The 288,358-nt window shown below is 32.5% G+C and overlaps 3 protein-coding genes across 3 annotated transcripts; 1 reads left to right on the plus strand and 2 right to left on the minus strand.

Annotated features, from left to right (window-relative positions):
• The first annotated feature begins 56,447 nt into the window (after positions 1-56,447).
• On the plus strand, positions 56,448-201,697 carry LOC118196178 (serine/threonine-protein kinase 31-like). Its single transcript, XM_085820761.1, has 25 exons — positions 56,448-56,731; positions 57,442-57,524; positions 61,341-61,454; positions 64,628-64,731; positions 79,012-79,052; positions 90,425-90,595; positions 105,883-105,957; positions 112,945-113,100; positions 123,330-123,490; positions 126,287-126,725; positions 131,516-131,722; positions 140,318-140,437; positions 148,047-148,154; positions 148,232-148,321; positions 148,555-148,707; positions 156,775-157,002; positions 157,529-157,612; positions 175,362-175,442; positions 179,495-179,614; positions 182,091-182,201; positions 184,089-184,313; positions 192,809-192,919; positions 197,244-197,315; positions 197,415-197,592; positions 201,339-201,697. The coding sequence occupies exons 1-24, from the start codon at positions 56,663-56,665 to the stop codon at positions 197,583-197,585; spliced, it is 3,294 nt and encodes a 1,097-aa protein (XP_085676887.1). The 5' UTR covers positions 56,448-56,662; the 3' UTR covers positions 197,586-197,592; positions 201,339-201,697.
• Positions 201,698-227,262: 25,565 nt separating this feature from the next.
• LOC146996328 (52 kDa repressor of the inhibitor of the protein kinase-like) lies at positions 227,263-232,038 on the minus strand. The gene is made up of 3 exons (XM_085820762.1): positions 231,879-232,038; positions 231,143-231,238; positions 227,263-229,907 (listed from the first exon to the last, which is right to left on the minus strand). The coding sequence occupies exons 1-3, from the start codon at positions 232,031-232,033 to the stop codon at positions 229,679-229,681; spliced, it is 480 nt and encodes a 159-aa protein (XP_085676888.1). The 5' UTR covers positions 232,034-232,038; the 3' UTR covers positions 227,263-229,678.
• An 8,899-nt stretch (positions 232,039-240,937) lies between these two features.
• On the minus strand, positions 240,938-259,714 carry LOC118196176 (uncharacterized). The gene is made up of 8 exons (XM_035367591.2): positions 259,558-259,714; positions 250,310-250,541; positions 249,638-249,955; positions 248,371-248,507; positions 247,539-247,884; positions 245,478-245,843; positions 243,728-244,195; positions 240,938-242,790 (listed from the first exon to the last, which is right to left on the minus strand). The coding sequence occupies exons 1-8, from the start codon at positions 259,576-259,578 to the stop codon at positions 241,418-241,420; spliced, it is 3,261 nt and encodes a 1,086-aa protein (XP_035223482.1). The 5' UTR covers positions 259,579-259,714; the 3' UTR covers positions 240,938-241,417.
• Between the last annotated feature and the right edge of the window lie 28,644 nt (positions 259,715-288,358).

Here is a 288,358-nt window from a genome sequence, read left to right on the forward strand (position 1 = left end):
GGCAATTTACTACCACAAAATATCGAGTGATGAAAAGCCGATTCATGACGTTTGTCCTACAAATGAAACCACATGGTGCAAATACAATAAAGCTAAGCTAAATAAAGCTGATTATAAGCATATAAATTTTGAACCAGTCGCTGTAATGGAGGCAATAAAGCCAGTTTTTATAGATTTGTCACAACCTTCGTTATATAGACGTTGCCTTGGCGGCAAAACTCAAAATAATAATGAATCATTTGATTCGTTAATTTGGAAATTTTGTCCAAAGACATGTCGTGCTGGTAGTAGGATAGTTCAAATTGCTGGAAATGAAGCAGTAATTGCTTTTAACGAAAGGTCTGTTGGTAGACATTCTGTAAAAAATGAGCTACAGCTTTTTAGAAGTAAGTTTTCTATTGAAGGATTTTTACAAATTGATAACAAGAGAATAGATAACGCAGAAAAGAAAGGCTTGTCAGAAACAAAACAACAGCTAAGCCTGAAAGGCAGCAAAAAATGTCAGAAGTGCAGGCCTCCATAAAAATGATGGGTATGTTTATTGTGCTGGTGCGTTTTAATTTGTAAATAAAATTTTAGCAGTTTAGCATACAATTTGAAGTAAGTCGTAAAAGATTTTTTCACCCATGTTAAATAATATGTATATTATACAATATAATACATATCATATGCTTAAATGCTTGAGTTTATTTAACTAAAGTGGTTATGTAAAAATAAATTTTTGTGCAAATATGCCACATGTATTTTAATATACGGCTATCATTCTGCATGGTAATGTATATAGCAAAATAAATTTAACGTGTTTCATACTAGCAAAAGCTTCTGCAATTTATTAGGATTTATACTTTTTAAATATATTTTAAAAATAAATATACTATGCACTTTATTATTAGAAAGTTATATACTGAAGTATTGGCATTAAAACTCAAATTTCTTAAAATACGGTTTTTCGCAGTTGTATACATAGCATTTAAAGTATACATAGCATTTAAAGTTACATTGTGGAAGAACTATTAAATGTTTTATATGTTTGATATACAGTAATATATTACAGAGAACTTTAGCTAAGACATTTGGCTATAAGTAAACTCTTATTTGTAAGGAAGTTTTAGTTTTATCATTCTTAGTCGATATGTTATAGTTCGATGAATGTAGCAGTTTAGCATACAATTTCAAATAAGTCGTAAAGGTTTTTTTCCCACCTATGTTTAAATAATATTGCATAATATGATACATATCATATGCTTAAATGCTTGAGTTTATTTAACTAAAGTGGTTATGTAAAAATAAATTATTTGTTCAAATATGCTACACGTATTTTAATACACGGCTATCATTCTGTCATGGTATTTTATATAGTATGGTAATTTATATGTGTTTCATATTGACAAAAGCTTATGCAATTTATTAGGATTTATACTTTTAAATATATCATTTTGAAAATAAATATACTATGCACTTTATAATTAGAAAGTTGTATACTGAAATATTTCCATCAAAACTCGATTTTCTTAAAATGCATTTTTTCCCAGTTGTATACATAGCATTTAGAGTATGCTAAAGTTACCCTGTGGAAGAACTATTAAATGATTTATATGTTTGATATACAATAATACATTACAGAGAACTTTACCTGAAACATTTGCCTATAAGTAAGTTCCAATTTGTAAGAAAAATTTTAGTTGTATCATTGATAGCGTAGAAGTTTCAAATCATTTTTAGTTGATATGTTATACTTTGATGATGGCAGCTTATTTTACATTAATTATGCTTATACCAACTATTGGAAATTGTATAATATTACAATATCTCTCAGAAAATAAGCATTTTATATATTTTATGACAAGAAAAGTATTTAAAAAAAATATTTACATTAAAACTTGTTTATCTCAAAACATAAATTTTCACTGTTGCGCGCATGATATTTTAAAAACGGTTCTTGGTACACACTTTAAATTTAATGGACTTCTTTATATGAGTATTATCATCTAACTGAACCAAAAATATATTGAATATTTTAATAGTCAAAAATTTTACGCTTGGGAATATTAAAAATTTTTTATTAAAATGCATTGTATAAATTTAGTTCTAAATAAAATGAGAATTTAACATGAAATTCTTAAGATTTTTGGTTCACAGTAGTCTTTAGATGCTATACGAGCTGTATATTAACTATGAAGTTAAAATATATAACAGAATGTTTTAAATTGTGCACGCAAAGTGGGAGTATTACGTGAACATATAAAAAATTACCTCACAAAGAAGATTAAATTATAAAAACATTTGTGGCAACACAAACTATTTGCTTACTAATTCTGCTGTGCTATGTAGTGAGCTGTAAAGAACTGGAAGTAATAGCTTTAAAAATAAATTATGTTATCCCAATTCTTACAACAGGATCATATTCAGAGGTTTTGAGGGTTTTAAGGTGTACGAGACCTCTTAACGTAGTTCAATGGAGAACGTGATGCAACTTCGCATTCCCCAATGACTTTAGCTTTGGCACTTATGTTTCAACCGTCACCGGAATGACGGCCTTGATAATTCAACGAAAGAACATATTATTAGTACTCATTTCGTGCTCTTAACGTTCTTAGCACATTTCATAATGCCTTACCGGAAATTTCTGTTTTCAGCTATAATCCTGGAAGGAAACGTTCTGTTCATGCTGGTTCTATCATCTCGACTTGAGGTTTTGGATGATGGTAAATTACTCATGTATCGATTGTTATACTAAGGGAACTCTATTTGTATGCCTCATGATTGAAAAGTCCATTATTGCCACCAACCATAACCGAAATCTGAAAGGATTTTATGTGGGACTTCTCAATATCTGGCAATCTCTGGCAAATTCCGCTCAACATCCACGATTTGTTTTCGTGACTTCTTGCTGATTAGAAGCATTATCATCTGTGTACTAATGTGTTCTGCAGTTCTTTTGTAAGTGTTCATCACCACTGCAGTTCTAGCATACTAAGGTCGCTTTCGTCTGACGTCTGTTCCGTCTCAAGGCACTTACTTAAGTGGATAGACTGCCTGGACGAACTGTCACTTGTCCACTAGCTTCTGGGTTGGAGTAGTTCCGATTGCGCAATGGTGTGTGCAAGTTTCTGAAAGGACTGCCACGTTTTTCATGGCGTACACTCTAGGCATTTTTTAAATCCTTGAGATCCACTATTCGCAGTTGTTTCTATACCTCAGGTTCCCGTATGCCACCGAGGAAGTATTTCATGGATTGTACTTCACGTATTTCTGTTGAGCAGTCAAAAAAGGAGAGATGGGAGAGCATTTCGATATCAGTGGCGAGCTTCTGGATTATTTTGGTGAGCTTCTGCTATCGAGATATTAACTGCAGCCTTCTATAGCCTTTTAAACACTTCTTAGTAGAGCTTTCGCGTACCGGGTACAGCATCAAAATCTAGCCTCTGCTTTTCTAGAAGATTGGGACCGATATCGTCTTCTTCTATTCTCAGAGAAGCTGCGAAATTACAGGTTTGTCTTCGGAATCCTACCCATTTCCATTTGGAGCTATACAGCACTGAGCCTTGTACATATGCCAAATGTTTTTTCCATCACAGGTGGAAAGCATGAGAAATGGGTCGGAAAACATAGGTACCAATTTAAAGGTATCAGAATCGTCTCCAGTTGTCATTATGAATGTGTTCAAGCTGTCAGATTCTTTGGCGACAACAGCAGAAACTCTGTCATCGATTTGTTGTTCGACATCAGAAACTCTTCCTTTGATTTGTAGTTTGACAGCATTAACTCTTTCTTTGATTTGCTGTTTGACAACAGAAACACGTTCTCCAGTTTCTCTAACTCTCCTTTCGACCATGTTATTTCTGCTTTCAAAATCCTCGAAAATCTTCTACTGTTATCTTTTATTTCTTCTTGACAGGCTTAAGTATCAATTTTGGATAGATTCCATCTTTCCTTGAACTGGTATTATTTCCCCTTTCCCTCTTTGGTTGGACGCATTTATCTCTTCTGTAAAGGAATCAACCTCTCCTTTTATATCTTCCTGGAACGCAGCAAAGACTGTCACAAGCTGCCTCAGATGCTCCTCAATTGTTCTTGTCACTAGCATTCTGTCCTACTTCTAACACCCAAAATTGTTCCTGGCATAAAGGTTCGTAAAGCATGCGGAAGAGCTGGTAGCTTGTTAGAATTTATTTGTCCCGAAAAAACACTAAACAATTCTGGAGTTTTTCGAAATGTACGAGTAAAAAAATATAATTCCAAAAATATACGAAATATAAAGGAATACTGCTAGTAGTTATCACTTTAAAGTGCTGAGAATGATGAAGAAAATACGATGAAAAGCGCACGTAAGGAGCGAACATAAATCTGTCAATACTCCTTACTCTATGCTGAACTGCAAAGTTCAGAACTGAAGTTCATTCTGGTCTTATCTCATTTTCTCACTCTCCATACCAAAAGCCCGAAACTGACAAAACTGTTGGACGTTCGAAATTTTGGAAGAGAAAACAAATGAAGCCACAAGGAAAAATCAACATGCCTTATAATGATTGTCACATTAAAAAAACTATAAACTGTATTTACAGTGGTACCTCGATATACGAGTGTCCCAACATACGAGTGTTTTGAGACAGGAGCTACCGAGCGAGCGATGTTTTTGCTTTGAGACGAGAGCAAGATTTGAGATACGAGGAATCGCACACTACACCGCTGTACACGACTGCAACATGCGCGCGCATGTAGATGTCGTGTGCAGCGTCTAACAGTTTCTCCCACCTCAGACTAGTCCTCAGTCTGAGTCCTTGTTTCCCTCGTTTCGGAAGCATTTTTGATAAGTTGGGTTCGCGTTTTTTGCTTTTTGTACATTTAGAAAACATTATCATATTTATTTTTATAACCCTGGGTCCAAAGAAGATGATGATGTCTATTGAATTAAAGCGTTAAATAATAGAAAACCATGAGCAAGGTGTGCGAGTAATTGACTTGGGGAGGATGTACGCGCGTAACACATCAATGATATTTACTGTGCTTGAACAAAAGGAGTTGATAAAGTATAACGCCAACTAAGGGCGTTACAATAATTTTTAAGTTCCGACCTCTCTCCGTCAAGACATGGAGAAACTACTGATGGTGTGAGTGAGAGAGAAGCAGCTTCAAGGAGTAACCTTTACACAAAGCATCATATGTGAGAAGGCACTATTACGAGTTATTTACGAGCGATTTACGGTTATTTTCTAAAGAAGATCCCACACACTTCTACAAACGTGGAATCGGAAGACCCGTTTAAAGCCAGTCGGGGCTGGTTTGACAACTTTAGGGAAAGGACCGACCTTCACTCCGTCGTCAGGCATGGTGAGGCAGCAAATCCGGATGTAAAGGCAGCTGATGTTTACATCAAAATGTTTTCCGAACAGATAGTAGCCAAATGATACATCCCCCCCCAGCAAGACCTCAACTGTGACGAGACAGGGCTTTTCTCGAAAAGGATGCCGAATAGAACTTACATAACGGCAGAGGAGAAGATGCCAGGTCACAAACCCATTAAGGATAGATTAAATCTAGCAATTTGCGTCAATGCGAGTGGCGACTGTAAAATCAAGCCTCCGCTAGTATACCATTCGGAAAACCCCAGAGGCTTTAAGTCATATAATATTTTAAAAGAAAACCTGCCAGTTATAATTTTAAGAAGATATGTGGAGGGCAAATCCGAAGGCGTGGGACAGAATGAACTTCTTTGTGGAGTGGATAATTCTGGTGTTGGCCTCGACAATGCCCCTACTCACCCATCAAATCTCGAAGATGATTTACTCGAAGAGTTCAAGTATATAAAATTTCCCTACCTACCACCCAACACCACTCCTATCCTGCAACCCATGGATCAGCAGGAGATTTCTAATTTTAAGAATTTGTACACCAAGCACATTTTTCGCCGCTGCTTTGAGGTGACAGAGAACACAAAACTTACCATTCGAGAGTTCTGGAAAAACCACTTTAACATCGTGATGTGATTAAGAATTATTGTTCAGGCCTGGCTGGGTGCTACAACGTCTGCATGGAAGAAGCTGTGGCCTGAGGCTGTAGCTGAAAGAGAATTCGAAGGATTGGAACCCAAAGTGTCAGTGGTAGAGGAGCTTGTTTCTCTGGGAAAATCCATGAGTCTGGAGGTGGAGGAGAGAGATGTGAACGAACTCGTAGAGGAACAGTCTCAGGAGCTGACAACCGAGGAGTTACACGATCTGCATTTGCAGCAGCATACGGTGGTTCAACGAAAAATTAGTTTTGAAGAGGAGCCAGAGATGGAGGAGGTTATCCCTACAAGAGATATAAAACAGATCTTGAGAATGTGGGATAAAGTTGTAGAGTTCGTGGATAAAAATCACCGCGAAAAAGTTGCAACTAGTCCTAAATCGGAGTTGTTCAATGAAACTTGCCTAACTCGATTCCGCAATACCTTGACAGGTAGGAAGAAACAAACCTCCTTGGACATTTTTTTTAAACGATCTGCGGGTGAAAATGAGCAGATCATGACAAAAAGAGCGAAGACCAGTGACAAAAATTAAGCGCTTCCGTAGGCACTTTTTCTTTTAATTATGTTTTTATAGAATATGTATTTGTTATTTATAAATAAATGTTTCTTCTTCTTTTTGAATAAGAAACTACATTTTTCTTATTCAAAAACACTTAAAAAAACAGCTGAGGTCGTGTTTTGGGAGCTGGAACGGATTAATGGCATTTCGATTACTTTCAATGCGGAAAATTGCTTTGAGATACGAGCAAGGTTACGAAACATATTAAACTCGTATGTCGAGGTACCACTGTACTTAATTATATAATCGTTAGCAAGCAGATAGTAATAAATAATTTTAAAACTGTGCTGCTATCAATATACAAATTATGTTGACTAGTATAATTAATTTAGAATTATGCGAATACATATAATATAAGATGATGTATGTTACTACAGATACGTGTTAATATAATACATATATAAGTCTGTGCATATATATGAAATCATAATTCTTTTTATACCAGTTAACAGTTAGAATTACTGAACAACCATGAAAGGTTCCCCAAGAATGAAATATGGTGTAACAATGAACACTTAGTTTAGAAATTCGATTCTATTATATATTGTTGTAAAAGTCATTGTAAGAGTGAAAATTCTTCATTCTGCCTTAATGCGATTTTTTGCGTTTAATGCGTTGTTTGGTGATTTTATGATCCCGAATTATATTGATGTGATATATTAATACTGCATTTGTATATATACGTTTTTTGAGAAACGAGTCAAAGCGATTGATTTTTTGTAAAAATTTGGATTTATCCTTATTTTATTGACGTGCACCAGCACTAAATTGAGAATGGCTTGTGCTATGCTTCGATGGATGAAGAAGCGTTTGTAAGTAATGAATATTATGAACGTTTGAACATATTTAAATGAATAGTATTAAAAGTATATATTTACTTATATCATATACTAATAGTTTATGGTAAATTTTTCATTATAAATCTCATCACAGTTTCATTTCTCATTCTATTGCATTTCTATAGCGGTACATAAATTTTGTGGTTTAAAGATTGTAGATTGCATCAGTTTTGCAGCGCAATTTATTCCTCGGTATATTACTTCTAGTGTTATTAGAAATTCCATTATTTTTGTATTTTCTCTGCAATTGGTAGTATCTGTTTAGGAAATTTATGTTTTATTTCAAGATATATATGAAGTTGGTTATATCAAGTGTTAAATAAACTTTGTTATTCGGGCAATAGCGTTAGCTTTATCGAGATAGATAAATGCAATTCTTATTTCTTAAATACTCAAGATATAAAGACACACTCGAATAGTAGATTCACTCACTTTACATTTTTGAAGGGTTATATATATATATTAAGGGCGTGTTCAAAACAACCATTGACGAGTAGTCTTGGCTTAATTCGTATTCATACCAAGATTATCCATTTCTCAAGGCAATAATTTTTGTTATTTTTGCTAAACCGTTTATGAAAATGTAATTTTCCGAATCCTGAACTCTTATGCATGGAAAGGCAGATTTTAAGATATTTGTTTTGCAATTTGATGCGAAATTCGTATTTTTAAAACACTGATGTATATGTTCTTTTTTTAAAATTCTGCCAGTATATAACATTATATAACATTCTTGTGTTATCACCATTTATAGTTGTCGCTTGCTGTACAGCTTGCTGAATACATTTTACTTTCTAGGTATCTACAATTACATCGTGTTGTTTCGGTACGAACAGGAGCGAAGTATTCATCACTTAGATACATTTAAAGATAATTAATTATTTTTTTCTGATTTTGATATCTATAATATATAGACAGGATTACTGATAAGAAATTTAAGAAAATAGTAAATGAAGAAGTAAATAGAAAAATTTCTTTCAGGTATTGTGAGATGTCAATATAAACTTCATACATTTTACTAGGGGGCTGTTGACAAAGCAAAATCTTTACTATATATGTCTACGAGCTCTACGTATACAGTGTGTTGCTCAAAGTAAACTTCCTGCATTGTGAAGAGTACTACGTGTATGTCGTGATGCGTTCATGCGAAGCTTGTTTCCTCGTATGAGCTCTGCCTCTTTGAACCGAAATTGTCCGTAATCTGCAGCGTCTTGAGTTGTTTATGCAGTTTCTTGAGCTGTTCTGGTATTTCCTGTCGAATCTGACGATGACGCGGACAGTCTTGCATCCTTCGTTTACTTGCGACTTCTTCCCGTCATCGCGCATATTCTTTTGACGTTCCGCTTGCCTAATGGGCCTCCGTTTCGCTTCTGCTTACCTTTCCGGAGCACGCAGTGATTCTTGGTTTTCTGAATGTCTTTTGCTTCTGCTACTAGTTTCTGATACAGTTTGAGCAAGCGAAGTTTCTTGAGTTGTTGCTTGTCTGCTGGAACTCCTATTCGTTTGTTCTTCAGTTTCTTGAATGCGTAACCTTTCTTGTCACTATGCTTCCCTGCTGAGTTCCTAGTTGTATCTTCATTCATTTTTGAAGCATGCAAGTTTTCTTGTACTTGCCTGCTGAGTCTCCTAGTGCTTTTTACTTCATTTTTTCTGTAGCTCGCTGTAACATTTGTGCTGTCTTCTTGCGTTCAGACATTTTAGTAAATTGAAAAAAAAAATTATGTAACTGTAGTAAAATAACATTGCATCTAAAATATGTTAAATACCTACAGAAGTTTAAACTTCTACTCAGAAAGGATTTATACAATAAAAGAAATTAAATTTTTATAAATAAAATTAGAATGGCATAAAATGCATAGAAACATTTTATTATGAAGAAAATGTATTCATTCTTTCCAAGCAACCAGCTATTCGTAAATAAATTTTTCTTGCCAAGTCAGGAAACAAAGACCTTTGACACTTGGGGTAATACATTTGAAGTTATGATTTAAATTTATTTTAATATAACAAATTTGTAAAATCTTAATAAAAGAATTAACGTAGCGATAGGATATCGTGTCACGTATCTAAACGTGAAACATAAGAGTTGCCAAAAGCAGCTATTCATTTAAAATACTGAAATTAACGAAATATTTTTCGACATACAGTGACGTTATATGGAATCACGTGCTTTCTTCAACTCAGAATATAACCGTAAATAATAACAATAAGTTTCGAGTTTGGCAATACTATTTATTTCATATTTTTTTAACTTAAAAATGTCTCTTAAACAATACGGTTTGAGAGTGAGAAGAGCCATCATTTTTCTAAATAAAGCAATTTGATCTCCAGCGCTTTCCGAAATTTTATATAACATCTCGAGTGATAGTCGTAGGAAGATAACAATAGTCGGAAAGTTTTACCAAGAATTTTTGAAATCCGAGGGTACCTCCTTCTAAACTCAAATCTCCCACCCCCCGTTCCGGAGGATATGATGTTACGAAGGAAAAAAAAAACAAAGAGGCAAAATCCCACATATATTTAAACTGCTGATTCCTGTTTACAATATTCAATTTCCTTTAAAAACATTAAGCTTCATTTAAATAAAAGGAAAATAAATTCACACATTTTCCCTAGCTTTCAAGCTTTTATTGTATTTTTAAATATTCTTTTTGTCACTGTTGCGCAAGTTTTCCGCGGCGTCATTAGGAGCCGTAGGTCGAAAACATATAAGAATCATTGCTGTAAATAATGATCATATGATAAATTGCATACATATGCGATTCTTTTGATTAGAATTTGAGTACAATTCTTTATACATCAGCTACTATGCCCCTTCATGTAACGACAAGGATTATTTTCAATGATTATCCGATGAGAATGATTCGTTACAATGATTATTTGATGACAATGATCATTTGCAAAGAATATTAAAAGCCGATGACTACGATTACTTAAATAGAATATGCATGTCATACGATGACAACAATTATTTCCAAAGAATCTTCGATCACGTCACTATTGTATATCGCTATACTTCTGGGGTTGGGGGGGTTGTGTATTGTACTACGGCCCTGTAATTAAGCGTTTTATATGACATCAAAAACGTTAGTAAAACTTAGGATCCTTACATACTACCCGCCAGAGTTAATTAGTTTGAAACTGAGGTCTAAAACGACCTTGTTGAAAACTTTTAGCTCTAGAATCTAACGCGAGGCCAATCTTTTACAAACATTTCTCTCTAGAAACTAGATATTAAAAAGTCGTTTTTACATTATCATCTCTATGGACAAGTATTTTCATCTGTACTGCATCTATAAACAGGAGTTTCTTAGTTGAAATCTGGTTCCTTATGGAAGGAAAACTAGTTTAATGAAATGTTACACAATCAAATGGCAAGTAACATGAATATTTATATTTCTCCTTTAAAATTCTTATTCCATTCATGACGTTATTTAATTATCTCCCCGTGCTCTCTGACTTGTGTTGTAAAGAAAAACACCAAACACGAGCGTGTCTATGTACAAGTGTTCAACACTACCGCCTGCAATCAAAACACTAACGTGTTAAAATTCAACATAACAAGACCTCAGAACACACCTTATATTCATCTCTAAATCCTGAGGTACTATTCTGAAAAGTGGCTAACTCTGAAGTGTAGCGTCAGAGAGCCTAACTACATTCATTCAACCTTTATCACATATTCACAATAATTTGCTCTTTTTACAGTCACACGAATAAGTTAAAATTTTTGGCATTACTCTAATATTTTTACTTTTAACATATCACAATATTTCTTAACTTTTAAGATAACTGTTCACATTGTATATAAGGACATATTAACATGCCGTTAATTTTACGCATTTTAAACATACATTAGTAGTACATTGTTAACTTCTATTCTTTTCCAAGCAAGTGCCAATTCTTCTGCATTGAAATTCTTCAAAAGTCTTTCAGATTAAAACTTCTTTCTTGCCAGAATCATTTAAATAAAATTTTACACAATAATTTTTACAATTTTCTTAAGGTACCTTTCTCAAAGGTTATCAATGCTTTTTCAAAATTCAAGTATTTACACATTCCTATTATACATTAATTTTAGTTTTACTCGCGAGTAATTGAAAAACAATACCAAAATAGGTAACAACTCCTTTCTCGCCTTTTTGGCGATAAAGGTAGGCCTCACATGAGGTAAAAATTCTTGAATTCTGCCACTTGCAGTAAGATTGAAAAATTAACTTAAGGTTTCAAAGTAACATAAAGTTTTACTTATCTTTGTGATATTCAGACATCCTTTTTTCTGCCCAGTCTTGGAAGGTAGTGAAGACTACGGTCTGGTTGATCTTCCTTCTTGTGCGGGTTCGCCCTTCGGTTACTTCCTCCATGAGATTACATTTTCTTCCAGTTCGGTCACCCTTGAAGACCTTTTTTTTAGCATCTGCCTGTGGTCTCGGCCGTTTGATGGCAGCTGGTCTTGGCGGAACCGGGACAACTGTCTCTCGTTGTTGCCTGGATCTCGTTGCTGGCTGTTCAAATTTTTCTTGCGTCTTTGCATCTGCAGCTGGTCTTCCTTCATCAATTCGTCGACATTTGCTGCGTAGACTCCTATCCGATGGGTAGATCCTCTGTTTTGGAGCCGTGTTATAGTTGCTGTCATTTCTCCTGGCTTTCTTTGCATTAGTCGTACTTCTCCCTTCTTCATTCTCGTGGTGGTCGTGCCCTCTCTTTTCTGGTCGGTGGAACGATTTGGTTTTCTTGTTACCTTCAGTTTTCAAACGGGGGAACTTTCTTTTCAATTGCTTCTGTCTACTAATGGCTTGCCCTAGGGATTGTCGTTGTTCCACCTCTGGAGCTTGTGCCTGCCGTGCAGGATCCTGCAAAAGATCTTGAAATATTGGCATTTTATTACGATTATAAAATGGTTTTATCTGGTCTACGTTTGCGGTGCAGGTTTCACCATTCCTGGCTTATAACACCACTAAGCCTGAGTTACTTTTTCTATGACATATGGTCCTTCAAATCGTGGATAAAATTTGGCAGTTTCGTCTTCTGGTGCTGAAGAAAGTTAATGCTTAATTTTTAACACTTCATCTCCTACTTTATAAGTTACTCCCCGTCGTTTCATATCATAATAAAGCTTCTGTTTTCTCTGTGCTACTTCAGTGTTCTTTTTTGCTTCTTTAATTTATTTTTCTATATTGCCCATTTTAAATTCTGGGGCTCTTTGTTGAACACAAAATAATTTATCTAACGGCGTTATAATCTTTCTGCCTAAAAATAACTCAGCAGGAGTTTTGCCCGTCGTATCATGTTTTGCGGTCCTAAGGGCGAAAGCAAATTCATTGACATAGTTATCCCAGCTTTTATGAAAATTGTTAACATAACTACGGATAATTTTCACTATATTTCTATTCACCCGTTCCGCTATATTTGATTGCGGCCGATACGGGACCATTTTTAAATGACGTATGCCCAGTTTTTGGCACATGTCTTCAAATACATTACTTACAAATTGAGGACCATTATCCGATATAACTTTTAGGGGCGCTCCGTATTTTAAAATATATTTATTTAAAATAGAATCAGTAACTAATTTCGCGGAGGCTCGTTTTAAGGGAACAATTTCGGTCCACTTACTAAAATGATCAACCATAACAAGGTCCGCTGAAAGTCGATATTCTCCAATTTCGGTCACGGTAACATATGTTTATAAGATTATATATATATATATATATTGTTTATATATATATATATATATATAATCGTTTATTGCAATGCATTGTCGGAAACGCTTTCCTGGCCCATAGTGACGAGAGACAACACAAGAAAAATAGGGTACGAACATTGTAAAGATATTTGTTTATTTTCCTTAGCGCAGCGGAAACCAAGAAATAAGAAGAAAAGCAGGGGATCGCCATCAAAGAAAGTATTCGAAAGTTCCTTCGGAACGTATCCTAAACATGGGTTTGGTAGGGATAGTCCAGTGCATTGTTCAGCAAGATCACGAGACCTAACTTGCATTATCAGTTCGTCTCGGGGTACTTCAACACATAAGTGCACGAAACCCCAGTTAGAAGTCCAACAGGAACTTGTGGCACATATTGTGGCAGGTGCTGGGAAAGTCCTGGGGATGCGCGGTATTTTCCAGAACATCTCATGTTGGATGTGTGAGAGATGGGATACCTGTAACAGGGTGCAGGTCGTAATTTCGAATCCATAAGTGTCCACAAGTGTCTAATTTTGTTCCTACTTTTTAATTTCTCTTGTGCTAAGCATAACTGGTGTCCGATCTTTCTTGTGTTTTGTGTTGTTTGCACCGGCCAGGAAAGTGTTTTGGGCCATGTTTTGCCATTTAATTTTTCGTCATCGTAGTCTCTCTCATATATGTGTATAATTACTTATGACTCAAGTGTTGCTACTATATGATGACATTTACAATCACGGTGTTTAAAATGCTACATATTCCCATCCGAAAATATCTTTTTCTTTTCCTCTTGCCCTTCAAATAAGATATATGTGTCCTTCATTGCAAAATTTCCTGGAACTTTAATTTTTCTTTTTTCGAGGACAATGGAGAACATATTTCAGTATAGGCAGCTGTCAATATTCAAACATCAAATTGTAAAAGCCATTAAAGTGTGGCCGAAATGATCAGAAGGGCTAAATTCGCATAAGCATTTAGGAAATACATTTTGAAAGATTTTGTAAATTTTCCTTCAATAAATTTAATGGAACAGGCAAAAGAAATTACAGGCAACAATAAATATAGGAGAAAACAGGTATATATTTTCCTAATTTACTTTGATTTGATTGATTTCTTTCTTTCTTCCTGTATAAATAAATAAACTTTAAGAATGCAACTGAAGAATGAGAATAAAAGTTTCAATTGAAAACAAATGGTGGCAAAAATCCTAGTGCGGTTCTGCTGGACGACGAAAAAGACCAGCAATATGATCCGAATTTGGAATAACGAGAGAAAATTTGAAATCTGTGCAGCCAGCGATGCAAAGAGACTCGTTAAAATACAGGTCTTGCTGATTCAGAAAGAACGTTACGTGTATATCTTCTAAAATGCTTTTTCCATCCTTTGTTTGTAGTTGTTTCCCTTTTCATTTCAGTTTCCGTTTTTCCTCCTATTTTGCAATTTTCGTCATTGTTTCCCTCTGTTTTTAAGCCACCTGTTTATTATTTCTGTTATTATTATTGCAACTTATGTAAAAATTAAGTAAGGTAAAGTAAGGCACTGAAATTTTGCAAATTATTACGCTCTACGTGAGATTCATGGAGGCCGCTTATTGCATACAAATAACGCAAAGTACTTTAACTTATCTGCTTGGCTTTAGGTCAGAACAACGAAAACAACAAATTCACCCTTTGTAGAAAACAATTCTGCCAGGCAATAATCTACGGGGAGTTTTTTCCCTATGAAAGTGGGCCAAATGTTTTATATAGTATCTAAATATGGAAGTGGTGTACATGTTAAACGTGATCGTCATTGCATTCATTACCTTCACTATTTTACTACTGAAATAAAGATATACCGATTTTTTTGTAGATTGGAAAATCCTCCTTGTGATCATGAAAAGGAGCAAAAACTGGAAAACGAGAAAGAATTGGAAAACGAGAAGGAACTGGAAAAGAAGCGAGAACCGGAAAAGATGCAAAAACTGGAAAAGTATCAAAAGCTGAATAAAAAGGAAGAACAGGAAAAGAAGGAGAAACTGGAAAAGAAGCAAGAACTCAAAAACAAGAGAAAACTGGAATTGACACAAAAACTAGAAAAGAAGCAAGAACTGAAAAAGAAACAAAAGCTGGAAAAGATACAAAAACTAGAAAAGAAGCAAGAACAGGAAAAGATACAAGAATTAGAACAGAAGCAAGAACTGAAAAAGAAGCAAAAATTGGAAAAGAAGCAAGAACTGAAAATGAAACAAGAGCAGAAAAAGAAGCAAAAACTGGAAAAGAAGGAAGAACTGAAAAACAAACAAAAACTGGAAAAGCAACAGAAACTAGAAAAGAAGAAACAACTGAAAAGAAGCAATTACTGGAATGGATTCAAAAACTAGAAAAGAAAGAAGAACTGAAAAAGAAGAAAATACGGGAAGGAATACAAAAACGAGAAAAGAAAGAAGAACTGAAAATGGAGAAACATATTGAAGAGATGCTAAAACAAGCACACAAAAATGAACTGGAAAGGCAAAAGTTGAGGGAAAATTTGCAAAAACCAAAAAGGAGAGACCTGAAAATGAAGAAGGAACTGGAAAAAATGCAAAAACTGGAAAAGAAGCAAGAGCCGGAAAAGATGCCAGAAATGGAAAATATAGAGGAGTCTGAAAAGACGCAATACCTGGAAAAGAAGCAAAAAACGGAAAAGATTCCAAATCTGAAAGACAAGCTGGAACCGGAAAAGAACTGTCAAATCCGAAAAGGAAACCGGTTGAACTGCGAAAAGAGCTAGAACTGGATACCGACTGTAGAACGATTGATTTAATGACCAAACGAAGCAAGACCCGGAAAAGAAAAATAGAACAAATAAATCATATACCTGCTTCATTTTACCAAAATTTATTATCAACAACATTTTTATTATCAAGAACTTTATGGTATTCTTAGTATATGGACGGCATTTGATAATATTTTGCTCGGTAAGTGTAACTACTGATATATTATTAGCTAGTAATTAGTTATGCTAACTTAAAGATACCAGTATTATTTTAGCAGCAACTAAGTACACTCTTTCGTAGTTCAGATCTATGTTTTCAGTGCCTTTCATGGCTGCGAGGTCTTCCGGTTTTACCTGGAAAGTCACAGTTTATTGACTTTTTTAACACATAGCTTTACACATGACAATATTTTTCAACAATAAATTTATGTTGTGCTACTGGCTTTAAATTGTGCAAATAAATATTGCACGGCATATCTTTCATAATTGAACTCATGAAATTAATTTATACAAATTTCATTTTAAAATTTGTTTGACCCTGAGCTGTCTTATCCAACTGCAGATATTCATAGAACTTTATATCAAGGTTCAAAGAAACGTTCAAAAAGGAATGTTTATCCACTTTTAATTATGTGTTAATCAGCATGATTTGCATTACTAAGATTGTAATTCTAAACAAATTAAAAGCTATTGTAGTATGTACATTAGCTTTTCATTTGCTTTCACCTTGTTTAACTTCAGTTTGACATACCACAGTTTCCGTCTCTACTCAGGATTTTTTCAGTGTAAAAATTCAAGATTACAAATTGAAATGAGCGAAAGAAATAACTTTTAAAATGTGTGTATACATTACATCAGAATCATAATATAATTAGATAAATAAACTGAATAATATGTTATAAAGCGAATTTATATCAATTTCGATTTCTTTCAAAATAGAGATTCCTTCGCACCTCAGAAATCTCACAGAAACTCTCGGTTTGTGATTCGTGAGCTTTAGTTTTTTATATTTGGAATTTGGCAGCAATATGATTCACTGTTACGATGCAAATTCTTGCTCACAAATTGGTTATCTAACTAGAAAATGGTATAATTAAAATAAAATGAATATTATTAGATGGAAATGTTGGTTTCCTTTGCGTTTATCTGAATGGTATCGTATATATAAACCTGTTGGAGACGTTTTTTTCCCACACATCGAATAGAGACACATAGTCACATAATACAAATAATATGAATACAAGAATATAGTGTAAGATGAAGCTCTACCACATTTCTCTATTACTTAAGACTGCGAAAGATTTGTTAAAGCATTACAGGATCATACTCTCATGGATCTCGCCTTTCAGTTTCATTTTCTGCCCTCGAAAACACATTATCTTAGTACAATAGATTACTTTTGAAAGAAAGGATTATTTGAAAACATTGTAACTGTAAGAATTATTCTCTGACGTTATTACTGAAAAAGCGATTGAGAGCATAATCTTTGGCTATGCGCTTTAAGCTGTATTAAAACCATTTTGAAATGTAAGGCCTACAAACTGAAACTTAACTTTATCTTATTTCTCTACTATTCATTAGAGTTATATACATTCCCATCAATAGATACTGAATGGCTAAATATTCTGCTTACCCAAATCAGTTATTTTTTTCCTCTCTTCTTTTTCTTAATTTTAATTAGTCCGGAAAGTAAAGCTACAGAGAATTTCACTTCTTCATTAGAAATCTGATTTAGAATTTTGTTTTCGGAGATAAAAGTTTGAATTCTTTATCCCTTTTCTAAACACAAAGATTGAAAAACGTAACATCGAAATTTTGAAAACATTTATACACTAATAGAAGGGAAAAAAAAGAATATAATGCTTCAGCAAGCATGTAAATATCTCTATCACTTAAGTTTCAGCTATGTTTGTTATAGTATATTCAGGCGTATAAGGCGCACTTTTAAAAGAAAATGCAAGATGGAAATTTATGGGTACGCGCTGTACGCCAGCTATAAAAATGTTATGTTTAGAAATATGGAAAAAGTGAGCATACGAAAATTAGATTTCTGTGTGTAATTAAATGCTTTTTATTTAAGAGAAATAACATAGTTTATGTACTTAAAAATTTTCGTTATCGGATTCTGTTTCATTTTCACCTTTACCTCTGATCCTTACTTGCATAGATATACATCCTCATATACATCTCAAGCTATAACTTCAAGCACATCATCGAATTCTGTTTCAGTTTTGCCGTTACGTTTACTCTGATCCACACATAAATAATCATCTTTCGTTGCATCTAGACCGTCAGATATACCACATAAATTAAACGGGTTTAATTTTATTCCGTGATTTTATTATCTACTGACACACTATTTATGGACTGGCATGACGTATTTGGTCTCCATTTGTAATTGTTTTTTTCACCTTCACTTTTGTTTGAGTATTCCACTAACGTTTAAAATATTCTATCGATGATTTATTGACATATATGGCTAATATCTGAACTAATGGCAATAATACGCCTGGATAAACTGTCATATCTGTATAACACTCTTTTAACAACATATTTGTGTTATCCGTTAGATGGAGGCTGAACATGTCCCAAAGTATTAGACTTTCTTGATTATTTGAGGCAAAAGGAAGCTTTTGCCAAATATTTCTTATCCACAGTTTCACAACATTTTTCTCCGCCGATCATTTCTCGTGAATACGGATGAAAACACTTTCGGGAAACTGCACTTCAGCAAAGTCTTTCTTTTCAAGATATCGATGAGCTTTTAATTTCGTACGGTCGGCTAAGCAGGAGATCAGTACGGTGAGGTGAGATTTCTCGTTGGCCTATTTATTTTATGTTAACCGTTATTTTTCTTTCATATCATTGTTTCTTTATATCCTACTATATCAAAACTACAGGAATGACATCCATATTTGCAACACGTGATAGTAAATAAATTTTTACATATTTTTAAAAACTCATCAAAGTTTTATCTCTATATTTTCGAAGCTTTTGAAAACATTTTATCTCTTTTTCTCGGAGAACTAAATTATTCCGTGAAGTAAATCGAATACACAACCTCAGTTTGCTTTAGAGTTTTCACTTCCATTTGCACTCCATTTTTCTATTTTTAAGGCAAAGAAACGTACGCTGTTTCTTGTTACAATTAATCCATTCTAGTGATGATGGGGATTTTCTACGATGCAGTTTCCAACACTTTCGCCGACGGTAAGCTATTTCATTACTTCTTTATGCAATACACATTTATTCTTTGGCGCAATAATCATTGTAAAATTTCATGCCTCTTGCACTCGTGTACGAAGCATTCACGAAAACCAAACTGCATGATTTCCATTTTCTTTCGCAAACTGAATGACTTAAGATTTGAAACTTTCATTGTGTTTGTTTCGTTCGGCGAAAGCCATTACTACTGCTGAAGAAAGCACTGGATGAACTACACTTCACTAAAATCAAATGTGATATCGTTAAGTCTTTGATGTTGACATAAGAACCACGGCTTCAAATGACTACAGAAAGAAGAAACATGACTCCTAATTCCGCAAATTCACTTTGGTCGAAAGTGCACTCTTATCCAAATTATGTTCCTTATTTCTCGAAGTCCTAGAATAACATTCTCTTCCACATCCAGAATGAATACAAATCACCTCCTACCTTACAGAAATTTTTTCCCTGATAATCAATTCTCCTGCGCACCACCTTATCGCTTGCCAAACTGCAACGTTTCCGCAATTGACATATTTGCTCGTGTTTCCTAAGGTATGAAATAATCAAGAAGAGCTGTTGCGGGATATGATGTTTTTGGTATTGCCAAACCACCATGTGTATTTTATTGCTTTCTTTATTTACTAAAGATCTGATGCATTGTAATTAAGCGATATAAGAACTTGATTTATATGCGATTACGTTTTCTTATACAAAATGTTCCAACAATGTGCTTATGCGTTGTAATTTCATTTATTCAAAACTCAGTCTAGTTATATTTATAAAATTCTCAATAGCAAACGAATGTTTTAAGAAAACAGTTTAAACGTTTTGGGTCAAGATACTTTTCAAAAAAACTCTAATCCAAGAATTATTTATATGAGAAATTTTATGTAAAAACAAATGGCGCACATTTTTACGTTTGAAATTTACTGGCATATTCCATGACAAATTTAATAAGAGATTTCAGGTTTTTACCAGCTATAGAAAGTCAAGGATTTCTAGAATAATTTACAAAGTCAAGGACGAGTTCTGTCTATTGTTAATTTGTATTTTCATTTCCAAAATAGAACGTTGAAAATTAAATTTTGAGAGACGTCTTTTTAATTTTTTTGGCACGCTGTATAATGAGTTCATTTCAAAAAAGCTGAAAATAAAAGTATCAGTTTTCTACATTTTACTAATTAATCTTTCCTCCAATACCTAGACTTCATTTCGGAAACTTCCTTTTGGTTATAATAAATAAATCACAAAACAATTGACTGATGTCAATCGAAATCAGACGGAGATACTTATGTTCAAAATTATTTCATAACGAGTGCAAACTTTTTCCTCATAAAATTATGAGTGTCGGAGAAACATATGAAGAGCTAGGCTTCGTAATTTTTACAAAACAAATTATTTTAAATTTAAAAGTACCAAAGCGCAAACATTTACGTTTTTCAAAACACATTTGTACTTGCAAGTCAATGCCTACCACAAACGACCAAGATCCGGTCTGAACTTTTGCAGACAGTGCACAGACATGCGTTTCGAGTACCTTTCATTTTGGTTATTTGCGTATGCCATATAACCTTCTCAAATATTCTCATGCTTGTGACTCAGAATTGAATTATCATTTTAACTGATATTTTTATGTGATGTGTAACAATAATTTTGTTTATTTTTCAGGATGAAGATTCAGGCCCCCTTTGCGCATACCGACTGTAATTTGAATAGCCAGTTTACAATAACAAGCTTAATAGTAACAGACCGTCATAGGAAGACGCCCGAGGCTTAAAGGAACGCGAATCTCTATCAAAGTTGCAACTTGTGTAAATGCAATTTTGACTTTTAAATTCTTTTATTTTCCCTTTCTCGTGTCAAAAATGTTTTTCTCTTCAATATTTAGTTTAATAACGTGAAACTTTAATTTAAATTTTTCTTTTCGCTATTTTTACTTTAAAAAGATTTTAAGTTCTTTCATTTTACAAAAGTAATACTGATTTTAAAAACTATAAATATTTCCTTTTGGTTTTTTAGCTAAAAAAATTGCTTTTAAATGCTCACTTTATTTATTTTACAGAAATATTATATACTCTTATAAGCTAAACATATTTCTTTTTCGTATTTCCATAAATGCCATTTTTTAAAAATATTTTACTCCTTTTTATTAAGGGTTGTTGGAAACCCTATAGCAACAATGTTGAATTGGCCATTTTTGGATTACCTTTTCTGAAAATCTGCTGTTCTTACAGGTTTGAAGGTTTTTACATAATTAAAGTACATCTATCACCTCGCGCTCTTTCAACCACGAGGTAGGTTCGTCTATGCACTCGCCATAGTAGGAAAATAATCTCTATCTTTGAAATTTTATCCTCTAATTTATTACACATAACGGTACACAATATACAATAAAACAAATATCACTAGTATAGTATACATTTAATTATATACATAATATAAGGCGTGCAAAACATGTTTTAAGTAATCTCAACTATATACATAATATAAAGCGCGCAAAACATGTTTTAAGTAATCTCTTTCCACACGGCATGGCTGCCGGTCCAATCGCTAAAGTACAAAGTCTCGTATTCACGCCACCAGCCTGCCTCGATCGGTTTTTCCGAGGAATCTCGAATTCTTTTAATACGGTGTCTTTAATCATAATATTGTTATTTCAATCCATTTCATCGAGAGTCGCGATCAAACTTTTAACTTTTGTTTTTAAACTCTGCAAAATAATTTTCCCTTCTTCAGATATTTTATAGAGATTAAGAATCCCTTCAGCATGATGTAAAATGAACAGCCATTTCTCAGCTTTCGATGGTGGGTCAAACATAACTCCTTTCATTATTTTCAAATGTTTCAATAATCGTTTCCCTTGCTCTAAGAATCTCTAAGAATCTCCTATATCTTGATAAAAATAAGAACCTTAATTTCTCATTTCCATATAAAATATACTTTCTCGGTGTCTACTGGCTTTAACGCCTGACATTCGAATCATGTTATTAACAGACATAAAAACAATTATAATTTTCTAAGTTAATATGGTTAATATATAAATTAAGAAGGACTTACCTTTGATCCCGATAGTGAAAATATCGAACGAAGAGCACAACTTGACGCTGTTAACTTTAATCATGAGCACACTGCAGTGGAACGTAACTTGACATGATTACAACACGGTAATTCACATTACCCCTGATTTAACTTTTCACGATTTCACTAGGATGATGAACACTGATGATCCCATTTTACCACTCACTGGCTGTTAACGTTTTAGCACATCACCCTTTCACAAATCGGATGAATTTATTCGCACACATGGCCCTAAACGCGCCATTTTCTTTCGTCATAAAAGTCTTCTCTCATCGTAGATCCATTAGTGAACTATCACCAAATTTCATTTTATAACTTTCAGTAACTTTTTACAACCATATTTATTTATTATTTTCACTATTTAGTGATTTCCTTTTTCACAATCTTATCCTATCGACTGCTCCGATTTGCACCTCGCGCCGTTTCAACTCCGAGGCGGGTTCGGTCATTTCTCATGCACTCGCCATAATAGGGAAATAATCTTCATCAGCTTTGAAATTTTATCCACTAATTTATTAAACAATACGCAATAAAACAAATACCACTACTATACATTTAGCTTAAGTTATCCCTTTGCACACGGCATGACTTCCGGTCCAACCACAAAAGTCACAAGTCTTGTATTCTTCCCACCAGCTTGCCTCCACTCTGTTTTCCGGCGTAACTACGTCCCTTCCTTTAACCGTCTTTCGCCCCTCGCGGATAAAATGTTCTGGAAACGTCTTTCGCTAAGGGAAGGAACATCACAATACCTAGCTGAATATCCTGAAACAAGCTTTTTTATCATTTTAAATTTTAGAGTATTTTACAGTATATTTTGTTACGCATAGTAAAATTTAGCACTGATTATAATCAAAAGCTCATTTCGGCAAATATTTGGAAGCGTAGTAAATAAGGTATAAAAATTTCAGATACCTGTGAGCAGTAGTTCTTGAAAACAGGTACTACATCGAGTATAAAAAATCACGTTCGGGGGAAAAACGCGATTTTATGTAAAAATTCTCAATTATCAAAGTATTCAATGACAAATTAAAGCTAGATTTTGTACAGTCCTAATTTTCATAGCGATTAAAAAACGGTGTTTTAAGAAAGCTAAAATTGTAGAGAATTTGAAAATGCAAATATCAGAAATCCTCATTTTATGAAATGTTTTTACTTTGAACACCCCTTCAACTATTCTATTCTTTAAAGTACTTTCTCTTTTTTTCTATTCTGGTAAAACTTGATATATAAATTTAATTCTTTGTCTTTTAATTTTTAATTTTATATCTCTGGTCGCATTTCTCTTTAACGATTAACATTTTGCATTTGGCTTATTATTATTATATTAAAATTATGCGAAATGAACAAACAGTAAATAATGAGATGCTCAATTAAAAACAAATACAGATTTAATGATAAAAGGGAAATTTTTAATGTCATTACAAACAAGATTTCAAGGGGTTCAAGAGGCCGTTGCCTAAAAAAAAAAAGAAAACAATTCGTCGTTTCCGGAAGAAATGAAACTTTAAAAAATATTTTCGTTGTCACAAAAACCAAACTTTTTGAAACATTACGTTATTCAAACTCTTTACGTCACTTCCGAGTGTCACGTTATCTAAGATGGCATAGGTTTCGGCTACGTCCCTAAGCCTCTGGCATCTCCTGAGGGCGGTTGGTTACTACACCTGTACCAACGATAGTGAACTTCCGGTGATATCCTTCTCTCTGTACCTGAATGTAACTGGCTCTATTTGACGGCACACTAGCGAAACACTAAAAAGTCATGATTTAAACGACGATGATTTGAATAATTTAACTGGAATTTTGAGGACGACAATTTAGATTAACTGCTGATGATTTTTTATTTAGGTGATCGTGAGTATATGATTTAGTGATGAAGAGTATGAATAATTGAGTAGGATGATAATAAAACTTTAGGTGATCGGGCTTTGTATCTAGGTGAAGTTCTTTTATTCTGACGACGACTTCAATGATGATGATGAAGACGATACATAGGATGGTTTAGAATGACTGATGTGATTTGGGTGATGATGGTTTATCTTATTCTGACGATGATCATGGTGACGCGATATACACGATGGTTAAAATGACGATGTGTATTAAGTGATAATAAATATTTAGATGAATTTGATGGTGACATAGTTTTGACTGATGACGATTTTATACATGATGTGAGAGTGATTTATATAATAATTTAGAGGAGTTAGACAATGAAGACGATGATTATATGAGGATGAAGAAGATGATGATTTGGTTGATATTGCTTTCTATTTAGATGATCTGGAAGATTATGATTTATCTATCTCGACGATGATAATGGTGATGATGACATATACGACGGTTTAAACTGAAGGTATGATTTCGATTATGATGATTATTTAAATGATGGTTTTGAATTATCTGGTGGTAATTTTATAATTTCTTTCTTGGTTATTCAGATAACAATTTTGATGGTGAATTAGAAGGTTGAGGTGATGAAGACGATGATCAAATGAGAATCATATTGTTGATGGTGGTGATTTAGATGATACAGCTTTTTATTTAGTTGATTTGAGCTATGATGATTTATCTTAATTTGGCGATATTTTCAATGACGATGATGATGATAATATATATATGATGGTTTAACATGAAGATGTGTTTTGGGTAGTTATGCTTAGTTAGATGTCTTAGATTAGCAGATGAAGTTGATTGGATTTAGAGGGAAATTTATATAGATGATGATTTCAATGAGTTAGATATTGATTTAGATGAAGGTATATTCATTTGATAATGATTATTTAAACAATAAGAGGGTCGTCCGAAAAATTACTTTGCCGTAAACCATAAAAAACAAAGTCTTATTACCTGGAAAAACCTATTGCAAAAGATACAGCTATATTTCTGCTACTTCTCAGCATAAGAAACATCGGAACTATACCAATTGTCATAGCGTCGGTTGCCTATTTCCATTAGAGTGTCATAGAAGTCTGTCGCCTGGGAAGAAAGGCAGCCCGTCACATTTGCCTGCAACATTTCACCTGTAGGAAAGTATGCCCAGACAAGAACGTCTTCAGGTGCAATAACACGTGGAAGTACTTAACAGCAAGATCGGAGCCATAGAATGGATGGTCAGACATCTCCCAGCGAAACGTCTGCAACATATATTTTGTGGAATTCCCCGTATGCGTCCGATGTTGTCGTAGGACACCATAACACCAGCACTCAGCATCCCAAACCATTTGTTCTGAATGGCTCTTCAGATGTTCTCTAGTAAAGCGCAATAAATATCAGCTTTCACCGGAGCACCACTCGCCAATACGTCAATGAGCAGAATGCCTTTACTATCCCAGAATACCGTGGACTTCAATTTCCGTGCATAGACTGAGGATCGTCCGGCGCGTGGATCCCTGTGACGCCAATCAATCGTGAGTTGCTGTTTTCTGTGGTGAAGTGAGCTACCCACATCTCATCACCTGTAACGATTCTGTTAAATTGCGTTCAATAAACTGATTTATGTATCTGCTGCCTCTAGTTCTTTGTGTTTAAGTTTTGAGTATTCGAAATGGAACTCAAATACAATCAATCATATATATAGATTACATATCAATTCATATATTTGAATTAAATACATGTTTACTTACCGGCCCGAAACTTTCTTAACACGTTGAGCGCGGCGCCGGTCTCTGGGGACCGACAGTGAACTTTCCGTGTGGCCGGCGTCGGTCCCTGGGAACCGGCACTGGAATTTTCGTTTGCCTGGCGTCGTTCCACGGAACCGACAGTATAAGTTAAAAAATAAATATAGTCTCAATGAAATGTGATCAAATGTAGCATTAATGAAATGTATTGAAACATTCTAAACAAAAATACGGCTTAGCTTTAAGGCTTAGCTTTGGCTGAACGGAAAGGACAGCAAATTCGGCGCCGAACTCAGCGCGTTAATTAGAAAGCTACCGCTCGGCCTTAAAAACGCACAGCAGTTTGGTTTAAATAACCATTGATAACACTATTCTATAACGTTCTTTCTATAACGTTCTATAACGTATTATTCTATAACGTTCTTTGTACGTTAAAGTACATATAGCACAAGAGTGTGCAAGGAAACTGATATATAAAAAATTTATTTAATATTTTTCATATAATAAGGATAATTTCAAACTGTAAACATAATTCTAAAAATCCATGACATTATCGAATTGAGACCTGTTTCGATGTCAGATATATCTCGTAATGAAATCTGAAATTTTTTGAAATTTAACAACTAATTTTTCGAGGTACTTGACAGTCCAATCTGTATAAGTTACATTTATTTGTTTAAATGTTTGTAAAGTGTTATCACAGATTTTCATAAAAAAGGGTGTGAGAGATAAATGATAGATAGATAGAAATGGAGGGAATATTATGCATTTGTTCAGAAACATAAACGTAGTATTTGTGAGATTTCTCGCACAGCCAAGTTATAATTGTTTTCTTAAATTCTTTTTTTTTTTTTCATATTTAATTTTTTTAAATTAATTTCTCAAAGTTTGTCATAATTTATGTGACTCAACTAGGTACGAAAATTTGATTCGGAATGTAAAAGAAATATATGTATTCTGTAACATTATTTTTTGTAAAGTTTAATTTTTTTTAATTAACAAGGTCTGTAACCAATGTTTGCACTTATTTAATGCACGGAGTTCCAAGCAATTTCACTCATCATCCTACAAGCTGCAATAAACAAAAAAACACAACTCTGAAAATGAAATATTCTAATAAGGATTGTAAAGCCAAAGGCATATAATTAGTCTCCTCTGTATGCTCAGATCATTCAATATGATTTCTCTCACAGCTTATAGATTTTCAGATGAGTTACTCACGTTCGTTTTTAATGGTAATCAAAATATGTAAAACTGCAATTAAAAAGATTAAAATTTCGACAAATTGACTAAATGAAAAATATATTCGCTGGTCGCTTAAAATTGCTTCAACGGTACCTAGTTCCAAATTGCAAGACGGGTATTCCACACACGGATAATCGAGAATTAGTATAACATTCTATAGCAAAATAATGCAAATTCCATGCTTTTTTCATATAATGCATTCATGCTGTCAGATTTATTATGTCTAATCTTATAATATTATTGTAAAATTACTGCCGGTAGAAATCATTCCTTGAAAATGAATAAATAAAATATTGTTTATTTAAGCTATAATAAACATCCTACAGTAACATTTAGTTATTGTACATTGTTTTTTATCAGCACTTACGAGCTGAAGTTTCGTCTTATTAAACTATCCATATTGGTGTTTTTCATGCTCCTATATTGTTTTTGTATATAAATAATGGAAATTACAATTTTGATGATCAGTTCCATAAAACTCTCAGTATTCTGCAATCCTAACCACATGACCAATGGTGCCCCAAACATACAAGAAACAAACAGATATTTACTAGTAGGAATGATTTTCAAAACGTTTGCTTGAACAAAACTCAAAACAAAATAAAACAAAAGGGTCGAATCAAAATGTTAATGTTTCATAAAAATGTGCAGGATAATGTTAGATGTAAAGCCTGTTTTCGTTTCCCTGGCAGACGTACTAGGAAGTTTCATAAATGAAAGTTTTCTCTTTTGGTGGGATAGTGGCTGTGACCTATACATTGAGCATTCATTGCTGGACAGTACGTGTATAATTACAGATAGATAGAGATAAGTAATTAATAGAGTATTTGACATATATAAACTCATCATTCAGATCTTCGAAAGTGTTCAAATAGTAAAAACACGATACCGTATGCTTTCACCCCTTCACTTATGATGTATACTATGCCCATATGAGGTACTTCTCCCTGTTAGAGTTAACTAAATCTTAGCTATTGAAATATAGCATTTTCAAATTCCTTCCATTTGAATTTAACATGAATAATTTTACTCTGATCGCTCTCTTTCTTTTCTGTTTGTTTCTTACTTCTAGCCATCTATATCCAGTTCTATATCTTCTACTTGTGCCTCTGATATTTAATGTAACGGCATTTTGCTTTAGAGTAAATAGATTTAAAATAATTAAAAATTGCATTCCTATTTTCAAAATACTTTTATTAATATTTCAAGGTAAACATTTTGATATTCGTCAAATGGAACTCGAACCTAAAATTTAATTTTTATTAAATCTTTAATCTATTTCCAGCACTATGCATAAAAATACCCTTTCTTGTTAAAATAACGAAACTGATTTCAGATTTACTAGTAATGAATCAAATTGCAAATTGCTTAGATGACATTTTTCAGCTCTCAGAATACATTCCATTTAACTATGCAGTAAATCGAATGATTGTTTGCAGTTAACAATATGTAAAAAGCTGTTTGGGCCAGGTGGAGAAACAGGTGGTTTACATCTGGAGAAAACGAATGTTTCACAATGTCTATATACTATATATAAACTAATAATTAGAAACTTCCGCGTAATGCCCTTATGAAATAATTCACTGTATATTAGAAAAGTACGAGAAACAGACGCATATTTTTTCGAATGAAAAAAATCGAAAAATTATGTGCTTACTAAAATCAAAAATCTCAGGCGAACAACAAATAAGGCCTTGTAAAGCCTTATGTGTTGTTCCTTATAAGTTATGTGAATTTCCTTATAAGGCCTATTAAAATATACACACTTTTTGCTGCTGATCATTTAAATTTATTTCTTCGAATTGCTCTTTCAAACTTGAATACCCGATTCCTAAAAGAAAGTTGCTGATTTTGAAATTACGTATACTGCACAATTTTGGTCGTGCGTTTATGAATTTTTTCTAATTTTATTTCTTTATTAGCGGAAGTACCCGATGTCAATTAAGTTAGATTGAAAGCAATGTATCTAACAAGAGACAGAACGATACCGTTGTAATCCTTCTCTAACGATGTAAAAAATACGATTCATAGTTATACATTTTTCAGTCTGGTGCGATATGCAACCCCACATAAAAAATTTCGATAGAAAAATATAATTCTCTCTCATTGTATCAGAAGCAATGTCACTCAGCTTTTAGTGATTTTCGTCTTTCTAATCAAATGGCCATAACAGCTCAAGTTCCATCCAATATTTTACCTATATTCAACTTTAGTCGATTCAATGTCGCAAAATATTTATCATAATTGATCAGAAATCAATAACGCAAACAAACAAACAAACACACAAACAGACATTCTTTATTATATATATAGGTTATGTAAAATTTACAAATTTTTTTATTAACAAAATGTACGATTTGCAAGCGAGCAGTAGCAACACTTTTCGAAATAAAACAATTCTATCTCCAACGCCCGAGACTGTTACCACTATGAAAAATGAGTGCGAAATTTAGAACTTTCAGAATTTTTAATTAGTATTTTGGCTCATGAAAGTGGTTAAGATGAGAATAGTCGAAATGGCTTCCCTCGAATTTTCGGAATCGGGAATAACGTATTTAATGTTTGGGAAAGCTATTTTTATTTCATCTTTTATCTATTTTTGTATTTTAACAAACTCTAGGATTTGAAAGAGAGCAATGTAACAAATTTCGGAATAAAGCAGATTTTCGTCTCCAGCTTGCGAGACTGTTGCCACTCGGAAAATGAGAAAGAAAATTATCGTTTTTCCGAGTTTTTAATTTATAGCTCTGATTTTAGCTACTTTTTTTTTTTTTTTTTTTTTTTTTTGGAGAAAAGTGACGTCGACCTAATTGTAGAAAGTTTGGCGGTGATAGCTATAGTAGTGACCGAGTTATGAGAGGACAAACACACAAACTTTATTTTGAGATGGTGGAAAAACAGTGCTGATGTGTTATCAAGCTAAAAAAAAAAAAAAAAAAAAGGGAGGACTGTGCTATATCTCCCGTTCTACTGGGCCGATTGACAAAATTCAAACTGCGTTTTTCATGGCTCGAAAGCGGCACTTAGGAATATATTAGATTTATACATAGCACTATTCTAACATAGGCATCTAACATAGGCATGTGTTGAAATCTTACTCCAGCTTTGGATTAGTGTGAAACGTGATTGTTTACAAGCTCTTTTGCGATTTCTAAATTTCTTTTGACTTTTTTGAAGGTGTTTTTATTATAACTTTGCAGTTTTTCTTTAGTATTTTTATCACCTGATAATTATGGAAAATTGTGAGGAAGATGTAAAAAATAAAAGATCTTATGGTCATCGACCAAAGAAAAGAAAGTTCCAGGGAAATCAGCATAATGATACAATGAATAAGAAGTGTGGTGTCAGTTCTTCGTTTAAAAAATTAAATAGTGACACTGTTTTGCCACCAAGAGATAAAGATAACTTTAGAGCCTAATTTTAGTGGTTATAGACTATTTGATTTGGATATCCTATTTCAATTTATTGAAAATAATTTATGTTGAAAAATTTGTAATGTTCATTTAAGTGAACTATTTCATAATGGTTTAAGCTCAAAATTTGAGTTACTATGCTCAAAGTGTTCATGTAAAAGAACTTTCAGAAACTCTAATATGATGGGTGTCCGAAAAAATATATCAGAGCTAAACAGAAGATTTACGTATGCAATGCGTCCTCTTGGTCAAGGGAAAGCTGCTATGCAGAAATTCTGCTGCGTTATGGATCTCCCTCCTGTGATTGCACATCGTTCTTTCAAATTCGTCGTTATATGTGACTGTAAGTGGAGACGGTACGTGGAAGACTCGAGGACATACGTCTTTGGTTGGAGTCTGTTCCGTAATAGGGTCAGAAAGCAACACAGTAATCGATACAGAAATACTGTCTTTATATTGCAAAGGTTGCGAGTTATTTCTAGGAAATGGCGTAAGTGAACACAAGGCCTGTTTAGAGAATCATGCTGGTTCTTCAGGAAAAATGGAAATGAATGGAAAGATAAATAATTTTTCATGTTCCATGGAAAAAAGAGGTGTAAAATATACTTCTTATATTGGTGACTGTATCAGGTTCAATGTTCTGTCTTACTTTCTTCGGGAACATGCAAGGACCTGACTCGGAACAGAGAGCTTACTAAAGCTATGTTCAATAACTGTGCGAAGTAGACAGGATACACAAGAAGGGTATACAAAACCCTTTGTTTTTCTCTCTTTACAATAATTTCCGTACTTCGGAATACAAAGACCCACTACTTGTGGTCTAAACGTAAGAATATAAAAATATTTAACTAAACTCTAACTTAACTTTGGAATAATAAACGTGGAAGATTGGCCTTATATTAACAGGAAGCCGTATGTAGTACAGAGAACTGTTAACACTACAATACGTTTAAAAATTATCACGAGGATTAAACCTCTGGCCTGGAAGGCATCCAGCAACTGAGTAAAACTTCTAAGGTAAGCGGCCTGCTTCGACTAACTCCATCCTCTCTCTCGCTTGGCAAAAAGCCACAACTTAAGTACTTGGCGTTCGCCAGACAAATTTTGCATAAATAAGTTAACGCTTTTAATTCTGGCCGGAAGTAGAAAATAAGAAGTGATAGTAAAGATTTAAAATAAAATAAACGTTAGTAAAACTTAAGATCCTTACATACTTCCCGCCAGAGTTAATTAGTTTTAAACTGAGGTCTAAAACGACCTTGTTGAAAACTTTTAGCTCTAGAATCTAACGCGAGGCCAATCTTTTACAAACATTTCTCACTAGAAACTAGAAATTAAAAAAAAAAAAGAAATTTGTTTTTACAATAGCAGCTCCAAGGACACGCAATTTTTCATCTCTACTGCATCTAAACAGGAGCTTTTATTCAAATCTGGTTCCTTCCAGAGATCTGTAAGGAAAACTAGTTTAATGAAATGTTACACAATGAAATGGGAAGTAACATGCATATTTATATTTCTCTTAACATTCTTATTTCATTCATGACTATTTTAATTATCTCTCCCCGTGCTCTCTGACATGTGTTGTAAAAGAACACCAAAAACGAATGTGTTTATGTATACGGGTTCAACACTTCCTCCTACAATCAAAACACTAACGTGTTAAAAATTCAACATACCAAGACCTCGTAACACACCCTAACTTCAACTCTAAACCCTGAGGTACTATTCTGAAAGTGGCTAACTCTGAAGTGTAGCGTCAGAGAGCCTAACTACATTCATTCAACCTTTAACACATATTCACCATGATTTGGTCTTTTTACAATCACACGAATAAAAAAAATTTTTAACATTACTTTCACTTTTACCATATCACGGTATTTCTTAACATTTAAAATAACAGTTCACATTGTATATAAGAACATATTAACATGCCGTTAATTTTACGCATTTGAAAACATACATTAGTAGTACATTGTTAACTTCTATTCTTTTCAAATCAAGAGCCAATTCTTCTACATTGAAATACTACATTTCAAAAAGCCTTTCAGACTAAAACTTCTTTCTTGCCAGAATGTTTTAAATAAAATTTATACAATAACTTTTACAATATTTAAGTCTTTACATATTCCTATTATACATCAACTTTTACGCGCGAGTAATTGAAAATACCAAAATCGGTAACAACTCATTTCTCGCCTTTTTGGCGATAAAGGTAGACCTCGCATGACGTAAAACTTCTTGAAATCTGCCACTTGCAGTAAGAATGAAAGATTAACTTAAGTTTGCAAAGTAACATAAAATTTTATTTATCTTTGTTATATTCGGGCATTCTTTTCTGAGCCCAGTCCTGGAAGGTAGCGCAGATTCTTGTTCGATTTATCCTCCTTCTTCTGCTGGCTCGCCCTTCAGTGCCTTCCTCTAGAAGCTTTCTTTTTTCTCCAGTTCGGTCAACCTTGAATACCTTCTTCTTCGCCTCTGCCTGTGGTCTTGGCCGTTTGATGGCAGCTAGTCTTGGCGGAACCGGGAGACTTCTTTCGCGTTCCTGCTTGGACCTCGTTGCTGGCCGTTCAAATTTTCCTTGTAACTTTTCTTCCGCCGCTGGTGGCCCTTCCGCAGTTCGGCGACATTTGCTGCGGAGTCCTGTCGGATGAGTAGATCTTCCGTTTTAGAGCCGGATTATAGTTGCCGTCATTTCTCCTGGCTCTCTTTGCATACGTCGTCCTTCTCCCTTCTTCATTCTGGGGGTGTTCGTGAGCTCTCTTTTTTGGACGCTGGAACGGCTTCTTTTTCTTGTTATTTAATTTTCCCGCGGGGAAACTTTCTTTTCACTTACTCCTGCCTCTTAATGGCTTGCCCTTGAAATTGTCGTTGTTCCATCTCTGGAGCTTGTGCCCGCTGTGTCTGCCGTGCCGGATCCTGCAAAAGATCTGTAAATATTTGCATTTTATTACGATCATAGTAGGGTTTGATTTGATCAAGGTTTGCGGAGCAGCTTTCATCATTCCTGGCTTTTAACACTACTACAGCGTGAGTTATTTTTTCTATGACATATGGTCCTTCAAATCGTGGAAAAAATTTGGCAGTTTTATCTTCTGGTGCTGAAGAAAGTGAATGCTTAATTTTTAACACTTCATCCCCTACTTTATAAGTTACTCGTCGACGTTTCAAGTCATAATACAGGTTTTGTTTTCTCTGTGCTACTTCAGTATTCTTTTTTGCTTCTTTAATTAGTTTTTCTATATCACCCATTTTAAATTCTGGGGCTCTTTGTTGCACATAAAATAATTTATCTAACGGCGTTATAATCTTTCTGCCTAAAAATAACTCAGCAGGAGTTTTGCCCGTTGTATCATGTTTTGCGGTCTTAAGGGCGAAAGCAAATTCATTGACATAGTTATCCCAGCTTTTATGAAAATTGTTAACATAACTACGGATAATTTTCACTATATTTCTATTCACCCATTCCGCTATATTTGATTGCGGCCGATACGGGACCATTTTTAAATGACGTATGCCCAGTTTTTGGCACATGTCTTCAAATCCATTACTTACAAATTGAGGACCATTATACGATATAACTTTTAGGGGCGCCACGTATTTTAAAATATATTTATTTAAAATAGAATCAGTAACTAATTTCGCGGAGGCTCGTTTTAAGGTAACAATTTCGGTCCACTTACTAAAATGATCAACCATAACAAGGAGATAGCGACTTTTATTTCACTGACTTTTTGGGAAAGGGCCCAATAAATCGATGCTATTTATTTCATTTGGAAATTCCGATTTAATACTATTTAGAAACCCGGCCGGGCGGAAATTAATATAATTAACTGCTTGACATGTTGGGCAGGACTGGACATACGCCCTTGTTAACTTTTGCAGTTCAGGAAAATAGACTGCCTCGCGTACGCGTTGGATAGGTTTTCGAATACCAGCATGAGAAGCTAAAGGGCTGTCATGGAGCTCCTGTAGGATATTTAATCTAAGACTAGCTGGGATAACAGGTCGAAATTCGTTGTTGGAATTCGTAGTTTTTGTATAAAATAATAGACCATCTATTAGTTCGTAATGGGCCGCCCTATTTCTTATCGCCACAATATCTTGGTGGCTAAAATTTTCAGGATCCTTTAAATACTCATAAATGCTTCCAAACTCAGGATCCTTACCCAGTTCGGTTATTAAAGTTTCTCGGGAATTTATTGTACATGCTGTGAGCATTGTCACCTTTACAGTATTACCTTCTTCATCTATTTTAATTCTGGATATTTTCCTTTCCGGCGGTATGCTTGATTACCAGGTTATATTCTTGTAGCTTGAGTGCCCATCTTATTAACCTTGGGGATAAGTTTTTCCCTGAGAACAATCTAGTTACCGCCGCATGATCAGAGTACACTGTTATTGGCGCCTTTCCAAAATAGACTCGGAACGTTTGCACTACTAACAGAACTGCAAGTGCCTCTCTCTCGGTCGCGGAATAGTTTCTTTGTGTTTGATTTAAAGTTCGGCTAAAAGATGCCACGGGCTGCTGATTTTGCGAAAGTAGCGCTCCTACCGCATAATCCGAAGCATCCGCTGAAATTTCTAAATTCTCATCCTTTTCAGGAAATTTCTGCACAGGGGCTTGCGTTAATGCTTGTTTTTATTTTTCGAAAGCACTATTGGCTTCGGCCGTCCACTAGAATCTTGCCTTTTTCCTTTTTAATTTTAATAATGGTTCAGCAATAGTTGCAAAATCTTTTATAAAGGACCTATAATATGAACAAAGTCCTAGAAAAGAAGAGAGCTTCTTCGCCGTGTTTGGAGTCGGATACTTTTGTACAGCGATTATTTTTGATTCGTCTGTCTCTATTCCTTTCTGAGATATTTTGTACCCGAAATATTTTAATTCAGGGGCTGCAAATTTGCACTTTTCGACATTAACTTTTAGACCGGCCTCATTTAATAAAGGAAACACCTGTCTTAAATTTTGTACATGTTGGTCGAGATTGTCACTAGTAATAATGATATCCTCTAAATAGATAAATATGGACTTTCCATGAACAGGCCTTAACACAATGTCCATACATCGCTGAAATGTTGCCGGTGCCCCTGAAAGGCCAAACGGCATGCGCAGAAATGCATAAGTGCCATACTTGGTTATAAAAGCAGTCTTAGGCACGTCCTCAGGCCTAACCCCTATTTGAAAATAACCAGTCTTTAAGTCTAATGTCGTCATATATTTGGTGGATGTTATGTTCCTTAGAATTTCTTCAATAATAGATAACGGATATACCGGATATTTAGTTATGGAGTTTAATTTACGGTAGTCAATTGCGAATCTCCACCTTTTTGGATGTGTCAATGGATAGTCATTATTTTTCTTACATAAAACCACCGGGCTAGCATAACTACTTGAGATGGGCGTTATGATCTTTTTACGTAGCATATCGGTGATATGCTATTCTATAATTTTTTCCTTATTCATATCATACCGGTATGCTTTGTGGCGAACTGGCATTGAATCTCCGGTGTCAATACTATGGTTAGTAACCTGAGTAAATCCTGGAATATCACTAAATAACGAAGCAAATTCACTTACCACTTGTCGGATTCTTCGTTGCTCTTCATTAGGCAGGTGGTCAAGGTTTCACATCGGCGGTTCAGCCTTCTCTTCACGAACTGGTTTCATTGTCAGCTTAAGAGACGCTTCATTAAAATCTAGCGTTGCTTGTGCCTCTGAAAGAAAATCTATTCCTAAGATAATATGTGCTTGCAGATTCTTTACTATGAAAAACATAACCTTTACTTGTTCGTCCTTGATACGGACATACAGCGGTAATTTACCTATACACTTACATCTTTCTCCTTGCGCAGCTAACACTGTCGTATAATGTCGTATGTCGTATTATAATTATATATACGATATTTACGAAAATACTTCCTAAAAAAATCTTCTGCCACACAGGAATACTGCGCGCCTGTATCCAGGAGTGCGGTGGCTGGGATATTATTCACCAACACTTCAATCTTCGGAAGAGTCAAATTTTTCACCATTACTGTATTTAACTTGAAGGAAGAGGGGTTTTCGTGGCCTTCGGAATTCCGCACCCTCCCGTCAGCAGAAATCCGTTTTACTTTAACTTATTTTTCATTTCCGTGCTTTCCTTCTTTTTCCACTGGCCTTGAGACTTTTTTCCTGGATTGCTGTTGAACTGTCGCCGTTCCCCAGCTGTTTTTGAATGCTCGGGTTTCCTTGCCCACTGATTCGCTTTGCTTCCGTAGCCGTGTGCCTGAGTTTGCTGTAGACTTGGCGCACCAAATTGGTTTCGCAGTTGATATTGGCGTCTTCTTTCAATGTCGGCCGTTCTTCTACTTTCAAACTGGATTACTAGCTCAAATAACTTTTCCAGTGTAGTCGGATTTCTTAATTCAATAAAGTCTTGCACTTGGGGCAGTAATCTCGGCAAAATCACTTGAATTATCTCAGGATCCGGACGGTTTCCATACAAGATTTTGAAGACGTGAATTTTTCTTAAATTACAGCTTGAGAGATTTTCGATTCTTTGCTGATATATGCTGAAAAGTTCCGTTTCTAATTTCGCACGATCCCTTACGACAGGGAAGGCTTTTACTAGGGCAGTCTTGAAATTCTCGTAAGTATAGGTGGGACTTCCTGCTTGACCCAAGAGACTTCTGCCTATACATTTGAACCAATTAAGCGCTTGGCCCCTCAAAGCGCTGGTAGCTAAAGTAACTTTTTGAAATTCGTGCACGGGGTAGAGCATGAAGTGGTCATCCAATTTTTCCAAAAAACTGGTTACCGGTGAGTTTCCATTAAATGTTGCTTCTGGTTTCATCGAAGCGCGCATGGTCTGGACGATGTAACCAAATCTTTCCAGGGCGGCAGCTGGCATTTCTGGATTCTGAGCAGCTTCTGCAGGCAGCACAGGTTCTTCTTGAAACTCGGCCATGGTTATTCTTCTTCGTTGGGCGCCACTATCAGGTTCAATGTTCCGTCTTACTTTCTTCGGGAATATGCAAGGACCTGACTCGGAACAGAGAGCTTACTAAAGCTATGTTCAATAACTGTGGGAAGTAGACAGGATACACAAGAAAGGTATACAAAACCCTTTATTTTTCTCTCTTTACAATAAATTCCGTACTTTGGAATACAAAGACCCACTACTTGTGGTCTAAACCTAAGAATATAAAAATATTTAACTAATCTCTAACTTAACTTTGGAATAATAAACGCCAAACGGAAGATTGGCCTTATATTAACAGGAAGCCGTATGTAGTACAGAGAACTGTTAACACTACAATACGTTTAAAAATTATCACGAGGATTAAAACTCTGGCCTGGAAGGCAACCAGCAACTGAGTAAAACTTCTAAGGTAAGCGGCCTGCTTCGACTAACTCCTTCCTCTCTCTCGCTTGGCAAAAAGCCACATCTTAATTACTTGGCGTTCGCCACACAAATTTTGCATAAATAAGTTAACGCTTTAATTCTGGCCGGAAGTAGAAAATAAGAAGTGATAGTAAAGATTTAAAATAAAATAAACTTTAGTAAAACTTAAGATCCTTACATAGGTGATGCAAAACCATTTGCAGGTATAACTGACGCCAAACCATATGGTTCATTAAATATAGAAAAAATTGAGTGTGTTGGACATATTCAAAAACGAATGGGAATATGGCTACGCAAATTAAAACTTGAAAGAAAAAAAGTAAAATTAAATGACGGTAAAATCTGTCTGGGAAAGGGAGACTAACAGAAAAGTTAATAAATGAAATAACTTCGTATTATGGTAATGCGATTAGAGAATATAATGAGTCTGTTAGTGATATGAGAAAAGCCATTTGGGCAATTTACTGCCACAAAATATCGAGTGATGAAAAGCCGATTCATGACGTTTGTCCTACAAATGAAACCACATGGTGCAAATACAATAAAGCTAAGCTAAATAAAGCTGATTATAAGCATATAAATTCTGAACCAGTCGCTGTAATGGAGGCAATAAAGCCAGTTTTTATAGATTTGTCACAACCTTCGTTATTGAGATGTTGCCTTGGCGGCAAAACACAAAATAATAATGAATCATTTAATTCCTTAATTTGGAAATTTTGTCCAAAGACATGTCGTGCTGGCAGTAGGATAGTTCAAATTGCTGGAAATGAAGCAGTAATTGCTTTTAACGAAAGGTCTGTTGGTAGACATTCTGTAATGAATGAGCTACAGCTTTTTAGAAGTAAGTTTTCTATTGAAGGATTTTTACAAATTGATAACAAGAGAATAGATAACGCAGAAAAGAAAGGCTTGTCAGAAACAAAACAACAGCTAAGCTTGAAAGGCAGCAAAAAATGTCAGAAGTGCAGGCCTTCATAAAAATGATGGGGATGTTTATTGTGCTGGTGCGTTTTAATTTGTAAATAAAATTTTAGCAGTTTAGCATACAATTTGAAGTAAGTCGTAAAAGATGTCACCCATGTTAAATAATATGTATATTATACAATATAATACATATCATATGCTTTAATGCTTGAGTTTATTTAACTAAAGTGGTTATGTAAAAATAAAGTTTTGTGCAAATATACCACATGTATTTTAATATATGGCTATCATTCTGTCATGCTAATGTATATAGCAAGGTAAATTTAACGTGTTTCATACTAACAAAAGCTTCTGCAATTTATTAGGATTTATACTTTTTAAATATATTTTGAAAATAAATATGCTATGCACATTATTATTAGAAAGTTATATACTGAAGTATTGGCATTAAAACTCAAATTTCTTAAAATACGGTTTTTCGCAGTTGTATACATAGCATTTAAAGTATACATAGCATTTAAAGTTACATTGTGGAAGAACTATTAAATGTTTTATATGTTTGATATACAGTAATATATTACAGAGAACTTTAGCTAAGACATTTGGCTATAAGTAAATTCTTATTTGTAAGGAAGTTTTAGTTTTATCATTCTTAGTCGATATGTTATAGTTCGATGAATGTAGCAGTTTAGCATACAATTTCAAATAAGTCGTAAAGGTTTTTTTCCCACCTATGTTTAAATAATATTGCATAATATGATACATATCATATGCTTAAATGCTTGACAGTACTCAACTGATGTGGTTATGTAAAAATAAATTATTTGTTCAAATATGCTACACGTATTTTAATACACGGCTATCATTCTGTCATGGTATTTTATATAGTATGGTAATTTATATGTGTTTCATATTGACAAAAGCTTATGCAATTTATTAGGATTTATACTTTTAAATATATCATTTTGAAAATAAATATACTATGCACTTTATTATTAGAAAGTTGTATACTGAAATATTTGCATCAAAACTCGATTTTCTTAAAATGCATTTTTTCCCAGTTGTATACATAGCATTTAGAGTATGCTAAAGTTACCCTGTGGAAGAACTATTAAATGATTTATATGTTTGATATACAATAATACATTACAGAGAACTTTACCTGAAACATTTGCCTATAAGTAAGTTCCAATTTGTAAGAAAAATTTTAGTTGTATCATTGATAGCGTAGAAGTTTCAAATCATTTTTAGTTGATATGTTATACTTTGATGATGGCAGCTTATTTTACATTAATTATGCTTATACCAACTATTGTAAATTGTATAATATTACAATATCTCTCAGAAAATAAGCATTTTATATATTTTATGACAAGAGAAGTATTTAAAAAAATATTTACATTAAAACTTGATTATCTCAAAACATAAATTTTCACTGTTGCGCGCATGATATTTGAAAAACGGTTCTTGGTACACACTTTAAATTTAATGGACTTCTTTATATGAGAATTATCATCTAACTGAACCAAAAATATATTGAATATTTTAATAGTCAAAAATTTTATGCATGGAAGTGTTAAATTTTTTTTAATTAAAATGCATTGTATAAATTGAGTTCTAAATAAATTGAGAATTTAACATGAAATTCTTAAGATTTTTCGTTCGCAGTAGTCTTTAGATGCTGTACAAGCTATATATTAACTATGAAGTTAAAATATATAACAGAATGTTTTAAATTGTGTGCGCAAGGTGGGAGTATTACGTGAACATATAAAAAATTACCTCACAAAGAAGATTAAATTATAAAAACATTTGCGGCAACACAAACTATTTGCTTACTAATTCAGCTGTGCTATGTAGTGAGCTGTAAAAAACTGGAAGTAATAGCTTTAAAAATAAATAAGTTATCCCAATTATTACAACAGGATAATATTCAGAGGTTTTGAGGGTTTTAAGGTGTACGAGACCCTTTAACGTAGTTCAATGGAGAACATGATGCAACCACTTCGCATTCCCCGATGACTTTAGCTTTGGCACTTACTTTTCAACCGTCACCGGAATGACGGCCTTGATAATTCAACGAAAGAACATATTATTAGTACTCATTTCGTGCTCTTAACGTTCTTAGCACATTTCATAATGCCTTACCGGAAATTTCTGTTTTCAGCTATAATCCTGGAAGGAAAAGTTCTGTTCATGCTGGTTCTATCATCTCGACTTGAGGCTTTGGATGATGGTAAATTACTCATGTATCGATTGTTATACTAAGGGAACTCTATTTGTATGCCTCATGATTAAGACGTCCATTATTGCCACCAACCATAACCGAAATCTGAAAGGATTTTATGTGGGACTTCTCAATATCTGGCAAATTCCGCTCAACATCCACGATTTGTTTTCGTGACTTCTTGCTGATTAGCAGCATTATCTTCTGTGTCCTAATGTGTTCTGCAGTTCTTTTGTAAGTGTCCATCACCACTGCAGTTCTAGCATACTAAGGTCGCTTTCGTCTGACGTCTGTTCCGTCTCAAGGCACTTACTTAAGTGGATAGACTGCCTGGACGAACTGTCGCGTGTCCACTAGCTTCTGGATTGGAGTAGTTCCGATTGGGCAATGGTGTGTGCAAGTTTCTGAAAGGACTGCCACGTTTTTCATGGCGTACACTCTAGGCATTTTTTAAATCCTTGAGATCCACTATTCGCAGTTGTTTCTGTACCTTAGGTTCCCGTATGCCACCGAGGAAGTATTTCATGGATTGTACTTCACGTATTTCTGTTGAGCAGTCAAAAAAGGAGAGATGGGAGAGCATTTCGATATCAGTGGCGAGCTTCTGGATTATTTTGGTGTGCTTCTGCTATCGAGATATTAACTGCAGCCTTCTGTAGCCTTTTAAACACTTCTTAGTAGAGTTTTCGCGTACCGGGTACAGCATCAAAATCTAGCCTCTGATTTTCTAGAAGAGTGGGAAGAGTGGATATCGTCTTCTTCTATTCTCAGAGAAGCTGCGAAATTACAGGTTTGTCTTCGGAATCCTACCCATTTCCATTTGGAGCTATACAGAACTGAGCCTTGTACATATGCCAAATGTTTTTTCCATCACACGTGGAAAGCATGAGAAATGGGTCGGAAAACATAGGTACCAATTTAAAGGTATCAGAATCGTCTCCTGTTGTCATTATGAATGTGTTCAAGCTGTCAGATTCTTTGGCGACAACAGCAGAAACTCTGTCATCGATTTGTTGTTCGACATCAGAAACTCTTCCTTTGATTTGTAGTTTGACAGCATTAACTCTTTCTTTGATTTGCTGTTTGACAACAGAAACACGTTCTCCAGTTTCTCTAACTCTCCTTTCGACCATGTTATTTCTGCTTTCAAAATCCTCGAAAATCTTCTACTGTTGTCTTTTATTTCTTCTTGACAGGCTTAAGTATCAATTTTGGATAGATTCCATCTTTCCTTGAACTAATATTATTTCCCCTTTCCCTCTTTGGTAGGACGCATTTATCTCTTCTGTAAAGGAATCAACCTCTCCTTTTATATCTTCCTGGAACGCAGCAAAGACTGTCACAAGCTGCCTCAGATGCTCCTCAATTGTTCTTGTCACTAGCATTCTGTCCTACTTCTAACACCTAAAATTGTTCCTGGCATAAAGGTTCGTAAAGCATGCGGAAGAGCTGGTAGCTTGTTAGAATTTATTTGTCCCGAAAAAGCACTAAACAATTCTGGAGTTTTTCGAAAAGTACGAGTAAAAAATATAATTCCAAAAATATACGAAATATAAAGGAACACTGCTAGTAGGTATCACGTTAAAGTGCTAAGAATGATGAAGAAAATACGATGAAAAGCGCACGTAAAGAGCGAACATAAATCTGTCAATACTCCTTAATCTATGCTGAACTGCAAAGTTCAGAACTGAAGTTCATTCTGGTCTTATCTCATTTTCTCACTCTCCATACCAAAAGCCCGAAACTGACAAAACTGTTGGACGTTCGAAATTTTGGAAGAGAAAACAAATGAAACCACAAGGAAAAATCTGCATGGCTTATAATGATTGTCACATTAAAAAAACTATAAACTGTATTTACAGTGGTACCTCGATATACGAGTGCCCCAACATACGAGTGTTTTGAGACAGGAGCTACCGAGCGAGCGATGTTTTTGCTTTGAGACGAGAGCAAGATTTGAGATACGAGGAATCGCACACTACACCGCTGTACACGACCGCAACATGCGCGCGCATGTAGGTGTCGTGTGCAGCGTCTAACAGTTTCTCCCACCTCAGACTAGTCCTCAGTCCGAGTGCTTGTTTCCCTCGTTTTGGAAGCATTTTTGATAAGTTGGGTTCGCGTTTTTTGCTTTTTGTACATTTAGAAAACATTATCATATTTATTTTTATAACCCTGGGTCCAAAGAAGATGATGATGTCTATTGAATTAAAGAGTTAAATAATAGAAAACCATGAGCAAGGTGTGCGAGTAATTGACTTGGGGAGGATGTACGGGCGTAACACATCAATGATATTTACTGTGCTTGAACAAAAGGAGTTGATAAAGTATAACGCCAACTAAGGGCGTTACAATAATTTTTAAGCTCCGACCTCTCTCCGTCAAGACATGGAGAAACTACTGATGGTGTGAGTGAGAGAGAAGCAGCTTCAAGGAGTAACCTTAACACAAAGCATCATATGTGAGAAGGCACTATTACGAGTTATTTACGAGCGATTTTCGGTTATTTTCTAAAGAAGATCCCACACACTTCTACAAACGTGGAATCGGAAGACCCGTTTAAAGCCAGTCGGGGCTGGTTTGACAACTTTAGGGAAAGGACCGACCTTCACTCCGTCGTCAGGCATGGTGAGGCAGCAAATCCGGATGTAAAGGCAGCTGATGTTTACATCAAAATGTTTTCCGAACAGATAGTAGCCAAATGATACATCCCCCCCCAGCAAGACCTCAACTGTGACGAGACAGGGCTTTTCTCGAAAAGGATGCCGAATAGAACTTACATAACGGCAGAGGAGAAGATGCCAGGTCACAAACCCATTAAGGATAGATTAAATCTAGCAATTTGCGTCAATGCGAGTGGCGACTGTAAAATCAAGCCTCCGCTAGTATACCATTCGGAAAACCCCAGAGGCTTTAAGTCATATAATATTTTAAAAGAAAACCTGCCAGTTATAATTTTAAGAAGATATGTGGAGGGCAAATCCGAAGGCGTGGGACAGAATGAACTTCTTTGTGGAGTGGATAATTCTGGTGTTGGCCTCGACAATGCCCCTACTCACCCATCAAATCTCGAAGATGATTTACTCGAAGAGTTCAAGTATATAAAATTTCCCTACCTACCACCCAACACCACTCCTATCCTGCAACCCATGGATCAGCAGGAGATTTCTAATTTTAAGAATTTGTACACCAAGCACATTTTTCGCCGCTGCTTTGAGGTGACAGAGAACACAAAACTTACCATTCGAGAGTTCTGGAAAAACCACTTTAACATCGTGATGTGCCAAAGAATTATTGTTCAAGCCTGGCTGGGTGTTACAACGTCTGCATGGAAGAAGCTGTGGCCTGAGGCTGTAGCTGAAAGAGAATTCGAAGGATTGGAACCCAAAGTGTCAGTGGTAGAGGAGCTTGTTTCTCTGGGAAAATCCATGAGTCTGGAGGTGGAGGAGAGAGATGTGAACAAACTCGTAGAGGAACAGTCTCAGGAGCTGACAACCGAGGAGTTACACGATCTGCATTTGCAGCAGCATACGGTGGTTCAACGAAAAATTAGTTTTGAAGAGGAGCCAGAGATGGAGGAGGTTATCCCTACAAGAGATATAAAACAGATCTTGAGAATGTGGGATAAAGTTGTAGAGTTCGTGGATAAAAATCACCGCGAAAAAGTTGCAACTAGTCCTAAATCGGAGTTGTTCAACGAAACTTGCCTAACTCGATTCCGCAATACCTTGACAGGTAGGAAGAAACAAACCTCCTTGGGCAGTTTTTTTTAAACGATCTGCGGGTGAAAATGAGCAGATCATGACAAAAAGAGCGAAGACCAGTGACAAAAATTAAGCGCTTCCGTAGGAACTTTTTCTTTTAATTATGTTTTTATAGAATATGTATTTGTTATTTATAAATAAATGTTTCTTCTTCTTTTTGAATAAGAAACTACATTTTTCGTATTCAAAAACACTTAAAAAAACAGCTGAGGTCGTGTTTTGGGAGCTGGAACGGATTAATGGCATTTCGATTACTTTCAATGCGGAAAATTGCTTTGAGATACGAGCAAGGTTACGAAACATATTAAACTCGTATGTCGAGGTACCACTGTACTTAATTATATAATCGTTAGCAAGCAGATAGTAATAAATAATTTTAAAACTGTGCTGCTATCAATATACAAATTATGTTGACTAGTATAATTAATTTAGAATTATGCGAATACATATAAGATAAGATGATGTATTTTACTACAGATACGTGTTAATATAATACATATATAAGTCTGTGCATATATATGAAATCATAATTCTTTTTATACCAGTTAACAGTTAGAATTACTGAACAACCATGAAAGGTTCCCCAAGAATGAAATATGGTGTAACAATGAACACTTAGTTTAGAAATTCGATTCTATTATATATTGTTGTAAAAGTCATTGTAAGAGTGAAAATTCTTCATTCTGCCTTAATGCGATTTTTGCGTTTAATGCGTTGTTTGGTGATTTTATGATCCCGAATTATATTGATGTGATATATTAATACTGCATTTGTAGATATACGTTTTTTGAGAAACGAGTCAAAGCGATTGATTTTTTGTAAAAATTTGGATTTATCCTTATTTTATTGACGTGCACCAGCACTGAATTCAGAATGGCTTGTGCTATGCTTCGATGGATGAAGAAGCGTTTGTAAGTAATGAATATTATGAACTTTTGAACATATTTAAATGAATAGTATTAAAATTACATATTTACTTATATCATATACTTTTCATTATAAATCTCATCACAGTTTCATTTCTCATTCTATTGCATTTCTATAGCGGTACATAAATTTTGTGGTTTACATATTGTAGATTGCATCTGTTTTGTAGCGCAATTTATTCCTCGGTATGTTACTTGTAGTGTTATTAGAAATTCCATTATTTTTGTATTTTTTCTGCAATTGGTAGTATCTGATTAGGAAATTTATGTTTTATTTCAAGATATATATGAAGTTGGTTATATCAAGTGTTAACTAAACGTTGTTATTTGGGCAATAGCGTTAGCTTTATCGAGATAGATAAATGCAATTCTTATTTCTTAAATACTCAAGATATAAAGACACACTCGAATAGTAGATTCACTCACTTTACGTTTTTTAAGGGTTATATATATACATTAAGGGCGTGTTCAAAACAACCATTGACGAGTAGTCTTGGCGTAATTCGTATTCATACCAAGATTATCCATTTCTCAAGGCAATAATTTTTGTTATTTTTGCTAAACCGTTTACGAAAATATAATTTTCCGAATCCCGAACTCTTATGCATGGAAAGGCAGATTTTAAGATATTTGTTTTGCAATTTGATGCAAAATTCGTATTTTTAAAACACTGATGTATATGTTCTTTTTTTAAAATTCTGCCAGTATATAACATTATATAACATTCTTGTGTTATCACCATTTATAGTTGTCGCTTGCTGTACAGCCTGCTGAATACATTTTACTTTCTAGGTATCTACAATTACATCGTGTTGTTTCGGTACGAACAGGGGCGAAGTATTCATCACTTAGATACATTTAAAGATAATTAATTAATTTTTTCTGATTTTGATATCTATAATATATAGACAGGATTACTGATAAGAAATTTAAGAAAATAGTAAATGAAGAAGTAAATAGAAAAATTTCTTTCAGGTATTGTGAGATGTCAATATAAACTTCATACATTTTACTAGGGGGCTGTTGACAAAGCAACATCTTTACCATATATGTCTACGAGCTCTACGTATACAGTGCGTTGCTCAAAGTAAACTTCCTGCATTGTGAAGAGTACTACGTGTATGTCGTGATGCGTTCATGCGAAGCTTGTTTCCTCGTATGAGCTCTGCCTCTTCGAACCGAAATTGTCCGTAATCTGCAGCGTCTTGAGTTGTTTATGCAGCTTCTTGAGCTGTTCTGGCATTTCCTGTCGAATCTGACGATGACGCGGACAGTCTTGTATCCTTCGTTTACTTGCGAAAAGTTTCTTGTACTTGCCTGCTGAGTCTCCTAGTGCTTTTTACTTCATTTTTTCTGTAGCTCGCTGTAACGTTTGTGCTGTCTTCTTGCGTTCAGACATTTTAGTAAATTGAAAAAAAAAATTATGTAAATGTAGTAAAGTAACAATGCATCTAAAATATGTTAAATACCTACAGAAGTTTAAACTTCTACTAAGAAATTAACTATACAATAAAAGAAATTAAATTTTTATAAATAAAATTAGAATAGCATAAAATGCATAGAAACATTTCATTATGAAGAAAATGTATTCATTCTTTCCAAGCAACCAGCTATTGGTAAATAAATTTTTCTTGCCAAGTCAGGAAACAAAGACGTTTGACACTTGGGATAATACATTTGAAGTTATGATTTAAATTTATTTTAATATAACAAATTTGCAAAATCTCAATAAAAGAATTAACGTAGCGATAGCATATCGTGTCACGTATCTAAAGATGAAACATAAAAGTTGCCAAAAGCAGCTATTCATTTAAAATACTGAAATTAACGAAATATTTTTCGACATACAGTGACGTTATATGGAATCACGTGCTTTCTTCAACTCAGAATGTTACCGTAAATAATAACAATAAGTTTCGAGTTTGGCAATACTATTTATTTCATATTTTTTTAACTTAAAAATTTCTCTTAAACAATACGATTTGAGAGTGAGAAGAGCCATCATTTTTGTAAATAAAGCAATTTGATCTCCAGCGCTTTCCGAAATTTTATATATCTCGAATGATAGTCGTAGGAAGATAACAATAGTCGAAAAGTTTTACCAAGAATTTTTGAAATCCGAGGGTACCTCCTTTTAAACTCAAATCTCCCCTCCCCGTTCCGGAGGATATGATGTTACGAAGAAAAAAAAAAAAAACAAAGAGGCAAAATCCCACATATATTTAAACTGCTGATTCCTGTTTACAATATTCAAATTCCTTTAAAAACATTAAGCTTCATTTAAATAAAAGGAAAATAAATTCACACATTTTCCCTAGCATTCAAGCTTTTATTGTATTTTTAAATATTCTTTTTGTCACTGTTGCGCAAGTTTTCCGCGGCGTCATTAGGAGCCGTAGGTCGAAAACATATAAGAATCATTGCTGTAAATACTGACCATATGATAAATTGCATACATATGCGATTCTTTTGATTAGAATTTGAGTACAATTCTTTATACATCAGCTACTATGCCCCTTTATCTAACGACAATGATTATTTTCAATGATTATCCGATGAGAATGATTCTTTACAATGATTATTTGATGACAATGATCATTTGCAAAGAATATTAAAAGCCGATGACTACGATTACTTAAATGGAATATGCATGTCATTCGATGACAACGATTATTTCCAAAGAATCTTCGATCACGTCACTATTGTATATCGCTATACTTCTGGGGTTGGGGGGGTTGTGTATTGTACTACGGCCCTGTAATTAAGCCTTTTAAATGACATCAAAAACGTTAGTAAAACTTAGGATCCTTACATACTACCCGCCAGAGTTAATTAGTTTGAAACTGAGGTCTAAAACGACCTTGTTGAAAACTTTTAGCTCCAGAATCTAACGCGAGGCCAATCTTTTACAAACATTTCTCTCTAGAAACTAGATATTAAAAAGTTGTTTTTCATTATCATCTCTATGGACAAGTATTTTCATCTGTACTGCATCTATAAACAGGAGTTTCCTAGTTGAAATCTGGTTCCTTATGGAAGGAAAACTAGTTTAATGAAATGTTACACAATCAAATGGCAAGTACCATGAATATTTATATTTCTCCTTTAAAATTCTTATTTCATTCATGACGTTATTTAATTATCTCCCCGTGCTCTCTGACTTGTGTTGTAAAGAAAAACACCAAACACGAGCGTGTCTATGTACAAGTGTTCAACACAACCGCCTGCAATCAAAACCCTAACGTGTTAAAATTCAACATAACTAGACCTCAGAACACACCTTATATTCATCTCTAAACCCTGAGGTACTATTCTGAAAAGTGGCTAACTCTGAAGTGTAGCGTCAGAGAGCCTAACTACATTCATTCAACCTTTATCACATATTCACAATAATTTGCTCTTTTTACAGTCACACGAATAAGTTAAAATTTTTGGCATTACTCTAATATTTTTACTTTTAACATATCACAATATTTCTTAACTTTTAAGATAACAGTTCACATTGTATATAAGGACATATTAACATGCCGTTAATTTTACGCATTTTAAAACATACATTAGTAGTACATTGTTAACTTCTATTCTTTTCCAAGCAAGTGCCATTTCTTCTGCATTGAAATTCTACATTTCAAAAGTCTTTCAGATTAAAACTTCTTTCTTGCCAGAATCTTTTAAATAAAATTTTATACAATAATTTTTACAATTTTCTTAAGGTACCTTTCTCAAAGATTATCAATGTTTTTCAATATTCAAGTATTTACACATTCCTATTATACATTAATTTTAGTTTTACTCGCGAGTAATTGAAAAACAATACCAAAATAGGTAACAACTCCTTTCTCGCCTTTTTGGCGATAAAGGTAGGCCTCACATGAGGTAAAAATTCTTGAATTCTGCCACTTGCAGTAAGATTGAAAAATTAACTTATGGTTTCAAAGTAACGTAAAGTTTTACTTATCTTTGTGATATTCAGACATCCTTTTTTCTGCCCAGACCTGGAAGGTAGCGAAGACTACGGTCTGGTTGATCTTCCTTCTTGTGCGGGTTCGCCCTTCGGTACCTTCCTCCATGAGCTTTCTTTTTCTTCCAGTTCGGTCACCCTTGAAGACCTTTTTTTAGCATCTGCCTGTGGTCTCGGCCGTTTGATGGCAGCTGGTCTTGGCGGAACCGGGACAACTGTCTCTCGTTGTTGCCTGGATCTCGTTGCTGGCTGTTCAAATTTTTCTTGCGTCTTTGCATCTGCAGCTGGTCTTCCTTCATCAATTCGTCGACATTTGCTGCGTAGACTCCTATCCGATGGGTAGATCTTCTGTTTTGGAGCCGTGTTATAGTTGCTGTCATTTCTCCTGGCTTTCTTTGCATTAGTCGTACTTCTCCCTTCTTCATTCTGGGGGTGGTCGTGCCCTCTCTTTTCTGGTCGGTGGAACGACTTCTTTTTCTTGTTACCTTCAGTTTTCCAACGGGGGAACTTTCTTTTCAATTGCTCCTGTCTACTAATGGCTTGCCCTTGGGATTGTCGTTGTTCCACCTCTGGAGCTTGTGCCTGCCGTGCCGGATCCTGCAAAAGATCTTGAAATATTGGCATTTTATTACGATTATAAAATGGTTTTATCTGGTCTACGTTTGCGGTGCAGGTTTGACCATTCCTGGCTTTTAACACCACTAAGCCTGAGTTACTTTTTCTATGACATATGGTTCTTCAAATCGTGGATAAAATTTGGCAGTTTTATCTTCTAGTGCTGAAGAAAGTTAATGCTTAATTTTTAACACTTCATCTCCTACTTTATAAGTTACTCCCCGTCCTTTCATATCGTAATAAAGCTTCTGTTTTCTCTGTGCTAATTCAGTGTTCTTTTTTGCTTCTTTAATTTATTTTTCTATATTGCCCATTTTAAATTCTGGGGCTCTTTGTTGAACGTAAAATAATTTATCTAACGGCTTTATAATCTTTCTGCCTAAAAATAACTCAGCAGGAGTTTTTCCCGTCGTAACATGTTTTGCAGTCCTAAGGCGAAACCTAATTCATTGACATAGATAACCCAGCTTTTATGAAAATTTTTAACATAACTACGGACAATTTTCATTATATTTCTATTGACCGGTTCCGCTATATTTGATTGCGGCCGATACGGGACCATTTTTAAATGACGTATGCCCAGTTTTTGGCACATGTCTTCAAATATATTACTTACAAATTGAGGACCATTATCCGATATTACTTTTAGGGGCGCCCCGTATTTTAAAATATATTTATTTAAAATAGAATCAGTAACTAATTTCGCGGAGGCTCGTTTTAAGGGAACAATTTCGATCCACTTACTAAAATGATCAACCATAACAAGAAGATAGCGACTTTTATTTAACTGACTTTTTGGGAAAGGGCCCAATAAATCGATGCCAATTATTTCATTTGGAAATTCCGATTTAATACTATTTAGAAACCCGGCCGGGCGGAAATTAATATAATTAACTGCTTGACATGTTGGGCAGGACTGGACATACGCCCTTGTTAACTTTTGCAGCTCAGGAAAATAAACTGCTTCGCGTACGCGTTGGATGGTTTTTCGAATACCAGCATGAGAAGCTAAAGGGGAGTCGTGTAACTCCTGCAGTATATTTAATCTAAGAATAGCTGGGATAACAGGTCGAAATTCGTTATTGGAATTCGTAGTTTTTGTATAAAATAATAGACCATCTGTTAGTTCGTAATGGGCCGCCCTATTTCTTATCGCCACAATATCTTGGTGGCTAAAATTTTCAGGATCCTTTAAATAATCATAAATATTTTTAAATTCAGGATCCTTACCCAGTTCGGTTATCACAGTTTCTCGGGAATGTAAATTACATGCTGTGAGCATTGCCACCTTTACAGTATTACCTTCTTCATCTATTTTTATTCTGGATAGGGCATCTGCTACGATATTTTCCTTTCCGGGGCGTGTGCTTAATTACCAGATTATACTCTTGTAACTTTAGTGCCCATCTTATTAACCTTGGGGATAAGTTTTTCCCTGAGTACAATCTAGTTCCCGCCGCATGATCAGAATACACTGTTATTGGATCCTTTCCAAAATAGACTCGGAACTTTTGCACTGCTAACAGAACTGCAAGTGCCTCTCTCTCAGTCGCGGAATAATTTCTTTGTGTTTGATTTAAAGTTCTACTAAAAATGCCACGGGCTGCTGATTTTGCGAAAGTACCGCTCCTAGCGCATAATCCGAAGCATCCACTGAAATTTCTAAATTCTCATCGTTTTCAGGAAATTTCAAAACAGGGGCTTGCGTTAATGCTTGCTTTAATTTTTCGAAAGCACTATTGGCTTCGGCCGTCCACGAGAATCTTGCCTTTTTCCTTTTTAATTCTAACAATGGTTCAACAATAGCTGCAAAATCTTTTATAAAACTCTAACTTCAATCTTTGGAAGAGTCAAATTTTTCACAATAACTGTATTTAACTTGAAGAAAGAGGGCTTTTCTTTGCCTTCGGATTTCCGCACCCTCCCGTCAGCAGAAATCCGTTTTAGTTTAAATTTTCTTTCTTCCTTTCCATGCCTTCCTTGTTTTTCCGCTGGCCTTCAGACTTTTTTTCTGGCTTACTATTGAACTGTCGACGTTCGCCGGTTGTTTTTGGATACTCGGGTTTCCTTGCCCTCTGATTCGATTTGCTTCCGTAGCCGTGTTCTTGCCTTTGCTGTGGTCTTGCCGCACCAAATTGGCTTCGTTGCTCATACAGGCGTCTTCATTCGATGTCCGCCGTTCTTCTACTTTCAAACTGGATTGTTAGCTCAAATAACTTTTCCAGTGTAGTCGGATTCCTTAATTAAATAAAGTCTTGTACTTGGGGAACTAAACTCGGCAAAATCACTTGGATTATCTCAGGATCCGGACGGTTTCCATACAAGAGTTTAAAGACGTGAATTTTTCTTAAAATAAAAGTGGAAAGATTTTCGATTCGTTGCTGGTATATGCTGAAGAGTTCCGTTTCTAAACTTGCACGATATCTTACGACAGGGAAGGCTTTTACTAAGGCAGTCTTAAAATTTTCGTAAGTATAGGTGGGACTTCCCGCTTGACCCAAGAGGCTTCTGCCTATACATTTCAACCAATTAAGCGCTTGGCCCCTCAAAGCGCTGGTAGCTAAGGTGACTTTATGGAACTCATGGACTGGATACTGCATGACGTGGTCATCCAAATTTCCCAAAAAACTGGTTACCGGTGAGTTTCCATTAAATGTTGCTTCTTGTTTCATCGATGCGCGCATGGTCTGTACGATGTACCCAAATCCTTCCAGGCCGGCAGCTGGCATTTCTGGATTCTGAGCCGCTTCTGCAGGCACCACAGGTTCTTCTTGAAACTCGGCCATGGATATTCTTCTTCGTCGGGCGCCACTATCAGGACTTGTATTCCTCTTTACTTGCTTTGGAAACATGAACTATACTATCCTGACTCGGGACAGGGAGCTTACTCAAGCTATGTTTACTAAATTACGTGATTCAAATCGTATTTATTGCAACAACTTAAACTGTTATGACACTTTCAATTGCACAAGAGGCCCTTGCTTTTGCAACTGCATTTATTTGTGGAACACTTCCTTTTGCAATAACAGTGTGTACATATACTCCTCTCTTTTCAATCTACACCAGAGCATATCTGTGATAGTCGACATACACCGGTGAGGGTCCGAATGTAGAAGAATGTAATGCAATATTCGATCTTTCACCGACGTATTTGGTGAATGTTAACATTCTCCGGTGAAAGTCGACATTCTTTAATTTCGGTCTTTCAAGGTAACATATTTTTATACGATTATATACATATATATATATATATAACACTTTCAATTGCGCAAGAGGCCCTTGCATTTACAATTGCATTTATTTGTGGAACACTTCCTTTTGCAATAACAGTGTGTACATATACTCTTCTGTTTTCAATCTACCGAAAGTCGACATTCTCCAATTTCGGTCTTTCACAGTAACATATGTTTATACGATTATATATATATATATATGTATATAATATATAACACTTTCAATTGCACAAGAGGCCCTTGCTTTTACAACTGCATTTATTTGTGGAACACTTCCTTTTGCAATAACAGTGTGTACATATACTCCGCTCTTTCCAATCTACACCAGAGCATATCTGTGATTATCGACATACACCGGTGAGGGTCCGAATGTAGAAGAATGTAATGCAATATTTGATCTTTCACCGACGTATTTGGTGAATGTTGACATTCTCCGGTGAAAGTCGATATTCTCCAATTTCGGTCTTTCACGGTAACATATGTTTATAAGATTATATAAACATTAATAATTACATAACCAGGAAACATTAATATCCAGGGCTAAGCCTAAAGACTCTAGAGATCTGAGATGGGATTCGATTTTGTCAAACAGTGACACTAGCGGCAACCGATCTTTCCCTTGTGAGCGTACATTTTGGATAATTAATTTTAACAATTTCCTCACATATATCTCAGTTAAAATTTCCTTGTTTCCAAAACGCTCCTCAAACGCAGAAATGGTTTTCGGGTAATTTTCAGCCGTTAAAGGATAACTATTTATCATCTCACTAGCCCGAGTTCTGGGTAACATTGATTAAGCTAAATAATGGAATTTGTCAACGTCATTAAGCTCCTTATCCTCATGGATCTTTTTAAATTGACCCCAAAATGTAAGGTAACTTAATAATTTTCCATCGAATTTTTTAATTTGAATTTTCGGCAACTTGTACAGTTTTCCATTAGAAGCACTTATGCTACTATCCGTGTTAGAACTCGTATTGACACTACGGTCAACCGCATTATCTATATTCTCTTTCACCCGACGATTAAGTGTGATAAACTCATCTGAATATTCTTCGCAGCCTATGACCTCTGTTTCCAGATCATCTTCAGCGGCTTTTCCCTTAATCATTGAATCTAGTATTTCTGAATCGCAAGATCTCAACTCAGCAATTACCATCTGCAACTTCAAAATTTGGTCTTTCAATACATCTCTATCCGCTTGAACATCTTTACAAAGTTCGGTTTTTAGAATCTTAGCCGTCGTAGTAAAGGCATTGCGTGCCGTTGCACGCTTTTTCTTCAACATATCAACATCCATTTTATCTTTAAATGCAGACCCACTCAAAACCTGTAATGTTATTACCAATCCGACAAATTCTCAAAATTCGTCTTTACTCAGCAATTCGAAAAATATAACTCAATATAATAAAAATGAATAACAATATGTCATAACATTCATAATACAGCAAAACAAAATTATTTTTAATATCACATCAGAAGATTCCAGTTTCGAATCCTGGCTGGCTCGCCATTTTGTTATGTCTTGGAGCAAAAACAATTTTACTTTACACCTGACTGCCACTGGCTCCGACATAGCAATGTGAATACTCTACATCTAAAATTTTAAAACACCATTCCAGAATTTTAACTGTTAATTTAAGAGAATTCTATTCATATATTTGCAAGTTATACACTATAAACACAATAAACAAAATTTGAACTTATCTGCACCAGCGTGAATAAGCCTGGCATAATATTCTGAACTCAACGCAACTTTAGCAGGAAAAATACCGCAAATTCAAACACAAGGTTTCATCCCTTCCAACGCAGCTAATTTTCTAAATATATTTTACTAATATCTGCAGCGGGGCAGCGAATTCCATTTCATTCACTCAAAACTCAAATGTTTTAACGCAAATAGAATCGCAGAAGACGCAAAAAAACATCGACTCAAAATCAAAATATTAAATCTATAGAATATCATCCGCTGTTGCCATTCCAGCACTGCCAAGTTTTTCTTCCTGCAGCTGTTGCCAGACTTATCCTCGCTGTATGATGACAGGTACAACAATAGTTAATGTTACTTTAGTTAAAATATTATGTACATCTCTGTGATGATATATGTCTTTTCTAGTTAGATCTTAAGATAAGGGCATACACATTACCATGTAGGAATTCCTTTTTTTTTTTTAACTTAGCTAAAGTTTGCTTCTTAAAGACACTAATTTTTGCAAATGAACTCCTTTTAACTACACTCATGGACACAATTGTATTTTAGGTTATTTTCTACTTCTTTTCCTTTTCTTTCTATAGGCCCTCTTTTTTTGCTTTTTTTTCCTCTCTATTATTTTTTGGGCCATTTATTTTAAATTTTATTTTGTCCCATCTTTTCTTTCTGGCCTTTTGAACTCGTACAAAATGTACGAAGTTCCTTTTTACTCTCCTCAAATACGAAATTGCCCCCCTTTCTATATACCTTTCCTTCGCACCTATGCTTAATTTTTCGCCCATCGGTGCAGAAAGACTTAGCGGGTGCAAAACAAGACACCTGTCTAGTTTGTCTGTCTGTCGGCACGTACCCAACACATATCAAATACAACACACTACACACATAAGAATCACTACCTTAATTGACTCATTTACGCTAAACTGACTCTGCGGTTTACCACCCGCGACTTCATTATATAACGACACTGAACTTGCGGCACCCCCTTTTTTCGCCGCCGCTAGTGCGGACCTCACTCTCTTTTTTCGCCTCCCACACTCCTTTCACCCTACTCTTTCTCCCCACCCCACCCGATCGTTATCAGAAGTCGAGTAAAAAGATGTTTCTACATCTTTACACTCGAGAATAAAATACGATCTGTATGTGTGAAACTCAAATTCACTATATGTTCTTAGTAGTACAGTCTAAGGCTCCTCTAAAGACCTCTAAGACTGTACTAAGGCTATAAGGTATATAGGAGCCTTGTTGCCTTAGTACAGTCAGATTTACGAGAGTAATATACTTCCGCTCACGTGATATACGAACTTCCTCTATCACGGGTTTCCCACATGTTTAAAAAAAAAATTTGAATTGCGCGCAGCAGTTTAGGATCACGTGGGGATCTAAGCGCAAAAGCAAACCTTAAACTATTGATTTATTGTCTAGTCATATGTTTGTTGTTATTATTGTATACTTATGATAATAAGGACCATAGTAATTTTGCAACAGTTGTTTTCTTTTACCTCAATTATTCACTATTAAAAATGATTAGAAAAGAGCAGCAGTTTACGTTTGATGTATATATTGGAAATGTTCCGAATCATATACAGCAGGTATTATTCCACGTGGTTATTTATGCTTCGTTTGTACTTTTTTAGCATATTTGTAAAAATTTTTTAAGGAATTCATGATTATTATAGTGGTAATGGTTCTTTTGGAGTTACCAATTTTAATTAGAATAAAATTGTGATCATACCGTGCTATTTGGTTTGTTTATGTTTGGTAAATTTTCCTAATCTAGGCTGTGTACTTATCTATCACATTCAAGTCTATCATAAAAATGAAGTTTATTAATATTAGTGGTAATGGTTCATTTAGAGTTATCAATTTTAATTAGAATAACCTAAAATTTTTATCATACTGTGCTATTTGGCTTGTTTATCTTTGGTAAATTTTCCTAAACTGAGCAATATACTTATCTATTACATTCTAGTCTACCATGAGAATGCAGTTTATTAGGGTAGTCTATATCTTTGGGTTATCAGTTTAAATAAGAATAAAATTGTGATCATACGTTGATATTTGATTTGTTAATCTTTGGCAAATTAAGTAATGTATTTATCTATCACATTCTGGTATAGCATGAGAATGTAGTTTATTAATCAAGTTTATTAATGATACAACATAAACTAATATTGCCATACAAAATTATGATTTCAGCATATGCCTCTGCTAAAAATATAACAAATTGAATTGGAGTGAAAAAATGTTATGCTTAGTAATATTGTTATGATATGTAATTAAAGTACACATGTATTTTTAGGCGGATTTAAAGAATTTTTTCCAAAGGTATGGAGAAGTAAAGGCCGTGTTGTGTCGCTGGAAAAATGATGATATTGGATATGCGTATGTATTTTACCTTTAAAAGTCTTATTAAGTAAGCAACTAATAAGTTATCATTATATAGTCATTTTTTATACATAAATAATAGAAAATATCTGAAGACCATTCTGCTGCTAAGACATGAAGTGAGTGTTTGTAAGAAAGATATAATCAAATTAATAACAAATGTTGGATTATTCATATTTTAATAGTGTAATGTAAAAGCATAAGTACTGGACATTTTGTTGAGGGCTTGTTAAACGATTTTGATAGTAAAGTGATGTTTGGAAATTATCTTATAAATATTGCCAAATAGATATTGATAACCCCATTATTAAATGCATTCATTTAACATATTCAGATGTGATCATTTGCAGAATTCTGATTTTTTTTATGTTTACAAAACCAAAATTTTTAGGACAAATATATCATTCGGATATTACTTAAATTTCACACTTTTAGACTGTGATAAGTTTAGTAAGAGACATATTGTACAGAAAGCTTTTTGTTTTAGTGAAATGAATTTATTGTGAACTGATACTTTATTAAATAACTTAAGAGCTTTCCAAAATTTTTTGCATTCCTTGAACTGTTCTCTTCCTGCCAGTTCATCTCCAACACTTGCTAATATGCATATTTCTAGTTCTAATAGGATATTTAAGTTTAGTGAGAAGCTGTTTTCTCCATCAAAATGTCTTTCTGATCATACCATTCATTCATATGCTTGCAAGCCCTTCCTTCCTTCCAAAAAAGGCTGTTCTCCAATATTCTACTTCCAACCTCGTACCCCAAAAAGCAATCTAAACATAGAAATTATTTACATTATTTTTGATAAATTTTAGAAAGTATACTATTTGCATTGCTAATTAAATTGTTTGAAATATGGATATATACTTGCTTGTACATATGTGTTACATTAATATTTTGAATTGTTTGAAATTATGTAATATTTTTACTCCACGGTACTTTTCAAGATGTTTAAAATGGAATTGCAGCTATCACTGCACATAAATTGACATTGGATAAGTGAGTTTTTCTTAAGTTTAATAATGTATTTCATATAGCATTTTGTTATGTTTTTATTGTGCTTTATGTGATCATTTTATAATTTTATCCTAATTATAAAATGATCTTCATAATTTTATAATTAGGATAAAATTTTATTCAACCACTTTAAATATAAAAGAAATTTTCCCACATGGCGCATTGTTATGACAATACAATACGTAAAACGAACTGACATAGACAAAGTAGACATGAATGTAAACAAACCTGGTCTCTTTAATAGACACATGATTCTTTATAGCCAATGACAATGCTTATTATCAGTAACTCTGTATCGTGTCAGATTCCATCATTCACCAATTGAGAATACTGCATGTGCTAACCATTGCTTAGACAGTGACATGATTGCTTAGATCTTTTTTACATGGATTCCTTGATACATGAAGTAACCAGATGTTGAATATAGTGAATAGGCATAAGATCCATATATTTGACATGACATATGCTTTAGCCAAAGCTTTTGCAGTTACTTTTTTCTTAGGTCCTATTTTCTTCTTTTTTTTTTTTTTTTCTGTCATAGTCATTCTTGACCATATATTGTACAGAAGATTTAGATAAAGGTAGGTCATTTGCTATTTGTTTAGATATAAGTATTTGTAAAATACTGTAACTCTTTTAAGCAATAAAATTCTTTTAAGGTGCCTCATAGGTTTATTGTTGAAAAATTGACAAGTTAGAACATGAAGAAGAAAGTAGTATTGGTTTGCGTAATTGAAACAAATTTCTTATTGTTAGAAAAGATGCTTAAAGGGAAGCAAACTGATATGAATTAATAAAAAAAAAAAAAAAAAAAAAAAAAAAACTCATAAATATTTTGTAGTGTGCTGTGTCTACAAAATATGTTTTCTAACTTTTAATGTATAATTATGCTAATCTTGTTTAAGAATGTCATAAATTACATGTCATTAATGTCCTAAATTACATGTGTTTTAAAGTATGAAATGTGTGCTTGTAATTTTAATAGTGCTTTTTTAAAAAATATTTTTTTAAAATAGTAAATAAACTTAAATAGTTTAATAGTGATCATGTAAATCTATAATGACTGAGGGTATCTGACTACCTAATTTAATTATTTGTAGCTAATTGCTTACCCTTAAAAGTTACGCATTGCTTTTAAGTTATGCTTAAAAGTTATGCTTTGCATGCTAAATCAAGTTATTGCATTTCATTAATCCTTACTATGGTTACAAGATACAGTACAAAAATTTAAAACTTATTCCGTACAGCTAGTGAGACTTAAAATAATGAAAAACAACTTACCTCTGATGTTTTAGTGGCTTATTGCAACCTTAAAGTATATTAACTGGGTTATAACTGTAGGAACGCTATACAAAGCTTATGACACTAATTTTGTCAGACAGACAAAGCATAACTATCTTTCAAAACTTACTAACCATGCCAGCATTGAGCATTCAGGTCTGTTCTGATGAGCACATATCTCAGCATGCAGCAAGTCGTGGCTGCAGCCAGTCTTCTGTTACAGATCATGCTGAGTATGATTTTACTTCTCATTTTAACCTATGCTGTTTGACAAAATCTGCTTGCTATTTATTAAACCTCTAGACTGAATAAGTGCATAACAAAATGAAACATAACAGAAAAAATCAGCATAAAGCTAACGGTTTTTAAAATGTCACTAAGCTTCGCTTATTAAGTGTAAAGTATTTAATGTTATTTGATAAATTTTATAAAATTCATGTTATTCTTAAATTTTTAGTCCAAAGGGGTTTGTTCCTGAGGAACTATTGTTTTTATTTTGCATTGAATCACTCTGAATGTCCATTTCACTTTTTAAACTGTTGCCACCAAATGTTATTGCCCTATATTATATTTGAAGAAATTAAATAATGAAGAATCTGTATAAATGTATGTTTTTTCGCATTGTGATAAAACAATGGTACCTAGAGCCATCAAATTTTGAATAACATAATCCTCCTGCGAATATGGGCATGTGGAAGCCAAATTTGAAATTTGGATTTTGTTTTATTACCGATTTCATATTTTGTAAAACTTTAACGAATTTTTGATTAACAAACTCAAGGATTTCAAAACGAACAAGGTCAGTGTTGTATAGAAGAAACATTTTTATCTCTAGCGTAGCGCTCTGTATCGAAAATTCTAAAGATATGCTTATTTAAAAATTATTTTGCGATATTGCTCTTGAACTGAATTTTATGGTTTAAATGTGAAGAACATGATATTTAATAAATAAAGGTAACAGACAAAATGTTAAAAAAAAAAAAAAACCACTTTGGACATAATTTAAAATCTGAAACCTTTCAGATTTTTTCATAATTAATTTATTAAATTATGTTTAATATAATGCATCCTACTCACAGATCTGTTTTATTCTTAGGGTGGTATTACAAAAGTAAAGCTCAGGCATAGATAATATCTTTAATTGAATTATTCAGTTCCATTTGCTGATAGCTTAATTTTATTCATTGATGATTTGCTTAATTTTATTCATTAATGGTCCTTAAAATTCTTTGATTTCCATGGGAAAAAATGCATATGAACCCCGTAAAATAATTCCTGTGTTCATATTTACTAAAACTCTACAGTTTCTTTTTTATAAAAGACTTCATATATTCATACGGGAAAGCTGTTAAATTCCTGAATATATAAATTTGTATAAACATGCATTTTAATTTTAGTAATATAATTTGAAACCAACGATTTTCTATTTGTATGCATCTTTTGAAATTTCACTTACAGCTGCCATTTGCATATAATTTGAATACAGATTAGTTTTAATTTTGCTTTTCTTTTTAGAATTGTAAAATTTTATTTCAAGCATGATGCGGATAGAGTTCTTCGAGAAGTAAGTGAAGTGTACTTGAAAGGTTATCACATGCCTGTTAAACTTGCAAGAAGATCAGACCACAGGTAAGACATATTTTTATCATTTAAAAAATTTCAGTTAATTCTTTTTTAAAGCACCCACCACTACAGTTTGTTGCCTAAATCAGCAAACTGCTAAGTTTATATTGCTGATTACTAAATTTATAACATGCAAATATTTGTTTCTCAGACTCGGTCACCATGATGCATCATCATCTTTAGAAGTTATATACCATAAAATTAACTGTACCATACCAAACTCTGTTACTAATGGCCTATGCAAATTACTGTATTACTAAAGGCCTTGGGCATCCATCTGGATTTCGGACTGGATGCCCAACTCTGAAATCCGTATGTCCAATGTCTGGAATGATCATTTAATATCCAAATCTCTGTATCACAGCCAATAAAAAAATAAGCAAATAAGCAGAATAATATAGAAACTTCCTCCTTCCCTTACAGAGTCTAGGAATGTAGGATATTGGTAAAAGTACATGTTTTTGAAACAAAAAGAAGCAGTTGTGCCATAAATGCAGTTTTTTTTTTTTTTTTTTTTTTTTCTGGATTAACTGACATTCTTGCTTGTGGAATTCAAATACCTGCTGGCTAGGGAAGTGGCATGATGGTCAGTAACAATATGTTTGATTGACATTATATTGATGTTGGCCAGGATCAGACTTTTGACCCTTGTGGGCTTATGGGGGGGTTTAACATTTTTCGGTGTGGCCTAAATAATAAGTGAATTCACAATGCTACCATGTCTACATGCCATCTTACAAGATTTGATCTGATGATCTAAAATCTGGAAATATCCAAAATCACTGGATGGCTAACAATTCTGGATCTCGTACTTTGTACTGTATCAGGCTATTGTGATAAAAAGTGCTCATGATTGGTTGAGCAGTAATATCACTGATCACTGGTAATTAAACCCAAGTTCAAGTCTCAATGAATGGACTGGCTGCATGGGAATTTTCATTATTTTCAGCATTTGGTATATGAATATGAGCCAGTTTTCTATAGTAATCAGAACAGAGCCATTTCCTAGACTCATTGCTCTCCAGTCTTTTCAATAACGTTCTTGTTTGAAAGGCATGAAAGAACTTATGTTTTTGTGTATTATGGTTGTCAGATTCTTTTTAAAAGTTATTAAGTTATCCATCATTGTGCTTTTTCTGCATTGTAACATGTATGCGAGTTTTGAATGGTTAGATTTCAGTCATTAGAGGAAGTATTTAGAAAATTTATTCAAGACTGAGAACAACTGGTGGGATAAATTAAAGGCATGATAATAATTGTATATGTAACATCAATGATATTGGATAAAATGCAATGAAATTTAGTATAATTTAGGTAACAGAACTCAGTATCTTCATATAATCATTTTTAGAGAGAGAGAGAGAGATCAAGTGATATTAAATGGATTGTAATATTTTAAATAATATTTATAAACAAGAAGATTTAACTATAGAAGCCAGAAGAAGTGAGAACTGCATGTTGTCTTCTGAAGTGATGATTGTTTTTATAACAACGGCATAGGAGCCAAAACTGAGTTACTATGCCGGCAGTCTAGAAATGTTCTTTGCATTTTAAAAGTTGTTTGGGAGCATTGCAGTACTCTCTTGTGGGATGACTGTTACAAGATAGGATCCTATCTCTCAATAAAGTATATCAATATGCATAATTGCATAATTAATTATAAGGAAATTAATAATGTACTAAAATATATTGTAACTTTAAAATGAAAATATTGATGATAACTTTAATTCACTGTTGAATAAAATAGCATCAAATTTTAATGTACAGCTACAAACTTGGTAACAGTTATATACCATTTATCATGATTACAGATTAATAAGGTTCACCAAATAAAATACAGTCAAAAGTCGTTAATCCGGACTCGTCGGGACTTCAGCGATTCCGTATTATCGATTTTTCCGGATTATAGATCATCAGTTTAAATCTCGTAAGATGGCATACAGAAATTCTAAAATTAAAAATATGAAACCGTAATTTATGAAATAAAGAACAATTATGATCTAAAGGGTATCAAAATTTGCAAAAAGAAAAAGCTTAATATTTATTTGTTTACTTTATTAAACATTTCTTTCAATGTAAGTTGTTTAAGTTTTGCTTCGTTTCATGTGATAATACTTTCTCTTTAATTCTATTAAACAGACATAATTTCTTGTTCAGTTACAAAGTTCCGCCGTTCAAGTCCTATAATTGCTGTGTCAAGAACACCGACTAATTTGTCAATCGAAATTTTTTTGTTTTCAATAACCTCTGTCACTTTTCTTCGCTATCGGAAGCGAATTATAATGACAAGGAACTTGTTTTAAATCATATCAAAGACGGAGCATATCGAGATGAAATACATTTGGTAAGGAATTATAAGCCAAATAAAATAAAAACATCTGCGCTGAAGATAAGGATAGTGCTGACAAATCAACTTCCAATTCATTAGGCGCCCGCCGCCGAGCAGCGTGAAATTGATAAACAGATTTCGGATTTCAAAACACACTTTCGCTTTAGATCCTTTACATATTAACAAATATATATCGGAAATTCTATTTGATATAATCGAAAGTTTAAGCTTACTTTTATAAAATTGCTCTTACAGTCTGCAAAAAATAATAAGCCGGATGCAATTCGAAAATTAAGGAACAACGCAATCATCAACATTAACTGAAATAGATAATTAGATAATTTTAGCTTATACGTCCATTACACATAAAATGCGCACGCGAAAACGTATTCTGCACTTGCGCACACTCATATGCGCAGTCGTAAAAGGTCTTACGCGCACACGTGAACGCCTTTGCGCATGTGTCAACGCGGCGCATGCGCAGAAAGTTTTTAGTTTTTATGTCCGGATTATAGATCATTCCGAATTATGGGTGTCCGAATTAACGACTTTTGACTGTATACATAAAATGAGCCAACGAGCATATTTTGATATGCGTCTTTTAAACGCACCTGCGGGATTTCTAAACGTTTTCCATTTTTTTTGTTGTTTATATTAAAAAAGTACTAAGAAATAATATTCAAGATTGAGTAGTTTTTAAAAAATTTAAATTATATATTTCATTGAAACACAAGTTGCTATCAATTTTTAGTAAACATTTTCAGTAGTTTCGTAAAAAATATTTTGAAACATTTTGATTTTGTATTTACCAAAATTTACTGAATTTATGTGTAATTGAATTACTTTCTAGTAATGAAGACCAGAATGGAGTGGCTAGTTTCAAGCAAAATGTTGATTGTAAAGCTCTTCCACATCCTACAAGATACAATAATTCTTTCCCTTATTCAAATCCCAGTAAGTTAAGTAAAATTTGCTAAAAGCAGATTTTATATTTAATCAGGTTTGGCGACTAATGCCTTAAAACTTAAGTATGAAACTTTGTGTCTTTTAAATTTGATGTAAGTAATGTAAAATGCAAATAAATGTTAAGATATCTAAATAAAAGACATACATAGGCTGCAGAAAAGTAATATAAAATAAAATGCCAAAATATGCAAAATAAAGCTAATTTTGTACAGCTGATAAATTTTATGCTTATCTCTGAAATATAGGAAATGGTAAGGTGACAATTTACCAGATTTTAGTCAAATTTTGAACAATTTTAGAGTTTAATAAATTAAGAAATTAATTCACAGAATTTTGTATTTGTCAATATTCATGTTAATCAGTTGTAGCATATATATATGTGAGGGGTAGCATTACCTTCTGATATTGATATACATATATATAGATATGCTCCCTGGATGTCTTGTGTTATGTGGTGTTTATTACTGATATTATGTGATGGTGTATTATCAGTATCAGTGCTGTCAGTTTTTTTTATCAAAATAGATAAAAATATCTGATTATAACTTTTTAAAACCATTATGCTCAAAACTAGTTTCTGCCATTTTTAAAATGGGTAATTGGAAGAAAGTAATGAAATTGCTGGAAATTTATTAGAGTTCATCCTGTAGTAGAGAAGAATATATTTAAATTAAAACATGTTCAGCTGGAGTTTCACAGTGTTTATTCAAAGATTATGTAACGCAAATTTACCATTCTTGTTTGCATTAATCTTTTCCATGAAGTAGACTAGAAGAGAAGGAAAACCATTTTCTCTCTTGGTTAGCAACTTGAAGAGTTTTTTTTCTTTTTCTCTTTTCTTAATTTACTATATACAAGTTGAGGGAAGGAAGGGAAGAGAATATTCTTTCTAGTCTAGCAGAACTTGCATACATTCTCAATGTTGTGAAAACAAGAATTGTAAAATTTTCTTGCAGAACTTTCTTTTCAGTGTCTGATTTTAATTTGTTTTGTATTTTATTCATTCAGTGCAGTAACAAGCTGCTTAGTATTTATTGAATATATAATGTATAATTGCCAGCTGTCCCAGTTTTTCAATTCATTTCCCAGTAGACTGCTGAATTTCCTGATTTTTAATTTTTACATTTACCAAGGAAGTGTTTTTTTTACAGTTTAAATTTTATTATGGAAAAAATGAAGATTAAATTGGACAAATTTCATTCATACTTGCCCAGTGATCTTCATAATTTTTCTTTTAAAATTTATGTTAATGTATGGCAGACATTTTTAGTACTATACATGGAGATTTAACCAATGTTTAATCAGTAAATATTTGTATTTCATTTTATTTTAATCAATACATAGAGTCATTAGGTCCATTATGGTACAGAAAACATGAAAAATAAATACTACCTTCACTGGGATCCTTCCATTTGCTTGCCAGGCATGCTTCCAGTTACACCATGAAGACATGGGGGCTTTGAACTTAATCTCCAAATCCTGGTAGTTATGAATTATTTTCCACCAGATGTTAGTTTGCGCCACTGTATTTTTTTTAAAGGGCAGGAGATGTAAAAAATATTTAATGCCCTTGCCTGGATTTGAAATCTAGACCTGATTGTTAGTCGAATGCGCTTCAAATTACACCATGAAGGCACAGTAAGGAGGGGAAAAGTATTTTACAAATATATGGTGCATTACTGAGTTTATCCACACACAGTAGTATGCATATTAATTATTAATTTTATTTTTATAATCTTTAAAAGCACTTTAATAAATTAAAGCTTTCTTTCCTAACTCGGAAGTTTCTCAGTATGAAAATGTAAGAAAATTACAAAATGAAATTAGTCAAACAATATGAAATTTGAAATATGTATTTAAATATTAATGTATTTAATTAATGTATGTAATTATAAAGCTAATTTAAATCAATTTTGAGTTCTTTTAAAATAGTGTCATTGTACAGCAGGAAAACCTGAGTTTCCATATTTTCAAGGCTGCCTGCTGAATATATGTTATCTAGCCTTTTATTGGTTACATATGTTATCAAGCTTCTTGGCTATATAACCTGCTCTCAGTAAACTTTTCATACGCACAAAAGTGGGATGCTTGTAATAGATAATAGATTATTACAACAGTAAAAGAACTTTGCTATTGTGACATTAAAGGTGCATTTGTCTTTTGGAGATCTTAAATGATAAAGTCTGTCATACTGGCTTGATGTTTAGAAAGGCTATGTCTTCTGGCTGTTTTTCTTCATCCTTCATTAATTTCCTTGCAAGTGAAGCTGAAACATGTTGTAAATGAGTATTTATTTAAATATCTTCCATACCAAGAGTATGGAACATGTAGCAAACAACATAATAGCAAACAACATGTAGTATGGAACATGTAGCAAACAACTCATAAAAGCAAACAACATGTAGGTCAACCAGGAGGTTGACCTACATGTTGTTTGCTTTTATGATTGTTATTATCTCTGCACTCTTTTTGATCAGCTTTCATTCTTCAAGTTTTGGCAGTAATATAGATGGGTCCCTATGGGCTTATGGTAAGTTTGTGTCTGAATCTTTTGAAAACTGGTCTAATATGTGGTGTAAAGGGATTGTAAGAGCACCTTCCAGTTAATTTAATTTCGTTTACTTATTGTGTATGGTAGTACAGTCAAATACCGAAAATCGAAATCCGCATTGCTTCTCAAAGTATAAACATTCAGTTTATAGCTTTCGGAAGCCGCAACATTGAGTATGGAATATCGAAGAAATACTTAACGAATAATGACGTCATAATTACCGAATAATAATGAGTCATAACAGAAATACCAAATTATTGACATCATGCTAAAAGTTATTTTCCCTCAAATCTGCATCGAGGTAAAAAAGCAGATGATTCATTCAACTCTTTTTTCAAGTTCACGATTCACGTTGTATTTTCTGAGCTTTGTTATTTTAAGAGATTATTTAGTGCTGCCTTTTTTTTTATCCAGATATTTTGTGGATAAATTAAGAGTATTTTAAATTTCAGCCCTTTTTAATACAATGATAGATAAGAAACGTACTCATGATTTTACTGCTTGCAACGTTGAAAAATGTAAACACATTGCATTGACAGTAATGCAGAAAGTGCAAATTCTGCAAAAGATGGAGGCAGGTTCCACTTTTGGAACTAATTTTTTTTCCGTGGAATCCTTTGTCCCCCGTCTTGTTTAATCTTCCTACAAAATGTGGCGTCATTCTCGCAAATAGATCGTGCTACAGAACACTGTGAGCACTGTCAGTTTAATTATGGCCACCCGTTATGTTTATTAATATCTCCTTTTGTATTACTTGATTCCTTCTTCTAGAATACGAAATTTAGGCTTAATCCAAATATAATTCGCACATTTTTAATTTATTTAAAGAATTGTATTTAAAAATATTTTCTATAAATTTTTCCAAAAAAAATTTTGTATTATAACCTATAACATTTTTAACATAATCTTAAAGTAGATGTATTCCTAAGCATATCTGCAAAAAAATTAGTTTTTTATTCAAAATATCCTAAGATATACGTGAACTTGCACTTCAAATTCACATTTTGAAATTTGGCGGGCGTACTTAATACTAAAGTAAGTAGGTTACTATAAATTAAGAATTTCTTCAAATGAATTATTCTTGTGGCAAACTGAAAAACGTATGCCTATATAAATTTTTTAAACTTCTTGCCAAAAATTTCAAAATTTAATATCTAGGAATAATGTGAGTCGTAGAATCGAAATATGGAAAAAAAAATTATATGCTATTTCAGAAAAAGTCCGATTTTGTGTCAAAATACCTATGTTAGAATAATGCTATATATAAATCTAATATGTATTTTAAGTCGCGCTTTCGAGACATAAAAAACACAATTTGAATTTTGTCAACTGGCCAAGTAGAGCAGGAGATACAGAACTGCTTTTTGCGCAGTGTACAAATTTCTACACGATACACACAAGGTACAAGGTAAGGTATGCCAGGAACCTGCTTCGTGACTGCGCCACCTTATGAGTGCTCTCTCTTTTTGAAGTAAGTAGAACTTACTTCTTATTTAAATACTACTTTTAACTCATTTGCATTCAGTGCAATTCTAAAAATTCATTCTAGTAAGGAATTGTAAGTGAGAAACAAGAATTGAAAGAATCAAGAATTGAAAGAAAAGTAAGGGTTTCAAAATTAAAATACATCTTACACTATGCTTCCCAGTAATGAATAAGTGAAAAAGTCAATTTTTCTCCCACTACTTCATTATGTCTGGTCATGGAAAATTAGGGAAATTTAAAATTGAACCCTGTTAAAATAATTAAAAATCATAGTTTAAGTCATGGTAATTAAAACATTGTGGCTTAGAAATAAGGTGCCACTGTATTACAATTAGTAATTTTAGGTATGTATTCTTTTTTAATGCTGAAAAACTAAGGCTTTCTTTAATTTTTTCTTGAATTGTTAAAAGTATATGAAGGCAGCTGTGTGGGAGAAATTTAATAGTTTTAAAATATTAAGGTTTTACTTTTGAAATGAAGGTTTAAGACTAAAATTGTGAGTTTTGATTTTTTCATTGTGAATAAAAATAGAGATATTATCTAGCAAAAAAAAAAAAAAAACTTCATTTGTTCTTGTATATTAATTTCATTAAGTACATTTTTTCATATGTGTTTTTTTATTAATATATCATTATTTTTTCCCATTGTAAAACCATTAAATCCCAATTCCAGTCATTTGGAATTCTTATGTGAATCCAAATGGAGTAATTTGGGATAAAGCAAAATCCTTTTATTCTGCCTGTATGTCTTAGTAAGAATTATCTTGCTAATGAAACTATAAGAAGAAAACACATGCACACATATATCTGTATACATATGCTTTATTTCTATTTAAATTGAATTGTAATAAGTTGTTTATACTTCTTCTCATGATGGCACCTAAAAACAGTTAATTCTGAAATATATAATAAAGTATTTCTAAAATGCTATTTAAAAATTTTAGCATTGCTTAACTTAAGTTTTAGATTAATTTAATGTTGTTCATCAACTGCTTATGAATTGGCTTTCAGATAATTCATTTATTTACTTAGTTTTTATCTACACATAGTTCCTGGCATATTGACACTGCAAAAGTTTAGAATAATACAACTTAATTTTATTATAACTTTAGTATGGCTTTAAACATGATTTGGTACTCTTTTGCTATCAGGACTGGATTCAGAAATGTATGTATGTATGCATGCATGTATGTATGGATGTATATGTTCATGTAAGCATGTATGTAATAATAGCATAATTTTGGAAGCACTGATGTAAGAAAACTGAGATGTAGAAGCATAGCAGTGTTGTTTAGTGTAGCTACTTTGATCCATATTAAAGAGGAACAAGTTGAGCCAGATTAATTTTCTTTTTAATTTAAATTCACATTTTTGACCGCAATTCACTTGGCACTCCAATTGTGCCTATTTCCAGAACATTTACAATTTTGATTCTATGGCAATAGAAGCAAGCATAGATGATTGCAGCAGCATCTTGCCAGGATGAAAGCATAAATGAAAAGGACATAGCAATTCAGAGGAAAAAGGGAGAGAGTCAAAAAGTTTCAGTTCCAAGTTAAAAGGTTTTGGTTTACAATTATTTGATTGGGCAAGAGGTATCTGCATTAAGCATTATGTTGCATCGCATGATTAATTTGAATGATGCAGTTTGGACTTGTAGTGCTATTTTTAAGACAGAGAGAGGAAGTCCCCAAATTGAATAAAAAACAAAAAGAGGTTATCGCCAATTAAATTTAGAAGTTTGCTTTCATATTTTTTATCTTACTCATTCACCCTTTCAAAAAGAGAAAGGAGCAATAGAGAAGTTTTTTTTGAGAGAAGAAGCATTAGAGCAGCGAAATATGAGAGATATAATTTTGAAAATACAAAACATAAAATTAACATTTGAACAGTTAAAAAATTAGAAGTCATAAAATTTTGAATTCAATGATAATTTTAAGCACTCTATTCTTTAAAAACAATTGCACATTTTTAGAGTCCTATTAAGATTTGAGTCCAATCTGTAAAAAGTTCTTCCTTCTGCAACTTTTACATCACAATTTTAAAACTTCAGGCAGGATTTTCAAAAATTTTTACACACAATATCACAACTATAAAAATTTTATGTACCCATAACCATAAATCTTAAAATTTTACATCATACTAATTTTCACATTTATAAGTAATACTTTATCATTTGTTATAGCATTACTGAAATTGTGCTTTTTACTTTTATTATTACATTTTACAATTTTCTTATTTTACATAAACTGGAAGGCCCCACAGCTTTTTCGTAGAGCACATATATCCAGCTATTTATGCATAACAACTTTAAGAAACTCATGTACTAAATTTTCATGAGTGGTTAAGGATTGCTTTGGCAGTAATAAAGGCTTCCGTTCCTTGTTTAAAGACAACTAGCTTTTGAACTGCACTACACATTCCATACAGGGCTGTGGAGTCGGTAGGGAAAATGACAGACTCCGACCCCCTCATATATATATATATATATATATGTAAACATATACACATGGATTACAGCTTATTTTTTTAATGTAAAAGAAGTAATAGATGCTACAGAAAAAAATGAAGGCATAGCAAATTATTTATATTAATTAGCATTTATTATGAAATGGAAAAACTGGCATTAGTTATTTCTAAGAAACAGTATAGCTTCGGCAAGATTTTCTTTGTTGGAGGGCCATAGATCCGATTTGATAAACTTCAGAGCGAGCTGAAAAGATTTTTTCTACACTAACTTGAGTAGGAGGAAGAGCTGTTACTTTAGGGCTACTTCTTTTAACTTTTCAGGATAGATTTTTATAAGTTCTAAAAGAGGTGTCTTGCAAGTGCTTATTCCTCTATTTTTTCAAAGGCCATGTAGAAATCTTGTTTATATTTTTTCATTTTTATATCTAAAGGCTCTTGTTTTTTTATTTTCATTTGCTTTGCATTAGCCTTTTCAATATTATCCAAAAATATTTCTCAAAATCTAATTCATCAGCGGAAAAGGATGATAGAGACTAAATTGCAATGTCTGCAGTTTGACTTTCCTGATTCGAATTCCCCAATTTTTCTGAGAATAATTTCATTCTTAATGAAATTTCATAGATGACTTTCTTTGCCTTTTTAATTTGTTCGTCATCCAAGAGAATTTGGTGTTTTGGATCTCCCTATATTGAACCCAGCAAGATCTCATTGTCTAGCAAACTAATTTGTCTTTTCTTTATTGAAGAATGATTCCAATAAACCCTCCATTTCAGAAAGAACAAACATCCCATTCTTGCCTAATGTCAATTTTTCAGATTGCAGCTTTTTGTGCCTATATACGGTATAGAATGAAGAGTTTCCAATTCTGCAAGATCATTCCACAGTCTTTCTGTTAGTGAAACATTAGGGTTATCTGCATCTCCTAAAAAAGTTCTTAATTCTAAAAACCTCTTTATCATCAAATATGTACTTCCTTATCGCATTGCTTGATCAATAATTGCTCCTTTTCCTGCTTGCTTCCTAAGAATGGCATCAATTTTAGGAGTTCTTGCTGCTTACCTAAATTTACCAGTGAGATGTGTAACTGAATGAATCAGTTTAATCACTAATGGCAAATATCGCATCTATCCTCCTCCCTTATATTTATTTATTAATAGGTCAATAAAATAGAAAATAACAATTTATTAATGTATACGGTTCATAAATAAAAATAATAACTCAGCTTGTCATTAATTTTTTTTCATTCATGTCATTTCAATTAATCATTTTAATTTCATTTCAAATTCAAACTGTCCAACGAAAACTGGAGTCGGAGTTGACCTGTTTTTAGCGACTCCAGCTCCGACTCCTTTTACCCCAAAATCTGCCTGATTCCGACTTCGACTGCAGCCCTGATTCCATACATATAAGTACTCCCTCAACATACTTTATATATAATGTACAATTATTGATAATTATAACAGTCATTTACCATAATTCCAAACAAATTTTAATACGATTATTCAGTTTCTTAAATCTTTGGTATTTCTACATTAATTTTAACAATATTTAATTTTCTCCCATTTAATACTTATTTCATATACACATCATTCACAAAATAATTAGAAAATTCTTAAAATTCACGTTTTTTAACAATATTCTGATTTATAAAATAATTCCAAAATTTTTAACATTAATTCAGAATTTTTGACAAGACTTATAAATAACAATTAAATTTAATAATCTTTCCTGAAAAAAGTCTTAGAAGACTTATACATTTTAATTTGATATTTATGTAAAGCAGTGCTACATTATATTTTTAGATTTCAAAATAAAACCAATTATTGAGTAAATTATTTATAATGATGCAATTGGAGAGTGTTAAATATAGAAAATGCCGTGGTTCGCAAAACAAATATTTATTACCGAGATATGCAGAGATATTGCAGTTACATGCAAGCAGAAATAAGTACGTACAAGCACAGATAAGTAAGTACAAGCTGAATAATACAAGCAACGATAAGCGGTTACAGAGGTCATATATATAACTTCACAACAGATTATGGTTTAACAAATCATAAACAAGACACAATAAATAACCAATCAAAAGTAACATGCAGAATGGGATTTAGTTTCAGAATAACTCGGACCTGGCTGAAAGCTAATGAATGTTTCGGACTTGACAGAAAGCTATACTTCCTTTTAACCAGTAAGAATGCGATTACAAATATCTCAACACTCCCCCTTAATCGCACATTATACAAAACATAAAAGAATTACACAATTTTTAAACAGCTCAATGATAACAGTTCATGGAATTTTGTTTTGGACAAAGCCTTAGTTAACATATCTGCAATTTGTAAACCTGATTGCTTATATTCAATTCTAATATTATTTTCCTTAACAATCTTACGAGTGAACTTTAATTTTATATCTATATGTTTCAACCTACCTAAAAAGTTTTCATTAACAATACTTTTGGTACATGACTGGTTATCCTCAAAAATATAAACATTTTTAACACTGGAAATTTCATTTACTACATTTTTTATCCATAAAACATCTTGAATACCTTTACATAAAGCAATTATTTCAGCTTCTGTTGATGAAAGTGCAATACACTTTTGCTTGTTACAGCACCACATAATAGGACAGTTTGAAAACATAAAGTAACCAGTAATTGATTTCCTATCTTGAGTATCCCTCCCCCAATCTGCATCTACATACAAACACAAGTTTTCCCTTTCCAAATCACCCTTTTTGTATATCAATTTTAAATTTAAGGTGTTTTTCAAGTACCTAAGAATTCTTTTTAGAGCACACCAGGCAACATCAGTAGGATGCTCCTGCAGTTGGCTCAAGCAATTTACTGCAAAAATAATATCTGGCCGTGTGATATATGCTAAGTAAAGTAAAGATCCAATTAATTCTTTGTATGGGCCATGAAATGCACTTCCTTTCTGAAAATCAGCTGCTGTAGATTTTGGTTCAATGGGAGTTTGGGCTGTTTTACAATCAGCCCAATTTTTCTGAGATTTAAAATGTCTGAGAATCAGACATTTTAAATTTATCAAGTAATTTTTCAATATATGGTTTCTGATCTAAATACAAACAACCAGACTCAAATTTCAGTCTAATACCCAAAAATTCTGAGACACTTTCAGATTTTGAAATTTTAAATTCATTTGATAACAATGATATTATAATATTTGTTTCTTTTACATCTGAACCTGCAATTAACAAGTCATCTACATAAAGAGCCATAATTACTTTCTTACAATTTAAATTTCTGATAAAAATACATGGTTCAGAGTCCAGTTGCTTAAAATCTAATTTAATAACAAAATTAAGAAATTTCTGATACCATTGTCGAGGAGACTGTTTAAGACCATATAAACTCTTTTTAAGTTTACATTTCTTACCACTCATATCATCATATCCTTTTGGCTGGTCCATGTAGATAGATGATTTCATCTAACTTACCGTTCAAGAAAGCTGTCTTGACATCTAAAGTAAAAGTTTGCAGACCTTCATTATTGATAATTACCAGGATTAAACGTAAAGAGCACATGCTAATCACTGGAGAAAACGTTTCTGTATAATGTATGCCTTCCTTTTGCATAAAGCCACAAGCAACAAGCCTCGCTTTGTAAGTTCCATCTCGTTTTTTTACGTAGAACCCATTTGCAGGAAATAGCTCTTTTATCAGGGGGTAAACTTTGTATATCCCAGACGTCGTTATCTTCCATAGATTTCATTTCCTCGTCCATAGCTCTTTTTCATAGTTCTTGTTCTACTTGTGTTAGATTTACAATATCTTCAAATGTCAGAGTGTCTCGTGCAAACATTACTTGGTAAATCTCAGGATCAGGATACCTAACTGGCTGTTTCTTTTCTCTTGAGGATTTTCTTTGTTCCTCCTTCTTATTTGCATCATTTAATTCGGCCGTTATCAGTGTCTGAAATTGATTTGTCTTCATTTTTAATGTCATCATTGTCATTTTCACTCAAATCAGAACTATCGCAAATATATTTTTCATTTTCTACTTTCTTCTTTTCTTCATTAAATTTAACATTTCTGGAAACAATGATGCGTCTTGTTTCTGGAATCATTAAACGATATCCCATTGTGGAATAACCTACAAATATCATTCTGACAGAATTTTCATCTAGTTTCTTTCTTTGCGATTGTGGCACTAGAGTATAAGCATCACAGCCAAATACACGCATGTTTTTTAAATCGGGATTTTCACTATACTTCATTTCATTCCTTGTGAGAAGACATATGAGAAGTTGCACCAGAATCAATAATAAATTGATCATGCACAAGATTTCCAACCATAAAAGATATTGCAGGGAAAGCATACTTATTACTATTTGAATTTGCCTGCTTTTTAGAATTATCAAAACATTCACTTTTGAAATGACCACTTTTCCCACAGTTATGACAGACGCAGTTCTTTTTCCTACAAAATTTAACAGAATGTCCTTTTCTTTTACAATAAGTACAAAACAGTTCTTTACGAGCACTAATAAAAACAGAGTTATCTGTATTTGGTTTAGAATACTTATTTTCATTTTTATAATCAAACATAAAGAGATTCACAGTCAATAAGTCTACTTGTAACAAAATCTAAACTCAAATTATTGCTTGGCTGATTCTCTAGAGATGCCTTAATATTTTCATATTCTTTTGGCAAAGACATTAAAATGTAAATAATAATATCAAAATCGCTTACTTCAGAGCCAGAGACGCGTAGACTACTCACCAGGTTCATTATGCTGTCGATATGCTGTCTCATTGACACATCCCTGGATTTCCTTATGGCAGCTAGACGTTTACGTGTTAAAATTTGACTCACTGCACCTTTAGCGCTATACATAGCTTGTAGTTTCTTCCATATTTTACATGCAGTGTCTTCACGTTGAAGAGAAGCAATAACATTATCACTTAGAAGGGCAAGTATTAAGGCATAAGCCTTTTTTGATTTCAAAACATCTGCAACTCTGTCCGCAACTGCTTCTGTTTCCAAAAACGTATCCAATTCCCTTGCCGTAAATACTGCTCAAACTCTTCGACACCAAACAGTAAAGTTATTAACACCGTCAAATGGCGCTACACCAAAAGCTTCCCTTTCTCCTCCGGAAAAAGCCATCATTCACAATATACCAAATCAAAATCACGCGAACGATAAATTATTACACTGAAGGTTCAATTAGGGAACTATCAGCAAATTCTAACTTTTGAAAGAACCACGCTCTGCTGTTAAACATAGAAAATGCCGTGGTTCGCAAAGCAAATATTTATTACCGAGATATGCAGAGATACACGCAGTTACATGCAAGCAGAAATTAAGTACGTACAAGCACAGATATACAAGCAGAATAATTCAAGCAACGATAAGCGGTTACAGAGGTCATATATATAACTTCACAACAGATAATGGTTTAACAAATCATAAACAAGTCAATAAATAACCAATCAAAAGTAACATGCAGAATGGGATTTAGTTTCAGAATAACTCGGACCTGGCTGAAAGCTAATGAATGTTTCGGACTTGACAGAAAGCTATACTTCCTTTTAACCAGTAAGAATGCGATTACAAATATCTCAACAGAGAGAAACTCGAACTTTTTTATCAAGTAACATCAAAACACATTTTTTCAGTATCGCACTTGATTTTCTCGATGGAAACAACTTTGGGCATTTAATTTGGAACTGAAGAAATTAATCATAATTCAATAATACAAGGTATGGCTTTTAATTTCCAGGACTGCTCTGATAACACCAGAACAGATGATGTGAAAAATGTAACCTTTTAATATGTTTCGAAGTAATCCTCATCTGCCGTAATACACTTCTGCGCTCGGCTGTATAAGTTGTGGAAACAACTTTTAAAGTCCTCTTTTGGAAGGCTCTTCAATGTCGACGTCATGTTCTTCTTGATGTCTTCTAACATCGACAAAGCGTGTTCCTTTGATCACAGTTTTTAATTTTGGAAACAAAAAAAAGTGGGGGAGGCCAAGTCAAGAGGGTATGGCAGATGATGCAGCTCCATGACCTCATGCTTGACCAAAAACCTCTCTACTGGGAATGCGATGTGGGGGGGGGCATTGTCATGCAACGTGACGTCAACATTGATGAGCTTTCCGATAGAGGACTTTAAAAGTTGTTTCTGCAACTTATTCAGCTGAGCACAGAAGTGTATTACGGCAGATGAGGATTACTTCAAAACATATTAAAAGGTTACGTTTTTCACATCATCTATTCTGGTGTTATTAGAGCATTCCTGGAAATTAATAGCCATACCTTGTAATATATTCATAGCACAACAGGTATTTTTACAGTATACCAGGTGATGAATGTTGGCAGATTGAAATTATACGTATATTGCTGGGGCTGCCAAAATGAAGTCATGGTACCATGACATTAGCTGATATTCGCTGGCTTCCCAAATCCTATAATATGTGAAAGCAGCTGGTAATCACTGGTTTATGTATAATAGGTATCTCTTGAAGGAATTAAGCCATATTATTTAGAAATTTGAAAGTTAGCTGAAATATTTGGCTTCAGAAATCATACATAGATCATAGCAACCAGTAATTGGTTTAATTATGTTAATGTTTATGTGATACTGGCAGATAATTGATGGGAGAACTAAGTCACAATAATATGATGCTAGGTGGTAATCATTGGCATGCAAAATTATTTATCTGCTAGAGGCTAGGAATTGCTGGCAGCGATAAGCCACATTTGTATGATGCTGGCTTATGAAGTCATACTTTTGTAACAGCAATTGTCATAGTGTTAAAAAGAAAATTTATGTATAATTTCTGGTCACTTCCTTTCATCTTGCCTCACTTGACTCTAGATGTTCAGCTACCATCAAATTTAGAAAATTCAGAGAAGCTTAAGGATGTGTATTTCTTTAATTATAACACTGTTTTTCTGTTATATCAAGTGTGTAGAGTTGTAAAATCTGATAACTATGTTCTGCTAATGGCCACCTTAGTTAAAAAAATTAAAATAAATAATTTTACACATTTAAAGGCTCAATTTTATTCCAAATTATGTAATCATAATTTTTGTAACTAGATTATTAGCTTTCAGTGTCAATATTACTAGAATTGCAATAAAATAGAATAATGAATGGGACTTGGTTTTTTTATGAAAGCCTTAATCCCTTGAGAATTCTCATAATAATAAACTCTCAAAAGCAGTAGTTGATACTCGCCAGTTGAATCGTTTAGAGGATGGTTATTTTCTCATTATTGTTATTGTTTGATTTTTTAGTCCGAAGGGGCAATTTGCCCAGAAGGACTATTAATTTCGTTTTGGCATTTTGCGTCGATTCACGATAATCGTTGTTTCGCTTTTCAGATTGTTGCCACCAAATATTATTGCCCTGTATTATATTTAAAGAAATTAAACAATGAAGAATCGGCATGAATGTATATATGTTTCTCGCAATCCTGTTCGGGCATAACACTATATTGCATTTGTATAGGATTATTAGATGTAATTAGTTATATTTTATATAGCTGTATTCTCTTCTTAAAGTCTTGTACATCTCATTACTATAATTTATAATGTATCCATTTGTATATTTTGAAAAAAATTGTATCGCTGTTATTAGTAAGAAATATTTCTGTTGTCATATTTTATATGTTGGTCTCCAGAATAATCATTTGACTTTTCTCTTATAATATTATACTATCATTCTGTGTGACTTTAAATGTTACTCTCTGATATTATAACCGGTTTTTTTTTTTTTTTTCAAATAGACTCCGAATATCCTTCTCTCCTGCATGTTCCTATTAAAGAAGTAAGCAAAATTACATTATTTTGTAATATTTCATTAGAACAGTTTCCTTTGAATATTTCAAAATTTTAAGAGTAAAGGATGTTATAATTTATTACAGAGAACTTTTCCTTGTATTATATTTTGCAGATGAAGGTATGTTTATTTTCTAAAACTATTTCAGTTTGCTCTTCTCTTTTCCACCCTAAAGAAATTTAATAAGAGGCAAAAAAAAAAAAAAAAAATTAAACCTGTCCCATGCTAAAGCTATGAGTTTGAAGTAAAATAAACTGAAAAGTTAAAAGTAAATTGGAGTCAAAGCAAGGCAATTCCTTAACAATTTTAATAATTACATTCTTGTAAAGGGATTAAAATATGAAATCTAAACAGTTCAAAATAAAAATTATCATAGTAGTACAAACTCGAAAACAAAGAATGCAAAAGGGGAAAATATATACAAGATAATAAAAATTAATCTCCCCTTATTGAAACTCGAATTCAGAACTCATCAGGGGAAAATTAATTAAAGCTTCATAAAAGTTGATTAATATGCTTCAATAATGTGTTTCATTCTCCTGGTAAATTTGAGATAAAAAAGAAACAAATTTACATTACATTTAAACTCATATAAAACTGAAAAAGTGAATCTCAAATGTACCAGGATTTTCTCTACACGCCTTCAAAACATTTGGAAAAAAGAATAATACATAACATTGTTTAAAATTGACTAAAAAAAAAAAAAAAGTTGTAAAATGACCATTCCGGGGGGGGGGTGATTTCTAAAAACATTATATGCAAATACAAAATTCAAAATCAAATATAAAGATAGATCACAATACAAATATACTTTAAACCAAGTAGTCATTTAAACAATACTCTAAAAATGGGCGATCCCCGATTATGCTTAACTAAACTTTTAATTCAAAAATCTTTCCATAGAGATTGCATTAAATATTAAAATCAAACCTGAGCCTACTTCATAATTTTTATAAAAAACTCAAAGCCTATTAGAAACAAAATTGAAAAAGTGCAAACTTACTGAAATTATATGATGTCCTTCAAACGGAAATTTACATTATTCAGATGGCCAAACTGAGTGTCTTATAGAATTCATTGTGGCTCTGAAGAAGCCGAAGATGGCAGTTTTTGGAAAAAGTATGCAATAAGGTTCAGAATGTCCTATAGCAAAACTAAGTATTTAAACATGTGTTCAAAAAATCTATCCTGTTTAATTTTTTGTGCAGTGTAAGTTGTTGGTGCGGTGGTAAAAATGATTACCACGGGGAAGGATGATCATTGAATTTCAAAATGGCGGTGTTAAAAATCTCTAAAAGATGCTGTCTTCTGTAAAATCTTAAAATCTGAAAGTAGTACAGGCTCAAAGTTGAGGAAAAAGAAAGGTGTATGTTATATATATAAAAAAAAAGTCTTAACGTAATCGGGGTACAAAACGTCTTTGAAACTCAAAAGCCCAATCTTTTTAGTAAAAGCAAGAAAATTTGCCAGTTATAGATTAATATAATAGTAGAAAGGAAGTATTCATAATAATTGAAAGGGAAAAGAAACAATATCTTTGTACATATTTACATTAAATTTCTTATCGTAGCCCTCGAACTATTGCCTCCGATTAAAGTTTAAGTAATAACTATCATATCACTATAGATGAGAAATTAAAAAAAATTAGTTAATACCAGCTTTTTTAGAGTTTTAGGAATTTTGAATAGAGATGTTTTATTCTCAAAGAGAATTTTTATGTAATAATTGATTTGTTTTTGTAAGTATTCGATGTTGTTGCGAATATTTTTTATTCTAAGGAGCTGAGTATGTATGGTATTTAGTATTATTCTTTTGGATATGTAGGAGTGCCAATGGATGAGTTTAATAGTAGGGAAATCAACATCTCTTCTTTTGTCTTAAATTTTGATACCTGTATAATTGATAGTTTGCAAATCAAGGTAATTAATATCTCCTTGTTGAAAGCCATAATTTGCAAATCAAGGTAATTAATATCTCCTTGTTGAAAGTTAGTTTTATTAAGTTTCAAACGTAATGAATAGATGTGATCAAATTTTATTTTATTAAGTTGTTGATTGCAATAATATCATCCAAGTATTTGTAGATGTCAGAGTAACATGGACATTGTACTTGAGATAACTGTTGAAAATGAAAATTTTTTTTTTTTTTTTAGTTTCAAAGAAGTTTTGTACCCTGATTATGTGAAGATTTTTTCCCAAGTGTTTTGATGGCGTGTAGGGAAAATCCTGGTACATTTGAGATTCACTTTTTTCGGATTTATATGAGTTTTAATGTAATGTAAATTTGTTTCTTTTTTGATCCCAAATTTACTGGAAGAACGAAACACGTTTTTGAAGCATATTAATCAACTTTTATGAAGCTTTAATTTATTTTCTCCTGATGAGTTCTGAATTGGAGTTTCAATAAATTTATATTCTATTTATTATCTTGTATATACTTTCCCTTTTTGCATTTTTAGTTTTTGAGTTTGTACTACTATAATTATTTTTATTTTGAATTGTTTAGATTTTGTGTTTAACCCCTTCACAAGGATGCAGTAATTAATATTGTTGAGGAATTGCCTTACTTTGACTTCAGTTTACTTTTAACTTAGATGCTTTAAGTTTGTTTTACTTCAATCCTGCAGCTTTAATGCAGGACGGGTTTAAAAAATTTGTTTTTAATTTTTGCCTCTTAAGTTTCTTTATGTATTCATGTACGTACAACCATTAGCAGCTTTCAGCGCTATTGCTTCCTGCTTCCTTTTAAGGTTTTCTTTCATTTTATGAATGGTAAATTTGCAAGGTTTTCCCCTTTAATATTGATCAATGTTAGGTTTTTAGTTTTCCTTTCAAAAAAGACTATTTGTAAAGTAGGTTAGCTTCCTCTTTACTTTTATACCTGAGCTCAGTTAAAGTCAATTGAAATAATCAAATGTAAAAATTCGCTTTAAAAAACTTGTAAGTTAAATACCACTTCTTCTCCCGCTCACTAAAAAACAACAACAAACACTTTGAGAAACATTTAATTGTATTTACAAAATCACTTGTAATAAATGTAACTTAAGTTATATTGGACAGACCTAGAACAAAATTAACATTAGAATCAATAACCGATGAGCTCGCATTAAAAAATTTAGACGTTTGCCTCATAAGATAGATACCGATAGCTATACTGCGATTCTTGAACATTTTTCAGTTGCGTGATTTCGAACAAATAAGCATTTCTATTTTGGATATTATTCCCAGTGCCAAAGTAAGATTTTTAAGGAATCCATTTACGTATTACAAAATAAAACACGGACTACCCTTACAGACTACTATCTCTTAAATTATTCTGTAAATAAGAATTTACAGAATAATTTAAGAGATAGAGACAATTCAGTTTATAGTCAATTTGGAAGATTCTGTAAAAAAACAATTAGAGGAACAAGAGGAGGTGATAGAAATAAAACACTTTTTTTTTTTTTTTTTTTTTTTTACTTCTTTAGATTCTGAATAATTGATTACAAAATTTCTTAATTTTTTTTAACATTTCTTCACCAAAAATATTATCAATTTTCTCCATGCCTTCAAACACAAAATCCTTAAGCTATTGCTGTATCACTTTCAATTTAAATTTGAAGGCCTCCAATTGTTTAAAGACATTATAATAGACTTTTGTAAATATGAACTACATAGCAACAAATCTTTTGAAAATAAACATTTCTCTACCATCCACTTCAAGCATCCCGTTTATGACCAATTAAAAATTATTAAAATTTTTAGAATGCATCAACATCTGTTTCCTGACAAAGTACAGGAAATGCCAAGCTAAGAACTCTAGCTTAATAATTAACCGTCATGAGATCGATGAAGCTCCAGCTACTAGAATTTGCAAACTCCCAGAATACAGCCCTTATGTAGATCAACATCACCAATATATTATTACAGGAAGAAACTGAAATCCAATGAAAAAGAAATTTAGTAATTGCATATAATAATAATTTTAATTAACTTTTAGTATGTTTTTGTGAAACTTATTTTGCTACAGTCAAATACCTGAAATTTGCTGACCTGAAATCTGCTTTGCCTGTCAAAATATAAACATTCAGGTTATAGGTTTCGGAAATCGCAACATGGAGTACAAAATATCGAAGAAAAAATACTTAACGAATAATGATGTCATAATTACCAAATAATAATGAGTCATAACGGAGATACCAAATTATTGACATCATGCTAAAAGTTTTTTTTTTTTCTTTAATCTGCATCGAGGTAAAAAAGCAGACGATTCATTCAACTCTTCTTTCAAGTTCACAATGCACGTTGTTGTATTTTGTGAGCTTTGTTATTTCACGAGATTGTTTAGTGCTGCCCTTTTTCTTTTTTTAATTCAGATGTTTTGGGGATAAATTAAGAATATTTTAAATTTCAGTGCTTTTTAATACGATGACAGATAAGAAATGCACTCATGATTTTACTGCTTGCAATGTTGAAAAACGTAATCATGTTGCATGGATGGTAATACTAAAAGTGGAAATTCTGCAAAAGATGAAAGGCAGGCGCTACTTCTCGGCTTAATGCAGAATCGTATGGAATTGCAACACGGACTGTGTATGATATATGGGAAAGTAAAGAAAAGCTGTTAAAATTTTACAGCAATAGTGATTCTAACACCGGCATCCAAAACCGGAAATCTTTACATGAGGAGAAATCGGCAAATCTCAATGCCGTCTCGTACGAGTGGTTCCAGCAGCCGCCCGAGTGATGGAGTACCAATTTCGGGACTGTTCCTAAGAGAAAAGGGGAAGCAGATTCATGCTGATTTAAAAATAGAGGAGCCTATATATAATCAATTTATATACTATGTAATAATAATTTAATGCATATAATAAATTATTGTAATAATCTTTATAATAATTTAATTAAATATATCTAATACGCCTTATTTATTTTGCATTTTTAGCCTGAATATTATGATTTATCTTTTCTGTCTCGAAATCCGCTAAATCCTAAAATCCGAACAACCTCTGGTCCCAAGCTTTGTGGATTTCTGGACTTCTACTGTATTAACATGTTTAGGGAAATGTGACAATGCTAATCACTCTTTCTGTTTGCTTCATCAATCAATTTTTATACTATTTTGTGATATGATCCATTTTTTAAAATTAGATCTGATATAGTGTATGTTATGTACAGATATATTGAGCCAAACTTTAGTCCTTTGAAGTTTGTTGTAACGGGGTTTGATTATATTTTAACATAATTTTACTTATTTCCTGTCATGAAAATGTAGTTTTTTTCTAAATGTGAAGTCTAATGAAAAATATTCTTAAGCATATATGCTTTTCTGAAATAATGTTTTTAGTGATGGTAAAAAATCCTGTATTTGTAATATAATATTTTTTTTGTATTGTTTAAAATGAAATGATATTTTGTGATAAATATAAATAGCACATCACTTGAAAGGTAGTTTACTGAATTCTATAATTTTTCTGAGGATTGTGAGTATTAAAAGTGAGATTATAAGCTAAAGTGTGAACTTACTGAAATATAGTTCTAAAATTTTTTTTTTCTGTTAACTGTACTTTTCTTTGTTTGCCTTAACAGTTCAAAACAGGTTGTAGGGTTAATATTTGAAACTATCCAATTATTATGATTTAGATCTTTATTCAAACTTCCTCATTTTTCCTCACTAGAAATGTAAATCAGCTGGAGAGTATTTAAGCTGAGGTTTTAGGATTGTAAGCGGTACTGTTTTTACCCCTCATGGCCATGATACGTGGTTCCTGCCAGCTCTGAAAAGTTTGAAATTATTTGGCTTTGCAATTTGCTGCTGACATTTAAATTTGATATCCGGCTAGAAAATTTGAGCCAGCGTAGATTTAAATTTAATTGTGTGGTCTTTGACTACTAGCCAAAGCTTTAATTTAAGTTTTGACTGTAATTTTAGTTACATTGGCACAAGTTGTGGCAGATCTTGTTAGCACAAGTAGTGTGTGTTTATGTTCAAAGCTAGTGTTTAAATAAGAAGTTTTATTTTAAAACCTTTCCAAGACTTGGTAAATTTCAAACACAACGATAATTTATGTAACGTCTTGTAGGTTTTGAAACTAGTTTATGCTCTTAAAGCAAGTCAAACTGTAAGGTTAAAGAAGCTTGTTAATCTTATTCTAAGTTTGGCTTAAAAATTTTTCTGGCTAAATAATTATTACTACAATTTTTCCTCCTTGTTAACTGATGTTTATTTAATTGAGATAGCCATTTGTTTTTCACAACATAATTCTTATTTCAACTGTAAAGTAATGTCAAAAAATGCAATTTTCACATGCATATTTAATATTCATAATTTTGCACAAATAAATTTAAGAGCAGTTGAAGCAATAATCTGATGGTTCTTTAAGAAACCCGAGGGAAGGCATTAATACTAGCCTTCTGTTGAAGTTATTGAAGATTAGTGTTTATGTCTTCCGTCAGGTTTTCTAAAAGAAAATTATGGATATGCTTACATGATCCTATAGGGAAGATGGGTTGTATTAAATGACTGGAAAGGGAGGAACATTTCACATTTTCTCTTTAAGCAGTCTAAGAAACAGAGAAAAGGTTTCATCACAGGAAAAGCAGTAAACTGTAATGTTGCAGTTCATGATGGAAGTTATTCTTCTGTAGATTTCAGTATCTTTTGCTCCTTTTGTCTCAAAATCTGTTCTCAGCTCAGAGTTTCTTCTTCACTGAGTCTCAGTGTTCATATTCAGAGACTGCTGAGATGGTGCAATACCATTTCCTGTTAATGCTGCTTGAAATTATTTATTTATATTTTTCTTGTGCTTCCGATTTCTTCTGTAGCAGCTAATGTTATCACCTGTTCTGTTAAATTTTCCGTAGTATCCTTCTTTTTGTTTCTTTAATTGAACATATCTTACAATTTTATCTCAGTTCATATTTACAGAAGGGTTTTATTAATTTTTTAGTTCATTTTCAAGGATTAGCACAGTGTTTCATATGCTCAAAATTTACTTACTTGAGTATTTCAGGATATTTTTACACCAATGTAGTAAATATTAACAATAAAATTATTTTAAAATGAAATGGTTTCAAAATTCAGTTTCTTATCAAAATGTGAATTTGTATTAAAAACAGATATATGTTGTTTACAAAAGCATTAACTGTGAAATGTAATTAATTTTACATCTGCTTTCTTATTTAACTGTTCAAAAGGACAACTTCGTAAGGTAATTATATTATTGCTGTATAAAATATTATTTAACCTTTAATAACTAATGTCAATTAGTTATTTAATGTTAATTTTTTTTAAGAAACTAAATGTAAATCTGTGTTATAGAATATAAATTAATCATTGTCGTTCTGTTGAGAATGATTTAAAAATTGTTTTTTGTGTATTATGTTACTGTCTTTTTTATTATTCATTTAATTGTTTCATTTATACTCAAGACAAAGTTAGCTTGAAAGCCTAAGGAAAGGTATAAACTTAAAATATTACTGTTACCTGTTAAATGGAGGAAACTAACTTCACATCTAAAAATTTTTTACTCTTGGGTAATTCATAGTCATGGTTAATTTGAAGGTAGTTAAAAAAATACAGGAAAGAAGAATAATCCATGTTATTATTAATGGATGAAATCAATTTACAGTTTATTCATATTTTCATTTTTATATTTTAAAGACTGAAGGGTTAAGTTCATATGATTACGTAAATTAAATAAGTATTCAAAATACGAAGAACCATAGTGTACGTAATGAAAGAATAACGGTCATTAGAAATAAAGAAGCTAAAGGCTTCATTCAATTGAAACACCAACAATCACTCAAATATCAATTGTTACATCCAGCATTAGCGATCACTTTTGAAAATGAGTGATTTTTCATATTCAACTGAAATACTTCCCTACCAGTCGAATTCGTAGGGGTTGCCAGAGGTTATCTGATCTGCGATGCTGTTTATCATGTGGTCAGAAGTTATGTTGTTTTCGAAGTAACCAATGATAGAGTTCCTAGAGATGCAGGCTGACTCGTCAGCCATGCCGTAACCATTTTTTAAGGTTGCAATACAGGTGTGGTGTGCCCTCTTTGCCTTTTCAGCACTATTGCTTCAACGTTTTATCTATGAAACGTCTTCAAAGGTTATAATTTTATTTTAAGTCCTTCACGAAAATAGCAAACCTAAAAGACACATTCTATTCACACAAATCACATTAACTTGTGAAAAATATGGGTCAAGTAAGTTTTGTATGCATACTGAAAAAAAAAAGTGATTCAAAAGACGTTTTAAAGAAAAAAAAAAAAAAGTGTACTATAGCTCTGTTAACAACTTAATATTATGTAATATATTCTAAAAGGAAAATTCTATAATACATAATGATATAACTTGAATATGTTTAATAAATAAATAAAACTCTATAATGAATAATATTCATAACTATATAATAAATGCCAACACACATCACGGTACATAACACTGTTGTGAAATGAAGGATATTTGCTTAGAAATATACGTTTCATATTTATTTGATAACACAGAAGAGTAAAACATAAAGATGACAAGAAGTTATGAAAGCAAGTTATGCAACTTAAGAAACAGGCCTTTAAGTTATTGCAATATCATAAAACTGATTACCAAGTAAATATTTTTTCATTCTTTTACAGCAGTAATAAGTTTTTCATTAAAACTTTTAGCAGTGAATGCTAGAACAGATTTATTATTGGTGCCTTTGATGCAAGGTTACACAAAAATGAACTTGATTTAGCAAATTTCTGAAAACATTAAAATCAAAAGCATTAAACTACAGTAATATATATTATTAAATTATTTTAATTACATATTAAGAAAGCAATTGTCTGATAAATTTTAATTCTGATATGAAAACTGAATTAAATTAAGAATGAGTGAATAGGCTTGCACAGCATTTTAAAACATATTTCATGTTCATACATTGGAAATAAATTGACAGGAATTGCAGTTAAATGAAAGAGCTGGAAATATAGTCTACATGATGTATGAAATAAAGTCAAAATTATTCATTAAATACTTAAATTGATGCTTACCTTCTTTAAAATGAATATAAATATGATATATTTATGTTACTCTGTTACTTTAAAGGAAGCATTATATAATGCATAATTTTAATCATCTTATCTGATGTTTACTTTTTTTTTTTTTTTTTGCATTGGAGCCAACTGACCGATTTGACGACAATATAACAGGGTAAAAAAATAATATACGGTTTTAAACCATGAATCTCGTTTTAAAATTTAAATAAAAAGCGCACTTCATAGCTCTAATCAGGCGCAAAATTGAAATCAAATGTAAAATATAATTCTTTTTAAACTTTATCCCTTTGTGATAATAACAATAAAAAAATCGCGTCAGCATCGACTCGATAATATGGTATCTGTGTATTGACTATACAGACACATTCTGCAATTCATTTTGTACATACAAATCAATTTGTCATTAATTAGCAATACTTAAATGAAAAAACACATTTTGCTGAAACATGAAAATTTTTTTTTTAACAATTATGAAAACATATGAAGCTGAACTTGCCTCAAAAGCGCACACTCCTGTACTCAGAATCCATTTCAATTGACAAGAATTAATTATCCATTTTCTATGTATTTCTTCATTTCTCTGGAAAGAGAACATACAAAAGTTGTTTCTGGAATGATATGAATAATGTGATGCAGCACATCCAATCATATTACTTGGAATTAGGTCGCAATCCATCAATACAAATGTAAACACCACAATGCTAAATCAATGTCCATTAGCAACAAGTACTCTTCATTTGAATACAACACAAATGATGAGTCAGCTGCCCTTGTTAGGATCCTTATTCACCCTATACTTTGATTAAAAAACAGTATTAAAAAATTAAATCTGATCCCAGCTTTTATACCTATACAGTCAAAAGTCGTTAATCCGGACTCGTCGGGACTTCGGCAAATCGGGATTATAGATCATCAGTTTAAATCTGGTAAGACGGCATGCAGAAATTATAAAATTAAAAATATGAAACCGTAATTTATGAAATAAAGAACAATTATGATCTAAAGGGTATCAAAATTTATATAAAAAAAAAAAAAAAAAAAAAAAAAAAGCTTAATTATTTAATTAAGACACAATAACACGCTGAATAAATACTAATTCAGAAGTCAAACAACAAAAAACGCTGATTTTTGTTGTTTGACTTTTGAATTAATATTTATTTGTTTACTTTATTAAACATTTCTTTCAATGTAAGTTGTTTAAGTTGCTTCGTTTTTTGTGCTAATACTTTCTCTTTAATTCTATAAACAGACATAATTTCTTGTTCAGTTACAAAGTTCCACTGTTCAAGTCCTGTAATTGCTGTGCCGAGAATACCGACTAACTTGTCAATCGAAATTTTTTCGTTTTCACTAACCTATCTGTCGCCTTCTTCATGTCTTCTTTATCCATTTTTTGCAGAAATTCCACTTTTTGTTTGATGGACATCGAAACATACTTTCGTTTTGTAGATCCTTTGGGAGCTCCAGCATCGGAAATTCTATTTGACATAATCGAAAGTTCAAGTTTACTTTTATAAAATTGCTCTTACAGTCTGCAAAAAATAATAATCCGGATCCAGTTTGAAGATTAAGGAATGACGCAATCGTCAACATTAACTGAAATAGATAATTAGATAATTTTAGCTTATACCGTCCGTTATACATAAAACGCGCACGCAAAAACGTATTCTGTGCTTGCACACATGCATATGCGCAGTCGTAAAGGTCTTACGTGCACGCGTAAACGCCTATGCGCATGTGTCAACGCGGCGCATGCGCAGAAAGTTTTTAGCTTTGAGGTCCAGATTATAGATCATTCCGGAGCATGGGTGTCCGGATTAACGGCTTTTGACTGTATAATACAGAATTGATAAGTAATTAAAATCTAGACTTTTGAAACTTCATACTGTGTTCAAATTGCTCACTAAAAATTGTAATGAAATAATGTCTTTTAAGAGAAAATGGTGAGTATTCCAATTTATTTCATTATTAAGATTATTATTAATTAAGCTCAATTTTTTTATTTTCATATTCTAATAATTTCAAGTCATCTCTCACAGAATTTTAACTTCTCAATATTTATTTTAAATATATATGTGTTGTCATAGGAAATTGGTATATCTTGAAGAGAAGTTTCATCATTCATCATGGAATTTCTTTTGTTAATAATGATATTTAGTCTCTTTTAAAGTGTAAGGCCTCTTGTTGTGAATACATTGAAGAAACTTTTTAATACTAAATGGTTTATGCTGTTTATACATTTTATTCACAAATTTAAAACTTTAAAACAAATTTAATGTCCATATTACGTAGGAATGTGATTCAAAGGTTCTTACAGTACTTTTATTTAAGGTACCCCAAGATCCATTAATGATTGAAGTGCTGTGTACTAGTGTAGAAGATGCTATTACATTTTATGGCTGTCCTGTTTACAGACTTGATGAATTGCGGGATTTCTCAATTGCCATCAATAATTTATGCCCCAAATTACATCGTCTTAACCGGAAACCTGTTATAAAGCAGGTAATGTTAGAAATTAAAAATATCTTTTATGTTTAATAGTATGTAATATAATAAATTAACATTTTGTGTTTTAAAAGTTAACATGAACTATTAGGTTGAAACATAAGTAAACGTCGTTTTTTTAATTTTTTATTTTTTATTTTGACAAAAAAAAAAAAAAAAAAAAAAAAAACATTAGTCAATAATATCTGAGTTTTTGGACTTTCCCTCCATAGACCCAAGATGTCAGAACTATAGTCATTTGGCTACAACCATTTGTTTGGCTCACTCTCGAGTGGTTTGACGCATGTCTACGTGCAGATGTTGATTCAAACGCTCTTCATCAAATTCATTTGGTCATCCGGAACTAGCAGAGTCTTCGGGGTTAAAATTTTTATTTTTGAATTTAGCAAACCAGTTTCTTGCAGCTCTTTCAGGCATTGTGCCTTCTCCATACACTTCACAATTCTCTCGGGCAGCTTTTGGAGTATTGGTGCCTCGATTAAACACAAAAAGAAGGTGGTGTCGAAAATGCTTATTTTTTCAGCTTGACACTCCATTTTAATGATCTGTAACTAAGATTTAAAAAAAAAAAAAAAAAAAAAAAAAGGCCATCTTGTGAAGGGAAAGATTCTCTTTCGAATAGTACAAAACATTATGCCAATATTTATGTTTCAACCCAATATAATAATGAACAAGCAAAAGTAATCTGGAATATTAAATTGAGAATGAAATTTGTTTTGCTTTAGATTATTGGTTAAGACAATCTGATTAAAAGTTTGTTACTAGTTGCAATTTTTTTTAAAATTTGTATTAAAATTATAATATGGAAAGATGCAAAAAATGATCACTGTACTTATAATGTTAAAAAAAGAGAAAGATTTAAGTATCTACTGTTATTTTGCATTTGCCTTAGATGTGTGCAAATATGTAAGATCGTTTGAAAATAGTATATTCTGCATTTGTGGAAAACTACTTAAAATAGTCTTATTTCGTGTTAAATGGAGGAAACTAATTTCTCATCTAAACATTCTGACTCTTGGGTAACTCATGTCTAGTTAAAAAATACAGAAATGAAAATTAACCCATATTATAATTAATGGAAACATGCAATTTACAATTTATTCATATTTTCATTTTTATGTATAATAAAGATTGTAGGCTAAGTTCATATTATTATATAAATTAAATAAGTATTCAAAATAAGAAGGACCACTCTGTAAGTAATGGAAGAGCAAAAGTCATTAGAAATGAAGAAGCAAAGTTATAAATGGCATTAAAGAACAATATTCAAAAGATAATTTAATTTAATTCAAACTCTTAAAAAACTCAGATTTTTTTTGTGGGAGGAGGCAACATTCATGTGATAGATGTCATCTGTTATCTCACAGCTATTATTCCATACATTTTTCCATTTGTGTACTAGTAATTTGGTATCATTCTGCAAAGCCCAAACTTGACTTCACGTGCAACTTATATTTTATGTGAGGCCTGTTAATTCACAGCCTGATTATTCGAAATTTAAGTATACTTAATAGAGATAATGTAGTTTCCAAATATTACATACTTGCATAACTTCAAATATGTGTAATTTAAAAGCAAAAGTAGATATTGAAGTAGAATGTAAATAAGCGGATTATGCATAAATTTCTATCTTGTAAGTAATCCTGTTTTTATTTTTTCAACTGCCAATGTGAGAACATTTTCAAATTAACTGTATATATCTGTATAACAAAGTTTGGGGACATGATCAGTTTAATGAATACTGTCAATTCCGGTTAATTGTACATTGGGAAGCAATACGTTTTGGTCCGATTACATGAACATGTCCTATGTTGTAAGACGAGATGTGCTATATGTAGCAAACAGTAAATGCACATGTAAATAATGTACTAAAATGTAATTATGACCTTTACTGTGCGGTACACACGTATGGCGAACATACATGTACAATCAAGAACTACAGTCGAACTTTTTTCATTGAGAAAATTAATTTAGAAACAAATTCTAAGAAACAATCTCCACGATACTCAGCGTGCGAAGCACAACAAAAACAAGTTCTTACCAAGTTCCAGTCAACATTTGAAGAACTTATCCAATGTGATCTGACACATTCTCTTGACAGATTGCATGTGAAGGAAATAGCCTCTAACATCTAATGCAGCAATAAGACTGTCTGCATTTCCCTCCTGCATGAAATATTGATGCAAAGTTTCAATGCATTTCCTTGCATACTGTGTTGTCACTTGCACCAACTTATTAGCAGCATCATTATCATCACTTTCTTGGTCTTGTCATGCTGTCGTATGTTTTGCTGCAACTTGAGCAACGATTTCAGCATCGTAATCTTCATTTTCATTGTAACATTGAAGCTCGTTGTCGATGGATAAAAAATCTTCGCAGTTTTGTATCTGTTGAAGTTCTACATGTCCATCATCATTTTCACTTTAGATGAGCATGTCCACATCCATCTCCAAAACCAAGTGCTTGAAGCCGCAGTGAGAAAAACAGTTCTGAATTGTCTCACTGCTTACTTTTCGCCAGCTGTTGGCCAAAAATGTAACTGCTTGTAAGATGTTGACCTTTGCACTGACTTCACTGGCTTTTGACGATAAGGTCAGCAAACTTTCTTCAATTACTTCAAGGATGTAACTAACCAACCTTGCAGGATAAAGGGTCTTCAAATTTTTTATGATGCATATGTCCATTGGCTGGACCAAAGCTGTGGTTTTTGGAGGTAAAAATTCCAATTGGATGTTCTTCAAGCAATCTAAATAAGAATGTGCTGCACAGTTGTCAAGAAGAAGCAGTACTTTTCTCAACTGGTGTTGTAGCTCTCTGTCCCAGTCCTTTAGCCATTCTTATAAAAGTTCAAGAGTCATCCACGCATTTATGTTTGCATGATAGAAAACTGGTAAACTGTTCATCCTAAGTCCTTTAAAGCAGCGTGGCTTAGTGGCAATAGCTTCCTCTTGTCCGTTTGTGACATGTTTGAGCAGCACAAGGCAGTTACGCAATCCATCGCTTATTTGGAGCCAGAGAGTGCAACATGTTTGTAACTTAACGAGCCGTCCAGTGTAGCACGATAATACTGCCCAGTTTCGTCAACATTGTAGATGTCATCTGCTGAAAAAGTTTCAAGAAGCTCAGGCAGTTTTTTTTTTTTTTTTTTTTTTTTTTAAATTTCCATTCTTGCACTCTTAGCACTTTCTGTCTCGCCATGTGCTTTCTTGAATTTTATGTCGTGTCTAGATTTCCATCGAGACAACCAACCATCCGTAGCTTTAAAGTCATCGTGGCCCAGCTTTTTAACGAGTTCTGCTTTGCATTTTAACATTGAGTCACTTACTTGCACAGCTGCTCCAGTAACAATGGTTAACCATTCATTAAGGGCCTCATTGATGTCTGGATCCTTTCCTTCATGCTTCCTTTCTTTGGAAGTTCTTCCTTGTCCTTCACATTGTGCCCATTGTTCTCGCAGCTCATTTTCTTGTTTTATCAAGTGCAAAATTGCAGTCTTTGGCAATCCAGTAATTTCCACCAACCGACGCTGACTAGTGTTTCGTGGCTGTTGCTTGATCTTATCCAGGAAACCAATTTTTTCAGCTAACGTCATGTCCCATTTTGGCAGGGGAGACGAGACATACGCACAGTTCACTGACTAAAGTGTTCTGAAGAAATCTTGGTGTTTCGGGGTCAAGATGTTGAGGTCAAGAGGGAGATAAAATGCTTGCCATTCAAAGCTTTGACACTAAAATCATCCCAAAAGGGTGGTGAAATGATAGCTTCCTCATGTAAACTTTAATCATGGTTGACAGGCAGGAATTCCTTTCAAGTAGAGCCGGACACTCTATTGTTCATTTCCTCGAAAATCGGAGATGCATTGGGACCAATAACCTCACTGGTGGTTACTGGTAGCTCTGTTTTAAGAAAGGTCAAAGATAATGGGGTGCGTGTTTCACCTCCCACTGGTTTTGCTCTTGTCATGCACTTTAAGGAATTCCTGACCTTTGATAAAGCATTCTTCTGGGGAGCGCAGCTACAGATCCTCCCATATGTCGCGGACCACCTGTACGCAGCCGACTTGTGGCCTTTGTTTTTTATTCACTCTTATGTCTTTTGGTCCGATTAAACGGAATTTGGGTCCAAATAAACAAATAATATTAGGCTTATGTACATAGGATTTGTTTCGGTTCTTTAGGATTCAGTTTGAAAAAGCGGCTGGTCCGATTATCTGGTGGTCCGATTATCTGGTGGTCCAATTAACCGAATTCGACTGTATTTCTGAACACAAAATTTGGGGACACGATCAGTTTAATGAGTATTTTTTAATCCTGTTACTTTCTGCCATTGACATCTAGTGAACTTTGTCTATCATAACATTCCATGATTCTAGTCTCTAGAGTCAGGGAAACTGAATGTCAGTGGTGATAATTATCAGTCTACCTGTTTGGTGCTTTTTCATGTCTGCTACAATATGCTGAATGGGATCTACTGAGGTATTACTACATTAACTTTATAAAATTTTGAATAATTATTGTAAAGACAAGTAACTAATACTGTAGTAAAAATAAGTAAATGCTTAAATAAATGACAAGTTACTTTGTAACCAGTTAGCTAAATTGCTGCAAGAAAATTATAATTTAAAATATAGGATAACATATTTTACTTGAGACTTTGATGCCAATAGGTGAACTTCAACTCCAGAACAAATTTCAGTTATCAAAAGAACTGCAGCTGCATACATATTTCTACTGACATTACTGAAAGTGTGAATATAACATAGAGATTTCTTTTAAGAGAAAAATATCTTTATATCAATTCAGAAAATTTTCTTTTGTAATCCTGTTGATTTAGTATCGCAAGAAAAGACCAAATATTTATGTGTTAAACATAGAAGTGTTCTCTTTTTATTCCATTTATTTTTGAATTCATCCAGCTAATTCAGACTTAAATTGTCTCTCTGGCAGTTCCATAATAGGCCCAGTATGGACGAAACAGTTCCTTCCTTAAGTTTTCTCCAGTACCTAAATAACTTTGAAAATTAAACTCCCTTTCATGCATTATTTCTTTAGACTTTTTAAGTAACTGTATCATCTCAGATTCAGTGTCAAAACTTTCAACTACATTATCTACATAGAAGCTATGCAAGAGTTTAGCTATTGTTTCTCTCTCATAATGAAAATTGTTTGTGTACTTTTGTAGATGGAATTTTATAATAATTGCTGAAAGTAAAGGATTGCTTTTGATCCCAAACTGTACTCTAGTATGATGACATATTTTATTTCCTTTTACATCATTCCGCCAAAATATTAATTACTGTCTGGCTTTCCATTGCTTTGCAAAAAAGGGCCTTCTCAGTGTCTACTATTGTAGCAAATTTGCCTTCTTGAAATCTCAATAAGAGAGAAGGGATTGTTCTGTCATATTGGACTGTATTCCAAAGACTGATTTAGAGAGGGAGATAATTTTGCTTATGCAAGGCATCAGATACCAGGACTTAGAAGAGAAGGGCTAGTTCATAGAGCTTTTCCCTCTGAAGCAGAAAGTGAGAAGTGATGACGTAGTCTTGATGACACTGAGCGCGCAGATGCAATTCACAGCTTGAAAATTAGCAATTTTGAAATGAGCTGTGTGTGAAAGATAGCTATAATTTGGAAGAGACAATGTTACTGCTTTATGCATTTTAGACTGAACCATTAAAAAATTTAATAATACTTACTCAATTTTAAAATAATAGATAAAATGTGCTACTCTTTTAAAATAAAGTTCCGTGGGTTTTTTTCAATTTTTATTTGCAGGTTTTTTATTTAATGAACGTTTATTTCTAATCATTTCTTTATCTGCCTGTGAACTGAGAGAATTTTTTGCTTCTAAGATAACTATAATAGCAGCTACTTAAATTTACTCAAAAAACAATTTTACATTGACATAGTTTTAAACATATATGACATATATGGCAACATTTCTGCTAACCTACATTTGATTTTTTGTCCAATTGTAAATTTTACATTGTTATAATTCTCTTCCGATTCAATATAATAATTTTTTAAATAATTTTGTAATTTATACTTATATCTATATTACAATTAAATAAATGTATGTAAGATTGTTACCTTAATTTTGACAAAATAGCTTTACTCAGAGTACCTAATACATTTATTTAATTTTTCAAAAGTGTGAGTAAAGGAAGCAAGTCTTTTTATGCCAATTACTTTAATGTTTTATACTATTATATTTTACCTAGAATGCTAATTTAGCACAAAATCTAATCAATAATTAGTTACAAAGGATACAATAAGAATAACCTTAACAAGTACTTAACAAAATTAGTTTGTTAAATACTTGTTATTCTTGTTGGTACTATTCATAATACCGAAGATATTATCGATTAACTCGTGGAAGTCAGATGCTTTTTGATTTCCTGTGGGGTGGAGTATACCTTTTGCGGTACGTTTTGAAAATAATGTTTTCTCTGGAGCGACTTTTTGTCTCATTTTCCTTGACCATTAAATAATTCGGTTTTAGTTTGTGACATAATTTGATTTCTTCTCAATCTCTATTTAAAACCTCTTGAATAATAACAAAATTTAAAACAGTTCCATCTTCTAAAAGAAATCCTTTATCTAAAACGTGGTTTCTCAGTAATTTGAGGCAGAGCGCAAAATGAGACCTCTGATTAAAACAAACTGCACATTTTGAAAAGAACCGAGAACTTGGTCCAGTTTAGAGTCATAGCAGAGTTTTCAATCTATATGCATTTCATCGAAATTGAGAACGTATATTTTTTCTACAGAATACAAATATTCGCCTCTTTCCTTCTTTAGAGTAAGAACATCACTTTGAATTCTTGGACTACACTAAAATTTAGCATACCATTTCTTTAATTTGCTAATACTAGGTAAAGATATTCCAGTTTTTTTCTTAATTTTTTTTCTTTCCAAAAATCATAGCTTTAAGATGACAGAGTTCTTATGACAATGCAACCTGAAATATCTTCACTAGTCCACCTGATTTTTTCCTTCTTTTTCAGTAATACATTAATCTGCGTCTTTATAAAAATAGGCTTTAGACATTTTTTCAAATTCTCCGATTTGTGCTTCCCCCCCCCCAATTTCGCTATTTGAGATTTTAATTTCTGATACCAATTTCTGTCTAGATGTTGTCCACCTTCTTTGCCGCTGAACAGACATTCTAAAATTTTTCTTTTCTCTATTTTTCAATACTTTAATACAATTTTCTAAGGATATTATTTTGTTCTTCAAATTATCAATGCATTCTTGTTTATCCTTAAACTTAGGGCATTCAGGAATATCTATATTTTCATTTGTGAGTTTTATTTCAAAGTCATTAAAATTTGATTGACTATTGTCATCATCAATTTCGATTTATTATTGTCATCATAATTTACTTTCGGCACAGCATTCCATTTCCATACCTGCCAACCTCTAAAGATAAAAATTCAGAAGATTTCTCCCCCAAATTCAGAAGATTTCTCCAAAATTCAGAAGAACACAAAGAATTAATATCATGCTTTGATAGTAAAAAAATAACAATTTATACAAATAGAAAAAAGAAAATTGTACTTACATTAGTAAATCTCAATTAAGTAGTAACTAAAAAATTTATTAGGAAACATAAAACAAGAACTTAATGTTACACAAAAAAATTATTGCAATGAATTTAGAGTGCATTTTTTGGCTTTAGCCAAAAATTCTTTGGAAAATTTCCGGTCATAACAATTAGTTTCCTCATAACATTTAGCAATTAAAATGTTTTCTAGAGTTTTTGGTGAAATTGAAGAACGAAACATAGTTTTGACCGGCGTGATCGGCAGTGCTTAGCAGCACCTTGTGTTCGATGAGGAATGCAGTAAACAAACACTCTGCCAAAATGACATCGGCATCCGAATTCGTAGCCGAATTTGAAAAAAAAATTCTCCACTTTCTTTGACGTTGTCGAAGCATTAACTTCATGCTTTTTAGACTTAACGTGCTTCACAATGTCGCTTCTTCCACCGTGACTTATTATGAAGTCACACACGCACACGTTGCAAAATGCAGTTATTTCCTTTGAAGTATTCTTTAATTGTTGGAAATTCGGCTTTGTAGGCAGGCCGAAAATATTGAGAATATGGTTTTTTTGAACTCATTTGAAATGAGTGACATTTCGTAACAACGACGCATTAAGAAAATTCATAGCACGTGCAAACAAACAAACACACACACACACAAAAAAAAAAAAAAAAAAAAAAAAAAAAAAACAGAATGCGACAATCCACTTTCGCTGAGTAATTCCCTTCCTGCTGAAGCGAGCGCGAAAAAAATAATCTGGCGCCCACAAAGAAAAGAGTGGGAGAAACAAGTTCAGCGCATTGGATTCGCTGGTTAAGCGGTGAGTTGGGAGAAACCGCAGGTTACTGGATTCGAAATAGTCGGTAGTTGGCGGTAAAACACGATGCAATTGGCGAAAATCGCTGAATTGGCGAAAAATTCTAAAATTTTGACAAAAATCACTAAAAACACTTGAAAAAGGGAAAAAATCGTAAAAAATGTATTACGATCGTAAAATCGTAAAGACAAACACATTTTCGTAAAAATTACGAAAAATTCGTAAAAGTTAGCAAGTATGCATTTCAACAGTTTCTTTTTGTGGCTATCCAAACAAGCGATTTTTCATATCATCTTCATAAACACTGCATAGAAAATGTTCGTTGCAGATTTTTCCGCTCTTCGCATTAATAGAATCTTGTCTTTGACATTTGTGTATTCATTCTTTCGTCAAAAGCAAAACCTCATTTGGATCCTTTGGTCCCATAAAATAAAATATCTCATCCTTTCGTACTTCTGTAAGCGCTACGGCAAGTTACTACAGCGCAAAAAGCCATATTACATAAATGGTACTTTACAATATAGAATTTAAAATAAAAACTGACTAAAATTACATATATACATTATTAGAAAACAGATATATATGATTAACATTAATTTGGGATATGTAACCTCTAGAAAATCGTCTCGCAGCTGAATGAAACTACAGTTTTAAACACGGGAAATCAGAACAGGTGGCATCACAGTGACATCAGATTACTGCCTGTTAATTTTCCCCATTAGGTTCGCGTCGGCGAGGAGTCGAACAAAGAAATGAGCTAGCCCTTTCTATTTATCCCTGATCAGATACTGGTTGAATTGGAGTTGAGCTGTTTTCTTTTATCACCAGTCTAGGCACCACATAATGTGTGGAGTCAATAACTACATTTTCTTTAACTTTTTCAATTACCCTTAAATACACTAGTTGTTAAAAACTGCATTACATGAAGAAAACAAATTTTCTAAAATAAGTTTATGGTTGTTGATTGAAAACAATCCATTACTAGTTCTTTATTAAGGGGCAATGGCAGATGGTCTTAGCTCATCATAATGCTCTTCCTAGTTCAGAGATACAGAATTTTGAAATTACATATAGTCTTGTAAATCTCTTTCTTGTCTTATTTGTGGCTAGATCTGTTTTCTTGTAAAATCAAGTTAGTAGCATCATTAACAAGCATATTTGGGTACTTTTCCGTTTCGCCGGCGCAAACCTTGCCATTTCACTTTCTCCAGCGCAAATCTTGCCAAGCAGACCTTATTGGCGACAACACACAGTATACACATAAAAAAATGTTAAGAAATGTTAATTCTAAGAGTTTTAAACATTTTTTTTTTATTTTAGAGGCATAAATATTTTAATATCGTTTAGAATTTTTTCAAGTGGGTCTTTTGTGTCCTTTCGCCACATAAATTCGGCGAGGTAACTTTCTAGATGATGCCGAGCAGTTCCTCTGTGTTTCTTATTCCGCCATTTTGCGCTTCCCCATAGTCTTTCAATTTTTTGCGTGTGCGTTCCAGTTTCCGGATCTACAAAATTGTATTTATGGTTCACTTTGAAATGTGCAAAACTTTCCTCTTCCAGTTTTTCAGTGCAATATGATTTCCATAAATCGGAATATATTGTAGTTCCTTTTTCAATGTTTTCATTTATTGCTTCTAATATAATACTCATGGATCGGTTTGGCACCATCACAAGGAAACATTCGTTTGTTTCACGACAAACTCCACCAAAGATCAACTGTTGTGGTAAAATCTGTCCTGCGTTGTTTTTGCGCTTCGTGAACATACTTTCATCCACTTCAACGATCATAACAGGGGCTCCTATTTTGCGTTGTTGACGTTTAAGTAAAGAATCCACACAAACCTCTCGCATGTAGTTATTCCAATCCGCAACTGTTCCGTGACTGATTTCCAACTGCTTTTCACACCATTTAACTGAAGTTAATTCTTCACTCCAACCAATAAATGAATCCTAAACACTTCAAGAAACTCAATCTCGATGATTCAAACCATGTGCCTTTCCGTATACTTCTTTTACTGCGGCAAGTTAAAAGGTTGCAACGCCATTGAATTTAGTCTCCGAAATATAATTTCATTTCATGATTATTTTCACATATAGCAATGTTAGGCAAAACGCCTTTCGCTTGAAAGAATCTGACGGATTCTTCTTCTGTCCTGGGCAAATCCCAAATTTTCATTGGTTTTTCATCCATTTTTGACATATTTGTAAAAGACGTTAATTTAAGAATTTAAAGATTTACTATGCTTTCATGGTATAACCTCTTGATTTGCAGGTTAATATCACGTGATCCCAAACGATCTCATCTCACATAAAATACGCTACAAAAATCTGATTCTCTCAGGAATTATCTACACTAATTTCAAGTTAAATCTCAGTATGGAATATGAGTTTAAATGCAAGAATTATTTCAATATTATAATTAAAAAAATTCTATGTAACTGTATGCCAATATTGAAAAAAAAAAAAGGTAAATCTCATAATAAATCTCTGCGACTTGTTTTGAAAAAGTGCCATGAAAGGTTATCAGCGAAGATATTCGCTTTGGCATCAGTTCTACCATTTTCGGCGACTTTATCGCTTGCGCCGGCAAAATGGGAAATTGCGCCGGGCAAACGGAAAAGTACCCATATTTGTTATTATTGTCATAGTATTACCATCAATGTCTGTATAGAGAATCCTTCCCTTTAAAGTTTACTCAGTTGTGTTTTAGCAGCTACTAGTTCAAACCCACAACAAATATACAATTTTTCTGCTGAAGAGCTTACTCATTACATCAGCCTCTGTCTCTTAATAATATCAGTTTTAGAAAGTATGATCCTAGTTTTGGAATAGGGATCGTTACAAATTTCTTTCTGATCAAGGACTTCAAAACTCTAGTGATAATCACCATTTAGATTGTTTAAAAACCTATTTAAATAATATTAAATATGTGAAAATGTTTCTCAGAATGTTCTTTGTCACCAAATGAATTATGAATATTTTCCGACTTAATATTTTGGTATTGCATTTCCCTTACTACATACTTACTTGAATAAGCTCGCTGTGAACTGGAACTGATAAGTGCATAAATTATTTTCTGTCCATTTCTGTAATCTCGCATATAATGTTTGTAAGAGGACTTAATGCATACGAATTCGATTATTTAATGCTACATCACCAATCACATTTTGGTTGATTTCCAAAGTATTCTCTTTTAGCTTATGTTCTATTAATTTTTTGTCATTGCACATAACTCTATAACATCTAATCGACAGTTACTCCAAAAATTTTATATTTGCAGTCTTCAGCTCCACTACGATTTTCCAATAAAAAAATTCTTTTCTAATAATTTTCTCATATTATCAAATGTCATTAAAGTCTGCGGCTTCAAAAGTTTGAAAATATAAAGGTGATTTTTGTTGTTTGACTTCTAAATGAATTTTAAAGTAGTTTAAGTGTGGCTAAGCCTAATTTTTTTTTTTTTTTTTTTTTTTACCTTAGCAGCCATAGTTGTTTAGATTCGAAACTTAGCAGAAAAGTTAATTAATTCATTCTGCACCTTCAGTGTCCTTTTACCGAATGGGACCAAAAGGAAACTTTCAGTTTTATACATAAAAAAATTACCTTCTTGCCTGCTGGCCGAATTGCTTGTTTTTGTGTAGAAACGTAATTTTATTGTAAAAATTGTTTTTTAATTGTTTTAATTGTGCTTGGTGTTTTATGTTTTTCTATATCTTTCAATTTTTAATGAAAATATTTTGAGTTTTTATGCATTTTTACATTGCTGCACTGTGAGAACTGAATTAATTGAATGAGAAATATATCTCTAATGAAATTTGTGGAAATAAGTGTTTTGTATTAGCAACAAATATTGTCGCCAATCTGTCTCGGACAGGGGAGAATGTTTACGAGTAGTGCATGCGCATTAGGTAAGCGGCACTGAATCGTTTGTGAAAAACTGTTTCTTTTTTATTTAATTTCTTTTATACATGGCTTTAGGTTTATTATAGTATTTGAGTAGAACATGTGGCAACGATTAGATAATTTTTCAGATATAATTTTTGTGCATTGAGTTATAAGATGATTGAGATGTAATGCTGTTAAGTAAACCTAGCGATAGAGTGTCACTATGGTAAATAAATATAGTGAATTTAAAAAAAATGCATTTATTTTATTGTGGTTTATGTGCTATTGATGAAGTAGATTTAATTCAATTCAATAAGTGTAAATGAAATGCAAGAAAAAATGCTTATAATTTAATATTCAGTACAAGAAAGTCATGTAGTGTACATCAGCTTTTTTATTATGTTGGAATGTTTTGTTAGAGTTCCAACTGTACTTAAACAATCATGGCTGGTGTGTAATGCTTTGATTCTTTTTAAAGAAAAAACAGATATCTGTGTATGTGGGAAGAACAACATAAAAGAAATTACAGAAGGATTTCTTAGAAGATATTTTATTTTTTTAATGCATGAAGAAAGTGCTAAGCCTAGAACTACTGCCTTGTAGAGACAAAAACATCATCATCCTAAATGATAGAAAAGAGGTACTCAACAGGTGGAATGAGCACTTTAGTATTTTGTTGAATGACCATACACGGTATGGGTTTTCAACCTACCAACTACTTCTGTAAACACCGATAGAATCCCGCCACCATCTTTGGCAGAAGTTACAGAAGGAATTAAAAAGCTCAACAATAACAAGGCCCTGACTCAGTTGATTCAGAACTTATTAAAAGTGCTGCAGGTCAAAACATTAAGAAAATACACCACTTCACATCAGTTTGGAACCAAGAAGTTTTACCCGAAGATTGGAAACTGAGCATCATCTGTCCTGTGCACAAAAAAGGAGACATTTTGGAATGCACCAACTACAAGGGAATCAGTCTCCTTTGTGTTTTCTACAAAATATTTTCCAATATACTTTTTAGTAGACTAGTGACTTATACAGAAAATATTGTAGGTGATTACTAGTGTGGTTTCCGCAAAGGAAGATCTACAGCAGAATAAATCTTTAACATTAGGCAAATTTTGGAAAAAACTAATGAATATGGCATTGCAACGCACCACTTTTTTGCTGATTTTAAGAGTGTCTACGATTCACTAAACAAAAAATATTTAATTGAAGCTATGAGAGAATTTGCAGTACTTAAAAACTTACTAATACCTGGTCACCATTACTCTTACTGAGACAAAACTTAGGGTTAACATCCAGAATGATCTTTCTGAGCCTATTGTTATTTCAAATGGGCTCAGACAGGGTGATGCACTGGCCTGCTTGCTTTTTAACCTTGCCCTCCAAAAAATCATAAAAGACTCCAACATTAATACTTGTGGAACTATCTTTAACAAGTCTGTTCAGATTTTTGTGTTTGCTGATGATAATGACATAGTCGCACACACTCCCGAGTCAGTTAGAGAGGCTTTTACATCTCTAGAGGCTGCAGCCAGCAAAATGCCTCTAGCAGTCAACCAAAATAAAACTAAATACATGCCATGCAATAATAACAGCAGCCCCTATTTTGAAATTGGGAATTACAAATTTGAAACTACTAGCAAATTTAAATATTTAGGATCAGAAGTTAATACTCGATTTAATGCCCAAGATCCGTAGTAGAGTCACATATGCTAACTGATGTTTTCTCGGTCTAAAAAAATACTTGAAGTCTAACTTCACTAGCAGAAAAACGAAGATTTTAATTTACAAAAGCTTAAACAGATCCATTCTTACATACTCTGCTGAGACCTGAGCAATGACAGAAAAAGCTAAAAGTATCATTTCTGTCTTTGAAAGAAAAATTTTGAGAAGTATTTTTTGTGGCATAAATTGTAAAAATATCTGGAGAAGAAGAATTAACTCTTAACTCTGTAAATCCTTTAAAGAAATAGATATAGTAAAATATATAAGGATTCAGAGAATTAAATGTGCGGGACACCTGTGCAGAATGGATGAAAATCGAGTAACTAAAAAGATCTTCTCGGCCAGACCATTCGGCACCTGAAAAAGAGGGAGACCTAAACATAGGTGGGTCGACTGTTTGGAAACAGACTTAAGAATTTTAAAAATAACCAACTGGATGTCCATGGACAGGGATGGAAGAGCTTGGAATTCAATTCTGAGGAAGGCAGGGGCCTATTCTTGGCTGTCTGGCCATTGAAGAAGAAAGTGGCTGCTGTTGAATGCATCAGTGAAGTAAATGTATAGATACCCAAGTAAGTGTTTTTCTTCAAAGTCGTCAATGAATTCGCAAATACTCTCTAAAGTTGGCAATAAGTTCAGGACTTTTAAATTGGGTTGCTTAAAATCAGAAAATACCTATTTTTCTCTGTTATCTATGTTCCCTTTTTGTGTAAGTTTGATATTACTTAAGTGAAATTAGTAATACCATGGTGTTCAAAATTTAGGCAACAGACATAAAATGTATCAAATCTCCAAAATTACCCTCTGAATTTGAATAAACTTTTATGCAAATGTAATTTCAGTCTCCAAAGATTTAATATAGTAGTTCTTTATATTGGACAAATGACATAGTATCCCATGGTCTTTAAATAAATACACACTGTGTTCAGTCGGTAAATATCATCTTGACACATTGAAGAGCAAAATGGCATCCCACTGTTTTTTGTGACCAAGAGTGCTGCTGTTAGCACCCTGAAAGATCTGTGGTTCTGTGAGACAAGATGAGAAAAACATGGATTACTGACCAAATATTTTTGAAATTTTTTTATGGTTCATTATACAAATTTGGGAAGTTTTCTGTTAAATATGATTGTTGTCTTATTTTATGCATTATTTAAACTTTTGTTACTACGGTGTATTTTGAAACATAATGTCCTTAATTCCTTACCTTAAATATTATTGTACATAATCAGTATTATTTGAAAAGTATGAAATCACGTTTCCCTTTGTTGTTAATGTAGCATTTTATTATCTTGTAGGTATATGCTGCTATATACAGTGAAGATAATTCATGGTATCGTTGTTTAGTTCAAAATGTAACTTCTACTGGGATGGTAGGTAGATTTTTAACATTTTGCTGGAAACTTGCTATTCTGTACTCCATATATGAATAAATACAGTACAAAATCTTTAATCCGGACATCCATAATCAGGAATAACATATAATCTAGACCTCAAACCTACAAACTTCCTGCGCATGTGTAGTGTTAACGCATGTGCATAATACATTTATGCTTGCGCATAATATGTTTATGCATTTGTGCTTAATGTATAACGGATGGTATAAGCTAGGCTAAAATTATCTAATTATCTATTTCAGCTAATGTTGCAGATTGCACTGTTCCTTAATCTTCTAACTGGATCCGGCTTATTATTTTTTGCAGACTGTAAGAGCAATTTTATAAAAAGTAAGCTTGAACTTTTGATTATGTCAAAAAGAGTTTCCGATTCTGGAGCTACCAAAGGATCTACAAAGCGAAAGCATGTTTTGATGTCCATCAAACAAAAAGTGGAATTGCTGCAAAAAATGGATAAAGGCATGAAGAAAGTGACAGAGAGGTTAGTGAAAACAGAAAAATTTCGATTGACAAGTTAGTCGGTATTCTCGGCACAGCATTTACAGGACTTGAACAGCAGAACTTTGTAAATGAACAAGAAATTGTGTCTGTTTATAGAATTAAAGAGAAAGTATTAGCACATAAAACGAAGCAACTTAAACAACTTACATTAAAAGAAATGTTTAATAAAGTAAAATAAATATTAAGCTTTTTTTTGTAAATTTTGATACCCTTTAGATGATAATTGCTCTTTATTTCATAAATTACGGTTTTATATTTTTAATTTTATAATTTCTGCATGCCATCTTACCAGATTTAAATTGATGATTTAAAATCCGGAAAAACCCCTAATCCGGAATTGCCGAAGCCCCGATGAGTCCGGATTAAAGACTTTGTACTGTATTTAGCAATTTTTTCATCTATTTATGTATTTTAATTAAAGTGTATGTTGGAGGTTAAGGGTTTAAAATGAAAAGCAATATTTATGCACTTAAAAATGTTTTGAAAAGTTCCAGAAGTTATAAAAATGCATCTATATTTATTTCTTACTATATTTTTTTTTAATACGAGATTGGGATATTGGTAATATATGAAATAAATTGTCTTTTCTTGAATTTAAATAATAATAAAATTAAATATTATTCTGTATCTCCAAAGCAAAATCTGAATCATAAAGCAAAAATGCCTAAATGCAAATTTATAAGTTAAAAAAAAAAAAAAAAGACTAAGAATTCAAATTAAAAGAGAAAAACACATCTATAAATTAAACCGAGCAAATTACAAACTATATAAAAGTCTTATATTGTATCTAAATCTCTAGACTAGGAAATAAAGGCTAGGATTTAAAAATTAAATTTAAGATTGATTTTTTTCACTGAAAGAAAATGTATCCTTCTGCCAGAAAAAATTGTTGTTTTAATTAGTATTTTTCGTGAAGTTCATAACATTCTTTCGTGAAGTTCATAACATAAGTCTGTTGTGTGGTTTATGAAATTTTGTCTTTAGTAAAATTTCATGGTTTATGAAATTTTGTCTTTAGTAAAATTTCATATGTCAGAATCTTATGTCCCATCACAGATTTTAAAATTTTTACAAAAAGTATCTACTCATCGTGTAAAAGTGTAAAGTAGTCATAGCTTGTAGGTTAAAATTTGTGATTTGTCTTTTCAATCAAAAAGGCTGCTTTTGTGAACGTTTTGTCCCCTTTTTTGTTATGTGATGATAAATATGACTGTATTTCATTTTAATGAAAAGTAATGATTTTGTGGATAAAAAAATGTGATTTGCTAGGATGACCATAAGGAGAAAAAGACTAATTCCATGAGCTGGCCCGCGCCGACAATAGGTGCGAGGTCGTGCAGAGCATGACGGCGGCGAGTCAAAAAGGCGCCGGGCAGTTATTAAAACTAGCAGTGCGTCTCGCTGCTTGTCTGAACAGAAAAATTCTTTTCTAATTTGAACGCCCCTTTGGGGTCGACTCAGGTAAAACCTGGGAAGCTGCTGATTAGGATCTGTATCTAGGCAGTCTCGGCCGCGGGTGTTTAAAATCAGTCTCTGCAGGACTGGAGTCATCGCTAGCGATGGCTGTTTCAGGCTCGAGAAGGACCATATGGCGTTCTCGTCCGTTCCGCTGGTTGTGGTTGAGCTATATAGTCAGATGTTCATGGTTGTCCGGGATGAAACACCCCCGTCGGTAGAGTTGGTGAATTTAGCGAGCCTTTAAACTGCTTGAGGTTTCCAGTGGGCACCTGAAGCTTACATACTAAGACTACATATTCAAATCTTTCCTTGGTTTTCTCCCTGAAGGCGCCTAAAGCCAACATCTGTATACCATGATGTAGTGTTAGCAGGCCGGATTGGTGGTCTTGTCTGTCTGACAGTGTTTAAGTGACTTAGTTCTGCTGTCTGGGGTTGGGGTCCTGTTGATGCCAGATGCTTTTACCATCCCTCCATAATGGGGACGTTGAATGTGAGTAGCTGAGTATTCCTGTCGACTTAGCTTAGTTCATTGGCTTGATCGATAGGTTAGCGGCCCCTTGGATCGCCTCTAGGGGTTGGGGCATTTAACTGTTAAGGCAGCCTCGAGATTGCCAGATCTGAGTGCGCCTTCCTCCTAGCACACTGTCTTATTTGACCGAGTTATAACCAGGGCAGGAGTCTGTCTCTGGTGTTCTTTTCTGTCTTATTTGAACGGGAAAGTATGTGATGCTGATGCATGTGTAAGTGTAGACGCATTCGACAAATTGCTTAATCCTTATTTTGTATCTACTGTTGCAATAGTAGTAATTTGTGCAACATTTATCTTTTTTGTTATTGCTTGTTGTTATTGTCTTTTTACGTAAAAAAATAGGTAAGTGCAGTTACATATTATGTTAAACTTACGTTAACTTTTGAATTTGGAAAAGCAACGATTTGAACATAATTACTTGAAAACTGTTTGCCTCTCATGTTGTACACTTTAAAAAATTATTATTTCTTTCGAATAATTTGTTACTGGAACCAAGGAAGGCTAAGTTTTATTTGGCTAAAAACTCAGTGGCATAGCTAATTCTTTCAATAACACAATGCCAATACTTAGTCTCTTTTTTTTAATAAATTTTGAAATTCCAAATCAACAGGTTTATTCTTTCGTAATCGTTCTAAGAAATCAGACCAAAGATGTAGATCCCGGAAATACATTTTATTTTTTTTCATGAAATTTATGTGCTCATTTAAGTGGTTCCATTCGTCAAATTCAGAACTACTCAATTTTGTGTTACTGAAACTGTTAAAAATTTTGGAGGGGGAAAAAAAAATAATTTTTTTCCAGCAGAATTTAGCAGCCTTTTGTTGTTTGGTAAGATTCTACAAAAGTACATCTAAAAAAATTTACACCCATTTTTGTCTTTTGAGAAACTGAAACTCGAAACCAGAATTTCCAGGACCATTTTCTATTAAGGCTTGAATGTGGGATGGCAATAATAGACTTGAGCATAATCCGGAATCATCAGGCACAGGAAAATGCGTATATACTGCAGAAAGTGTAGATTTCACTATTATTTCTTCTGTTTTTCGACCGGCTGCTTAAGTTAAAGGTAATTCCCAGGTGAAAACACTTTCTGATTATTAGTTTCTTTTACCAATTTCAATGGCAGCTGAGACATTGATGGACAACTAGTGCTAGTAGCGTCAGCTTGTGTATTCTCTGTGTTTTGGAAAAACTGAGTAATTTTAAAGTTCTAGTTTATTAAGTCTTACTCTCGCTTTCTTTTCCTTCATTGGATTCTGATCCTCATACAGTTTTTTCTTTTTTTCTTCTGACATCTGGGGGAAAGTGAAAGCAGAAAAAGTGGAAGTAAAAATAAAAGTAGAAAATAACTATTATAAGAACTATTGCGTAAAACACTTCTTAAGAACTCTCGAAAAGTCACTGTTTGAAATATTTTACTTTATTTCTGAAAAACTGAGTATATCTTAAACCATTGCTTAAAAAATACATGAACTATTAGATCAATATCAAATAATTCAAGGAGGTGGTAGTACTCTTTTGTTTATTAAATTAAATAAATCAAAATTAAAGTATGCAAGTAATGAAATAACAGAACATTTTCCTTCTTTTTTCCATATAGCTAAAAACTGGAAAATCGCCAATTTTTGATTTCAGAATACCTTGTATATTTTTTATTTCTTTAAATCTCAGATAGGTATATTTTAAATTCAGTGGCACTCTGTAAATATATTAATTCTTTCTTCTTGAAAGATAATAATTTTTAGTTCAATAAACAAATAGTTCATGTACAAAAGCATTTTTCAAGTAATTATGCTCAAATCATCGCTTTTATGAATTAAAAAGCTAACCTAAGTTTAACATAATATGTAACTGCGCTTACCCATTTTATGTAGAATAAGAATAACAACAATCAATCACACACACACACACACACAAAAAAAATCGCAAAAAAGATAAATGGTGCACAAATTACTGCGATTGCAACAGTAGACACAAAATAAGGACTAAGCAATTTGTTAATCGTGTCTATGGAGTGGCGTCTACCTTTACACGCATCAGCATCAAATACATTCATTCACATATATTTACAAGATTGGCTCAAATTACGCCAAAAACTGCAAAAAGCATTAACTGATAAAAATCAAAGCGATATAAATACTATAGATCTTGTGCTTGAACTGCAGTTTTTGCAAACTTTTGGAGGAAATGTAGCATCCCAGTTGAAATTCTATAAGCTACATCGTTATCAACAACATAACGATGTGCAAAAAAGAATTTTATATATATCCCTAGAGCATTTTTTATATACTCTTATAATTACAATTTGAACCTTGTCGTAAACTACCCTGCGAACAACAATTTATTCAGTGCAAACTTAGTAGATATCTAAATTAATTTGTTTTTAATTTTAAGATAATAAATAGTGCTCAGCAATATATTTGGTATCCAATGCGTTTGGTATCCAATGCGTGTTATTTCACTTTGCTTGCAGTGTTGCGTTTTCATAATATGTTGTTGACTAATGCTCACTTGTCTGACTATAGTCAGTTCAAGCCCATGAAATTTCTCTTGGCAAGGAGTGCAAGATATTCCTGTTGTTGGCAACAGCCTTGACCACCTTACATATAACAGTGCGATTTAGCTCCGTTTCACCCCCAATTTTGATGGAGGCCATCATGGGGGGACGGGTCCGAGTGTCTCCCACCCCTATTCCCCTACCACCGACCTTTCAAGAGGACTTTTGCCTCGCATGTTTAGAGTGCCCCCATGCCGCATGGACACAATACATTTACAAACATCCATGCCTCCTCTAAGATTTGAACCCGGGGCCTTCGGCATGGCAGTCAGCAACGCTAACCACTATACAGGTTAGGTGGCTTTTTATAACATAAAAATATGTATAATTCTTCAATAAATATGTTTGAGTGTGGATTTTAACAAAGCAAAAAATGTTTCCATATTTAGACAATTTAAAAGATAAAATGTAATTTTTTGGGGTTTTCATATTATTATGCTAATAATGTTTCATTTTAAATGTTAAGCATAAGCAATGTCCCTTTATATCATCACTGCATAAAGGTGCTTGCTAGGCATTTGTGACGGCGCCGATTAGGCTTGGCGCGGGCCTGTCCATGAGGCAGATGATATCTTAAGAAGAACTTAAGCTGTTAATAAACATTTAAAAATGAATGCCAAAAACCTAGTGATGCAGTTGTGAGTTTCTGAAAGAATTTTTGCTATATTTGGTCTATGTAGAATTATAGATTTAAGTAAGAAAGCTGCAAATGTGAGTATGAATTGAAAGGAAATTTCCAATTTACTGTTGAAAAGCTGTGAACATCAAGAAGGAAAGTTGATGGGCTTCAAAGAAAAGTGAATTTACATTAAATTTATCTTAGATCTCTGCTATGTTAACTTAAATGTTTTAGACAGAAACTTCATGAAAATATTGCATTTTATACAGATGCTGTGAGGAGAGAAAAAGCTGTTAAATGGCAATTTTAATCTAGTTGATCAATTTGGTTTACGTCGGTTTTAACTAATTTTTTTAGTAGCACACAATATAATAAAAGCAACAAATACATGCTTATAGTAATGATAAAACTGAAATTATAGTAAATTAAATTTCCAGAATTGATGAATTTGTTTTATTGATTGAAATCTCATACAATACCGCTTGAAGCTTACTGCAAAAGAAATCTTAAGCAGCACAGAAGTTCCAGAATTGGCAGATTTCATTGTCAGATTTTTAATATGCAGAGAGAACATATTCAGATTCTTTTGATTACGGTGTTGCCCACATTTTTATTGTGTTAATAAATATAAAAAATAATGAATTCTGAAACTGAATTAATAATAATAATCTTGTTGCTGTTGATTAACATGAAAATATTTTGTTGGACTAGTGAGTAATATGTTAATACAATTTGGAAAACACATTAAAGTTGGCATGTGATAAGGAGAAATTCATTAATTTTTGTTTTTGCCATTTTATAATTTTCTGTCTTGCATTGCTAAATTATGTATTGTGATATTTTAAGCTTATTGTTTTATACAGAGTGAGAGTTGATGATGTTATTATATAGTAATTCATTTCAAAAAATGAATTTAAAATAATTTCAGTTATTTCATTTGAAATTTCACATTATACTTGCAGTTTAATGAGCCACAATAAATTGATTAATGCCTTAGCTATTAATATTAGTTTAATCAATATTTTGGGTTTAAGATTTGACTTTGTATTTCGTCAATAATATTTATTAACCCTTGTAAGTGGTTATTTATTATTTTTTGTTTATTTTATAACTCTGTCGAAAATGAATGTAATTGTCCATTTTATCCAGATTAATGTGAATTTTGTGTTTTAATAGGCTATTTTTCCTGGGATTAATTTTAACTAATTTTTAGCATGTAAACAAAAAATATCATAGAGAAATTGGCTTTATTCATATTTTTAAACTGCTTGTATAACTTTCTAATTTTTCTTTTAATAGTGTACAATCTGTTATATCGATTATGGTAATACTGAGGAGGTTAGATATCTAAATTTGGTTGAATTACCTGATGCTCTAAAGAATGTGCCAGCATTTTGTACCAAATGTGTTTTTTGCAATCTGGAATGTGATAAAAGTAGCAGTTCTTTTTCCAAAGTAAGTACTATATCTTATTTACTTTAGCAAAGTTTATGAGTGAGTTAAAATGAAAATAAAAAAATGTCTGAAGTTGCTAAAAGAAAATTTATTATATTTTGATTTCAAATTATAAATACGTATAGAGCTGTTAAAATTAGTACACTATAATAGTAATAATTATAATCAGCAGCAGTGATTGTGGTCCATATAGTCAGAAATCTGGATTTGAGAAATTGCATTTACACATAATCTTTGTTATATACTGTGATCTAAATTTTGTGTACCATATTCAATATATGGACAAGTAACCTACACGGGCAGTTACTTTGGTAGATTAATGCTCAAAAATCGAATCAGAATATTAGTCCTCAGAAAATCTCTTTGAGGGTCTTTTGATAAAGTTTTTAGGCATAATTTATTGAAAGGCTGGGCAGTTTACCAAAACTCTTGACATGACATGAACTATCGTCTTCTAACTAACAATTTCTCATCTCCAACTCTTGTTAATACTCTTGCTAATGTTTCCATTTCTAATCTATTATATGAAAGGTTAAGTGAAAAGTCATTGTCTGGATTGAAATGGCTTAATGATCTTTTAATTGCTGGCCAAGAAAAAAATAAATGAAGCAATTTTGAATCCCCTCCCAAAAAAAGCAAGCTAAAATAGTAATTATATTGAAAGTTGTTGAGAAACCAGTAAGATAAATAACTTTCTGGATGCAGCCAAACATAAATTAACATTTAACCCTTTCCAGGCAGCAACCGATAGACAAAATTCAAACTGCGTTTTTCATGTCTCGAAAGTGCAACTTAGGATATACACTGGTTATCATAAATTAATAAAAAATCACAAAATTCACGATTACTGAAAAAGTTACATGTAGAATTTAATGAAACATACCCACAATATACAACACATAGTAAGGTATAAAATAACATAAAAAAAAATTACCAGGCAATTATGGTAGTATAGAAATTAGCACATGTATAAAATGAACAAATCGAAGGTGTCAGTTTGCCGTAGGAAAAGTATCTTCAATATGGAATATGATCGCCTCTAGAAGCAATACAGCACATACTGCGATGTGTGATGCTTTCAATTATGCGGTCTATCAGTTCCATAGGAAGCGAGTGCCATTGCTCTTGCAAAGCAGTTGCAAGCATGACAAGGGTTTGAGGGGGCGGATTGAGAGCAGCTAGACGTCTCCCTAAAGCATCCCAAACCTGCTCGATAGGATTGAAGTCCGGGGATCAAGCTGACCACTTTTATCTTAAAAATTTCTATTTTTAGAGAATCCCATGATTTGTTAGTTGAATTATTTGAAGATTCAGGAATTTATCCAGTGATGTATGTAGATGTCACCTAAAGATGTTTCCCCTCTTGATTAAACCACTCTTTCCTTCAAAATGCTTAGCCTGTAAAGAGTGAAGGCTCTGAACAAATACCGATGAAATTGATTATTACGTTACGGGAAAGCAGGTCTATCTGTCTAAGAGGAGGGACGCCTTCGTGAAGAATTATCTATGGGAAACCAGCTGGCATATACATTACAATGAGAAAAATCACAAAAACGCCCATGGAACCAGCTCATTCGCCGGGATTCGAACCCCGAAGCGAATTACCACGGTTCAGCAACTTTACCGCTTGCCCGTTTGTGGACCTGTATGAAATGGGAGGCGATAACTGTATTTAAAATGAATGTCAGAAAGACCAAGATGTTTTGAAAAGTTGGATGCTTTTTAATATACTTGCAGAATGCCTGAAGAAAAGGGCAAGCCATTAAGAAGAAAAAAAAATTTGCATAAAATTTAGTATTTTTTAATTAAAATTTTTTTAAATTTATGATATTTGACTCTTGTGATTTTAAAAATAAACTGTTTGACTAAAATATGAATTACATTTTAAGAAATTAAATATAGGCTGATAAAATTTGTGTAAAGCAATGGGCACAGTGATAAAACTCTTTAAAGCAATGCATGCAAGTCATCCTAAATTAAAACATTGGATATATATCTCTCTTATTTATATATCTTCTCTGAACGGAACATTGAAAGGTGTGTTAACTGTGCTTTACAGTATTTTCTCTTTTAATATATGCAGTTTTCAAATGCATCATAGTCTGGGTCACAAAGTATTCTTCCGAAAGAAACTCAATTCAAATGAATAAAATCAAATTCTGAAAAATTTATATTAATAAATATACTTAAAATGCTCAGTTCGAATGAATAAATAGAAAATTTTAAAACAATTATCTGAAGAGACAATGCTACACAAACAATTAAAATAAAATTCTAAAAATTAAAAAATTACCTAAAATAATAACTATGACAAAAAAAAAATAAATTATAAAGATAACTATTTGGGGGGAAAAAAAAATAGACAATGCACCTTTTATTTAAACTACGCAGTTCGAATGGGTAAATAGAAATTTTTTTAAAACAGTTATTTGAAAGAAACCGTGCAACTTAAACAATTAAAATGAAATTCAAGAAAGGAAAAAATACTTAAAATAATAACCATTATATAATTAAAAATATAATATAAAGAACAAAACTAAACTAAACTCAGTGGTGCAAATAGCCCTAAAGGACCAAGGCCTGCAGTGCCGCAAAATTTGCTTTCTTGACCGCGGGCCCCGGGGAACGTAAGCATATGCCCTGAACAAGTGGTCAGCTTGTTGCAGGACCCCCAGTGTTTAGTCCCCAAGCGAACTTGGTACTCATTTTATTGACCCAAGTAATGGAAATCAAGGGATGAAAGGCTGAGTCAATCTTGTCCAACCCGGAAATCAAACCCCGGACCAGTGGTGCTGCTGCACGATGCGCTAGCCACTGCGCCACCGTGCCTCAATTTAAAGAACATTATTTGAAAAAAGGAACGATTGTCACTTTTTTCCCTTTTGTGCATGATGTAAAAAGGAAAGGAAAATAGGTTGCCATATATTAAAATGTTCATTAATTGAATTCTTGGTGCAAACTGAAAAAAAGCACCAACATAAATTTATGAATTTCTCTGTTTTACCAAATTTTACAAAATTTCGTATTTAGGCATAATTTGAGTCGTAGAATCGAAATATGGAAAAAAATTGTATGTTATTTCAGAAAAAGTCCGATTTTGTGTTAAAATACCTATGTTAGAATAGAGCTATATATAAATCTAATATATGTCCTAAGTTGCGCTTTCGAGACATAAAGAACGCAATTTGAATTTCATCAATCGATCCAGTAGAACAGGAGATATGCAACTATCCCCCCCTTCTAGGAGAATTCCGCATAATTTAGATCCTATTCTTTCCAAAATTTGTCTTAAAATGAATGTCACTCCATCATTTTTGAGAAATATTTTATTTTTTCATTAGCATCACTTTCTTCTGAAAGAGTATTAATATTATTAGTATTTGAAAAATACTTCAGATTCAGAATTTTATTCTTCTGAGCTATATTCATTATCTCATAATCCCTTATTTACTTGCATATTTCCCACCCTAACTCTTTAGCACAATAATATCAATTAAATATATAAGAAATGTAAACAATAATATTAATAAAAAAATTTTTAGAAATATATACATTTTTTAAGTATTCATGTAATTTTCTCTTACCTCAAGCCTTATGGAAGAAATAAATCTCTTAAGGTACTTTTGCGTTTCGCCGGTGCAAATCTCACCAAGCAGACTGTATTGGCGACAACATACAGTATACACATATTGTTTAAAATTTTGTAAAAAACTTGTAAATAAAGACAAATTTATAAAAAGACATTAAATCAAGAATTTACTATGCTTTCATGATTCAACATCCTGATTTGCGGCTTCATATCACGTGACCCCAAGTTACCTCATCTCACGTAAACTACGCTACAAAAATATAATCCTCACAGTAATTATCTACATTGAATTCAAGTTAAATATTAATTTGGAATACAAGTTTAAATGCAAGAATTATTTCAATTCGTACGAATAGCTTACTCAGAAGTTATGTAAAACCGCAGTGCTTTACTTCGCTAGGGCAGTCTCATTAGAATTGATGAATTTAACCCTTGACTTTGCCTTTTTTATATTTTCGCTTTCAGGTGAGCAGTGTGATTGCATCCTAATTGACTTAATTACCGTGAATGGCCTAAGGGCATAAAATTGAACTATCTGCTAAAAATTATAGTAATTGTATGCCAGTATTGAAAAAAACAATCAATCTGATAAGAAATGGCTGCAACTTGTTTTGAAAATGAGGCATAAAAGGTTACCAGTGAGGATATTCCGTTTGGCATTGGTTGTACCATTATTGGCGAATTTTTTGCCTGGGCCGGCAAAACGGAAAAGTACCTCTCTTAAATTTTAAAATTTATCCATCCATGTACTGGTTGTATTAATTGACTTGTTCAAGGATTTTGGATGCATGGACGCGATTAATGAAGCAGTAAACAGGGTTCATATGGTCCTTAAGAGTCCTTAAAAGTCCTTAAATTTTTTGGAATCAATTTTTGGTCTTTAAAAGTCCTTAATTATGGCCAAAATCAGCAGAAGGTCCTTAATTTTAATCATCTGAAATTTCTGTCTGTTTTTATGACTGCCATTTTGAGTGTGAATTAGCATTTTGGAGGAATATTTTTGGCGATTCACTGACACTTATGGTTATCTTTTGAAAAGGTTATAATTTGTTTCTACTTCTAATATAAATGATGGGATACTCGAGTTTCTAAGCAAGAAGTGAAACATAAGCATTTCGAAATGCATTTTTTCTAATAAAGAAATCTTAAATAACTTTTCACTTTTGAGGATGTGAATTCTTTTATTAAACAGTTCTAAATTTGGCAACTTGTCAACATTTTGGCGATTTTAAGATCAGTTTCTATAGAAAATTTTTCATTCCGAGATCTGAGAATTTTTCGACGATTTTTTTAAAAACATCACAACATTTATAAATTTCATTAAAATAATGGTAATATATTGAAGTTATATTTAAAAAATAACATTAAAATAAAACATTTCTATTTTTCGCTCTCATATTATAAAGTTTCATTTTGGCAACTTATTATACAATATTATGAATCTGAAAAATAAGGCATTATGCTATAAAGCGTAATTTACAAAACAGCTCTTAATAAGAGCAAAATTAGCTATATAATTAATTAAAAATGTCTTCTTTTTAATTTTTTCATAGTAAGCGTTTTTCCCGCCTCAGAATATTCAAAATTCTCAGAATATGCATCAGTTTTCTCTATAAAATTAATTTTACCTTTTCCCCCTTTTTTTCCCCAAAATATTTCTGCCTTTTTGCTGTTACATTTTGCTGTTTGTTAGACATTGCAGCTTGGAAAGTTTAGAAGAATTTGAAGGGTAGGTTTATAGAACGAAGATTCTAGAATATTCGAGAAAAATGCGACAAATGAAAAGTGTCCTCATGGTATCAACACATAATGGATGTATTTTACAGAAAGTTTGCAATGAATTTCTTACCTTTTGGAGAACATCTGGAAGAACAATGAAAACATAATATTTTTGAATTGTTTTACTTCTGATACTAGAATCTTTTTCCTAACATGTTTATCTTCCCTTTATTTTCTCTACTTTTCACTAGACACAAGTATGGAAAATATCAAAACTGCTTCTAATCTTATCACATGGCCAGACATTATAGAAAGGGATTTTTTTATTAAAGAAATTGAAAATTTACAATTTAAAAGATTCATCTAATATGTCTTAATGCATCAACACATAGCTGGCACTAGACATTTCCCACCTGATGCAATCTCTGTGGATCCTAAATTCTGCTGCCTAGTGCATGCTCTAAATTCTGCTTCCAATGCCTGCTCTAAATTCTAAAAGTTTTGCTATTTCTAGATTTTGTTGTTAGGAGTGTCACTAAGTTCTGAAAATTTTGCCACATCAACTTTGTAACCAGGCTTCACCATATATATTTCATATTTCTTCTGAATGTTCATATTACTAAAGAAATAAAATTAGTCACTTCTTCTATACGTTCTAAATGCATTTAGTGTTATTTAGAATAAAAGAAATCCTTAGTTAGCTTAAAATATTCTAAAATGAAAAGGAAACGTGTTGAAGAAAGAAACTGAGTACATAAAGAAAATTACTCTTCAGAGATATGTGCAGATGTTATTATGTAACTTACCTATTGTTTATGATTTCATCCCTTCAATTTATGATTCACTCGAGGGTTTGGGACTATTTGACTTTTACTGGATCAAGTAAACTCTCATAGGTACCTTGTGGATAGGTTGACAAGTTGGAAGATAAGCACGCAGAAACAAGCAAGAGCATTGGTTTGCATATTAAGACAAATCTCTAATTGTTAGAAAAGATGCTTAAAGAGAAGGAAATCGATGTAAACTAGCCAAAATGTTTGGGAAGGCTTCAAATTAAAATGAAGGATAAATATTTTGGTGAGTGTTGTTGCTTACAAAACATAAATATTTTGTAGCCTTTAATGTGTAATCATCCTAATGTCGTTTAAAAATCTGTCATAAATTACATGTATTTTAAACTGTGAAAATTTATTAGCTTTTGATTTTAATAGGCTTTTTTTAACAAATATTGTTAAAAAATAAAATTTAATGGTAGCCATGTAAATCCATTATGACTAAGGTTATCTAATTACCTAATTTAATTATTTATAACGAACTGCTTACCCTTAAAAATTATGTCTACATATTAAAGCAAGTTATTGCCTTTCATTAACACTCACTGTGGTCACAAGATAAAACACAAAAATTGGAAAATTCAAGTAAAACTTATTCTTTGCATCTAGTGAAACTTAAAAATAATACGAAATAACTTATCATCTCTGGTAAATTGCTTATTGGAACATTAAAGTATATTAACTGGGCTACAGCCCCTTAAAACTATACACAAAGCTATGACACTAACTGCATCAAACAGAGTCTAACTAACTTTCAACACTTCCCAACTGTGTCTACATCAGGCCTTTCAGGTTTGTTCTAATGAGCAGGTCTCTCTCTAGACCAGCAACAGCGGTGACAACCTTCAGTCTTTTGTTATGAGTCATGCTGATTATGATCTTACTTCTCATTTTAACATATGCCTTTTGACATAAAATCTACCTGCTATTTACTAAACCTCTAGACTGACTAAGTATGTGACACAATGAGACATTAAAAAAATCAACATAAAGCTAACTATTAATAAAATGTAAATGTCACTTATCTTCTTTCAAATATGTCCAACTATTATAAGTGTAAAATAGTTAATGTTACTTAATAAATTTCATACAGTTTATTTTAATCTCAAACTTATTAATAATTATGTTAATTAATTCATGTTTAGTAATAATGCATACTACTCAAGGATCTATTTTATTATTAGAATGGTATTACAAAAGTGAAAATCAGGCATAGAATAATATTTTTAATTGAATCTATTCAGTTCCCATTTACTCATAGGTCCTTAATTTTTCATTAATGGTCCTTAAAAGTCCTTAAAAGTACTGTGTGCAGAAATGTGTATGAATCCTGAGTAATAGTGAAGAACTTCAAGAAAATGGGAATTTCTAATATCCCAGATGGTTCTGAAGATTGTAAACATGGGAGAGGACAGACTGAACGCCGACAATGGCAGTGAGTTGCAAGCTATAACAAATGATACGGACAGTAGTATTGAATGGTGTCAGATCTAGGGATTAGCAGTGGATAACAATAAGAGTGTGCGAGAGTCAGAATACTTTTTTAGATACTGTTATGTTAATATTAATGCGTATTCTTATTGAAATGTAGGTTTCTTTTAAATAAAAATTGTGATAATTACTGGTATTTATCCATTAATACATTTCATTTCTTATATTCTTCTTGTAACTTTATCCTATGGATATTAAATTAGTTGCAGAATTTTCCTCTCTTGACTTTTGGATGATAAAAACGGGAGTAAATGTTGTGTGTGTGTGTGTGTATGTATTGTCGCGCGCATAGGTTCGTAATAGATTGAATACACACAGGTCCAGTGATAGACTGACAAAATTTATTTTATTGAAAGAAACACTTCAGATTTCTGGAACTTTTCACAGTATCACAGGGTACTGTTGCTCTCGTCGATTATATATAGTTTTCTCCCGGCTGCCGAGAGATTTCTAGTAGTCTCTCTTTCTTGAAATTACTGAAGACTTATGAAGGCCAGATACAGTTACAGTTACAGATAAAGTCATTTACAGTTATTTATTTACAATACCTATTATGGTGATACAGAGACTGGACAAAAATGTTGCCAAGTTTGATGCTTTTGGCAACAAAATTTGGGCACCAAAACCATTGCTAGTTTGACGATATCTCATCAAATTAGGAAGACAGAAATTTACTAAATGTTAAATAGACTTGCCCCTGTATTCTTATTTTTCTGGCACTGCATTGTCTCTCTAGATTTTAATGTTACATTATACAGAAAAATGTCACAGTTTCGCATAATTTCACTCACATTATCTGTATACAAAATTCATAACAATATATATCCACAAATACCGTATTTGGCGGCATATAAGATGCTTTCCTAAATTTGGTCTCAAGAAAGTTACCTGTGTCTTATATGTGAAGGACACAGTCTTATACGGGAAACGTAATTGCATTCAATAATTGTTTATTTGGCTTTTACGAAACGCGAGACCTAAAAGAAACCATGCTATTGAAACTTTTTTTCCTTGTGTGTGGATGTCTAAGTAAGGGTGCGTCTTATATGCCATGAAATACGGTATATGTATGTGCTCATGCACAAAACTAATATAAAACTGAAGTTAAGTATTTGTAGTTCAGTGTTTCAAATATTACTTGTGCAAATGTTCCAGTGAATACATTGGTAGCATGAACTAATTAAAAATTAGAAAGTTTTTAAAGGCATTCATCATGTGAGGCAGACAATCGTTTTTGCCATAATTAATTTATGGCATTCAAATTATTATATTATTAGAGTAATCCAGCTAGTGCAAGTGACTGATTAAATAATCCTGTTGAAGTATTTTATTTGAAAAATGCTTCTTGTTAGGGCTTAATGAATTAAACATGGTGTTGCTTGGGTTTGATTTCTTGTAATGAAAATGACAGTAATTTAGTTACTGTGAAAATATTCTTTATAGTGCAAATATGTAAAATGCAAATCTGTATATATGGGTTTTAAAATTTTTTTAAAAATGTTCATTCTTTTGCTATTACAAAAATGATCAACACCATTGTTGCACACTTTTAGATTTCATTACATGCACAGTCCATACCTCCTCAGCTAACAACTTTTTCAATCTTCTTTACATTTTGAATCCATGAAACTAAATCAAAGCAAAAAATCTCCCAAAGCCCTGAGAATGGTAGGATACAAAGTATTGGAAATAAATGCAGATTCTCTAGATCAGTGATTCTCAAGTTTTTAAAGCTGCCGCTGGAAGAAGAAGAAGAGGGAAAAAACAACAACACCCTTTTTGTGAAAATCCTGTAATATAGGGCATGGGGAAAAGGGGTTCCTGAATTATGAAAGGGAAAAACTTTAAGTAATTTTTTTCAGTAGACTTGCACACCAAATATGTTTGATCTAACTTGGTAGTTTTACCCTGAAAGCTAATTAACATTCCTTTCATTAAAATTGAAATGACTAATAAAAATAAAAAGCTCAAATGCTCTTTTATGTTTAAAATTTCTTTAGTAATTAGTAAGATGTACATCTTCATGTGTTTAGTAAAATCTTTTATGAAATGAAAGCTCGAGAATTGATTCTTGTACATGTTTAATCATTATTTCTTTACCTTTTATTGACTATATGCAGGTTAAAAAATAATAAAATTTTGGTTAACATTAATTGGATAGTGTTAAGCATATTTTCCAACTGAATAAATATGTTAAATGAAGTAAGCCCTTGTGGTAAGATTTTTCATGCATTTTATGCAAAGGGATATTTTTAATAGATAAATTGTACTAAAAGGGAAGGGGGGAAAATTGATTCATATAAACTTATACTTCAAGCCCACTTCTAAATATGGCATGTACAGAGTTTTAAAAAAGAAGCATAGATTTTTCAGTTATATAACTATTTTCATCTGTTATTAGATAACATTAGTTAGGAAAAGTAAAAGGAAACTGTTACGAGATTCAAACATTAAAAAAATTCCATTTCCTTAGCATATGAATAAAAGCTTATTATAACTATGTTTTTATTCATATTAAATGAAAAACATTTTCTTAAGCATCATATCCCATTTTTTAACACTTGTAGTTTATACATTTTGTATTTTCCTATTATTAGGTTTCTTACCTTGAACATTTGGTAAACCAACGGATGTCTTTGTGTGCCTATGTCTCTCCTTCTAGTCTTGAATACCAAGTTTACAAGTGTATATGTAATGGAATTGATGTTATTTCGGAAAGTGTGAAGAAAGGCTTTGCTAAATATAAAAGCAGTCAAAGGTGATTACTGTTTATATAACATAACTGCAGCAAAAATTATTTTGCATTTCTTCTTATAGAATTTTTTCATTATAGATTAATAAATGCTAGCAATCATTTTTCCAAAATCTAATAAACTTTCCCACTCGATGTGATGAATAATCTCAACTTTGATGTATAGAGATATAGCTGTGTACACTGACTCGTGGAGATTAAAATGACAAAATTAAGTTCAAGCTTTATTTTTTTAAGAGCAACATTATTTCATTCAATTAGTTATTCTGATATTACAATATTACTGAGTTTTTAATTCAGTTATTGTCATCTAGGTTCTTATTTTTTCCTTAAGAGAAATTATTTTTAGCTTGTTCTTTGAATGTTGTAAAATTCATTTCTTTTACATTTTAAATGAATAAATTAAATCGTAGTCTGCATTGTGTATATAGTATAGCTCATTAGTACTTTCCAACTGCATCACAGTATCATAGCATTTGCAGAAGTATGAAATAGTTTATTTATCAGAAGAGAAAAGGCAAAATGTGACACATTTTCTGTCTTATAATTTTTCATAGATTATTCAATGAGCCTTAGTGAAAATAATTAACTTTCAATATTATTTGTATTTGCTTTATTATAGTAATTTAATTTTCCAATTAATTAATTTTAGAGGAAACTACCCAAAATAAAATGTCCCAGGAGATTCTAAGACTTCTGTTGTCACTCCTTTTCTGTTGATTAGCTATAAAATTGCATATATTTTACTGAAATTCAACTTTTAATCATTTTCTCTTCTGTCAATAAAATATGCAATTCCATATTTAGACCTTATTCTGAATATAAATTCCTGGGGTATATATAGGATTCCTTTCCAATGTGGTTTAATTAACATTAGTCAAACTACGACTGCCTTAACATTTCATGCTAAGATGAGGCATATGTTAGGAGAAAAAAAAAAAAAAAAAACACAAATTCTGCGTAACCGACCACTGTTGGTCAGAAAAATCACATTTTCCTCTTTTTTTTTTTTTTTTTTTTTTTTTTTTTTTTTTTTTTGGAAGCTAAACTTACTCGTAAAACATCTTCCATTGGCAAATTAGATTTTTTAGAGACATTTCACATTCATAAAAATCTTTCAATTCTAAGTAACAATCCCAATTCCAGTTTGTTCTTTCCCTCAACTTTTAAGGAAATTATTCAATAGTTGTGCAGGGACCATATAGAAATGAGAAAATCATATGTGCGGTCCCCGCAAGACACTATTTTCAAACTCTTACGGTGTTTCAGATGACATAGTCTGACATCGCAGACACAATAATTCGTTCCAGTTGACAGTACAAGAGACGTAACTTCATGACCAATGTCAAGAGATTTTAGCATTCTGCACTGTGTATGTCATCAAAGTCTCTTGATTTTAGAAGGGCTGACGAACCAATGATCTTGTTTTCCCTCTGATACCATTCCAGTTTTAACAAATCAGAGGATGTAAAATGCAATTGAAAAATTAAGGAGGTGTGTCTAATTCAGTTTGCAGATTGTTTCCAGCTGTACAACATGCCAGAATGCTCTGGAAATCTTGGGAGGCACGCTGTTAGCAAGATCCTCAGATAACAAGGAATCTTACCTGCATTAATTTTTCTATGTTTTCCATATTATTATATATATGTAATAGAGCTTCTCATAATTTGTAATAAATATGTTTTGCATTCAAAAAAATGCAGTAAGTGATACACAACCTCAACAAATGTAATAATCATTACATAGAGTCATGAGCGTGAGCTACCCCCAGTTACCATGGTTGTTTTCATTTTTCATCAGTAGATGGTGCCTTTAGTTCTAGTTCCTCTCATTCTTATTGCTTCAGCACTGTTTTCTATTTTGTCATTTGCATTTTTGTAGCTGAGGAAGGTTTTGTATTTAAGACTCCCAAACTAGTCCTGCCAGTTTATGAACATTACACTGGTTTTTGTTGCTTTAATTCCTCCAGTAATCATTTCAGATATATTTACGCTTTGATTTTTAAGAATTACAAGTTATATTGTTTAGCGATTTTCTGTTTATAAATATTAACGACATTGCATTTCTTTTTATATGGTTTTGACCTTTTTATATTAATATTTTAATTTGGCACTTTTTTGTTATAGTAGCCCCCAAACATATTTGGTGATTTAGATTTGCGCCAAGATCTCAGCTATAATTTTGCCAAGATCTCAGCTATAATTTTGCCAAGTTTGTGAAGCATGAATATAAAAATTAATGACACAGTATATAATAATAGTAATAATACTTACATGTTGTTTCCTAAGAATATTGGAAACACAACAGTTTCATGTTGCATTTTCGCATACACATTTCTCAGTAAAGACCTCTTTTCTGGAGGGGGGGAGGAAGTATAGCATCCATCTCATTACTTGGTAAATTAAAGATTCATAGCGTCGTATTCACACAAAAATGCAATTAATTTTTTTAAAAAAATAAACAATGAAAATTCGAAAACCTCATCAAAAATGAATAATAATACACGGTGAGAGCAAAAATGCAGCAGGGTTCCTATTACGATTACGTGACAAGGTATAAGAACAAGTAGCTGGTACTAATATATAATCACATGGCAAGGTATAAGAATACACAGCCAGATTTCGCTGAGATAGGTAGGTTGATTGGTGATTCAATCTGGGGGCCCATTTTAATAATGAAGTGCCTTTAATTGTTTGCAAGTGATAAATTTTAATCCAATTTTTTATAGTGTTAATGTTCTAAATTTGGTTGTATTTAAAATATTATAATATTGTATTTAAAGTTTTATTTTTTAAATTTCAGATCTTCATCATCAAAATCTCCAGTACATATGACCAAGTCACTAAAATCAAAAGTTTTCAAATCAAAGAATTTCAAAACTTCAACGGATAGTGTCAGTTCAAATTCAAACCTATCTTTGCAGAATTCTCATCAAATTGAGATTTTAAAGAATGGTGACATTAAAAATCATAAAAATGATATTTCTTCTGATATAAATGGCAACGAACCAGGTGCAAAATCTGATACATGTTCATTTACGAATGCATCTAAACTATCATCACATAAATGTTCAGATTTCATCTCTAATGGCACAAATGGTGAAGTAAAAAGTAAGCCTGATGTTCAGCCAAAGATAATAATTAAAAGAGGCAGTGATCTTGGAGAATTATCAGCTTCTTCTGCTGCAAAGAATCAGAGTGTTAGTCCGACACATAAACAAACCACAGCTGATTTAACCACGGTTAGTTATGACTTGTGTTTTATTAATAGTATATATTAAGTTTAGTATTGAAATTTATCAGAAGTAATCAAATGTTGACGAAAAAGTTTTTTTCTAAGGAAGACTGTTCTCTTCCCTTTGCATATTTGTTTCCTTATTTTGCGTTTTAATAATAAAGTTTATAAAAGTTTTCATTCAAAGTAATACATTCATTCATTCATAATTTTCAAGTTTTTTGGTTATTTGAAATATATTTGCATAGTAGCTATCAAGTGCTGTAAATGTTTTATTTTCTGGTCATTATGATAAATAAGCTAGTAATGCAATACTAGCTTGGCCAATGATATCAGTTACTGAAAAATTACAGAACAATATAGCAAACTATAATCAGGAGTTTGTTTTTATTTGCTATTTGAAAAACATTTATCAAATGTATGTGCCAGATACCAGCCAGTACTTACTCCTACACACTAAGTAGTTACTTTTATTTTTGCATGATTTCACTACATATTACCTGCAAATAAAACATTTTCCATGGCATCTCAGTATATCCTTTCTCTCATATGTATTTTTATCACAGTTTTCAGGAACATTTTCTGATTTCTGGTGAATAACGCAGGCTCTTACAACTGTGCTTAAAGCTGAAGTGGAAGGGATTTTTTCCTGTGCATTTTGCCTTGTTTCCATTTCTGAACCCTGCCATTTGAATAATAATTTTTTTGATGGAACTTGAGCTTTGTTTTTCACTTGGATGCTTGTTCTTCATGAAAAATAAGGTTTCTCTCTCTCTCTTTTTTTTTTTTTTTTTTTAATTGGCCACAGGAAGTGGTCATCATACTATTGATAAAGCTTTTAGTTTAGCCACTCAAGAATTGGAGAAGTGGTCTTTCCATGTTAAACTCAAATTTGATCCAAAGAAGAGCTTTCTTTTGGGTATTGCCAAGACTAATACTAGATCAATACATCCTAGGTGCAAACTGTATGGACAAACAATTAGAGTTTTTTAGACAACCAAATATTTGGTCATTATGATCGATGGAAAGCTCACTTTTATACCTCACCTAGATCAAATAAAGATCGAATGCACCCATATTCTTAATAGACTTAGTAACATGAATCTCCAAGGTAAAGTTCTTAAAGAGTTTATATAAAACAGCTATTGAGAGAAAGATCTTGTATGAATGATGAACTGGAAGAGTCTGAATGCGTAACAAAATTTTGCAAATTCAAAAACTCGCTTTATTGGGGATTACTAAGTGTTTTAAAACTGTTTACACAGTAGCTCTTCAGATTTTGGTGGATGTCTTCCGATTGATATTTTAGCGGAAAAAGAATATACTATCTTTAAATTAAAAGCTGGTGTTAAAACTGTTGCTTGTTTCAGTGAGATCTTCTCAGCTAGAGATTTTGTCTTTGAGAGAGGATCAGACATTCGTTCAGCTTTATTGAAATGATTGAATTGGCATAAAGGCCTCCCCAATATGACAGGCTACACAGTTTTTACAGATGTATCTAAATTAAATGGTCATGTGGGAGCAGCCTTTTGTGTGTTCTTACATGAGAAACTAAGCTTACAAAGGAAATATAGACTTTCTGACAATGCCTCTGTCTATCAGGCAGAGTTAGTGGCCCTGCGAGAGGCCTTATATTGGCTTATTTCTAATTCTGTGCTAGATCCTGTAGAAATCTATAGTGACTGTGAAAGCACAATTGTTTCAGTTGTGGATGTTTGTGGAAGCAACGATTTAATTAAACAGATAAAAAATATGCTAATTTTTCTTAGCACTTTCAGAGGTATTAAACTCTTTTGAACGAAGAGTCATATTGGTACCAATGGTAATGAGTTAGCAGATTGGCAAAGGCTGCCACTGAAAATCAAATTATTGATTTTGAAGTAAAGACTTCATTTGACAGTTTGAAATTCTTGTTGAAAAGAAAAAGTTTGACTGTATGGCAAGCATATAATTTAATCTCAACTGTAAGTGAAAGAAGATGCCCAAGTTTGGTATCTAAACCAAGCTTTAACTAATCATGGACACTTTCCCTCTTATTATAATAGGTTTTTGATTAAAAATTGTGCCTGTCTATGTGGCATGAGTAGTGTCGATATTGAGCACTGTTGTTTAGATGCTCTTCTATGAAAAATATTGTTCTAAGATTTATTCCAGATATTGCTAAATTTAATACTCTAAAGGATCTAAGTAAAAATACAGTGACTAAATTGAAATTGTCAAATTTCATAAAATATGTATCTGTAAATGAAATGAATATATATATATATTGATTGTGTTTATACTTTGTTTTCAAAAATCTTTGTCTTTGTTTTTCATTTTTGTGCTTGCTTTCAGAGAAAGGTCCAAGCTAGTAAGCTGAGCTAGATTTGTACACACAGAAGTACTTCATTAATTTAGACTCATTGGAGATCATTGCTGTTCATCAGAGTAATGGAAGTCTAGATTAATTAAAATTATGTTTTAACATGTCCATATGATAAAAAGTATTAAAATTCATGATTTCAAATTATGAAACCTGACCATCCTATTATTTTGTGAAATATATTTTTATTGTATAGTTAAAAATTAACTTCCAGAAAGCTCGAGTTGTTTAAGGCAAGTTTACTGAAAAAATATTTATCATTATTTTTGATTTGAGAGTCTAACTTTTTTAAAGAAGTTGATAATCTTATTTTGGGGCTATAGCTACTACAGTCAAAAGTCGTTAATCCGGACTCGTCGGGACTTCGGCGTTCGGCGATTCCGGATTATAGATCGTCAATTTAAATCTGGTAAGATGGCATGCAGAAATTCTAAAATTAAAAATATGAAACCGTAGTTAATGAAATAAAGAACAATTATGATCTAAAGGGTATCAAAATTTACAAAAAGAAAAAACTTAATATTTATTTGTTTACTTTATTAAACATTTCTTTCAATGTAAGTTGTTTAAGTTGCTTCGTTTCATGTGATAATACTTTCTCTTTAATTCTATTAAACAGACATAATTTCTTGTTTAGTTACAAAGTTCCGCTGTTCAAGTCCTATAATTGTTGAGTCGAGAATACTGACTAATTTGTCAATCGAAATTTTTTCGTTTTCAATAACCTCTGCATCACTTTCTTCACTATTGGAAGTGAATTATAATGACGAGGAACTTGATTTAAATCATATCAAAGACGGAGTACATCAAGATGAAATACTACATTTAGTAAGGAATTATAAGCCAAATAAAATAAAAACATCTGTTCTGAACTTAAGGATAGTGCTGACAGTTCAACTTCCAATTCATTGTGCGCCGTGTCGTTTCCCTCCCACTGCAGAGCAGCATGAAATTGATAAAAATATTTCGGAATGATTAGATAATCAAAGGATATGCCTTTATCCATTTTTTTGCAGCAATTTCACTTTCTGTTTAATGGACTTCGAAATATACTTTTGCTTTGTTGATCCTTTACATATTAGTAAATATATATCGGAAATTCTATTTGATATAATCGAAAGTTCAAGCTTACTTTTATAAAATTGCTCTAACAGTCTGCAAAAAGTAATAAGCCAGATCCAATTCGAAGATTATGGAACAATGCAATCTGCAACATTAACTGAATTAGATAACTTTAGCTTATCTTATACCGTCCGTTATACATTAAATGCGTATGCACACACTCATATTTGCAGCTGTCAAGGTCTTACACGCACGCGTAAACGCCTATGCGCAAGTGCAGAAAGTTTGTAGCTTTGAGGTCCGGATTATAGATCATTCCGGATTATGGGTGTCCGAATTAACGACTTTTGACTGTATACTATTTTGGGCTGCTATACTAGCTAAGGCAGATGCTGAGAGAAGAGGTTAAAATTGTAGGACAAAATATGTGAATTTCAAGTCTTTTTTAGTGAAAAATATAATATACCTTATTCAGCTCTGAGATGTACTTAATTTCAGTGCCACAGAGATGAAAATAGCTAACTAAATACAAACTCCATAACAATATGTATAGTAATATAATTTGTTATTTATAATACCACTTTTTTTACAAGATTGTTGTCTCAAGATGTATGTTTTTGCTTACACTTCAAAATTTGTCAAAAACTAACCATCATAATTGCTAAATAAGTATGAAGCGTGTATAGCTTCTGCCTTGTTAGGGTGATGCTTCTTAGGCAATGATGCAACAGTTTCCCACGTTTTCAACATCTCCCTTGGCCTTTTTTTTTTTTTTTTTTTTTTTTTTTTTGCTGAGGCTTTAGCCCCCTCCTCCCTTTATGAAATGTTCTTCATAACTTCTGTGACATAGAATGCAGCTTCATGGTCAGTGGTCAGCTTCTAGGGATGCTGTTCGACTAGCTCATGAGTGCCTTTTTTATATCAACCTCCTAACTCTTAATCTTGTTCAGAGATACATTTTCTTTTATTACAGGCTCCCCAGGCACTTGCTCAAACCCCTTGGAGTGATGTTTGGAAGTGCTGTTAGACAAAAGCTTTTAGCCTAGATGCAAACAGGGTCTTGCATGTGACATCATAATGTCTCTACATTGCTCACTTTGTGAAACATTGCTTGTTAAGAGAGTCACTTTATTTTTACATATCAGTTTGCTCGAATCATTTGTTAAGGAGGTGCTTGTTAAGCCAAGTTTCACTGTAGAGACAGATTCTTCATTATTAAATATGAAAATTGTGGCTAAATTGGTTGTTTTATTTTTGTTGCCATTTTATTAGCTAAGGGAAAAAAAAAAAAAAAAACTTATGTTTTAAAATTCTAAGAATGAACTCTGTTTTAGTTGTAACATGTAAACCAACCTAATTCTGTCTTCTTTTAGATTGATAGTGTTCTCTGCAACTTACAATTGATCAATAATATAAGAGATCTAGTTTCCACATCCAGTAATGACAGCATTATAAATGATGCCATTAGTCTGCTAAAAAGTGAAATTGATAAGTTATTACCTGTGGAAGATTCTACCTATGATGTTTCATACAAAGAATATTTTGAAGCTCTGAATAAAATAAGAAACTGTACTGACAAAGTAAATTTTTATACCATTCTTTTTCCTAGTTAACTACAATGTCTAAATTTTTTCAATTGTTTTATGATTTAAATTTATGAATATGTAAAGCAACTTCCTTAATGTTCTGTATATTTTCAAGAAGATAGAGGATAGTAAAATCCTCTGGGACTGTATAGCATACATTAAAATGTAATCATTCAATTCCAAGCATAAAAATAACTGAAATATTTTGAATTTTATTTATGAAATCTTTAAGGTAACCTTTGCTTTTTTAAGAGTGCTAGTTAGATTTATGATTAAAAAAAAAAAATTTTTTTTCAATGTTTAGTTAGTTTGTATTTTTTTTTTTTTTTTTCAAATTAAAATCAAAAATGTTCTTAAAATTCACTTTTGGAATCGCTAAATTAATTTAAATGGGGGAATTGAAGTACTAAGTTATTGTGTATTATTTAGAACCATTAATATTTTATTAATGAACTTCAATGTATGATAGCCAATTGACTCACAGCTATTGTGTTACAGAGTTTGACTTTCTTTGGGAGTGTAAACTAGTTCTGAACTTCTAACGGGCATAAAGCAAATTATCTCTATGTCTGAAGTAACTAAAGAGACAACAAAATATGCAAACAACCTTTTTATTAAAACAGAACTTTCAACACAAAGAGACTTCTTGTGCTAACAGAATTAATCAGCACTTGTGGCAGTGTAACTAAGTAACAGACAATTTCAAGTTTAAAACATGGTCTAGTAGTCAAGGACTCACACTTATATTCAAGTCTAAGCTGGCTCAGAAAATTCTAACCGGTGTGTCAGTTTAAATTTCGGCAACAAATAATTACAAACCCATCAGAGATGGCAGAATTAAAGTCGTCTCAAAAGGCAGAAACATGCTGTGTCTAACAATCCAAAAACCTCATCTTAAGTACTCTCTTATATCAAATTACATTCTGGTGAGGAAATGAAAAGGAGAAGTTGTTATAAAGATCTAAATCATAACTGGTTAGTTTGAAATAATAACACTGCAATTTGTACTCTATGTAGTGTTTGTAGTGTCTGAAAATTTTAAAGATTCCTTGTAAAATCATTTACTTTAATTTATTCCCCCTTTTTTTAATTACTGAAAATTTTTGCTTTTTAAACATACTTTATTGCTGTGCCTGAGCTTCTAATTTGTATTATTTGAGCACATCGATGATTTAGAACTCTAGTTTGCATAAAACAATTTCATTTTATGTTCTTGGGGACCCACCAGTTGCCAAATATTGAATGCTGATAGTTTTAACCAGTTGCAACTGAATGTTGGAGTTTTCACTTTCCATGTGAAGTCACCTTTGAACTTCAATTATTTAATCATCATTGAAATCACACAGCAATTTCTTAAATTGCCAGTTTTCCTTCCCTCTCTCTTGAACAGCAGATAGCATGGGTGAAGAGGCTTCAGCCTTGCTTTTCTCCACTACTTGTGTTAGATAGTATGTCGATTTTTTCTTCATGTTTGTAATTTTTCAGAATCGAAATTAGATAACAAGTAGTTACAAATACTCTGAGAATAATTTTCAAGTGCCTTCATTCTTCGGTAAAGGGATATTATTTGCAACGAGAGTCAATATGTTTCTAAGATGACTGCGTGTATCGTAGCGGTATTTTAACTTTAAATTAATAAACATAAGAATACATCAATGCGAGTGGACTGTAGATTAACCTTTATTCGGCAATTTGAACTTTAGCACACAACACAGCACAGCGAGAGAGTTACAGTTAGCGTTTGCAAGAATGCAAGAACAAAATGCGATTAACCTTTATTCGGCAATTTGAACTTTAGCACACAACACAGCACAGCGAGAGAGTTACAGTTAGCGTTTGCAAGAATGCAAGAACAAAATGCGAGTTGCGCATACGATCTGTGCATTGCGAAATAATATCTCACAGACAGGCAGAGAGCTCTGTTGGCCGAAACATTCCGCCCGGCATTGAAACATTGTGTCAAACTAAATAGCTTTTACAAAATGAAATTATCATAACAATTTGAGTTGAGTGTTACAGTTTAACAACATAATAAATTATGCAAAAATGTATCACAAAAATATTCACAAGAAAACATAATATGAAATTATGAAATGAAACTAAATTATTGTCAAAATAGATGCACAGAAGCTTTGATACAATTTAGGAACTTAATTATAGTTAAAGCAAAGTACAATGTTATAATGCTTTAGGGGGAAAAAAACTTAATCATTGATAAGCAAAACACTAAGTTTGTGAATTGGCCTTTTGAAAACTCCATTAGCAGCTTTGATCTTCACGATACGCACAATATTATCTGAGCTAGGAAAAACTTCCAGCACTCTTCCTAATTTCCATCGTAGCGGGGGTAAATTGTCTTCTTTTATGATAACTAAATCATTAATCTTTAAATTAGGTTGCACTTTCAACCATTTTGAACATCGTTGCAAATTAGAAATGTATTTATTGGACCATCTTTTCCAAAATCTTTGAAACATTTTCTCAACAAGCTTCCGACGTTGCAATATAGGAATTTTTTGATCGTGTAAACTTTCTTCAGATAAGGCAGTTAGCGGGGTACCAATTAAAAAATGGCCTGCCGTAAGTGCAGAAAATTCTGATGGATCTTCAGACATTGGACGCAAAGGTCGCGAATTTAAACAAGCTTCAATTTGAGCTAGCAATGTCGTAAATTCTTCTTTGCGTTAGAAGTTGTTCACCTATGGTTCGCTTGAGATGTAACTTTGTAGATTTGACTGCAGCTTCCCATAATCCCCCAAAATGTGGCGCTGCGGGAGGATTAAATATCCACTTAATACCTTCAGTAGAGCAATATTTATTAACCAATTCATTTTCATTCAAGGAGTTTATTACTCTTTTCAATTCCTTATCTGCAGCAATAAAATTTGTGCCACAATCGCTATGCACTTCTATTGGTTTTCGTCTTCGAGATACAAAGCGCTTCAAAGCGGCAATAAATGATTCTGAGATTAGATTACCTACTAATTCAATATGTATAGCTCTTGTAGTAAAACACATCAATGCACAAATGTAGCATTTCATTGGTTTTACTCCTCGACCATGCCTGGGCTTCACTTGAAATGGCCTGGCGTAGTCAATTCCAACTTTGGAGAAAACCTTTGACGGAACGAGTCTAGACGATGGTAAATCAGATATTATCTGAGTAGATGACATTTCACACATTTCCAAATCTGTTGTCTTACAACTGACCTAGGGTGGATTATCCAATATTCTCTTCTAATAATTGATAGCAAGAGCAGGGGCCAGCATGAAGATGGGATTCATGAAATGATTCACTATAATCTGTGTTATGTGATGTTTCTTGGGCAACAAAATAGGATATTTTCTGTCCTGCACGATGTTGGATTGTCTTAATTTTCCTCCGACGCATATAAGTCCATTCTTATCGATAAAGGGGTTCAAAGTACTATTTGAGTTTAACGGTTGATTCTTTTTCAGAGGATTATATTCATAAAAAAACTCATCCCTTTGAACTACTCTAACAATTGCATTTCTAGCGTATTGCAATTCTTCAGTTTTAAAGTAACCCTTAATCCTTGTTGCAGTAGATTTAGCTGAATTATTCGCAAACCGAAGACACCATGCGATGATTCTTTTAAGTTTCAAGAATGATGAAACTTCATTAAGGACTGGAATTTGTGAAGCAATTGTTCCAATTGAACAAGAAATATTTTTCTGTTGTTCCTTTAAAGACTCTTCTGAAAATGATAAGTTGATAGAGAATGGATTATTATTTGAATTAAGCCACTGAGGACCTGTCCACCAAAAGTCATGAGTAGAAAGCTCTGAAGGCAAAAGACCTCTTGATGCGCAATCAGCTGGATTCTCCGTCCCTTTTATGTGATTCCAATGCGATGATGGTAAGACTGATTGAATTTCTGAAACGCGGTTGGCTACAAAGGTTTGTCAGCGTGTTGGTTCTGTTTGTATCCAGGACAAAACTATCATTGAATCACTCCATGCGTAAATATCGTCAACATAAATTTGCAATGAATTCTGCACAGCTTGAACCAAATGCACTAATAGAACTGCAGAGCAGAGTTCTAAACGAGGAATAGAGATTACTTTCAGGGAGCTACACAAGTTTTTCATGTTAGTAGCTGCACCGAAACTGAAGAATTATTTGAAGACTTTAAATAAATCACTGCGGTGTAAGCTTTCTCTGATGCGTCACAGAAACAATGAAGTTCTACATTTGTAGATTTGGGCAATAATACTCTCCTAGGAATATAAATGCATTCAAGATTTGCGATATCTTCACAATAGATTTTCCATCTTTGATTGATTTCATCTGGCGAGGGATCATCTCACGAGATTTGTAATTTCCATATATCTTGAAGCAAGGTTTTTGCTGCAACTATAAAGGGTGCTAACCAACCAAGTGGATCAAAGATTTTCAAAATAGAAGATAAAATTATTCTTTTAGTAGAACACTCTCTGTTTTCGAGATTTCCAAAGTGACAAGTAAACTCGTCTTGCGTTGGATACCAATCCAAATCCAATAATTTTATTGATTTAATATCAACTGCTGTACATGAAGAATTTGAGTTCCAAGCACCCAAAGCAGTTTCCAAAATCGAGCGATCATTTGTACACCATTTGTGCAATCGAAAGCCACCTTTTTGTAAAAGTTCACTCAGTTGTGAAATCAACTCTACTGCGTCCTCTACTGTGTCTGAACGAAATAGGACATCATCAATATAACAATTGTGTAATATTATTTCAGCTGCCTTTGGGAATTTAGCTCCTTCGTCAATTGTTAGTTGTTTGAGCACACGAGTAGCCAGGTATGAAGCTGAAGTAGTGCTGTACGTAACTGTGCACAACCTGTAAGTTTTAATCGGCTTCGATGGATCATCTCTCCGCAATATTTTTTGGTAATCGCGATCTTCATCATGAATTTGAATTTTTCGATACATTTTCAATAAGTCGCTAGTAATGGCTATGGGATAGTATCTAAACCTCAAAAGAATAGTAAATTAGTCGTCTTGCACCTTGGGACCATTCATTAGCGTGTCATTAAGCGATATCTCTGATGTAGTTTTGGCACTAGCATTGAAAACGATGCGTAGTTTTGTGGTAAGACTCGATTCTTTTAGCATGTGATGATGAGGTATATAATAATGAAAATTTACTTTATCTAGATTATCATCGGATAATTCTTCCATGTGCCCAAGTGATAAATATTGGGACATGAAGTCTTTATATTGTTGATATACTTCAGGAGTTTTTATTAGTTTTTGTTCCAGACTAAGAAAGTTGCTAAAGGCTGATGGTCTGGAATTACCCAACTCATTTCTTTTAGGCTTAAATGGTAGTTTTACTGGGTAACGACCATTTTCACTACGGACGTGATTTTTTATGAAATGGTTTTCACACAATCTTTCCTTTTTAGTTAAAGGTTTCGATGTGGGAATTTGTTCCAAATCCCAAAATGATTTGACTAATTCCTCCGTGTTTACGTTTAGCATATTGACTGAAACCTGCTTACGGTTTGGGAATTCAAAATGTGTAATTCCAGCAATTACCCATCCTAACTTAGAACAACATGCAAATGGAAGAATTTTGCCCCTTTTAATCACCTCACCATTTGTTAAAGTAAGGAATACATTAATTCCAAGCAAAATATCAATTTCTCCCGATTCATGAAATGTAGGATCTGCTAAAGTTAAATCTTGGAAACTTTCATATAAATTCAAAGGTAATGTTACACTTGGAATGTTTCCTCTAATTTTGTCTATTATGTAAGCCGACGTTGAAATTCTGTAATTAGTATTAAAATGAGGTGTAAACAACAAATCAACTTCTCCAGTAGTAGTTGTATTGAAAGTACCTAAGCATGACACTAATATCTTTGAATCCTTTACGCTCAATCCTGAATTGATAGCTGTTTTCCGACGAATGAATGATTTTTCACTACCTGAATCTAGTAAACATCTACAACTTATGAATTCATTTTTTTAGTTTTGAACCTTAATTAAAGCAGTACACAAAAGTACATGACTACGTTTACCATTAGCATGAGCTCCAAAATGTTGACTTTCATAGTTGTTTGCACAAACAGTTGGAGAAACCTCACTCAAGCTGTTTTCTGGTTCAATTTGTGATTTCGGAACAAACACTTGTGCTTCCGGTGAAGGGAATCTAGATGCATTTTTTGGTTTAAAATTATTTTCTAAATGCAAAATGCTATGATGATGCTTAAAACAATGCTTGCAGGTATTTGCATTCTTATACATTTTAACTTTATGGACATTAGACAAGCAATTAAAACAAAGTTTATTTGTCTTAACAAACTCTATTCGTTTTTACACTGGTAAATTAAAAAAATTAGAACACTTGTGTAAAAAGTGATCTTCTTTACAAAATAAGCAAGTAGAATTAGTAATCAGAGAAGTAACCCTATTATACACTGGTTTATCTGATTTATGCGTTTTACTAATTAAAGGTTTACTGTTCTGTAATGTTCTAGCGTAATTCTTCAAATATTCTATCAAGTCATTCAACTTTGGTATTTCGTCTTTTTTTAATTGACGCTCCCACCACTACTTTGTCGAAACATCCAATTTTTGCAAAATAATATACAACAACAAAGTATCACTAAAATGATCTATTCTTTGATCTAATATTTCCAATGAGCGAGTTATTTCATTTACATTATCTACTAAATTTAATATCGAGGATGCAGATTCCTTTTGTATTTGTGAAACGTTAAGAATTCTTTTAATAAAAGCAAATATCGGTTCTCTTTTATTAGAAAATCTCTCTTCTAATAAATTCCAAGCTATACTGAAATTTTTATCAGCTATGGGAATTGACTGAATGATGCGATAAGCATCATTTTTCAAAGAACTCTTTAAATATTGTAATTTTTGAGCTCTAGATAGATTTGGATTGTTGCGAACACTAGCATTAAATAAATCTTTAAATGTTATCCATTCTGTTAAATTTCCGCTAAATGTGGGTAAAGATAATTTCAGTAATTTCAGAGATTGATTCAGGTATGACAGGTTTATCGCTATTTGCATTTACAACCTTGTAAATCTTTAACTATTATTTGCTCCATAACATTCAAACACACAGCATAAAAAATTTTCTTTTATTATTGCAGGTCAATAGTTGTTCTCTAAAGTGCTTGCATCACACTTTTACCCTTGTGAGTGACTTGCATCTTTTACGCATGCTATTGCTATCATTAATAAATTTTAACACCTCCTATACCTTCTACCACCAAGAAATGTGCTATTGTTCATTGATCATCTTTCAGTGCTTTCATGTTTTACCGCTGAGTTTGCCTGAAGTGAAATGATGGCATGAATAATGCACACATTTGGTTCATCACTATTTGCTTACATTGACATGCATTTAGCTCTTTCAGATTTCTCAAGCATGTATGAGACTTTTTTGGGGGGGGGTTGTAACTGCTACTTAGATACATTTGCAGCAGTGTCTGAAATGCTAGTTTTCTCGAAAGGCTTCAGATTTTTTTTTTTTTTTTTTTAAATTGAACATCCCTTATATGTGTTGTTTATTTTTTTAAAATTCAATAAATATCTAATATTTGCCCAACTATAACAGTATCCCATAAGCTGATTCAAAATTTTTGCTTAGTTGAGGGAGACTTTTTATGTGAGATGGCCTCTGGTATATGAGGTCAATATATTTTGCATATTTTGTAGAAAAATAATAATGTCAAAATGCCATACCTTTAGTTAAAAATAATGAGCTAAATTTGTTTTCTTTTAACACATAAGTCAAGGGATAGGTGATAAATTGCCACGGTATATTTTTTTAATGTTTGGTTGCTTATTGAATGTTTTAAAAATGTTTAAAAATATAGTTATTGAATAATATAACCCTTCTGAGTTCCATGACTGGCTTTATCTAGTCATGAGATTTTTTGTCACTTGGTATATATTAGATTATAATTTACAATATTTTGCATTCTTACTTTCTTTAATAATATAAATGTCATCTTAATAAATGTAAGCTTATGTAAATAGAGACTAAAATAAGTACATGTACAAATTCAGCTAATAAGGGCTTTTTAAATACAGGTTTTCATGACAGATCCCAAAACCAGGACTTCCCAAAGGGTTAATCATTATAGTGTCTGATTTTTAATTCAAATTTTTATTTTATGTTTATATATTGAATATGTAGGAGAGTGAAGGTCATTATCTATTTCATCAGATTATATAATTTTTGAGATTCACAATCTGGTTTTGTTACTTATGTAGAAAATTTTAATTTCAAGTAGGATATTTGACATTAATATTATAGTTTTTTTGGTGAAAGGTGGATAGAATGTGTTGAATTTAAGTTCTTTCATTCTCTGCTGTGTTGGAGCCCGTTTGTTAACAGAATATTGAAATGTGAAAGAGAGTGAAGTCTTGTCTTTCCATAATTAAAAAGCAGCTGAAGATAATGATCATTATTATCGATTAAGTTTGGATTTGCCATGATTATATATATATATTTCATCTGAGAAGTTTTGCTTATAAATATTATATAAATAATTTCCTGCGTGATGAAAATGCCTGATGTCTTTTTCTTTTCTTTTTACAGGCACTTCTCCCAGATCTTAAATTACAGAGGGATTTACATAAAAAGAACTTTTGTTCAAAATTAAAAGAATATTTGGATAGTTTTGATTCAAGTTTGATGAAAAGAAAGATTACGATTCAGGTGCATTTTTTTAAAATTTAAATATGTTTACTTGAAGTAATTTCCATGCAGAATTTTATTCTACTTATTGAAAAACCATCATTGTAAAAGTATATAAAATACTAATTAAAGTTTTAAAGAGTTTTTGTGCACTTCTCAAAATTTCAACAATTGGATACACATTGCAAAAGTTTTTAAAGGTGCCCCCGCACATTTAAGATAAATCTTATTTTTAGAAGCCATTATTGAGCAATCAGTGGTTGCAGACTGTGCGTATTAGCTTACTTCTCCCTTTGACCCCCCTCTTCTTGTCAAGGCAAGAGATTTCCTCAACATACCTTCAAGCAGTTCGACCCCCGTGTCATTGGTGTGCCATGCAGAAATGAAATAAAAATTGACAGTTAAAATAAAACTTAAAATTACAGTTTTTGGTATAGAAAAATAGCATTTTTAGGAAGTTAAAAAATTGACAAACATCTCGTATATTTTATATACTAGTGCCCTTTAAAAGGTTAACAGGCATGATGAATGACTAGATTGCACTCAGGCTCAGCTACTAAGGGTAGTTGAAATCATTCATACAGGCTTTTGCTAGGAAAAGTTGAGTGCTATAGTCTATTTAGACATAGTTGTGGCTTTCAACAGGTGTTGGTATATCACAATCTTGTACAAGCTCATGTGGCTTAGTATTTTGGCCAACTTCATACATATTATATGCACTCTATTATATTATACACTGGTTATCATAAATTAAGGAAAAATCACAAAAATAGTGATAACTCCCTCAAAAATAAGCCAAACCATGTAAAATTTTAATATGTTGCCAAGTAAGAGTAGCTGAGTAAAACTTCAATATGCAAATTAGTGGTGCTGCACTCGGAATATGTCATCTGCGAGGAGAATAAAAGTCCATGTTGGAGAGCAAGTCCATATATCTTACTGTGATAGTGACATCAGAAATGTGAAATAGCCAATTCGTAACAATGACCTCCAGGCATCATTTGCCTGCAGAACTCCAATGGAAAGCCATTGGGAGACTAGAGGAAGGATAAAGTCAAAACAGAAGTGGCCAGATGGCTAAATGTGTGTCCTTCTATGGTTCATAGACTTTGGAGGCGATTTCAAACCACAGATTTGGCATCTAGGAGGTTAAGCCAAGGACGGCCAACTGCTACGTCAAGCGCCGATGACTGATATTTGACATTATGTGCACGCAGGAATAGAACTGCTACTCCGAATCTTCTTAGATCCTCCCTTGCTGCAGCCACCGGAAGGTTCGTATCAACGTCAACTGTGCGTAGAAGGCTTCACGAAGGTGGTCTGTATGTGAGACGACCAGCCATTTGTGTGGCGCTCATGTCACGCCATAGGAGGTACCGTTTGCAGTAGTCACCACAACATGTCCACTGGACGCCTGATCAATGGAGGGCGGTTGCTCTTTATGGATGAGTCCAGGTTTAGTCTAGAAAGTGATAGTAGGCGTTATTTGATATGGAGAAAACCTGGAACCCGTTATCATCTGTCAGACATCCGTTAAAGAGATGCATACGGAACAGGCAGTGTCTGTGTTTGGGGTGACATCTCTTTGGTTGGACGCACAGACCTCCATGTCTTTCCAAGGGGAACCATGAATGCTCAAATTTGCAGAGATGACATCCTAGATGTTTATTGTGCCCCCATATGCCACGACAATAGGTGATGCTTTCCTGTTACAGGACAATAACGCAAGACCACACAGGGCACACATCGTAGATGATTATCTTCAACAGGAAACAATTATGCACATGGAGTGGCCAGCTCGATCCCTGGACTTGAATCCTATTGAGCACGTTTGGAATGCTTTAGAGAAACGTCTAGCTGCTCTCAATCCACCCCCTCAGACCCTTGCCGCACTTGCAACTGCTTTGCAAGAGCAATGGCTCTCGCTTCCTATGGAACTGATAGACCGCATAATTGAAAGCATCACGCATCGCTGTACGTGCTGTATTGCTTCTAGAGGCGACCATATTCCATATTGAAGGTACTTATCCTATAGCAAACTGACACCTTCGATTTGTTCATTTTATACATGTGCTAATTTCTATGCTACCATAATCATATGGTAATTTATTTTTATGTTATTTGATACCTTACTATATGTTGTATATTGTGGGTAAGTTTCATAAAATTCTACCTGTAACTTTTTCAGTAATCAGGATTTTTGTGATTTTTCCTTAATTTATGATAACCAGTGTATTATGTACTACAGTTCAAAGTCGTTAATTCGGACACCCATAATCCGGAATGATCTATAATCCGTATGAAATTTATGGCTGCGAATTTGCGTGCGCAAAATACGTTTATGAATGCGCGTTTAATGTATAACGGACGGTATAAGCTAAGCTAAAATTATCTAATTATCTATTTCAGTTAATGTTGCAGATTGCGTTGTTCCTTAATCTTCAAATTGGATCCGGCTTATTATTTTTTGTAGGCTGTTAGAGCAATTTTATAAAAGTAAGCTTGAACTTTCGATTATGTCAAATAGAATTTCCGATTTATATTTACTAATATGTAACGGATTTACAAAGCGAAAGTATGTTTCGGAGTCCATTAAACGAAAAGTGGAATTGCTGCAAAAAAATGGATAAAGGCATATCCTTTGTTTATCTAAACTTTGTTTATCTTTAAAGCTGCGACGGCGCACAATGAATTGGAAGTTGATCTGTCAACACTATCCTTATCTTCAGGGCAAATGTTTTTATTTTATTTGGCTTATAATTGCTTACTAAATGTAGTATTTCATTTCGATGTACTCCGTCTTTGATATGATTTAAATCAAATGCCTCGTTGTTATAATTTGCTTCCGATAGCGAAGAAAGTAACAGAGGTTATTGAAAACGAAACAATTTCGATTGACAAATTAGTCGGTATTCTCGAAACAGCAATTATAGGACTTGAACATTGGAACTGAACAAGAAATTATGTCTGTTTATAGAATTAAAGAGAATGTATTATCACATAAAAAACGAAGCAACTTAAACAACTTGCATTGAAAGAAACGTTTAATAAAGTAAACAAATAAATATTAAGTTCTTTTTTTTTTTTTTTTTTTTTTTTTTTTGTAAATTTTGTATACACTTTAGATCATAATTGTTCTTTATTTCGTAAATTACGGTTTCATACTTTTAATTTTATAATTTCTGCATGCCATTTTATCAGATTTCAGCTGATGATCTATAATCCGGAAAAATCGATAATCCCAAATCGCCGAAGTCCCAACGAGTCCGGATTAACGACTTTTGACTGTATATATTATGTTGTATTATGCACTATTACCTCACTAACTGCTGTTTCTGTGATAGTGAATTATACATTCTCTACCCCCAACCCTATCTTAGCTGGCTTGCTGCAATCACCATTTGTGAGTCTTGGCCTTTGTACAAATGGCACAGCCATTATCTCGCAACACTGTTTACTGTGTCTTATTCTTTCATACCTCTTGCAGCACCTGTCAGATTTAGAATCCTGGCTCATTAACAGAAAAATTTAAATTAATGTCGCCAAGTATGCTGCCATCATGTTCTCTAGAAAGAGGAATGTCCATAGGCAATTCCAATCACTCAAGCTCTACAAAGAAGGTGTACTTTGAGTGTATTTTTGTAAGTACCTGGGAGTGCATCTTTATGTGAAACTTCTGGGGAATCCACATCAACTGTGCAATATCCAAAGCAAGACTGTCTACACTCAACTTATGAAACTTATATCCAGCTTTACTCATTGCTCCTTAAAGGAAAACTGCTACTGTACACCAGAACCATCTGCTCCATCCTCACATATGCAGCTTGTATCTGATAAACTGGCACCAACTCTCACCTGAAGAAAATACAGGTCATCCAGATCCTCTCAAATGCTGACTGGTATGTTCGGAATAAAGTGCTCTTTTCTAACTTCCAAATTCAACCCTTTGATGCCTATTTTTGGCAAAATTCTTTCAATGTATTTCACAGATAGATAACCCTATCTTTCATTCAACTCCCGCTTATGATCCGGCAGAACCCAGCTCTGCCAAACTTCCTGAGCAGATCCATTAGCATCTTCCCTAGGAAGCCTAGTAGTGTATGTTTGCTTGACTAGGGTTATTACCAAACTAGCAGCACTTTGTGGGCCTAACCCAACAATCTCCTTACTTATTTTCTTCCCCAGACCTAATCTAGCCCATTGCTTGTTAATTCTTCCATGCTACAAACAGAAAATGCTTTTACCTTTTACCTAGGCCTCTCCCTAGTCATCCATATCAATCAATGTTTAATTTAAATTTTAACTGTAGTAATTTTAACCTGTCAATATAACAGTTTTAATTTTAAATGGTACTGTCTATAACTTGATATATAACTCAATTAAATTTATACATGCATTAACTAAGTGTTAATACTTAATGGCCATTACATTTTAAAACATCAATCTAATTTTATTCAATTTACTCCTTAAACTTCTAATTCATTCATTCGGAACTCTGTCTACGGAATCTCGAACTGCTATTGTCCGTGAAATTTTTATGTTCTCACTTCTTTCGTCTCTCAGGTCAATGACCCTTCTCTTTTAATAGATAAGACTAATCAAGGCTTAGTGAATTTGCCCATTTACATGTAACCTTATCTTACCATCAAAGTAATGCAAGACCACATGAGTTTGCATTCACTGGCTGGACCCTGTATGGACTCGAATGGGATCTTTTGGCACACCCACCGTATAGCCTTGACATCTCACCTTTGGACTTCTGCCTTTTTTGACACTTACAACTACATCTTGCTGGTGCTATTTTTCTTTTTTTTTTCACGCCTGCAGTTACATCTCGCTGCTGCTACTTTCCTACATTTTTCACACCTGCGGCTACATCTTGCTGGTGCTACCTTCTGTTCTGCACAGAACATCTGAAATGAGGTTGATTTGTTTTTGGACTCGCGGCCACCATGTTTCTGGACTGAAGGCTTTGAAAAGCTACCAAAACATTGGCAGAAATTCATAGATTTGTGTGGTGATTACTACCTGCACTAAAGGTACTGCTTTCGTGTTTCTTCTAACTTTATTAAGAACGTTTTTTGGCAGAAAACTTCCATTACAACAGATATAAAAATAAATAACAATACATAAATATGAAATGATCACTTGAAGAAAACATAGAAAGTAAACCAAAAGTATGTGACAATAATAATGTTTTTGTTCGATTGCGAAGTTGCGATAATTTTGTCCATTTTCAGTTCAACGTATAAATGCGAGCAAGTATTTTCACACATGAAACTTATTTTAAATAAGAACAGGAGAAGCTTGACTGCTGAAAATTCATATGCTTGTGTTCAGTGCTTGCTAGGTGTACAAACTGACCCCCTTTCCAATAGTATGATTGTGTTCATCTTCAGACGACTAACTATAAGACAAAATTTGGATCACAAGTTCAGAGTCAGAGGAGCTGTTGATATTGAAGAGAAAAAATAAAGTTCATTCAGTTATGAATGTTTTTATTATTTAACATGTTTATCTTAATTTTAAATTTAAACCCTATAATAATAATTTTCTCAACAAAATTTATTTTATTACTCACCAAAAAAGATTGTTTTAAAATGAAAATAGCATTGACCCGAAACATCTACTTAATGCACACATTTTAGTTGGTTTTGACCAGCAGTCAAAGAAGGTTGGCAATGCCTGCAATATGCAGAGTAACTCTTTTTAGTTACATTTTGTTAATCTTTTGGTGTACTTTCGGTGTATTGTAAAATTTCCATTGACTAACATTCCACATTTTATATTTCTGGTTCCACTGTAATCAGCATTTTTCATTTATCTCTAATGCTGTAAGTAGTAGCTGTGCTGTAAATATTTTTCTTTGCTGTATGTCTGTCAGAAATGAGTTTTGTAGGTGCATATTATGCTCAGCATTCATTTTTCATCTCAAACATTATTTGCTGTAATGATTCAAACATATTACTTCTGGATATCTTCTGGATTCTGAATTTTGCAGTTAATGTTACTGGTGCATAAATTAGATGGAATTTATAGTTTATTGCTCTTTGGAATACATTCTAGTCATTAATTTTATCTTGAGCTAATTTTTGAAAACTTTTAATTAAAAAATGCATTTAATCCTCTAAGTGGCCAGGAGTTGACAAATCCTAAAATTATCCAAAAGACAAGAAGTAAATGATATTTTTTGTCAAATTTGGTGACAGAAAATGTGTAGTGGAATATTTTGTTTGGAACAAAATCGGTTACATCAGTAGCTGGCTGACTTTCATGGGTGAAATAAATTGGGAAGTCTTTCCCGTTTAGGGTATTTTGTGCTCATAACCTTTGGAGGGTTAAATGTAGCTATGAGTATATAAGGAAAAAAAATGTTTTATACATATTTTCTGTATAAGCTGCCACAAACTGCATCAAATGTATTGATATTTTTAGGAGAAAACAATCTTTTCCTTACCGGAGATTAAATAACAAATATAGCCATTCAAATACTTAAATGCAGTAACCAAACTATGGCTTAGAGGATCTGCATTATTTGTTATTTATTGGGAAAGAATCTTTCACGTAGTGGATATTTGCTTGATTTCCGGTGCAATTTTTATGCTGAATCATTTTCCAAATTATGACAAGAATTTCAAATTTTGTGGAAGAATTGCTATGAAGATAAAAATGCTGCTGATTATTTAAGGTAATGTGGCGAGTTGCCTACTACAACAACTCAATGCTGCCAGTCTGGTAACCCATAGCAACAAAAAGACAAAATAATATTTATTCTATTCTATTGTTATGATTATTAATGATCTGTCTCGATTATTGTACTACCTTAATAAAAATTGTATTACCACAATTGGTGACCCGGATGTGATTATTAGGTGTACTGTCAAGTGGAACGGTTCTTGTTCTATGGTGTTAGTTACTTCAGCCTTGTTTTCCACAATCCCTAAAATTTTCAGAATATAGAGACCTGGTTGTTTTATTTTTCCCCTTGCATGTAGAACAGCCACGCCTCTTCTAGAAGGAATCTTGAACAATTTATGCGTGTTACCTTCGATGATCTTGAATCATTCATTGTTCACAAGATACGCCACAGCAGGTTGTATTTTGAGTAGGTCTACATCTGTATTTAACTTGGATAAAGGTACAAAAATTTTGATGTGAGAGTCGGCTTTCCATGTATTATGCTTCGTGGAGTTGTGTGCCATTAATATATATGATGTATATGAAGTCTATGTGATACTGCAGTGTGTTGTATTCTATTTGGAATCTTCTTCTCTAATCTTCTGCAGCAACCATTCTGGCATATCTCATACTGAACTCTACATTCATCAATGTTGAAACAGTCACCATTTGGAGATATTTGAAATCCTCTCCGTTTTGAAAACTTGTATAACCTGTAGGCATTATTCAGCTTACAGATCTAAAAGGAAACAAGATTTAAATTACAGTATAATAATCAATACAATATAATAAACAGGTATTACTACAATATATTATATTGAATACGATAACTGTTCTGAGTCATTTGTGAAACATAAGCATATAAGAGTATTTTAAATTTTTATAGGAAAGCATAAATAGCAAATTTACTGTTAACAATTCATTTCATATTATGTATTTTCAACTTCTTTAGAAAACAATAATGGATCTTGAAAGTAAGTCTAATGCATGGATGAATATACAGTTGGAAAAAAATCCTGAAAATATTGAAGAATTCCTGACTGAATATAATAGAGTGAAGGTATGTAAAATATATACTTATTGTTGAGCATTAATAAAATTTGTTTTTATTTCTAAATTTAAAATTTTTTAATTTAGGAACAACGTTGGAACCTAGTTTGTAATACAAGGGAGAATACCAATGATAGACACAGAGAATTTCTATCTATGTATGATTCTTTAAGAAAGGTAAAATTTCTTTTATAACCTTTCAGTCCTTTTTTTGAAGTTTATACTATCTTAGTATTTTTAATGCATTATATCATTGTGAAATTTCTAATCCAGTAAGTCAAAATTTAAATATGTTGATGCCAGTAAAAGTTTTATTTTTACCAATCAGAGTAATTTTATACCAGTTTGTGTTTTTAGTTAATATAAAACTTGAAATAAATAAATAATATTTTCTTAAACTTTATTTTCAGGAGTTCTCTTTAAATACTTTAGATGAAAATGCAGAATTTTCTAATAAACTAAACATGTCTAAAATTGGCAAAGAATCATATTGGTCAACAAATTTCAGTACAGCTTTGAAAGAACTGGGGAAGGCTCTTGAGATAGAAATTAACACATTCACTGTGAGTTTTTATTTTGTATATGAAGCTTTTGTTTGTATATATAGATATTTATTATTATTTTGTATATTATACAAACTTATTTTTATACATATTTTAGAAATTTTGCATTGGACATTAAACTCTAGATTACTCTCTACATGGATTATTCATACTTACTATACCTTTTAAAAATTCTCATATTAATGAAAAACTTATGAATTTTTGAAAGAAACTTGTTTTTTTAATGGGTATTTTATTCCTAAATCTTAAAATGTAGCTTATGATTAATTCATAGCTTAGAAGGAACTTTGTTTCAGTGAGGAGATATTAGTAAAGGGCCTTATTGAAATTATTTCTGTTCTTCAAGAGTTTGAAAATAGAAACAAAAGACCAGCAATGATGGTACAGAAAAGGTTTGGAAAAGGTATAGAAATTTTACTGGAACATTATATTTCATAAAAGCCAGTAGTTCAAGCACAAACAGGAGGAGAATGGAAAGAGAAAAATGTAGGTGAAGACAAAATAATAATTAGTGACTACATTGGGACATTCATGTAAACAAGCTGATAAATTGTATGGTTGAATGTTGTCCAAACTTAATATTATTGAAGCTTTATGAAAGTGCTTATGAGATTATCTAAAAAAATATTTACATTGCTTTGAAAGAAACATTGTAGACTTTTTCCCTGAAGAGAAACTAAATTTTATTATTTCAATTAAATCCAATTTTTTAAGAGTATAGTGTGTGTCATTTATTTGAAATCTTTAAAAGGTTAATTATATTTACAGTACTTGTGCATTAGTTTATGTTTATGGAACCATTTTTACTTCCTTGTACGAAGTAAAGGACTTATTGTAATCACGAAAAATTCCGGGTACCATATTTCAGTGGAAATATCCATTTTGATCTCTATTGAGTGGAATTGAACGATGTTTTGCATAACATCTGTACATAAGGACAGAAGAGATTATTTTGTGCGCATGTATTTTGCATAACTCAAAAACGAGTAATCTCAGAACGTTGAAATTTTGTATATAGAACTGCTATAACATGTAGTTGTGCACCTCCGCTTTTTGTTGGAATCAGCCGCACCAAAAGTATATAAATAGATATTATATAGCCACTTTGTTACTCAGCTCAGTGAGCTCAGTTTTTTTATTCTTATGTGGTGGTAAATTTTGCATTTTTTGCTTTAAACAGAGTTTCCACACTACCTGGAAAACCGGAAAAAGTCAGGGAATTCGAAAATTGACTAAAAAATTCAGGGAAAAGTCAGAAAATTTAAATATTTGAGTCAAAATCTAGAAAAGTAATTGAATTTCATACAGCTATTCGCCCCAAAAAAGCGAGTTTTGCGCCGACGTTGGAAGCGATCACATTCTAGGCGAATTATGTATCGTGTGAGTATCATTCGGCCACCTGGCATAGAGCTAATTTTCGCATCTCCAATCAGATAGTCTTTTAGAAAGACGAAGCAAGTTTCCAGTGACCTCGAGTATCGAGATTCCCATGTGCATATGCAGTGCATGTTGAACTAAGGAAAATGCATATTCTCGTATAAAATAAAATCAGTTTAATCCTAGTATAATGTACCGTGGAGGTTAGAATAGCTTCCATGTACCGTATACACGGGATTTGGGGATATTATGACGAGCAGTAAACGGATAATTTTGGTGATGGCGACCATTTTCAAAATTGTACCAAGGCCGTAGCGTATACTAGGATTTTACCGCAAAATCTTTTTTATGCCCCCCTTTTTTAATAAATGCCTTATTTGTCATTTTGCAGCAAAATAAAAAAATAGTAATCAGTCATCTAGGCTAACCATTTAATGTAACTATATTCGTCAAAATATGGTTGATTATTCTAATTCAATTTTTAAATAATTATCTTTATTTTAATGATATTTGTGTCATTTAATGTTGCTTCTTCTCTCTAAATTTATTTATTAGTAAATAATACTTTCAAATTTCAGGAAATTTTCTCTGGCATAATCCTGAAATTAATTCTAGCAGTATGATGACATACCATCACAAAATTTAATGCACATATTGTTTGCTTATGTATGCTACTAAATAAATTTTATTTAAAAATATCATTAAATAGATTTTTCTTCCATTTAACTACAAAATGTCTGCAAAAAAAGACTTTTTTTAATCCAGATTGGGCAGATTCTAATCTCAATCTTCACTGGAGAAAACAACTCCTGTTATAATTACAATAGTAATGCTTTGGGGATTATATATTATAAGTCATATGTAATATATATACAAGTCATATGTAATTAGCAAATTTTTGTGTTTTCAAGTGGTACCATAATTAATTTACTTCTTAGCACAGCCAATGTGCATTGCGTGGATAGACTGGAATTTTCTTAAAATGCACACCTGGGAAACCTGGGGAATTTCATTTTCCTGTTTGAGTGGCAACCCTGTTTAAAAATGACTAATTATGTTGTTCTTATTTTCAGGTTAAGGTTTTTGTGCCTTTAGTTTAGTTAGTTAATATTTGTAGAACTGTCAACAATTTAAAAGTTGTTTAAGTGTGGCTAAGCCTAATTTTTTTTTAAACCATAGCAGCCATATTTGTTTGCATTTGAAACTTAGCAGAATAGTAAATTAATTTTTTCTGCACTTTCAAAGTCTTTTTGCTGAGTGGGACCAAAAGGAAATTTTTAGTTTTGCACACCGAAAACTCTGCCTTCTTTCCTGCTGGCCGAATTACTTGTTTGTGCGTAGAAACTGTAATTTTAATTATAAAAATTGTTTTTTAATTGTTTTAACTGTACTTGGTGTATAAAAACTGGTTATCATTATAAGCATTTTTTATTGTTAGAGTTTGCATTGCATTTTTTTAAATTTCACATTTTAACAAGAAAATATTACACAAAAGTGTACCCAAAGTGATATTTGAAACTGTCAGTAATTCATATAATGTCAATAAAAAAAATTAGTCTGCCTACGTATTAGAACTAACTTTAAAGAAATACTATAATCAAAGTATAATGATTTATGATAAGTGTTTTAAAATTCTACACTCTTCAGGAATTGCAATTATGGTGTAAGAAGGTTCACATTCAATGTCATTATTCTGTGTTTATATATACTCAGAGCAGTGAATGCTTTCTTTTGTGGTACAGAAAAAGCAAAGGGTATTTTTTTATAATTATCCTTTTTTTTTTTTAAATTTTGGTTTTATGGTTTTAAACTGAGTCCTTAGAGAAATTTGTTAAATTTTACGGAGCCATCAGCATTGAAATTACTGCATTTTATTTAGCACATTTATTTTAATATTATTTTGTATTGATATGTGTGACAACTACACTCTTTATTACATACCTTTGTTTAAAATGAAAATGTTTCACCTCTTGGTACTATTTAATTAAAATAGTAACAAGGGGAAGTTAGACCATGACTTATGCCATGTCATCAGTCTACCTATCGCATAATTTCGGTGTATCACAGTAAATGCTACTTAAATATAATTTTTAAATAAAATTTAAAGTATGCTGATTGTAATTAATTTGTTATTGGAAATTTGCTTCGAAATGGAGACAAGCAAATTTTCGTTTTACTTTTTTTGCTTTTTTATTAACCGCATGCCTGATTATCCTGAGTTATCTCGGGTTCGTATATATTGCAGTTAATTATTATCCTGAGAAAACTCGGGCAAAGCAGAATTTGCTAGTATGATTTGTTTTATCATGGTTTCACTCGACCTGGAGGAAATGAAAGGAAATATTCAGCTTTGATTGGCAGTTTTCCAAGTTTTGTTGGTTGCACGGTTCTTTTGTTGGGACTGCTCATGTGTTTCCCTATTGCAGTATACGTAGGCTTGTGGATTAGTAATGTATAAAGAAAGATACTTGTGTTGAAAAAAAAGTAAAATAATGGCGATGATGCAAGATAGCGAAAGCAATGATTTTTCAGATAGTGATTATGAAGAGGTGGGGGGGGGAAGAAAAACCAACAAAACAGTACTCTGTGCTCCCGTAAAAGAGATTCCAGCGGTAAGCCAGTAAGAAAAAAGACCAGATACTAGTGTACAGAATGTCAAGTATCATTTTGTGTTCTCCCTTGTTTCAAAAATTACCATACAAAGACTAATATTTAATTTTTTTTGTTTGCCCGAGACAGTTAGTAAATTAATATTAAAGCTAAATGCTTTTACACCTTCAAAAAATTAAAAATTCAACATAAAACCTACATATATATTTAATAATAAAATAAAAAAAGGTGATAATTTTTTGCAATTTTTTTCAAAAAAATATTAAGGAAAGTGGTTAATAAAACGTTTTCAGTTTACTCTTTGTATTATAAGTTAATGTCCTTGTAAGAGGTAAAAGAAGTATTGTAACTGCAAATAATTTTGAGTATCATATTTCAAGAAAATTATCCATTTTGTTCTCTATTAAATCCATTTGAATAATGTTTTTGTGAGACATTTTTACTTACAGACAGAATAAAGCACTATGTTTTCCAAAACGGATTGTAAAATGCATTCAGAAGGGACATTTTTTGCGAGTAGCAACTAGGCCTAACTTGTCGGTTTACCAACAACAGTGTCCCCCCCCCAGCAGGACCAAAAGTTAACTTTAATGTACTGAAAATTATATCTTCCTGCCCGTAAGCCAAATTGCCAATGTTTGCGTAGAAACACTAATTTTAATTGCGAAAATTGTTTTTAACTGAATTTGATGTTTTAGGTTTTTTTGTATCTTATTATTTGTAATGAACATGTTTTGAATTGTTATGTATTTTGCCGTACTCCGAAGTAAGAACTGAATTGATTGAATAAGAAAGATATCTCAAATGAAATTCGAGGAAATTATTTAAATGAAGTGCAGCAAGAAATTTCTATAATTTAATAGGAAGGACAATGAAGTCATGTGGTGTCCGCATCAGATTTTTTAATTATCAGTTTTAATTTTATGAGTTTAATAAAATTAAAACTGATAGCTGTTTTTATGAGTCTCTTTCTTTTCTTATCTCTTTATTCTCATTATTTTTTAAATATAAAAACTGAATTGCTGAAAATGAAATATTGCTTTTCTGAATAAGAATTTTTATATCGTACATTTAAAACTTGAAATGAGCTTTTTTAAACAACTGACAGCTTTTTTTTCAATTAAACTGTAAAATTCATCTGGAAGTTCTGATCATATAAAATTTGAGTTTTTGAGTGCCATATAATTGTAAATCCTTTAATTATGCTAAAATTAATATTCATTTTTTCTACCATATTCATTTTATCTGTTAAGTACATATAGTATGTAGACTCAGCCCCCTTTGACTTATTTTTTAAATTTGTATTTTTTAGTAATTTTTATGAATTCTTCAAAAAATATTTTGAATTATGACCTACAAAACTTTTACCATCATGTTAAAACAGCTGTATTTCTAAGCACACCTGCAAAATTTTTTTATTCAAAAATCCCTAAGATGTATGTGAATTTCTGTATTGGCATGTTTTGAAATTTGGCAAATTTGTTATAAGCCATAATAGCACCTAAAGTGGTTTACATACTTTGTTGCAATCTTCAATGAATTGCAAGAGATATTTTGAACCTAAAATTTCCAAATAAACTTTTACTGAGGATTATTCTCAGGAAATTTCTTTATTCTCATTTTATTAATAATACATAATAAATACTTATTAATTATATATGAAAAGCCTTTTCTAATTTATAAAAAAATTGGAATATTAATCAAAAGTTAATAAATTTTTACTTTCACAAGCATACGTTATTTCTAATTTTTACTAAAATTTATTTTGCAGATTTAAAAAATATGCTTCACATATGTATTCAATACTTTTGAGAACATTAAACAATACATATAAAATGTTATAAATAAAACATGCTGTCCTCTGCTACAGCAATATTAAAAGTAGCAAATTTTACTAGAATAATTTTTTGGGGGGGGGCAGGAAAGGTATCTCAAACAAAAACAACAAATAAAAATGCTTCTGAAAATGTTTTATGTCCAAAGATATTTCATGGCTTTTACTGCATGCTATTCTTAAACTGTTTATATTTGAAAGGTATTCACATTTTTAAAAGTCGTATTGTGATTTGTCAAGTTCTGAATTCTAATCATTATTAATATAATGAATGATTATTTTTACACCTTTTCTCACTTTATTATTATTTTGGTTACATTTTCTGTTACATTAAATTTCTTCTTTTAAAATAATTTCAAAATTTAAAAGTTACTCCATGTCTGTGGACATATTTCTAATTTTATATCAATCAAAATTTTAACATCAGAGCTTCTACTTTTTCACCTCTGCCAAAATGTGCAAATGAAGTGAGTGACATTGGTAATTCAAATTTGCAAATATAGAATGGTTTTGACTGCTTACTAGGATCAAGTAAAATAATCTGAGAAGATATGATTTTATCATTAAAAAGGTAGGTATATCTAGTTTCATTTTACATATAAATTTTTAACACAAACAATCAAAAGGAGAATATAAAATATGAAGGAATTAAATATTTGAATAAGCAGATCATTGCTCATGCATCTACCATTAATATTGTTGGGAGCATATGAGTTCATAATAGGTAGCTTGATAAAACTTTTACCCTTCCCCCCCCCAAAAAAAAACACTTTACAGTACTGGAACTTCCACAAAAAATACTCATACATATCAAAGAGTACAATCAATAGTTAAATTTCAAACTTCTGATAATGCTAAACACAGTGCAGTGCAAAGCGCATCTAATGAGTAAAGCCCGCACGAATATCTCATTACTCTGAACTGGAAAAAGGGAGCTGATGCTCTCTTCGGTGGCATGTGGTTTTCCCCAGCCACGAAGAAATCTAGTAACTTTCATTTCTTGAAATAACTGGAAGGCATATATGATTAAAGTTACATATAAGGGCTAGGTATGGTTACAGTTACATATAGGGATCAATTACATTTATTCTATTACTGTACCAATTACTGTAATACAGGGACTGCACCAAAATGTCGCCAGATGGTCTCCAGGAAGGCGATTTTTGGCAGTTTCTCACCAAATTCGGCAATAAAAATTAGTTGGCAAAACCTTGATCAGCTTGTGCCATTTACCTCAATGTTAAATCGATTTGCCCCTGTAATCTTATTTTTCCTGCAAAGCTTTGTCTCTTCGTACTTTTTAATGTTATATTATAGAAAATATACTACAATTTCATACATAATTTCATTAAAATTATTTACATATATACAAAATTTATAACAATGTATTTGCAGATCAATTTGAAATTGATTCGTGTATGGTTGTAAAATGTGTATTTTTAAATAATTCATTGTTAACTCTGAGAGCAACAGCATTTTTTAATCAGTTTTTGATGAACTGTATTAAAACAGCATTTGTTAGCTAGGTTTATGTAATTATTTATTTCACTTCTTATTTTTATAACCTACCTTTCCTTTTGATAATATTTAGATTATTAAAGAAAACAAAGGGAGGGTAAAATATTTTAAATAAAATAATGTATTCTCTTGTGCTTAACCGATAAAAGTGATCATGCTGCTAAGAACTTTAAATTAACAAAATGCTATTGCAAAATAAATTTATTATCTATATTTTGGATTTAAAAAAATATATTAGTTAAAATTAATTAATGATTTCACATTAAGCTAGGTGTACTTGATACTTTTATTTGCCTGTGTTAGCTTTGTCATCATCCAAACTGTTATTGTGCTTTTTTTCCGTATTTGATTGGTGTTTAAGGAACATAACTTCTGTGATACTGCTAAACTGAGTGTAGTGAAATGATATTATTAAGAATTAATGGATCTGCTATTCAAATGAGCAGATATTTAATTTATAAGTCTTACATTGAGAAATATCAAATGTTCTGTAGATTTATATTAGCTCCATCTATTACATTATTTTTAAATAATATATTGTAATTTGAAAGAATTATGGATGGTTTGTGGTTGGTAATAAGTTATTGATGTGGGCTATTTTATTTTTTCCCCTTCCATTGAAAAATAAGTAAATAAATACTATTGTGATGATTTTTAAAACAAGTATTTTATGTATAGAGAAAACATATTTTTTTCTTATTTGTATAATTTTATTTTAATATATCTAGAATAAAGGCAGCAGTGGCTTGTCAGTCATTCAATGGATTTTGAAGGAGCTTGATGAATTTAAGGATAAAGTGGAAACTGAATGTGCAATTTATGAAAATCGCTGTGCAGTGTACAATGATGTAAACAGTGTATCTAATGTAGAGCCAACATTATCTGATTTAACTGATATTCAAGGAAAAATTGAATGCTTGGAAACTCAGTTTATTTATCAAAAATGTCTTGCAAAGGTAAATTCCAAATATTCTATTTTTGATTAAGAAATAAGTAGTTTCCATATATTAACTTTTAAATAATTATATTGTAAGTTAAAATTAATCAGCGGTTATTTATATTTGTTTAAGAAAATCACATTATCTAATTTCTGGGTAATTTATTCCAAAAATTGAAAATTAGAACAGTAAGAAGCGGGGATACAATATACTGATAAACATAACCTATTTTGAAATGATCGTTTTCTATATTCTGTAAGTTTTCAGTGAAGGAAGTACTTAAAAATATATTTAACATGTAAAAATCAGGTGTGTTAATTCTGTGTTCTGTGTTAGATATGAAAATATCTCTAGGTTAAATTTTGTGGTAACCTAGAAATAATAGTTTATTTTAATACAACTTTAAATGTAATAGAACATGTAAGTGATATCTCTTAATTTTTATAATTTTTGTAAGATATTTTTATGAATGTAAAATAAGATGCTTCATGACCAATTTTGTTATGTAGTATTTTTATACACATAAATATATTTTCTCATTAAGGAACAGAATACTACTAAAGATACCAAAGAAACTGCTTTATTGGAAGAGCTGCATTCTGCTTTCTTGAGAAAAGATTCTTTGATAGTAAGGCATTTTTTTTTTAATTATGTTATTTCCTTGGAATTCTATTGATTTGAAATCTAGACAGATTTTTATTGATTAACTTTTAAATATTCTACAAGATTTTCAATACATTCAATGGATCCAAAATGTAAATGTCTTGCAAGAATAATTTTTTTTCCCATTAGTTTACGGTTAGGGCTATAGGTCTATAACTCTGAAGGGAGCTTGCTTGTTTGCCTGGTTTTCTGATATGAATGACAGTGGCTCTCTTCCAGTCTACAGAAATCTGTCCACAGGTCCAAGAATGGTTAATAATATCCAAAAGTCTTTGCTTTCCAATTAAGCCCAAGTTTTCCAACATTTGGCCATGTATTCTATCAGGGCTAGGAGACTTGGTCAGATCCGAGAAGGCCAGAGGTGAGAGTAATTCTTGAGAGGAATATCTCCGAATGAATTCAAAGGACCCAAGATCGATACTGCAACAACCACTGATAATGGTCTTTGCCTTTTTCTTAATAGGTTTGTCTTCATGTGAGAAATTCAATCTACTGGTTTCTTGATAAAACAAACCTAGAAAATTGGCTGTAGTCTTATCATCTGGAGAGAGAAAGACTTGGCCAGCAGAGTTCATTAAAGCATTAATCCCCGTTTCCATTATTGCGTTGCTACCACGTAACATCATAGGGAGAAACACATACTCAGACGGAAGACCGTTTACATTATTGCATTGGATTTACATGTACGGAAGTTTAGTGGTCGATTGCATTTATTGCCACTAGATGTCTTTATTTAACTAACGGAATTTGGACTCTTAAGATATTTAAATTCCATGTTATTGGAAATTTTTATTTCTGCATATGAACTGTGAAAGTAAAGTACGCTAGCGATTTTTAGATAAGTAAGGTTATAATGAATATTATGAACATCACTAATCGCATAGAAGCTGAAGTTTAAAAATTTCTTTGCATTTCTAGAAGCCTTAAATATTAATGAAATAATATATGTATTATTAAAATTAAAATGTACTGTTAATAAAAAAATAAATAAATAAAATAAAGTTAAACAAGTTAAAAAATAGTAGGTACTTTAAAAATACAGAGCAACTGTAAAGAAAGGTTCACAATATTTACACAAAATTTGCTATGCTTGTAAATACCACTGACTGCCATGTGAGATTGTATATTTTTATATGCCCAAATTTGGGAAAAAAGCAGGTAATATATGAAATGTTAGCATCGATTTCTTCATTTTTAATTTCTTCAGGGTCATAGCTGGATAATTTATTAGAAATCTTGTTTGTTTTAAAATGTACTATGCGCAGTTATATTTTATGCATAATCCATAAAATATTATTTTTAATTTAAAAACTTTTAATTCATATCTCTTTTTATAGAAGCTATAAAATTAGCTTTTTATATATATATATATATCATGTATACATACACACACACATTGGGTAAAGAAAATGGAAGTATTTAATTAATTCCTGCGCTTCTGCTGGAGAGGACTGAATTTAAAAGCAATTATTATAGTAAGTCTTTTTCTAAAAATATTTAGGGCATTAATACTGTCTCATGTTAATTGGTAGTGAAAGTTTAGAGCTGGAAACATCCCAAAATCTCAACACATGTATGCACATTCACATAAAAGTGAAACGAAAAAAAAATTCATTAATTTCTGCAAATTATGGCTATACAACTTTTTTTAATTATTTGCAGACAAAATAGGTAAAATTATTTTAATTGCCAAGACTTATTCTTCCAGAGCAGTGTTTTTAAGTTTCTCAGGGTTTTAATCTTTAGTGAGATCTTTTTATTTCGGTTTCCATAAAAATCATTTCAGAACATTTGAAAAACTTCTCTAAGCCAAATAATCTGTTTGAGATACTAGGTATGTGGTTCTAAGAATTTTATGTTAAGTCAATATTAGGTAGCTTAACTATTTTATAACTGTAAATTTTTTTAACCATCTAGTTATTAAATCATAGCATATGTTTTTAGAATTTTAGAAAAATTTTCATACATTCATAGTATTTTACAGAAACATATTAAAAGAGATTGCCTGTTTCACAAGATAATTTAATTCTTTACATATATACATTGTGCTTCATATTCTTTTTTTATTCCAGTCATTTTTAAAAGCTAAATGATAAGTAGTATAAAATAAATTTTTATGGTAATAATGTGTAATTAATACAAAATTCAAAATATGGTGAATATCATATTTAAAATTCCTTTTGTAACTGTGGTTGTATTTAACTTGCAATTGCAAAACATAACTACAGTTAAAAGTCTTTAATCCAGACGTCCTTAATCTGGAATGATCTATAATCCGGACCTCAAAGCTACATACTTTCTGAGCATGCATCAATGCATAATACGATAACGCATGGGCATAATACCTTTACGCATGCACATAATATGTTTATGCATGCGCGTTTAATGTATAACAGACAGTATAAGCTAAGCTAAAATTATCTAATTGTCTATTTCAGTTAACGTTGCAGATTGCGTTGTTCCTTAATCTTCTAATTGGATCCGACTTATTATTTTTTGCAGACTGTTAGAGCAATTTTATAAAATTAAGCTTGAACTTTCGATTATGTCAAAAAAAATTTCCGATTCTGGAGCTACCAAAGGATCTACAAAGCGAAAGCATGTTTCGATGTCCATCAAACAAAAAGTGGAATTGCTGCAAAAAATATATAAAGGCATATCCTTTGATTCTCGTGGCGCGCAATGAACTGGAAGTTGATTTGTCAGCACTATCCTTATCTTCAGGGCAGATGTTTATATTTTATTTGGCTTATAATTCCTTACTAAATGTAGTATTTCATCTTGATGTACTCCGTCTTTGATATGATTTAAATCAAATTCCTTGTCATTATAAATATCAAGAATACACATCAAATAGTGTTCTGGTTGCAATTTTCTAATTTCGACTATGCGTAATGTATGCTTTACGCATGCGCGCATTGAAAGAAATGTTTAATAAAGTAAACAAATAAATATTAAGTTTTTTTTTGTAAATTTTGATACCCTTTAGATCATAAGTGCTCTTTATTTCATAGATTATGGTTTCATATTTTTAATTTTATAATTTCTGCATGCCATCTTACCAGATTTAAACTGATGATCTATAACTGTACATCCGGAAAAACCAGTAATCCGGAACCGCCGAAGTCCCAACGAGTCCGGATTAAAGACTTTTGACTGTATTCGCTGCCTACCACAAAAAATGTACATATTTTACATATAAGCTTATACAGTTAATGATTTGTTATTCCAATTTCTAATTTGAATCTTCAGAATTTTAAGGGAATCAAATGACATATTAAGGCAGAGACAGGTTTCTTTGAAGATAATTTTTGTAAAGCTGAGAGCTAATTTAAATTATGATAATGTTTTAAGAACTACTTATATTGTGTCCCTCCTCCCTGGGTAAACCAAGATACAACTAAGGTGCAATGAATATCCAAGTGCAAAATGATGAATGGCAAAGTGCTTTTAATTATCACAGTATCAGAGATCAAAATTCTCTATTTTAGTGACCTTAAGCATAAACAATAGTTTAAATTTGACTTTCTGCATTCCTTTTGTGTTTGCATTGTTACTATATATATATATATATATATATATGTTGTAGGATTCAAAAGTTTCTGGACTGAGTCTATTACGTAAAAATCTTTTGCAGTAGTGCGACTACGAGAACATTTTTGTGTTACTGCATTCTTCCACTTTTCTAAAAGTGTTTTTTCCCAAATCACGTGGTCAAAAGCTCGCGGCAACAGCATTTTTTGTAGGCAAGTGCATTTAGTAACCGGCGATAGAAGGAAATGGCATAGTTGAGCAGAGAATCAATATCAAATTTTGTGTTCTCTTGGGAAAGTGTGCTACAGAGACTTTCAAAATGTTGAAGCATGCATACGGAAGTGAAACATTATCGAGAATCAAGCTTTTGATTGGCATCGTCATTTCAGAGAAGGCAGGGAAAGTGCCGAAGAGGACGTACGCTGTGGCTGTCTTGTGACTTCATGCACCGATGAAAACATGAAAAAGATATCTGCGGCAGTACGTGCGAACAGGCAGCAGGCAATTTGCCAAATAGCAGAATCAGTTGGGATATCAAAGGCCGCGTGTCAGTGGATACTGACTTAGGATCGTAATAGGCATAGGGTGTGTCAACACGTCATTCCCCGCATGTTAAATGTAGACAAAAAGTGAATTTAGATGGAAATGAGGAAGATTTAATCTCGGCTATTGACAAAGATCCTTCCCTACTTGGCAGTATTGTTACTGGAGATGAGAAATGGTGTTTTTTTGTACGACCCGCGAGCCAAGAGAGCATCAGCAAGGTGGAAATCAGCACAATGCCCACAGAGGCAGAAATTCCGCCAAGATGGTTGTAAAGGAAAGGTCATGCTAGAGGTATTCTTCGATACCCAGAGCATTGTGCATCTGGAATTTATTCCTGAAGGACGTACTGTGAACAAAGAACTGTACATTGAAATTCTGCATCGTTTGCATGAGTTGATCCGAAAGAAGAGACCAAAAATGTGGGTTGAGCAGTCATGGGTGCTGATGCATTACAACGCTCGTGCTCACCGATCCCTATTCATCAATGACTTTCTTTCGAAAATGAAAACAAGGGTTTTGCCTCATACCCCTTACTCCCCTGATCTCACACCCTGTGATTTCTTCCTATTTCCTGAACCGGCAAGACGTTTGAAGTGTCATTGATTTCAATCTTCAGATGAAGTTGAATGTGCATCACAGGCTGAATTAAAGGACATGGCCAAAAATGGATTCCAGACATGCTTCGATAAACTTTACAGGTGCTGGCAAAAGTGTATTGTTGCACAAGGGTCTTATTTCAAAATAGATGTGTTTCTGCAGTTTAATTCATAATATTTTTACGTTATAGACTCAGTTCAGGAACTTTTGAATCCTACCTCGTGTATATATATATACACATACTATTATAGTTATGCGCCCTTGCTTTATATCTTGGTATTATTTTTGAATTTTTATTGTTTTAAAAATTTCCGAGAACTGAATTAGTATTGGAGTACAGTTTTGGTCTTTGAGATGGCTGTAAATACTTTTTAATGGGTTTTGAGATTATTTTGATTTTTAGTCCAAAGGGACTTTGTCCCTGAAGGACTATTATTTTCGTTTTGCAATTTGGCGTTGGTTTACTATAAATGTCCATTTCACTTTTCAAACTGTTGCCACCAAATGTTAGAGTCCTGCATTATATTTGAAGAAATTGAATAATGAAAAATGTGCACAAATGTATGTATATTTTTCGCATTGTGATAAAACAGTGGTACATAGAGCCATCATTTTGAATGATGTAATCCTACTGCGAATATGGGTATGTGGAAACCCAAATTTGAAATTTGTTTTATTATCGATTTCATATTTTGTAAAACTTTAATGAATTTTTGATTAACAAAGTCAAGTATTTCAAAGCGAACAATGGCAACGTTGTACAGAAAACAAATTTTTTTTTAATGTCTGACGCGCGAGTCTCTGTATCAGAAATTCTAAAGGTATGCTCAATTTAAAACTATTTTGCGATATTGCTCTTGAACTGAATTTTGTGGTTTAAGTGCAAAGAATATGATATTTAATAAATAAAGGTAACAGACAAAATATTAAAAAAAGCCCCTTTGGAGGTAATTTAAAATCTGAAACCTTTCAGTTGTTTTATAGTTTATTATTATTATTATTTATTTTTGTTTTTGTGTTCAAATAGTGAGGAAGAGTAAAACAGGGTTCGTACAGTCCTTAAGAGTCCTTGAAAGTCCTTAAGTTTTTTGGAATCGATTTTTGGTCCTTAAAGTCCTTAATTTTGGCCAAAATCGGCGGGTCCTTAATTTTAATCCTGTGAAATTTCTGTCTGTTTTTACGACTGCCATTTTGAGTGTGAATTAGCAGTTTGAGGTATATTTTTGGCGACTCATTGATAAATATGGTTATTTGAATGGGCTATGATTTGTTCCTATTTCTAATATAAATGGTGGGATACTCGAGTTTCTGAGCAAGAAATGAAACAAGTATTTCGAAATTATTTTCACGTTTTCTAATGAAGAGCTCTTAAACAACTTTTCGCTTTTGGGGATGTGAATTCTTTTATCGAATGGCTCTAAATTTGGTGACTCATCAACATTTTGGCGATTTTTAAGATCAGTTTCTATAGAAAATTTTAATTTCCGTGATTTGAGAATTTTTCGACGATTTTTTTTTTTTTTTAACATTCTAAAATTGATAAATATCATTAACACTAGAACAGCTGAATTTCAGACTAACCGAAAAACGCTGTTGGGGGTCAATTTGACCCTCATAAGAAATGTAAGTAGAAACACAGTAAATGATTGAAATGATGCTGAAATGACCACATAAAAGAGTTTTTAGAGGTTTTTATTTATTTTTTATACTTTAGAATTTTTTTTCGTGCAATCTTTCAATGTAAGATTACAAAAACAAAAACAAAATCTTTGAAAAACAAACAAAAGATACAAATGCAAAAAGAGGAAAATAGAAAATTGCAAAAAATTACAAAAAACATAAATTGGGAATAAACACGCAATGTTTTCCAAAGTTTGCTATACATTACCGCAGGTGATACAATATGAACGCTTGACAGTGACAGCAACACATTTACCACAAATTGGTTTCTGGCATCCCTCACAGCTGACAACAGTCTTGTTTTGTCCCTTGGAACTTTAAAATGCACATTTCTTTCCTTTAAGTGTCTGTATTTGAGCAATTGGGGAGGACATCTGTTGCATAGTGCACCAACTCGTAGTTCTTCCATGAGTGCAAGAATAAATTCTCGACGGGAAATTGAGGTGCCCAAGGATTCTTTGAATATAATCCAAGCATTGAGTTCAGCAATGTCAAGGACATTGTAAAAAACATGTACAGGCAACCTGTGACTGCCACTACTTGTACTCTATTTCCTCAGCATCTGATCTGCGACATCAATGCCACATTTTGTACTGTTGTAGTAAGTGACAGTGTTCGGTTTTTTCTTTATGCTGTCGTCAACAAACACATTAAACTGTGCATCGTGCTCACAATCACGACATTCTTTCTGCTCTTGCACCTATATATTGTGAGTGTTTTGTCTCCATTTTTCAGTGCAAAAGATGAATATCGTGAAGAAGAAGTGTCACGAGCAATGGGGGTAATTCTCACTTATTCAGAAGCATCGTCCCCACAATTGTGGTTTATTTCGCAGAAAGTTCATCTGCAAGTTTCACGGAAGTAAAAAAATTGTCAGTTGTGACATTGAGTCCGGAGTTTAGATGTGGTTGCAGTAATCTGAGAACTACACTTTCCTTAAGTTGTAAATTAGTTGGTCGTTCTTCATCCTTGCCCAGATAAGGATAACCATTCAAAACATATTTGGATTTTACATCAGTTGCTAGCCAGAATTTGATGTCAAACTTGTCCGGTTTATTCGCCATATACTGAATAAATCTACATCTTGATTTACAAGGCAACAATTGTTCATCAACGGTTATTTCTGGTCCAGGATTATAGCGCAAATAACAGTTTTCCATTAGCTTGTACCAGGTTACAGAAGCGAGAGCAAATTTGTTAGTGGCGAGACGATCAGCACTGGTGCTTTGGACATCAAATCTGAGATACCGCATTATTTCACGGAACTGATTGTGTGACATTGTTTCTTTGAACACAGGTGGTCCTCAATTCTTGTTCCACAAATCATCTGCATGAAGTTTTGAATGGCCTAGTGCTCCTAGTGTCGTTTTTCTTATGAGGGTCAAAATGACCCCAGTTGGCTGTTTAAGGTATATCTGCGATTATTTGTTTAAATAATTAACGTAGAAGTATGAAAAATTGGCATAGTATACTTGGAAACATTTTAGAAAATGTAAAAAAATATCAGCTTCAAAGCTCATCTGTATGTTAAAAAAAAAAAAAAAAAAAAAAACGTGTAAAATTGGAAAAAAAGGTCAAATTGACCCCAACGGCGCTTCTAGTGTTAAAATAATGGTAATATATTGAAATTATATTAATTAGAAATATCTTCTTTTTAATTTTTTTCGTAATAAGAGTTTTCTCATGTAATTGTCTCAGAGTGTTCAGAATTCTCGGAATATACATCAGTTTTCTCTATAAAATTAATTTCACACTTTTTCCATCTGATTTTTTTTAAAAAAATATTTCTGGCTGTTTGCTGTTACAAAATTGGTAGGTGTAATTTTTCTTCCGGACGTTAGACATTGCAACTTGGAAAGTTTAGAAGGATTTGAAAGCAAGATTTATAGACCCACCATTCCAGCAGATTGTAGAAAATTGTGACAAAATGATGCTTTACTTCTGATACTAGAATCTTTTTCTTAACATGCTTATCTTCCCTTTATTTTCCCTACTTTTCACTAGACACAAGTATGAAAAATATTAAAAATGCTTCTTATCTTATCACATGGACAGGCATTATAGAAAGGAATTTTTTTATTAATAAGGAAATTGAAAACTGGCAATTTAAAAGATTCATCTAATATGTCTTAATGTATCATACACAGGTCTGACGCTAGGCATTTTCCCACCTGGTGCAATCACGTTTAATATTAAACTTATCTCTGTAGATCCTAAATTTTGCTGACTAGTGCCTTTCTAAATTCTTCTTCCAGTGCCTGCTCTAAGTTCTAAAAGTTTTGTCATTTCTACATTTTGTTGCTCGGTGTGTCACTAAATTCTAAAAATTCTGCCGCACTAGCTCTGTAACTGGCCCTTACGATATATATTTCCTATTTCTCCTGAATGTTCGTATTACTAAAGAAATAAAATTAGCAGCTTTTTCTATACATTCTAAATGCATTTAATTTTTTTAGTATAACAAAAATCTTTAATTAAATCCAAAAATTCTAAAATGAAAAGGAATCGTGTTGAAGAAAGAAACTGAGTACGTACAGAGAAAGAAAATTATTCTTCAAATATATATACAGGTATTATTATGTAAATTACCCAGTTGTTTATATGCTCCGTGCATTAGTTCCTGCCAGCTTTGATAATTTGCAACTTTGTGTTTTCCCATTATCGCTGCTGACATTTGAATTTGTTATGACGATAGAGTTACTTAGCAAGCTTAAATTAAAATTAAATTGTATAGTCTTTGACCACTAGTCCACATTTTTTATTTGAATTTGCGTGTTCCTGTTTAATTACATCACCACAAACTGCAATTGAATTGGTTAGTATAAGAACATGCCTTTAAGTTCTTTTTAAATAAGAGGCTTATTTAAACGTTTGTCTGACTTTGTAGTTACTTTTAGACATAGCGATAACATGCTTCACGTCTGTCAGGAGTTTTTGGACTATTTAACTTTTACCAGATCAATTAAACCCTCATAGGTACATTGTGGAGAGGTTGACAACTTAGAAGATAAAGTACGCAGAAACTAGTCAGAACATTGGTTTGTGTATTCAAACAGATTTTTAATTGTTAGGAAAGATGTTTAAAGAGAAGAAAATTGATATAAATTAAGCCAAAATGTCTGTGAAGGCTTCAAATTAAAAAGATGCATAAATATTTTGTTAAGTGTTGTTGCTACAAAACATAAATGTTTAAATGTAAATAAATAATGTTTTAATAATTAATGTAAATAAATGTTTAATGTAAATAAATAATGTTTTAACATTAAAACATTTATGTTTTAATGTTAAAACATAAATGTTTTAATGTAACATAAATGTTTTAATGTAACATAAATGTTTTGTAGCTTTGAAGGAACCTAATATCGTTTAAGAATCAATGACATAAATTGCATGTATTTTAAAGTGTGAAATTTTATAGATTGTGATTTTAATAGGGACTTTTAACAATATTGTTAAAAAATAAGTAAACTTTAATAATAATCATGTAAATCCATACTGACTAAGGTTTTCTAACTACCTAATTTAATTTATAACTAATAAATAATGTTTTAATAAATAATGTTTTAACATTAAAACATAAATGTTTTGTAGCTTTGAATGAACCTAATATTGTTTAAGAATCAATGACATAAATTGCATGTATTTTAAAGTGTGAAATTTTATTAGATTGTGATTTTAATAGGGACTTTTAACAATATTGTTAAAAAATAAGTAAAATTTAATAGTAATCATGTAAATCCATACTGACTAAGGTTTTCTAACTACCTAATTTAATTTATAACTAACTGCTTACTCTTAAAAATTATCTCTGCATAATGAAGTGAGTTATTGTCTTTCATTATTCCTTAGTGTGGCACAAGGTTTAAACACAAAAATGTAAAAATTCATGTAAAACTTATTCTTAGTATCTTCTGAGACCTAAAATAATACAACGCAACTTAGTGTCACCTCTGGTGCTTTAGTGGCTTATTGGAACCTTAAAGTATATTAACTTGGTTACAACCCCTGGAACTCTACGCGGAGCTACGACACTAACCGCAACAGAGAGAGCCCAACTAACTGTCAAAACTAGCTAACCGTACCCACATCAGGCCTCTCAGTTTTTTTCTGATCAGCAGGTCTCTCTCTAGGTAAGGAGCAGCGGTGACAACAGCCAGTCTTTTGTTATAAATCATTCTGATTATGATTTTACTTCTCATTTTAAACTATGATGCTTGACATAAAATCTACCTGCTATTTACTAAAACTCTAAATTGAGCAAGTAATGAGACATAAAAAAAATCAACTTGAAACTAACTATTAGCAAAATGTAAATAAAATGATACTTATCTTCTTTCAAATATACTGAACTATTGTAAGTCTAAAATTTTTAATGCTGTTTGATAAATTTCATAAAGTATATTTTATGCTCAAACTAATTAATAATTATGTTAATGAAGTTATGTTTAATGATAATGCATCCTATTTACGGATCTATTTTGTTTTTTGCAGGGTATTACAAAAGTTCAGACCCAGATAATATTTTAATTGAATTTATTAATTTGCTATTTTCTCATAGGTCTTAATTTTTTTCAGTAATGGTCCTTCAAAGTCCTTAAAAGTGCTTAATTTCCATGTGCAGAAATGTGTACGAACCCTGTAAGATGAGTATTCAGTACTCTTCAATAGTTCAGGTTTTAATGTTTTAAATAATTAACTCCCTGATGAGTCTTGTTTGAGACATTAAAATATGAGTAAATAGTTTGCATATTTCCATTTTTTTATTATTTTTTTTTAGTTTTCATAACTTTAAAAAACTTATTAAAAGTATTTTAAAGGAGTTTTTAAATAAAATTTAACTAATTCAGTTTGCTTAATAGTTTGTTCAAAGTGTTTTACAGTGTTTTTTCCCCTTAATTTTGAGATTTAATTTTCTTAAAAAATTCAGGCTAGTATAGTATAATCATTTTTAAAATATCTGATGTGGGCACCACATGACTTCCGTGTATGGTCTATTAAATTATACACACATTTAGCTGTATTTCACTTAAATACTTCTTCGAATTTCATTAGAGATATATTTTGCATTCAGTCTATTCAGTTTTTACTTCATGACAAGACAAAAATGCATAAAAACTCAAAACATCTCCATTAAAAATTGTAAAACATAAAACACCAAATATAGTTAAAAAAAATGTTTTACAATTAAAATTCAAGTTTCCATGGGTAATTCGGTCAGCGGGCAGAAGGACAGATTTTCCAGTGCACAAAATTGAAAGCTAACTTTTGGACCCCATAAGCAAAAATACACTGAAGTTGGAGCACCAACAGACTTAATTCACTATTCTAATAAGAGTTTCAAATGTACTCAAATGGTGGCCATGTTAGATTTATTGCCAATAATATAATTAAACAACTATGACTAAAAAATGCACAATTGCATGCAGATTAACGAAAGGCACAAAAACCTTAATCAGAACAGAAGAACAAGGTAATTCAATCACATTTAAAGCAAAAAATGCACAATTTACCTACATATAAGAATAAAAAAACTGAGCTCACCAAGCCAGCCAACAGTGTGAGTGTATATCTAGATATATGTATAACATATATATAACATATATAGATATTTACATATGTTATATATATGTAAGAAAAATAAGGAATATGTAAAAGCTTAAATTAGCAGCATAAATTTTCCTTCTCAATTCTAAAAATAGTAACCTCTCTGTGCACTGTGTCATTTCTAGATTAATCCATGTCATATGCCTGTTACATAATTCTGGTGTTGTAAATGGAACTAATACTCAAGCAGCCAATAGTAATTTTACAGTAATATTAACTATCCTATCAAAATGCATAGAAATTCAAAACTAACTTAGTTTGAATTTAAAAACCCTGAACATAACGCACTTGCTTTCAGTGTTTTGGACTAGCTGGACTGCTATCTGCCTGCTTCTTCTTTCCTACTGCAAATTTATGTAAAATGTAAAACTTTTCTATATAGGCACAATTAATGTGCCAACTTGTTTATGGTTACAGCATATTTGCTGAAATAAAAATGAAGATTTAATTTGCCTTAGCATCCAATTCCTATCATTATGGATCAATACTTCTACGCCATCAAAATTTCTGCTAGTCTCCACTTTTGACTTAGTTTTTATTACATGTATATCATATATAGATATTTATGTATGTTTGGTTTGCATCCAAAAAGGGAGGTACACAGCTACATGTTATACAAAATTTCAAATTTCTATGGCTACTCGTTTTTGAGTATGTGAAATACATAAAAAAAAAAACTCTTCTGAATACATTTAAAATCCATTTTGCAATCTGTTTTGGAAAAAATAATGATTTATTTTGTCCGTGGGACAGATGTTGTAACTTCATTCAAGTGTTTTCGAGAGAGGTCAGAATAGATGTTTTCATTGAAATATGATACTCGACATTTTTCGTTATTACAGTACTTAACTTTACTTCATAAAAAGAAATAAAAATTCTCCAGTAAAGTTTTATTTTCAATTTTAAGCAGCTTAAGTGCTTGATCTTATTTTATAATCCCTTTTAGACCTTTATTCATTACTAATAAATTTATATATATATATAACAATAATTAACTAATGTGTATTACCAATACCTAATTTAAAAAAATGAATTAGTAAAAACTTTTTAAATATGCAATAACATTTATGCAAGAAAATAATAAAAAAAAAATTATCTTCACAAACAAACCTCAGGCCATGCGAGATTGTTTTAAGTATCTGAACTGTAATGTACTGTCAAAAGTCTTTAATCTGGACCCATCGGGACTTCGGCGAATCCAGATTATCAGTTTTTCCGGATTATAGATCATCAGTTTAAATCTGGTAAGACGGCTTGCAGAAATTATAAAATTAAAAATATGAAACCGTAATTTATGAAATAAAGAGCAATTATGATCTAAAGGGTATCAAAATTTACAAAAAAAAAGCTCAATATTTATTTGTTTACTTTATTAAACATTTCTTTCAACGCGCACATGCGTAAAGCATACATTACGCATAGTCGAAATTAGAAAATTGCAACCAGAAAACCATTTGATGTGTATTCTTGATATTTATAATGACAAGGAATTTGATTTAAATCATATCAAAGACGGGGTACATCAAGATGAAATACTACATTTAGTGAGGAATTATAAGCCAAATAAAATAAAAGCATCTGCCCTGAAGATAAGGATAGTGCTGACAGATCAACTTCCAGTTCATTGCGTGCTGCGGCGTCACCCCCCCCCCTCCCGCAGAGCAGCGTGAAATTGATAAACAAATTTCGGAATGGTTAGAGAAACAAAGGATATGCCTTTATCCATTTTTTTGCAGTAATTCCACTTTTTGTTTGATGGACATTGAAACATGCTTTCGCTTTGTAGATCCTTTGGCAGCTCCAGAATCGGAAATTCTTTTTGACATAATCGAAAGTTCAAGCTTACTTTTGTAAAATTGCTCTAACAGTCTACAAAAAATAAAAGCCGAATCCAATGAGAAGATTAAGGAACAACACAATCTGCAACATTAACTGAAATAGATAATTAGATAATTTTAACTTAGGTTATACCGTCCGTTATACATTAAACGTGCATGCGTAAAGGTATTATGCGCATGTGTAAAAACATTACGCATGCGCAAAAAGTTTCTAGCTTTGAGTTCTGTATTATGGAAATCCAGATTAAAGACTTTTGACTGTATTTGGACTCGTATTAAGGAAAAAATTTGAAATGAAGAAAATATAAATTAATATTAGTTAATTATAAGTAATTCAACAGTGGTCATATCATCAGTGGAATGATTTTTTTTTTAATTATAAAAATGACTAAAAAAAATTTTTTTAAGCAAATGTTTTGGAATAAAAATGTTTGTTAAGAGCTTATAGAGTTTGATTTTGGTAGCATAAACTGGTGTCAGATTCCTGACATACCTAGAACAAATTATCACGGGTGTGAAGTAACAATAGAATCTTAAAAAGGTTCAAAGAACCTTTTTATTAAAATAGAACTTGAACATAAATGCACATCTTGTTCTTACAAATCAGCTACCACTTGTGGTTATGTAACTAAAAGCAACAGTCAATTTCAAAAGTTAAACTAAGTCTGAGACATGAACAATTGATTTAATACAAAGTTAGCTCACAACATCTGACCTTGCTCACCCCTTCTCTCTCTTTAAATGTTGGTAGCAATAACACACAGCCAAAGAATTACAGTGGTATCAGAACTGACGAACCTAGTAGCATGCCCTCGAAAGGCAGAAGCATGGTGTGTATTAACATCCCAAACCCTCAACTTAAGTATTCTCCAACTGATTTGCATTCTGGCAAGGAACTGGAAAGGAGAAGTAATAGCCACATCTGTCTATGAATGTCATCTTTGTATCTATGCAGTCAACATTCCAGCATCATTTCATTTAAGTCTACAACATTATATATGCATGTAATGAGATGATTTGGGAATAGCTGCAATGGACTGGCTATGGTAATAACTTGGAGAGATCTTACTGCATATTTAGAAGGATGGCACTTGAAGACAGACAAGGCCATAAATTCTACTCATAAATTTATTTCTAGATGGCTAATTCTTAGGACACATATTCTTGTTTACACATCATTATAGGTGCGGTATGCACCCCACAGTTTTGTATACTTTAGCACATGTTTAAACAATGAATGAAATAGAGCAGCAGACAATGCGTATCATAGGAAGCAGCGAGTAAAGCAGGAAAAGAAAGGCTGCATTATAGTAGCAGTAATATTTATATATATACATTCATACACATATTAAAAACAATTTTGTTAATTTTTAGCTTTAACATGAAAATTTGGTAGTACAGTACAAAGTCCGAAATCCAGACTTGGGATTTTTCCGGATAGTAGATCATCAGTTGAAATTTAGTAAGATGGCACGTAGAAATTATAAAATTAAAAATATGAAATCGTGATTTATGAAATAATGAAGTATTTATGATCTAAAGGGTATCAAATAAAAAAAGCTTAATATTTATTTGTTTACTTTATTAAAAATTTCTTTTAATGTAAGTTGTTTAAGTTGCTTCGCTTTTTATGCTAATACTTTCTCCTTAATTCTGTAGACAGACATAATCTCTTTTTTAGTTACATTGCTGAAGTCTGTAACTGCTGTTTCGAGAATTTCGACTAACTTGTCAATCAAAATTTTCTCATTTTCAGTAACTTCTTTGTCACTTTCTTCACTATGGGTAGTGGTATTTCCTGGATCTAGAACCATACTACAGATTTTGCCATTCATTAATTGATTGATGATTGAGAAGCATTGTCATCGCAATGAAAAACTTCATTTATATCATCTTCATTTATTACCACTTCTCCAGATTTCTTTACAAAATCCTTTAATTGAAAAATTTCACCTTTGTTTTGTGATATCCGAAAACCTTTAAAATTAGCGGCATCATCAAATTTAGCTATCCTTCACTATACATATTTGGCTATGCATCATGAGCTCGGTGACTAACGACAAGTTCCACTAAATTTTATCTCGCTTCTATTGCGCACCGAGACAGTTAAGCCTGAATTGTATTAGTTTAGTTATTTGTTATACTCTTATGTATATTTCTTGCACATGCTTAAGGCTTATTAGAGTTCTGAATAAATAAATTCCCACATATACTTAAGCCTTATTGAGGGCCGGTGCTAGATATCTTACCTCCTGATGCAGTCTCTGTGGGTCCTAAATTCTGCGACTCCGTGTGGCCATACGAGCCCTGGAGCTGGTTCTGGTTTTATTTGAATAACAGATCAATTATTCTTAATTCAAATAGTCCTAAATGTAATCTTTGGGTCTATGAGTGTCATCATCAACAAAATCTATTTTTAGCATATGGAAAGAAATTTTTGGTAAATTTTTCCTCGTCAACATTTTTTAATGCATTTATCTGAAATCTGTAATCATCGCCAAGTGTAATGTCAACATAAAAGGTTACCACATTCCTTTATTATTCAATTACTAACATAAAAAAAAAAGAAAAAAAAAAAAATGTTTAGCATCGCTACATGAGTCATTACTCAAGTTGTCATGTTTTGATAAACATTTGTTGATAACAGGAAAGTATAATAAATAATGATTTGCCAGGTTGGTGTCATGTCAATGATGTATCTATGTGGAATGTTTTGGTGTGGGCCAAAAAGTAGATACACACATAGCAATGGAGCCAAATTACTGATTGCACAAATTAAAGCTAAAATGTTTGTTTATTTAATAATAAGGCATTTTATTTAGTGTCGAAGTGAAATTAAGAATAGGTACTCTCCAAATGTTTTATTATGTGCAGAGGGGGGAAATAAATGTGTATGCGTAAAACTTAGGAGAAGAATGTTGGTGGTTTTGAGGTCCGGATTTTAGATCATTCCAGATAATGGATGTTTGGACTTTCTACTTTCTACTGTAGTAAAAGTAGTTTAAATTTACATCTCTGACAAACATTTGTGCATATAAAGCTATTGTTAACTAATTGTATTGACATGAAAATTTTAAATTTATCTTAAAGGAGCTGTAAACCTTTTTCAAGAAAAAGGAATTTTACAATTCTAATATAAACTGAAAAATAAATGTAATCATGAAATGAACCTTTTTCTTGCCTGATGGTATTTATTGGCAAGGGGAGGCATAACACAAATACCAGTTTTAGATCATCTCAGTTCCCTTTTTTCCAGCTTTGATGTTCCTATATTCTTGCGGTGAAGAACTGCTTTCATGAAGTACTTTGGAAACAGTGCCAAGTGAAGCATTTTGGAATTCATTGCATGACAGAGTTAGAAGCAGCTGATTTGAACACATTATAGTTAATTTTAATTTCTGTTTCAGAGGTCCAGAAATCCTCACACTTGCACAAAAGATTGAATGACTGTGGGAAACTGCAAAACAAAGATATGTAGTTGAGCAACTGTACTTATGTCTCACTACTGGAGCTATCTTTAAGCATTAGGTTTTATTAAACTCATAATTATTATCAAAACATATGAAGTACTTAGCATTTTGAAGTTAAGTTTATTTATTTATTTATTTTTTTGTAGTATCTAGCATTTAAGTTAGGTGTGTTTCTTATTTTTCTGTTTTAAATATTAAGAGGAAAAATTATTATCTAAGAAACATAATCTCTTAAGTATAATAAATCTTTAATTCTTCATATATTTCTGTGTGTAATCATAATTTCTGGGGAAGACTGCATGAAATATTCAAAAGTTCGCCCCTTACCTGGAATGTTACTCTGATTCAAACTGGAATATTAATTTGTGGCAGTTTGTTTTTTGTGTATTTTAATTTTGTAAATTTCTGTAAAAGTTGTAATATTTATGATTTTATTTATTTTCAGGAGATAATAGTTGCAGCTTCAGAAACTCATTTCCCTGAGTTAATACATGAACACCCTGAATTAGAATTGATAAAGTGTCAGGTTTGTATCTGAAGATTTTTTCTCCCTAATTTTTTTCCCCTTACTGTAGTAATATCATGCAGTGATTTCATTTGTAAAGCAGTCTTTATGAATTTTTTGAATTGGTTTATAAATCACAGAATAACTATTTTTAAAAATTAGTTTTAAGATATTTTAATTGAAAATGAAGAGAGTTTCTGTATAAACTTTTCTGAAAGAATTAAATTAACAAGCGTTTGGTTTAAAAAACAAGTGTGGAGTTACTGTTAACTGGAACATTTAAAAACTGAGCATAAGGCAAACTTGATTAGAAATTGTGTTCATTTGCAACTGCGCTTTATTTTCATATCCCTTATTGATATTAGCCCTCCGAGCATTAGGGATTAGCCATGAAATTTCAAAGTTCCTCAGAATGTTCTGAATAAATGGTATTTTCTTGATTATAATTAAAAAATGACTCTTTCACTTTCTTTGATTCCTTTTCTTCCAATATTCATCCAACCTGAAATTTGATACATTAAAAGTGGGCAGAAATTTTCATGTGTAATGATTATGAGAGCCACCCTTCTATATGGAATTTTCCGTCCATAACACTGAGAGGGTTAGAAACATCTGTAGTTTAGTTTTCCCACTTTTTGTGCCCTGTAACTTTGCTGCAATCATTGGCTTTGCTGCAATCATTACCATGCCAAGAGGTTATAAGTTGTGTATTATCTATATGATTTGGAAAATAGCCATTTTTCAGTGGTATTTTCCATGAAGTTAAAACTAAAAATTGCATAATTGACTGACTTAAAAGCAAAATATGTATATTTTTATTTATTTTATATTTTAATAATACCTTTAACTGATGTATTGGGAATACGAATAAGTTTCCGCCATTGGGGGGGGGGAATGGTGAAACCAGTAAGTTAGGGTTATGGGTCGATATAGCATGTCTGTAAAAGTTACTTGTATAACCTTTATTTTCACTACTGTTGCTCATAGGCAATATAGTATATCCAGATAGAAAAATTTTCATGTTTTGACCTCATTTGGGAGAAAAAATAAATTTTGTAAAAATTAAGAATTCTTAACTTTTTATACAGCCCGTATCCCTTATAATTATGTTTAACAAAAGTTTATGCTTATTTTAAAAAGTAAAATGCAAAATGTCTTACTACCATGGAACAAAAATTGTCCATGATATTTAATTTTAAAGTTTAAGGTCACTTTTTCTGAAATTAAGAGGTCATACATAAACTGAAGTACAAAATATTTAAGATGAATATCTAAATATGTCTTAAAAGTGAATAAAATGCAGTATTAGCATAGAAGAATGTTACACACTCGGATATTAATAAACTACGATGAATAATAATATGCAGACTATTTATGTATAAAAAATTTTGATCAATATTAATTTTTTTCAAGATCTCATTTGTAAAATCTTGCAGAATTATGTTCTAGAAGTTTCATTGCAGTTCAGTATTGGCACATAGCCAACTGTGTGACATTATTTGCACAAATTGGCAATAAAATACACTCCTAGTTAAAGGATTTTAATTAATTAATTAATTTTGTACAATTGTAAGATTATGTTCCTGAAATAATCAAATTACATGTTAACCCATGAACCGCCAAAACTACAATGAATGTTTCTTTTCTCATGAAAATAATAATAAATATTAAATTAAGCATTTATAACATAAATTTACATTGAAAATAAAAAAATGCTCTTACCTGTGGAAAAAGCAAGTCTTGCGTTCGCGCAACGTCAGCGGAATAAGACTACGGATGTTTAGTGAGTAGGATTGTACTCGTGTGATGTTTCTTTTGAGTGGAGGCGCAGGATTACTTTTTAGCTGTATAACGTTTTATAAATCTGTAAATCACTTTACTTGTAATTAATTTAATATTAAAATATACATTGTATTTCTTTTACAAATACAGATTATTTCATTTGAAAGATTCAAGCATGAAAAGCTTGATTACAATTATAATGTAAAGCTACATTACATACTTTGCATCTATAAACAGTCTGGCTATGGTACTCTTTACAGCAAAGTCTTTTGTTATCAACGGACTTTACGATAAAATGTCTACCATCTCCATGCAGTGGTTTTTGAATGGTGAATTTACTAGGTCTTCCTGTTGCTGATTTATTTCTGGCTAATTCTACACTCTCAATAGGAGTTTGCAAAAGGAATAATGCATTCTCGCATCTGAAATCTAAAAGGGACTGTATATTTCCAGTCGTAAAAAGTGGTGATATTTAGTAAGATTAGATACCGTCTCACCTAATGTAATTTATCAGTATTTTCAATTTGACTAGTGTGAAATGCAAATTCTGCTTCATATTCCTGTACTGCAAACGTGATATCAATTCTCTTACAACAGGAACAAAAATGTCCTTATCAAAAGACCAATACATTTTTTCTTGAGGTAAAGAATGATATCCTGTAAGCAATAATATTCCAATAAATCTTTTCGTATAGGCTTCAGATGCAATATATATATATTTTTTTCTGAGCGTATATATTTGTCTGTTCAACGAGAAGAGAGTAAATGTCTAAACCAAAAAGAAAATTGAAAATCTGTGCTCTAGTTTTACCTTGTGTTTTGTCTTTTATAATTTCTCTTCCATATCTTTCTTCATGTTCTTCCTGAGACGTAACTAACAGTTCCTTTTTTATCCACTTCAAGATTTCAGTCTTCTGCTTTTTATACTTTTTAGTATGATTATAACTGCTTTTAGAAGGCTGAAACTTACTTCTTACGTGAATTTCAACTTCTCCAACAGTATCATTTGGTAAAATATCATTATCATTATTTAAAACATTGCCATTCCTTTCTTCTTTGTCACTATCTGCAATTTCTGGGGGAACAACAACAATATCAGTTTCATTTTGGTCATTATTAACATTATCATCATCTGTTTCATTATCAAAAAATCTTTGAAGGGCTTCTTTTAATGTAAGATACCTCGTTCTAGGCATTTTTAAACAACCAGAACATCGAAAGGAATGAGTGAAAAAGGAGATTGACTACCCGTTTCCTGCTGACGTTGCGTCAACGCAACACCTGTTTTCCCTTCCTTCCCAACACAAATATAAACATCTGACTGATGTAATGTTCTGATAAACGGTGACCTTGACTAAAAATAGATCACTCATAAAGACGGCGATTCTTTCGTTAAATATTTTCAGCAAAAATACCCGGTCGAAAATTTAGCTTAAATTTTGCTTAAAGTATGAGATTAATTATTATAAACAAAATTATTGTTGAAGGCAAATATTTTTTTACAGAAATGATCTTCATAATATTTCCTACACAAAATCATCTGCTGGTATAAAATATCTTGTGTAGTTATATTTATATACGCATTTATTTTGACTGTTGCGTCAACGCAACACCAGCGGCTAATGGGTTAATATTAATGATGCATTTTTGGCATTTAAAAATGTATCAATTGCCTGTGTAAAAATGCTTTTATCGCACTAATGTAACATAATCACTACATTTAATTAACACAGTCACAAATTAATGAATGTTACACACTAATAAATCACAAAGGAATATTACAAACCGATATTAAAAGGAAAAAAATATCACCCTAAATTATTTTAATTCATCTTTTAATTGATCCTGCAAGGAAAGCCAAAAAATGACAGACTGTTAAAAAAGCCCAAACATTAAAAATAATTTCAGTTTTCATTGGTACAACTTGTTTTGTTTTACATGTTCATATAAGGATAAACTTTTATTAATTATAACCAAAGTTGGACATTAGTCACTTAATATATAGTGGATTAATTTTTGGATTGTAATGTTAATTGCCTTCTAATAGAGAGGAATTTTTCATAAGTATTTTAAACATTTTTGAAAAAGGATGTGTAATACATAATTTGTAATGTGCTATTTTTTAATTCAGTACGCACATTTAAGAAGGTGCAAATTCTCCAGAAGTTTCATTACAGATTTAATTTCTATTAAGCAGGATTGAAATTGTGTGAAGTTCAATAGGAATAACATTTCAGATAAAAAATAATAACTATAAATTATTTCTTTGTTAATTTTCTTGTTATTTTTAGCAATCCAGATGCCTTTTGAAGTATGATTGGAAACCTGAATATTTCCCTCTTGGTGATCCTGTTAAGAGATTAGAATTATCTCATTTAAGTTATTTTCTAGATGAACCTGTTGTGATAAAGGTTAGTATTTTTAAACAAGTTATAATAACTGTGTAAACGAATATGCAGAAATAACAGAGAAGCTTATTAACGCTCTGAAAATATTTAATTGTATTTGTGTAAAACACATACTACAAACTTCCAAAAAATATTTCCTAAAACAATTTATTATTGTTCCTAAAAAAGCATCCTGCAAATTTATGTGAGTGAATTAAAATAATTTTTAAATTATATTTTTATTCATAAGGTACTATGGGAAGAGCAGGGATTTCCAGAAGTATCTGATCTTGCTTCCTTTTATATGAAAAGATTGTAGTATGAAAGATTTAAATATTTTTATAACTGACCAATTTGGCATTATTTGCCAAATTATAATATCTTCAATCAGTTATATGTGAAAAAATATTGTACCCTATTTAAGTCAAAAAATTTTGTACATGTGTAAAACCAGAATTATCCAAAAGAAAGGGAGTTGTGTTCCATAATGACAATGTGCAGCCGCACACATCTTTGATGACTTGGAGCAAACTGACAGAGCTTGGTTGGGAAGTTTTGATGCATCCACCATATAGCCCGGACCTTGCTCTGTTTGACTGCCATTTGTTTCGGTCTCTGCAAAACTCTTTTGATGGTAAAAAATTGGCTGACTGAAGCACTGTTGAAAATCACTTGGCCAAGTTTTTCAAAGATAATCCACAGAAGTTCTACACTGATGGAATCATGAAGCTACCCGAAAAATTGCAAAAGGTCATAGATAATAATCATCAATATGTATTTGATTAAAATTGATATTCATTAAAGAAATTTTTGTTAAAAAATGTACCAAAAAAAGCACAGAGACTTTTTATATGACCCAATATCTACATTTCAATGCACATGAAAGTGCAATGCCCTTTGGTTAAATGAAGGATGAACAATTGCAGGGAAAGAGTAAATTAGAGATGTTACCATTTACTAAAACTGTAATGTTGATAAGATTAAGAATAGACAAAATGAAATAATAAGTTGCTTCAGATCAGAAAGTTATGGGAAAAGCATAATTTGCTGTGCTAACTGGATTTAGGTTCTTTAAAATCTTTATTCTTTTTCACTTCCCTGTTGTTATGCCAATAAAAGATAATTAGTTTGAGTAACACCCCTCTTCAAATAAGCAGTTTCTTGGTGCTTTATTTATTGTTTAGGTGAGGTAGAAGAATTCTAACCTCCCAACCACTCAAAGGGCTGAGAGTGTGATTTTGGTTAATCTCAATATAATATAAATCAATATAATCGAACTGTGTGAATCAAGGTTCCCCTCTTCTGCTTGCCTACGGCCCAACTGCACAAATAAAGGTTCTCGCCTTTGCCTGCCAGGGGAATTTAATGACTTTATTCCACAGAAGATCTCTTCCTTTCAAAAAGCTGAGGGTTACCATTAAATTTTACATGTTGAAGCCAACGGGAAAGGAAAAAAAATATTTGTTTTGTATGCACAATTTTTACAATATCTGATAAATGAAAATAGAGGTTTGCAGTCTCAATCAAATGTCCTGTTCATAAGGATAAATGACAATTTGTAGCAGCCATCTTGTTGAGAATTCAGGTTCTTAGAAAGAGAGAAGAGGATAAACAAAGTAGCGCAGTTTGCATATTTTCTTTGATCTATTGTAGGGTAGTTGGTCTTTAGATAAGGAGGGAGGATCTTCAATTAAATTTTATGCAGTTCATGACTTACCATGTAGATCAGTATATTGCCATTGTTGACAATGTGATTCCTTAGCCATCAGGTTATTTGAAAGTGCCGTACAGGAATGCCAGTTGAGAGAAAAATCACTTTTATAATACACCTGCTTTTTCTCTAGTATTTATTCTTCATTCCTAGACTTTGATAAAGAATTTTTTTATTATTATTTTGCTTGTGGTCCAGAGATTGGGTAATTCTGGATATTGGACATCATAATTTCAAGCATTGCACTGCATATATATTTATCTGTAAGAAATGAAATATGAGTAAAGTCCCCCTTTTTTGTGTGTATATATATTATGTATTATTTAGTACCCTCCTTTTAATTTACCCAATGGTTATTCTGGTTTCTTAATCAAGATTTCTTTTTATAATTTTTTTCCCAGGGTCATATAGAAGCAGATTATATCTTGATGATTAATTATATTAAAAAAGTTTTAAAAGTTTTACTTTGCTGCACTTTTAAAAGACTACTTTTTATTTTGCAACTTCCAAATACTCATAACCACTCTGATATAATTCAGAAACATTGCTGTGTTGAAAATTCTTTGAGTTAATAAAATTTTAACACCATTTTTAATATTTAATATATTATATTAGTTATATTAAAATATAACATAATAAATTATGTTATTATAAAGAAAATGTTAACATTTTCAATATTATGTTTTATTATGCTAATATATATTTTTGTTTTAGTTTTGATACATGTACTTCCAATCAGATGGTTGACAATTTTTTTTTATTTAATTATTATCTTTTGATTACATATAGGAATTTAAAATTGGAGATGAAGAAATGCAGAAAAATATTCTTCATAGAGTAGCTGCTTGGAATGAAATTAAAAGTGATTATTTAGTCAAGATAAAAGCTTTATTGATTAAGGTGAGATTCAAGTTTACATTTTTTTTTATTTGAGCAACAGTTTCAGTGAGAGCTATTTGATCTGTCCTCTAACAGTTTGTGAGATTAGATTATTAGGTCTAGGTAATGCTAAGTGATACTGTATGATAGATTCTGTACCAAGATTAGCACATTTCATACCATTTTCTAAACTGTTTTCTTTGTCTTGCTCAAATTCTCCCCCTTTTTATTGACTTTAAGGTATAAAAATCAAGAAGGGAAAATTATGTGAATAGTTTAATTTTTAAAGGATACGGTTGCAGTAAGATGAATAATAAATGGTAAGATGATGGTAAATTAAAATTACTCTTAAGTAATCTGCTGGTAACTATTACGATATTATTTATTTAAAAGAAACCTAGATTCCAACAAGAATGCACAGTCACATTACAGTATGTAATTTCTAATACCTTGTATCCTGAATCTTGCCTGCTTATGCCACAGATCATCTAATTGTACTGGAACTACTATTTATGCCATCTGCTACAGATGACAACTCATTTCTTCATCATCATTCAGGCTGTCTTTCCATGTGCATTGATCTTCAGAACCATCAAGAGCATTAGATATTGTTTTTTTTTTTTTTTTTTTTTTTTTTTTTTTTTTAGCTTTTCACTATTATTTCTTCATCAGTTGGAGCCCATGCACCGAAAATCCATGAGTAATCAGTTAGTAAGATGAAAACAATCAGAGCACTGATGAATCGTATTTTTAAAATTTAGATGAGCTTACTTTCTGAGTGCCTCGAAAAAGAGAAAAATTTTTTAAAAAATTTCAGAACCTTGCAAGTAAATGTAGTACAAAATTTAAAAATGTTAATGTCTAGTAATATGACATCACACATCAATAAATAATAATGAACTAATATGAAAATACTATTCTTTGTTATTTTGTTGCATATGTGTGTTAATTCCTCCCCTTTATTTGCAGATCTCATACTAACACATTGCGAAAAATAATATAAAAGATTTATTTTTAATATTCAACATTGATATTAACTTTTATCTATGAAAACATGAAGTATAGTTTGCATGTATTATCATCTGATGTCAAAGATCCAAAGCTCCGATCATTCTTCAATAATGGAAAAGTTGATGTAAAAAGATAAATAGTTGATTATAGACCATATGTTAAAAAGATAGGGTAAAATAATATAAACTTTCATTAACTGATGCATTCTTTAATCAAATAATGTAGTGAATGATGATAGCATCCAGAAAATTTCTTGTTGATCATGAGGCTTAAATGAAACAGGAGGTCCGATTATGTTGCCAAAAAATAGTTTGAGAGTTGACTTTTTCTGTGTACTGCTGCAAAGTGATGCAGAACATTTTATCTGAGTTCTGCACATGTTAGAATATTCTGAGATACAGTGTAGTGTCTCTCTTTCTTCTAGTCTGAGATACAGCATAGTTTCTTCTTCTGTTCTTTATTTGTAAATAAAGTTAAAATTTATTGAAATTGATTGTGTCATGAATGCACCAATTTTTGATTCCAGTTAATACATTATTCTGGAATGAAAATGAAGAGCAATAAAGCAAGGAGCACCACACAGTCACCGATAAAAGCTTCAATACATGATTGTGCATTTCTGCATCATATATAAAATGAGAGGTGATATGTGAGATTTCTGCTTGATGAACTTCTAGAAATGCAAGCAACGATCAAAGTCTTCATTTTCATGACATGACTGGTTTATAATAGAAACTGTATATGTAGAGACAAAGTTGCATGAAAATAAGTGAAAATTTTATGTAGAAACATTAAAAATTGAGTTTGAATACTGTTTTAATGTATTGATATATTAAAAGGGATATTGAATTGTTATTCAATAATTTGTATTATATTAAAATAAATATTTCTTCACAGGATTCAAAAACTATGTGTGCTTTAATGCATAGTCCCTGGAAAACACTTTTAGATGGCTTTACTCCACTTTCTCCTACTGAGTGTGAATCTGCATGTAACTTATTGCGACAAGTACTGCTGGGATTAAGAGATATACATTCCCGAAGATTGGTCCACGGTGCTATTCATCCTTTGACAATTCTTATTGAAGATAACAGGATTTTACTAGATATTTGCTTTGATGCAGTAAGCTTCTTAAATTTTATTTTGTGTGTAAATTTGTATAATAAAATATATTATGCGTAATATATATAATAGAATAATTGCAGTATGCAGGAAATTCTTTCTCACTCATTTTTTTTTACACAGTTTATGTGTCCATCTAACATGGATTAAATGGCATCTTTTTAAAAATTCCATTTGAGTTCGATTCTAGATAGGTATTCACACTAAATGTAATATTTAAAGTAAAATACAGTCAAAAGTCGTTAATCCGGACTCGTCGGGACTTCGGCGATTCCGGATTATCGATTTTTCCGGATTATAGATCATCAGTTTAAATCTCGTAAGATGGCATGCAGAAATTCTAAAATTAAAAATATGAAACCGTAATTTATGAAATAAAGAACAATTATGATCTAAAGGGTATCAAAATTTGCAAAAAGAAAAAGCTTAATATTTATTTGTTTACTTTATTAAACATTTCTTTCAATGTAAGTTGTTTAAGTTTTGCTTCATTTCATGTGATAATACTTTCTCTTTAATTCTATTAAACAGACATAATTTCTTGTTCAGTTACAAAGTTCCGCTGTTCAAGTCCTATAATTGCTGTCAAGAACACCGACTAATTTGTCAATCGAAATTTTTTTGTTTTCAATAACCTCTGTCACTTTTCTTCACTATCGGAAGCGAATTATAATGACGAGGAACTTGTTTTAAATCATATCAAAGACGGAGCATATCGAGATGAAATACTACATTTGGTAAGGAATTATAAGCCAAATAAAATAAAAACATCTGCGCTGAAGATAAGGATAGTGCTGACAAATCAACTTCCAATTCATTAGGCGCCCGCTGCCGAGCAGCGTGAAATTGATAAACAGATTTCGGATTTCAAAACATACTTTCGCTTTAGATCCTTTACATATTAACAAATATATATCGGAAATTCTATTTGATATAATCGAAAGTTTAAGCTTACTTTTATAAAATTGCTCTTACAGTCTGCAAAAAATAATAAGCCGGATGCAATTCGAAAATTAAGGAACAACGCAATCATCAACATTAACTGAAATAGATAATTAGATAATTTTAGCTTATACGTCCATTATACATAAAATGCGCACGCGAAAAAGTATTCTGCACTTGCGCACACTCATATGCGCAGTCGTAAAAGGTCTTATGCGCACGCGTGAACGCCTCTGCGCATGTGTCAACGTGGCACATGCGCAGAAAGTTTTTTGTTTTGATGTCCGGATTATAGATCATTCCGAATTATGGGTGTCCGAATTAACGACTTTTGACTGTATTGTGTTTTTAGACTCTTCAAAGCATTTTTTTCCCATTAGAAACATGTGTTTTGGGGAATCAAATCCTCAAAATAAAAAAAAAGTTATGCTAGCATTAATCTGTAACAAGTTATTTTATTTTTGTACTGCAAAGGCAATATTTATTATTTCTCCTTTCTTTGCAAAAACTTTACATTTAACTAGTCTTTTTAAACACATTTGAAAAAGGGGGGTTGATGATGAATGAATAAAATGTAGCAAAAATACTTTAATTTAAATTGGAATGTATATAAGGAAAAATATATACAAAATCTGTTTCATTCAGAGTGCAGAATTGCCAACTCTCCCGATTTTCAACCACTCTCCCGCCAACCTGATTTACAATATATTTCTCCAGACTTTTTCTTATTCTTAAAATTTCTCACGATTTTTATGGAACTTGGCTTAATACTTCATTATATGAAAAAAAGAAAAAAAAAAGTGATTTTGGACGTCTGAAAGCAATTGAATTTTTTCTAGATTATATCTAAAACAAAACTTTGCGAATCAGATGAAAATTTCTGCTTTGTGAGTGAGAGCATACATATCCAGAAACGTTGTTCTCCAGTTCTCCAATGGGCATCGAGCTCCACTGCATGTCATCTAGCATATATCGGCCAATGAGCACAAAGCAAGCTCAAAGCTGTTAGTTGTATGTTCTTTAGTTATTTCGTTCATCCTGCCCTGAGTTGTGTGAGTACACGTGCCTTCGGGAAATAGTTTTAGAAATTATCATCTTTTATTATGTCTGTGAGAAAGGTGAAATACTTGTGTACGTTTCAAAAATCTTACACAGTTGACTTTCTTTCCATTATTTCCTCAAGGAAATGCAATAAATTTGCAATGTGTATCATCTGTCGTTGCGATTTTTGAATTTCGCATGGTGGAAGGGCGGATGTTCTCAAACATGTGCGTACACAAAGACGCACATGTTTGAAAAGAAATGAAAAATTAAATTTTTCTTCGGAAACAAAGGACCGAAAAGTTATTATTGCAGAATGTCTATTCTCTGCCTTTTTACTGGAGCACAACCTGACACTAAATGCATCGGATCACGCTGCAGTTTTATTTAGAAAAATTTTCCCGATAGTGAAATCGCTAAGAAATACTCAAGTGCAAGGACCAAAACAGGTGCAATTGTTAAAGAAATGGGTTTCAAAAATAAATCTTTAGTTATTGATTGCATTAAAACAGCTCCATTCTGCCTCTTTACGAATGGAAGCAATAATACCGATTCAAAACTGTATCCAGTTGTTGTTTCTTTTTTTAATCCAGAGTCTTCAGAAATTGAGTGAAGTTTACTTTCTGTCCCCACTTTAGAAGGACGTTCGACAGGCTTTAATATAGCTCAGCTAATTATTAAAACTTTAAAAAGAAAATGCTGTCCCTCTGGATAATTTGCTTAGCACTTGGTGCCGATAATTCCAATGTTTTATAACTTTTTCATCAACATAGTCTTATCTGGACATGGTCCTTTCCCCACGTACTACTTTGCACGAAATTTGAGCGACTCAGACAAGTGCGTATGTGGGGAAAAGGGAGACCCAGAATACTATATTTTCAAGTGCCAGCTCACAAAAGAGCTACACTGCAAAGGAAGGTCACAAATTACGCCTGAGTACATTAAATGCATGCTAACGATCCCTCAATTACAACAAAAGGTTTCCTTGATTATGAAGAAACTTTTCGCTTATAAAAGAGAAGACATGTCAAAATGCTATCACATCTGTATAAATACCTCTTATTCCACAACTTGCAAAAATAATGCAAGATTTCAGAAATATTGCAAATGTCTGAAACAGGCTAAATGTGGTATGAATAGTTTTTATAAAATAGTTACATTAAGAATTTGGACTGTATTAGGAGATGAGGGAAAAAATCTTGTAATAATTAAATGATTAATTAAAAAATAATATACGACTCTATTAGATATATTAGTGTAAATGTAAGTATTATGTGATTTTCTAATGTATATTTTCTGTATTTATGATACATTAATTTAGAAAAATAATAATGTAAGACTTCAGTGCTGATGCAGTTGTGTGCAACAAGTTAAAGAATGAAAGGAAATGTATTAATAAGATAATTTGCCTTAGTAATTCAACTAAGTATAATAAGATGCACAAAATAAAAAAAAAAATAATTAAAAAAAAAATCTTCCCCAATTAGTTGGAAAAAGATGCCCAAAAAGATGTTTATTGTAATTCGATGTAACTAGAGATACTAATGCAAATATATTGTTTGTATGAAGTACAATATACAATGAAAGTTTGTATGTATGTTCGAAGTAATTATGTTAGATTAATCTGCCATAATCCAACTTTTGTTAATAGGTTAATTTCTTTGTAATAATTGCATACTGTGTCTTTGTAATTGTATATTCAATAGGTAACTCTAGTATTAATGTAAAATTACTATGTAAATGTCTTGGTAGGCTAGCATCCGATGCGGGCCAACTAAAAGCCCATCGGGGTACAGTAGTGCGGCGGAGCAACACCTGTAAAAGTCACTGACGAAGTTCTGGTGCTCCGTCCACTTTTCCCTGTCCCTGTTGCAGGCATCTTAAGAAAAGAAAATTCAGATTTGCAGATTATGAGGTGCACCTGTCACCTCTTAAATTTAGCAGCTGAAAAAGGGGCAGCTTCTTTACCAATAAATGTGGATAAACACATTGTTGTTATTTATTATTATCTTGAAAGGAGTTCTAAAAGGAAGGAAAAATTGAAACAGTTCCCAATAACTAATATTAGTGATGACACATTAGAAAAACTTTTATTAGCAAAAGCAGGCCTACATGGCAATTGCTATGAACAAAATTATGAAGTTTCTTTCTTAACAAAAGCAAAATCTGCCACTGTTCATAACATTTGTATGAAAACTGATAAAAGTGTCCTTTTTTTTTTTTTTTTTTTTCTTCCTTAAATGATGCAAGTAATAAAAATGTTTTTTATGTGTAAGGTATTTTTGTGTTGCTTGCATTTAAGAATTAGTAACTATTTAAAGTTAATTCGTTTTTAAAAAGTCTTTTTAACATTGTGAAAAATCTCCTGATTTCTTAAAAAAGTCTCCTGATTTTTGAGTGTCATAGGTTGGCAAGTATGAGAGTGAAGTTGCAGAGAGTGCGAACAAAATCTAATTAATAAACATATTTTGCTTAGCTCCCCTGAGTTAAATTTTCTATGTGGAAAATATTATAAGTTTATGAAATAAGAAATGCATTTAAGTCAATAAGACCTAAATTAAGATTTAATGAAATATTTGACTATTATTTTTTGTGTTTAAACAACTTGTAATTTGTTTTTATCTATTTAATATCGATGTTTTTATAAGTAAAATAAGATTTTCGTTTCTTCATATACAATAATTTATTTTTAAGAGCAGATCCGTCCCCCTTTAAAAACAGAATTCATTTTATGCCCTGGCCCCCAGTATTTCCTCCTACACGCATCATAGTTTCCATTATTTTATTGGTTTGTGTGTTTTCAGTCATATGCCGTGTTTACTTGTGTAATAATCCTTCTCGTGTAATAGTTGCACCTCTGTTTTGAAGCAGAAAAGTCATCAAATTATTTTCCCCACATAAAAGATATCCAGATGAAATATTTTCTCCACATAAAAGTCGCAGACACATATTTGACCTTCATCTGGAACAGAGTTTCTTAAACTGTGGCTCGCGACCCCCAACGGAGGTGTCGCTAAAAATTTTAGGAGTTTTGATATTTTTTTAACTTATAACATTAATTTTTCAATTACCAAATATTTTTGCACAGTGTATCTGAAAATGGATAAAAATAAAACACTGCAAACAAAGAAGGAAACGAAAACTTTTTGACGCATTCTTTTCATAATATAAACATTCATTTTTCTTGTTTTGCATGTAACGCTGTCATTTTGTCTATTACTTATTTAAAATTTTCACATTGCTTTATGTCTTAAAATTAGAAATTAAAGTTAATGACCTAATCCTGCAATAGTATATTAAAGTACAAGTGAAAAAGTTGACTGTTACTTATTTAAAATTTTCACATTGCTCTATGTCTTAAAATTAGAAATTAAAGTTAATGACCTAATCCTGCAATAGTATATTAAAGTACAAGTGAAAAAGTTGACAGTTTAACTCACACATGTGTTGGATTTGTGCAATGCTTATGGGGTCCCACAAATTTTTTGTAAATATTTTTGGGTCCGGGGATCGTGAAAAAATCTCGGTGATAAAAAGGGGTAGCGAATGAAAAATGTTTAAGAAGCCCTGATCTAGAAAATAGAAAAATATCAGCTGTACTCTTCCCAGAACTAGCACTCATAATGGATTCATCTGTTTTGTCACTCCCATTGATATTCTCAATGGCCACTCCATAGCGAGATAAGGAATTGCTTGCTTTCCCTGGAAAGAATGGGAAAGCTCCCTGGGCAGGATTTCTTATTCCCCCCATTTTGAAGCTTTAGACTCATTCTTCGTTAAAAAAGTATGTGCATGCTCTAAATTTACTGGGCTGCACATATCTAAAGTTACAGAAAAAGATTCTCTGCCAATATTTTGTTTTGCAATGAACTTTGTGTGTTTTGGACCTCCCTTTTGTTTGCGTGAATATGAGAAAGTTTAAAAAGAATACATTCAAAAGTCGTTAATCCGGACTCGTCGGGACTTCAGCGATTCCGGATTATCGATTTTTCCGGATTATAGATCATCAGTTTAAATCTGGTAAGATGGCATGCAGAAATTATAAAATTAAAAATATGAAACCGTAATTTACGAAATAAAGAACAATTATGATCTAAAGTGTATCAAAATTTACAATTAAAAAAGCGTAATATTTATTTGTTTACTTTATTAAACATTTCTTTCAATGTAAGTTGTTTAAGTTGCTTCGTTTTTCATGTGATAATACATTCTCTTTAATTCTATAAAAACACATAATTTCTTGTTCAGTTACAAAGTTCCGCTGTTCAAGTCCTATAATTGCTGTGTCGAGAATACCGACTAATTTGTCAATCGAAATTTTTTCGTTTTCAATAACCTCTGTCACTTTCTTCACTATCGGAAGCGAATTATAATGACGAGGAATTTGATTTAAATCATATCAAAGACGGAGTACATCGAGATGAAATAATACATTTAGTAAGGAATTATAAGCCAAATAAAATAAAAACATCTGCCCTGAAGATAAGGATAGTGCTGACAGATCAACTTCCAATTCATTGCGCACTGCGGCGTTAAAGATAAACAAACGTTAAAGTTTAGATAAACAACGGATATGCCTTTATCCATCTTTTGCAGCAATTCCTTTTTTTGTTTGATGGACATTGTAACATGCTTTCGCTTTGTAGATCCTTTGATAGCTCCAGAATCGGAAATTCTTTTTGACATAATTGAAAGTTCAAGCTTACTTTTATAAAATTGCTCTAACAGTCTGCAAAAAATAGCAAGCCTGATCCAATTAGAAGATTAAGGAACAATGCAATCTGCAACATTAACTGAATTAGATAATTTTAGCTTAGCTTATACCGTCTGTTATACATTAAATGTGCATTCGTAAACGTATTTTGCACACGCGCGTATTCGCAGCCGTAAAGGTCATGCGCAGAAATTTTGTAGCTTTGAGGTCCGGATTATGGGTGTCCGAATTAACGACTTTTGACTGTAATAGTTATACAGTGGGATTTAAACTGAAGATTATTAAATTTGCTGAAGAGAATAGAAACAGAACTGCTTTAAAGAGAATGGAACATAAGTGAAAAATTAATGAGGGACTAGAGAAAATCCAAACAATCACTACAAGAAACAAATGTGAATATGCGAGCATTCAGAGGATCAAAGTATGGAATTTTCCCAATTATAGAAAATGAACTTCTCTCTTATGGTCATGCATTACAAAATGATAAATGTGTGGTATCTCCAATGCTTTGGACAAAAGCAAAGATGACATTTTATGGAATAATGCAGATTCTTAAAGCACCGATTCACATTACAACAGTGATACTGATACCTTCAATGAAAGTGATTTATTATGAATTTATGTATTGTTATTAGAATTTTATGTCAAAATTTTCATAAAGATTATTTGTGAATTTTATGTGTATAAAAATATTACCATAAAAAGAAAAAGGCCTCTCTTTTTGTGTGCTACTTATGAAAAGACTATTTAATAAACAGCACATAACCTGGAAACATTTGGTAAGTTACTCATTTTATTATAGTGTAGTTTTTATGCCAGTAATGTTTTAGCATTGGAGTGTACAAAACTGTAGTAGATTTCCCCACATAATTGTGACAACTAGACTTTCACAATGAAAAATTGGCAAAAAAGTGCAACAATTATTACACAAGTAAACACAATGTATCATTGATGAAAAAAGAATATATTCTCAGTGTTAAGTAGAAAGTATTGGGAAAATAACTGACATAAACTATAAAGTATTTAATTTATAAAGTATTAAATGTCTTGAAATGTATGTAAATAGAAGAATTGATTTGGGATTAAAAAAAAAAAGCATTCCTGATTGTACAGTAAACATCTAAATTATTTGTATTTAAAACAATTTGAAATCCATTGCAGTAATCCATGTGGCATAACCTAAAAGGGAAATGCAATTTTTCCTAATTTTCTATCAGTTCTCTGAAATACATAGTATACAGAAACCTCTGAAGATTAAGATTTTGGTATTTCACAGTCCCTCATCTTGGTGGAATTTAGAAAATATTTTTTTTTTTATTTAAAAAAGCACCTGGAATGTTAAAGCATTTTTCAAATTATTAAAGTCTTAATTACGAATTAGTATTTAACTTCTCATGTATGCTATCTGGCTTGTTTTATATCTTAGATTTTTTTGCATTGGATTTCATCGGAATTTCTTTTTGATTGATATCTTTTGTAATCTAAAACTCTCATAACATAAATAACAGTGCCTTGTCTTTCCTTGCTAAAACTCCATGTGTACAGATTTGATGATGTATATTAAAATTGTAGCATGTATGAAAGAAAGTTATGATTTTACTCAAGATGTTTTTTGTTAAATATGTATTGCAATGAAAGCGAGAGTTTTTTACTCTTACTTTTGTTAAATATGTATTGCAACGAAAACGAGAGTTTTTTTACTCTGGTCAGTGTTATAATGTAAGGCATAGTTATAAGTATATAAAATATATGTTATATCTTAATTGTATAACAATTTCTGAAATGTTTATCATTATAGAGTTCACTAAAAGGTCAGGCAATTCTGAAAGGTATTAATTTTCAATCACCACAATGGGAGGAGATATGTGAGTCAAATGACATGTATGGATTTGGTTGTTTAGTTCTGTGGGTATGTATTAAGTCTGTTTACTAGTGTGTCATAATTATCTATTGATTTTTCCTGTTGTATTAAGAAAATCAGACATTGAATTTAATTACGGAAACTTCATATTTTGCTAAATAAATATGGCAGCTAGTAGTCACAGAACAATATTAAATGATAAAATATATAATAATTTTAAATCACATGTTAAAATTTTGAAATTTCAGGAGCATCAACTGCATGCATACATCCTTTTTAAATAAAAATAAAATTTTTATGTAAATTAATAAAGCATTTTTTATTTTTTAGTGTGGTTATTCATGAACACACTTAAATCATTCCTGCTGCTCTTGTTTTATATTCATATACTATGTCTGCAGTATGCAAACTAACCTTTCTACAGTATACTGAATTTCCTCCAAACAGAAAGTCAGAATTTTCAGATTAAAAAATTAATAGGAAAAGATTTAAATCAAAAGAAGAACTAGTCTTTATAACAATTTTAAAAAAAATTCCATTCAAGGGAAGAATGGTGAAGTTTTTGGAAAAGAAATCCGACAATTTTTCTTTACATTTAATATATTTGCTTTTCTATATAAAGAACAAACAATAGTGGGACAGCTAAGCTTAATTGAAATATAAAAATTATTTTTAGATAACTGGTTTTTACACAAAAATGTAGTAGTTAGTTTTTCCATACTGAAATCATATGTTAAATTACTTAGTTAATTCATTAGGTATGAACTCTATTATCAGATACATCCCTCCCTTTCCAATGTGAGTTACTATTACACATATTTGTAATGTTGTCATGACCTATATTCTTAATGTCATAAATATGTCTTTTTTATGATAACTATGTAACTTTTTAATAGTAACTATCAGTTCCAAAAATGGCAAGTACACCAGTAAATTTAGGAAATGTAAAAAAAAAATTTTTTTTTTTTTTTTTTTTTTTTTTTTTTTTTTTTGTTAATTTGACTGTTAACACATGGCACACATTTTAAAAAATATGTTTTAATGCACACAATATTTCAAAAATACATTTTTCCTGTGTTACAATGCTAACTGCACTTAGTAGCCAAAGAATTTGGTGTAGACTCATGAATTGTGGTTTCACTTTGCCTATTATTATTCTGTAAAGTTTTTAAGATTTTGATCTTGAATGATTATTGTTAATACATGAACGGTTATGTTTTCATGAAATATGATAGAGTTAAGCTTTTCATAAAATTCTTTTATCGCTCTGTCATTATTTTACAACTGTGGCTTAAGTTTGTTGGATAAGATTGCAAAAGAATTATATTTTATATGTAATTTTGATTTGTGGATTATTTTTAATAGCTCATTATTTCCTCATACTTTAGTGCATAAAGAATAGATCAGTTGAAGGTTTATTTTATTCATTCATTCATTTATTATTTTAAAGGAAAGACTTATTTAAGTAATTATTCTTTTTAAGGTATTAAGTAGTGAAGCTATCTAAGTTACTGTAATACACATTTTGATTTTTATTCACAAAAGTATTTGGTAACTTTCTCATTCTGCTGGGGAGAGTTGAATTCGGAAAATAACTACAGGTATTCTGAATTTCCAGTGCATAATTACTTGTTACCTATAGTTAAGATTAATATTTTGATCTCTCAAAAACACCTGTTTGAGTATTGAAAAAGTAAATGAAAATTAAAAAAAGCAGCTCTGCATTAATTGTGTTAGAGAGAGAATTAATGTACAAGAAATTAGAAAAATTTTGCCCAGTCATTTATTTTGTCAGAGTGAAGTTTTGAGGTTTACAAATATTATTGGCAAAGAATGTGAAGTAGCAAAATAATAGTGTTTTTAATGATGAAGAGAGAAAAAGAAGAACCTCGCTGAAGTTATTGTTTGGTAAGAACTAAATATGTAAAAATAATGTGTGATTTTAGGAACTAATTGTTCGTTTGAATTTAAGTAGGAAATATTTTTGGTAAGGGGAATTCTGTGTCATTCCCCCTGTATTATGAAAATTTCCATTATTTGCAGAATATATATTACCACTGGAAACGTCTGCATGCACATTTTGATTTAATAAAGTAAAGTGTTAAATAATAATTTCACTAAAATGAAAGAAGGAAGTTACTATAAAACACGGTGCCATGAGGACAAAAGTGTTTCCAAGCAAGTGAAATGCTGTAAAGTAAAATGCTTGACATCAAAGATAATAGCTTTAACTATGGAAATCCTATCTGAAGCTACTACATTTTTTTCTATTCATTTGTTGTCTTTTATATCATCTGTGATATTTGTGTTAGTGTTATTCATGCCATTTTAGTTTTTTTGTCTGAAAGATGAGCAGGAACAGAAATTCATATATGGTAAAGTTCAAATTACAGGTGATCATGTTTGATGAAAATTCTAATAACAGTATGGTTGCTTGGATTTTTCTGTAAATGAGAAGCACATTTGAGATGGAGGAAGGGCATGCAAATTTTATCAGTATTAGCCCATTCAGTGCGGGCGTGTCACATGTGCATCAGCAGCGAACATTATCTCACGGCTGGGTGTGTCATATTTGAATCGCCATTTAATTTACTCTACGGGCCGGGTGTACCACATTTGACTTTTTAGATAGAACATTTAATTAATATTTTTTGTTGCTGCTAGATGTAGCTGTATGCCTGGTTATGGGGAAATATATCGAAAGTTAAGTATGTTTACCTTCATTCCTATGTAATGATTTTTATTTTTGGTATTTTGTTTCGGAATGAGAGTGAGATTCGTGGGTGGGTATTGAACAATGTAATGTCTCTTTAACTGCATCATTTGATATAAACAAACGCACATGCTGTCTTTGCATTGAGATACTTTTTATTTTTATTTTTGTGATATAGTGAGATAGACATTCTATCATTAGAGATTTTTTTTTATTACTCTTAGGTTTTCTTTATTTTTTTATTACTCATAGATTTTTCATGCTTTGAGATGAATATTTTTAATCGTCAACAAAAGGTATCTTTTTTTAATGGCAAACGAAAGCAGTATCTAAACCTAGAATATACACAATTGCTAATTCGTTAGTGTTAAGTAATGTAACGGCTCTTACTGCGTCATTTTATATAAACAAATGAACATGTTCTCGATGCTCTGGAATACTTTTAATTTAATTTATTAATTTTTCTTATTTTTATTTTATTTTTTATCGGTTATAGTGGAATAGATGTTCTATCATTAGAGACTTTTTAAATTACTCTTTGAGTTTTCCCGCATTGAGATGAATATTTTGTTCGCGAAAGGTTTTTTTTTTTTTTTTTTAAATGGTAAAACGAAAGCACTGTCTGACCATAGAACATATATAAATTTGCTGAGTAAAATAGCAGGAGGTATTATATTCCTGTGACTAATGCAACGTTGGACTTTGCGTACACCCATGTTTCAAAGAATATCATACATTGTCTCATTTTGAAACATTGTTTACTTTTCATTGTTTGCTCGTTGAATTTTTATGAAAGACAGTTTTAATATTTTAAAATTTTAATTGTGTGTTGTGTTAAATAAAATCTGTGATTGTTTGGATATTTTTCCATATATCTTTGTTTGTGGGATAAGGGGAAAATAATATTATTCTAGAATGAGTATTTTATAAAATATTTAAGGAAAATATAATAATGAAGGCTTAAAATTAATTCTGATGAATACCTGAATAATTCTCATAATGTACCCAAAATTGGAAAAATTGGATGACAAATTTCATTTATACGAATTTTCTCCCAAAGTTAGGCTTAGCAGCATAAATTGCCCGTCCCCACAGGATGACACATCTGGTTAACGTGCCATCCTAAGAGAACGCTTCAGTAACAGAGGTGCCCGTCGCAACGCGTTAAGAGTGAGAATACCTGCCATTATCTGGTAACTTAAACCCCAGTACCTTAGTTTTAGAAAAAGTTCCAGAAATTCTCAGCTTATACACAGAAATATGCAGTGCTGTTCAGAAGTATTAATCTAATGCTGTTTTACCCAATACAGATATTATAATTTTAAGAAAGAGCAAGTTGTAATTGCTCCAAAATTTTAGGGAATATTCTAGTTAACGTGCATTCAAAACTGCTCTAAGTCAATAAGTATGTTTTGATGTCTTCACGTTTTTTTTACCTAAAGGTATCTTTTTTTTGGTTTTGTTTTTTGTATTTAACTTATTAGACTGGAATAAATATTTTACTTTTTTTTTTTTTAACTGCATAGTGCTGATATGAAAATAACATTTTACATAGAGAATCTTTTTCACACAGAGTGTACTGGATAATCATTTGATATAAGCATTTTAGCACATTTGTAATGTCTGTTCTTCCTGAATAATACATTTGTTTTTGTGCAGATGCTTTTCCCAAATCTCCTATTTACAACAACTGATGAAAATGTGCTTAATCTGGTTGCTTTTAAAAGCATAGTAAGTTTTATTTTTTTTTCACATATATGTGTGTATTTTATATTTATTGCTGTAGATTTTGAGCAAGTTTTCAGCAAGTAATTACTTATTTCTATATAGGTTGAACAAATATTATCACCTAAAGATTTTGCATCTCTTGCTGCATTGTTGGATGCTAAAAAGGAGAAAAGGCCATCAGCAGCTAGTCTTGTTAGCAATGGTTTCTTAACAAAATCTAAGTCTTATTGTCGGGTAAAGAATAATAATGCAGTGAAGGAGCAAGCAGTCTGAAATTAAGGTAATGTGTAATTGTTTGCTTTCATTTAATGTTTTTAAAAGTTGGTTGTTCAAAAAGTAGTGAGATTGATTCTGTAGTGCCAAAATGAAATCACTTAGAAAAATGCAGCTGTCGTGTTTGAAACACTTCTGATTTCTGTTGCATGAGGAAATTTATTTTAAAGTTGATTATAGATTAGATTCTATAATTCAATATGAATTGATGAGTGTAGCAAAGGTTAAATCTCATGTTTTGAATGTGGCTGAATAAAACTGCCAGAGAAATATGCAATTTTTTTAGAACAATCTATAATGTTGTTTATAAATTTCCTATTTTATTTTTTAACTACCTTTTTTTTAGATTTTCTAACTTAGTGCATATTTCAAGTTTCCACAGTGCTGCTTGCGGCAATGATATGCTCTTTGAATGCAATGTGTAGTCACTACCTGAATATGAATTAAAATATTTAGATATTTATTCCATTTGCATTATATCATCTCTTCAAGAAGTATGGAAACAGAATGAAAATAAAGTTATTTTAAACTTTGTATGAGTGATGAACTTGACAAAAGATGCACAGATTTCTGCGAAAGTATGAACTGAAATACTTGTATCATGTTTATATGTTTGACACTTGTTTTAACAATCATTCCATTGTAATGACTTGCACAAAAGCCCTCAGGTATTGAGAATATATTAACCACTTATGTTAAAATGATCACTTGTTATACAGTCAAAAGTCATTAATTCGGACACCCATAATCCAGACTTCAAAGCTACAAACTTTCTGCGCATGAGTCATGCGCATACCTTTACGACTGCGAATATGCATGTGCGCATGCGCATAATATGTTTACGCATGCACGTGTAATGTATAACGGACGGTATAAGCTACGCTAAAATTATCTAATTCAGTTAATGTTGCAGATTGCGTTGTTCCTTAATCTTCGAATTGGATCCGACTTAATAACTTTTGGAGACTGTTAGAGCAATTTTATAAAAGTAAGCTTGAACTTTCAATTATTTCAAATAGAATTTCCGATATATATTTACTAATATGTAAAGGATCTACAAAGCGAAAGTACTCTGCGGCAGGGGGGAATGAATTGGAAGTTGATCTGTCAGCACTATCCTTATCTTCATGGCAGATGTTTTTATTTTATTTGGCTTATGTAATGAAATACTAAATGTAGTATTTCATCTCGATGTACTCCGTCTTTGATATGATTTAAAGCAATTATAGGACTTGAACAGCGGAACTTTGTAACTAAACAAGAAATTATGTCTGTTTAATAGAATTAAAGAGAAAGTATTATCACATGAAACAAAGCAACTTAAACAACTTACAATGAAAGAAATGTTTAATAAAGTAAACAAATAAATATCAAGCCTTTTCTTTTTGTAAATTTTGATACCCTTTAGATCATAATTGTTCTTTATTTCATAAATTACGCTTTCATATTTTTAATTTTGTAATTTCTGCATGCCATCTTACCAGATTTAAACTGATGATCTATAATCTGGAAAAATCGATAATCCTGAATCGCCGAAGTCCCGACAAGTCTGGATTAACAACTTTTGTCTGTATTGCCCCCTTTTTTTATTTTTATTTTATTTTGTATAATGCAGGAGGTCATTATAATGATGTCAACTGTAGATCTTAAACCAGCAGTTTGTTACTCATATTTTAACTGGAATAAAAAATTTAATTTACAGATTGGATTAAAATGTAGGGAGGACTGAATGATGCAGTTTGATGTAATTGTTATAAGGATGCTTGAAATGTTTGTTTAAAAAATAATTAGACAAACAAGTATTCTAAGCATGTCCTTAATGTACCTGGTTATTTCTCAATGCCTTTCTTATTCTCCTGTCTTATTAATAGCACTCCCTTCCCCAAATTCTGTCAGTGTCCACTAGTGGGCATATTTGTTCATGCTGAGAAATTGTGTTAATACTTTATTCAACATTAGTGTCTGAGGGAAAAGTACACTGTTAGTTCAGTGTCATTGTGGAAACTGAATCTGTTGAGGCAGACTAGAAGACTAAGGAAGTTGCTAAAAATTCCTTTGGAAATTTTTTTTTAAAGTTATGTTATATATTTAAAAACTGGCTGGAGTTAAGTCGTAATGTCTTATAGTGTCTTGCTTTGCTTATCTGGCAGGTATTCAAAATTTAAGCCTGGAAGTTACAGCACATTCTGCAGAGGGTGTTTACACAGTCTTAGAACAATTTCAGTAAAGAATTAGAAAAAAGCAAATTTCTAGAATAAAAGTTTCTCACAACAGCTTTTTATTTGAAATAAGCTATAACACATCTGTTGCTTCTATTCTTTCAGAATGTTGAATATAAACAAGCTGTTGTTTGAAGGATATGTTTTTGTATTTTCCAAAGACAAATAATCCTATTCTGTAATTGAAAAGTATTGTGAAATGCTTGGTACTAAAATTTTGAAGTGCAAAATAAGCAAAATTATTAATCAAAAGGAAAAAAAACCATCAATCATTATTTCTTCTTGGCAAAAATACTCCAAAAACATGCTGTTACTAATGTGTCTAAAGTTGAATCATTTGTAATAAGAGAGAATTTGTTGACCCAGAAATTAGTTGCATATATTTTAATACATCTGTAGCAACAATAAGTGAAATAATAAACCAAGGTTTACAAAAAAAAAAAAAAACATGATGTTCGCCAACTGTTGCTGAGGCATTTGGCTCAGCACAGGAAAATTTGTAGAATCCTATGAAAACTATTTAGCAGGATATGAGTGGAAATACGTAGCAATCCTTGATGAAGCATGGGTTTACCTAAGTGACTGCTACCAAGGAACTATTGTTGAAAAGGAAGAGAAAATATATGTGCAAACCTGGTTCTGGCAATGCAAAGTTTCATTAAGGAGTTTATGATTGTCACAGAATTCTCTTACACTGGGAAATTAAAAATAAGATTAGTGGGAAAAAAATGATAAAATCAACTCAATGTACTATCAAGAGAAAGTTTTACATCTGGTATTTACAGAAAAAATTCCATTTCTTTATCCTTGTGACTTTCAAAGAGTGAAACATCAAGACAGCCATAAGAAAATATTGCATTCCTTGAAAAACTGAAGACTAATACGGTATTGCATATGTATCTTTTCAACATATTCCTGTAAAGCCCATGACGTTTCACCTATGGACTGTTGGGTCTTTGGTCTCCTGGAACGAGCTTTTTCTAAGCTCACCGACCACTATTGGTGAACTCTGGAAAATAGTGGAAGAGCAATGGAAATCTATATCTTCTATACCTCTGAAAATTTTATGAAAAGCCCTTCTATCGTGAAGATAATGATGCAGGTTTACAATTAAAAAAAAAAGCTGTGAGACCAAACATATAAAAAATACTCTTTTCATTTTAAACATTAATTAAATATCTCCGAAATTGTTCTGAAAATCTCTAAATAGTGTCTGTATCTGTTCTACAATTCGTAAAGGGAAAAATCAACTTTATGCTTGCAAATTTGCATTAGTTTTTCAATGAACGATGGGAATCCCAAGTATCATATTACTCTGCATATACATTCTGGCAGTTTATAAATTGTGAAACTATTGTGTTCACTCTGAGAAAGGGGTATTTTAAAAGTATGTAATTGTAGTTGTACTTATGACATTACACTTTTGTCAGTGTAGAAACATTCTCATTACTTTTTGATTGTAACATTGGTGTGTTTCTCTTCTATTCTACTTTTTGAATGTTTGTTTTTATATTTATTTTTCTTTATATTACAGATGAAGGCGTTTATGTTAGTGCCAAAGAACCTGCTTTATTTTTATAAATTTTTATAAATAGTTTAAAAATCAACATTCCATGGACTAAGGTGCCATTCTGAAATTTTTCAAAATCTAGAACTGTGTGTAGGAAATATGCATTTCTAAAATATGCATCACCAAAGGAATATTTTCATGAGATGTGGAGGTACCTAAAGTTATCAAATCAAAAGTTTAATGTATATTCATTCAGTGTTTATTGAAGCTGATCTTTTCTGTGATTTTTTTTTTAATATATGCTGTGATTTTTGTCATTTTTGTTTTATAACTTACTACATTTCATAAATGTATATTTTCAATAAATACATAATCTATTTGTATTTGCTGACTGATAGATTTTCTTCTGAGTTGTTTTCCTTTAAGAAAAATTTATTTATAATATTTTGGTTGGTTTATAAGCTCTGTTCTCCCCCTCCCCAAGTGCCGTGAAAATAAGAAATAAATGCAGATATTAGAGTGTAGAGTTGCCAACTCTCTCGATTTAGGCGGGATACTCCCGATTTTCGACCGCTCTCCCGACTTTTTCTTATTCTTAAAATTTCTCACGATTTTTATGGAACTTGGCTTAATACTTTGTTATATGAAAAAAGTGATTTTGGACGTCTGAAAGCAATTAAATTTTATCTAGATTATATCTAAAACAAAACCTTGCGAATCACATGAGAATTTCTGCTTTTGTGAGTGAAAGCATACGTATCCAGAAATGTCATTCTCCAGTTCTTCAATGGGCATCGAGCTCCACTGCGTGTCATCTGGCATATATTAGCCAATGAGCATAAAGAAAGCTCAAGGCTGTTATTTGGATGTTCTTTAGTTATTTTGTTCATCTTGTCCTGAGTTGTGTGAGTACATGTGTCTTTGGGAAATAGTTTTAGAATTTATCATCTTTTGCTATGTCTGCAAGAAAGGTTAAATACGTTTAAAAAATTGTACACAGTTGACTATCCTTCCATTGTTTCCTCAAGGAAATGTAATAAATTTGCGATGTGTGCCATCTGTCGTTGCGATTTTTCGATTTTGCAGGGTGGAAAGGCGGATGTTCTCAAACATGTGCGTACCCAAAAAAGCAAGGGGGAAAAAAAAAAAAAAAAAAAACGAAAAATTAAATTTTTCTTCGGAAACAAAGGACCAAAAAGTTATTAATACAAAATGTCTGTTCTCTGCCTTTTTACTGGAGCACAACCTGCCACTGAATGCATCGGATCACGCTGCAGCGTTATTTAGAAAAATGTTTCCCGATAGTGAAATTGCTAAGAAATACTTAAGTGCAAGGATCAAAACAGGTGCAATTGTTAAAGAAATGGGTTTGAAAAATGAATCTTCAGTTATTGATTGTGTTAAAACAGCTCCTCTGCCTCTCTACGGATGGAAGCAATAATACCGATTCAAAACTGTATCCAATTGTTATTTCTTTTTTTAATCCAGAGTCTTCAGAAATTGAATGCAGTTTACTTTCTGTCCTCACTTTAAAAGGACATTCAACAGGCTTTAATATAGCACAGCTAATTATTAAAACTTTAAAAGAAAATGCAGTCCCTCTGGATAATTGCTTAGCACTTGGTGCCGATAATGCACCAGTAATGGTAGGCTTGAAGACTGGTGTTGCACACATCTTAAGAAAGGCAAATTTAGATTTTCAAATTATGAGCTGCACCTGTCACCTCTTAAATTTAGCAGCTGAAAAAGGGACAGCTTATTTACCTATAAATGTGGATGAACACATTGTTGATATTTATTGTTATCTTGAAAATTCTAAAAGGAAGGAAAAATTGAAATAGTTCCAAAGCTGCATAATACTGAAATGAGAAAAATTTTAAAATGTGTGTACACGCTGGCTGTCTTTAAAGAAATGCATTAAAGAATGCAAAAGTAATGGAAGAACTTTCAGAAGAAGACAAAAATAGGTTTTATCTTTATGTTAGAAGTTACTTCCGTCGAATATGCGATCACATACTACATAAATTTCCAGTCAACGATGAAAGTGATTTTGCATGCTAAAGTTGCTGATGTTTCTGCTCTAGCAAATGCATCTTTTTCTCATACAAGGTACTTTTTGGACAGATTTCCTGTGTTACTTCATTTAGTCATGAAAGATGATGATATTGATGTTGCCACTGATAAATATTGCAATCGCAGTTTTGCAGTTTACAATTAGAAAACTTGGATGAAGTTATAAAATCAGCTAGGATTGACACCCAGTGGAGTTTAATTGGAAAACTGAAAGGTGCTGATGGAATTTTAAAATCTAGTGAACTGTCTAGAATTATGTTGGCCATCTTGAGAGTTCTCCATAGTAATGCAGAGTGTGAGAGGAGTTTCAGTGTTGTTGTGAAAACGAGGACTAAATTTAGATCTAATATTAGTGATGACACATTAGAAAAACTTTTATTAGTGAAAGCAGGCCTACGTGGCAATTGCTATGAACAGAATTATGAAGTTTCTTTCTGAATGAAAGCAAAATCTGCCACTGTTCATAACATTTGTACGAAAACTGATTAAAGTGTCTTTTTTTTTTTTTTTTCTTTCTTAAACGATGCAAGTAATAAAAATGTTTTTTATGTGTAAGGTATTTTCGTGTTGCTTGTATTTAAGAATTAGAATAGTTAAAGTTAATTCATTATTAAAAACTATATTTTTATCATTTAAAAAGTCTTTTCAACATTGTGAAAAATCTCCTTATTTTTGAGTGTCCTAGGTTGGCAAGTATGTATTAGTGTATGTGAATGAACAGAAGTATTAATATGGATATCATTTGTATTTATAAAGGATATAAGCCAAAGAACTTGCATACAGTTAAATGATTTGCTTTTTGCAATCTAAGCCTTTTACCTAGAAAAGTTATTTCATCTGAAATCCCCTTAACACATATTTTATTTCTAACCACTAAAAGATTATTTAATTTTTGTGAAAACCATGCCTCCCAATGGCCAAACACTTACTGATTTAGCATTCATCAGGTATGGTCAAATTTATTGGTCATTTAGCCTTGCCTTCACTGAAATTGTTGCCTAGGCTGCATCACAAGGGGGGCCATTATTACGTCTCTGAAGAAAGAAAAAGAAATACAATACAGGAGTCAAACCCACACACTTCAGTTCAGAGTAACACTCAGCTTCACTAACTCCTATTTTGTCCAGGGCTTTGTAGCTTTTTTTCCCCCCTCCTTCTTTTCTTTTTTAAATATTTTAAGAACTTTGAATAAGATTCTAGATAAAAACATGTTATAGAAATTATATTCAAGTTAGCATTAATATCTATTTTTTTATAAGATATAAGCTCTTTTTTTTCGGGGGGGGGGGCATGTTTAATATTTAGTGTGTAACGTTTTTAGACTGCCATCATTAACAGCAATATCAAAGCAGTTCTTTGCTTTTCTAGCATCACCAAATTGGGTCACTTGTTTGTTGAAGTTGTTTAAGGATTTGGTTGTGTGTGCAAAAAGTAAAATTCTTATGTACGAGGCGTATTCGGAAACTAAGTACCGTTTTGGGGGGGGGAATAGTAAAACAATTTTTTCGAATCCAATTTTATTTTTACATGAAAATACATGTCTTAAACTATTTTTCAACATAGTTTCCTCCAATGATCAAACACTTGTCACAGCGGGTGACCAGTTTTTGTATACCATCGTCAAAGAAACTTCCCGCCAGTTTCGATAACCACGACTCCACAACATTTTTCGTGTCATCGTCATATCCAAAGCACTTGCCACCAAGCTCGCGCTTCATGTGCAGGAACAAGTGATAGTCGGACGGTGGCAAGTCCGGGCTGTACGGCGGGTGATCGAACTGCTCCCAATGAAACTGTCGAATTAACGATTGAGTGACACCAGCAGTATGGGGCCACGCATTGTTATGGAGCAACACATTTCCTTTACTGAGCATTCCTCTTCGTTTGTTTTGAATGACACGCCTTAGTTTTGTTAAAGTCTCACAATATCGTGCTGCACTAATGGTTTCATCTCTGGGAAGAAATTCAGTAAGCAAAACACCTTTCCTATCCCAGAAGACAATGCACATGATTTTCTGTGATGACATTGTCACTTTGAACTTTTGTTTTTTCGGAGAATGAGTGTGTCTCCACTTCATCTATTGTTGTTTCGATTCTGGTGTGAAATGACACACCCTTCATCACCTGTCACAATTTGGTTTAAAAAGTTTTCTCCCTCATCACTGTACCGCGTGAGAAATGTCAGGGCATTACCAAGTCGCTTTGTTTTGTGAACATCAGTGAGCATTTTTGGAACCCATCGGGAACACAGTTTGCGATAATTCAAGCGGTCAGACACAATTTCGAATAAAACAGTACGTGAAATTTGTGGAAATGCCTCTGAAAGAGTTGTCATTGTTAAGCATTTGTTCTCATGAATTGCTTCATCAACTTTCCTTACCAAATCATCGGTGACAACAGAAGGCCGACCACTCCGAGCCTCGGCGTGGACATTTGTTCGACCTGCATTAAACATTCTTACCCACTTTCTCACCATTCCATCACTTAGCACGTATTTACCGTAAACTTCTGTCACTTGACGATAAATTTCGGCCGGTTTAACATTCCTCGCGTTCAAAAATTTAATCACGCCACGAATCTCACAGTCAGCGGGAGAACTAATTGTCTTAAACATTTTGAATGTGCACAGCAAACTGAAAACACAACATAGAGCAACCAAAATGGCGACAATTGAAAGTCAGTGAACAAGAAAGACTAGTGCACATGCGCGGGACACCTACCACAGCGCTGCGACGGCGCTAGAATGAAACGGTTTCCGAATACGCTACGTACCTTCCAGAAAATGTCTATAGAATTATTTTATCAAGGAAATGTGATAGGTATGAGATTTTTTAATTTCATATGGTGCAATATATGTTGTAAAATATTTGTGTTTAAAAAAAAAGACCACTTAGGGACAGCATAAACTGCATTGGGAGGGAGAAGGGAAAGAAAGCTCTTTAGAGACAAAGGACTGAACAGTTATTAATGCAGTACCTATTTTTAGCCTTTTTTTTACTGGAGCACAATCTGCTGCTGATTTTTTCTGATCACATTGTTCCTTTATTTCAAAATAATGAAAGTCCTAAGAAATATATTTCCCTGCATACTTCCACCCCCAGTTTTTTAGGCCAAGTTTTGAAAAATTAAAAAATATCATCGTCATTTTCTCCTTCCTCTATTCTACATAGTTTTTATATCTGAGGGTTAGTTTATTTGTAAATTGTATTTCCTTGATTATTTTTCTTTTTCTTTGGTGTATTCAATTTTTATTTGCATTTTTGTATTAGCATTTAATTCATTTTATTTTTGTTTGCATTTATTGTTTCGAAACCCATTTTTTGCAGATTCTTCATTAAGTTACCCAGATGTGATAGGTGTTCTCACAGTTGAGAAGCGTCTTACATCTGTTATTTACATACCAACTCAATGTAAAATCTGCTGATGATTTTACAATGAGTTGGTCAACCTATGAGATTCTGTCACAATCTGCTGATGATGTGTTCAATCTTTTGAAATCCAGGTCTTTTGTTTGTCCCACCTTCTTCCTTCCTTCCTCTGTCCCTTTTGGGAACTGTAATCAAGACACCTTCAGGTGAGGTGCCCCCTGGGATTTGAGGGTAATTGAGCTGATAATATGTAATATCTAAGGGTACAGCTCAATTACCCTCAGATATCAGGTAAATATCTGCCAGATACTGTAATGTTAATATTACTGTATATTCAAAATCGTAAAAACAACCTTGTATTTAGCGTAATATACTTACGCTATATACAAGGTTGTTTTTACGATTTTGATTGTCACATTAGCGTGTTTCTTTTCTAGTCTATTACTGTATATTCTTTTTCGAATGTAGTTTTCTTTATAAGAATAATGTTGTGATAGTTGCTAGTAGTTTATCCATGACTACGTTTCACTCTTTATGTTCTTATCATAATTGCATTTTTTTGAAAGTTAAATTACTCACATCATTTTTCCCTTTTAAGTTTGGGATAATAAAATTAGTTTAAAGGAGAAAAATATACGAGGATATAAGGTACTCATATATGGGAGGGGGGGAGGAAAATCATTACTGTTATAGTACTGAAGAGATTCAGAAAATGGGGAGCAGAGATGTAAACGTATTTTAATAGAAAAGTTCTGCAAAAAAATCAAGCTGTTATATGTGGACACCAAGCACTGCATAGATGCAAATATCTATATTGAAGGCTGAGAAGGAAGAATGTTCTTTTCTTCAACTTTTGATTTTCTATGAACTTTGTCAAACAGATGTAAAAAGTAAATCTTCAATTAGTGATTGCATTAAAACCGTTCATTTCTATCTTTCCATGGATTGAAGCAATGATACTGACATGAAACCATATTCAGTTGTTACATTTTTGTTTAAACCTGCAACTTAAGAAATTGAGTATTTTCCACTTAAGAAGAAGATTTAACAGGCTTTGATATACCGCACCTAATTAAAATTTTGAAGGAAAATATTCTCTAAATCAGCACTTTTTAAGCATTTTTCATTTATGATATTTTTTTTTGGGGGGGGTAGCTACCCTAGATATTAAATTTAGAATAAAAATTAATATTTTTCCATAAATAATTTATTTCTTTGAACATACATATGAAAAAAAAAATAGTTTTAAGATTTGTTTTAAGTATACAAAAAATAATGAATAATGTTTTAATGAGACAAATGTACGTGTTTTCCTGTCCCAGATCTGGAGAGGGGCCTGGGCAACTTCTGCAGGTGGCAAAATCAAGTGTAGCACTAGATAATATTTGCAATGTTGTGTAATTTTGCTACAGCAGTAGTAGTTTTAAGGCCAGATTTAAAAACCAGTTTTAAGATTTCTAATTAAATACTAAGAACCCTTTTTTGGGAACAAACAGTTAAAATAAAGTTAAATACAGCTGATTATAATTGTAAATTTAAGATAGATCAGAGAGGGGACAATAGAGGGACTGGAGGCATTATTGACAAGGTCAAATTGAGCCTGTCAGTGAAGTCTGGATTCCCTTTGTTGTCTTCTGTCTGTGCAAAGGGTATTCAAATGAGAAATAGAACGGGCCCACCAGTGGCTGAGTGATCAAGTCATTGAACACTAGTAGTTCAGTCAGAGATTCGAATCCTGCGAACAGGCTGTCTGCATGGGCATTTTTGTGATTTTTTTTCCCATGTGTACAGTTTTCATTAGAAGGTTCTCCATGAAGGCATCCCTTCCCATAGGCAGATAGCCCTCAAGCTTTGCTGTAATCCCATAAACCAAACTAAGAAATAGAACGATAGCTTCGAAGTGCCTTGTTTCCATAGTAATGCCTCTTAAGAAATGGAGAAGCATTGTTACTATTTTTTAATACTGCATCCAATAACGATTAACCTTGGAACCACCAAAGAAATAATTCAAATTAATATATGGCAAGCATATACAACAGATCATCAATGTGGACTATATCTTAAAGAAATTAAGCAAACCATTTATATATTTTTCAGCTAGTCGGCAACTTAGGCTCACATTTGATTTTACCTGAAATAGTAGCACAAGTATCAGTTTCTTTTCTTTATTATTTTTATGTTTAAAAGCACAAGTTGGATTTATTATTTTTATGTTTATTAGTTTTGTTCTCTCTCTCTCTTCCCCTATTTTTTTTGAAATATGCCTATTCTCTGCACTAGACATAGTGGCACATGGTCCTCAAACAGTCTACAAGTCAGGAGTTGAGAGAGAAACCTTCATCATTGACCTCAAACGAACAGCTGGAGGACAGGGTATAAAATTCTGATGTGAACACCACATGACTTCCTTGTATGGTCTATTAAATTGTGTATATTTTTTTGCTGCATTTCACTTAAACTTATTTCTTCAAATTTCATCGGAGATATATTTCTCATTCAATCAATTCACTTCCCAATTTACGGCAAGGAAAAAGTGCATTAAAACTTGAAACATCTTCATTAATAAAATAGTTTTTAAAATTTTAAAATACAGAAAATTGTTAAACACCATATATACAGATAATTTTTTTTTTTTTTTTTTTTTTTTTACAATTAAAATTAGAGTTTCTACACCACAACAAGCGATTCAGGGCAGCAGGCAGGAAGGTAAAAGTTTTTGGTGCAAAAAACTAAAAGCTTACTTTTGGTCTCACTGAACCAAAAGACGCTGAAGTTTGTGCAGAAACCGATTTAATTCACTCTTCTGCTAAGAGTTTTAATGTAAATAAGTGGCTTAGTAGCACTTAAACAACTTTTAAATTGCTGATAATTCTATAACTTTTGCATGCAGATTAACTAAAGACATAAAAACCGTAACCTGAACATAAGAACAATCACTTTTAAAGCAAAAAATGCACAATTTATCAAGATATAAGAATTGAAAAAAAAAAAGAGCTCACCAAGCTGGCTAACAAGGAAGTTGTATGTATATATATAAACCAATAATTCATAATAAGAAAACTTTCCATATACAGTCAAAAGTCGTTAATCCGGACTCGTCGGGACTTCATCGATTCCGGATTATCGATTTTTCTGTATTATAGATCATCAGTTTAAATCTGGTAAGATGGCATGCAGAAATTATAAAATTAAAAATATGAAATCGTAATTTATGAAATAAAGAACAATTATGATCTAAGGGGTATTAAAATTTACAAAAAAAAAAAAAAAGCTAATTATTTATTTGTTTACTTTATTGAACATTTCTTTCAGTGTAAGTTGTTTAAGTTGCTTCGTTTTATGTGATACTTTCTCTTTAATTCTATAAACAGACATAATTTCTTGTTCAGTTACAAAGTTCCTCTGGTCAAGTCCTATAATTGCTGTGTTGAGAATACTGACTAATTTGTCAATCGAAATTTTTTCATTTTCAATAACCTCTGTGTCACTTTCTTCACTATCGGAAGCGAATTATAATGACGAGGAATTTGATTTAAATCATATCAAAGACGGAGTACATCGAGATGAAATACTATATTTAGTAAGGAATTATAATCTAAATAAAATAAAAACATCTGCCCTGAAGATAAGGATAGTGCTGACAGATCAACTTCCAATTCATTGCGCGCCGCGACCTTATCCCCCAGAGCAGCGTGAAATTGATAAACAGGTTTCGGAATGGTTAGAGAAACAAAGGATATGCCTTTATTCATTTTTTGCAGCAATTCCACTTTTTGTTTGACGGACATCGAAACATGCTTTCGTTTTGTAGATCCTTTTGGGAGCTCCAGTATCGGAAATTCTATTTGACATAATCGAAAGTTCAAGCTTACTTTTATAAAATTGCTCTAACAGTCTGCAAAAAATAATAAGCCGGATCCAATTCGAAGATTAAGGAAGAACGGAATCTGCAACATTAACTGAAATAGATAATTATATAATTTTAGCTTATACCGTCCGTTATACGTTAAACGCGCATGCGTAAACGTATTATACGCATGCGCACATGCATATGTGCAGCCGTAAAGGTCTTACGCGCATTCATAAACAAACTTTCTGCGCATGCGTCAAAGCATTGCATGCACAGAAAGTTTGTAGCTTTGAGGTACGGATTATGGGTGTCCGAATTATCGACATTTGACTGTACTATCTGCAAGGAACACAAATTCAAAACCATATACACACATAAAGTTAAAATTAAAAATTATGCTTTTGGCATGTCCGACTGCAATTAAAAAGGGAAGTGCATTACTACGTTTTATAGCAGTCCCATATACAAAATTTCAATGCTCTGAGGTACTTGTTTTTAAGTTATCCGAGATACATACATATGTACATACAGATGTCACCAAAACATCTCTTCTTAATCTATATTTGGAAAAAAGCGTCCTTTATTATGTCCGTATGTACAGATGCCATGCAAAAATATTCAAATGGATTCAAAAGTGGTCAGAATGGATATTTTCATTGAAATACTATTACCCAAAAGTTTTTGCGATTACATTACTTCCTTTACTTCGTATAAGGAAGTAAAAATGTCCTCATTTAAGTGGGGGTAGATAGCAGAAAGATGGAAACTTAAAAACGTTTGATTTGTTGTACAATAGGCAGTTTTTCCAATCATAGAAAAAATGAATACAGTCAAAAGTCGTTAATTCGGACACCCATAACCCGGAATGGTCTATAATCCGGACCTCAAAGCTGCAAACTTTCTGCGCATGCGTCGCATTGACGCGTAAAACCTTTACGGCTGCGAATATATATGTGCACGTGCGCAAAATACGTTTACGAATGCGCGTTTAATGTATAACGGACGGTATAAGCTAAGCTAAAATGATCTAATTCAGTTAATGTTGCAGATTGCATTGTTCTGTTGTGTAGAGAATTGTCTGATTGCGTATAAAAACTAGGTGAGTGATTTTCTGATTTAAGAAAATCTTAATTTTATTTGATTCTGAATTATTTATTTTAATGCTTTAATTTTGGGGAAAAACAGATGCTTCTGGGAATATTATTTAGTTTCAAAAAATATTATTTATTTGCAATTTTTGTCCAAGCTTTGATTCATTGTGAAAAGAAGCACGGAAAGGAGGCGATTTTGCTAAGTCATGATTTCGCGCATTTTGTCCTTTAGAATCTTCTAGAAGAAATTTCATTGTGCAATTGACCTTAGGACAGGAAGTACGTGACAGAAGGGTCAGAGGTTGCCACTTAACCTTCGATCTAAGTCATTCAGGTTGGCGATCGGGGGTCCGGTTGTTGGCTAATTGAAGAAGGGCGCGCATGCGCGATCACCCTTATTTCTTCATTCAGGGGTTGAAACGCAAATTTTGCCCAAATTAAGGGGATGATAATTGAAGCCATTGTGGGAGCCCGCGTTTTTGAAGGAGACGAAGAAAATTCGAATTTGAATCAGTGCTTGCTAGACTTACTTTTTGGACGTTACTTTCGAGCTTGCTCTTGGGTTGAGCGATAGAAACGATGTAATTTACGAAGAGAGACGTTTTTCCGGCGGGGAGCGGCAAACATGCTCTCCGGCCGCGTTTTGGCTAAGAGGCGAGATTCATGAGTGGGCGACTTTTACTGAAATGTTTAAAGAGATATTTTTGCCCGACTTTGGACGAGTTTTGCTGAGGGATTTAAGACTTTCAAGAGTAAGACTTTTTGCTGACCTTCGAAGCTGAAGGATTGTTAAGTTTCTGGGGATGAATAAGTTGTGATTCCGGCTGAAAATGGCGGAGGCTATCCGGCCGTTGGCTTGCTATCGGAAAAGGAAAAACCGGGGATGATGAGGACTTTCACAAGTATCTTAAAATAAGAAAAGTTTTTTTTTTTTTCCTTCAGCGAGCATTGAATTCCAAAAATTATAGGCCAAGTTCCACCCCGCCAAAGTGATATTTTATTCTCGACATCCGGACAGCGAGCTTGAAGATTCTGCTCGGGTGCTGGTTCCAGTGGCTTATTTTCTTCGATGTTGAGCGTGCGGGTGCGTAGCTGAAAAATAATGGAGTCAGTGTTCCTCTACATTGCGATTGCGGTCAGTGATACCGAAAGCATGAGACTCCTAAGACGCCAGTGTTCCCCGTACGGAATGTACTACTAATGCTGTTATCACATCTATAGACGCGCGCGCTTACCCGGGACAATTCCGAGAAACGAGATTCTAGTAGTACGGCTTTAAGCGGCAGGCTTCCGAGAAAGGTTTCGTCTAGCTATGAGGAACGTGTCCCGGCTACGAGCAACATTTTAAAACTTTTCCCAAAATGTTCCGGCTGGAGACGTGTTCCTCGAACGTTCAACCAATCAGACGAAAGGTCAGCTTCTGAAGGATCACGAGTAACTTTCAATATGGCGATGGCTCTCACTGTGAAGTGATGGACGGTAGAAATAGAGGCCGATTTAATTATTGCTGTTTTGTTGTAATACAACTGCCTGAGTCATTTTTTTAAATGTGTATATATTCATTAAATATATAATCGTGGAAATTTCAGAGTTGACAGTATTTTACGACGTTCTTGCATTTCGGATTTGTTTACAAATTGTTCGTAGCCAAAAGTTCGCCAAATTTGTCGTATTTCGTGCTGATCGTGTATTATAACACTGTTATATAATAGAATTTTATTTCTTAAATTTGAATAATTTTTTAAAATCCGTTTGTATATGCGCGGAACTGCATAATCAGTGACACATTTTAAACAGCATAAAAGATGCATAAAAAAGAAAAGCATAGCTTATGTAATAATGAGAATACTCATTAAATTTGTCTATTATTTTCATGTTATTAATGAAATACTTTTTGAATTATAAATACATTAGAAACTATACTTTTATTGTAAATGCTACATATTGAAACATTGAAAATTTATGGATTTATTATTATGCATGATGAAAAAAATTTGTATATACATTCATTAATATAAATCTTATTCATTACATTAATACTAATAAATATATACTAACAACTTCTAAAACATTGCATCTCTCTATCTGTATGTAAATATATGACTTATTAGATGTGTATATATATATGTATGTATGAATACAAAAATGAACATTGCTAAGAAGTTTATTTGAAGTTACTTTTAATTCAGATAACGATTATGTAATTGGCAGCAACTATAGTTATCAGTTCTTTGCAAATTATTATGGGTATGTAATAATCAGTTGAAAAATAATTGATGAGTATTTGAGTACTAAAGAGTGTACACATTTTGTTATTGGGTTAATTCATAATTATATCATACGTATGATCTACGTAATAAAAACATGACTAATAAATAATAAGAAATGTAACAGCTGTGCATTTATAACATTTGATTACTTAAAACAGCGCCCAACTGATTATCACCTTCATGTCTGTTTACATAATGAATTGCACTTTCCAATTAAGTGCACGGGCCTACTAATGGCCGAAGCGTCGTTGAACACTGGTAGTTCTGTCTCAGGTTAGAATGCCGCGAACGGGCTGGCTACATGACGTTTCCTTGGTTTGCCCCATTTGTAACTGGTATACGAGCCAGTTTTAAAAAAATCTTCTACAAAGGGATCCCTCCTGTTGTTATCCCTCGAGGCTTTGCGGTAATCACATAAAACCAACTGAGCCCATCAGCGGCCGAGCGGTAAAGTCGCTGAACACTGGTAGTTCGGTCCGAGGTTCGAATCCCGCGAACGGGCTGGCTGCATGGACGCTTTCGTGTTTTTCCCCATGTGTAACGTGTATACGAGCCAGTTTCCCTTAGAAAGTCCTCCCCGAAGGCATCCCTTCCCTTAGGCAGATAGCCCTAGTATGCTTTGCTGTAATCTCAATAAACCAAACCATAAAACAAACTCATGATGTGAACACCTAATTTCTAGAGTTGGTATAATTAATGTGTTTTAGGTATATTACCGAATGTTCTATTGGACAGTAAACAACTCGCACATGTTTGATTGCTCATGTATTCATATGCTTTATTTGATCTTCATTTTGCTGAATAGTATCTGCTGGCTGTGAGGAGATAAATATCAGCCAAATAGATTTTTGTCATTTGAATGGACAGAACAGTATTTATGAGCCATAAAGTTAGTCAGAAAATGCTTTCACCAGGTCACAAATTTTCCAGTGAGCCATCAAATTTTCATTGAAATGCAGACGACAGAAAATACACATAAGCGATGTGTGATAAATAGACTTATCCAGCACATGTTTTTAAACTATTCTTAGGTGTATACAGAATTTGGCTATTACTGATGTAATTGATTGCTATAACCAGAAGTGTGTTTATCTGTTACATGAAGTGCCAGAGTGGAGATCAAAGAGATTAACTTGATAGCAATCACCTTTCAATTATCTTCCATTACTAACAATAAAGTTTAAAACGAAAAGCGTGTGAGCGATACAAAACAAAACGAAGAAGCGAATGTCACTTGAAAGAAAACGTCACTTTCGCCAATCTGAGCGATAACTGATTCTTGTTTGGCTTTCAGCTTGTTTGCCAAGTGAAGATGGTAACCCTATTTCGCCAAAGGCCGTTTCTCAGAACTGTTGCTACAAACGTTTTGTCCCGGCAACAAACAGCTAATGTGATAACGGCTTTACAGGACTTAATGAAGACTATTCATCCCTGATTTCTCCCAGAATGCAAGGCCCACCAGAGACAATTTCCGGGTGTGTTTCAAGTCGTCTTCAAAATAGATAAATCTAGCTTTGTTATCAATTTTCTTTCGAACCTTTTGGAAATTGGAACTTTACTTTAAATTGAATCTTAAATTAATCCTAAAGGACTAAATTGCCTCCCCTTTCCCCTTCTTAATTTAGCGATACAAACCTTAAGGTCTTTATATGAATTAGGATGTAATAATATAAATTGTTTGTGTAATCTTCCTTAGAACAGATGTTGAATTGCAAAAAATATGTTTTCTTTAACCTCTTAGAAATTATAGAACGGGTACCTGTTAAATTAAAAGAGTCATGTAATAGATTTGCAAATCATTAATTTAAATGTAACAAAAGAAAATGATAATGTGAAGAATTCACCTATGTCTAAAATAAGAAAATTGAAAAGTAACTAAAATAAGAAATTTGAGTCTCTGATTAGGATAAGATATAATTTTAATTGTTGAGGAATTTGAATAAACTGGTATTTAATCTGGAAACCTATTACTTATGCTTTCTTTATATCTTTGTTTGTGTTTTTCTTGTATATATATATTGATTTTATATTTTGTTTATTCGATCCTCTCACGGCGCAGTCCCGGATGCATAATACACAACGCAAAAATTTGTACGTCATTTTCATTTATACGATCACTAAAAGTGTGGTAATTAGCAAACTCTTAGGAGTTTAGTTTCTGAGTTGATATTTAGTTAGTTACGGTTTCACCTGTCTGTTTCTGCATTAGTTTCCTCCCTAAGAGGACGCAGTAACACAGCATTGGTGCCCATGATTATCACGGCCCGGTTAGAAACAAAACACAGGTCCCGCGACAAGACATTGGTGCCGTGACCAGGATACTTAGTGAAGGATCGAATCAGTAACTGATTTTGAATTTATCTATTTTGTATAATTTAGTGTTTTAAGAAGGTGTTAAATTTATGTGTGAGGACTAATTGAGGTTTTGATTTGAATTATGTTTGCTTACTGGCTATTACAGGATATTCATGCTCTCATTTAATTTAAGAATTGAATTTAAGGTTAGGTAAATTGTTTTGGTATAAAATTAACTAAAAAAGATAGTGTTTTTAGTAGGTGTGATTCGATGATTTCATACTGTGCATGTTAGGTTGTTTACCAGTACAAAAAGTATTATGTTTTAAGAAGGTTTGTGAATTTCAAATTTTGAGACTTCCGAAATACTCATTATGTTTTTTAGATGTAATGATCGATACTTATGTTTTCTGTAAAAGTACCGGAGTTGTCAATGAGTGGAGGTTTTTTTTTTAAAGTTTTGCGCGTAACTGGCAGCTGATTTAGGTTAGCTTGACAATTTGATAACATGTTTGAATGATTCAAAACTATTAGAGGGCGATATGTCTAAGAAAACGCGCCGTTCTGCTAGACAGCCTGACCCATCAGTAGAGATGTTGGAAGAGACAGCCCCGGGCGTAAGTGGTACTTCAGTCTTTGCCTTGGACCCACTGGAGTCAGTTCCTATTTTCACGGGGAGAGAAAATAGCATTAGCCTAGCTGATTTTTTAGATAGACTCGAACTGATAGCATCACATGTAGGATGGACGGAGTCAGATAAAGTTACGCTAATTCGGGTTAAACTTGGGGGGAAAGCCGCGGAATTTGTTAGGAATAATCCGCGTTTGAGGAGCGAAGCTGGCTTTTCCTACCTGGTAGGTGCCTTGAAGGACAGGTTTACAACAGTTCAAAGTCCACATTCCCATATTCGCTCCCTTATACAGGCATTTCAAAAGCCGCGGGAGTCAGTCAGACAATTCGCTGCGCGTACCGAGGCTTTATCTTATAAAACAGTGCCAGTAGAAAGGATGGGTGATTCGGCAGCAGAGACTCAGAGACAGGAATTGCTATTATCTGTTTTTCTAGAAGGATTACACTTAAACGTCTCCTCTTGCCCCATAATCATAAATCATTTGTAGCAGCAAAAAAAACCACGCAGTTTTGGAGGAAGAGATGTGGATAAAAAACCATGCTGAGACAGATTTTCAGTCAGCTGAAGTTAAGGCGGTCCATACTACGGGCACGGTAAATTCCAAGGACCGTTTCGGGTGAAAATGTAGAGCTTGTAGAGGCTATTAGATTGTAACAATAGAACTTAACCCAGTAGACACAGATGATGAATACTTTGCAGAGCCAAATGCAATCTTTGATGGTGCATAATCCTCGGTCGAGATCCTTACAACCTAGATGTTTCCGTTGTAACCGGGTAGGACACATAAGCAGAAATTGTTATGCAAATGGGAGGTCTAATAACGAATAGGGCAGATCAGATCACAGATTTCGACAAAGAGAGGCAGGAACGGCGAATGGACTTAATTCTCATATGGCACCCGAACATTTGGCGGTAGCATCCCAGGATCGAGGTGCAACTGGTAGCAAATTGAATCCCCAAGCTCAGACATTTAATTTAAACAAGAAAAGGGTGGGGAGAAACACACTTCCATTTCATTCTCGAGTGCCCTTTTGGAGGTGCCATCCGTCTTTGTAGTCACTACAGGAGAATCTTCATTACCAATAGTAGAGGGTTCTATATTAAAGACAGAAATTAAATTTTTGATATATTCGTGGGCAACGGTTAATATTATAGAGGAAAGAATTATTGCAGGGTTAGGGGATAAAGTTTCATTTTCTCCTTGTAAATTTTATTTAAAGGGAATTTCTAATCAGAATGTTCTAATCACACGAAAAGTTTCACTTCCCGTAGTATTGCAAGGCAGGATTTTTCCTGTTGAATTTCTCATTAAGGACAAGGATTTTTCTTTGCACTATGGTACCATTTTAGGAACAAAGTTTTTACTTGATAATGCACTAATTCTGGATTTTAACACTAAACAATTACTTGAGCAAAATTTTGCTTTACGTTGGTGTGACGGTTCAAATTGTCTCCTTCCGAGACCGATAGATTCCTTGGATTATTGCTATGCAGTTCGTAAACATAAACTTTTGCCGTTTTCTGAGAATATAGTAAAAGTGATTGCGCCTACGTTCAATGATTCGCATGACACAGTCCTATTAGAACCGATTGATAAAAACTCTCATAGTAAATTCTCTGTGGCAAGATCAGTTAATTTAAATAATGATTCTAAGACTTTTAACGTTAAGATAGCAAATTTTACTCCACAGACTATCATATTAACAAAAGAACTAAGCTAGCATCTATTCTGCCTGTTACTGTGTCTTCAATAGAAACTGCTTGTGTGAATAACACGACGACCATAGAGAAAGGAGAGCATTTTGAGTCGTGGGGGGGGGAGAGAATGTGACCATTATCACTTGTCACCGGATCAGCAGCAGCACCTGACTAAGCTTTTAGGCCATTACAATGACATTGTCGCTTCTTCTGTAACTCAGCTAACGGGGTGCGATACAATTCTACACAATATTAACTTTAGGGATAGTATCCCGGTTCGACAAAAGCCATACAAAGTGCCCTTTCATCTTCGCGAGGAATTAGATAGACAAATAACAGAATTATTGGATTCCAATATTATTCAAGAAAGCGATAGTCCGTATAGTGCGCCGGTTCTTTTTGTAAAGAAAGCTGATAATACTTATAGACTAGTGACGGATTTTCGGAAACTTAATGAAAAAACTGTTGAAGATTCATTTCCTCTTCCTAATATGCTCGAGCTTGTGAAGCAATTGGGTGATGCGAATTTTTTTTTCTACGTTTTACTTAACTTCGGGATTTTTCCAAATGAAGATCCACCCGGATGACGCCTTTAAAAGTGGTTTTTCGACCCCTTCCGGGCATTACGAGTGGCTTCGAACACCTTTTGGTATGTGCAATGCACCCAGTTCCTTCCAAAGGCTCATGTCTGTTGTCTTAGCCAATCTGTCACCGTTAAAAATAGACATATACGTAGATGACATTGTGATAGCTTCGAGTACTTTTGACGAGCACCTTGAAAAGCTTAAAATAGTTTTTGACAGACTCAGAAATCATAATCTTAAGTTGAAACCGTCCAAGTGTCATTTTCTCAAAAGCCAAATAACTTATCTAGGATTTAAAGTATCAAAAGGTATCTTACAACCAGATGACAGAAATTTAAAAGTTGTACAAGCTTTTGTTCCTCCTCGGAATAGAAAAGAAGTTAGAAGGTTTCTCGGAGTTGTAGGTTTTTATAGAAGATTTATACCTAATTTCGCACAGAAGGCTCTTCCTCTCACACAGCTAACAAAAGAAAAAGTCGTATTTATATGGACCAATGAAGCTGAAAATTCTTTTGACATTCTTAAAAATGAACTTTTAAAGGAACCTATTTTAACTCTACCTAATTTTTCCAAATCGTTTTCGCTTTGTACGGACGCTTCCAATTTAGCCTTAGGAGCTGTGCTTTGTCAGGAAAATGATACTGGGTTCTTGCATCCAATTTGTTACGCAAACCGGAAGTTAAAAGATCCGGAGACCAGATACAGTACAGTTGAAAGGGAAGTTTTAGCAGTAGTTTGGGCAACTGCCTTTTTTCGCCAGTACCTTTTAGGGAAACGGTTCACAATTTATTCAGATCAAGCGTCGTTGTCCCACGTACTAAAATTGAAGGATCCCACTTCCAGGATAGCTAGGTGGATTATGGGCTTGTCCCAATTCGACTATACAATAATACACAAACCAGGGAAATTGAACGTAACAGCTGATTTCTTGTCTAGAGCAGTAAATGTAACGCATCTTGTTCAAAATTCTGTCAGTCCAGACTTATTAACAGCTGATTTCTTGTCTAGAGCAGTAAATGTAACGCATCTTGTTCAAAATTCTGTCAGTCCAGACTTATTACAGACGTTCAAAGAAGAGCAGGGTTCAGATATGCAGTGTAAGCAGATTATTTCAGATATATATAAAAAAAAATTGACTCCTAGTCCTCGTTTTTTGAAATTTTTTATGTGTAATGCCATTTTATATTGTGAGTATGCTAAGCAACGTACCCGTTGGCAAAAACAGCACAGGTTGGTTGTTCCACGATCTTTAGTTTCACGTATTCTGCAAGAGCACCACGATTCGCCGGTGGCGGCGCATTCCGGGTTCCATCGCACACTGCAACGTATTCAAAAATCATTTTATTGGAAAGGCATGCATAGGGACATTCATAATTATGTAAAATCTTGTCATTCCTGTATCGGAAGGAGGGGTCACCGGCCTTCTCACAAGGCTCCTCTTCTGAGACTGCCTGTGGCTTCTCGTCCGATAGAAAGAATAGCCATGGACATTGTTGGTCCCTTACCCATTACTTTACAGGGAAATAAATACATCTTAGTTATCACTGATTATTTTACGAGGTGGCCCGAGGCTTATCCTTTGAGACTTCTGAATCTATCATAGAAAAACTGGAACTTTTTTTTTCGACTCATGGTGTGCCTTTACACGTAGTTACTGACAGGGGCTCGAATTTTATTTCACATGCAATAAAAGAAGTATATCAGAAATTAGGCATGACTAAGCACACCACCACCAGTTACCACCCGCAGTCTGACGGAGTCGTTGAACGGTAGATTTGTAGTTTATTAAAAAAACTTCCTTTTTATATAGATGTAATGTTTAAAATTTTTTGTTATTGCTTCAAAAATTCTCTTAATTTTTGTGTCTTGCCAATTGGCACATCTGAGATAAATATTCAAGTTCATAAAAAGGAAAAGTCGTTAGCTTCATTCACACCTGTGGAGCAAACTTTCAGGCGTAGGCAGTTGGGAAAGTTGCGTACGTGTGAACGGGCCGAAAATTCTTTGACTGGATGTCAATTCATGTTTGTATCACTGCAGTTGATTAATTTTTATATAAGGATGAAGATCTGGACAAAATTCTTATACTGTATGTAGAATCTCTTAACCGAAGCAAAATTTTGTCATTTCTGGGTAAGAGAATTTTCAGGCTAATTGAAAGTATGTTTTCAGAACTCATCACTCACAAAACAGGAACATCAGCGTTCATATTTTGTGATTTCATTTGTAGAAATTGCTACTTGCGAAGCCCATTTGTCCAATTTTTCGATCCTTCGCCACAATTAAAGAAATAATACCGAAAATCATTCAGTTTTTTAAAAATGAAATGTGATTTTATATTTTAGGAAAACAAAATTGAGCAGTATTTTAAAGTTATCCTGTATATTGTAAAATGAAAAACTGCGAATTTCTGAGTGTGAAGATTTGTAATTTTGAACGTTTGCCTGCTTATAAAATTGTCACTGGAGTTTTAGAAGTTCACTGAACGAAAATTTATAACATGCTGTCTTCTTTCATCGTTAATTTTCTTGCTGTGTATGCCATATTCATCTTCCCTTTCTTATTTGAGTGCATGTTCTATTATTTCATTATTTTGAGAAAGTGTAATGGGAACAGAATTGTCTACATCCACTCAAGCCTGCACCTCCTGTTTACTAATAGTAATCTTCTCCAACACACGTAACTAAATCCAAGATAGTGGACACGGGCACTTTCCATACTTTAAAATCAGTAGAATTATTGTCCCTCAGCTTGTTGTTTACGCACACGATCATAGGTCACAATTTACACTAACAGTGACAATTTACACTAACAGGAATACTATTCCAAGCAAGAGACAAAGTGTCAGGACTAAGTGTTCTACGCATACTCTTGGCACACATAATGGTGACAGTATCAAGGTCCTGATCTCGAACAGTGATCTGAATGCAGCTATGTTCTTGTGAGTGCTAGAAGAACTACAACGTCAAAAGGGTGTAAAAATATTTAAATCACTATTTACAGTAACTACCAGCTCGGGAGTGATAACAGAAAAATAATGACCGCGCTTGGGTCTGAACTGAACAATCAAACAAATTAAAGTAAAGCTTAAGTAGAAATTTAAATAGTATTTGTTCTCAGAGCTTAAACGCGAGATTGGCCTATCTATGGTGCGTAGCAAGCCTTTGCTAAGTACTAACGCACTTAAATCATTTCAATCAGTATTTAGAGTAATAGCGCTAAGGCGTAAGAATTTAAATACTAAACTAATCTGGCGAACGTCCACCGAGCCGAAGTGGTCTGAGACTAAAAGCTCTCTCACCCTTGAGAAGTTTCTCACTAACCTTTAAATACAAAACTTGGCTTCAACACAACACAAATTATCATAAAGCTGAACCGCGCGCTCATTCTGAAGGGAAGTTGAAATAAGAGTTTACAGGAAAGGGTAACTTAAAATAAAAAGAAATTTGGTTAGTTTAAATTAAAACCTTACAAAAGTAAGAATGACATCTTTCAGTGCGAGTTGTTTCTGAAAATTACGAACATTACTTTAAAATTTTACACATTGATGCATAAAACGAAATCGGCAATTTCTCTTTATTTGGATAAGGCTTATTACGCTGCATGGCAGAAACATAAACACAATTGTTTTCTACATTTAAGTCTTCAGTTGACGGATAGGTGCAGCAATTGTTCAACAAAAGAATCCCTTTTGCCATCTGATAATAAACCTTTCTCTCTTAAAAGCTCCTTTACACTGGACAGGAATGCGTTATGAAAGAGCTCTTAAAATGTATCAAAATCTATCATGTATTCTTTTTTGACTTGTTGGGCAGATTTATAACATTTTTGAAGTGCTATGGATTTCACTGCTTGCCTTCCACTAAAAATCATACTTTATGTGGCTTACCTACAGCATTTGCACATACCATGCCAGTTACTCCTGTGCTCTATTTAAAGCTTTTGTCGCACTGGCTTAAATCGACGTTGGTAGGCATCTTTATAACCCGGTGCCATGAGCATTATGTTTTTGTTCTGAAGTTACATATTTTTTCTTACAGTTCTTCGAAAATACCCAATAAACTCATTAATGGACACTTTATCTGCACCTCTGTGTTGTAGCCCTGATCTATATAGTAGTTAGCGATGCTGAGTGCCATATTGTTGGACCTGGGTTCGAATGACATGAATCTTATTCGTGTATACGGTGTCAGGCCTCTTTAATGCCAAGCAACAGAGAATACGAAGATTTTTTTCTGAATATTATACAGTCTCTGATAGTTTCATCAGGTTGCGTATTATTTTAGAAGATAATTCGAGGCTTATATGCTTTATATAAATCACAAGTTTTAAAAGTACGTACTATAGTGTTCTCTTTTTAAGATAAAGGCCGATAGATTAAATGGTTTAACAATAATCAACATTTACGTATTTCATCTTATTCCCAAATTATCAAAAGCTTTTTTTTTTTTTCCTATTTGGTTTAAAGATGAAAGAAACATTTCCGGGGATTGTTAGTAAATATATTTATTTTCATTTTCTGGTGTTACTGTGCTTGCTAATATGCAATGGAAAAATGAAAACTGTCATGAATTTATAAGGTATTTTACTATGAAAAGGTATTGAATATATAAGGTATTGAATTTATAAGGTATTGAATTTATAAGGTTTACGTTAATAACAAATTATCATTTTATCCAAACTCTTGCCTTATTTTAAATTTTGCTTTGGTATGTTTCTCTTTTAATCAGATATCGCAAAATTTCTTAATAGGATTATTATCTGGTAAATGTTGCGTGACTTGAAATTTTGAATATTTGAGAATCAGATCATTAAAATAAACGCCCATAATTTTGCTCTAAACTGGATTTTCTTCAGACGATTTTTATGGCGGGAATATTTTCTCTTTTTTAACGATTTCATTTGACTTAACACAGTTAAGAAGACACTTTTTTAAAAATTTCCACCTGAATTAAATGCGAGTGGTTGCTTCTTATTTGAAATTCTTAAAAATTTATGTACAACAAACATTCAACTTATAAGGTATTTCTCCCGCTTTCTTAGCGAGCCTTCGTGGTGTGGTGGTCTGCACGCTCAGCGCGTAATTGAGAGGTCCGCGGTCCGATTCCCGGCGAAGCGTTGCTAATTTTTTATTTCTCCTGCTTCCAAAAATACCTAATGTCTCTACAAACTTATTGTTAAAATTTTGAAATTAGATTTGATTTTGAAAGGTTTCTAAATATTCAGCAATTTCGTAACATAATTTTTATATTTCATTACCTAAAATCAACATGGATTCTTTTATTTGTTTACATCATTAGTCCTCTACGTTTAACTGTATTTAAAAAATCAAGTTTATATTGAAAATGAAAATCAACATGGATTCTTTTATTTCTTAACATCATTAGTCCTCTAGGTCTAATTGTATTTAAAAAAGCAAGTTAATATTGAAAATGAATGGAAAGTGCAGCAAAAATTTTTAGTTAGTATTAGAATATATTTATGAAAACATTTTGTTTTAAATCCGTAAAACAATCACAGTAGTATTGACTTGGGAGTAATTCTCAATGTTATCTTTCGGAATGTTAATGTAGATCTTTCATTTCGTGTTTAATATTACTAGGTATCAAAATGCTTTAGCATAATATAAGATTTAAAAAATGTATGTTTAATTAAACAATATTATACAATATTTTAAATTATATTATTTAAACAATATTATAAATAAATATTCAGTTAAAGATTTTGTTTTGACTTATTTGTAAACAATTTGCCAGTTGCGTTGGTTTTTATATCTGGAACTAAATTTCTATTTTACATATGCATTGTATTTTTTCTTCTTTTGGCATCGACTTTTTCTGAAACCATCTTAACATATAAGAAGAAAATTTAGTATATTATAAACGGTTCCCAGACAAAAGCCCACTGAACGAAAGCGCACGCGACAAAAGCCCACAAAAGAAAGTCCACTATGATAATTGCCCAAGCGACAAATACCCACAGTGATGAAAGCACACACTGATAAAAGCCCACATAGATAAAAGCCCACATTGATAAAAGCGCACATAATGAAAAGGGACTTAGAGTTTTTTTATTACTGAAAAGTGTATTTATAATTTTTATTATAATAAATGGAGTATTCAGATCTGAATTTTAATGTCTCAAATATATGTTTGTATATTTTATCACTACTTTATTTGTTTAATTTATTAGGTTGAAATCAAACTTTCTGCTCTCTGATTAAGTGATTACCTATAACGTTTCGATGATAAATCTGAAATTGCATTTTATTATTTATTTACTTATTTAATTTTGGTATGTGTATGTGAAAATGAAAAATATCATTGTGGAGTTTCTCACATGCTATTTTTAAGGTAATATGACTGAGATTAAATATAATTATGTTTCATTATTAAAACGATTAACTTTTTTAATTAAAAACACTTGAATTTTATTTTCTTCATTTTTAGTTTTTCTTTTAGTTCCTTTTTAGTTTAGTAATATTAAAACAGTTAAGCACAATGAAAACTTGGCTAAGAGATATTTTATTCTTTACTTTAAACTGAGCTTATTATCAAAGTTCAAACATATTTCTCATTGAAAGCTTTTTTGAACGTAACAATTATAATTTAGAGATTTTCTAGAGATATTTTTTTAGATTTCTGAATAAATTAAAACTGTTAGCTGACACCCTGTCAGAAAATGAATTCCAAGTGTAAGCTCTTAATCCTTCAACTACAGCAATTTGGAATAGTGTTTTTAATTTGAATTAATTTATTTATTTTGGGGGAATGGAACAACTCTTAGAAGTCAACATATCTACAAATTAAGTACAATCACCTCAAAATATAGTAATAAATATGTAGTATTTTATTAGAGTTTATGAAGATTACAAAGAACTATGCATATAATAACACGTAATAAAATTTTGTAACTACATAAATATGTATTTATAGTCATCAGATTCAAAGTTCATCGTTTTTAGATCCTAAGTATACATATTATATAAATTCATCATTCATTAATAGTATTATGTATAGTAATAAAAAATTAGTATTGATGTTTCAAATTATAATTTTTTAATAATTTGTCTTGCATTTGCTGTATATTTGTTCAAGACGTATGAATATCTGTTATATAACATGAAAAATACACAGAAAGTAGCTAATCTTATATAATAGCTGATTGTGAAAGAAAAAAATACAATGCTCTTAATTATAGTGCTTTTAAATCTCCCTATTGTAAATAGCTGCTTTCTAATTGACATTAGATTAAATTAATTCCATTATCTATTAGAAAATAATTATAGTGAATTATATCTATTGACGACATTTCTAAGAGGTCACCTTTTGAAATAGACCAGTATTTTTTGTGAACATATACAAACATCGCCAGTGAATAATTCTAAGACCACCATATCTACATACCAAATCCTTTAAAACCATGAACGGTTGCGTTTATAGAGCGTTCACTTTATTTTTAATAAAACATGTACATCTTACGAGGGCCATCCAGGAAGTAGATTACGTTTCCGTCTGTGTCCGCTAGGGGCGGGGCCATATTGGGGTCAGAGCCAAGAATGAAAGCTTCCATAGACGCAATGTAAACTTGTTTCGCCTCTGCGCCGCTATATCGAGGAGCCACGGCTGCTATGCAGTGAAACAGCAGCGCAGGGTGGAATTTAAATAGCGCAGTCCGAGGAGATAGTAATTTTTTTTACTTTGAAATTCCTCAAAATGTTTTATTTTCATACATTTCAGATAAATTGTGTAGCTGATCTTTTATCTTCTAATCTTTAATCGTCTAGATGTTTCGCATAGAACATCCTAAAATTCAACTGCAAAATAAATGAATAAATAAATAAATTTTATTATTTTTATATTCCTTATTTTACCCCTTAACTCTTCTTTCTGTAAACTCACAGAATTGTTATTCTTTTGATATAATATCTAGCATTAATTTATAACTAACATCAGAATTAATAGAAAACAAAATTAACTACTGCTGTGATGTTAGATTTCTAACAAATCTGCAATTAATTACATAAATAACGCTATTTTTCTTTTCATATCAAGCATATTATTAAATATTAAAACAAAGAATAACACATTTGAGGTAAAAAAAAATGATTTTTATTGACATTTCTCAAGTTTTAGAATATACATATGCAAAATAATTTTAAGCATCTTCACAAATACCAAGACATTTTTTAGACAATTATTTGGAATGACCATTATGAAAACAATGAGCAAATTTTGCAGCCAAGAACCAAAAGCATTTCACTTAAATTAACAAATACAAAATTACACTTAAAAGGCCTTTTAAAGAATTTCACATAAATTATTAAAATAAGTGATTTCATTACTTTTTCATAAAATATTCAATACTTCTTACATTTATTAATACAAGATTAAATACTGAACTTGAAAATCAAACCTTCCAGGTGTTATTAATACCTAGGAAGAAATTTTATAAATAATCCACTGAATCAAATAAATATTGTTGCAGCTCATCCTGATGAAGATTATTTCAAATTATGAAATTAGAAATTGATTTTTTTAAATAGCAATTACAAAAATGACTATTTTCCATCTTCACTATACATATAATAATTCTAAAAATGCTGTAGCTTGGATTTTACATAATTTTAATTTTGCAAAAATCTATTTAATCCCGAATTATTCGACCAATGAGTACATTTAATTCTGTAAGCTTCAAAAAGAAGAAACACATACCATATAATTCATAATAAATTTTTATAACTCCATATTTAAAATTTTATGAGGAAAATTTGCATAACTAACTGAAACAAAAAAAAATAATTAAAAACAATTACAGGTACCCCTAAATAAATTGAAAACACTGAATTCATTATAATTATCTGACCTCAAAAAATAAATAAATAAATAAAAATAAAAATAAAAAAAATTAAAATAAAATAAAAAAAAAATTACCAAGAAATTTTAATTATTTGGAATGACTATTATGAAAACAAAGAGTCAAAAGCATTTCACTTAAATTAACAAATACAAGATTACATTTAAAATGTCTTATAAAAGTTGCACAAAAATGATTAAAATAACTAATTTCATTCTCTTGGTCCATAAAATATTCAATACTTCTCACATTTATTAATATAAGATTAAATACTTAACTTGAAAATCAAACCTATAGGTATTAAGCCGTTTTGTAAATAATCCACTGAATCAAATAAATATTTTTGCAGCTCATCCTGATGAAGATTATTTCAAATTATGAAATTAGAACTTAATTCTTTTAAGTAGCAATTACAAAAAATGCCTACTTTCTACCTTCACTATACATATAATAATTCTAAAAATGCTGTATGCTTGGGCTTGGATTTTACATAATTTTAATTTTGCCAAAAATCTATTTAATAAAGAATTATTTGACCAATGAGTACATTTAATTCTGTAAGCTTAAAAAAGAAGAAAACACATACCATGCAACACATAATGAATTTTTATGAATCCATATTTAAAATTTTACAAGCAAAATTTGCATATAACTAACCAAAACAGAAAAAATAATTAAAAACAATTAAAAGTACCCCTAAATAAATTGAAAACACTGAAATACATTACAATTATCTGACCTCAACTTTAAAGAAGAAAAAAAAAGAGAAATTTTAATTATTTGGAATGACCATTATGAAAAAAGAGCAAAGTTTGCAACCAAAAGCCAAAAGCATTTCACTTAAATTAACAAATACAAGATTACATTTAAAAAGTCTTACATAAGTTGCACATAAATTACTAAAATAACTAATTTCATTCTTTTTGTTCATAAAATATTCAATACTTCTCACATTTATTAATATAAGATTAAATACTTAACTTGAAAATCAAACCTATAGGTATTAAGAAGTTTTGTAAATAATCCACTGAATCAAATAAATATTGCTGCAGCTCATCCTGATGAAGATTGTTTCAAATTATGAAATTAGAAATTAATTCTTTTAAATAGCAATTGCAAGAAATGCCTATTTTCCACCTTCACTATACATATAATAATTCTAAAAATGCTGTATGCTTGGATTTTACATAATTTTAATTTTGCCAAAAATCAACAGTCAATATTTCGACTAATAACCGTCAATTTTGTTGTACAGCATTCTTTGAGCATAACATGACAGGCGATCCAAACCATCAATTTTGTTGCACAGTATTCTTTGGGCATAACATGACAGGTGATCCACTATTATTGACGAGTTATTTCTTAGATAGTGCTATTGTTAAGCATATTGAAATAATAACAATAAACAATGTAGATACCTGTTTGTTCAAAATTTTGTCGGCACTGCACAGGAATGTAAATATCGCATCTTTGGTGAACAGTAATCGTGATCTTTGAAATGTGACGAACATATTAGTGCAGTTTTATACAAATCAGTTGGTGATTTATTTAACAAGTCTTGACAGGCGATCCAAACCATCAACTTTGTTGCACAGTATTCTTTGAGCATAACATGACAGGTGATCCACTATTATTGATGAGTTATTTCTTAGATGGCACTATTGTTAAGCATATTGAAATAATAACAGTAAACACTGTAGATACCTGTTTGTTCAAATTTTGTCGGCACTGCACAGGAATGTAAATATTGCATCTTTGGTGAACAGTAATCATGATCTTTGGAGTGTGACGAACATATTAGTGCAGTTTTATACAAATTAGTTGGTGATATATTTAACAAGTCTTGATTACTGCATGCGGGAGCCCATTGTTTTGATCTATAAAAATGAAAACATTAATTTTATATTTTAAATTTCAATAAATCCATTTTCAGTGTTAGTAGAAAAATAGCAAACTAAAAAAATTCCTTATACATTAGTTACACAATCTCGAGAAGGGTTATATATTTTTTAAGAACAAACATTAAATTATAATTTAAGGAAAAATTCATGTACATAATATGATTTATTACATTTCTGACATATTTATACTAATTCTCTATTATTTTGATCTATAAAAACAAAAAAACAATTTTATTTTCTTTAATTAAAAGAACCTCTTTTCAGTGTTATTAGAAATTTAACCTTGTTAAAAAATTCCTTTTACATTAGTAACAAATTCTGAAACGATTGCATTTTATCTAATTTTATTTTGATGTACGAAAACCAATAATTTTGCAGATATTGTGTTAAGTAGTTACCGGTCATAGTATCTAGTTAAACAATTTAGCATTTCTTTGTACAGTTTTGTTAACAATATGACTAAAAAAGGATAAGGCACCAATAAAAAGTACACATTGTTCGTAAAGTGCATCTTTAAAATGTTTCCTTCCTTATTCACACTAATATGTAGTGGTTCCCTAAAGTGTTCGTACACTTATGTTTCAGCGAAATAGTGCTGTGAGAATTTTTTAATATCTATAAATTTATCTTAGCAAAACTCTATAAAAGTATTATAAGAATACAGTAAAACTTTGGGGGGGAATTAATAATTAAAAAGTAACAAAAAAGTTACCTCACAAAAATCTTCGTGCACTTTAAAGAAATCTGCAGACACTATTACGAAATATTGCAGTTAAATTTCTGTCAGTTTTTGTAGGATATCCTGCAGCATTCAAGCTTGTAATACATAAATTACAAAAATTATCCTCTAAAATATTAGAAGAAAAAATTTTTAAAAAATTTGGTTTTATTCAAAATCACTTCGAGATATGAGAAAATATTGGGCTTTATAATCAAATTCAATTCCGGGCTACAGCGCATTTTTTACAAATTCTTAAAGTGTATGAACACTTTTGGGAGCAACTGTATCACAAGCACAGTTATCTTGAATATTTACAGAAGAACACTGAACTATTTGTCCATGATGAGGAACACTTAATGGAAAAAAACAAGCTATTTATTTAAATTATTCCAAATACATGAAATATTTGCTTCTCTATCAAAAATTGAGATATATATATATATTATTAATTATCAAAGCTTAGTTTCTTTTAAACTTAGAAATGATTTACCTAATAGGATCCTTAGGAAATCTGAAAAATTTCCTGTCTGGTGTTTTTCGAGATGTCCCACAAACACTACAGCGATACCAGGATTTGGGTTGTTTGCTAAGTAAAAGATAGATTGAGTTAGTCTGTTATTCACTAAACCACATCAAATATTGAGAGAAATCAAAATTATATTTTTATAATAATGAATATAAAATTTTCAAAAATAATCATAAAATACGAAAAATTGTATATAACTATCAATATACTACATTAAAAATAGTCTTCAGTGGCCACTAATATTAACTAAGTTTATAAATTTTCTCAGATAAATTATTTGGTAATTATAGCATAAATTTAAAGCTGAAGCATAATACAATTTATTAATAAAATTAATTTATGCAATCATACATGCCATTAGTTGCCGCATTATTATAAATGGCAAATTTATTCCTGATCGCTCGTTTTGTCGTAATATTATTATTAGTTGACTTTAAAGCTTAAAACTCAGTAAAAAAATTTGGAAAGAAATAGCAATATGCCTGCAAAAACTATAGTATTTGTTTGCCATATGATTAATTATATAAATTGAGATTCATATGCTAAAATGCAAAGTTAATATATTAAGAATAAAAATCTAGCTGCTGTGTGATACAATGAGACAAAATATTTTTGGAGCTTGGGAATCAAAATTAATGTACTATACAAAATCAATTTTTAAAATCTATGATAGGTTTTCGAATTAAAAAAGCAAGCTTACCTCACAGAAAGAGAATCGGGTGAATTCCGGTGATCGTCCTTGAGAAATATCCATCTTATGATCAGCTTAAATAACCAGAGAAAAGAACTGAAAAAAACTTTCAATGAACCTCTTCGAACAACGTGGTAAAAGATTGCTAATATGGCTGACGACATGCCGGTTTCTTGCCTGCTATTTCGCACATGCGCAGAAAGGTACGGAGGGTGGATGGATTGCCCCTTTAAAATAAGCTTCAGGGACATACACAAAGTGTCTCTTCAGTCTGGCGGAGCCACATTTGCTTCGGGAAACCTTTACTTCTTCTCCTTAGAGATTCTTTGTCAGAGCGTTGCGCAGCTCAGTCTGCATCTAGCCGTGCTAGTGAGAGGTTCGTGCTGTGCTCCGTTCAGATACTGTGACGGTTTGAAATGTCTGCGTTAATTGAAAATCCCGCGAGCTGCGAGGTGCGCTCAGTAATAAGGTTTCTGACTGCAAAAAACTGTAAACCGATAGAAATCTATCGGCAGCTTCGTGAAGTGTATGGGGACAACATTATCACTGAAGGTGGAGTGCGTCAGTGGGTCATAAGATTTCAAAATGGCCGAACCAATGTTCACGACGAAGATCGAAGTGGGAGACCCAGCATAGTGACCGCCGAACTTCTCGAAAAAGTCGATGCTAAAGTCCGTGAAAATCGAAATTTCACAATAACGGAACTTTCTTTGAGTTTTCCACAAATTTCGCGAAGTTTGTTGCACGAAATCATCAGCGAAAAGCTTGGTTACCACAAGTTTTGTGCAAGATGGATTCCAAAAATCTTGACAGAGGACCACAAAAATCAGCGAATGGCTGCAGCGTTGAACTTTTTGGACGCTTACCATAAGGATGGTGACTCTTTACTCGATCGCATCGTTACTGGTGACGAAACATGGGTGAAACATGTGAACTGTGAAACGAAATTGCAATCAATGCAGTGGGGGCACACAAGTTCTCCCCAAAAACCCAAGAAATGCATGCAAACAATGTCGGCAAGGAAGATGATGGCGACTGTTTTTTGGGACAGAAAAGGTGTAATTTTGGTGGACTTCCTGGAAAGAGGCACTACAATAAACTCTCAAAGGTATTGCCAAACTCTCCAAAAACTCAGAAGAGCAATTCAAAACAAGCGCAGAGGAATGTTGAGCTCTAAGATCTTGTTGATTCACGACAACGCCCGGCCCCACACGGCAAATGTCACTCGTAAAGTTCTTGAATCTTTTAAGTGGGAGTTGTTTCCTCATCCGCCGTACAGTCCCGACCTGGCACCGAGCGACTTCCACCTATTCCCAGCAATGAAGAAGTGGCTGGCTATGCAGCGTTTTGATGACGACGCACAGCTGCAAGAAGAGGTAACGAAGTGGTTGAAGGCGCAGGCGGCCGAATTTTTCGACGAAGGAATTTCCAAGCTCGTACATCGCTACGATAAATGCCTTAATTTGTATGGTGACTATGTAGAAAAGTAGTATTTGAGTGTGGCTTTCATCTGTATATAATAAAATTTGTTTCCTATACTTTATTTATTTTTTTATTCCAAAACGTAATCTACTTTCTGGATAGCCCTCGTAGTTATGCACTTGCTACATTTTAATTTTCTGTCAAAGCAGAGGAACAGTGGTTTTATTTCTTTAGAAGTATGTGAAATTAAAAAAATGGACACCATATGACAAAAATGGAATTAGATTCAAAAACACACCTCTTGAACATATCTGAAATTCATTATTCTGCACGAAATAAATTTATCTAAAGGAAATGTTTAATAAGTATTAGAAATCAAAGGCTAAGTCAGGTCAAAGTAGCGAACAGCGAATGAAACGCGAAGAACAGAATAAGTGCGGGCGGCAGCCGATGAAACGACATTATTTCGAACTAGATTCGGATTATTTTTAATGCATTTTATAAATTAAACAAGTATAAAAAAAATGTTAATAAATACCAAAATTTGAACAAAAATGTTTTTTTGTATTAATAAACTAAATCTAAATACTTAATACGTAAAGAAAAGGTTGACTAAATTACTCTCTGAAACTGTGAAATTCCCCTTAGGGGTATTTCTCCTGATTGAGGACCGATAGTCTAGACACAATTAGGTTTTAATAGTGACTGAATGTACATGTAATTTAATTTATCCTACTCCTCTAATACTAACTTTTGTTATATAAATCTTCGGATTACGTGTATGCTTTTTGAAAATATAAGTTAAGACACAAATTTAAAAAAAAACTATGTTTAAAATTTGATGCAGAATTCAAAAACGTTATTTGGTAGCCAGACCTAAGAGATAAAATTTGAAGTATACCTTACTTGTTCTTACTAACTTCTGCTTAATGATTTATTCTTAGGAATGAACCTTAAAAACTGGTGAAACATTTCATGCTAGAAAACAAGACTTTTGAGCTGATTCAATAAGGGAAAACAATATTCAAAACGTAGCTCCATAATTAAGCATTTTTTCTACTTGATCGCCAATACATGAGGTTTATAAGAAATATCTCCTACAAGTTATGTGGCCACTATTTCTGTGTTGTCAGAATATAAAACTCGTATAGGGAAAACGGTGCATTTCGAGATGAAGAAAATGATCTTAATTTGATAGTTCTTCTAAATAATAAATTTTTACATGTTATGTGTTTCTTTTTCTTAATGTAGACGAAATAATATTTAACATGTAATAACAGCATAAAACCCACAAAAGAAGTGTTCCAATGAAATTCAGTCCCAGAATTCCAGTGAAATTCAGTTTCTAAATGCTGTTTAAATTTGCTTTCTTAAAGTTTTTTGTATATAAATAATTACGGTAAATTAAAATGAACTGTTTTTTAAGCGTTAACAGTTAATCGGGTAACATGATATTTTTTATTGAGATAAAATTTGATTTTAATGTGCAAGATTACTTTTTTTACAACGGCTCATGGTTCTTAAATCCTCTTGTTCTTGAGTTCAGAAACCTTCGTTATTAAAATTATTCGAATAGTTAAATGCGTTTTAAACCATATGAAAGTTGAAATGAAAAATATTACTTTTACGTAAATTTTAATATAGGTAATAATTTAAATTTTTTAGAAATAGTTCAGTAGTTTTACTTCTAAACAATGGCTTTGCTTTGATATAACAAACATTTTTAATTAGTTCATCAAAAAGTTGTTAGAGACACTATCAAATCAGGAACTAGCATATTTTCAAACTCTGCAGTTTTACGGCAGAAACAGTGAATTAACCCTTTAAAATGGTTAAGAAATATTTAATTCCTTTTGTTTTCCAGTTATTGAAATTTTGAAAATAATTGAATTTCTTTCTAAATCCTTTGATAAAAAGTTATTCAAGAACTATACTAAAGAAATGCAAGAAAGGCGTTAACTTCAGTTACAAGCGGAATTTCAGATATTGTTATTTTCTAGTAAATAGCAAAAAATATCTAAAATCCTCTTTAATTTATTTCTCATCAACCTCTAATTGCTCTTCTGCCACCCCCTCTCTTCTGAGCATGGAAAATGCTTCTGAGGCCGTTTTTTGGCACAGGTTCGATAGGAGATAAAGCAATTAACACTTTGCAGGCCACGCCTTTTATCGAACCGCCCGTTAGGCTGTCGCCGGTTCACGCAGGTTCTACTGCTCGCCAACGGTGATATTTACGCAATTTTTCGAAACATAAGTAGTTGGTATATAATTATTATTAAAGAAAGCACTAAAATAACTGTTACACTATTTTTATTCCATTTTATTCCAATTATATTTTTTAATAAGTACTAAAACGTTTTATTTAAAAAAATTAACTCCTAGGATCCATAGTTCTTTTTAGTATGATAATTCTGAAAACATTTTCCAACATGCAGAGAAACGTTGCAGGAAGAACACATGTATGTAGTGGAATTTTTTTCCTTTTCGGCAGTGCAGACTTTACAGACCCTTCGCGGGTTTTGAATTCTCCCATTACCACTAATACGTGTTATTCTATGTTTTCTCATGTCTGTAGTAAGTCTGCTTGGTGGATCAAACCTCGGCGATCTTTCACCACATTGAGCAGCCGATCTTGATTGTTGCTCTTCTTCATTCCCATTAATCCATGCTAGTGCAAGGTTTAGTAAAAATTGTTTGAATCTAATAGGATTTTCAGAATTTTTGATGTATATCTGGAACGCGTTGAGTAATGCACATTTTATGAGATATAAAACCGTTTTTTTTTTGTCCATATTTTTGTTTTGCGAAGTATGGAATAACACGATAGTTACTGATCAACACTTTTTATAAATTTATTATACTCTTGTATGCAAATTGGTTTAATGCACTTCTTTTTGGTTCTTTTACTCACGCATTCGACCATGTCTGCTGAAGTTATCGTAGAAATCATCATTATCAATTTTTTGGCCGAATTCCATTTTTGTACCATAATTTTCCTTTTTCTACGAAATTCCATTGACTTATTTTTCAATGTAGAAGATTTTAAACAATTTGGCACTCCTCTGTTTACTCTAATTGTGCCACAGATGTTTGTTTTATGCTTTAGTAACTCCTCTGCAACCTTTACACTATTGTAATCGGACAATATTGTTGCAATTAGCGATTTTCCTTGCACGCAATATATTTCCAAATTGCATATATAAACAGATGTCGCTTCACACACCATACGGACTAAAATTCCATATTTTATAATTTTCGTAGAATTATATGTATGAAAAGATAGCATGCCCCTCCATGGAATGATACCTTCATCCAGCGATAATTCTTTCTCGGGTTTATAAATTTTTTTAAAACTTTTCTACCAGGTACTAGTAAACTGGTTTTATTTTATCAAGCCTTTCTTGGCAATACTCATTATTACTGAAGTGCCAATACTTCCATAACTGCCGAAATCGGTTCCTTGGCATAGTATTCCCAAAAATAGGTGTATGTAATCCAGGGTGAGTAGAGCAATAATCGTCTTGTTCTGGTTTTCTTACTATTTCCATTAGGATAACAAACCCCAAAAGTTTTTTCATTTCTACAACATTTGTATCAATCCAAGTTTTATTCTTTTTGATTCATTGTTGTTATCATTATTCTACTGATTATGATACAAGTTTGTTTGTGTGGCAAACAAATTAAATAAATCTTCCCCAATGAACAATTCCACAGTTGATAATATATCTGGGGTGTATGGTACCTGTAACCCAAAGCGTTCCAGGCAAGCATGAAAGTTAGGTTTAAAATCAACTTCTGACCAATCATTTGCCACAGAATTCTCTTCATCGCTTTCAGATTCACTAATTATTTGTCTTCCTTTATTTTTGAATCGTCTCACAATTATATCGCTCCCACTGTCCGAATCACTTTCACTATCAGAGCAATTATCCTCTTTTGATAACAGATCATCGTCATCGAAGAGCATTTTGAAGGATATCTTTAAATCTAACGTAAGTTTCCGATATTTGAAGGCAGCGAAAGACAGTCTCAAACTACAACAAGCGTCCACGAAAAAAGATTTCAATAATAAGACAGTATGGTGAATTGGGAGAGGAAAACAGTTGAAACCAACGTTTCCTGATCGTCAAATGTTTTGCTATAGTATGTCTATCTGTACAAACGTCGATGTGAAGCATCGTTGTTGGCGAAAATAAGTCACGCGTACGTGACAGCGGCCGTTAACTATTGTCGAGCAGAAAGTCAAGCCAGCGTGACAGCGGCCCGCAAAGTGTTGTAAGGCTTTCCTCTCTTGAACTGCTTTTTCACTCAGCTGGGGGCAAAAGAAAAGGAACGCAATGGTTTCCCGCCTGAATAGCCAGTTAGAAAACTGCATGACAAAAGCCCATAGAACGATTGCCCACTTAAAAACAGCACACTTTTTCAGGAAATCCAAAATAGTTATGACTTCCTGAAAAATTTTACAAGTAATAATTATTATGATTAAAAATGAAATTTCAAGTGGGAATGAAATTAATTTATGTAAAATCCAAGTTGTCAAAATTTAACTAGATTATTTGAAACCGTGCTTTTAATTCACCATTAAAACAGTATTTGTGATAGCGCACACAAATGCTTTCTTAATCATAATAGAATACGGTACTTTTTTTTTTTTCGTTGAAATGAAAGTTCGGCTTTAATTCTCCATATTAAATTCATTATATGCAAAATTTTCTGCAGTGTTAAATTATTCATAAATTATTCTCTGTATATGATGAAAATTTACATACATTTTATACTCCTTATAATTTTAAAGAATTAAAAGAAGCAGTGTGGCCAGTATTCCCTTTCACCTCCCTTTTTTGTCACACTTATACGTGGGCAATTCCATTTGTCGCGTAAATACAAAGTTACACATACATGTATATGTTTTTAATTACAATGATTCTCTTGAATTGAATTGAATTATTTTGATTGACTCTCTGTTCTATATACATATAGGATACATATGTAATTCAGCCGGAGCCCAAAATGAAATGTGTTCTGCTACTTAAATTTATTTTTCAATTATTTGTTACTAATTTAATTTATTTTTTATTTTATTTTTATTCATGAATCTGCTTTGCGCAGGTGAATTAAAAAGGGAGAAAATATTTTTAACGTAGCATATATATGGGTTTGGGTTTTTGTCATTGTGGGCTTTTATCAGCGTGCGCTTTTATCTATGTGGGCTTTTATCAATGTGAACTTTTATCTGTGTGTGCTTTTATCAGTGTGCGCTTTCATCGGTGTGGGCATTAGTCGCGTGGGCAATTATCCCAGCGATGTCTTTTTCGTGGGCTTTTGTCGCGTACGCTTTCGTTCAGTGGGCTTTTGTCTGATCACCATTATAAACAGTTGGGTGGGTGACCTCCCATGTGACCGACGTGACCACCAGCCTTGTATATTGCACGCTTGTAGATTACTACTGGACTGTGTGCTATAAATATGTATAATCAAGACTTTTTATGATTTCTATCACTGATATGCCATATTAATTGTTTTAAAATTAGTAGGACCCCGTATGTTTTTTATTCTTATTGCAAAGAGACTGCCCACATGCATCATATGACAATCTCAACATTTGTGACTTGTTACCCTGTTTTTACTGGACTTTGAACACTGAATTCCCATTTTTACTCATGATGACGTATTTTTACTCATGCTGACGTATTTATTAAATTATTGATTTTGCTTTATTTTATCTTTTATTTGTACCAATTTGTAACTTTCATCACAACTATATGAAATGCTACTCAACCAGTTGCGATGTCAACAGCTGCACTCGTGACAAAGTAGTCATGACTTTCTACCATCCTCCATTCTCTCCTTCTGGATCTACTGTTCGGTAATAATTTTACTTGAAGCGCTTGCTGTTCTAACCAGAAGTTAAGACAGCCGGAACACAACACAAAATCTTCGTGCTAATCACGGCATACAGCGAGAGTTGGAGTTGAAGTAACAGTACTTAGATTTTATTTAAGTACAAAAGTCTGCATTTTTATCCTTAACTTTCTTTTTAAAGTATTTTAAAAATGTAAAACTATTCTATGGATCATACAAATTTTCAGGTTATTACTTTTGGTATTTCCTGGGTGCATTTTACGTTGAAAGAGCACACAAGCTTTAGGAAAAGTACCATTCATGAAACATTTTTTAAGAAACTTTCTCATATCTGCGTCTGTTCATGGTATAATGGGACATCGTTGTTTGGGGAAAGTTTTATTTTTAATTTTACTAACAGTTAAGCAGTTTTCATAAAGCCTGCTATGTCATTATTTCTTTCATGTTCAAGAAGCATTAAGTTATGTAAACGTAGTTAAGAATTTGTAAAACTTTACATCTAATGAGGTGTAAAGTTTCATATACTCTTAACTGCACTCACTGTATGTATATTGCACTACTGTAAGTATGTTATAGAGAGTTGCGAAATCAGTTAACATTTTTGCAGTCCTTTGACTTGATTTTGACGTTGCTGTTACAAAACGTTTGATTTGACATTGCTGTTACAGCATTATCGTTGCTGTTACAAAATTAGTTTTAGAGTGTCAAAACATGAGTAGCAACTGACTGATTGCACTGAATACTAATTTTGATACTTTGAACATGAATATTACTATATTCTTTATTGTTTTGAGATTTGAAGATATGTAGAAATGTATTTATTTAGAGATTGTCTCCGCAGAATGTGAATCGCTTTTTCTTCTTTACAAATAACAGTTTCACCGTAATTTTTCTTTTAAATGATTTAAGTATGTCGCAAATTCTTAATTTTCCTCATTTACTGTCTATTTTTAGAGATAGAGTTTTGGAGCAGGTTAAAATCTTAATTAGGTACGGATACATTCTCCAAACCTGTTTGGTTTTTCAATTTAGAATTAAAATAAATTTACAGTGCTTTAATTTAATTTAATTGGTCAGTGGTCAGTTCTCAGTTTTTAATTAATTTAAAAACTTTTTAATTTTTCACTTTGATTTTCACTTTGATTTGATTTCATTTAATTTTTCACTTTGATCGTCATTTTGGGCACCACAAATTTCATAAATAAAGGTATTTGCCTTTAAGAACGTGGAAAATATGTTACAATTTATTCTTTAGTGTTATTAACTGACAAATAGGTGCAGTTTGGTACAGTGGTCTTTAAACTTTTAAATCTATCTGAAACAATCATAGAATTTTTTGAACTGCGAGGAATTCTTTTGAGTACTAATCAAGTTCTCTTCAGATTGTAATCTATAGCTGTTTTTTTGCTGTATAATCTTATGTGGCTTGATCTTAATTTGTGAGTTGTGTTTAGAAATCATAAAAAAATATTTGCTGTGTTAAATTGGTAAATGGCAAGTTCAGTAAATGTCAAATATCGATATTTTGCAAAGGCTTTAACATAGATATAGGCGACTTAATAATCATAGATTCTAAACTGAATTAAGATCCATTAAAATTTCTTTGTTAGAGCCAATTATATTTCTCTAATTTTATTACTTTAAAGAGTTTATAAAAATTTGACCTGTTATAATCTTACTGTGTACAGGGTTTTCATTCGTTTACTATGATTCCAGAGGACATGCTTCTATTTCAATAATCGATTTATCGATTGTAGTAGGTATCTAAAAACAATAATCCAAAGTCTGAATAAAAAAACTAAATGTTGCAATTTATTTTAACAATTACATAAAATCTGATGCAGAAATAAGCTTACATTAACTACATTAACGCATAAAGAAACGCTGTTCCTATTTGCTCGTATTTACACGATCGTGGTTTTCATTTACATGTAAAAACACTAGTTCCAGAAGAGTGAAAATTTCGTTTTTCATAAACTTAAATTTCAAAATGCTTTCCTGCTTCTCCTTTTTTTTTTTTTTTGCAAATGATTAAAGGTTTCAAATGGCGGTGTTTTTGATGCGTATATTAATGGCACTGAAAAAAAAAAGTTTATTTTGAAAGACTGCCTAAAGAAGATTTAAATTTACCGTTTTATCAATAAAAGAAGTTTTATTGAGCTCCCTTCTGTCTCTAAAATCTCTGCTATTTATACTTAAAAGAATATAAAATTTAAAAAACATAATAGCAATTTATTATCTAAAGCAGTATTAGCGCACGTTTTCTATCGTCCGTTAATCAGTTTTTTCAACATTTGTCTCCAAGTTTTTGGTTTTGTGTTATCTGAAGGTTTCCATCCGCTAATCATAACTGGTTTCTTTGTTGTCGATCTTCGCAAACTATTACTTGTCCATCCGAAATTTGGAGGCAGCATACCTTTAGGCCATCCCTTTTGTTTATTGGATGGTTTCGAATTTCTCTTTGGAGGGCGAGCTGGCCATCTATTTACACTACCTCCCACAGGAACTTTTTTATCTTTTCTGGTTTTGCCGCCCTTTGGGCTCCCTTTTCTGGGAGGAAAAATCCATGGACCACTTGGAGGTTTTGCAGTATCTTTAGTATCACTGTCATCAGCTACACCAGGTGGCTTTAGACCATTTGGAAGTTTAGTTATAATTATGATTTGTGGTGGTCCCGTGTCATCATCATTGTCCTCAATACTTGGTGGTGCAGTTGGTTGTGGTGTGCCATCTTTACAATCTGGCTTTGTTTGAGGGGGAAATACATCTGGTGCGGGCGTTGCGATAGCTGGTGTCCAGGTTTGACTTGGCCCTATTGGAGGCTTCCAGCTTTTGGTTGGTGGAGGTTTCCAACTCTTAGTTGGTTTTCTGCCAGGTCTTTTCCATCTCATTGGCGGAGGTGAATTCCAACTCACACTTGGAGAATCTGGTGTTTGCTCTGTCCATGTTAATGTCGGTGGTGGTGTAGGTTGTTTCCAAATTTTGCTGGATGGTGGCTGTCTCCACGCTGTGCTTGGTGGTGTAGGTTTTCTCCAGCTCATACTTGGAGTTGGTTGTTCCCAGGTTACGCTTGGGGGTAAGGAAGGAGGAGATTTCCATGCCACACTTGGTGAAGTCGGGGGTGATTTCCAAGGAACACTTGTTGTTGGCACGGTAGGAGGTGGCGATTTCCATCTCATTCCAGAAGGTGGGCTAGGTTGTTCCCATGATGGAGGTCTCCAACTTTTTGGAGGCTTCCAGCTTTTACCGACATTCGATGGCGGAGATTCTGTAGGTGGTGGGTATGTATCACCTTGCGTACTTGGAGGTGTGTTTATATCTATGCTGTCATCACTAACATCTGGAGTTTTCGACCCGCATTTTATGGTCATTTTACACCCATCGAAGTTCCAAGCAGGAGTACCGTCTGAATTGCTGTTTGGAAACTGCGTCCTATCCCACTCAGCAGGTACCGCATCACTTGGAATATCAGTTCCCGTTTTCCATAATACACTAATCAAATTACTGCTTTTATTTGGACGACCTGACTTCCATGAAGTTACCGTATCTTTCTGCTTTCCACTTGGCCCACTTATTCTCCAACCGACTGGTTGCCAAGTGTTACTCTGACTACCATCCACTTTCGTTGGTGATTGACCTATAAAGAATATATGATTATATGATCAAAGCTTAAAATGTTGAGCTCAAAGCAATTAAATATATTTATTTTCTAGTAAAGTAAGGTTATTACACATTTTTAGAATTCAAATTTTAAAAGCCTATATATAATTAAAAAAAAGTTTTTTTAAATGAGGAGCATCAAAAAATACTTAAAAAATTCTTGAAAACTGCACGACTATTAATTCAGAAGTCAAACAACAAAAATCAGCGTTATATTTACAAAATTTTCACAGGACTAGTTTCGATGGTTTTACCGAACCACCATCCTCAGCTGCAAAACTGCAAATGAACAAGATAGGAAATAATGATTAGATAAGATAAGAAAGCCTGGACAAGAATAAGCAAGTGGCGCCATCTATTGGTGAACCCAGAACTAAAACATAATTTCTTTAAAGGCCGAAGGCAAATTTGGATTGGAATTAGGATCGTTAACTAGAACAGAAAGATTTTTATGAATGTGAAATGCGTCTAGAAAATCCAGTTCTTCAATGGAAGATGTTTTTTGAATAATTTTTGCAGCAGAAAAATTGAAAGTGTGATTTTCGGACCAACAATGTTGAGCAACAGAAGACTTCTGTGTTTTCTTTTTTTTCGAAATTTTAAGGCTCTCTTAGTTTGGCCAATGTAAATTAAACCACACTGGCAATACCCCAGGAATTCATATCCGGAATGGGGTCCTTGAGTATGGAACTCGGAATTTTATTGATGGGAGAATAAACAACCCGAAAGTTAAATTTCTGCAAAATATGTGCAACTTTATACTTGCACGACTATTAGTTTATATTTGTCGTTTTGCTTATTTAACTTGCGATCACAAAATATTAAATTCTTTAACTTTTATCCCATATTGTTATTTTAGTTATAAAATATGCATGCCATAATTATTTAATTATTCGTCAGTTTTTAGTATTTACCTGCTGGGGGCTGTATGTCTTCTTTCCACACGACGCCTCCGGTGCTTGAATCATCACCCCAGCTTTCGCCTTCAGTTCTTCTATGAGGTGGCGTTTTGCGTAAATTATTTCCTCTGTTAAAAGGTCTTATAAGACGTTTAGTGTCGACAGCATCTGGTTTCTTTTCAGTGGAACCGCTTTCTCTTCTACCTGCATCAGCTGTACTCTCTGTACTGGGTACTGGTTGAGACCAAACCGGGGGTCTTTTATTTTTATTTAAATCATTTAGCTTAGTATCTGAATCTGGAAATTTCCAAGTGCTGTTATCATCTGACCACGGTAATGGTCCTCCGAATCCTGTTTTCCAAACAACATTGCTGTTCCATTCAGAGCCTTTCCAGGTCTTGCTTCCATATCCGGTGCCCCAAGCTCGGATAGGAGTTTTGGCATTTCCTTCACTGTTTTCGTTAATATTAGTTTTGATTTGCCCTTTGAAATGAAAAATGAGAACAATAATCAAAATATTTATTTATCATAAATGAGGTGAAAAATTATTAGTTAATTTTATATAAATATTAGTATTTCTGATATTTGCAAAATTATATAAATATGATTAACGAACTTGTTACTCTCAGCATCAAATTTTAGAACTGATTATTTTATTGTTAATTTAAGTTTAACATCTGTAGGTTGCCAACTGATTAAAATTAGTTGCTTGCACGTCCTTATTAATCAGACTACACCTCTTCCACAAAATTCCTTTCTATTAGTAAAGTGTTCAAAGGCTGATCAAGTAATATATACTTGTAAGAAAACGTTTATGCACTGCTGGTTTGCAGCACTTTGCAGTGTCTGTAAAGGCAAATTCACATTAGAATTCCTGTCTCAAAAACGAAGTAAAGAAGGCATTTTCAGTTGTAAACTTTAGAGTATTTTCTGTTTACCACAAAAAAGTGTTCGATTTGTACATAGCATGCACACAGTTGATTAAAAAAAAGATGAGATTAACGAAAAGTTGTGTCTAGGCAATTATCTTGTTTAAAACTAAAATATTTCTTATACGGTGAGAAAAACATGATTAATACATGATTATTATATGGTGAGAAACATATGATTAATATATGCTGAGAAATTCATGATTAATATATGATGAGAAATATGTGATTTTGACAAATGCATGCTTCGCTGATGTAGTATTTGATGCTTAATTGTGGGTATGTATATTCTACGACATCCACACTACAGAAGAACCGTCTCGCAATACTCAGAGTTGTGTATTTTTCAGTCCTTTTTTGGTAAGAGCGAAGTAAATATGAAACTGAAATGTCATCACATTTGTGAATATTTCTTTTTATTTCTTTTTAAATAATGTATTAATGAGACATAAGAAAATATTGCGGAATAATAATTCATCTTTTACCTGAATTTTAAGACGTGGGATTTGGACACATAATGTGTAAATCTCACATCTCTCCAGGAAGATCATTCTAAAAGTTGGTAATTAATTCCTAGATACTAATTGTATCATCTTCATTTCTTCATTAGAGAAATGACAAATTCTTTCAACAGACAATACCTACTCGCTTTCCTTTCAATTGTTTTAATATTTCTTTAATTGATGTAGCGCCATTTAACTTGGGTTATTTTAATCAAAAGTTAAAGCTATGCATGAGAATTTAAATGAAAAACCTGTGTATTGTACATCCGTACAATAATTAGTGTTCATTAATTGTATATTTTTTGCAATTTTTTAATGATGGAAAACACTTACCAGGGCCAGGTTTTGGTACCCATTGTCCAGAAGGATAATCTTTGTTCTCAGCGATCCAGGTTTCTCTGCCATAGCCAGCATTCCATCCAGAATTGTCTCCCTCCCATGCATTGCTTCCATATCCTTCCACCCACTCCGGACTTGCACCTATAATAGTTCCACTTGGCCTCCAGGACTTTCCTGGTGTTGGCTGGTCTGCTTGTGGGGGCTCGGTGTCTACGCTGTGATCTGCTGTCTCTGCGTTTTCGTTACTTGTTCGCCTTTCTGCACTGTTGACTCGAGTTTTTTCAGGCAAGGTTCTGCGTCGTGTTCCATAAGGAACTGGCTCTTTGAAACTGGTTTGTTGCCCCACTGGATCTTGCCATCCTTGAATTAAAAATATAATTTTTTGTTCATAAAATGTGAATTTGGGATTGCGAAAATCGTTACTCTGCAGGAATTATTAGTACGTACTTGAGCTTTTGTTTACCCAGATCCTAATATACGTTTTTATGCCACCAGGGAGCTTTACTAACTTTTTATTACTTTAAATCTTTATTTCAGAATATAGTGCTTAAGCTATTATTTAGATTTAGAAAATTGGCAGAGATAATTAAATGATGGAGAACGATATTATACAGGTTTATATTTTGTATTATTTTGTACAGGTTAACATTGATACTTGCTTTTTATTCCAGACTGTAATTGCATCCAGAGTAAGAGAAGGGTTTCAATGACTGTACATCCTGAATTTCAGTTATTTGATACATTTACAGAAAAATAATTTTATTCATTTATGAATCTTCAAGTCCTCTGTATTATTCAGTCTAATTTATATTATTCACACAACAAAACTTTTGCATGAAAATAAAAACAAATATTTACAATTAAAAGTGGCTAGCGCTTTGCGTAGCTGCACCACAGGTCCGGGGTTCGATCTCTGGGCTCGCCAAGATTGAGTCGGCCTTTTATGCCTTGAGTGGGTCGATAAAATGAGTACCAAGTTCGCTTGGGGCTAAACACCGGGAGTTCTGCGACAAACTGACCACTTGCCCAGAGCATATGCTGATGCACTCCGGGGCCCAAGGTCAAAAAAGCAGTTTTGGGTGCACTGCATACCGTGACCCACTACAGCTGTTGCGCCACTGAGTTTAGTTTTTATTTATAATTAAAACTAAAAATTTTATATTTAGTTAAAGGATTAGTTGTGAACTAAATAATGAATTTCCTGCATCCTCACTGCTACCTTATTGCCGTAAGTGTTACCATATCCAGGTAGCTATTGTGAGGTTTGGAGATCGAATCCTAGTGACTGCATAACTGAATTTCCGTGTTTGCTAATTACAAACGCCTAATAGACTATAACTATTCCAATTTCAGCAGAATGGTAGAATTTGTTGGAAAAAAAAAACATAAATGCTGAAATTACAAGGTTTAATTAAACCTTTAACTGATCAGGTTTTTTTTTAAAAGCTATTGTTTCATTTACTTCTTAATTCAATAAAATCTGTCGAAATGATGCAAATTTATATATATATATATATAAAAGCAGAACACCTCAAAATGGGAGGAGGATGTAGTGAGAGTTAAAATATCAGCGAAAGCAAACAAGCTTTTCACGAGAATATTTGTACTTTTGTTCCTGTTCAAGAGTAAAAACGTGTGCATCTTATACTGAATTAACGCCTGTATGTTAGTATATTTACTTAAATTATTAGTGTTTGAGAAACTTTATCTAGTGAGAAATTTAGTTTGGACTACAATCCCTAAACGTTTTGAATTTAATACTCAATCCGTCAAATTTAATCTTAACTTCATAGTGTTCCTGAGTTTTGGCCCTAAAAGTTGCAGCGGATCTTTAAATTATAAACTCTTAGTTTTCGGAATTTTATTTGAAATGAAAGCTTACAGTTACTTTTAATATGATGTTTTATCTTGACCTAATGTACAGTTATTGAAAACTATGATGTGGACCGAAAGAGTTTACCCAGATCGTTGCATCAAAACTTTAAAGATTTAAAAAAGATTAATATTTCACTTCATCATCTTTTGAATTTACTCTAGCGAATGAATGATTGTTACCAGAACTGGGATCTTGTCTCGCTTCGTCCTTGGCAGAGGCAGGCTTTTGGATATCATCACCTTTCTTTGGCCAGCTGTAATTTCCATAATCTGGAACATAAGTTTGAGGATCTATCCAAGGTGGCGTGTAACCGTAATCATCAGCAGGCCAAGAATTATATTCATCATCTTCAGACAGGGATCCATCGGAAGGTCCCCACACGTATTCAGGATCAGCCCATTCTACATCATTGGGAGCATTTCCGGTACTTGTGACTCGCCACTCCCCATCATCATATTCGATTTTCCATTCAACAGCACCTTTATCATCTACAACTTCCCAGCCTTCACCACCTTTACCTACCACCTGAAAATAAATGAAAGGTAAAATTTATTTTCTAGGCTAGTTTCAAAATCATTAGATTCAATGAATAATAAATTTGTGCCAGGAATATAAGCTTATATTTCAAAGTTTGAAAACTGATATATTTCTGTTAACGATATTGATATATTTCTTACAATATATAGACATACTGTTTGTCCTACTGCCGTTAAACAGAATTCTATTTTTTACACGTTCCTGCTTAGAGGATATTTAATTTTTCATATAGAAACATGAGAATATGGTAAACTTGACAAAACTAGCATTTGAATGTTTATTTGTCATAAAAGGATAATGCAATAAATTTTTTTATTTAAGATGTACAAGAATTGAAATATTGTTTTAATAATTAGAGTCTCGAAATTTTCTATACGTATTAGTTTAGAAAGCTGTTCTCAATATTCTGACTGCTACTGAAACGAATTTGTTGGTAATTTGTAAGTAGAATGATGCATTTGCGAAGTTACATACTTTCCATCGATTGCCGTCTTTCGTCGTAATGGTTTCTTCAATTGCAGGAGTTGGGTCTTTGCTTTCAGAATCAGCAGCATCATTCGAAGCCCATCTAGAAGGCGACGCACCATCATTGGACGACCAAGCAATGTAGCCTAAGAAATACATTTTTTAACTTTAAACAAAGGTCCTGTATGTGAGAAACTATGTCTTTTCTATTTAACAATTATTATTTCTATTACTAGATGTGTGTGCAGAACTCTTGCGCAAACAAGTTATGAATTGCTGTTTATAATTACTTGAAATGGATTATTAATTAATGTGAAACAAATTAGTTAACTCTTAAGTTACTACTTTCTCGATTAATAAATTGAAAAACTTAATATTTGAAATTTAAAAAATTAAGTAAAAATATATAAAACGACTTGTAGTTGGTTTTCTGTATTCTGTTTAATTTCTACTCTTTGAAGAAGTCTTAGCAGCTTTCACGTTGTTTAATTTCTTTGTATTCTTAATTAATTCTATTATATAGTTTTAAGCCTTCTCAGTCTTAAGTTGTTTTAATTTTTTGACTAAGTAAAATACACCCCTAAACTTTATCAGGTTCAATGTTCCGTCTTACTTTCTTTGGGAACATGCAAGGACCTGACTCGGAACAGAGAGCTTACTAAAGCTATGTTCAATAACTGTGGTAAGTAGACAGGATACCCTCGTAGGTATACAAAATCCTTTATTTTTCTCTATTTACAATAATTTCCGTACTTCGGAATACAAAGACCCACTACTTGTGGTCTAAACGTAAGAATATAAAAATAGAGCTAAACTCTAACTTAACTTTGAAATAATAAACGTGGAAGATTGGCCTTATATTAACAGGAAGCCGTATGTAGTACAGAGAACTGTTAACACTACAATACGTTTAAAATTATCAAGAGGATTAAACCTCTGGCCTGGAAGGCAACCAGCAACTGAGTAAAACTTCTAAGGTAAGCGGCCTGCTTCGACTAACTCCTTCCTCTCTCTCGCTTGGCAAAAAGCCACAACTTAAGTACTTGGCGTTTGCCAGACAAAATTTTGCATAAATAAGTTAACGCTTTTATTTCTGGCCGGAAGTAGAAAATAAGAAGTGATAGTAAAGATTTAAAATAAAATAAACGTTAGTAAAACTTAAGATCCTTACAACTTATCCTACGGTTAGTTAATTCATATTTTTTCTGAAATTCGTTTCATAATTGCTATATCAGAAATCTTTTTTAAAATCAGTTATAGGTAAATGCAGCCATACCTTTTTTCTGAGCGTCATTATTTACTGGAGCTGATGATACTGTTGTCTGAGGTGTTTTTGTGGGTGGGGAAACTGTTTTTCCTTGTGGGATCTCTTGTTGAATTTCGGGTGTTTTAATCTTTGTATTGCTTAAAGCGCTGTTTTTGCCTTTTGGTTTCACTCGTAGGATGTCCTGGACTTGTGCATTTAAATCTTCTTTAGCGGCGGGAGCATTATCCTTTAAAACATTTTCTTCGAAACCAGACCATGCTTCTCCACTAGTGTGAGCACTAGTGTTGCCTCTTGTTTCATAATTGAAAAATGAATCTGTTTTACTACCTAGAATGAATAAAACATAATATTATTACTCATTATTACTGTATGGGTGAGTAATAGTGGAAAATGAGGAAAACAAAGATTAAAGAAATGGAATCAGTTTAATACATTGGATTCTTAAGAACGAATCTGTAAACGGCATTCGCTTATTTTTCTTAAATGTATTACGAAATTAAAGGACATTTTCCACAAGATGTTATCAACTTCATAATCATCTCAAAATTGAAAGAAGATTTTTAAGTAATTTAAACTTGCATTAAAAGAATATGAGCAGGTATTTTCACATAAGGAATTTAGTAAAACTTAGTAAAATTTAGAATTTAGTAAAAGGAGGGAAATGTAATTTACGAGTTTCACCTGGTGGTCGGTTGTAGACTCTAACCCAAGGACTTGATCCTGCAGTATCAAATCTCGGTGCGCGTCTATGCAATCTAACAAATTCTGCAGTACCATTCTTGGCCGATGAATCTTTCTTGCTGGTTGCTAGAGTGTTACTTGAGGTTGTAGAATTGTTGCTTGTTAATCGCTTCTCATTTTGAGTGCTAGCCACAAGACCTATCAGTGTGCAAGTGACGAGCAACCATGTGACCTGTTTCAGAACGAAAATAAAGGCATAAAATAATGCATGATTAAAGGAAACTGTTTTCTTAAAATATAAATAAATTCACTGCTTAATATGCTTAATAGAATAATACAAATTTTTAATATAACTAGTTGAGTTACTTAATTCCACTTACTTATTTAATCATTAATCTTAAAATTGTTTTATACAGTGTAAAGAGAAGTCTGTTTCTTAGCAATTTAAATTTTTATCGAATTTGTTTGCTTTTTGCATGTTATTCAGGGCAAAATTTATATAGCAGTATCATTTCATTTATGCAGTGAATGTATTTCAGTAATACACAATAGTGAAGTTCAATTAAATTATGTTATGCATCAAGTCTACTTACTTTAATGCTAGTGAAATCTATTTTTGTGATTTAACGGCAATGATAAAATTTTAAATTATGAAATTAAACATTTACATGTACAGGTGATTTATATTACGTTCACCTGTCGATATTTACAAAGAATATTTTTATAGTAATTTTTAATTGTATTAAAGATGCTAGGCTTAGTTTAAAAATTTTCAAATGTTCTAAGTAGGTAATATAAAGAAATATCATCATCATTACGATTTGACTAATTAACAAAAATTTTACAAGGACAGTTAAAACATTTTAATGGCTTTCATTGTACTTACTAATTATTATATTGTTTTTCCTTCTCTTAATAATTATTTATTGATATTTAAATTGCGAGCTTATAAACACAAATCCATTGCAACTATTTTGCATTTAATACTTCCTGCTTAACTGAGGAGTGCATCATAATTTTCTTTTCTTCTTGGGAATTTCATTATATTTACATAATTTTCCCCTTCGTCCTATTTTAATTTCCACGTATTATATTTGGATTTCATATTTTAATAAATTAAACTAATATTATCACTTTCATACCGCTACTAGCTATGTTTAAAATAAAATGATATTTTAAATCATGTTTTTGGAAAGCAACTTTGGAAAGGACACGCCTTTAGAGATGCTTTTCAGTATACGAAGAAAAGTTGCGTTACGATTAACCCACCTTAAATTAAAAATGTATTCTAATAACACGTCCTCACTGACTGCCATAAAGCAAGGTAGTTGTGTTTTGAGAAGATTCGATTCAACTCAAAGTTGGAAAAAATTTTCAAAGTTATGTCTGTTTCATCGACAGGGAAATAGAAACTATTGTGGATGTACAGATACATTATTAATGTACACAGTTAAAGATGTATTGCATTTAAAGTATGTTTGAATCGATTTAATAATTAGATAATGTGGATTCTATGACTGATTTAGTGCTCTTCGGATGAAACTGCAGATGTTTCGTAGATGGGAAGAAGCCCCTGGGTTTTGTTGATAGCAAGAGCTAAAGCTTTCTGGTAGCATATAAAAGTGTCAACTGAATTTTTTTTTCTTTTCATTATTCTTTTCTATATAGTCAGTACCAATCTATCTTTACCTGCCAAATTTCTAGATGTTATGCTCTTCACGTGTTATACCTGTTACACATTTTTAGCCTACAAAAATTATCAGCGTTAAAAATGTTAAATTCGTTTTCTTTTGAATTTATAGAATGTTCTTCTAATGAGGCTTCAGTTAGCTAGTAGAAAGCAATGAATCATCGAATTTCGTAAATGGTTTTACCACGAAAAGCGCTTTTAAAAGATACCAAGGTTTGCCTGTACAATTAATTTCTTTTTTCCGTTAGTATTTCTATACAGCAAGCAGAACCATCCTATCTTTACTGGTCAAAGTTCATGTTGGTTATGCGCTTCACTTATCTTAACTATTCCATATTTGTTAACCTGCTGGAATGCTTAAAATTCAAAAATCTAAGTTGTTTTCTACTGAATGAGCAGTGCTTTTACACCATCATATTGCCAAAAAAAAAAAAAAAAAAAAAAAAAAAAGCTTTAAATCGAATTATTGTAAGATGGGAATAACATACGTAGTAATCCTGTTTGGTTAAGACTAGCAATTCTGTTACGCAGACATGCTTTAATGGCATGGAATATTTACAAACGGGAAAATTTGTTACCATCTTTTGCTTGTGTTTGCAATAAATCATTTAATTGTGGCACGGTTCAGTCCTTTTAACTTTTAGGCAAATAATACCAAACGCTTTTGTCAGTTAAAATATTGATTTGCCATTTTTATGTTTATTATGAGATTGTGTAATATGATGTTCGATGGAATGTATCAGTTATTGTTCAAATAAATGGTCTAATAACTGCATTGAAACAGGTAAAGTTCGTCCGCATAAGAAGGCTAATGCGATTTAAATTTGAAATAAGAGGTACCTTATTTGAATTTACTGAATGTATATTTTAGAGCGTTAAATTCCTTTCAAAGCATATGAGAGTAATATTTCTTGTACGAAATGAGGTCAAGCACAAAGAAATCGTCACTGTGCATACTTTTTCTGAAACGATGGCAGACTAACCTGCAGTTGAAAGTGTTCCACTTACCGTCATAAATCAGTTACGGGCTGTCACATTTGGTCAAAAATTCTGCGGTAAATTAAGTTCATACTGCGTAAATACATCCGCCTGTCTGCGATTTTCAGTACTTCATTTTTCATGTTTAATCGCTGATAGCTTCTAAACTAAGTACCATTCAAGTTTTCCTCTTTTGAATAATGGAAAATTAATTCGTTGTCATGAGACGTGGGAGATGATCCATTAACAGTATTAAAATAAGGAAACCTGCTTTGATTGCCTTAAATGCTGTATTTATAGCTAAGCGGGTTCGTTCATTTTTAACTAAAATTAACTGTGTTTTTTCTTTGATTTTTCACATATTGAAGAACATGTAACGCTGAGAGAGAACATGATCGTTTTAATGTTCTAAAGCTAAACTAAATGGAAAATATTTATAAGTTACATGATCAAAGCACCATTAAACCAATCTGAGGGTTCTCCAGTCACAGCATTCTTTTGGGTTTCCAAGGCACACCTGTTCCTTGTTTTCATACATGAGACACTGTATTTTGAGGAATTACGGGCGGATTTCGGGACACCATAAAAATTTGAGGCAGGTCTGGCTTTCGCATTTTTGGTAACTTAGGGGAATCGTAGGAACTCTACTGATCCCTTATATAATAAAGATAATCTGATATAAATTAAATACATATGGATAATTCACAACTTTTACTTAGCAACAACTTAGCTGGCACTCTCCGAAAATCGACGTTCTATGTCTCTCATGCTTAGAGCAGGCTCTGTCTGAGGCTCTGTGTTCAGGCCTTATGGGCGAAAATCAATTTTTATACATGGGATTCTTTTCAGACTATGGTATTTGGTCTAGAATACAAATTCTCTTCAAGTATCTGCTTGCCGCCATTTAAAAGCAAAGTATTTTTTGTATGCTGCTTCGTGCAAATGTTGCGAGATGGAATAAAGTAGTTTTTTCTTATTATAAGATGGAATAAAGAAGAAAAATAATATATATTACTTTCGAAAAATTTGCTTATATCTTTTAATTCATTAAATATTGATTATACCTTCAACTAGAAGACCTCAAAACAAAGAAATTCATGAAAGCAGTTTTATCATCAAATTTTGTAATCAGAAAATTTTTCTTTCTACATTCTGCCCCTCCTCCAATAAAATCAGATAATGTGTAATGTTTATTACACTTTAATAATTTATAAAAAAACTCCATATGTTTACGTGAGGAACTCATGGAAACTCATTGTTTTAGATCGCTTTTTAAATATCTATAATTAACAAATTTATATTAGACTTTAATCATACTTAAAAATTACAAAACAAAGTTAGCACGTTAGCGCGTTTCACAAACTATTGTTTCTTTGTGGGATAAAACAGTTTTCGTTATTCTTTTATAGCTAATAGTACGAAACTATTAATTGCGAATATTTTCTTCAATTTTTGCGCATAAAATTATGGAGCTTTTTTTATTTAGATCATTAAAGCATAATACACGTTTTACTGAATGAATATTTTATTTTAAGAAGATTATTAAAAGAACTGAATTTTCTGTTTACAAAATCAGTCTACTACGGTCCTGAAACTGTTTATAAGGTATTTTCGCTCTCCTCATCGCGTATCTTCGTGCTGTAATTAAATAGCATGTCCAACTGGCAGTCGAGAGGTTCGAATCCGGCGAAGGGGTTGCACATTTTTCATGTCTCCTGCTTTAAAAATACTAATGACTCTACATGTTTTAACAGCCTTCTATATTACATTCTCAAACTTTGTAATTATAAGTATAATTTTAGGATCAGTACTGAAGTATATTGTGCCATCTTTTTAGAACATCTTTTATAGGTTTATATATGCTTATATTCACATTTCTTTGGGGTGGGTTTGCTTCATTTAGCTATAAGAAACACAGAGCAAAAGAATAAATACAATATGTAAAATAAATAAAACAAAAGAAATTTGGGCTTATTTGACCCATTAAAAAAATCAAACCGAGCGCTCTTAGCTTGACACTTCTTGAATCAAGAATGCATCTTTCATAGTTAAAGGACATTTCAATCCACTGTATGAATGGCATAGTGAAAGATAGCTAAACAAGCTTAACAACAACTGCATTGTGGACAATTTTATCATCATCAAAAGATGCCAGCTTTAGAAATAAGGAATTTTAATCTTGAGCAATTCGTCTAAACTATTTGGTGGAGTGTTATGTATCGTAATGCAGTGATTAAAGGCGCCTTCAGTCTGTTCAATGGAATTTGAATTCGATGAGCGGGTCGGGAATTCTATTCGTTATACCCTCCGATTTCAGGTATTGTGGAACCAAACTAGACGTATAAAGACGTATATTATTGTTCATTAAATGGAACTTAGAAGTCGTCTCGTGATAATTCTTACATGTTGATGCGAGATGGCATCACTATGAAATTCAGTTGTTAGACTAAAACTGTCAAAAAAAGATGCCAAGATGTCCTCCAAAACGATTGCTTTCGACAATTCGGGGAGAGTTATGAATGCCTTCTCCTATCTGTACTAGCCTCAAGCACCACTCTCTTAAGTCGATATAGGATTTAGTAACAATGTCCTATCACTAGGGGATCTAAACAAAGTGTTCAGAATACTACGTTTTGAATAGTTAACGGAACACATGCATCAGTACTTCTTATACATATCTTTATTATACATATTATTATTATACATATCTTTCTGATGTAACCAGAATAAACGTCTTGTCTGATAGGATGATCTTTGAGGCCGTCACCAATGCATCTACTGTGGTAGTTGGACAATTTCGGCATTTACGCCGCTATATATTCACCACTAGTTGTCTTTTATGGCTAAAAAAATATAGATGCATTAAATGCATAACATTAGTTCAAACACGAGAACATAGTCTATCCGAATTGGTTGAAAGCGATATTATATGTGGAAACTCCAGTCTGTTTTCTTTTGTGAGCCACACAACCCTGATATTACCTGTTTCGTTTCAAATGTCCTATGTCAATAACAAGATTGATTTTCATCTCTCCAATGTAACATATGGAAAAAGATCGAATGACTTAGATCAGTTGTTTAAATAGAAATGGTTAAACATTTCGAAGAAGTGTATCACGTTAATGCTTTTTACATTCATTATGTATTTAATTAAAATTTTTAAAATTCCCCTGGAAATAAAATAATTATTGTTTCTTTGTTAGTTTAAATCTGAAGTATAAATCTCACACGTCCCCACACATTACCTCTCTAGCTTTTTTTAAACAAATTTGAGTCAACCTGCTAAATAGTAATTGACATTACTTGTTACTATGGTATCTCAGATTGCTTTTCTTAAAGTATCGTCTGCTTACGGGCAATATTTTCTACCGACTTAAATCGTTAAACATAGGTCCGAAATCTTAGTAAATGACAGCAGTGAAGTGTTGCTATAAACCGAGAAAAACAGGAACGCAGATATTTGAAATGTTGTATAAAGCATACAGGAATCCAATATCAATATGAACCAACATGTTTCGGTTGCAAAGATGAATTTGTAACGGACGCGAGATTACTGATAATCAACCCAGGAGCAGTTACTCTCCGTAGTCTCCAACGGATAAGAATATTAAAAAAAGTTCGACAACTGCTGTTGCAAAATCGTTGCTTGTTGCTTCAAATGATAGCGGATGAATTGAACATCGGTAAAGACATCGTTCTTAATCTGTCCCAGAAAATACCGAGAGAAAAATAATTTTAATATTGCTCCTCATGCAATGACCGCAGGATAGAAAGAAGATCGATTTCCTACATTTTATGACTTGATCCAGATGGCAAATATTAATCCTGACTGTTCAAATAAACTGTGACCAGTGATTGCTTTGCTTACGATTGAGGAAAAATGGCAGTCATTTACTTAATTTAGCGAAGGTTCAGCATATCCACTTAAATTTTGATTTCTGAAAATTGGAATAAAAACTATATTGATGATCTTTACTTTATTAGGAAATAAATCATATGGAGTTTGTTTCTAAGGGACCAAAAATGAACCCCGTATTTACAGAGACATCATGGATATTTTGAGAATAATTCAGCGCATTAGCCCAGAAAAAGATCAATCCGAATAAGTTGTTTCTGATGCACTGAAATGCGCTGTCTCACAGTTTCATTCTCTTCAGGCAATTTCTAACTATAAAGAAATAATACAGTTCTTAATCATTCTAACCCCATTCACCAGATGTGGCACCCCACCAGCAGACTAAGCAGACCACTTTCTTTTAAGACTAGCTCTCTTTTTGAAGTCTGACTTCAGTGGTAGTAATTTAACATTTAAACGATTTTTAACAACATTTGAAAAGACAGGTTATTCTAAGGAATCAAGAAGCTGTATGAAAGTGCCAAACATTGCATAAACTTCCAAGGATTGCATATTGAATGCTAAGAAGTAAGGATACTGTTTTCTTCACCTTTCCATTTTATATGAATTTATTCTGAGATCTTTGTAGAAGTACATTGCATGCATGAGATTTATATTTCGTAATAATGATATTCAAGTTCCTCCTGAATCTTAAGTACCTTTGTTACAGTTAATAGTTTTACTTAATATTAGTAATCGATATAGGTAATCCATTGCTGGCCAAGCTGGACGAATATCCTATCAAAGGTTATGCAGTATGCACATCTGGAGATCACTGAATTTACTTTTACAGAAATTCCGCAGTTTTATATTGTAAGATATGGAGAAATAATCAAATATCACTGGAAAATTAATATTCAGATGCTATACAGTTGCTAAACGTGTAAGATATACTTTTTTATTTTATAACTTACTTAAGTATTTTTAGTTTTCTTTCATTTCTACTTCAACCGAAGTTTTCCCTTCTAGGTTCATAAGTATAAACAAAAGTATAGCTTTCTATTATATATTTTGGAACAGAAAACTACAATTTTGGTGTTAATTATTAACTTGTCCGTCTCAGAAAAGTGTGCTGCAAATGAGATTAAGAATAACCTGACAATTTATTGCTTAGGTCAAGTTAATTTAAAGGGTTAAGTTATTATTTTTTCTCTTAAATTGAAAGAGAGGTAAAACAGCGATCATGTACCTGATTTAGCAAAGATTCACCCGGCCACTGAAATTTCATTTTCTGAAAACTCGAATAGAAACTATATTGATTGATTACCTTTCGTTTATTGGAAGGAGATAAATCATATGTTACGCTTTTGGTGGAAAGTGAGGTATGTAACTTAAAGTAATACTTTTTGCAACGTTTTTACCCCTCCCCCCCCATTCTTTTGAGAAAAAAAGTATGCGGGGTCTTTGACTTTTGTATTTATATATATACTTTATTAAAAAAATAAAATCTAATGATCTGTTTAACTCAATAGAACCTTAAAATGTCTTGAAATTTCAAATAAAATAGGAAGTGGTACTTTAAGTAAAAGTTAAATATTTTAATAAAATATGCATATTAAAAATGAAAGATATATTAGAAATGTATAATATTAAAAATTAATGAAAATATGAAACATATTTACCGGAAAAAATTAATCAATTCATGTAATCTGATTTATTTTAAATATATTAACTACGTTTAGTTTTAATTAATAAAATTTCATTAACTGGCTGTGGGAAACATTCATAAAACATTGTCATCTTTGGATCTCGCCAAACTCACTTTGCCTTAAGAATAAGGACTGGATAAAATATTAAATTAAAATATGTAAAACTACATTAGAATTTATATGCCATTTCGTTAAATTTATTATAACTCTGCATTGCATTAAACTTTTATAGGGAACATATTTCTAAGGCAGTTTAATATGTGTTGTAAACATTAAAATATGCTTTTGAAAATAAATACGAATAGTTGGATTAAGTACTTAAACCTTTGAGCTCTATGAAGTTCTGAATTATATTAGTATGAAAGAAGTGACCATTAATATTTGTAAATTCAATATAACTACACATTATTTATTTGCTGTGATTAATATTTCAGTGAATGGTTTTACAAATTTATAACCTCTGATAATTAATAGAGTATAGATAAAAGTTGATCAAAGTTCTCACGAATTCAAATTGATTGAGTATGTTGATATTGCTTAAAAGTTTGCAATTGACATATGTGATTGAAGCTATTTAAAAACTTTTATGTCATTTTAAACTACAATTTTACGTTTTATAAAGTACTCAAGTGAGTTGTAGTTGCTATATAAGGCAATGCAAAAAACATTTGTGTAATGATCTTTTAAGAGGTATGGTGCTATATATAGTATCTACTATTAGAATATGTAGTTTTAATTTGATTTTTAAGGCTGTAAAATAAAAAAATAAATGACATAAATATCTCTGATTACTGGACTTATATTTGACAAATGTAATTTTCTTTGAACATTTACCGATGTAATCATTATGAATCTATGAATTTTAAGTTTGTAAAGTACACAATAATTTCTTAAACTAAAAAAATTAATAACAAATGTATAATAATATGATAATTACTTTTTTAATCCGATTACTGGAAACTGAAATATTGATTTAGTTGTTCTTCTCAATATTTTAAAATGCGTCATATCACTGTTATTTAAAATGTTCACTTACCCCATGATTTTGTTTGATCATATCCCACGATGTGTAATCCAAGAGATGTAGTCTTTGGTTCTTACCACAATGGAAACAAATCGAAAGTGTGTGCCTGACACACGTTTGATATGGGTTATATATCAGTCAACCACGTGACCACCTTAACAGAGGGTCTAACTGTCACCCAAAGAATGCGAGTCACGGGGTCGGCTACAAAAAGATGAGGAATCCCGAAAATCATAAGCGTGACCGTCTGGTATCCGGCAAGAGCACGCATCATCTTGGGGCTACAATAGATTTGGTCATAGGCGTGGCGAAGATCGAGTATGAGAAGCTGGAATTTTTCGCTTTCTGCTTAATGTTCTCGTTGATCTTCTCGTATGCAGATGATATTTGGAACGATGAAATGGTTCCAAGGACTTGCTTGCGTGCCAGAAATTGAGCTGAGTTCCTAAATCTGGTTACCTTTTTTGAAATGAAACTTTTTTTTTTCCATAGTTATTTTACTTTGTGTCCTCAGCAGGTGCTACATTTAATTTAATTAAATCATGAAGACGAATTAAACTCTTGAATTGCGCTATCAGTTTATAATAGAATTCATCAATTAGTAATGCTAATGAAGACTATACTGTTAGTTTTTGTATCTAATTTGTGCTACTTTTAGCTCAGTTAAATCAGGAAGAGTGTATTCTTGATTTCTGCCAGGACTGGTTAAAATATAGGTGTGAAGCCCTTATGTAATTAATTTTAGAATCCCTTTTCCTCCTTCTTTACTTGCCGTGTTAAGAATATGACTTTTCAAAACGTGATTTCCAAAAATGTGATCTTGTTTCTGAGCAAATTGTTTCGTTATTTTACTTCACTTTCTTAACAGACGTTTCTTTTAATTTAGTTAAATGGTTGAAATAATAATCCCGTTAGTTCGCCTGAAAATTCACTTATAAATACTCAACGTTTGTAAAGACGTTTTCTAACGAAATAACTGCATAATTTTTCTCCCTCGTCCCCATTTGAGAATTATTATTTTTTTTTTTTTTTATCAAAGTGTGAAATTTTAAGATATGATTTTATTTTGAATATTTTTTTCGTTGTTTAATTTATTGCTAACTAACTGATCGATTAAGTTCAACATCTACGAAATGTCGAGCCTCGGTCATAACGCTTTTAAGTCATTTCTCTATAATGACTCAAGAGCTGTTCCACTTCTTTAGAAAGTCGAAATTAGTCTAAGATTTTATGTCAGAATATTCAAAAATCGCTGTTTCGCTCGTATGACATACTATAGTATTTTATTATATAATATATATAGTATTTTACTATATAATATATATAGTATTTTACTATATATTTATAATGTAATGATACAGTATAATTACTACATACTATAAGTATAATGTAATATAGTATAGTTACTACATACTATAGTATAATGACATACTATAGTACTTTTTGTCTTCACGGGATATCGTCGCTCTTTGGAAGAACTATGCTGACACGCTCTAAAAACCGGCTGCTTAAGGCAACAGCCTGGGTGGTCTAAGCTTATTGCGGACTGTACAGTTAACGGGTAATCCGTACGGAACGGTAAGGTACATGAGAAATCTCAATTTATGCGAAAGGTTTTTACATAATGCAGTTCTAATATTTGTACAAATATAGTACTAGCACAAAAAATAGGGATGATGCTAAGAAATAATATCGTACATGATTTTGCTTTGATAATATGAATAATATGCTTATTAAAATGGCGTTCATTTTTCAAATGCGTTAAATGCTCACTTTAGCCATACATGTTCTTTTTCATTTTTTTCCTCCTTAGTTATTGCTGTGCTCAGTTAGCCAAAAGTGCTTCCTTTCACTCGACTTTAAATTCGAGGTTTTCGTACTTTAAAATACATTTTTTTAAAAAGACGAACAAAAATTATTGTTTTTGCTAAAGAAAAGCTATAGGTATGGAAATCAGTATAATTTTTGTTGATTTGTCTTTACATCAGTTTAATAAATATGTGATGAAGCCTTGTCTCGATGAATTAATAAAATCTAAATTTAAGGTCAGGTTTCAAACAGATACTGTACATAATTGGGGAGCTATATCGATAAGTATACTATGAATTATGCTATTTCTTATATAATTTAATAGCTTTATCTAACTGTATACATTCCGAAAAAAAAAAGTGCATAAAATTATTTGGTTTAAAGGGGTCTTAACTGATATGCATACTTTTTATGATCCATGGGTTCACGCACAATTTGTACTTATTCATGCTTGCAAAGAAATCGCATTATCCTCCCAGATTTGATTTTTTTTTTAAATGGAACTTTTTGTTAATATAAATTCAAATGTCGTCGCTTTGTGATGTTCGAAATATCGTAAGTCTGTTGAACGCTGCAAATATTATTTTGCTTGTGCATAAAGATTTGTGCTTCAAATAGTTGTGGAAATGTAGTTGGAGTTGTAAAGTGATAATTACTAATGGAAATAATTTATGAAAAAAGAACTATAAAGATATTAGTGTACGAGACATTAGTATACGAAACATGTATTACATATGTCGCCTAGAATGGGGCATTCCAAACCTGTCGTATTTTAAAATAATAATCGCCGAAGTATAACCCTGGCTGCCTTTCGCTTGTTGCATAACAATATTTGAATTATCGAGTTATCGACCATTTTTCCTGTCAGGAAACAGATAACACAGTGCACTTCTTGTTGCTACCTTTTAGGATTGGAGTGTGTAACATGCTATACATAATATCCTCCCTTGGAAGATTATTTCCTGATATTTACTCAATCTTACTGTCACTTGACGTGTCTAAGGGTATATTTTTTACAAGCGCTACAATCAGATTTCAGATCATTACCACAAAGAGATTTACTGCTGGGATCGATATCATTAACTTCGACATCATTCTTTCGATATCTCCATTACAGATGGCGAAACCGCTCTTTTATCGGATCGGATCAGAACCGTTGGCTCACTGAAATAAATCAGTTATGACCCAATAACAAAAACTAACTACTAACTAACAATAACCTTGATAAAAAGATCGGAAACAGGGGTGAATCAAAAGAGGTTATTGAGCACGGAGCGAAAAGCGGAAAGAATCAAACGATAAAATTAAGCTCATTTTTAGCATGGGAGCATAAACATTCTTTTCTTCCGTGAAATGGAAATCGAACTTTCTTGGCACGATTGATTTCAATAAAAGCTCTGAGTGGATAGCTCGAAACAAGCTCCGCTTTTCTTCTTTTTTTTCCTCATGAATTAGGCGTTTGCTCGCTCAGTAAAATAAATCACTTTCTGAGTGAATAGCAGATCTCTATTCCTGGGACACTTCTAATAAAAACTCTTCGTTTGCTGTAAAACAGCTACCACTCTGTTTCCTGGAATCGAAGTAAACTCGTTTAGCAAGGCGAATCTTTCCTTTGAATCAGTTCCGGGGTGAATCGTCCAATTCTAATCTTCATATTCACTGAACTTTTGTCTTTCCCTAGCACCAACCTCTTGAGAGGTCTTCCGTCTGGCCACTTATTTAGAGTACTCCCGCGCCGCACTCACAATATATATTTACAAACATTCTTGCCTTCTCCGGGATTCGATCCCGGGCCCTCCGGTATGGCATTCAGCATCGCTAACCACTATCCCGGTTGGGCGGCACAGTAACCGTAAATTAGGAATCCAGGAATATCAAGGGGCTCGACTGAAAAGTTTTAACACATACTTAAATTCAAAAATATCATTCTGCGTATTTCGTTTATTTTAGGTAATTATCTTTTAGTCTGTTATCTTCCTCTCAGAAATCTACTAATATTTTGAGATCTGCAATTGTTTTCCTTTAGAACTTTAGTAGTTCACTAATACATTCTTTTAATGCAAAATTCATCCGCATGATAAGCGAACTTCTTACAAATGCTAAAAATCGATCAAAATGGAATTGAATGAAATCGTACTTTAATTTTTTGAAGCTATTTGTAGAGAGTTTTGAAAAAAAATCTTAAAATTGTTGCTTACAAGCTGAAGAGTTTTTACGCAGAAGTTATAAAATATGTTCGAAAGCATATGATATCCTAAAACACTAAAGTACTGCATAAAAGGCAGAAACAACTTCATCGAAGAAATTCAGAATTTAAATATATGAATTTGCTTTAAACTGAAGCTTCAAATTCTGTCCATTCAAAAAAGTCTGCAAAATTCTGCCAGATACGACATTTGGATCGTCATTATTCCCGCTGCAAGGATAGAAATCTATTATAATTTGCATAGACTTTTTTTATTTCAAGAGCGCGCCAAAACATTTTATACTGCTAGGGAGACAAAAGTGTAATGGAAATATTACAGGAAGCATAAAATAATATGTCGTGAGTAGAAGATGTGCTGAATATAGTATATCGCAAGCGAAAAGAGTGACGTATTCCTCGAAAACGCGAGCCGCCTGCTATGAACCTTACTTACACATCTCTATGTTGCTCTATTGGCATTCTAAATTAAGGGCTCTCTTCGTTTACACGCAAAATAATTACCATCTCCCATTATGAAAGTTTATTTTCCCTCCTTTGTCTAAGAACTAATGAACATTATCATTTTATCATTTCCGAACCATGATTTTCATTGAAGCGCAATACTCTCATAGAAATGGAATTACGATTATCGTAGTTACGTACAGTTTTGATTCTTGGTTAAAGAGTAGGCTAACGAACCTTGTATAACAGCGCTTACAACTCCATGGATAGCAAAATTACGTTTCTAGTTTCGATTTTCAGAAATAAAATTTGTTTCCTTCTAAGCAGAGAAAAATTCGGTTGGAAAGAGAAACATTGTTACAACCACAAGACTATGGGGCTGAAGACTTGTGAATTACTGGAGGTCTGTAATCAGGCATGACCAAACTGCGCCTCAATGGTCCCTTAACTATGGCTTGCGAAGGTCATAAGATTTTTTTTTTTTGCTTCTTAAATGTGACTCATATGCAACAAGTAATTTCATTTATGAAATATAGTTTATAGAATATGTTTTGGAATAGAAATGATACAATGCCATACTTTTTTATCAATTAGTAATTTAATTTCTTAAATTACAAAATGTGTATAATAATTTAACAATTTCAAGCTGTCAGGTGTGAGCTTATCATCACAATAACAGATAAAAGGGTAGATAATTTCATTTCTACCAATTACGCCCTTGATTATATCGAAAAATTGCCCGTGAATGAGAAAATAATGCCCACTGGAACAATATCAAATTGAAATAAGATAATCATTTAAAAAATAATGCAGTGTTTTTATTTTCTGTCGAATTAATTTTATTTCAGGCAGTTTTCCTTGCAGTCCTTTTATGTAATCCCATTGCCTTTCAAACAGCTGTGATCCAGTATCTCGAAAGATTTGTTGCTATTTATATGTTGCTGCTCTTATTCAATTCTCAGATGGCTTGGTAACCATAGAAGAAACCTCTTTCAGAAAACGAAAATGATGTATGTGAGGGGACTTTCGACTCGTAGAAGAATTTGGTCGATTCACATAAAACGTGCTTTATATTGGGAGAGATAAACCTTCCCATTCGTACTTGATCAGCAGATTTATCGGAACCTTCCCATGTGTAATTTTGCATTAGGGCTCTAAATGAATTTCCCATCCCTTAGCAAATCAAGTTACTTTTGATATATCGTTCTGCGCAATTGTCGCTACCACTTGCAGTAACCTGTAGTTACACTTTCATGAAGATTATTTGGTAATTCTAGGCAGAGATTATCAGTTGTTTTTTTATTGTGATTAGGCTCTTCGAAATTTTGGAAGATCGCTAGGAGAATAGACTTCTCCACTGGATTGCCAAGGATTTCAAATTTGGTTCCAAAGTTCCAAATCTACGTTTCGTCGATAACGATTTTTGAGACAAAAACCTTTAACCTTCATCATCAACTTGTTTCCATAATGTTGCACTGAGCAGGGAAGGATCTATCGGGCTCGCCTTTCTTTCCTACAAAATTTCTGTCAAAGTATGTATATTGATGTCGCTGAAATCACTATAACTTTTGCTATTTTCTAGTAGATTGCTTAACGATTTTCTTTCCTTCTAGCCAGCCACAACTGTCACCATTCCTTAGTCTATTAATGTTTTTGATCTCTCTGGCTTTCTCTTCTTCTTGTACGCCTAAAATGTGTTTCATGAACGAATAGCGCAATATAAAGCTACTTTTACACTGCTTCAGATTGGCTATCGCGAACTTCAGGAGAACAGCTAACTTCTAAATTCTGTTGCAGGTTTTGTCGTATACATTCTTAATTACGATCTTTGATTTACTACAGTTACCGTGCAGAGTCATTAAGATTATTTTGGAGCATGAAACTGAAAAATGAAAAAGGCCCTCGGCAGGATACGAACTCAAGACCTGTCGGACCAGCGGAACCTCCACTTCTGTTTCCAATTGCACCATGAAAGGGATATGGATCGAGAAAATTCCTAACATTCCCCCACAAAGGGTGACTAAGGAGAAGGGAACTCAATCGCCAAATATGGTGACAAATCATCGTCACCAATTTTAATTCGGGCTCTACTTGTAGAGTCATCAGCTTTATTTCGGAGCATGAAACGAGAAGAATGGACAGTGTCCTTGCATAGTTATTAAGTTTCTCAAAGCAAAAACATGAAAATTGTGCCATGGCCTCGTCGGGATTTGAACTCTGGACTTTCCGATTGCTAGCTGGACGTGCTTTGCAGTTACACCGCGATGGCATGCGAAAAGGAGGGAGAAAATACCTTACAATTTTTCTGGCGTTCGAACTCCAGATCTGTCTATACTAGCCGAACGTGCTTCCTATTACGCTACGATGGCACGCAGTAAGGAAGAAACAAATCTTTATAACCGCACCCCAAACGTCTGCAGACTCCATTCCAAACAGTTGTCACTTCTAACCTAAGTGCTGGAGAGAACTCTAATACGGACATCTGTTTTTGTCTTAAGTTTTAAATTGCAAATAATGCAGTTGATAACTTGTCCAGGCGTTAAAGGATAACCAGGGGTAGACTTATAGAGAATGTGGAGCATATTTATGAAAACTGATTGAAGATTTGTAGCCGTGCTATCAGGTTTGGAACATGGTTGATCTAGCATCAGATGGGTTTACACAGAAAGCTGCTATGACATAATTTACAAGCGATATGACTTAATCTAACAGAGGTTGCTAGAAACTGAATCAATATAGTGATTTAAATATTCGTAAAAGTTAATCAAATTCTTATTTTCATATAAAATTTTTAACTATAGCGGATATTAACTCTCGAACACTCGGGAACTCGAGAGGGAGCTCTCCTTAAAGGAAATTCTGGTTCTATTCCTAGGCCTGAACTTGTTAGTAAGACTAGCCTTTGCATTCAACATCTATTTTAGATTGTGGTAGTGGCTATTTTTGCAACTAACCTTCTGCTGGCCTGCTTTCTTATGGTTAAAAAATATAGTTCTGAAAAGGCTTTAAATTAGAAAATGTCGCCTGTAAAATCTATACCTTCTAAAATATCTTTTTAATGATTCAAGAATAATGTAAAATGATATGACAGAAGAAAAGGAGGACGTAAGAAGTAGCTGTTTCTAATAAAATTTTCTGAGGATTAACGACTGAGTCTGGGAACCAGGACTTTTACCGTTACTGAGATTACATATCGTGTTCAAATTCCTTTTCCGAACTTTATTTTCGCAAACGTCGCCGTTGACATATATATGTAATTACAGAAATGTTTTAAATGGTGCAAAGATGCAAAGATTCATGCTTTGACATTTATAATTAAAAAAATTATGTAAATTACGAAATGTAATATTTCCACTCGTTCCTCCGATCCCTATACTTATATTTAAGAAAATTTTGTGCACGTTATAAAAGGCCAAATATAAAACGTTTGACTCCAGTACGACTAAATTGCGATTATATGGAATATTAAAATTGAGAATCATATTCAGGCACCGTATATAAATTAAAGAGAAAAATGCATGCATTTTTACATAACTAAAATGAAACATCGTTCAGAAAAATGTTTCTGGTATCAAGAGATTACGATGAGCAATTATATTCAGACTATTGTGAAAAATATATATTAATATATATATATATTTAAATTAGAGATTTTATTCTCGGATTTTCGTTCAATTCGTGCCCTAAAAACACTATGGTAGGTTTCGGTGTTGGAAAGTAGCTAACTCGTAATATTATTTACATTAAAATGATAAATATTTGTACTTAAATTAAGTTTTTGTATGATTTCCAGGTTATGCTTCTAAGGTAATAAAACTTCATGAGAATATTAACAACTTATATTTTGTCTGTGATAAACTACTTGCATAAAAATTCTTTCGGCATACAGAATTGCAAATAAAGATGAAGGTATTGATTGGTAAGTAAGAAAGGATTTCACCGATTGGCATTTAAGGAGAAAAATTAAACCTTAAATTATTCTAGTTTTTCTAATTACCGGCCCCACAATGCAAATTAAAAAGAATGTCAAATATCATAAATTCTCTGTCAATATTTGCCGTAAAGGAGTCAAATTTTTTAAAATTTTTTTATAATGAGTGCAAAATTTTCCTGAATATGAATATAACGACTGGAGGAAAGTGTAAAAAGGTAGATTTCGTATTTTATACAAATTAATATTTTTTATTAAAAAATACGAATGAATCTTTGCGTTCTTTAAAACATTTTTGTAATTGGAAATATATGTCTACGGCAAACGGTTGCGAAAATAAAGGCCAATTAAAATAATAATTTTTTAATTGACATGGTGTATATTGTCTTTGAGACTCAATGAATCAGTGTTCAATCCTCCTCTGAATTGCTTTTCTCTGAATTGGTTAAAAGTTGGATTAAACAGAAAAAAGTAGTTTCTTCTCTATTTCAGGCCATTGAGAATATTTAATTTTTAATTTTGTTCTAAAAAATAAGTGTGTATTTTAGATAATTTACAGAACGATTAAGTAATAATAGAAAAATATAAAAAGATGTGATTCTGTCAAAGTATTAAAATTAACTGCATGACATTTTCTGTGGAGGCAAATCCATGTGAAACACTCTTAACCAACCTTGATCGACCATCCAAGAACATTTAAAGCAGAATAGAAAAATAAGCAAAGCAGGTATTTGAGTCCCCCATAATCTGTCCGAAGAGAACAAAGTCAACCGCTCCATTACATGCAACGTATTGCTTCAACGGCACCATACAGAACGGTTTTTTGATCATTTAATAACTGGATACGAAAAATGTGTCCTATATGATAATCCAAAATGCAAAAGGCAGTTTTAATAGGGATTACAAAGGGTTTACATCCCCAAAAGGCGCTTCTGTGTGTTTGGTGGAGTATTCGCGGAAATGTTCATTTTGAATTGCTGAAACCTGAACAAACTGTTAATGCAGATCTTTGTTGTGAACAATTGGATCGAATGAATCAATCTTTAATCGAAAAATATCCGACGATTGTCAATAGAAAAGGCATCAGTCTGCAACACGACAATGCAAGACCGCACTGTGCAAGACGGACACTGGAAAAAATGAATGAATTGGAATGGGAGCTGCTGCATCACCCACTATACTCGCCTGATATCGTACACTCGGATTTCCATTTATTACGATCCCTATAACATTTTCTTAGAGTCAAAATATTTGAAAATTTGAATAATGTTCAAAATGCCGTCTTGAGATATTTTACTCAAAAACCAATTGATTTATATCGGTCTGGGGATTGAAAATCTGCACACTAGATGGCAAAAGGTTGTTGATAACGAGGGTGATTACATTATTGATTAAAAATAAAAACGAGTTAAAAAATTATTCGTGTGAATTTAATGTAAGAAAGCGACATTACTTTCCGGTCCCCCTATTATAAACAACCAATGGACGAGTAAGTCATAAGAAGGCCCAGACGTCGACATTTGTGCGCATTGATAGAGTCTTTGACTTTATTAAAATGACTAACTGAAAACCTCTGTTTAGAAGGAGAGTGGAATAGAAGAGAGTTTCTAAAAATGCCATCGACCACTGAACTGTCGTTACAATAGAAGAGAAAAAGATTAAACAATTGTTGGATTTTAAATGAATGAGTCGAAATGAGGGGTTTGAAAATGTTTATGATTTCTTTTAAAGGCTAATGAAATTCTACTTAAATGGTTTATAAATTTTGCAACAAACATGAATTCTTACGTGGAATTATTCCCTTTGACGGTAACCAAACCCATCCGGATGAATGTGTTGAGTAGTGTATGCGTTATATGATAACAAAATTATTAAAGGCAATTATAATAGATGTAAAGTACTGTCTTTAACCTTTATAAATAGATTTTACTAAATTAAAGGAAGAATTTATTATATGCAAGGGGAAAAAGTAATTGGAAAATGTGGCAATTCAACAGAAATCAAAAACTGGCGATCGAGCCACAAAATTTTCTGATGCCTGCATTTTTGATGATCGAGCCTGCAAAATTTTCTGATGGTATATATTACAGATTATCTGATTTATTACTATATGCGTTGGTGGTTTTTTAAATATATGTGAGGAAATAAAATTTAACAATGTGTAAGCTTAATATTTAAATTAAACAGTTATTTATAATTTCAGTCTTTACTATAACTTCTCCTTTCCGTTTCCTTAACATAATGTAAATGAATTAGATAGTATTTAAATTGAGGTTTTTTTGGATTTTAAGACAGAACTTGCTTCCAGAGGTTTTAAGTCAGAACTAAAAGTAGTGCATGTACTCTACTTTCAGTTCCTGCCAACTTCGACACTTATAATTATTAGGCTTTGCATTGCTCCTCTGCTGGCACTTTTATTTTCACGCGCCGGTTAGAATTGCTGAGCCAGCTTAGAGAAGATTTATATTTGTGTAGCCTTTGACTACTATTCCACTTTTGATTTTGACTGTTCTTGTTTAGTTGCCTCTATTTCAGGCTGTTGTAGCTGATATTTTTAGCACAAGAAAGTGCATTTATGTTTTAATCTCTATCCAATAAAAAAGACTATTCAAACCTTGCGATGTTTGAAATCATTTCAGACATAGCGATAATTCACGTCTGATGAAGTTATTAGTTCCATATCAAGTAAAACCTCATAAATTTTAATAAATTATGAAATTTTTGCTACGAAAATTAGGTAAGAGAGTATTCAATTTATTAAATGAATACGTGAAATATAGCATTTAAAAGTTCGCATTTCTGTTAATTTGTTATATGTAATGATGCAGTAAGCACATACATATATTAAATTTTGGACAACGCTTTACACAGAATTTTATTATGCAAATTCTTTAGTTACAAAACTTTGTCCATCAGACAGCGTTCTATATGTGAATAGAGGTATCTGAAAAACCAAGGACAGTAGCTATCGTTGTCTGTTGAAATTATTAAGTACCCTTGGTGATGCATTGCAGGGGACAGTAACTGGAGCTCTGCTATTTCCCGTTAGCTCGAGAATACGAAGGTGGTAAACGTTAATGGTTATTTCCGTTATTCGCAATTGCAGAACAACTGGCCATACTGTTGATGATATCAATACACGGATAAGCAAGGTCTCGTGAATGAATTAAAAGCAATAAACATAGTTACTTGAAAATTTAAATCTTTATGAGCCTATTCATGTAAAAACACAGGCAACAAACCATGTAGAATTGCATTCTATGGCAAACTGCACGCTTTTCCTGTTTGTCAGAAACAATGTAATACATAATGAATTGTGCATTGCTCAGTTTCGTGCCTACTTGAATCACCTTGTGAGATTTATTATTTAAATATCAGTTATTTATAATTTCAGCCTTTACTATAAAATCTCCTTTCCGTTTCCTCACTAGAAATGTAAATGAGTTAGAGAATATTCAAGCTGAGGTTTTTGATTAAAGGCCAAAACATAATTCTGCCTCTCGGGACCACGTTACTATATGTTGCATCTTTGCCGGGAACCTTTGGCCAATTTAGAAGTTTGTGTTTTTTAATTTTGGATATCATTTTATGCGAAGACAGCCAAGGTAAGGCTGTATTTTCTATTTTGATATAATATGGAAGATCTTATTGCTAAACTGAAATCGAAACGAAAGGTATTGAGGACCGGAGTGATCAAGATATTAAAGAAAATTGAAACCGAACTGAGTAAAGATGATAGTAGTATAAATGTAAATATATTAGAAGAAATTTTAGACCAGTTAAACGAAAAATCAAAATCCTTGAGCAATTTAGACGCTGAAATAGAACGAGAATTAAAAGTCGAAGAGGACGAATTTGAACTTGAAATCTCATCCGCTTTGGAATATGAAGAGAAAATTCAAGTGTGGCAGTTTAGAGGAAAGAAAAAGTTGAAAGAGTTGAATAAGCTAGAAAATTCGAACAATGCAAGCAGGGACATTTCTAATGAAACCGTTACAGAATCCCAAAACGAAAGTAACAAATTCACTCGGCTTCCAAAATCAACCATCTCTAAATTTTATGGTGATCCTTCGGATTGGTTAGAATTTATAGGTTAGTTCGAAAATGCGATTAATAAAAATCCGAATTTATCAAAAATAGAAAAATTAATTTACTTAAAAAGCTTTCTTGGTGGCTCAGCCGCCAAAGCTATTTCTGGTTTCGCTCTCATCGAAAATAATTACGAAGCTGCTCTTGAACTATTACGTTCCAGATTTGGTCAAACGAACATCTTAATTAATTCGCATTTAGGACAACTCTTAAGTACTTCACCTGTTAGAAATCCTAATGATATAAACGGATTAAGAAAACTTCTAGATCACGCCGAAGTACAGATAAGAAATCTTGAAGCATTAAAAATAAACTCTGATACCTACGAAAATCTGTTAACGCCTTTAATTTTGAAATTACTTCCTAATGAATTCGTTCTTGATTATAGTCGAAAAATAAAAGACGAAAATTGGGATTTAAAAGGTCTCTTAGCCTTTTTGAGGAACGAAGTATTCAGTAGAGAACGCGCGGCTTCTGTTAATTATAATTCTAGAGAAAAATATTCGTGATTGGAAAAGCATTTGCCCTTCAAACATAAACATTCTCCAGCCATATCGCGGTGTCTGTTCTGCGGGAACACAAATCATAAATCTGCGGATTGCGAAATTTTAAGTTTAGAAAAGAAAAAAGAGATTTAAAAACGTGAATCGCGGTGTTTTATATGTTTGGGTCGATTTCACCGGATTCAAAATTGTAAACAACAAATAAACTGTGCCTTCTGCTTTAATAAACACTCGAAAGCCATGTTATTCATTCCATCAGAAAAAAGATAATGAAAAACCTGAAAAGAAAAGTCGGATTCGAGCGTTATTTCCGCTGTTTCGTCCTATAATTCCGATGAAAATAGATCTAATAAAATATTATTACAAACGGCTTCTGCATTGATACGAAATAATGATAAATCTGAAAATGTAGAATTCTTTTTGATAATGGCTCAATGAGATCTTTCATAACTAAAGATGTATCTACTAAAATGGAACTTCCGACTGTTAGAAAAGAATCACTTTCTGTTTATTCCTTTGGTGATAAAATTGCGTTAGAAAAAATCTTTAATGTTGTTAGAGCAAAACTAGAAAATGTCAACGATCCTAATCTTAATATATATATTGAGCTTCTTGAAACCGAAAATATATCCAATACTGTTATCTCTCCTCCAGATTTGAACTTTGCTAAGAAAAATTAAATTTTACAAAATTTACAATTAGCAGATTGTTGTAGAAAGAGTGACAAAATTGATATTCTCATAGGGGTAGATTTCTACTATTCTATAATTACTGGTAAAATTAAAAGAATTTCAGGAAATGTAGTAACCACTGAATCTTTATTTGGGTGGTGTGTACAGGGTAAAGTAAATAATGACCATAGTGAATTATTAACTATGAAAGTAACTGTAAATGAAAACTTGATATCAGATCAGTTACAACAGTTTTGGAAGCTAGAAAACTTGGGTTTGGAAAGTGATACTCAAAACGACAAAACTGTTGATTTAGAAATTATGAAATCTTTCGAATCTGATATCAGGTATAAGGACTGTAGATACCAAGTAAAATTACCTTGGAAACCGAATTCAAAACATTTAATGGAAGATAATGGGGATATAGCACTTGAAAGATTTAAGAAATTGAGTAACAAATTTAAAATTGATAACTCTTTGTTTGTTCAATACACAGAGGTTTTAAAGGATTACGAGTTAAAAAATATTATTGAACCAGTTCAAGAAGACAATCAAAATGGTAAAACCCTATTTTATTTACCTCATAGAGCAGTCATCAGAAATGATAGAGCAACAAGCAAACTAAGAATAGTTTATGATGCTTCAGCCCATAAACCAAAAATACTCTCTCTAAATGACTGTTTATATACTGGTCCGAACCTATATCCTGATATTTTTGATTTATTGATAAAATTTAGACAAAATTCGAAAGCCTTTACGGCGGACATTACATAAGCATTCTTACAGATAGAGTTAAATGAAGAAGACAGGGACGTTGAAGAAGACAGACACGATTCTTTTGGAAAGATGATCATGATGATAACAATGAAAGTTTGAAAATCTTTAGATTTACAAGAGTTTTGTTTGGAGTAAAATCTAGTCCCTTTCTCCTAGCTGCTACTATTAAGCATCACCTTAAAAATATTCAGAAATATATCCTGAAACAGTAGAGCTCTTAAACAACTGCTTGTATGTTGATGACATTATTGGTGGTCAACAAAATTTAGAACAAGCCCTGAAAACAAGTTTAGAAATTGTGAACATTTTAAATGAAGCTAGCATGTCACTACATAAGTAGCATACTAATTCCAAAGAACTCAAAGATATTTGGCATCGCAAAGAATTTTCGATGCAAGAATCTCCTGAAGTTGTCCCGATCAAAGTGTTAGGAATTAACTGGGATACGGATAATGATAATTTTTATTTTGACACTCAGCACTTGACAAATTTTATTTCCTCGTCAATCAACTCAAAACGTTTTCTATTGCAAACCGCAGGCCGTATTTTTGATCCTGTCGGATTTTATGGCCCTTTCACTATAAGAATAAAGTGTCTGATTCAGGAAATCTGGTCTGCCAAAATTGATTGGGACGATGAACTGATCTTAGTTGTAAATGGAAAGCCTGGTATGAAGAAATTGAAGAACTGAACAACTCTGTAGTAAAATATCTGTTTATGACATTGTTGTGAAAAGAGATGATCAACTATTGGATATAACAAAATTCAGTAATGTACTGAAATATCTCAGAATTATGGCATGGATTAGACGTTTCGTTGCTAAGACAAGAAAACTACCTGCGAATAGTGGAACATTAAGTGCTTCTGAAATTCAGGACACTGAAATATTTTGTGTTCGTAAAGCCCAGATGGATTTCTTCACACCTGAAATTAAGGCTCTTCAATCTAACAAGTCAATTTCTCCAAGCTCTGATATATTCAGCTTGGCACCGTTTCTTGATGAAAATAAAATTCTTCGAATTAAGGGAAGATTAGAAGAAACCGAATATACAGTTGACGAGAAGCATCCAGTACTTCTTCCTAAAGGTTCCAAATTTACTGAATTAATTGTAAAAAGAGAACATAATAACGTTCTGCATGCGGATGTTGCAGCAACTTTAGCCAAACTACGACAGAAATTTTGGATTCCTAAAGGCCGTCAGTTGGTAAAGAAAGTCTTAAGGAACTGTTTAATTTGTCGGAAATACGCAGTAAAATCAGCGAAACAAATGACAGCTCAGTTACCTAAAGATCGAATTGTTGAAACTCCACCTTTCTACGCGCGCTGTTACACTAGCGTTACATCTAGAACTCATTTCCAATATGTCCGCAAACAAATTCATTTTGGCTTTCAGACGTTTCATTTCGAGAAGAGGAAACTGTCGCACCTTTTATTCAGATAACGCGAAAACTGCCAAATATGTTGCCAAAGATTTACAGTATTTTTACAGCATAATTAAAGGTACAGACTTTCAAAATATTCTAGCAAATGAAGGCTTGACTTGGAAATTTATCGTCGAGCTTGCTCCATGGTGGGGAGCTTTTTATGAACGCCTTATGAAAACCATAAAGGAACCGTTGAAAAAGATATTAGGCAGAGCTCAACTGAGTTTTGAAGAATTTATGACTGTGTTGACAGAGGTCGAAAATATTGTGAATAGACGTCCTTTGACCTACGTTTACAACGATTTACATGAACCTGAACCGCATGCACCGGCTGATTTTCTATTGATTGGACATAAGGACGAATATCCATACAACTTCGCTGAGATCCTGAATAGCTCTCCAACAAGAAAGAGTCTAATAAAACGAAAAGAATATCAGACAACACTTATAAAACAGTTCTGGAAAAAATGGAAAAATCAGTATCTTCTTGATTTAAGAAATGCTCACTTCTTCGGTACACCAGAAGCCAAGAAAAATCTTAAAATTGGTGATATAATTTTACTAGAAGGAACAACTAAATCTAAGTTCCTCTGGGATTTAGGTAGAGTAATTCAAGTCTTCAAAGGACGTGATGGTCTTGTACGATCATGTGTGGTAAAAACTAAAAAAGGGGACTTTAAGAGACCTGTGCAATTGATATACAGTGTCTCAAAAAAGTGATGGGACACTTGTGCTTTACAAAAGGAAACTGCAATAAAATAAATTTAAAAAACATGTAAACTTTTTGGTGGGTGTGTTTCATACTTAAATTTAGTAACAATTATTACATAACATACATTTTCTCAAAATATTAAAATATTAATTTAATAAAAATAAAATTGTTTAGAACGGAGCAGAAAATGGCTCACTTAAGTGATGGGACACTACGTACTATGCAACAAAAATCGTCTGAAGTAAGCAATAAAAATATCTTTTGGGGTATTTATTTTTACTCAAAAGCAATTGCCAATAATTTATAAAATCGTCTGCAGTATTTCTCTCCAGTTTGTTTTGGAATTTTTGTGTTTTTTAGCTCTGTGCAGCCATGAATGCTAAACGAAAAGAAACTTTGCCTGGAATTCGAAAATTAGTTATTAATTTGCATATTGAACGTGGAAAATCTATTAGAGAAACTACTGAAACAGTTAACTTCAGTCATTCAACAGTTTTCAATATCATTAAACGATATAAAAAGAATCATATGATTCAGGATAAAAGAAGACCTGGCCGACCATCAAAGCTATCCAATGGAATAAAGCGAATTATCGTTCGAAATATTTAAAAAAAATCCAAGAATGAGTGCTCCTAAAGTTGCAGCTGATTTAAAAGCATTATATGGAGTAATTGTTAATTCTGAGACTATTAGAAGAGTAATTCGATCTACTGGATATCACGGTAAAGCAGTCAGGAAAAAATTCTTCGTAAGTGAAAAGAATAGAAAACTCCGACAGGCTTTCGCAAAATCCAATATAAATAAGAATTCTGATTACTGGAATGAAGTTATATTTGCTGATGAGAGTAAATTTAATATATTTGGTTCTGACGGTAGAATCTTGGTGTGGAGAAAACCCAGGGAAGAATTTCGCAAACAGAACTTGGTGCCAACAGTAAAACATGGTGGAGGAGGAGTTATGGTATGGGTGTGTATGTCGTCCGCTGGAGTTGGTAATCTTGTTTTTATTGACAGTATAATGGATCAGTACAAGTATATTGACATTTTAAATCAAAATTTGAAATCTTCAGCACGAAAATTGAACCTTCATAACTATTTTAAATTCTACCAGGACAATGACCCCAAGCACAGTGCTCTGAACGTTAGACTCTGGCTGCTATATAACTGTCCTGAAATAATAAAAACACCTCCACAATCTCCACAATTAAATCCCATAGAGAATATTTGGCAAGAATTGGAATCAAGAATTCGCAAACACACCATTTCTTCAAAACAACAATTAAAATCGGTGCTTCAAGAAGAATGGGGTAAAATCACTCCAGAAATCACAAAAAAATGAGTCGAATCCATCCCAAGAAGATTAAATCATGTTTTAAAAGTAAAAGGAAATCCAACAAAATGTTAAAACCTTTTAAAAAGTAAAATTTTTGGATAAATATTTGATGGAAAAGTAAGTGTCCCATCACTTAAGTGAGCCATTTTCTGCTCCGTTCTAAACAATTTTATTTTTATTAAATTAATATTTTAATATTTTGAGAAAATGTATGTTATGTAACAGTTGTTACTAAATTTAAGTATGAAACACACCCACAAAAAATTTTACATGTTTTTTAAATTTATTTTATTGCAGTTTCCTTTTGTAAAGCACAAGTGTCCCATCACTTTTTTGAGACACTGTACCTCTTTGAACTATGATACTGAAAATGAACTAATTTTGTAACCTTTTAATTTTATTTCTTATATTTCATGTTCACTAACATTAATTTTAGATAATTAGTTTAGTTATTACTAATAATTTACTGTTTGTAATTTGAATTAATATTTACGTATGGAGTAACATTTGAATTGATGCAGTTAACTATATTTGTTTATTTTATAGAATTTCCTTTTGCAGTTTATATTTACATCAGTTGAATGTATTTGATATGTAAGTTGCTTTCTTATATTTTATTATTTGTATGCTGAAATAGTGATAATTTTTGCAGAAATTATCAGGTGGGGAGTGTGGAAAAATCCCCCAAATGATTTATATATCGCCGTTAGAGGGCGCTTCGCTTCTAAAAAAGAATGTTAGTTTTTAGTTTGCGACGTAGTTAGCAGTGACCCATCGATGCAATCCAGGTTGCTCTGTAAATAAAATGATTATTTTTGTAGATTGTTGCAGTATTTGACTTCATTTAGAATTAGAACAACCTTTCGCAATAATTTATTTTAACTAACATTTATTTTAAGCTATCTTTCCTGTCAAGCCTTTACTTTCCCGTAGAATTGCCAATGCCAGAGTATGTAAATTGTAGTAGAACGCGCAGTATATTCAAATTTTAGCAGAAGTAAGTTGAGTTTAAATAGAAGGGAAACGAGATTGTACGTGTGCTTCTTGAATCGCGAGCGTGAAAGTTGCTAAGTAGAAATTTAAGAACCGCGAGTTTCGGCTTGTGTGCCTATTTCGGCAGTTCGTTGAATCTTCAACTGCTTAATCAGTAAGTTTGCTGAATCTCAGCTGTATCTTAGAACGCGGTTAAGTTAGTTACGATCTTAGAGCCTCGTAGGTAGTGATCTCGTTATTTATTCATCCTGTCATTTATTTTTAGTTTCACATTTCTGTTTTGTTAAACCGCCGGGTCGGCGTAGTTTGTGAGCGTCAAGTGAACGCAGCTGTTATTTCTAAAGTGGAATAAAAAGGGATTTAAACCCTTCTTACGAGTTTGTGTAATTTACAGTTCATAGCAGTCACTACCACTGTTGCTGACAAGTTGGGGCCTCGCAACACTATAAAGTCTTTGTAGTTACTTCAGACACAGCGATAATTCGCTTTATGTCTATTAGAAGTTTGAAATTTTTTATGTCCCTCTCCGCCCTCAAGATCGCAGACTCCTCCGACGCCAGGAATTTCTATGGAAGGTTTTGGTTCATCGTACATAAGATGCGAGTGTTAATGAAACCCGCAGCTCCTTCGGATGGCAGAAGCTAGGTCGTGACCTTTCTCGAATAATTGAATTCTTATTTTTTGCTTTCAAGATTTTGGCGAATTGCGAAGTACGTTAGAACAGTTATTTGAGCTCGCGATAAAGTTTGAAAGTAGAAGAGTCCCCATAAGTATACGTACGGAGGGGTACGAGCACAGATCGAGCGGACATTTCGTAAACCTATAGCACAAGGAAACCCAAGGTTTGATGGCAGTAGACATTTTGATAACAGGAAGAAATGGTCACCCGCGAATGGGGATCTCCAAGATAAATCACAAAAAGAGAAAACAAGGAAACACGGTAAGATTCGTTTATTTAACTACTACAGTGCACTCAAGAGCTATGTGCCTAAGGGAAGAGATGCCTTCCTTGAAGATATTATAAGGGAAACTGGCTCGTATACACTTTACACATAAGGAAAACCACAAAAACACTCATACAGCCAGGCCATTCGTCCAGATTCGAATTCCGGACTTAACTACGAGAGTGCAGCGACTTTACCGTTCGGCTGCTGGAGAGCCGGAAGGCGGTAATCATATACACTAATCAGGGATACTGAAATACAGAAGGTACGGTGACTCCAAAAGTAAGGAAATCCCTCTGAGATTAAATTAAATACGGTGTTGATAAAAAGTTTGTCGCTGTCGGCGATTTAAATTCTGTCAAATAACGTTCGAGCGGATACATTATTGAATACAAGGGCTCAAAGTAGTTTCTTGGCAGAAAAGGTGTGTAGGAAAAGTCGCATTACACGTATAGGTGAGAAATGAGAACCAGAAAGCGGTATCTTTGTTGTGAAAAATCTGCAGGCACAGATAATATTGGTAATGGATTTTTTATTTTCCGGGATGGTACGGTGTAGTTGTACATGAATAAACTGGAAGAAAAAGAATTGAAAATTGAAGCTGGAACAGTTGGTAAGAAAATATTCAAATTTATTTGACGAAGCTCCAGATTTAACTCAAGTGATAAACCACAGTATTGACAAGGGATATTACCCCCTTTCATTTCCTACCGAGCAAAGCCCTACCGTATTGATTAAGCCAAAAAAAGAGGTAATTGAGAAACATAAGAAATGTTAAAAAAGTTATTGAAATATTAATGAATAACTGAAAAGAAATGTTAAAAAATATAATTTTATAATTCCCATTAGTATCCCTTACGCCAGCGCAGTAGTATTGAAGAAACATAATCCCTAATCGACGGATTTTAAAGCATGGCGTTTTGCAATTGATTACAGAAAACTAAATAGCATTACCTACCTATTAAAATAACCAGTTTATCCATTAACAATAATAGAGGAAATCACTTGAAAAATTAAATTAGCAAAATACACGACGACATTAGATCTCACCTCTGGATATTTTTAGATATGTGTAAAATTATAGGATGTGCAAAAATAAAAATTAAAAAAGAAAGCGTTTATTACCTAATCAGGTATTTATGCCTTCCTGAGGGTGTGCAATAAACCGCATTTATTACCAACTGCGTTTATGATCAAATCAGGCGTTTATATTTTCCTCCGAAGGCCATTTTGCTTATGCAGAACACATTTCATTTTTCAAAGGGCAATGAAGTTTATAATGAATTATAGCCTGTCCTCGAAAAATCGACATTTATTTACTTAGACGATATAAGTCCTACTAGAATTACAATAGATGAACATACTCTGGATTTGCGCGAAGTATTTTCGCTTCTAAAAAAAGAGGATTAAAAATAAATGCGGCCAAATGCAAATTTGCAGCTAAAGAATTTCGTTTTTCTTAAAAGAGAAGCGAGACAGAAGATTCGAAAATTATTGCAACTAAAAGTTATCGGCCCCTCACCAAAATACAGCAAAATCGTTGTCCTCATTTTTGGGTTTTTACTCATATTATAGGTGATTTTGCTCATATAGCAGAATCATTATGAAACTAAGAAAGAAAGCCTAGTTAAACGTTATCATTCTTATGGCGGTTCAAAAATTTAGAAAAGTTACCAGTATTTGCATATACAGACCAAGTAGCCGTGGCTCGTTTGTAGCTCTATCAGTGAACTTGCAATTGCCTTGAGGACGTCTAAACATGATACTAATGAGAAGATTTTAGCTGAATTATTTCTTGGCAAAAAAGTTAATTAAATTTTGTTCAAAAGAAATCTGCCACCCAACCGATATAGTGGTTAGTGTTGCTGATTGCCTTGCCGAAGGGCCCGGGTTCGAATCCAGGAGAAGTCATGTATAGTATAGGTGCGGCAGGGTGGCATTCGGCGAGCCGAAAGTCCTCGCGTGTGGTTCAGACAGTGCATCCAATGAAGCAGCGAAAGCTAGGAAAGACAAATGAGGTTTCCAACGGCTAATCCAGAAGCAAGGAAGTTACCAGCGACTCCAGAATTTCTCTAGTTCGAGAGGAGATCCACAAGGATACGGGAAAGAGCTCAGAAGCGCAAAATTCCAGTTTACGCGGAAAGAGATCAACCGCCTCACCGAAAGTTGCGACTTCAGCACAAGATAACTTATTCCTCCTGGAACGAGTTTGTGGAGAAGCATGTGGGGTTCTCTGACTGTTGGTCTACGTTTTAAATTTTAAATTGATTGTTGCTTTAGTTACATTGCCACAAAATAGTGGCCGATACTGTTATCACAAGAAGTGCGTTTATATCGATAGTTTTGTTTTAACAAAAGGTTGTTTAAACTTTTTCAAGTCTCTGTAATTACTTCAAACACAGCGATAAATCGCTTTACGTCTGTTAGGAGTTTGGAACTAGTTTATGCTACCCAAAGCAAGCCAAGCTCCATAACCTGGCAATCTGTTTTTCCTATTTATAATTACGATTATAATTCTGGAAACTATATCAATCGGCTAATGGACAGACTTCAGCAATGATCTGTAAATCATCCTTGTTCCTATATGATTTGGTTATTGCTTCTGTTTTAACAATTTAGATCAGTGTCAAGTGTGAAACTTTGTTGCGTATTATTATCCCACTTGCCTATATAACACTTCATATGCTGTACTATAATATTTCAGGAACACAAAGAATTCTTTTAACAGAATTTCAAGTGACGAACTTACCGCCTTCTATCTAATGTTGCAACTAAAATATCCTCAAAATTCGTTTTTCTCCCTCCCTATTAACTTACTTTATATAAAAAATTATTCGGACCATCTAAAATTTAAATTCGTAAAAATCAATCAGCTTTGAATGGAGGTTGGACTTCAGGTCTAAATCCTCCTAACTCGACTTCCACACAGTCTCTGGCAGAAATCTAACAGTCTCATATAGAAACGCTAGTTCTACATAGACCGTTTTCTCAAAAGCATTAATTTTAGTCCTGTTTGTAATATTAACCGTTTTTATGAACTTATTGCTTCATTGTATACTGTTACTGATTGAGTGAGTGCTATGTGGTAAGCATAATTATCACTAAAATTCTCATACTGAAACTATTGAGAACCTCTCCTTGCATTTCCTTGTTGAATGTATTAATGTAGCTGGCGTATAACTTTAAATTAATTTCTTGCTGGTTATTTACCGGTTTTTATATCGCTCTATATTTATTTACCAAAGCAGTTGTTTTCAAACTGTGTTTATGAAACAGTTATTTTTAATTAAAAATTTACTTTAATTTTTATATTAAAATATAAATATATAAATCTAAATAAAACGGGATTTGCTTGATATACTCAGTGCCAATTTGCTGCTAAAGTAATTAGTAATGTTAAAACATGTGATTTGCTGAAAAATATCGGTTATTTAGAATAACTCTGAGATAGTGTTCGGACTCGGTATTTTGTCCTGTATTTGGTTGAGAGTCGCTTAAAATTCAGTATTTTGTGCTTTTGTTTTACGTATCCTAATTTCTATTATCGGAAAGCTCTCACCTGGAAACTTTGGATATTTTGTCAAATTTAATGTACTTGTTTCATCTCGAACATTGAAAATGAATCTTTTTTGCTGACGGCAAATTTGTGCTGAATTTTGAACAGAACTGAATTTGTGCTGAATTCGTCTTTTCACTTTTGGCTTTGTTACGATTAAAGTCTTAACAACGTATAGATTGCAATCATCTTTTGTATGTTTCTCTTATTTTGTCCAAATAGTAATGCGTATCTTTAATGCTTTGGTATTTTTCTGTTTTAAATCATTTTCTCTTCAAAAAAGAAAAAAAAAGTGTAAAAAGCTGCAGTCTTTAAAACTGAGCTGCATTATAATGACAGATAATAATGAAGATTTATTTATATGAATTGGCGAAAATTGTTTCTTTTTAAGAAGAAAAGCTAAATATATGCTAACTGTTTTAATATTTTTTATGGTAAACTCTTTTTCGAGGTATTAGACAATAATATAAAGTTTTCAAATTGCAATTTCATTCTTTTATTATTATTATTATTTTTATTACATGCAGAATTGGCTCAGATAAAATATATCAAAATTATGCAGTCATTTTGCCTCTCGAAAAGTCAACAAGAAAGTCAATTTAAGAGTTGTTTGGAATTGAAATTTATTAGACTCAAAATTTATTTTCGTATTTTAGCCTTTTTATAAACAGGCAGTTTTGAATGCTTTTGTTATTATTCTGCAGAATTTCTTCTGTTAGAAATATTTTTACTCTTTTCTTGAGAATTTTGATGAATGATATATTGGGTAATTTTGATTCTTTGAATGTTTTTTTTTTATTCTTTGATTTTTTTCAATTGATTCAACTATGGAAAAAAAAATCTTTGACATTCTTCTTCTTACGAGGCACATAGTTTTTATAGATTTTGTAAAATGTATAACTGAACCAGCATTATGAAAGCCTATTAAATATGCTTTCTTTCTTTTTAATGGGACCATCGTCTAAGACCATCACTGAAGAGATACGTATTCTTTAAGTTTCGTTTCGATACAGTCTGTCTGGCAGACCATTGTATTATTCTCAATCAGCTAAACAGCGTTTTCGGCAACTCGTTGCTAACTGAAAAATATAACTTATACTCTATTTTTATAATTGCGTGAAATTGTAATTACTGTAATAGTATTGAATGTAGGATATAATTATTAAGCTTATAAGGTATTTCTCCCGCCTTCTTAGCATGCCTTCGTGGTGTGATGGTCGGCACGGTGGGCGCGTATTCCAGAAGTCCGTGGTTCGATTCCCGGCGAAGGCGTTGCTCATTTCTCATCTCTCCGGCTCGAAAAAAAAAAAAAAAAAAAAAAAAAAAAAAAAAAAAAAAACCTAATGTCGCGAAAAAAAAAAAAAACCTAATGTTAGTGGCGCACGAACTAAAAGGGTGGTGAATGATGATTCTCTACACCCAGGATTTGGCGATTGGGTCCCCTAAAACCCCAGTCGCCCTCTAAGAAAAGGAGAAGTATATAAGGCCGATTCCCGGCGAAGGCGCTGCTCATTATTCACTTCTTCCTGTTTCATAAATAACCTAATAGCTCTACCAGCTATTATTATAAAAATATTTTAAATAATTTTATTTCATATAATTACTCCTGCATTCGTTGAGAAAATAAATACTTTGGAAAATACAATAGCAACCAAGTAAAAATATTGTAGTTATAATTATTGTAATAATTCCTTTGAGCTCCGAGTACCTAGATGCAAAGTAAACTTATATATCATCAATAATCCTTAATACTTCTTTGGTAACTTTTCATCGTCTTTTCTGATTCAATATATTTTTTAATTATGTAATTGTATAATTGCTTTATGGTCTTTATAATTGCAACGCAGTTGAAAACCAGACGTATGAATGAAAAATAAGTTTCTCATTATATAGGTAAACAGATTTGTGGAAGATTTTTATTTTTGATAAAAGGAGTGCTTAACCCTTGACAGTGGTTAATGCAATCATAAATGTTTTAACTAGAACTACCTAGCCCTTTTGAGGGAGTAAACATGGCTTTAAGTTTGTGAGATTTCTATAAACCGAGAAACTTCTGAAATTCATCGAAAGGTGATTTAGAAACAAAATTTTGTGTACAAATGGACAGAAAAATGTACTGTCATTAGAATGGATGTGTTTGAAGAAGCTTACTCTAGCCGTCTGTTGATTTATCGCAGAAAGGAATACCTCGATCAGATTTGGTGTCCTGTTAATTAAAGATTAAGGAGTTATTCTGTCTAAGAACCATCAACGTTATACATTCTCAAAGTTAAATTAAGAGAATTTAATTCAAACATTAACAGTTGAACATCTATATAAGATCACCGAAAGCTCACAGGACAGCTTTTTGGAGTGGATCGTTTTCTGGAAAGAAATCAGAAACAAAATATTACCATCTCGAGAAAATTTTGAAGTTTCACATAGTATACATAGAGTGGTAACATGGTAAATCTATGTGGAAAAATGAAATCCAAATTTCGGTGCATTTGGGGCTGCAGAAAGAGAACAGTGCAGGAGTAACCCAAAACATTCTTCTTTACAGATCTGCAGGGATTAAGAAACTTGCATACAGTTGTAAAATGCTCTATGTAAAAAGACATGGTACTAAGTTAAATAATATTGTGTTCAGCCGAAAATCTCTAAGTTCTTGAATATATGACCTCTTTGATTTTGACTTTTCATTCTTAGTTCTGATTCACACTCGGGGAGAGACTCTGAACTACATTATGTTTACTATTAAGACTATGGGTTTATTTCCTGGTTTTGACTTTTTACGAGTAATTTTTTTAAACATTCATGGATTTAATTGTACCTATTTTATATTTGTCCAAATTGTACCCAATTTTGACTCATTAGCTTTATTTCGGAGCAGAAAGCATCACAAGTCAAGGATGTCTTCGCCGAGACTCGAACTCTAGGCCTCCTGATGCTAGGCGACCATGCTCCCATTTACACTGCAAAGGCACATTATAAGTAGGGAAAAAGTATCTTATATTTTACCTCACCTAAAGAACGACTGGGGAGGAGGGGACAAAGTCATCAAATCCAGGTAGTCTACTAGGTAATAATTATCGTCCACCATACTGTGGGTCAGACGGCACATGTAGAGGCACAAGGTTTATTTTGCAGCAGAAAACGTGAAAAATGAGCAGTGTCACCATCAGGATTCGCACTTCCTGTGTTGCTAGCTCGATGTACTTACCAGTACACCACAAATACTAGCTGTCAGAAGGAAGAAAGTATCTTATAATACAAATGATTGTTTTTAATACAGGCGATTGATTGCCTGTGTGTCCCAAACAGTATAACATTATAGCAGATATCAATTTTATAATGTTATGTTTATTTAACTAAGTGCTTGTGTAAGTTTTCCTACTTTTTAATTCTCTTTCTTTATTTAATCCTGTCCAAAATCGTATAACCTTATTTAAAAGATAATGTCGTGTAACAGAAGTAGGGTAAATTGTATCGAGGGTTGCACTCTGTTTGAATTTCAAACACATACTAGGTTTCCTTAGAAAGTTCCTCACTTAGGCATCCTTAAGCAGATAGACATCATGTATTACCGTATTCAAATAAACTAAATTAGATAAATTTTTTTTTTTTTTTTTTTTTGCAACTAGTTCTAGCTTGGTACTTGCTTGTAAGTGAATTTATTATTTAGCCAAGCAGTGTGATGCAAGTTCTGTAAATGACAAAAAAAGTTCCAGATTTAGTAGTTCTGAGATCTGAATAACAAGTGAGTTTTAAATTCACCATCAAATAATATTTGGTGGCAACAATTTCAAAAGTGATACAGCGCATTTAAGTGTTTCGACGCGAAAGCCGTTTCGAGAATAATATCTCATTGGGGGCTAACTTAATATCCCTTTTGGGCTAATAATTTTAAATTTCGCTTATTAACTATTTATTAAAACATTTATAAGCGCTAATAGGTATCATAATAACACAGAAAATATGTCAAATTTGTATTTAATTTCCGTCGGAAATCTTAAGTTTGGTACATCCAGAGCATTTTTGTTAGTGACAACTTTGTAAGTCAAATATACAGGTATGTTTAGCTAAATAATAGTAGTTTAGACTGACAGTTATTTCAAATAATTCTAATATGTTTTATTAATCACTAAATAGCTTACTTTAATTTAAATAAAAAAACTCTGAAAGGTTCAGATTTTAAATTACGGCCAAAGGGGCGGTTTTTTTAACATTTTGTCTGTTACCTTTATTTTTTAAATATCACTTCCTTCTAAATATCACTTCCTTCGCACTTAAAGCATAAAATTAAGTTCAAGAGCAATATCTCAAAATAGTTTTAAACTGAGCATATCTTTAGAATTTCCGATACAGAGTCTCGCGCGCTGGAGATAAAAATGTTTTTTCTGTACAACGTTGCCTTTGCTCGCTTTGAAATCCTTGTGTTAATCAAAAATTCGTTCAAGTTTTACAAAATATGAAATCGATAATAAAACAAATTCCAAATTTCAGATTTGGACTTCCACATGCCCATATTCGCAGTAGGATTACATCATTCAAAGTTCGATGGCTCTATGTACCGTTGTTTTATCACAATGCGAAAAATATACATACATTTCTGCAGATTTTTCATTGTTTTTAATTTCTTTAAATATAATGCAGGACTCTAACATTTGGTGGAAACAGTTTGAAAAGTGAAACGGACATTTACAGTGATCCAACGCAAAATCGCAAAACGAAAACAATAGTCCTTCAGGTACAAAGCAATTTTGGACTAACAAATAATGAAAACTTTTTAAGTGAGACAAATGTGGCATAATATATGATATGTATGCTAAATATTGAGTCATATATCTGTAATGCAGTCTCATGTATCTTAGATTTGTAATACTGTAACTATGCTTGTTAACCCTTTGCGGCACAGTGTGTCCGATCTGGACACACCTAAAAATTTCCTTCTGTACGCACAGAAAAATTGAATGAAAAAGGATTTATAGGCTACTCTGAACCATCTTTATTTATAGCAGACGGCAGCTGAACACAAACCAGTCCATATATTTTAGCCATGTTTAGTTTTTTAAGACCTTCATTTTTCAAAGAAATCTTCCAGATTATGGTATAAAAGGAATCGTTTGAAAAGAAATTTCTATGGTATTTTTTGGCTGTATGCTAATCTCCTTATTCTATATTAGTTTTAAATTTTTACCTTGAAATCTTGCCTAAAATCAAACGGCGAACCCTAGGTGTTCCCAGACCGATAATCTAGGACGACTGAGAGTCTGTATTCTTTGTTTCTCCGCATCTCATCGGTCAGTTCATTGACAACAATGCTCGTTTCAGCACTCTTTTCGAAGCTCTGTTCAATCAGTGTGCCCACTTTGGGCACACCCACAGAATTAAAACGATAAGATAGGCGCTATCTTCACAAAATTTTATTTGTGTACTCCTCT

The sequence above is a fragment of the Stegodyphus dumicola genome, chromosome 7 (genome assembly GCF_044657685.1).
Source record: "Stegodyphus dumicola isolate Sdum_Otavi_A_Nest chromosome 7, ASM4465768v1".
NCBI classification, from domain to species: Eukaryota; Metazoa; Arthropoda; class Arachnida; order Araneae; family Eresidae; genus Stegodyphus; species Stegodyphus dumicola.

Excerpts from the sequence above, each read along its gene's own strand:
- LOC118196178 (XM_085820761.1), top strand. The coding sequence starts at position 56,663 with ATGATTAGAAAAGAGCAGCAGTTTACGTTTGATGTATATATTGGAAAT. Across the intron at positions 113,101-123,329 it reads GTAGCAGTTCTTTTTCCAAA|GTTTCTTACCTTGAACATTT; the intron begins GTAAGTACTATA and ends TCCTATTATTAG. Across the intron at positions 179,615-182,090 it reads ATGAACCTGTTGTGATAAAG|GAATTTAAAATTGGAGATGA; the intron begins GTTAGTATTTTT and ends GATTACATATAG.
- LOC146996328 (XM_085820762.1), bottom strand. The coding sequence starts at position 232,033 with ATGTCGTCAGCCATATTAGCAATCTTTTACCACGTTGTTCGAAGAGGT. Across the intron at positions 231,239-231,878 it reads CCCGATTCTCTTTCTGTGAG|CAAACAACCCAAATCCTGGT; the intron begins GTAAGCTTGCTT and ends TCTTTTACTTAG. Across the intron at positions 229,908-231,142 it reads TTTCCTAAGGATCCTATTAG|ATCAAAACAATGGGCTCCCG; the intron begins GTAAATCATTTC and ends TCATTTTTATAG.
- LOC118196176 (XM_035367591.2), bottom strand. The coding sequence starts at position 259,578 with ATGATCAAACAAAATCATGGG. Across the intron at positions 247,885-248,370 it reads AAGACGGCAATCGATGGAAA|GTGGTAGGTAAAGGTGGTGA; the intron begins GTATGTAACTTC and ends ATTTATTTTCAG. Across the intron at positions 244,196-245,477 it reads GGTACCAAAACCTGGCCCTG|GGCAAATCAAAACTAATATT; the intron begins GTAAGTGTTTTC and ends TTCATTTCAAAG.